The sequence below is a fragment of the Diadema antillarum genome, unplaced genomic scaffold (assembly GCF_040938485.1).
Source record: "Diadema antillarum isolate AM-2024a unplaced genomic scaffold, OU_Dant_1.0 scf00000013, whole genome shotgun sequence".
NCBI lineage: Eukaryota > Metazoa > Echinodermata > Echinoidea > Diadematoida > Diadematidae > Diadema > Diadema antillarum.
The window spans coordinates 483,974-739,745 of record NW_027270902.1 but is presented as its reverse complement, the minus strand read 5'-3'; the positions used below and the strand labels follow the sequence as shown (position 1 = coordinate 739,745).

Genomic DNA, 255,772 nt, shown 5'->3' with positions numbered 1-255,772 from the left:
AAAATAAACAAAATACATTTTACAAGAGCGACGGTGCGAAACAATGCGCGATGCCAGAATTGCTTTTTAGACGTCACAATTATTTTGTTAGAAATGATTATTGATTGATACATTTCATAAAGTGACGGTAAGAGCAGTGCGCAATGTCACATTTCCTTTGTGGCGTCACAATTGTTCAGTTCGAAATCGTTACATTACGCAGAATGACAGTACGGCGCAGTGCGCAATGTCAGAATTGCTTTGTGATGTCACAATTGTTTGTTGAAAAAAAAAAAAAAAAACTTCACGGAATGACCGGTGTACAAAGCTGCTGCGCACTGGCAGAAAAAAAGCTTCACGTGATTATAGGAATTTCCAGCTTTGTCAGACTGTTGGCATGTTTGACACTCCATGAAATACTATTTGCAAAATGATGTCAAAAAGCAATTCTGAAATTGTGTGCAACTTTGTACGTTGTCACTCTGTAAAATGTAACATTTTTAACAACACAATTGTGACATCACAAAGCAATTCTGACATCGCGCACTGCCTATACCGTCACTCCGTGACATGTATCAATTTTAACAATACAATTGTGACGTCATAAAGGAATTCTGACATTTCACATCACTTCGTTCTGTGAAATGTAACATTTGTTTGTTTGTTTGTTTTTTAGCCAAACAAAGCGGTTCTGACATCGTGCGTTGCTTCTTAGGGTCATTGTAGGGTCCCTTCACAACAGCGCACCCACCCGGCAGGACTATCGCCTCGCATTTAATTTTTTTTCCCATTTTCCCATTTTTAAAAAAAAAATTTTTGACCAAAATATTAAACAAATAGTCTTTGCCTCATTTCGAGTTTCTTGTTAGAATTATAGGCCTCGATGCCTCTGCCCATAGTTTTAACCAAAAACTCTGAAGGCAAGGTATATTATTTGTATATCATATACCTCATAATTAATAGTTCTTATCACTGATTAGTCAAAAGTGTATGGCATGTGACATGGTGCAGTTCCTTCTATCATTGATAAGTTTGGGGGTTTTTTTGGTCAAGTTTTTAATTTCTTTTATAGTTTAGTTTGCTTTCTTTTACTTTTAGAGATGTGCCCCCAGTATTTTCAAATTGATCGCATGTTACTTGTAGGCACTACTCATAAGTTATAGGCCTATGGGCTATATTTGCTGTAAATACATGTCATTGAACCTGAACCTGAACTTCCTTAGTTTAGATTGATCGGAAAGTTGAGTCTGCATCCACTCGTGGATTGAAAGACGAGTTATAGCTTGCGCAGTCCAGTGCACAATCAGAGATAATTACGCACAGTCGAAATGCAGACACTCGGCGCTGCCAAGCATCCTTATTTCCCACTTGCGCGAACCCGTTTATAACAAATTGGCGATTCTGTATGAGGGGCATTTCATGGGAAGCGTTTTATCAAATATTTTGCACTGTTGTAAGCTACGAATTCCTTGCATGGCTGACTGGCTGAGAGCAAATTTTTCTGACAAACTTAAATTGGACGGGAGAACGTTAAATGTTAAGGGGGATGTAGAAATGATCATATCTTTAGCAGAAGATACAACTGTAGAAAGAGCTGACAAGCAAGCATAAAAACAAAGCAAAACAAAACATAAACACAAGTGGTTCCCGTTGCATTTTTTTCGTTTCTATAGTGCCACTTCCGGATTTCATCGGCTGACAGTACGCGCCTTCTTTCATTTTATTTCTTTTTATCTCTTTTATTACAAAAAAAAAGGAGGGCACGCGCCCGGTGCCCCCTCCCCTCCCCCCCCCCCCCCCATTCACCACTGTTACATATCTACATAATATTTATCTTAGCATACACATGTACATAAATAAATAAGTACATATATATATATATATATATATATATATATATATATTAGAAGAAAGAGTCTCAAGTACGCCATGGATCCAACAATTACAAAAGTTTTTATTACAAAATTTTCGGTCAGCCTCAGACCGAAAATATATGTAACTTCAGACCGAAATTATATATATATGTGTGTGTGTGTGTGTGTGTGTGTGTGTGTGTGTGTGTGTGTGTTAGGTTGTTTTATTGTGGTATAGAGTATTTGTTATTTTGATGTAGACCATTAATTTTGAGAAATGAAAATGAAATGAACTGAAACGAATCGCCCGTTGAGCAATATGTATCACATCCAGTTGGACACCATGAAAGACCATGCAGTGCATTATGTCTGTGTAATATGGATGTAGGCACCAATAGCTCCCTGGCCTACTAGTGTACTTTGTATTTCAGATGGATATGGGATCTCCAGTCATCTCAGATAATGAAACAATTTTAAATATCGCATTCCTACCTTAACTCTCATCATTACAATCACTGGGGGATCTATTCGATTTGCATATGAGTTAGACTTTGTTGTTGCAGCAATACCGTTGTACCCGACAAGCGATGTTCATAATCAAGCTGACACTTGATATAGACCTTGTTCAGCTGCATTTTAATTCCATACCAAAATGGTCTAGCCTAAGTAAAGGCAAAGACAAACAAACGAACAACACAAATAGATAAACAAAGGGCCTATACGACAATCCGTTTATCATGTACTTATTCTCTGTTAAAAATTTTGGAAATTCAGCCGGGTATCTCGTGAGAGTTCGCTTACAGGTTGATGGGAGACTGTATAAAGCATCTAATCTAAAGTTGCAAATGTACATGTATAAAGCAATTGGTATACATTGTGTGTGAGAGAAAATACATATTCCACAGATTTCTTAAATTCGCCAAATTCTTGATATATATATATATATATATATATATATATATATATATATATATATATATATATATATATAAACTTCCACTAATCTTGAACATGACTGAACGCGTTCCCCATGCAGCCTACTTGCGTTAATTTTAGCACCGTTGATGCAAAAGGTCCTTGTCTCTTGGTAGGGCCTACACATTATCTGGAGCTATAGAAAACAGATGAAGTTAATAACCACATGCCTGTTTGTATAGACTTCTCTATTCTATTTTCGTATAAAACTTATAAGAGAGGACTGGAAGTATAGGCCTACGACTCACGGGGAGTGGGGGGGGGGGTGGTAATGGAATCAATGACTCGGTCCCGATATGTGGTATCATGCCCCTCTGACAGTGGGAACCTATAGGCCTACTGTGTTCTAAATTTGTTTTAGATTGTAAACTGTCTCTTGTAAAGGTGTTTTATGTAGGTCTACTGAAGCAAGTGGAAGAGTCTACCCTGTATAAAGAACACAGAATAAATATATTAATAAATGATTAAGTAAATAATTTAAAGGTTGTATACTATTGTACTACTCTCTGAGTATTATTACAACAGTGGAAAGCGTTGCAAAACGTAGTATAAAGTGGCAACGAGATATGATTATAATTATTTCTATGGTGTTGTCATTCCAAAATTCAGAGAAGCTTTAGGGCCTAGAGGTGTCAATTCTTGGGTCGAATTTCATTATTCCAAACGAGTACTATAACCTAACAAATACGTAGTACCTCAAGTAAAGAGGGGCGGCGGCTGCTGGCACTCTCGCTTCGCGTTTATGAAGTACAGTGTACAGACCGACCACAGACAGAATCGACTCTCTACCTTCATTTCGCGTATAGATATTTTAGTGAGATGTTCATTTTTTTTTTTTTTTTAATTCGACGCTATGCTATTGTGGGTGCATTAATGCCTGTCAGTGTGCAATATTTTCGCGTATTGTTAAGTTAGCAGTTCAATGTGAAGCGCTAAATTAGATGTCCGCGAAAATGAAGGTTTTTGCATTACATGTACAGTATACGTGTTGATAGTAAAAATGGCTGCGCTGAGAGTACCGTTCGAGGCTACTTTCAGCCTTCGATGGTTTCTGCAAGGAAACTGTATTTCGGTACTGTACTATCTCTTGATATCCTACCCAAGTAGTAGTTCCATTTTCAAAGTTCTTTCCGATCATCCCTTCATATGTCTGATCCTGTTTGCTCTTCTTAATTTCACGTATTGTTGGCTCTACTACCGGACGTGGTTTACGCGGCAGGTAAGTCCCATATGTGTAAAAATATGTTGTTATACAAAATAAGCTAGCTATCCGTAGGCCTATCCATAAGGCTGTTATTACTGTAGTAAAAGGACCTCTAGAGGTTCTAAGTATAAAGTGCATGGATGGCCACCGATGGTGGAGTATGGGCGGTTCGTTCGTTCATCATCAATGCAGTATTTTTTCCAAAAGTTTACTTAAAATATAAAATTACACAACATGTGAAGATACATGTACTGTGTCTGTAGTTGAACAGGACGATGTAAAGTTAGTTTTCAATTTAACTTTTATAGATTAACTCTTAAATTAGAACTGGTCTATGTAAATTAAAAGAATCTGCCTGCGCTGCGGCTGCGCTGTGCGCCGCTGCCTTCCCTTAGTTTTACCGTTATTCAATTGAACTTGCTTGGCCTTGGCTTGGCCTTGCACTGAAATTTACTTCCCTTGTTGGCTAACGTTAGGCCTTCTTTGCCTTGCCATGACTTTCAGGACGTCATTTGCACTTGGCACTGATACGATGACATTGAAGAACTGTACTTTGATTTTCAGCTCCTGACTCCAGTTCTAAAGTAGATTGTGCAGCGAGACTGCAGGATAGTGCAGGCAGTGCACGCGCCGCAATCTCTCACAAAGGGTGATTTTTGGTTTTGAGCGACGACTTGAAAGTCGATGTCATTGGCACTCTCTCACAACTGATTTGGTTCAAATTCATGTATTTATTGCAAATAAGCTATTTAGTAATCCTTAGTAAAGTTTACCCTGGTATATTCTGTAATTTTGGTGGAATTTGGGTCTCGGGGATTTGAGATTTTTACATGGATACGAAAGTAAATTTGCGCCAACTTTATGTACTGGTAGTCTAGTCTGCCTACCTGCCTTCCCTTCCTTGCCTTGGGACGTTGCTTTTTGGCACTGGCATGCGGTGTATAATTCATTTTTTTTTCTTTTTTTTTAACAACCACATGCTTGTGAAGTTGTATACTAATTTCTGTGCTGTAACACTGATGAGCTATTGTTACATACATCACAGTGGCAATGTGTGTGGCTCTCTCAGTGAGAGAGCCACGCCACACATTGCCACTGTGACGTAATGTTTACTGTGACGTAATGTGACTGTACATAGTGTATCCATACAGCTTGACTCTGAGTGGAGAAGCTGGATACAGCCACATCAACATGTGTGCATCACGCACCTCCATCATTCATAAAGAAAATAATGCTATATTTCTTACGTTTTAGACAACTTAATTTTCTGACAGTGGTTTTCACTCCATTCTACTGTAACTGTTTTTTTCATATACATGATTGTAGATTTGAGATCAATCGCAACACTTCAATCATGGGGCCTTGATACATGTTGGACTGTACTAGTGTAGCAATGTATCCTTGGTTAATCGTGTATGCACGTGCATACATTTTATGTGTTATAGTGCATGCATCAATGTCATGAAAGATGTAAATCATGTCCTGACAAAGGTGTGTTTATAATGTTGTACTCCCCATTGAATTTTCAAAAGTAACAAAAAAAAAGAAACAATAAATATCCATCTACAGCAAATATTTCATGATGAAAATTAGTGATCTTGAGTCCAAGGTAAATGGAAAGGGTCAAGCGTTGAGATTTGGGTTGACCTCCCAACCATTTTGGATTTGGAGGAAAGAATCTGAATTTTGACCATTCCCAGCCCTTGTTTCCTATTTTTTTTTGTTGATAATTTTACTATACACTCCTATGGGAACTGCTCTTTCTTTCCTTCTTTTGAGCCAAATCTTCCATGTTTTTCAGTCAGAAAGGTTGGGAGATCTGGGTTAGGGTTTTCCTAGTACAGGTTAATAAACAAAGTAATTCTGAGTCATAGGGTTTGCGTTGAGGCATGGCTTTTACTCAAGGTTTATTGACCGATTCGGGTTCGTTGAGGGCAGCAGACATTTTATGGCACTGGGCGCAGCCATGAGCTCAAATTGCGGTGTCTCAGCCGACCCCCCCCCTGCTCTCCCCCACCCCCCGGGCAACATGTTTATCGCGCACTTGTAACAAAGGTACATACGCGCACTAAGCAAGCATTCGCGCGCTCAGTACGAGACACCCATTGGCTAAAGCAACCATGCATCAGTTTTTCATTCTGCACGCGTGCTAATGTAGGGAGAGGGGTGGGGAGTGGGAAGGAGGGGGTCGGCTGAGACACCGCGTAATGGCGCTGCCCATGCCAAAAATACACATAGCGCGTCACAGAATCGGTCAATATGTGACCCTGCATCACAAAACCGACAAAAAGTCGCACTCCCTGATTTTATGTGAGGACTCATAATAGGTGAAACGGGTCAATCTTGAGTTTTTCATGTTTTCTTAAAGAGCAATTCTTCTGGGATCATAAAACAAATGGGAAATTGTGTTTTTAGCAATTTTTCTCGAACACTTTCATTTCAAATCTAAACCCTTTACACACTCTTCACTTTCAACTCTAATAACTTTTGAAAGGATGATGCTACTGCTTTGAAAGTTGTCATTAGTCATAGGTAGAATGTGTCAATAGAGCATGCTGAAATTCAGCCTAATCTGTTAATCCTTTCATTACTGTTGCTATGGAGTTTTACATACTTTTTTTTTTCCCATTCAATGTACAGAGCACGGCTTGGAATGCTTAAGTGCTTGAATAGACCCTATACATAAGAGCATCTTTTCTAAACATTCAATTTTCCAGAGTGTGTGCTTTCTTTCTGATATTTAGACTTGTCAGGAGAGTCCACTTGAATTTAGTCATACATTATTTTAAAGCTTAAAGTCTGCTCCCCAAGTCTGGAGACTTTTTGTTGGTTTTGTGGTGGAGGGTCACATACATTGTACAGTCAGCCTTGCCTACATTATATGTCGAATCTACATGGACTGAATAAATGGCTTTGACTTAGAGAAAATTATACTTATGAGGTAGAGAAAATTATACTTATGAGGGATTAAAATTGAGAGAATATAGAGAGGAGAGGACATGAAAAGACCTTCGAGTTAGGCAATTATTTGGCTATTCAAAGCATGGTCGACTGTATTTAGTTTAGCCTACGTTCAAAGTAGGAAGATTTTTAAGGTTCTCTAACCCTGAAATATATGCTGGTAGTGCTTCATGTGTTTCTTTATTCCTAGGATATTGTCCTTGTACCAACCATGCTGTAGTATGATGGAATAGGTCATAAAAAGTTCAGTTTGAATGAGGGTACATCTCATTTATGTGTTTCCTACTCAACAGATAACTACCAATATAGACAGAAGTGACTATTGTTAGATAAAAGATTAGCAAACTTATAGTAAGTTGAAATTTTCTGGGTATGAGCATGTAAAAAGCATGTAAATCGCTGACAAGGCTAGTGGAACTCGGTTCAGCAGACAAAATCCAACACTGGGCCCAACGCCAGCTACTGCAACTACGTCATACTTTTGAGGCCAACCTGCTAACAACGACTGATTTCAAGTTTTGGGATTATTGCCTGTGCTAGTGTTGAGTTAGCACTTAAACCAACATTTAGCAGCAATTGAAATTACCCACTGTAGTAATAAATGACTATGTGATTGTTTATGATGTTATCGTCTGACATCTCTTTTATGACATCAAAGGTCAATTTCACTCCATTTTTCAGTGTAGATGTCTATTTATCCAAGGATCCAATGATGGTCATTAGTAATGATCCTTAGCATGAACATAAAGTAAGACTTTTTAAGGAAAATAAAAAGCAAAAGCTTTGTTTGACAATGTACTTGTGAGTGATACTAGTACACTGTTGTTGGCAACACAGATGTGTCATGTGATTGCTCACTCTTTAACAGCTTTTAGTACCAGAGTTGCTATTTTGGTAAAAGCTATGACATGGGGTTCATTCAGCACAGCTACCATGTCTATCACTCTTCTGCAAGCAGAGGTGCACATTTTTATGGGCAGGAACTATCACAGATCTGGTGTCAGTCCTTTGTGTTATTCATATACAGTGGCTTCGATATTGTCACGTTTGCAAGTCAATCCTTATCCTAATAATATTCACCTTGCTTTCATGAGCAGTGGTGACAACACACATGCGTTATTTCCTTCAATTATTTTTAGTTCCAGCCCTGCAATAATAATCTGCTTGTGATTTACACTTGTATGCAATTGTGTAAACATCGATGTACCAGAAAATGCTTTCTCCACAAACTTAGCAGTTCTTTTGCAAATACATATATGTACCTCCCAATTTGTGATGAGTGGGGTCAGGCAGATAATCAACATTGTCCAAAAAAATGTGTGAAGACATAAAATAATAGTTTGTGAAGGAGAACACAATTTGGATAGTAGCACACTTTATGTGTAGTTTGTGTGTATCCATTTGTTCGTTTTTCTTGACAGATGAGGAAGTACAACGTGTACCAACAGAGGAAATGACCAAATTTCACCCTCAGTATTTAGCCAACAATTAAAATGGAGTCCTGAAATGCCTTTGTATGGTTGAATCCATCTGAAGTCACATTTTCAATCTTCTAAATTAATTACACCAGAGGCAACTGGCCATAGTTTTTCAGTATACACATGTAGAACTTTCAAAGTTTGTATTTAACTGGATGCAGGTGATCAAATAAATACGTGAATCAAAGTACAGCCCTACAGGAAGATTGTACGAGTAGGTGCACTTTCTGAGCGGCAACTTCAATGAAGGCCGTAATGGATTACTGGTGGATGAGATTGTTGCAGACTTTGCTCATTTGTCGGCTTTCAACTTAAGTTTTGTACTCTTTCCGCGCAAGGCTGCTATGTCATTTCAAGCATTTTCTTGCTTCTTAGCAACATCAGAACTGTTAGTCATCAGAATTGACAAATAAGGACACTGGTTTTGTTCATGTCATGATTTTTTTTTTTAGTGTGTGACAAGTACAAAGTATGTCTACTGAGTGAACTTACAAGTAATTTGAAATCATTATAAACTTGTTTTACACAGAACAATATTATGTATATATGAATGCTTGTAGTAAAATTAAGAAATACCATGTATTCTTTGTGAATATGGACTGATGGAAACATTGATTTATATTTTCTTCAAGTTTTTCATTAGCTTTCCATTATATTGAGTTTCTATTTAGGACCTGAATTGACTTCGTTGGGTTTTAAGAGAAACAAAATTGTTGACCAGAAAAAAAAAAAAGATTTAAAAGGGATTACTTAACAAGCATGCAAGTCTTTGAAAAGCACATCTTCACCACATACATGTACAGAAGGTGTCGTAATAGCATCTGTTCGTGCTTTCAGAATTACATTGAACTATTTCATGTGCATATTTTAAGGATGGTTAAACGTATTCCTGATCTAAAATCACACCTGCAGATTTAAAGCATCTTTTGTGTGATTGGATGTAAACATACACTTGTAGCTTTGCCCATATGCTCACATTCTGTTTTTGCAGAGCTTTATGTTTATCCTTGTTGACATCTGATATTGTGAAACCTGTGCCATTATTCAGAGGCCTGTTTTCAGTTTGGGTTTTCTCTTCTTTTTTTCCCCTTTTGGCAGGTTGCCTTCCAGGGTTGTCTGCTCGGGGTCCTGTCTGGAATCGGACTCATCATCGGGCTCTCCTCCAACACCTTCCACCCGTTCGGCTGGTACCTCATCATCCTCAGCTTCTTCCACTTCTCCGAGTTCTTCTCCACCTGCATCTACAACTATGAGAGTCTCTCCCTGGACTCCTACCTCCTCAACCACAGCATCGCCTACCACGTGGCCGCTCTCGCCAGCTGGCTGGAATTCTTCGCCGAGCTCTACTTCTTCCCAGGTATATATTTTCCCCACACGCAGTTATCCTTTGAACTTGATCCTGTGTTGTGAATGAAGGGAATTTGGTTTGTGTGTGTGTGTATGTGTGTTGTTTTTGCTGTTGTTGCTGTTGTTGTGTGTGTATTTGTTGTTGTTGGTGTTGTTGCAGAGAGAGTATAATTGTAGAGGCTATCTATATATCTTCTTACTGTTACATATAACTTTCTGAAATATTTAGTATTATGTGCTCATTTGGTATTATTACGCTCAGTTTCACTATGAACTCAAGATCTATGAAAAAGAAGGAAGTTCATGGTTGTGAGATTATGATGTTCGAGCAAATACCCAATGCTGCACTTTTCTTTCATTTTGTCTTGGTCTTATTCGTATTTCATGTGGCCTCCAGATAGGCAAGTTATATGAATGAAGAGAATTCATTGTTATGTCATTATTGCTATAATTTTTTAAAGCATTTTTTGTTATTGTTGTAGTTGTTGCAGAGAGTGTATAGGTATTGAGGTTTTCTTTTTTACTGTTTACATGTACAAGTATACATGTACTCTTAAATGTAATAAGATCCTGTGTTTCATCTGTATTATTGTGAACTCTGACTATCCAGCCATCTTCTTAGATGGAAATGAACAAACAAACAAACAAACTGGTAGTGCTGCAGCCATTGGCAGTGAGATCGTTATAACAATAGGTGACTCAGGTTCAAATCCCAGACTAGTTCCTTCTTTTTCACTTGGTATACATAATTATACAGATCAAGCTCACAAGCTGATTTCAGAGAACATCTCTATTGTTCTTTTGTTTTGTTTTGTGTTTTGTTTTGTTTTTACCGAGTCATTGGAAGTTGTAGGGTAATAAATTTAGTTTGCATTGTACATCATCTTGTAATAATGATATGGTGTGCAAGCGCTTGTAAGCATTCACAGAGGTCAAGATTTGGTGGAAGTTCTCATTAGACTTGTTATTTCCTGTGGATTACTGTATACGCTGTTATTTTCGCGTACAGATATTTTCGCGAATGAGGAGGTCACAGACATTTGGACACAGAGGCCTTCATAAGCGCACTATTACCTTAGCGCATGGTGACATTTTCACGTGTTGTTAAATTCGCAGTCCACCTGTGATACGCGAAATTCACGAAAATTAAACCCTCACGAAAATAACAGCTTATACAGTACCAATATAGTGAAATTTTAAGTACAGATACACTGTATATTTTGTTTATAGCTTTATATGTACATGCCCGGGCATAAGAAAAAAATTTAGTGACCATGCGAGTTTGTATTTGTTTTATTAAATATCAGGACTGAAATCCCTGTGGTACATCAGTGTACTTGGCTGCGTGCTGTGTGTTGCCGGTGAGTTCATGCGCAAGCTGGCCATGCTGACCGCCGGCAGGAGCTTCAACCATTACATCCAGACCACCAAGGCCGACGACCATGAGTTGGTCACCCATGGAGTGTACTCCTGGTCACGACATCCATCATACGTTGGTTGGTTCTACTGGAGTCTGGGAACACAGGTACCCTCTCTTTCTTCCATGCTTTTCATTCATCACATTTTACTGATTACTGATAGAATTATTCTAGTAGGTGCTCTGCCTGGGGTTTGTACAGAGTCAGGTGAACTCATATGTTGTCTTCATTAATGCTTCAAAGTCCAGTGACTGGCCAGTAAACTGTTTCTGTAATGTATTCAAATTCTATGCATGCTTTGTTCACAAACGATTGCCTCAACAACCACATGAGATGTGCACGTGTACATGGTATTGGTACGCACTACAGAGTATCGACATGAACAAGGTGCGTGACAATACTGTACTCTACAATCACAAATTTCACCACTCAAAAATTGAAGTCCAAATTCATGAAAATTTTGACTCACTAAATATTTGGCTATACAGTACACTTAATGACAGCACACTTTTGGTTTCCTCTACAGCTCATTCTATGTAATCCCCTGTGTCTGGTGGCCTACACGGTGACCTCGTGGCGCTTCTTCAATGAGCGAGTCGAGGACGAGGAGATCACGTTGGTTGCCTTCTTCGGCCAGCGCTATGTGGAATACCAGCAGCGAGTGGGCACCGGGCTTCCTTTCATCAAGGGGTACAAGTTATGACCACGGCATTGTCAATGGATGGGACCATGCGGACGGAACTCCTGCCGTGCTCCTTCACAAGCTTCCATCGCTAAAATGTGTACATTGTGCGTTAGCTGCTGACCCATAGAACCCCCGGCTAGTGACCTGCCAGACGTGCAACTTCCATACAAAGCTTGAAAGTTCCCAGTGAATATTGAGCAGGATATGACAAAATTGTAGAAAATAGAGAAAATTTGCAAGATATCCATCATGATACAACAGCCTGTTGCATATACAAATGTGTACTGTGGGAGGCTGTGATACTTGACAATCGTCTTCTTTTTTTTTCAATCTATGTATCATATTTTTCCATGAAATGTGGGTATTGGATGTACTGAGTTTGTTATTTCAATTATTGAGAGTCAAAACCAGTGTCAAAATGATGGCTAGGTATATGAAAATTTTCCCTGTGCTTACAAGGAAACAAGGAACAGAACTGTGGATGTAAACGTTCCAGAAATTATATGCATTCATAATGTAATGGTTTGATATCTGTGTAAGACAAACACATTTGACAGGGTTTGTTTTCTATTATCTGCTTATCATATTTTCTTTTGAATGAAAATCAGGCATACTTTCTGTTCTGATAAAGCAAATTTTATAATTATTTTGTTGCATAGTCTTGCATTGTGGATACTGCTGAGAGGCACACAGAAATATGCATGTCACGATTGTAAAGACATGCTGAGTGGAAAATACAATGTATGTTTTTACTGGTGTTGACATGAGGGGTTTGTAGTCTTTGAAAATGCTCATACGTGGTTGCATGCCGCAGAACCACCAGACAGTCACACTCATGAATTCTGAGTAAACTGCATAATTCTCAAATTAACCTATCACAAAAGTAGAGTCATGCCACTCATGTAACATCCATTTGATAACAACTGCTTTGTCACACAACGGGAAATTGATTAAGTAAACTTGCTCATTGTGTATTCTCTTAAATTCAAATTAAATATTTATTAAGAGTTTTCTACATTGAACATATCACAAATTCACCCAGACTGTCTTAACTGAATTGTGCAAATGAATCCATTATTGATGTGGTGCTGCGTGTAAAATGTACCGAGTCCTGCTGGGAAAACAAAAACAACAACAACAACAAGAAGCAGATCTAGGATTCATCTAACATGTGCTTACATTGGTTTTCTCACCCAAACCTGTTAATTGCATCAATTTCGTCTCATTTTATTTTATTAATTTTGTTACATTTTTTTGCTGGTTTCACATTTAGTGTTCTGTCTTGTGTGTTCCTTTCCACTTATTTATTTGTATACAGTCATTGAACCCAACTTGTTCTTCCTGTTTAAATAGGAATCAACATCGTGATTATAACTATGGAACCACCTGGAAGAGGAATTAACCTTGACAAACAGCTGTGAAAGATGCCAAGCTAATCACTGCTGTTTAGTTTGTTTGTTTGTTTGTTTGTTTTTCATTTCAACTGTAATTGTCTCATATGACAATTTATTTGGAGAATGAGGCAGTTTGGATGAGGTAGCAGTTGGAAGCGTTGCCATGGAAACAATCCAAGAGAAGACAGTTTTAATGTTGGAGTAAATAGGAGAAGTGCGATGGTGCAATAATCTTCTCTCAAGTATTGTTGAATGCCTTTTTTTTTTTGGTCATTACAATTATATGACCCTGTGATTTCTTACAGCTTTGTCTTTACTGCGTTTCATCAAATTGCTGAAAATGTTTTAAGTGATGTCACTGCTAAAAGAGGTGGTAGGAATCTACATCATTACGCACGAGGTAGTTATGTCATATACAGTGTACGCAGGAATTTGAAGCAGTCAGTTTTACTTGGTTATGTATTATGCCTCTTGTATATACTTGTTTACTTATTTTTGATGTATAAACAGAGAAAGTATGTGCCTTTTATGTATTTTACGTATTAATGAGCATTACATTGACTTTTACAGCAAGATTTATCTTGCAACCAAAGGTTTTATTTAATTGGAGGCAATAGCTGCTGCATGAGGTGTTGAATTTTCTTCAAAAATATTGCAAGGTGCTCTTGAATTGGTTGCAAAGTTGCGTCAAAATCATATTTATTGCTTGGAATTCAGTCATCACATTGTCTATGTGATAAATTTCTTAACTTATAAGTCTTTTTTATATTTCTTTGAACCAAACTATCTGTTCGAAGGTTTGATATAAAGTGCAACTATGCCCTTTCACAGATTAATATGTATATCAAAATGCATGTGTATTTACTTAAAATGTAACCTTATGGTGATTTTGAGCCATGAAGTGGTAATACAGAAGTACACTTGTATTAGTATGAATGGGGGACAGATGCTGTTTTATGCTTATCAGTAGGTTGTATGTAACTTGTAATATTGTATTGGAGGCAGAGTTCATGAATTTCACTGCCAGCAGATTTGCCAGACCTTAACAAAATAAACATACAGATTTTAGATTGAGCACTGGCAAATAAACAAAAACAAAAATAGGCACACTGATTATGTGACTGAATTTTGTCTATGGCAGCAGACAATGTTCCACTTTCAAATTAATGAATTCTGGCATTGACTTTTTGTTTGTTTGTTTTTTATTGCAACCAATTGACAAAGTGCACTGATTATTCAGTTTTAGTAGTAGCCGTGATAGAAAAAATGAGAAAATGATAATGATAGTGGGCATACGTATACATACCTGGGTTGGACTCGAACCTGTGATCTCCTGATCGCTGAACAGGCAAGGTATTCACTGGACTACTGGTGCTTATTTACGTCGCTTACAGACATTTTGTCAATCAATTGAAATGTTACACTGTTCTTATGTTGGCAAAACAGTACAGATGATAATAATGGAGGACCAAATTTTGTTTCTTTTTTTTTTTATTGCCATGTTTATGAATGCATACAACTAGGAATGATTAATCTTTAGCTACAAAGTACAATCAGTTCCAGAATATGAGTTTGTAGGAAAAGAACTGAAGATGAAAATCATGGCCACAATTAAAAATAATATACAATGTAGAGGTAGTACTATGTAGTCCGACAGCAACTTCTGCCATTATCACTCCAAAAGAATGCCATCTTCAGATGAATTTCCAGAGGGGTTAAATAGTTAGAAAGAAAAAAGGTCTTTGCTCACAAATGTTTCCTCTTTTCTTGTTCAAGTTTTTGTGGTCTATTCTTATAGCCCCCCCCCCTTTTTTTTTTTCACATGCTTATTTTACAAAATGAAAAACAGGGTTCATTTTGTGACTGGTAAACTTTCATTATTTAGATTGGAGAGAAAAGCTAAATTGCTATTTTACTGTGGTGATTTGTTTGATCTTTGTAAAATTGTTTCGGCAAATGTGCATTTCTGGTTAATGTTTTTCTTTTTGATTGTACATTGGATAATACAAGTTTTTTTTTGATGGGTTGATATTAGCAATAACATTGAGCAAGATTTCATAATCGCTGCAGAGTATGTATGACACAGCAAACCCCCGACATATGCTAGTAGAGCAGATATGTCACCAAGAAATAAGGTATCCTGATGAACTTGGCTATTTGCTATAAGGTTCTCTTATTAGCATGCTTTCACTGTTGTATTGTTTTTAATTTATAGTTATAATTTGTAATATTTGTTTTGAATACTATAAAGTTGGTTTCTTGTTGCCATCTGTTCTTATTTTTTTTTTTGCTCAAAACAAATTCTAAAAATCATTTGTTTGGACAATGTTATGGGAGAAAACTTGTGATTTTGTTGTTTATTTTTGCTGATTAAGAATCGTGCCATGTGCACAGGATGCCATTATGCTCTTATGAGGCTCAGATTACTACGCTTGGCAATTAAAAAGTTTTCTTATGCTTTTAAATGGGCTACTGTAGATCCATATGGTAAAGTGTCCCATATGTTGTGATTAATGATATTTACAAAAACAAAAATAACAGATTAGCATAAACCTCAGTGAGGGAGAAAAAAAGATGACTCAGTGTCATTGTGGATTTGAGCAGGAGGTACTTGTTCATGAGCATTTCATTCCCAAATGTGGCAGGTGTAAAATTCCATTCTAATTTGTCTTTCTTATCTCAATCTTATTTATTCAAGTTTTTCTTTTGTATTAATACTTTCTTTAATGTGAACTTGAAAAAAAAAAGCATTGATGAAACAGTGTTATGAATAGATGGCATTTCATCTCAATTCTCAGAATGATTTGGATACAAGCAAGCTGTAGAAAAATATCTTGTCCTTCACAGCTGCCCTCACATACATTGTAACCATGTAAAATAATAGCAGAATATAAAAAAGCATTGAATCTACCGGGAACATTGTTCATGTACATTTGTTTTCATGTATGTTTTCATGTGCATGTATACCAGTACACCAGTGTGTGTGTGTGTGTGTGTATGTGTGTGTGTGTTTGAGTGTGGGTGTGTGTGTGAGTGTGAGTGTGTGTGTGTGTGTGTGTGTGTGTGTGTGTGTGTGTGTGTGTGTGTGTGTTTGTGTGTGTGTGTGTGTGTTTGTGTGTGTGTGTGTGTGTGTGTGTGTGTGTGTTTTATTCATTTATTGAAAAGTAAAATTCTTTGATCAGCAGAACATGAGTTGAAAGGACTGGTTTCCTATTGCCAAGCATTATAAATTCACGCATCTGATACTAACTGTAGGACCTGAATGAAAATGCACACTTTCTCATACTGTAAATATACTGTTATCTACACCATCAGCCCATAATGATGGTCACAACACTTTTGTATAAGTTGACCATGTATCAATATTCAGGTCCAAAGTACTGGCTTCTCCTTCGTTCACATGACAATGTTCCAATAATGCGCATAATTCAAGAAGTGACATTATCATCATTTACATCAAGATCACTCCAAAGAATACATCATCTTGAAACTGAGAAAGTGTTTATTAAAATCACACGTATATCTGCCAACACTGCTCAGGACAAGTGTTGGAAAAAAACACTGTAGTACAAAGTGTAGGACACAAGGACCACACATTGATATAAATTATTGTTTTTATATCAAGTATTCAGATAATTGACAATTATTGCATGGAAAATTTCAATTAAACATGTACACCGAGTCTCATCTACAGAAAGTGAAATGAATAACTTGAGCACCTCTGAAGGACATTTTCAGATAACCAACTGATGTCACATATCACTGGATGTCTTGAAGATATAAATAGATGATTATCGGTAAATTCCCCAGTATTCAAACATTTAACATCATGCTCTTGGACACTTCACTTCAAAACATGAATACATATCATCAATATTGGCACACTACCATGGCAACATACTTTCTGTCACTCTTCAAAAACCTACTTTGTACCTCAACACCTCCAGACCAGCAATGTGTTCCACATTTCATTTGATTTGCTTAAAAAGTCTAAAAGTGAATACAATGTACTTCTTTTGCCACATGTTGTTACCATGGCAATGCCCCACCCCTTCATATCTTTGGCTGGAGAACAGAAAACCAAAAGGCTTCAACTTCACATTCAGCGAACTCTACATAAGGTTTTCTTCTTCTTTTTTTTTCATTTCATTTCCAGAGAAGTGAAGAAATACAATTCCTCTTCCCATTGTGCTGTTTTGTCTACACATGGCTAAATCATTTTAACTTGGAGGAACATTAAACAGGTGGTTTTGAAATGAAACACATAATTTGAAAGCCTTAGACTTTGATTTCCTTCTGTGTGGGTGGTCAAGTTTTTGTTTTTTGCACTTCCAGGTTCATATAAAAATTCATTACGTGGTCTTGTGACCTTTATGCACAAATGACAAAGCTTAAAGGCATACAATCGTGGCGAGTGGTTTGTGCACCACGGAGACGAACGCAATACGCTGCCTCCCCCATTCTGTCTCAAATGTAGTGACCCCGAATGAGAATAGCGCTGGCTCAATGGGTCAGCGAACAACACTCTAGACTACAAGAGTTCTGTGCTACAAATCTCCTGACCCAAAATGGCTGTCCGAGCGAGCCACGAGAGCTTCCGAATGGACGCACATTCTCAGTGCGTATGCGCATGAAGAGAGGCCAAAAGAGCCACGCGTCTTCTGGCCTCTCTCCTCCAATCACCGCAGCTCACGGTCACAATGTTTGTGTATGATGTGTACACACACACGCACATACACACACGTGTCTCAGTGGCAGCGTTGCCCCACACGTTTATGGATATAGCACCGAGTTTGGCATTGTGCAATTGCATGCACAAACTTCGGTCGTTCGGAGTTTACGTACCATTACGGATGACGATCGTCTGCCTTTAAGTCAGCATTCAATCATTTAAAATGTGACGGCAAAATTACGAGACAGAGATCTGAATCCACACCATAAAATTTACTGCAAAAGGGCCAAAATCTACAAAGATAATTCAAATCTAGCTATAAATTATGCAAATTTTGATTGTGTATTTGCAACTGACACTTTGTGTACACAGATGCCAAATAATGAATACACACACACACACACACACGAACACACACACACACACACACACACACACACACACACACATACACCAATGGGCAAGGTTAGGCTATTTCATTACTACCTGCAGTCACTGGATTAAGTTTAAGTAATGAATTTCATTTGAACCACCTTTGTGACTTTGGGCCAACAGTTCTATTGCACTGGCAAGATAGTTAAACATTCGAAAAAAAGAGAAAGAAAAATGCATTTTTCCTGGCAGACTACCTCCTAATCACTAGTGTACTTGTATAGTGGGCTAACATATTCACCAGTTCTGGACAATCAAAGATCAAGTGTCCTTGATTTATGGCAGAAGATCTGAAGAATATCAGACATAAGTTCTGAATGCTGAAACTCTGACTGGTTTGCAGCCAAGTTACTGTAAAACATGATATATATTCGCGGCACAAAATTTTCGCGAATTGGAGCCGACGGCCTTTTTTGTGGCAAGAAATTTTCGCGATTAGCCACTTGCGTTCAATGCTTATAGTGTAGATAAGAAATTTCGCATGCATTCTAATTTCGCGAATCTTGGCGATCGCGAAATTCGCAAAATTAAAATGCATGCGAACATTCCTTGTTTTACAGTAATTGGATTTTTCTTTTTTTTTCAAAATTTGATTCTAGATTCTTTAGGTGATACAATATATGGGTTAGTTAACTATCATTCAGCAATCAGATAAACATATCTGGCAGTATTGTGATAGTGGACTATTTTGTTATTCACTTATTTGTTATTGCTTATCTGCTTGCCATTTTTATTTGCAATTATTGTTCTCCCATGGGAAAACATTATTTCTGTGAAAACAAGTGGCATATGTTTGACAGAAAAAGGACATAATTTGGGCAATTGACAGAATTAATTTTCATATTCTCCGCAGTGCAAAAAACTTGCTAACTAATGAGTTGAATGGCAATGGATTTCAGGAAGCTGTGTATTAGCAGGACTCTTGTAGTCAGGAATCGACAGAACATCCTAGCAACAAGGTTTGAAGTGGAAGTTTAAGCCCTGTAAAGAAGTCCCCAGGAACATAATCCAGGAATTCAGATCCTTCAAGCAAGAGACCCAGGCATCTAGCGCAAGTATCACAATGTCACCTTCCACGTATTCTTGCCAACTATTACCTCAGAACAAAGCAACTTAGTTCTATCACTTCTGGTTCTAGAGAAGCAGATTTTTCTAGTCCTTAACTTCGAGGGTCATCTGAACAAACTGACATCCTATTTCCACATGGATGCTACCTGCCAAGTTAGGTGAAAATCTGTTCAGAGGGAATCTAGATGTTTACATACGCCAGATGCCTCCCCACGATAAAGTTTGCAAAGATGGATCTTTCATGTCCACTTCACACGATATCAGGGAGTACATACTTGGACCCTTCTACATGTACGTGAATTACATACATTACATTGCCATTTCACTTTACAAGACAACAAACCAGGAAAATACACATTAGAGGTGCTCTGAAGTGGAAACACTCACATTATAGAAGTTTCAACCAAATTATTGCAATCCCACATTACCAAAGAAACATCCCTCCAAAACACAAACTAACAAACCCCAACTTTTAGCCTGCTTCTGTATGTCTAAAAAGTGCTCAGTGATGTTAGATTACCTTAAGTAGAGAGACACATATCTTTTCTTTTCAATTCTAGTTTACAATTTACAGTCTGCAACTGCAATTACTGGACTGTGTTGTGTTAAACAGAAAGACAAACTATACAGGGTGTCTTTGCACTGACATCACACGGATTTGCATCATGATTAGGTCAAATCTAGAGAGTTTCAAAATGGTTAAGCAAGGAGAACTCTAACTGTTAATGGTAAATAATCAAGCAAATGAGACATTTTCACTATTTGGTTTCAACGTTATCTGAAATACATGGCTAATTCAAACAGACCACTATAAAGGTCAAAATACCTCACAAATAACAGATTCCTTTAATCAAATAAAGAGCAGCCAGAATTAAAACAAACAATATTGATGGGAAAGTGTTATGGTAAAAATCCACAACTTTCAGCCTTAATACAATACATTGTATAAATATAGTGCCCTTAGGTAAAATAGTATATCTACATCTTCACTTCACATAATCTTGTACATTTCTCAACATGCAATAAATATCTGTCTCGAAATTCATTTGTTCCAATTCAAGGTGGATAAGAAATTCAGAGATGTATTCTAAGTACAGAAAACTATTAAATCAATTATGATCCTGAGAGACAGTAGGATTCGCCTTTTCTTTGAATTTCTTGCGATTTCTCACTCTCCACACCACGTTTTCAGTCTCTTCTACAATAGCCTTCCTCTGCTTCTCTCCTTCATCACATCCATTCAGGCGGGGTCCCGACGAAGCATCCTCCGAGGTCGTCACGGTGACGCTCAGAACCGATCGCTTCATCTCTGGATCCCTGCGTTTCATCACAATTGTTTCAGGCTCCAGCTTACTGTCCGTGGTGGGCAGCGACACACCGTCCACCTGCCTTTGGGTCTGATCGGTCAAGTCCTCGCTCATGCTGAACCGCTTCACACGCGAGCTGATGGACACGCCGCTCCGCTTGTTGCCATTGACGATGCTTACATCACACTTTGTCCCAAGACAATCCCCATTCTCAGCCCCTCCACCAAGTTCTCCTGATGCCACCGCCCCTGTTCTGCACTCACCAGACAAGATCTTACTCTCATCGCAATGAGTTCTGACCTCGCTCTGTCCAGCACCGGAGCACTTCGGGCCTTTCTCTGCACTGGAGTTGTTGCCATGACTACACTGCTGGGCAACATCCAGTCCAATCTTTGCACCAGCCACCCCGTCCTCCTCACAATGGTTTATCTTGGTTTGTTCCAGCAGAATCGCATCCATCACAATCTGTTTGGCACGGAGTCTCTCCAAGTCCTGCTGCTCGTCCTGATTCTGCGACGGATAACTGCGCCCCTTGCTCTCGTCTCCGGCCTTCTCGTTACATGATTGGTTGCTACGGTTACCCGCAACATCCGGCACTGCCCGACTACACTTACTATTATGATCCAGCGTGGAGCTAAGCACCAGTTGAGTCACTTGTTTTAGGTTGTCTTCCATTATCTTAGCATCCTCTACACTTAGTATCTTTCTCTCATCTTCATCGGTGGACGAACTCTCTGGTTTAGACCTTAAATGACAAACGAAAAAGATGAATCACACTTTGCGCACAGAACAAAATAAAGTAGCTAATCCACCATTCAAGAAAGCTAACACCATTGAAAAAAAGCTTATGATCATGATTGAAACATAGAAAGAGAACAATTATACTTCGAGAAAGAAAATCCACACACATGACAGTGACATCAAAAACTGCTGACCATAGAGACTAAAAAACAGAATAGCTTTGTCATAGATCATTCCAAGACAGGAGTCTTTTCATTTGACTGATGAAAATTTTAGGGACACCATGGGGGGGGGGGGGGGGAGGGAGGGACAACATGTACATTTTGTACTAGCTATAACTATGAAAAAAGGAAAAAAGGAATAACAATATTTTTCATCTGTACGACAGCAAATCATGAGAAACCTACATCACTAATGACATGTTTTACCTGGTGGTATATTTCAGCAATTCTTGTTGCAAATTTGTGTCGTAGGCAACTTTATCTCAACAATGACTTTTTAAAAGCATTTTCCAAAGAGAGGAACCAACTAGGACAACATGAAGGAAGTGGGGGAGAAGGGTGCGTTATTACTAAACTTTGCAAAGTCCTGAGGAGAGATTCACACGTACCATGCTTATGGGACAAGCCTTGTAGGTAGTGGAATGTCATTCATGGAATGTTAGAGCTGGGCCGCAACTTGGGAGTGTTAGCCACATCAAAAGCATCTGTCCTCACACTACAGTCACACACAGGCACAGTACGGCGAATTTAAGTGGAATGGGTGCGAAATGTCCCCTGTCACGAGGGAGTACACACAAGGCATGCTGGGATATGTAGGGTGAGGTTAGGGCACCCTCTGTCATCTGGTTGTGTCCATGCTGAAGTCCTCTGTTTCAATCACTCTCCTTGGCAAAGAGATAAAGAAAAATATCACCAGTCACAACCTTCAGACTTCTACAACATACAGTCAAACCTGTCTCAGCAAGTGGTCACCTGTCTATAGCGGACATTTGTCCATAGGGACCAGGCATCTGTTCTATGCTGCTACTAATATTTCCCCAGAAAAGAAATCATGCATCAAAGACCTTCCATCCACCGACCACCCAATCTGTCCTGCTACAGACATATACTTATATCAAATACAATGTGTATAGTGTCCACAGACTACAGGTTGATGCCTGTCTGCTGGCATGCTGGTTTGTCACTATTCTCATTGCAAGAGTTCTAAATCTCATACATTATCTTTATCACCATGCTATTTTCCTTTCTGAAATGGCTTTCTCTAAGACACTTCTGCCTATGAGAAAATTTTACTATGATACATGCAGCCACTCTTAATATGATTATGATATGATTTGTTTTGTTGTTGTTGTTTTTTGTTAAAGCATACAACAATTATCTTGAACTGAAAAGGTTTCATAGCATAATGTATACACAATATTAGAGTAAAAAGAAGTAGCTCAGATTCTATAGAGTAGAAATATTGCTTCACAAGAGAGCCAGATGGTCTCATAGTCCACAAACTATATACAGTGGCAATATTCTTCTGATTCTCATGTAAATAGTAGCTGAGGGTTTTAAAGGCATTATTTACCATTTGCAGATGAAACAAAAACCCAGCATTAGTGCTTTAAAATAGTTCTAAAATGTGAGTTAGGAATAGAAACAACCACTGTAAAAATATGAATCTTTATAATTGATGTTATTAAGTATTGTTAAATACACAAAATGTGAACAATAGTTATAATAAAAATGTTTCCAGACTAAACCATCTACAGTTATGGTTTAATGAGAAAAATATTGATATCTCCACATATTGTAGGCTTCATTGCAAAAATTTTATATGGTAGGATGTTTTGTGATATAACAGACCTACACATATGCATCAAGTGTGGTATCTTGAATTTTTTTTAAATCACTGCTTCCAAAGGTAAACAGGACCTTTAATATGTAAACTGTTACTGCTAAAGAGATATAATAACACATTCACTGCTATGTAGCAGTCACTGCAAACAGCTATGCCTGTATGGCCAGCCTGATTGTACAATAGTCTGGAACAATAAAGGTATCAATGACAACAATTCTAACGATCTGTATGATTTTTCTACAATTTAGTTAATGTCATGTATGAGGTCTACTTGGATACTATTTCACAGACAGTAGATATTACATCTTTTGTTGCAATGGCAAGTGTCATGGTACTGACAAGGATCCCATTCCTTGACTAGATGTTGCTACCACTTCTTTTCTAAAAAGAATCGCTATCCTAACGTCTTTATGAAATGAGAACATGATTAATGCGTGGGAGTGACAACAGTAACACAGCACTCTATTATATACATTGTAACACATACATGCAAGTTAAAGTTAAGATCTTGAGGCTTCCTATCAATAAGGTAAGTTTATCAAAATGGTATTGAATTGATGAGGTATTGAGGATTTTTTATGAATATGAATTTAAAACAAATTATCTCTCTCTTTTCTCCCTCCTCATCTGTCATTCTGTCTCTCTCTCTCTCTCTCTCTCTCTCTCTCTCTTCATGTTCCATCTCCTACTGCTGCTCTCTCTTTCTCCCTCTATGTCTTATTGTCATTATCTCCTTTTCTGACTCACTCTCTCTCTCTCTCTCTTTCTCCTTGCTGCATCTCCAATGCTTTTTCTCTCATTTGAAGCATTAATCTCTCTCACAGTTAGCCCGCGACAGAGCGTATCTCCCCAGCTCCCACCATCTCCTTTATCAACTCCCTCTTCAAAATGTGGAATTCTGTTCCGTCTTTTAAGCATATGTGACTGCCAACCTGAAACCCACCAAGAGCAAGCCAAAATGAATTTCCACTTTCTACACAGTTCAATATCTCAATTTTGGTTTTGTTTTAAGCCATCAAATTTTGACAGTAGGTATAAAAAAGTTTATTCTCCCAGGTAAGACAAACTTACAAATTTTCAGTCAGTCGACCCAAATGAAATATTTTGGTTCATTACAGAGAATTCTACTCTATGACTGTTTGTGGATATAGAGCAGGAGGGTCACATATGGTCTATTTTTCATGAGATGAGTGCAATGATGAGGAAGGTGATGTTACAGACTACAGTGTGGGTGTGGAAACTGACCTGGGATCGATCTGCTCGGCCACCGCCTCGATGGATGAGATGTAGGGGGCGATCTGCCTAGCGATGGTTGCTAGGTGGCTGTTCTCCTGCTTCAGGTAGTTCATGTCTTTCAGCTGGGTCTGGTAGATGTCCTGTTCGTTGGACACTCTGTCCAACATCTCCTGCCATATCTGGGACCAGGGCACGAACAATTCAATTCAATTCAGTTCAATTCATTTACACCGATCTAATTCACAACACAATTACATATATCAAAGCATACAGGCATATGAAAATGTACAAAACAGAGGCTATAAGTATAAGTAAAACAACATTTAGAAAGTGGAGGAATTAACATCGGCCACGACCGGCCTTTAAAGGTTAATCCCCAAGAAATATTTTTAATTCATAATAATGGACACAACACAATACACATTCACAAAGTAAGACTTAGACAGAAGACAGTACAAGGTACAGAGCATGCACAAGGCAGCATGGGGCAAAAGACATTTTTTTTTTCTTAAACCAGATGGCTAACACTATAGTACAGCAATCTAAATAGAGTAGTTATAATCACAGCATGGTATGAAGGAACACTCTTCCACAGCAGTGCATCAATTAAGCCCTTCACATAACCTTTTTTTCTTCCTTTTTATTACATAAACTGCAAACAAATCTGAGACAGACTATCTGGTAATTCTTTGAGCAGACCAAGTCATTTTACTTTCATCGATAAAGTGAGAAACTGTATCAAAAATTAACTTTGTGTCACACTGCGCTCAGCTCAGCCAACAATACATTCGTACATGCATTATCCACACACCACACTGCCCAACATTCCCATACATCCTACCTTCTCAAAGATCATCTTCATGTGCTCCAAGGTAGCTGTGTGTGTGCTGATCTGGATCTCCACCTGACTGCATTCATCCAGTATGTCCGTCACCTAGCAGATATGACAAATCAAAAATGACTTCTCTTTGCTGGCTACCATCAATTACAAACAGACTGTCATGCGGTGCAGTCATCGATCATTGTAGACAACAAATCTGCACTTTGCCCATGGTTTGAAAGCATTAGTGAAAAATTAAGCTGAAATTAAAGTAAAACAGCACTGCAGCCCATGTGAATATCAGTATATTTTGTAAATATTCCACAACTCTTTAAGTCAAGGGGGATTTTGCTGCAGAATTTACCATCTTGTCATCATTGAACTAGAACCTCTCAGGGACCACAGCACAGAACATTTTGTGTGTGTGGGGGGGGGGGGGGAGGAAGGGGCAGAACCCTTGGACTGCAATAATTTTTTTTTTTGTTCAAAGTAGTTTTTATAGTTTTCCCCCATTTGTTTCTTCTTCTTTTTTAGAGCAAAAAGTGTGTATAGTCTTTCAACTGTTGATCAGTCAAAAGTGAGTATGGATTGCTCACATTTGCAGTCAGTTCATGCATAGTTATCACGAAATTGGCATACTGATGGTGGGCATGCAACAATTACCTTGAGATTTTGCAAATAGACTGATGAACGAGACACTGCATCATAATGCTACAGCCTAGAACCAACGTCTAAAATGCCACCATGGTGGAAAGACTTGTTTTTATAATATTGTGATTTGAAAGAGTGGAAAGCCATCGGACTATGGACTTTGCTGTCCTGGCAAAGGTAAGAAAACACTGGTAAACGAGTACACTGATTTGAAGAGAAGATGGTGCACATAATTTGTTACCTTCTCTCTCCTGGCCAGACACTTCCTCCTTGTGATGTCGCGGTGGATCTCCTGCACCTGTTCCTTCATCTTGTGGATGCGATGCTGGAGCAGCTATTAAAGAGGACAGAGAGATGAAGGTCAGGATGATCATCTATTCTAGCGAGTGTTTCACAGAAGAGCACATCATGGAACACTTACTGTATACGCCATATATTTGGCAAGTCTAAATTTTCACAAATCGGGACTCCCTGACAATTTTGCTAGTGGTAAAATTCGTGATTGTGGAGTACTGTACTGAATGGAAAATGTATACGTGTGCGTCATATTCATATCGTGATCAGAGTCATCATTTTCGCGTGTCTTTAATTTTGTGAATGGCACCCGACTCGCGAAATTCGCAAAAATAAAAACCTCGTGAAATATTTAGCGTATACAGTAATACTTGTTCCAACTGAGCTTGACTCTAATCTGCTTTGTAATCACATATCTATGGACCAGAGATTATGCTCTAATAATTATCTTTGTCAGCAAAATACTTATATGATATTAAAAACAATGATGATGAAAATGATGAGGATGGTGTTGATGACATATTACTGATAGTAATCACAAACATAATCATAGCCATAATAATGATAATGATGATGATGATAATAATAATAAGATGGAGAAGAAAAAGAGGAATTAAAATAATTAGAAAACTAGTAATGATTATAATTCAAAACAAATTTCTGGCCACTTCACTAGTTTATGACCTGAGAATCATTGACAAATTCTACACCTTATCATATTTGCGATGAAAGGAGGCGCACTTGCTGCTATGAAATCCATTATCAGCTTTAAGAGAATGGTGAGGCGAGATGTGATAGTTACCCTGAAGTTGGCCTCAAAGGCCTTGCAGTGCTCCACGAATGGGCCGTTGCCCTCCTGCATGCGGTGTCGGATCGTGGTGGCAATCTTGCTCCCGCGCCGTATCCCTGACCCACTGGACAGAGACAGGTGGCGTGCCAGGGTGCTGGAGATGTAGGCATTGGAGAACTGGGGCAGCGTGGCTTCTCGAAGCCTGATGAAGCAACCGCGATGTTTGGTAGGTAAGAGAAGAAAAAGAAGATATCTCATATGCCACGCAAACATATGCAAACGTCTCCCACACCTCTTTCAATATACAGTTTGAGATAAGCCAGATTGTTGAATTGTCAACATCAAACATGGTGTGGCATTCATTTGCTGCAAATCTGCATCATTAACTTTCAAATTATACCGAGAAACCTGTGAAATGAGCTCATGGATAACTCACCTCGGCGTGGACTGTTGGGGCGTCGCCGCTGCCCCTGCCGTCGGCATGGAAACGTGGATGATGGGAGAGCTGCTGCCACAGTCAGAGCAGTCGTCGAGGTGGACGTGGAGCAGCGGCTTGAGACACTTGGCAAACTTGGCCTCGTAGTGGGTGCTGATCTCGCTGCTCTCGGCAGGCCGCAGCTGGTGGGGCTGGTGGGCGATGGCCTCCAGTCTTTCCATTAAGGACTAAGAGGGAGTTAAAGGGGTGGTATAGCATTGGTGGAGATGAGGATTGGGCTTTTAACTTTTTGCGAGATACCAAGGAAACACTTCTGAAATAGTATTGGGCATACCATTCTAAAAGGAATTCAAAGTTTATTTGGTGAAAATCGGTTTTGGAATGGCTGAGACATCCAAAAAGAAAGTAAAACAAAGTGATCATAATAAAAGTTGGGTCTCACCTTTTATGAGGATCGTTGTGTTTTGGATATCTCAGCCATTTCAAAACCAATTTTTATCAAATAAACGTTGAATTCCTCTTGAAATTATATGTGACCCTGCACCTCAAAACAAACAAAAAGTCGCCAGACATGAATTTTTAGTTAAGACCACATTCTGAAAGAGCAGACTTTAAGCTTTAAATAAAAAACTCAATTCAAATGGACTCTCCTAACCTATCTAAATATAGGAAAGAAAGCACAAACTCAGGAAAAGTGTGAACTGAGAAAAGAGGCTCTGAAGTACAGTGTCTATTCAAGCGCTTAATCTTTACCAAACTGTGCTGGCTGTGCGATGAATGGGACAAAAAACAGGAAGTAAACCACCATAGTAACAACAATGAAGGGATTATAAGATTAAACTGAAATTAAGCATGCCTCATTAACACATTCTGTCCATAATTAATGCCAACTTTCAAAGCAGTAGCACTATCCTTTCAAAAGTTATTAGAGTTGAAAGTGAAGAGTGTGGACAAGGTTTTTCAGAAATGAAAAAGGGATTCTAAAGACACACCTAATCACACTATTCTACCAAAAATGTTCAAGATAAACTGCTTAAAAAAGCACACTTTCCTGCCCGTTTTATGATACCAAATTTTAGCATAATGTACAAGAAGACCCGCTCTTTCAGAAAATATGAAAGAGTCAAGTTCGGCTAGGCTGACCCATTCCACTTATTTTCAGTCCTCACGCAAAATCAGTGTGTGCGACTTTATGTTCGTTTTGAGGTGCACGGTCACATATGCACCTTCACATTTCATCGTAGGTTTCTTGTTATCTCACCTATTAAAGAATGTTAGAAACTTGAAGTTAGGCCTCAACCAAAACTGTCCGTTCCCTTTAACATGCATCATATAGTCACTCATCATAGAATCTCAACATGCTTCATTTGTGGAAACTCACAAATAGCAGACTGGCAATTTTTACACCTACCACTACTGTAAAATTGCACATTTTCATGCAAGTAATTTGGCCTGGTAATATAAAATTCACTTGTAATTAATTCCATGGAATCAAAGTATGAAGTAGTATTAAATATATAAAATGCACAAAATTTCTTGTATTGCTGGTTGTTGCACAAAAATTTCCACTTTTACAGTATATCAATACACCACAATGTCATGTACATCAATGCTTTCAGTTGTCTTTAATTTGCATACTGTGATTTGCCAATTTAGACTCTTTTGTACACATGAAGCCCATCACATAGCATATGAATCTCTTCCTTAGTTTGGTAGGTTAGCTTGTGGTGCAGCTATAAATGCATCTTCCTTTCGAAATTAACTTGTGACTAGGGACGGAACATTGCGGCAATGACCTAATAACACTCCAGACACATCATAACAACAGATAACATGGAAATTTGACCTTTTTCTTGGCCGGGAAAGGAGCTCTTAGTACTGAATTATGATACATCAGGTATTGCTCCTAAAAGAGTTGGAATTACATACAAATGGAAAAGTTCTGTCAACTGACTTGACTTGACTTATCGTCATTTGCTTTCAAGAATCTCATCAATAGCTCCTTTGTTGCTTTTCATCCTGTACCTATTATGATAATGTTTGCCAAATAATTGAAAAATCATAATAGCATAGCAATCCTCATGATTTATAATAATCCTTGAAGTCTTACTTCTCATACACCTAGCATATGATTACAAAAACGTACTGGTCTTTAACGGTTTATGCTGATTTTGTGATTCTGTGATAAAATTCTGTCAATATACAGTATTTCATTAACCTTTGATGTTAATCACATTCACTGCAAAATCATGAAACACAACTGGCCTTTCATGGCACATCCACGCACCAAGTTTGGTTTTGACTGAATTTCAACATGTATCAATTAAGATGCTACCTTTTAAGGAACATTCTAGCATGTGACTATGGCCTCATAATCTTCATCGCTGTTCTACACTACATTCTGAAATAAACAAAACAAAAATCAAATTGCATTTAGAGAGCCATTAGCAAGGGGATACCATGGGACGGGAAGGCTGGCCTGGCTCAGATTATAAACTAGTATTCCTGTAACAAATTATGTACAGCTTTTTCACCGATCTCTACATTAGTGCACACAGCCAAAGAAGCTCAACTGGAGTTGACCATTACCGATGAGTGTACGCTTCAATGGACATTATTAGCTGACCGGTGCTATTCCTGGTTTTCGAATGTATTCCAGTGGGCAGGGAATGAATCGGGCAACCCACGAATCCTCGTATTACTGGGTCTTTAATACTGTAACAGTAGAAATTTTCGTGGTGTTGAAATTTTCATGCATTTCGTGCAACCCAAAACTAGTGTCCAAATAAAAGCACGCAAATAATTTTGCTTGCCGTATGTTCCAGTAGTTGATGTCTGGATTCCGCGGAATCAAAAACACACGAAACTTTTCTTACCTAGTCAAGCGTGAAAACTTAGTCGCGAAAATATCCGCTTTTACAGTACTACAATGGTCATACATTTGTAGGGACTTGGACTTACTGAGTTGAGGTCCAGGAACTCATACATGTTGGCGTTGTTGACAAACATGGTGCTGACGGAGAGATAGGTCTGAAGTGTGGGGAGGAGTGCTGCCAGGTTGGGAAGCTGATCCTTGAAGACCTGTTCCTTCTGGGCGTGTTGGCTGCAACAAACACATCACAGCAGGTAAGAAGGAATCTGAATCATTCACAGCTTGTGAATTTTTCAAGGCATAGCAGGAAGCTACGGTACAGACATTAGACAGCATTCTTTATCATTGGGAAATATGGTCATTTTCAGCATATGTGTATATGGGTAGATATAAGCTGCTTGGCAGCGGTCTGTGCTCTCGTATCAAGTGTTTTTCTAGTTCTTCACTTCACTTCAATTCAATTCAATTCAATTCAATTCAGTTCAATTCAATTCAGTTCAATTCATGGTCTATTCAATTATTGTTGCAGCTGACTGACTAATAAATTGCGATAATTGTACACTGCAAAATGACATGATGCTTTATAAAAAGTTGATTAAAACACAAAATATAAAACATACTACTTGATTGCTTCTTTGCAGATATACATAATATAAGAATCTGGTTAAATTACATAGCAAAATATCATTACAGTCTTAAATAATATAATAAGTTAATGACAAGTTTAAAACATATCTAATTGTTAAACATAATGAAATCTAAAAAGAAACTACTTCCTCAAGCTCCTGGCACCCTCTGGCACTCGCCTGTCTTTATGATCATCTTTAAAAGTCGATTAAAACACAAGATACATAGTATACTACCTTATTGCTTCATTATAGACATACATAATATTAGAATCTGATTAAATTACATTGCAAAATATCATCAGTCTTAAACAATATGATTTAATCACAAATTAAAAAGACATATAAACGCAAAATACAATGAAATCTGAAAAAGAAACTAATTTCTCAAGCTGCCAGCATACTCTGGCACTCACCTGTCTACATCCTTCAGGAGTTCCTCCTTCTTCAGGCTGATCCGCTCCTGCATGTCGGCACAGAGCTCCTGGATGGCCCCCCGCTCCTTCTCCGCGTTGGAGCGTACCTCCTGCATCAGCGCCTGGAACAGGATGATGGCGTCGTGGACCGAACTCTGCAGGTCCCGGATGGTCCCGATGCGGTCCTCTAGGTGCCTGCAGCTCTGATTGTAGGCCGATTCCAGGTCCAGACAGAATGCCCTGTCCTCCCTGAAAAGTGATAAAGTAGAACCCTGTTATAAAGAGGTTGGGTATATACAGTAGGACCTCAATTATCCGGCCATCAATTATCCAGATTCTGTGTTATCCAGGCGTCGACTGGCTGACATTTTAAAGAAATATTTCAATGTATTTTCAGTACCAATTCTCACTCAAAACAAGCATACGTTCAACCATTGTCTTGCAAATACACGACAGGACATATTCCAATCATCGGAGTGGACTGTAACTTTAATAAGTCAGTTTGTGAGACAATGTCAATGACTGGCACTAGCACAAAGTGCACAGCAGCAGTTACAGTACAGTACAGCGGCAATATTGGACGAGTGGCAATATTGATCTCAACGTCAGTATCAACTTATGAAGTATGAAACATGACAATGCCATGCAGATAATCATCATATTAGTGAATCAGTAAAATAACAGGTGTATACCCTTAGCATGATATGCTCCAAAGTGCAGTATTTGAGCATATCTCTCTTATGCGACATGGATGGATAATCAAGGTCCTACTGTATAACAAAACCCTCTTCTAACAAGGTGATTTTCCAGGTTCCAGCTCATTATATTTCTTAGTTTTTGTACCCTAATATCGTGAAAAACCTGATTTAGCAATTTGATTGCTATCACCTTGAAATAAGATGCCTGTTTTCACAAATTTATGTATCAGGGTACCGGTAACTGTGAAAACGAAAATCATTGCAAGGGTAATTTTTCACACTTGGTTGAGTGCAATTTCACAGTGAATATGATGAATATCTGAGGGCAATGAAAGATATCGACAGAATTGTATCAAACATGAAATTAGCATAAACTTCAAAAGACCAGTATTTATTGGGAATTACTAGCCAGGTGTGTAGAGACAGTATAAATTCAAGAATTATCATAATTCATAGAGACTGCTATGTCTGTCAATATGATGTTTACAATTGTCTGGCAAATTTCATCATTATAGGTACAGGCTGAATAGCAACAAAAGAGTTACTGATTAAATTCTTGAAAGCAAATGATGAATAAAATTAATTGACAGAACTTTGCCATTTCGATTAATTGTACATTTTATAAGGGACTTGCTTAAATGTTTGTCTTTATCTAATACATGATACCTTGTCACTCAGGACTAAGAGATACTTCAGTCTGGAAAAAAAAAAAAATCCATATTCATCTTGTATTACTGTTGACACATTAGCAGTGCTATACATACATGAATTCACAAATCTAATACTGTAATTATGCCGAATATTTCGCAAAGTTTTTATTTTCGTGAATTTCACGAATCTTGTGCTATTCACAAATTCAGAAACATGCAAATATGTGACTGTGCACCTCAAAACGAACATAAAGTCGCACACATTGATTTTGCATGAGGACTGAAAATAACTGAAATTGGTCAACCTAGCCGAACTTGACTTTTTCATATTTTCTGAAAGAGCGGGTCTTCTTTTACATTATGCTAAAATTTGGTATCATAAAACGGGCAGGAAAGTGTGTTTTTTTAGCAGTTTATCTCGAACATTTTTGGTAGAATAGTGTGATTAGGTGTGTCTTTAGAATCCCTTTTTCATTTCTGAAAAACCTTGTCCACACTCTTCACTTTCAAGTCTAATAACTTTTGAAGCGATAATGCTACTGCTTTGAAAGTTGGCATTAATTATGGACAGAATGTGTTAATGACGCACGCTTAATTTCAATTTAATCTGATAATCTCTTCATTGTTGTTACTCTGGTGGTTTACTTCCTGTTTTTTGTCCCATTCATCGCACAGCCAGCACAGTTTGGTAAAGATTAAGCACTTGAATAGACACTGTACTTCAGAGCCTCTTTTCTCAGTTCACACTTTTCCTGAGTTTGTGCTTTCTTTCCAATATTTAGATAGGTTAGGAGAGTCCACTTGATTTGAGTTATACATCATTTTAAAGCTTAAAGTCTGCTCTTTCAAAATATGGTCTTAACTTAAAATTCATGTCTGGCGAGTTTTTGTTTGTTTTGAGGTGCAGGGTCACATATATCAACTATGATCCCAACATGAATGTGACGTGCGTACAAGTACATGTATACATTTCTCCGTTCAGTTCTGTACCCCACAATCACAAATTTAACCACTCGCAAAATTGTTGGGAAATCCCAATTCGCAAAAAATTAGACTCGCTAAATATATGGCGTGTACAGTAATCATATGGAAGCTTCTAGACACTCACTTTTCAAAGTCTCTGAAACACTTGATACAGAGCAAGTCTTGTTTCTCTGTGGAATACATGATGTAATCCTCCCCATGGTTTGCTGCAAATAGAACAATCAAAAATAGCAAAAACTTTTGGAAACTGATTCTTTGTGTTGATACACAAACTGAAATAGGCACATCTATGCAGCGTTGTAATTTGAGGAATACTTATGATGAATAGATCCATCAGGCTGCCACCAGGCAATGTGGGATATAACTTTGAATTCCTGCAGTTTGTTGGCTGATGCACTACTGGCTAGTAGATTTGGCACCTAATGCTCAAAGGTGGCAGGCTGGGATGCTCTCTAAGAAGTGGGCTGAGTGCACTACAGGTATGGGGTTGAATCCAGTGACAGAGGTAATACATTGTAAATGACTTTGAGCACTATGCCATGGTAGAAAGACACTGTATACAGCTTTCCATACATATAGAATATAAATAGACAATCATCATCACCATACAGTATGATTTACCCTGCAAAAGCATGAAACACCCTTGAAGAACATACAGCTCTGAGAGAGTACTGTAAGTCCACTATTATATATTTAAATACTTTTACTTCATTGTCATGCTAAACCAAGGAAAAGAAACAACCAAATCATATTTGCAATACATTGTATAAAATATCTGGGAAAAAATAAAGTATTTATCACACACATTCACATGGTGTTAGCACTTTTCAATGCACATGACATTAACCATGTTTTCAAAGTGTTGTTTAACCTGTTGAGGATGGGCTGATTTTGCTACAACACACATTTCCCATAGACACTCGCCCGTGTATACTCGGGACTCGTCCTCAACGGGTAAAGCAAGTGTTAATAGTCAACATGACAAAAGAATTAGAGTTGACTCTCTCTATTCATCCATCAAATTTCAACTACCAAGAAATACAACAAAGCACAAATATTGAAAACCATCTGTCATCCCACAGTCAGCACAAAACAATGATTCCAACCTGAGTCAGAGTACTTTCTTGAGACCCCTTACCACACTTCCTGTGCTGGTCGTTTGTCCGTCTCTTGAGGGCTACCATCTGGTGGGAGGAGAACATTTTGGCTCTGTGGGTCTCCTCCTTGCACACCTCACACAGGGCCTGGCGGCAGGTGTTGCAGAAGAACATTGAACTCTGCACCTGTGTACAGGTGTAGGACACAGAAGACACAAGTACACACTGACTGGTGTCAAGGATATTCCATAGGTCTCCATCAAGCACAGTTTGGGGTGGTGAGGGGATCCAAAGTGCATTATATGGCGACATGATATTTGCTCCTGCAACAATTGCTCTGGTCTTATTTTCTCCAAGGACTTGGGGTTGGAGTTGGGATAGGGTTCTAGATTTAGTTTGATGTGAGGATTAGAATTAGGGTCCATGTTTGAGGGTAGAATTTGTTTGGCTTAGTGTGCAGATATTTCATGGGAGCAAATATCGCAGGAGCAGATGTCATGGAACCGCATTACACCCCATTTGATGAATCCTCGATTCTGATTGGTTGAAAATGAGGGCATAAATTCAATAATTGCCTTCAGCCCTATAGTACATAAACTGCCCTTAGTACTAAATTGCCTCATAGTAATAGTCTGCCTTCTTTCAGTTCTTAGTGATATGTAGGTACACAGTTGTATGTACATGCAGGGTGTGTACATTGTATGCACTATAAATGCCTGGGTTCCAAACCGCAAGAAGTATGTGCCCCTTTGTCCTGCAAACGTTTATGGCAGAGCAGATGTGTGAATTGTCATGCGCAATCAAGATCAGCCAAGCATAACTGCATTCAATTTCATTTTAATTTTATTTGGTGTATGAAACAGATGGATTGCTTTTATATGGGTCATAACATGGAGTTGATATCCCTTGGTGCAATAATATCAACACTGCCCCTAAGAGCAGTCTATGTATATCTGTAAATTGTATTATAGATATAGATATAAATATAAATATAGATATAGAAATTCATAAAAGAAATGAAGAAACAAACTGGTTATGCATTTTTGGCCATTAAAGCATGAGTTTAGTCAACTCAAATTTTCGGCATCCCACGCCTTCTTCAGATTTGTTTCTTCAATATCTTCATGGACCCAATATGTGAAATCTCAACATATAAATTCAATTGAATTCAATTCAATTTATTCGGCACAAAATAAATCAAAAGTACATATGTACATTATGTACACAATAAAAACAAAAGCAATGTGTATAAACATACATGCACATATTATGGAAATTAATGCTGGGACCCCTTTGAAGCATCTGGTGCTTGTTGTTGGGGCCCAAAACAAAATTATACAAAATACAATTATAGCATATTGTGCAAAAATGAAAATGAAAACAAAAAATACACACACACAAAAAAAAAACTTATCAGCCCTACACTATGCACACACACACCACATTCTCATCATACACACAGTGCACACGCAACACACTCATTCAGTAGCAATGTCAGGATCAAGGAAGTGAAGAGTAGAAGAAATTTGGTAGCAAGCAGTCTACTAAGACATGGATAACAGTTTCTTAAAAGTATGTTGTTTGAATAATGTTCTGAAGCAAGAAAGTGTAGTGCTGGACTTGAGATCTGGACTAATTGAATTCCATTCATTTACACCTGTAAAACGAATTGAATGGGTTCTAACAGTTAAACGGGCTAATGGCATTCTCAGGCTATATCTTTCCCGAGTAGAATAATCATGAAAACACAAATAACATTTAAACATATCATGAAACAAAATTGGGAGAATACCTTTATGATACTTAAACATAAACACTAATATATTAAATCAAACAAGTTCATGAATGGGTAGAATTTTTAAATTGACAAAGATTGGTAAACTTGAGCTGCGAGAATTGCTCTTAGAAATCAATCTTATCGCACGCTTTTGTAAAATATATACTTTCTCAACATGAGTTTTATAAGTCTTACCCCATATTTCATTACAATAATTAAAATGTGGTAATATTATCATTGCATTGTATATATAAAATAAAAATTTTCTAGGCACAAAATCTACCAATTTAGATAACACCCCAACACATTTTGATATTCTCGAAGATATGTTTTCTAAGTGGTGCTTCCACTCAAGAGATTCATGAATGAAAATACCAAGAAAATTTATAATTTGAGTTCTTTCAATAATTACATTTTCAATCTTAATCAAATCAGACTTTACAAAAATTTTCTTTCTCTTAGAATGAAATAAAACATATTTTGTTTTTGTAAAATTCAAAAATAACTTATTACATTCAAAACCATTCATTCAACATTTGTAATTCATTATTCAGGGTAAATATAAATGTGTGTTTACATTTCTGTGAGAATATGATACTACAGTGTCATCAGCAAAAAGAGAAAATTTCAATATTTCTGAACAATTTACAATATCATTAACATATACTAAAAATAACAGTGGCCCCAGCACAGAGCCCTGAGGCACACCGATGTTTACCTCTCCTTGCATGGATTCGACACCATCAACCACCACATATTGTTTTCTATTCAACAAGTAATTAGAAAACCATTGTAGGGGTAAACCCCTTATTCCATATGAACATAGCTTTGTTAAAAGGATATGGTGGTTGATGGTGTCGAAAGCTTTTGAGAGATCCATAAACACTCCACAACAAATATTACCTTTATCAATTTCTTGTAAAATATAATCAGTAAAATACATCAAATTCAATGAGGTGGAATGATTTTTCCGAAAACCAAACTGTTCGGGAATTAAAATATTTTCCTTGGTAAGATAATCATAAAGCCTATCATACATAAGTCTTTCTAGAAGTTTAGCAAAAATAGAAAGAAGAGCAACAGGTCTATAATTTTCAATATTCTGTGGATTATCTTTTTTAAACAAAGGAACTATTTTGGCAAGTTTGAATTCATTTGGCACAACACCAGTGCTCAATGACATATTAAAAATGTTACATAATGGATCAGCAATATACTGAATACAATCTTTAATGACTCGAGGAGATATCATCTGGCCCACTGGCTTTTGATGTCTGAATTAAAGAAGATATATAAATTATTTATCTATATTTCCCAAACCTCCCATATTTGCCTGAATGAACAATAACATGCAAAGTGCTCTGTGTACTCAACAGAAAACTACCTATTTATTTCAATTGCCCAATAGTGCGTTGCCCCAAGCAAGCAGTCATGTATGTAATTAATTATTGTATGTCTGTAGCTCTCTGTTATCTGTAGGTGAAGGATTGTGGGGGAGGAAGCATTAAGAATGTCCATCTGAAGAGTTTGAAAATACTGTTTATGTCACAGGACAATGTTGATAATTTTATAACCTCCCTGTATAGCATTTCAATCCCTGATATTTGGACACTTTGTATGTTCCTGATGACAAATTGTGATTTTGTATTTTTATGGGTTGCTTAGACGAAGCTTACACAGTCTATGTGTACATGAATTGAATCAGTGACTGAACATATGCACACACATACAGTGCACTTGGATACTCACACTATCACAATTGGCACATACTGCCCTCTCTTGTTCAGATGACTTGAGGAGGAAGGTAAGGACAGGGTCCAAAGGTGGCAAAGGGGATCCCGAGGTCAGGAAACTTTTGGTGCTGTAAGGGGGCACAAAGAGAAAAGGAGAGGAGATTACTGGAAAGAAACATATGATTTAATATTGAAATCACCAGCCATGGAAAAGAATATACCACTACAGCCATGACCACAATCAGATGGCAACTACTCCACTACTGTAACAAACACTAACACCGCTGCCACTGCCAACATCACTACCTTTGTCACCAATTTAAATTCCACCACTCACACCATCAACATCACAAACATCATCACCAATACCATCAACATCACCACCAACACCACTACTTAATTACACCTGTCCAACATTACGATCACAATGATTTGTCCGCTTAACATCCATGACAAAGAACATACCACCACGGCCATGACCACAATCAGATGGCAACTACTCCACTAGTACTGTAACCAACACTAACACCGCTGCCACTGCCAACATCACTACCTTTTGTCACCAATTTCACCACTAACACCATCAACATCACAAACACCATTAACATCACCACCAACACCACTAATTAGTTACAGCAACACTACAATCCTTAAAGATACTGCAATACTAGTCATGCCAACATCACCATAATCTATCATTCTAAATTCCACTTCCAACATCAACAGAGACTCCAACCCAAAGCACCTTCTGATCTCGAGATTCTCCCGCCTGAAACCCCTAGCAAACGGGAGACTCCAAGTTGATGTGTGCGAAGCGCAAAGTTCCTAGGGTTCTACATGCTTCCTGGTGCTATCTAAGGCTTATTTTTTCAACATACAATAGCAATAAGTAAGAAATCCTTTCCAACGGGAGACACAGAACCAGGGCGGGAGAAATTAAATCTCAAGCGGGAGAACGGGAGATTTTGCAAAAATGGGTTTTCGGCGGGAGATCTCCCGTCGAAAACGGGAGAGTTGGAGTCTCTGCATCAACACCACCCACTACCAAAATCTTAATCAGTGATGTTACTACTTTCCTTCAGCTTTACCAAGGAAGCCTGACTGCATAGTAGCAGTCAGGCTTCCAGGTCTATCCTCTTCCGATTAGTCTCTATCATCAGCCCACTTATTGGTGGGTGGTTTCTTGTCCAGTTCAAAAGAAGGCAAGGCAGACAGGCTGTTTGTACATTGTAATTACTGCTCATCAGAGATCAGAGTTGTCTGTTGGGAATAGAGGGACAAGAATCATTTGTCTTTCCAGTGCTGATCAAGCCTACTCTTGAAAGCATTGATAGACGGAGCTTCCACTACATTCAGTCAGAGAATTCCAGTCATCTATTACTCTGTGAGTACCAATACAATCACCTACAAAAGTAAAACCAAAGGGTTGCCCTTGTGCTCACCAGGGTTTACTAAACTATTTGATTAAAAGTGTGAACTCACCCACAAAGAGGGCACGTCATGAACCCATCAACTGCCCTCCCCCGAAGGCAGTTTCCGCAGAAGGCGTGGTAGCAGTTGAGGATGCGGGGGTCCTCGTACTCCTGGGTGCAGAGACGGCAGATCAGTGGGCCACGCCCTGCCTCCACCTGGTCCTCCAAGGTCTCCAGCGGCTGGAAAATCTCTCCCGACATGGTGGGGCAGAATGGGTCGCACATAGCATCCTATCCCGGGTAGCAGGTTGGCTGTTTGTTTAATAAACACAAATTTAATTGGTAGTTGATAAATATGTGCATGGATGGGCCCACTATTTAAATCAATGACTAAGATAGATGCAGGGCTGTTTTAAATTCATGGAAATACAGTAGATGAAGTTTTCAATAACTGACTAGATGCTAGACCTGCACAAGTCATTCTCGCTTGTCTCAGACTTTGCAATGAATTGTATGCGAAGAAAATTAAAGTATCCTGCATAGAATGTGATCTGAATTTGCTGGACGTGCATACATGTAACAAAACAACCGCAAGAGTAACTATACACAGCCCAGTCGCTGTACATGGTACAACACTGTACGTCGCATAGCGTAGTAACAGCGTCTGGTCGGGCTACTGCAAGAGTAGACAGAAAGATCCGTCTGTCCGGAGGACTCTTTTATATTTTGCCATTAACGCTGTCCTCCGTAGACAGACGGAAGGTATCAGTACCCATTGCTGTGTGGATGCTCTTAACCACTGTCTCTATGGAAAATTGGGTGAGGTACCTCACCCTTCTCAATTGCGTCTAATTCACTGCCCTAGGTCGGCAAATTTAAGCTTGTATAGTGAAATTAGCTTTTTAAGAAAACATTAAACTCACCAGATTAATGAATAATCCAACATTTTAGTAGAATTTTCAACGTAAAACACAGCCTGTCGCGTCGTCACGTTCAAACTGCAGAAACATACACTATGAATCTATTAGCCAATCACATGCGAGGTATTTGTAGTTTCTACGTGTTTGTTTTACTAAAACACGTACCTCGCATGTGATTGGCTTACAGATTCAAAATGGCGACTTACTGCTTGCGAACGGCGATGTTACGATATCGATAAAATTTCTGCATTATAACTGAGTTTATGTGAGTATTTCGATTGCACAATGTGAGAAATTTATCCCAAATATTGCTGCATAACAGTTCGGGAAACCCACTCACAAGGGGGGCCCCTCCTTATAAGTAACCCGTCCCCCTTATAAGTAACCCCCGGGGCACCCCTTATAAGGAGTCTCCATGCTTTTTTGCAATGCAACGCGAAAATGAAAGGACTGCGGCAATTCGCTTGATTATGTCCATAAAGCTTCACAAGTTTCCTAGTTACTCACGAAATTTGAGCAAAATCGGTTTGAGGCATCTAAAATCTAAAATCATGGATTTAAATGCGATGTCAAACGACCCATGCGAATGCTGAAATGCGAGCGATTACTGGCGTGAGTGTCGCCAGGCGCGGCGGCGCGGCAATGCTTGAGTGCAGACGTGGCGACTGAGTACGGAGACTTTCGTTCATTCAGGTGGCTTTAAATGAAGGAAAAATAACAAAAGTAACGAAATAGTCAACCACCTACCTTTGCAATTGGTATGCATATATACAAAAGGATACGTTCCCATAGGGTTGTCCAGTTGAAGTCGTCCCTAAACAAAAATTTTAAGTTGAAACTTGCAAGTTTCGCCGATGAAGCTTGAAATTTCCAACAGCTCCCGCATTCAGCAAGTTGTTCAGTGAGCTGCGCTGAGCTGCGTATGATGCCTCAAACCGATTTTGCTCAAATTTCGTGAGTAACTAGGAAACTTGTGAAGCTTTATGGACATAATCAAGCGAATTGCCGCAGTCCTTTCATTTTCGCGTTGCATTGCAAAAAAGCGTGGAGACTCCTTATAAGGGGTGCCCCGGGGGTTACTTATAAGGGGGACGGGGTTACTTATAAGGGGGACGGGTTACTTATAAGGAGGGGCCCCCCTTGTGAGTGGGTTTCCCGAACTGATAATGACATGTGTCATGTCATGTCAAACTTGTTTGAATGTAAAAAGCTGTCTGAAATTTGGTTTACCGTAAAGTTTGATCTGTGCGCGACTGCTCCACACAGGAGCCGCAATCATTGACTTCGGTCTGTATACGGAGGGGATCCGTGAAGCCAGACACAGTCTCCGCGGAACATTCCCTGACGGACAGATACAGACCGATCTTTCGGTCTAACTGCTTGTTACTGCAAGAGTAGACTAGCTAGCTAGGGTTTTCTACTTAACTTTTCATTTGCTCAAATTTCAATAAATGAATAAACTTTGAGCATTTTCTTTGTGCAACATTTGAAAATACCAGTTCTCTATGATCTAGATGTTAGTGGTGCATGGTGTGAGTATTTTCTACAAGAAATAACGGCATTACCGACCGGTCGACCACACAGTCTGCACTAACCCCGTCGCGGGGCGCTGTAACACAGTACGTATTTGTCCGTATGGGGTCGCTGCTGCGGTTAAGTCTGCACATGCAATCCCAGGCAGATGCCAGATGTTGACCACTAAAATTGCAATAATTTACTGAGTCTGAGCAACTTACCATGAATCCACTGCTACTTTCACACTGTCAAAGGGCCCCAGATCAGTTTGAAGCCGCCTTAATTTCTCTTTGTTCGAAATTCATATTGTTGTACACTGCCTTGTAAATGCTGGAAAACGGGCCGGCCAGGTCCAGGTCGCAGCGCAGCGCACCGGTGCAGCTGCCTGGAGTCTGGAGGAGTTCGTCGTTGCGTCGCTCGCTCCACTCCGCTGGTCCTGCTTTTCGTGAGGCGTATCGTCGTATCGTATCGCATTCAACGAGGGTCGTTCTTTCTGCCTTCTTTTTGAAAGAAATACTCGATGATGGCAATTGCCTAGCTAGCTAAAAGACTAAAACTCGAATCGCAAGGGCATATCACTAGCGCTGTTCCTCTAGTTTCCAGTTTTCCTCGATCTGCTTGCAAGATAAGATTCACACTACGCTACACATTCACTGCACCACTGGTGCAGCTAGCTATCTGCGCGAGATTGTGATAGTGTGAGGAGAATCTCACAAGCAGAATGCGCTATCTAGCAAAATCGGTAGTCTTCTGTACCTCATCTCCGTTGATAGAGAGCTCAACTGTAGTTCAGACCTGTTATGTGCATTCTCTGGTACATCCATCTTACATTATTTCAATTCTTTCGTGAGACAAAGTTCGTAGATTTATCTATTACAAATTTCTGTGATAGTGCCAAGTAATGATTTCCATTTATTTTGTCAAAAACTCTCCAAAATTAAGATGCTCGTCAGTGTAATGATTAGAAAGATATATCTTTAGAAAACGAATGAACGTACAGGCTAGCAACTGTGCCAATTTGTTCACATTTCACAAATAACAGAAGTAATAAATATCTATGAAATGATATCATGAACAGCATTTAAAAATATATACAGTTATAAATAATTTATTATATTGAAAATACTATATTTTTTAAAAATTGAAATAACAAAAAAAAAGGACAATTCTTATCCATTTCATTTTGGAGAATATGTTGATTCATGTAACTTTTCCATCAGTCCCACTAGTAGACAACCTTGTTGTTGCATCTAAACTGGTTGGTCCAGACTTTCTAAGACAGAATTTAGGTCTAAATTACGACGTTACGCAAATAAGCAAAATGCCTGACCACTTAGGAGACGATATGCGCAAAACCAAAACAGAGGACAAGGAGGATAAACCTATACAAGGTAAGCACATTAATGTCAACGCCACAATAAACCGTATCATGGCGTACATTTTGTATGGCGTCGGCGTTGTCGGAACAGAATTCAGAGCCACAAAAAATTATTGACTAACAATTAGGTCTATTGTCATGTCAGTAAGTTAGATAACATAGGTGTGATGTGAGTAGCCAGCCCATGAAAAAAGTCTAATTTATTGTTGCATTGTTTCTCTCATCATGATTGAATAGCTCACTCAATTGTTCCACATTCCTACACACAGCTTTATTTTACCCTCTAATATCAGTCCGGGAAACCCGCTCATGAGGACTGCCCCCGCGTACGAGGATGGTCCCTCCTCATGAGGACCTCCCCCCGCCTCATGAGGCCCCCCGGGGAACGCCTCATGAGGCCCCCCATTCACTTCTTATTCATCTCACATCTGACGTATAAATTGTCGCAACTTTGCACGGTGATTTTTTGTTACACACACATGTCCACTATCCATGATGAAAAGAAGAAAAAATCCTGTCTGTTTTTTTTTTTTTTAAATCGAGTTTTAATCACCCGATGCAGAGCGCCCATCAAAACACGGGCGCCAGCGCGTTCGCACAATGCAAGACTGCCGCACCTAGCGGCCTGATCCGACTAAATATTTTCGATGCTTTTTTCTTTCGTCAATTTTTTTTTTTTTTTCTTCGTCAATTCCGCCCACGATTCCGCCGTTTGGGTGCTTTTTCTGGAATCATCCCGCGACGTGACGTACGTCGCATCACATCACGCATCCAGCACATACTAAGTACCAGACTGGTATGTGCTGGATGCGTGATGTAATGCGACGTACGTCGCGTCGCGGGATGATTCCAGAGAAAGCGCCCAAACGGTAAGCGGGCGGCGGAATCGTGGGCCGAATTGACGAAGAAAGTGAACTCGTCATACCTACAAAGTGATTATTTTGCTAACAAACTGGAGTATGTCATCTACCCACCTACTCTATCAGTGTGGAATAGTAATTTGGAATATATGGACAAGATCAGGTTAGTACTGATTTAATTTTTCTCGTTACGAATTTGTGTAAAAAGATGTCAGACTTCAGCTTCACGAGGCTAATTCGTGCGCGGAGAGGTGAGAGCCGCAGAAAAAAGCATCGAAAATATCTAGTCGGATCAGGCCGCTAGGTGCGGCAGTCTTGCATTGTGCGAACGCGCTGGCGCCCGTGTTTTGATGGGCGCTCTGCATCGGGTGATTAAAACTCGATTTAAAAAAAAAAAAACAGACAGGATTTTTTCTTCTTTTCATCATGGATAGTGGACATGTGTGTGTAACAAAAAATCACCGTGCAAAGTTGCGACAATTTATACGTCAGATGTGAGATGAATAAGAAGTGAATGGGGGGCCTCATGAGGCGTTCCCCGGGGGGCCTCATGAGGCGGGGGGAGGTCCTCATGAGGAGGGACCATCCTCGTACGCGGGGGCGGTCCTCATGAGCGGGTTTCCCGGACTGATATGCTGCTGCTAGCTGCTGCTGCACAGATGCTGCAGTGCTCTGGGCCCGTTCCTTTACTTTATCTTTTTAGTTGTTTTTTTTTAGGGTGTATTGTTTTGACTTTTGTTTTAGTTTTGCTTTTGTCTTTGGTTTGTTCCTTGAATCCTTTTTTTCCTTCTTTTTCTTAACACAACCTGACATGACCCTAACCCCGTCGCGGGGCGCTGTAACGTTCGTACGTATTTGTCCGTATGGGGTCGCTGCTGCGGTAAACTAGATGACCCCAACTTAGTCTAAAATACCCCATAATATATTATCATAGAGCATGTAACACTAAGGTAGCTGAGTAAGGCAAGGGTTTCGCAAGCATGGACAGCATGGTAATTCCAGACGCGCACATCTCTGCATAATAATGGCATTTAATACGCGCGGGACTTTTTAGCATACACTTGTAGACTAGGCTTAATATAGAATATATCTAACGTACCGGTACGTTACTCCAGAGCCTGTACTAATTGCCAAAAATGCGACACAAAAATGTAGAAACGCTAAGAAATTCACATTTAACTTCGTATTTTAGAAGAAGATGTTGATTTATCACAATATTTTGTCGCGTAAATTATTTGAAATGTTCTTGTTAGACCTTTTTTACCATACAATTTACAATAAGAAATTTGAGCTTCATTTGCCGATTTTCTCTTTGTTGTCCACTCAGTATGAATGTGTACTTGGTACGGTGAATTGTGGGTATAAATTGTGATTCTAGTGCATGGACAAGATGTGAAAGACGTTGATTATTTCCATTACGAAAGTTGTGATGAGAATTATAATGCGATTTTACACCACGCTAAAAGATAACTTTTTGTAGACGGGTTAACTTGAAGTCTGTTTTCCAAAAATTGGAGTGTTTACATAGTTTTTTGCAAAATTCATAATTTTCACAATTCAGGACTAAGTGAATAACTAGTGATATTTTTGGCCGAAATTTCATCCTCTGAGTACGGAATTCAGAGCCACAAAAAATAAGCATCATGTGATATGATCCACTCTTGTACGTTGTATGGTTTGTTGTTGTCCCAATGTGGTGTTTTTGTCTTCAGGTGTTTGTTTGTTTGTTTGGGTTTTTTTATTACATCTTCTTTGTATTTTGCATTGATGATTTGATTTACACACTACTTGCAGTATTACTTGTAGTTTGACAAGAACATGACAAAAGTTTAAAGATTTGAGAATATACTGGATGTGTAATCCAGATAACTTTTTACATTTCAGATAGTCTAACTTACAATATATTCGTCATAAGATTGATAAATTGTGTTCAAACAACTCATAATGACATTGTGATATGTGATATGTGAAATGTCAAGATTTCAAACTTGACTTTGCAGTGTATCATTTCTGTGTGTTCTCTATTTCAGCCCTTGATGAAGGAGACATTGCCCTGTTAAAAACATATGTGAGTATAGTATAGTATATTAATTATGACTACTGTACATCACTGAAGTTTCCAGCACATAGTATAAGTAATAATTATGATGCATGCTATGAAACACCCCTCCCCGGCCCCCCTCCCCCCCCCCCCCCCAAAAAAAAGAGCATGAATACATGTATTTCCAACAAGGATTACAAATGACTGCATATGAATGACACAGAAACTGGTTGTAGATAGTCTACATGTCCCAATGTGTGGTATATGAAATCTTGAAAAGGACTGTTTAATGTTTCTTCATGAGAGAACTTGCCTAAGAAAGAAAAATTCCGGCAGTCCTTTTTTCAAACAGGTCTGTACACAAGATGTACTATAAACCATCTACAGTCCTACATGTACCATTCTTCCATGCAATTGAATTGAATTGAATTGAATTGAACAGGTTTTATTAAAAATCATGTCTAGCAGCCAAAGGCTGAATTGCACATGTTTTACAATCATAGTTATAAAAACAGACAGATTTCTTCGGTGATCTGTACAAACAATGATATAACGACATGACATAAAAAAGAACAAATATTACAGTGGAATTTGCAATAATTAACCCTTAACACATAACGAACGAGTCAATGTAGTTTTTGTGTAGTTTGAGGAGGCTTTGTGCAGAACATTGAAGATATTCATTTACTATGATTGACCATATTAGTGTTTGATTATATAGATATCTTTCATTCCGGACCCAATGAAGTGAGATTATCAAGACTGCAAACATCTTTTTTTGTAGAGTGCCTTTGTCACAAACATTTCCTTACTTTTTCTTTTCTTTATTCTTTCTTTGATGTTTGTTCCTTTACAGGGAGCTGGTCCATACACAAAAACAATCAAGCAGGTGGAAGACGACATTCAAGCCATAGTGAAGAGAGTTAATGAACTGACAGGTGCTTGTTTCTATGTTCTCTCTTTTTATCTTTGAATAGCAAAGTTTGAAGAAAAGTGGCGACAAGGTTGGTGACGCAACATTTGCTCCAGCGACAATTGCTCCAGTCTTATTTTCTCCAAGGACTTACACTGTAGGGTGAAGGGTTAGGGTTGTGATAGGGTTTTAGGTTTAGTTTGATGTGAGGATTAGAATTAGGTCTAGGGTAATGTTTGTGGGTAGAATTTATGCTTGGCTTAGCATGCAAATATTTTGTAGTAGCAATTGTCACAGGAGCAAATGTCATGGAATTGAAGTGGCTAAACAGATCAGACAAGTTGTATTCTCAGAAACAAACTCAGTTGGCTTTCCCATACATCAGTGATCATATAGCTTCACAATCTCAACTTTTCTCAACGCTTGTATTTGTTTGACAAAGCTGTTAATGATAAACATGCTATGTTGTATCTACATAGTTAGATTATTATCTTGTTTAACTAAAGATCATTTGATTAACCAGTATAGTATTCCAAATGATATTCCATATCAAATATGGGTGGAGTTTTTAAGACAAAAGGCAAGTTCTTTTTCTTTTTTAATGAAGTTATCCAGTATCCACATTGAAAATAAATTTGGAAGGAAAGGAGAGATGGAAATTTAAAAAAGAAAACAAAACAAAAACTCAACAGTCTTGAATTGCAACTATTATTACTATGTTGACAGAGTCCTACCAGCTAGATGATTCATGATTATTGACTTGTCTGTGTAATTCTTTTGGTGGGCAGGCATCAAAGAGTCAGACACTGGTCTGGCCAACCCAGCGCTGTGGGATCTACAGGCAGACAAGCAAACCTTGACCAGCGAGCAGCCCCTGCAGGTCGCCCGCTGCACCAAAATCATCAACGCCGAGACAGAGGATGCAAAGTATATCATCAACGTTAAGCAGTTTGCCAAGTTTGTTGTCGATCTCCATGACAACGTGGCGCCGACAGATATCGAGGAGGGGATGAGAGTCGGGTAAGCTGCTGTACAAACTTCTAGTTTAACCAACTATTAATTGTAATCATCCAAATTTGATGCCGACTATCAAATACAGCCAGCTCCGCTCAAATCGATGGCGTATATGTCAAATAATCGGCCAAGTTGATGTAAACAAGAAGTCCCAATTTACATTCATAGCCTTTTGTGTGTCATTCCTCTGTACATGCAGAAGTCTAATATTGCCTACGTTTGTAAGTCAATGCGTGTTCCTCAGTCCTCTCAAGATCGACTTACACAGAGTTGACAATAATCAGATCCATCAATACAGAAGTATTTGTTGTAACTTCATTCCACAGCTGGTAACGTTATCTGTTCATTTCAAGGTATCGTTTTGTCCTGTCCATAATATCTTCTCCTCTGTTCTGTATTTGTGACCCCTGCAGAGTTGACCGCAACAAGTACCAAATTCACATTCCTCTTCCGCCAAAGATTGACCCCACAGTCACAATGATGCAGGTTTGTGCCTTTATTTTCTTCCTTCTTGCCATCTGACGTCTGAACGTGCATGCCTTATACCTTCATATCCAGTAAAACGGATAGTAATACTAATGAGGGCATCACGGTGTATCTTCAGAGTCTTTTGACTGTGTGTATACTTGTAGTCGTATTCAAAGAACATTGAAATTAGAATGTGAGACTCAAGACTGAAGAAGTAAAACGATAGAATACTCCACAAAGCAGAAGAGACTTTTGTCGTGTTCTCATCAAATCAAAGCTATTGTAAGGATTTGAGACCAAGAGAGTGACCACATGTTTAAGGTACATGGGACACTTTCAAGACTTTTATCGAGAGCTGTCAGTAATGCATTCGTAATATCAGATGGCCAGAAGTGATCAACATTAACAGAAATGAAATGACAAAGAAAGAACCGCAGTTGGATCAAATTCCGACAGGGAAGTGAGGCTGGACTGGGCAAGCCATGCTGCAAAAGATGCAGATGGGCTATGTAGAGTTTGGGCAAAATCCTTTAAGGTCAAATGTCACAGAACATTGCCTAGATATATATAGCATTTTTCAGCATTTTTCACTTCGTTAAGGAATGTCCACTGGTTTAATAGCTCTTGTTCAACAATTTGTACACATATTATATTTCAGGTGGAGGAAAAGCCAGATGTCACCTACTCTGATGTTGGTGGCTGTAAAGAACAGATCGACAAACTCAGAGAAGTGGTAGAAACGCCCTTATTACACGTAAGTTCACTGGGGGTAGCACTGTGTGTTATAGTGGGTAAGACTCTGGACTCCTTGATCAGGAGCCTCTGAGTTCATATCTCAGTCAGTGTAAGCATCCTTGGACAAGATGTTAACACACCTGACCCAGGAGTAGAAATGGGTACCTGGCAATTCCGCTTTTTTGAAAAAAGAGTTTTTTATTACTATGGCATTTCATGCCATGATAAAAAATCATGGGCATACTCGAGTTGGACTCAAACCAAAGACCTGATTACTAGACAGGTGTTAACCACTAGATATGATACTGAGCTTCTGTCTGACAGCCACTGCTCATTCCTATCCCTTATAACAGCTGGTACTGTGTATAGGTTTTTATTCAAATTAATAAATTCTTGCGTTGACTTTTTTTTTTATCATGGCAACTACTAAAACATGGAATAATCGGTACTAATTTATGTCAGCGAAAAGAAATATATCGATCAGTTGCAATAAACACAACTGGACGCAAGAATGAATTAATTTGAATGTGTTGGAATTGTACACAGAATTTAGCAGGATGTATTTTTTCCAACAGTTGTCTGGCACCTAAGGCTACTATGGTAGCAGGCAGGAGAAAAATCTAGACTTTAATTCATCAACTTGCCAATCCCATTTCCATTTGCAGAGCAATAAATGCCTTGATTCCATGTGTGTTGGTAGGAGTCCACTAGTTGTGGTATTGAGAATGTTGTTGTAGTGGCTTGACAGGCACAAGGCACTGCCTTGATTAAAGACTAGTCTGATCAGCAATGAACTCACAAAGAGACTTTCAGGGAAGAATTGAAGGAAGAATCGAACCGGTTGCAAATTTTTTCCCAGGTCGAAGAGCAGCCTTGGTTCTTTTTCTATGGCCATGTTGTGCATTCCTCCACTCTTGGTTCCATTCAACCCACTCCTCCTCGTATCCCTGTTCTTGCATGTCGTTGTCTTCCTCGTGTTCGCTATCGGAATCATTTTCAAATGTCTCCTCCAACTCTCGGAGTCTAGCAGCTGGCGGTTCTGGATCAAGACCTTCATTGTCTGCTGTACCCCTACGTGAGAACCTTCGTGTGGGACTGATAAAATGTTCTGTACTACTATCACTGTCGTCGCTATTGCTACCGCTTTCACTTGGTGCCTCAGAATCAGAATCATTCCTCCACACTCCACTGGAGATAAGCTCCCTGGCTTCTGCCACCATGTAATTATGCTTTTGGTCTGGTCTGCGAGGCATGTTTTCTTCAGACACGTTCACAATAGAAAATCAGAATTTACTCAAAAAATGTCTATTAGACACCCCTATTCCACCATCACGCAATGCAAGGTACATGTGTGAGGAATGTAATTGCGAGTGACATTTCCATTGTGTTGATGCATTTTTTTTTTTTTGATTGAATCATTTCTTTATTCAAGAAAGTGCTTAACATACATAACCAGGTCAATTATCCATTTAGATAATTGCAGGTATACATCAAAAGTTGCAAATCACAATTTTAAAAACATATAATACAGATTACATTTGTGAAATTAATCCACTGATATCAACAATAATATTTAACACTAATAATCATTATGACAATTATATCAATTCTGTAAACTAAAAATATATTCATACAAACATGTAGACTTTAAAATATTTTGAGGGAGATTAAACATTATGGATCTCCATGTGAGGTTTTCTTTCTCAAACAGTAATAACTCTGAAAATTTTACTAATAATTATGACAATTATATCAATTCTGTAAACTAAAAATATATTCATACAAACATGTAGACTTTAAAATATTTTGAGGGAGATTAAACATTATGGATCTCCATGTGAGGTTTTCTTTCTCAAACAGTAATAACTCTGAAAATTTTCTTTGGCAAAGGAGTGGCTTTATCTTTTCCTTCCAATATTTTGCAACATCACCTTCTGATATTTTGTGTATTGTCTTCTTCACTGTAGTCCATGGGCAGATGAGCTCTTCATCTAGACGCGAAGCTCACTCACAGCTTATCGATTTATTTATCGATCAATTTGGGCAAGTTTGTGGGTTTGAGCAGAATATGCAAAGTTGGCACGGCATGGATTGAGTCGGATGTGCGAACGTGGCACATAAAGAGTTAATTTCCCTTCAACTAACCCCCTCCCCTAACTACGACAAAACATCTTGATTCAGATTATCTTCTCACATGGTCTGATCTGTAGTAGGTGATAAATGACAAACTTTGCATTTTACAAACCTTGACTTCCCCTTCGTATGTTCCCTACAGCCGGAGAGGTTTGTGAACCTGGGTATCGAGCCCCCAAAGGGGGTGCTCCTCTACGGGCCGCCGGGCACGGGCAAGACCCTGTGTGCCCGGGCCGTGGCCAACAGGACAGATGCCTGCTTCATCCGAGTCATCGGCTCCGAGCTGGTGCAGAAATATGTTGGAGAGGTAAGCCATCACCACTAACGAGGTGTTTTTGAGCAATGAAAATGAACAGACAGGGCAATGAATAAGAAGAGGCCTATGGTAAAACGACAAATGTGCACTAATCATTATTGTAAATGTATACACATGTGTATGTGATTATAATCAGTGATAATGTCTGGTCATTACTATAAGAGTCAGATCAATTCATTGAATGAGACTGTTGGTTATTCAAGTTGTCTTTTGGAATACTGGTAATCGTGTACAATGAATGAAATAGTGGAAAAAAAATTGTTGTTCACAATTCCAGCACATGGTGCCATTCCTTTATTTTGCAATAAGCAGATTGGTATCCTGTTGAAAGTATTGGCAGTAAAACAAAAACAAATAATGTATCAAGATAGTAAAATTCATGGAAATTAGGACTGTTGGATAATTGTATGGGTCAAGAGAAGCAATGGTGTGTCTCTAGTTTCAGTGTCAAATATCCCATTTCAAGTGAAGTGAGTAAATTTAAGGAACAAACAGTAGATGCCTTAGCTGTACTGAACTTATTGAAGGAGAGCAACAAACTGTAGTGTAGGACTATGAACTGTGGGACATCAGTGAATACACTACCAGAGAAGGTGACTTCAAGTCACGGAATGTGATGGTATTGGAACATGGAGTTTGATGATAATCACAATCGTTTGCCATCACACTTTCACCACTTTGAATCCAACAGGGTGCTCGTATGGTGAGAGAACTCTTTGAGATGGCCAGAGGGAAGAAGGCTTGTCTCATCTTCTTTGATGAAATTGATGCTATTGGAGGTAAGCTACATGTTGAACCTGAAAGCACGGGTGACATGACGTTTGCTTCTGCGACAATTGCTCCAGTCTTATTTTCTCCAAGGATTTAGGGTAAGGGTTAGGGTTGTGATAGGGTTGTAGGTTTAGTTTGATCAGTGAGGATTAGGATTAGGGTTAGGGTTAGGGTTACATTTGTGGGTAGAATTTATGTTTGGCTTCGTGTGCAGATATTTTGTGGGAGCAATTGTCGCAGGAGCAAATGTCATACAACCACTGCATGAGTGCAAATGCAGGCAATGAATTTTGTACACACACACATACAAAAATAGATTCTGCAAAGTTTCTCTCTTCTATGTTTGATCATTTGAGAGCAGGAATGTTGAGCATACATGCAAGTAAAGTGTAGGCGAATGTATATCATAATTTCAATTGATTATATTGATTAACATACCAGGTACCAGTTTGCATTTCCCTGTAAACCATGTGCACATGCACCCAAAACATTACTTATAGCAGTGTTGCACACTAAACCATTTTTTTTTCTACTGGCCTGACATGTCTGTCGGACCAGTAGGTACCCAGTTTTTCTATTTTTTTTACTGGTCCATTCCTGGGGCCCGTTTCATGAAACTTTTTGTCGGTGATTTACACTGACAACTGTTAAAAGCTACTGAAATCCTTGCGTCTGATTGGCTGATAGCAAATTTGTCGGTGAAAACCTCCGACGAACTCGTTGATGAAACGCCCCCCTGAAAAAGTTGATGGTCCGACAGTGATTTTTACTGGTCCTGGACCGTCGGACCAGTGCCCAGTGTACAGCGTTGCTTATAGGTAACCTTTATTTATATCCAGAATAGAACCTTTTTCCTCTCACACGAGCTTCAATAAGTTTGGTTTGTTTGGTTGGTTTGGGTTGGATTTTTTTTTTAAAGATTTTTTTGCTATGTTTTTAAGCATGACCACATAACTGAAACAATTCTCTCAAGGTGGTGACAAGAACTTTCAATACCTTCCTTCCCCCACCAATTACTGTAAAACGAGAAATGTTCGCGTGCATTTTAATTTCACGAATTTCGCGAGCGCCAAGATTCGCGAAATTAAAATGCACGCGAAATTTCTTATCTACACTATATGCATTGAACGCAAGAGGCAATTCGCGAAAATTTCTTGCCACGAAAAAGGCCGTCGGCTCCAATTCGCGAAAATTTCATGCCGCGAATATATCATGTTTTACAGTACCCCACCCTCATGAAATGAAAAGAGAAGCAGGAAAGAGATGAAATTTGAATTTGATGCCCACACACTTCCACGCTGCAATCTTGAATTCAGGATAATTTGTTGAAACATTCCATGTGAATGTACCCATTACAGTACTTGAATCTCGTTCTTGAGTGTTAATATAATCTTCCATTATAATTAGTGCACAAAAAAGTGCAGCCAGCATAAAATAATACTGATATCATATTTCTTATGTCGTTATGGAAATATTTCTTGTGATGTCCACCCAGGAGCGAGATTTGATGATGGAGCCGGGGGAGACAACGAAGTACAGCGAACCATGTTGGAGCTCATCAACCAGCTGGATGGGTTCGATCCCCGCGGCAACATCAAGGTTCTCATGGCAACCAACAGGCCCGACACCCTAGACCCCGCCCTGGTCCGACCCGGCCGCCTGGACAGGAAAGTGGAGTTTGGCCTGCCTGACCTTGAGGTTAGTACATTTACGGTCTTAGATCATGGAAAGTTGTGTGAATATAAGTCTCTGTCACCTAGTTCCATGCAAACGGGTTGCTAAAGCTGATGGACATCAATTCCCTGGTTTTGTCAAATTGAAACATTTCAGACTCTAAGATTTCCAAGAGTGAATAGGTTGACTCAAGCAGAAAGGAAGACGTTTTATGAAGAACTTCAAGTTAAAGTTTTTGGATCTTATGATTTCACACATTTTTTTGCAAAACAGTAAAATCTGCCACACTCCACAAGATTACCAGGATTCATAAGATTAATATGTCTTCATGTCACAAGGTTTTTGATCTGCACGTGATTATTCTTCTGTTGTTTTATTCTTTTGAAATGAAACTTAAAGTTTCAGACCATGTGCATTGTATCAATTGATTTTGAGGTAGACAGAACTTTACCGTTGTAACTTGTTCAAGTGGGCGAAGTTTATATTTGCTACATTATCATCCCAAAATGATTATGATTTTTGTCATTAACCAGTAAGAGAGCTGTGAGGCAGTGACATCACCGCACATTTATTTTGCATGCATGGTTCGTGACCAAGTAACCAACTTGATTAATTTTTTTGAAAAGAACATGTAAAATTTAAATCTACTATAACTTCTGTATTTTATGTCTTATTCTTGTGAATCTTCTGACAGTCCATTTGATTTTACTCAAGCACTCAAGTTAATTTTTAAGTCAGAGTGGCCTTGCACTAATGTCGCACAGCCAAAACCTTGCTGTTGGACTAAGAGTTTGACATGTGCTGTTCAGAAGCCAATCACTACGGCACCCTCATACCATCATGCATGAAAATACCATTTTGCTATGTTCTAATGTGTACAGGGGAGGACCCACATCTTCAAGATCCACGCCCGGTCCATGAGCGTAGAGAGGGACATCAGGTATGAGCTGCTGGCAAGACTGTGTCCCAACTGCACAGGTGAGTTTTTTATGCCCCCACCCCAGGACAAACCTTCTCACCCTCCTGTTTCCTCCATCCCATCCCAACCAACCCCATCCTATTTAAAGAGGTTATACACCACAAATATTGTACATTTGGTTATAAACATTAATTGTGAGCGCCTTAAGCACCTGTGAGTGGATATGTTGCACATTATAAATGTCTGTATTATTATTGTTATCATTATTATTATTATTATTATTATTATTATTATTATTATTATTATTATTATTATTATTATTATTATTATTATTATTATTATTATTATTATTATCATTATTATTATTATTATTATCATTATCATTATCATTGTTATTATTATTATTATTATACACTGTATATGAGTAGGTACCGGTACTAGAGTGCTTGCTCCCAATACGCTCTGAATAGTTGCTTTGTGAGTCATGCAGAGCGAGGCGCTAGGCTTACCTGTCATGATGGACTGTTTTTTGACAGACGAGCTGAAATGATTTAATTCAAGTGATTTTTTAATGGTAGGAACAAAAGTCTGTTCTATGGCACCATGTTGTATCATTTACTGATATTCCAATGGTCACACATTTCTTTGATATATGAGATTTTTGTTAATATTCATATTGATTTTTGGCTTTCTTCTGGAACAACCCTTATTTTGAAGTAATTATCATTCTAATGCAAGATGTTACCCTCTGTCTGATTGCAGGTGCTGAGATTCGTAGTGTGTGCACAGAGGCTGGAATGTTTGCCATCCGGGCCAGGAAGAAGGTTGCCAGCGAGAAAGACTTCAGGGAAGCTATCAACAAGGTCATAAAGGCGTATGCCAAGTTCAGCTCCACCCCACGCTACATGACCTACAACTAAGGCCTCCGCCCCACTCCCTAATATCCTATGAGGAGACCTTGCTTCACTACTTTCTAGTCCAATCATAGTAATGATGATAATACGTGTAGTAATAAACAACATTCGTATAGTGCTTAATACGGGTGTTTCTAAGCACATCATTAAAAAAAAAATTATATCTCAACTTGACAACTTTGGCACTTCATGCTCACAGAGACTCCAACCCTCCCATTTTCGACGGGAGATCTCCCGCCGAAAACCCATTTTTGCAAAATCTCCCGTTCTCCCGCTTGAGATTTAATTTCTCCCGCCCTGGCTCTGCGTCTCCCGTTGGAAAGGATTTCTCACTTATTGCTATTGTATGTTGAAAAAATAAGCCTTAGATAGCACCAGAGAGCATCTAGAACCCTAGAAACTTCGCGCTTCGCACACATCAACTTGGAGTCTCCCGTTTGCTAGGGGTTTCAGGCGGGATAATCTCCAGATCAGAAGGTGCTTGGGGTTGGAGTCTCTGTGCTCAGTGCAGTTTTATGTTGTTCTTAGAGAATGATGAAAGGGTACTCAAATGCTTCTGATAATTAACTAGTGATGAGTGTATGTGTATCCTTTGTCAATGTTCATAGTTCATAGTTTGTTATCATTGATGTTATCATTCAGATACCTTTGATGAATGATGCCAGAGGGGCATTTCATGGAGCGTTTTGGTCGGATATTTTTCTGACGAACTGTTACAAGCTAGTGAAATCCTTGCATCTGATTAGCTGAGAGCAAATTTGTCCGACAATTTTGTCGGACAAAATGCTTCATGAAATGCCCCCCCCCCCCCCAAGCATATTGAAAGTGTAGCCACTCTCACATATGTGAAATTGCAGGTAGGCCGTCCGGTACAAAAATGAGTTTTCATTTTGCATGCATTTTGGTACAAAGTAAAGGTGCAAACATTATTGTTCCCCTACAAACGTGGGCTACTGTAAAAGTGGAAATTTTTGCGCATTTCGCGCAACAAGAAACTATCGCGAAAATAAAAGCACGCAAATATTTCTGCTAGCCATATGTTCCTGTGTGTGTGATGTCTTGATTCCGCGGAATTAAAAAACAAGCGAAACTCTTCTTACTCGGCCAGGCGCGAAAAATTAGTCACGCGAAAATATCCACTTTTACAGTACCTGTATTTAATGGTGCCTCCGGATATTGGCCTGGAAAGTAGATAAAGCAAGGTTAGACATTCTCTCTGTGTATGTCTATTTATGTTATTTGTTCACTGAATGACACCATTTCAACAATTTTGAATTGGTGCATGTCAAATGCCTCATGTAGCAGAACTGTGCTTTGCTATTAATGTACATTGTATTATGTTCTTTGCATTTATGGTCATAGAAATGAATGGAGTCTTAAAAATCACAGATACAGAGCATTGCTGTCTACACACATCCATAGGCTATCACCCTCACCTTTTTTTCTTTTCTTTTCTTTTTTTTTTTTGGGGGGGGGGGAGATGGTTGAGGTGAGATATAGCACTCCGTTGAAAAGACCAGTATCCATAAGTACTGTACAAGCTGAAATTTTCGCGGTGGTTTTATTTTCGCGAATTTCGCGAATCGCCTTTGAACCGCGAAAATAACAACACGTGAAAATAACAACGCGCGAAAAGCTAAGTTCAGTTAGACCCTCGCAACCGCGAAATTAACAACACGCGAAAATGTCCTCCATGTAGCAATTCGCAAAAATATCTGTACGCGAAAATTTCAGCTCGTACAGTACATTAACTTTCATCATGATGAAAGAGATTTATTCTCGGAGGGAGGGGAAGGTGTGAATCCAATCAGTCTGGAATGCGTCAAGTTCTGGTAAGGTGATATGTTTTAACAAAATCAACATATTATCATACAACAGAATCAAAAGCAAAAGTCTTTGTCCTGTAGTATGCACTGGAGCCATCAATCAGTCACCTCACCTGCAGCAATTGACTGCTATTCAAAATCCACCCATCAGATATGAGCATAGAAGATATTGATAGGTTGAGAAGATGACCAAGTGATTGCTAGGGTTATGTACAACATACTGCCTTGCTTCTGTTTCAAGCAAACTTCAGACTCATCCACCAAACAGTGATAAGTCCTTGTTTTTTAATGTACACATTTGAGAAAATCAGTGTCAACATTGTTATTTCTTGAATGTGATGATGAGTTGAAGCTAGAAAAGGTGTAAAAGAAAAAAGAAAATGTTATGGCAGAAGCTACAGAGATGCTGTCCTACAGTTAAAAAACCAAAAAATGGTAGACTTCTGTCTGCGTATGGAAGTTTCTCTTGGAAGAGACCTTTTTTTCACACAGTCTTAGAATGTGGTATGTGTCTTAGCAATGGGTCTAATACCCCTACTGCTGGTATGCTCTTTGTCACTCCCCAGGAAAGTTTATGCATGTGGTCATGTCTGCCGTATGACAAAATGGGTTATTAAGACCTACGTGAAGTGTAAAAAAAAAAGAAGAAGTGATAGAGAGATACTCCATTTGAGAGTGATTCATTGTTAGTAGACCTGTGAATAAAGAAATGAAACGTGAAGGAGAATTATTGTTTGATTAATGTATATTGCCTTCTTTGTTGTACGACTGTGTTTTATGTTTTACTAGGATACAATGCATGTACAGTATTTGTTTTTCCGCTGTAATGAATATAACCTGGGCCCTGTTTCATAAAGCTGTTCATAAAGTTACGATCAACTTTCAAGCGACTGGTGATCAGTTCTGATGTGCTATGCTTGTCAGAATTTCCATAATTCAGCACAAGGATTGATCACCAGTCGCTCGTAAGTCGTTCGTAACTTTATAAACAGCTTTATGAAATATCCCCCAGGTTGTCATAAAGACCAGGACACTGTGGTATGCTAGCCAAAGGATGATTATTTTACTTTTGCAAGTAATAAATGCAATCAATTGGGTGATAACAGTACACTTGCATACATTTCAGAGCAACACAAAAGAGTAACACATTTTTTACAATTATAGATCTGACAAGAGATTTGCTCAGAGAGTGAAAGTTGTGAAGTATGCCATGAAAGTGAAAATTCTGTTCATAGGCTTGGAAGCTCTTGGCCCTGTTGCATAAAAAGATGCAATCAAACATAAGTCAGAAAATCAAACATAAGTCAGGTATCAGCCAATCAGAACTGAGTATTCAGAGACTTATGTTTGATTTTCTGACATATGTTTGATCTCAGCTTTCATGCAACAGGGCCTTGGACATCTTCACCCACATTGCATTACATTGCATGATATTCCTCACAGTACACATACCCAGGTGGTTTAGTTTGTGCTCTTTTTAATTGACAGATTGATTTCGTATAAAAATAAGAGTGAAACGGGAGAGGGAGAGAGAGAGAGGAAGAAAGTCTGAGAGCAAGACCCAATGAATGAAGAACGCGTGTGTGTGTAAGTGTGTGTGTTTGTGTGTGTGTGTGTGTGTGTGTGTGTTGAAAGAATGAATGATGGACAGTGGGAGAGACACACAGACATACTGAAAGACGACTTCGTCTAAAGAAGAAAGCATGGCTCTTAAAGACTGATGTACATACACCTAAATGTTTGAAAACCATCTGTCATGTTGAATTTGTTTGTTTTTTATTTGTGGCCCATAGCAAACGGCTGATGTTTGTTATTTTGAAAATGAAAAAAAAAAAGGTTCGTTATTCCGAAGGTACGTTATTCCAAAACGCACAAAGTCCCTTTACATAGATATTCGTTTATTCGAAAATGATATAAGGTTTGTAAATCCAAACATTTGTGGCGTCATTCCGAAGGTTCGTTATATTCCAAAAATGAAAAGAAGGTGCGTATCAACGAACCTTCGATATAACGAACCTCATTTCATTTTTGGAACAACGAACCTTCGAAATGAGGAACCTCATTTTATTTTCGGAATAACGAACTTTCGAAATAACGAACCTCCTGAATAATGAACCTTATTTCATTTTCGGATTAAGGAACTTTCGGAATAACGAACTGTAACCATAGCAAACATGAGCCAAATTGGTAATGGTAGGGTTAACTCTGGTTGGATTGAACTTTATTTGTGTTGCGTCTCTTGTGAGTTCAAAAAAGAAAAACAGGGGAAAAAATCTGCGCCCATACACTCGTGCCACAGGTCAAGTTTACTGGGAGGTACCTTTCATCCCGTGAACGACATAATGGGCAGTATATGTCAGCCGGTATTTATGAAGGGGTTGCGGGTTTTTGTGTTGTTTCTTTCTATAGTTGTGGTTGGGCATTCCTGGATTTCACGCGCGATCATCTGACGTAAAAATGACCCCGAGAAACATTAACAGAGCGAAGAGATATCATAAGAGATAGGATTATATCTAACTTCTATAAAGTGCCCTACCGATAGTGCACTAAGGAGATACTGACCTCACTGATAGGAGTAAGACAAATCTATAATGAACGCAAAGGCAAGTGAAACAAGACAGCTTGTAAGTTTGAGAAGTCATTTCAGCATTGTGTAACTGGTAGTAAATGTCAATGCCTTTAAAACGGATATCGCAAAAATATTTCACATTTCTGGAAATTCTCTTCTTGAGATATCTATATCTGTCCCTATTTCATCTCCCTTCGATTATTCAGTCTCTAAAGGAGTTTTGGGCGCTTCATTTGTGAAAAGTGTGACTGTAAGATAAACAGAACTGATATGGATGTGTGGACAGTCCCAGGGAGAGAACAAGAGGAAGAAAGACAGAATGAGATTGTTAAAGATATAGACACAGTACCACCATTTCATAAACTTGTTTTTGTTTATACTTTTATATTCCATGCGTTCTTGCATGGAGATGGATAGAGTGTGTGTAGAGTAAGCTTAGTATACACCAATTTGAGTCTGAGTAAAAGGGAAAGAATATGTTAATCATCTAAAGGGATTTCCTTCCCTAGCCGAAGTCGTAAATGACAGTGACAATGCATGCTACCTACTCACTTCTTAGCAAAAAACAAAAAAAAAATAAAAACTAAACTAAACTTAACCTAAAAACTAAACAAAACAATACAAAACAAAAAATGTAATAAATAATACTCTTAACCCACGATTATGCTTCCTCATTTTAGGGTCATTGCAACATCTTTCAGGGTGGTGTTTTTTTTTTTAAGCTCAGAGATTGATTATAATTCATAATACAGATATCTCTTTAACCGTCTTTACCTCAAATGTACATTTCTTCACTTACAACTTCTATAATGACAATACACTGTACATGACGTATCTATAGGCCTACTATAGTTTTATCATTGCTTCCAGTCTAGCCAATCGGGGCGGGGGTAGGGGACAGAGGACAGAATAAGGGGAATTTTATCATGTTCTTCTATAGAGAGATGAAAAGTAGCGAGAAAGAGGAATCTGCCTTTGTGTCGCCATCATTCTTGGGAGTATGTTTCCAGTCACGGACTGTGGTCAAAGATATTTCTCGTCTTTTGCCGACATTCTAGCGGACCATAATATTATAGGCAAGGACTTGCTTCATAAACAAGATTATCGTAAATAAGAATGATCGACTTTTACTGCAGTTTGATGGCCCGGAACGACGTCTAATTTATTGCCTTGTTTGGGAACGCGTTTATTTTTACATATAAAAAACTGTAGCGGTATTTCGCAGCATCGAATGGCGCACGTTTGTTTGAGGGTTATGCCGAGCTTAAGGAGTTGTTCCTAGAAATAAGGGTTAAGAAAAGAGCTCCCTACACAGATTGCCATTAACAAGACGCCGCGCTTCTCTCTAGCGATCCTAAACGACAACTCTTTTTTGTAGTTTTTGGTCAAGTCTTATCAACATTTCTAACTGACTTGCTTGTGCTTGATTTAGGCATGGCAGACGAGCTGATATATTCTTAAGCATATCCCATCCATGGATGTGGTGAGAAAAACTTGAGCGTTTTACATAATCATGGTATCGAATTGACGTTCTTGTTATGATACTTGTTTTTAAGCACTGGACCTAAATAAACGGCATAATTCAGTCAATATCGGAGTGGTTCACTAAAAGATCCATGTGAAGCATAATTTGGTACATAACGTTTTTACCAAGCAATGCGAATTTTTAGAATTTCAAATTTTAGAATGTTCTCCACACAGCATGAACCTGAAGAGTATACTTCTGCTTTTTAGGGTTCATATTATGGATTGTATCAAATTATATGTTATAAAAATCGAGAGAAAAAAATCAAACAAGAAAAATATGACTTATGCTTTCGAGAGGGGGAGGGGGATCGAAGGGAGGGAACATTGACCCTTGACCCAACTAACCACGAGCACTATACCCCCCCCCCCCCCACACACACACACACACACATCTGCACAATGTTACAATAATTTGGCGGCAAAAATGCGATATAGTTTCTCGGAATTCTTTTTTTTTTCATGAACGAAGTAAATTTGTAAAGATTTGTTTGCAGAGCAATTGGATATATATTTATTTACCACCTTATCTAATCTATCTGACTATGCTATCACCATTTCGAAAAAAAAATAACATTTTCATAGTCCATGATACTCTTATTAATGTCATATACTTCAATGAAACTTCTTATAGCCTTAGGCTCGGTTGAATTTGCTCTTTAGTGAGTCAATTAAGAGCAGAGCAGTTATTTGCCTAAAATGATATTGTCTAATCAGAAATATTGGTGAGACATAGTGTAGCGGTGAAATATGAAAAATGAAAACATATAACTGATTATTAGTTTTTATCAAACTGCGAAGAACAAAAATCTCTTACATGTTAAAGTATTCTAATACTACTGGACCAAGAACTATAGCTAACTTAAAAGCGAATGGGGTGGTGTAAAATAATACCCAATATTTCGTCATAGTGACCGTGACTGTTGTACGTGGTAACCATATACAACTGTATTTGGGCAGGGATTTTTATAGTGGACATACCATCGATATACAATTGATTTCTGGTCATTTATACATTCGTGGCATTAATAATGACACAATCGTAAACAATCTCCGAAATTTGGGCTGAGCAGCGGTACGGAATGTGGGGAAAGGTACGTCGTTGGTGGAGGAAAAATAAGCCAACTAATTTATCGGTACCACAACATGGGGCGCCGTAAAACCTTTTTAATACCATCATGGCGACGGCCATCGAGGGATAACTATAGATGGAAGATAGTGTCCGTAAAGAGCGGACAACTTTACGATTGCGATAAAAACCTGGCGACATTAAACTAGGTTTACTGGGGCATATTCTGACCAGACTGCCAAACAACTGATACCGTGTCCGCCTCACCCATGTCCTTTGCTATGAACAGAAAAAAACCCGACTGATTTGGGTCTGTTGCTACTTGCGCATATCTCTGTCGTGAGATTTCATAGATGAACAAAAGATACTGGAAGAATGTTAACTGAAACCCAATGTTAAACGTGAGAAATTATATACAGGGGAAACTCGGTATAACGAACACTGCTATAACGAGATATCGGTTATAACGAGGAAATTTTCTCGGTCCCAAATTTCCTTCCACACAAGTCTATGTAAAATGCTACTCTTATAGCGAGATCGGCTATAACGAAATAACTGCTATAACGAGAGAAATGTTGTGACTTCCAAACAAAGAAAAACATAGTAAATCAAACCTGCTATAGCGAGGTAAAGCAAAATGCCTTCGGTAAAGCTTTACTTCGCCTGTGCTATCATCTTCCGAGATTGTAAAGCTTGATGCGCCAAAAACTGTCTTGTACACACATAATCATTTTCTTCAGTGCACTCCAGCTAGCACTGCATGTTGTACGTGTGAAGTGTGTGTGTGCACGCACACTGATACATGCAGAAAATGTGGTGGGACGGCCATATGTATACATGACGTCATCATGACGTTTAGCAGGTGTGAGGCAATCTGATGCTGTGATTGGCCTTCTAATTAGGGAATTCCCCGTCTTCACACACACGCAGTCATAATGTACATACAGAATGTGTCACATACACACGCAGCATTGTGCAGACCATATTTAAGCTTTCCACACAACACACACCCATACGATAACCACATACCACTCCACAGACGATCTGGATACAATCGCAAGCTATATAAATTTACAAATTCAAACATCTACAATAAGAAACACATTCTTGATATTGGATTTCCTTGGCGAAAAACACATCTTCTTACCCATAAAGGTGAGTAATTCCCTCATACACAATATCAATATGAAATATGATGGGTAGTCCCGCATGTGCAAATTAATGTCTTTATTTTATGCCTTCTTCTACGCCTACTGATATAACGAGATATCGGCTATAACGAGGAAAATGACTCGGTCCCGACCATCTCGTTATATCGAGTTTCCACTGTACATAGATAGCAAGCAACAGACGGGAGAAAAAATATTTTAAAAAAAGAAAATCACTTGTTTTAGTCAGAATTTACATTACTTTATATACAAATATGTTGTGTTATGCTCTTGAGGCAAATTTCTATCATAATAGATTTAATTTTACAGAGGCAAGAAGCTGTACACACAAAAACACACACACAAAACCCACATAAATACAAACACACACATAGACATTCATACGTAATATGTTGACATGCATGTATTAATTACGTGACAAGAAGAAACCAGTCAACAGTGTTCAATCTTCATTATTAACATTTTCATTAACAAATATTTATTTGACAAAGACACTTTTTGATTTGTTTGCCTAAGGCACTTGGATAAAAATCTATTCAGACACGTTTTGCTCCCATGGTAAAATACAATAAACATTGATGCATAATGGTAAGATGAAAATGATAGAATACAATACAAACAGTACCATTTAGTTTCATGATGCGGTTTCTCAAACTCAAACCGTTTACCAAATTTACGGTTTCAACGTTTGTAAGAGCATTGGTACTGTATATACAAGAATGGTAAGATATACAGGAACATGAATGTGCGGGGCTTTTTTCAAGGAAAGGTAAATTTACAGTCTCATATAATAAATATTTTTGAATCACTATTTCAAAACAATAATTTCTGATCTTCCAATTCGTGTAGTTAAAACAGATTTGAAAACGGTGGCACAAAGTATATTACACAGAGGCACGCTATTTAAAATTAATTTCACGCGAGTTTTGGTCGTTTCTCGTTGGCATGATTCAAGTATGTTTTCATGGAAAATGCAGAAATAAAATCAAACGGAACTGAACTGAAGTGAAATGATTACCTTTTATTTAAATTCGAGAAAAAACACAATTTCATTCTTTATCTAATGTTTGGTGTGGTTGTTTGAGCCCCATATCTAAAAGGTTCTTTTTTTTGTTGCAGCAAGTTCGCGCAAAGGGCAATAAATGCATTGTTTCATTGTAGACATACTGACAACGTAACTCAATGAGCGTTGCGAAAATGAAGCAACGCGTGATGGGAACATTGGGTGTTAATCAGTCCTTTTAACGCCAACTATATTACTGAATTATGTGGTAGCTCCTGTAGTGAGCTTCAAATGGCAAAAAGAACAAAAATGTGTTGTGATTTGGTTTGGTTTATGTAAGTACACGTTCAACGATAACCATATTATTTTCTCAAATATCATAACCTTAACCCTATAAAGCCCAAGCTATTTCGACCCCTTCCAGGCACGGGAGGGGGGTGGGGGGGGGGGGGGGGGGGGGGGGGGAGGGGGGCACATTGTGCCCCCCCCATTACTTCTTTATTATAATTATGATGTATCGCCGTCATATTTGGCACATGGGTAGAGCAACTCATGCTCTACATGATCCAACATTTGAAATTTTTCAAGGTCACCCACTGAGGGCGCTATTTACCAAAATATAAAGAAAAACATAGGAAATATTCTAAAATCATGTTTTTTCTTTATATTTCTTTATCCCCAGGATATATGTTTTTATTTCGTACCAATCATTCTCATATTTGCCACAAAGGAAAAGCAAGTCAACCTTCAATATTTGTTATGGTTGAAATTTCTCAAGGTCACCACATGGGGGCGCTATTCATTACAATATAAAGAAATAAATAGGTACATATATTGGTATCACATTTCATATTTCCATAATATTGCAATTTTTAGTTTGCAGATTAATAATATAGTAAACAAATGATACTACATGCAAAACTTATGTGAAAATGACAAAAAATAAAAGGGCAGTCTTTGGAAAATACTGTATTTTGAATTATTTCTATTATATCTATTGTTTGATGCCTATGTCATATAAGAATAAAGGAAATGATAAGAAGTCCATTTCAGGGTAATTCGTGACCATAGTTACTTCATATTTTGGTCCTTCAGCAAATTACAGCCAAGAAAACCCCGATTTCAGCCATTATTATATTGTTAACTTAAGTTGGAACAGAAAAATATGCAAAATCTGACAAACATTGTTGTCAGTTTACGGTTGCCATGGCAACCACCAATATTGGACATAGCTAAATTATATATCAAAATGTTTGCAATAAAATCTAGGAAATGTCACCAAATATGGTTAAAATTGGGCGTAGGAGTGGCACAATGTGCCCCCCCCCCCCCCCTCTGGGCTTCATAGGGTTAAGCTATTGTGTTTGGTCCTTTCACTTCATTTTATTATATAGATATTCCAAGATACAGCCCACTTATAAAATGAATGGACGAGCCTTGACTGGGTATTTTATTCATTTTTTATTAACACTTCAAATCATAATTTGAATCATATCTCTCTCCGGAATCTAAGAAAGTGTCGGTATGGAAGGTGAATCTAAATTTTACTTTGCAACATTTTAGTGAACACCAGAGACCAATTATGCATTAAGTAATGCAATTGTTCGTATATCAGCAACTCTTGCATTTTTCATCATGAAATAAAGAAAAATATACCTTTCGGAATACAGTTGTATGTCATTATAAGGCATATCTGGAAATAAACTTAAACAAAATCATCGTCAACTATACAGAGTATCATTATTATATGAACAATAAAATGTACACCACGCAAGCAGAGCAACCTCATTCAAAGACATATTTTCGATATATCCCTACATTACTGTACTTTTTTTCCCTGTTACTGCTGTTTTCAAAATTGGCAGGCAATGACAAGACCTATATATACACCTGTAGTCAATACAGAGTGTATTGAAATTCAGGTATCATGAAAACACCGAATAGCTCCCATAAACCCCCATGAAGCCCTGTAATACCCTTTCCTTCGTGCCCACGAAGTAACAATGTTCTAATTTGTACCTTGCTATGGGGTCATCCCACTAGACCGACACCCACGAGTCATACAGCCCACGAGTTCGACATTGAAAACAGGTCCATGAGTCATACAGCTCATGAGTCATACAGCCCATGAGTTCGACGCTAGGCAAATACAGCCCACGAGTTCGACACTAGGTAAAAACAGCCCACGAGTTCGACAGATACAACACCACACGGGACTTTATGTGTCGGTCTCATGGGCCTTGTTTGCTTAGTGTCGAACTCATGGGCTGTATGACTCGTGAGCTGTATGACTCGTGGGCTGTATGACTCGTGAGTGTCGGTCTCGTGGCGTGCACCCCTTGTTATAGCTGCACGGAATGCCTAGCTAGGGAAAAAACAAGGTTATCACACCTCCTCAATATACTAGTAGATCTTTTACATGTGTATTTATGCACAGACAGATCGAAGCCCACTGACTAGAGAACAGCGTTACTTTCCGGTCTCTTGCACCTAGTATACTTTCAAGACATTAACTCTCATTTGCGAAGGCTTTGTTGGTTGATCTCGGCATGAACAGCGATCTCATAGAAGATGATGAATACTTTATAGGCCTTAATGTTTAATATGAAATCATCTGTGATTATGTAGACAGACACCGCCTGACATTTAACGTTTTTGTTATGTGTACGGTCAAGTACTATAACAAAGAATCATATAACCATGAACATGATGAAATCAGCATATTGAATACTGGTATAGGTCTACACTAAATTTACTCGAAACAAAAAATACATGGTGTGTGCTATGTCATGTATTATCAAAGACTACAAATGCATTGTTAACCCGTCCGCATACTTATGTTTCATGTCACATCATGGGGTACGTCTTCGAAATTGGTGAAGGCTTTGGTGGCGTGAAATAACACTTATAGGGTATGCGACATGCTCTCCTTGGGTAGGCCTATATGTTAATTTAGTATGGTGCGTTTCATAGATTACGTATGCATTAGCACTCCTCGAACAAACGGATAATGATTAAAGCGTCACACTGTATCTAAAAAAAATCGTCGTTTTCGTTATTCTTCCCTCCAGATAAATCGGCAAAAGACAGAGGAAAGCTAGTCAAATTACATCGACATTTTTGACGTGGTATTACTGTTTTGTTATACGATGGTCATCGCATACAGAGCAACTGAACTCGTTATCGTTTTGCGGCGTCTGTACAAAAAATAGGGAGCTTTAGATTTGTGACGCGGACGTTAAGACGACAAGCGTTGGCCGTTCTCCTCTCTCCCTGCGTCGAGTTGCAAAGTACTAAGTAGCTATATAGATTTCGCGAAGACGCAGCCCACGTAAAGTAAAATAGCGCCCCTATATGTTGTTCGTCACAATGGCATCAAGTAGCTCTTTGCGTCGTGATTAGAGCGGACGCTAAATGGTCCAGAACCGTCGTGAAAACTCAAGACGATCCGACGCGAGATCAAGTTTGATAAGCGGTCTTGTGCATGCGCAGAACAGTTATGTTTTTCCTCTTTATAACGTCCGCGTCTCAAATCTAAAGCGCCCAATAATGTAATATCCTTGACGGAGAGGGTGTTGTCCCTTCGAGAGGCCAGAAGTCCTCACTTTCCAACTTTTGATTTGAACGAAGCGGGCAAGTTCATTCAGTTTCAAACATCTTTCAGTGTCTCTTCATGGAATATGATCACTCTATATATACGATACATATACAAGCGATGACTTAAAGCATGACAAACTGTACATAACATGAACAGATGAAAGTGAGCTCTGACAACAACCATAAATATATTCAATATACACAGTCATTTAGGATCATATGATACAGTCATGTGTTGATCGGGGTTCTCACGGATTTGTGAACGTATTTTGTCCAAACATCTTTGATTCATTCGTTAAGATATTGTAGCGCAGCACTTTATTTAGCAATGTTACAAAGAAACGATCGAAAGCATGTTATCAGACATGACCAACGAGGATACTATGTTTTGGAAGACGGCGAACAGTGAATAATTACGAGACTGCGCGGGCAGACAGAGCGATTGAATGCAGAGTCTGATGATCGGGTGAATGACCTTGCGAAATAGTCCATTTTCGTCATTGGCGCACCTGCAGTACATGTGAAACCTTGTACATATCGCAGTGGCTAAAGTCTGTTTGTGCTGCGAGAGTCCCTTCAGTCCCACGCGTAGACTCATTTGCAGGTATGGACCTCGACCGTTCGATGGCAGTTCCGACACTTGACGTAACAGCACCAGTGGAACTTGCAACTGCACCGCTCCACCACCTCCTCGATGTGCGTGTTGAAGCCCCGCCCACAGCACATGAGCTCACAGCCGTCGATCGCTTTGGATGTTTTGTTGCAGCGGCGGCCGTGGGTGCCCAGTGACCCCAGCTAGGCGGGTGACAAAAAAGAGGAAACACGACAAAAAGAAACTGCTTCTTCATCCAAGCAGACATTAATGGGTCTAGTGATGGCTGTTTCCTTTCTCCTGATATTGAAGTAATTTACTATGACTGTATTCAAAATTTCAATCCACTCTTGCAATGGCATTACTTTTCTTGCATTGCACCTGATACAATCTATCTTACAATGTACTTGGTTGCTCCTGAACAAAAAGGCTGTGTTTGTGCTTGCATTTTTATGTGTTTGATTCATTGTTTTGTTGTCTGTTAGCACTGTAACATGAAAAGTTATGAATGGCATTTGATAAGGTTTTCAAACAGGCCCGTTGTGGTAAAAAAAAAAAGGTTATTAGTGTTTATTGGTGATTTAAATCGTGATCCTGATGCATGAAGAATAAATGCAAAGTTCTAAGGCATTAGTGACTCTTTGACCTTTAAGGAGGTTTTCACATTCTAGGCTCTTAGTTACAACAATATCTTGCGCTGGACATTAATTTCTTTATTTGGAATATGTTAATATATTTCATGAACTGAAAAAAAAATGCTGAAATAAATTTTAACACATTTTTGTGGGCCTAAAAGCAAAGTTTCACTGTCAGGAGAAATTCATACCGAAAGTATGAATAAAAGATAGAATTGAACGAGAATGCATGTGTAATTTCTGGGTTAAAACACATTTCTGTTGTATGGAATATAAAGGCTGGTCTTCTGCTTCTGCGAGCCAACTTTGTTATCTACCGAAGATGTTGAAGTGTTCATGTAGTGAAGGTTTACCTATTGCCAATATTAAGCCGCACCTCTATTCTTGTAAACATTGCACAATTGTCTTTACGATAATCAGCAGAGAATGATCAGTTTTTATTGTGATCATACCCCGGGGGAATTAAGTTTTTCGATCCACACTTGCCATTTTTTTCATCCCAAACTGAAAGTGTCGCACTATGCCTATGAGATTTCTTACAGGAATCGACCTGATTACTGGTATGACATTTTAAAGAAAGAAGAGACGCGAGTTTTCTCCAGACTCTCCATTTTCCCTCTTTCTAAGCCTACCTTCAGGTCCTCTTCACAGAAGTCGGGAGACTGGACGAGGTAGACTAAGTCCGAGCTAGTGTGTGGCTTGAAATCCGGGTTGACGGGCGCCAGCTGCCGACGAGAGCCGATCCGGCGAAGTCGCACCTCGGTGGCACCGTCGAACTTCTCCTTGAGCACGAGCCCGATGGAGCGGAAAGGGGGCATGGATTTCCAGCAGGTCTTCATTTCGCACGACCCGGACACCCCGTGGCACTTGCACTCCGTACGCATGTTGGATTCGATGGTCTGTCATCAGCGAAAAACACAGAGAGATGAAAGCCCATCAAAACATCTAAATGTCAATCGTCGGGACAATAATAATATTTGCGGATAATACCATAATGGATAATTGATACAAAATATTTCCATGGGACAACTATCACCCCCTCACCGAGTAGAAAACGTTAAGATCCAACTGGACTCTCACTCAGGGTTATTAGATTAGTGTCGTCTATGCCGCGCTGTTCAGAGCGTCTTTGTGATTTTGACGTAAAATAATCGTCTCAGAACCGTTACAGCACGCGCCGCACTGCCATACAAAGAACTGGGCCCCGTTGCTAGAAACTTTGCGTTTAAACGCAACTTGCAACTGATTGTCACTGGCCAATCAAAATCATTGTTGCATGCATGTTTTCTTAATAGGGCAGACCCTGAGCCAATCAGAATGGCTGTTTCAAAATTAGCAATTATTTGCAATTGATTGCAACTTTCTTGCAACGGGGCCCAGGTATACCAGTTGGTAAGGATTTCGTATTATCCTCCTTTCAAGAAACCTGGTTGAGCTCATTTCAAAACCCCCAACTCAGTAGAGCAAACAGCTGTCACTGGCTTCCCTTCCAAGGAGTATATAGGCGAAAAATCTCCCGCTCTGGGGTTGTGAATGCATCCCTGCATTCTCAATGAAGAGTTGGGAGGAGAGGTAGAGGTGGAGAGACAGACAGACAGACAGACAGACAGACATGCATACATACAGGCAGACAGACAGATAGGGAGGGCGGAGGGAGAGAACAGAGAGCTAACTTTCTGAAGGATGACTTACTGAGTCCGAAACTTGTCAGCACTATCAGCTGGTCATGCGATGGCAGTAGGACAAAATAATAAGGGTAGCAGAAGTACGAAGGGTTAGATGGGTGATGTTCGTCATTCCGGAGGTTTGTTAATCCAAAACACACATATCCCCTGTACCTAGATCTTAGTTAATCTGAAAATGAAATATGGTTCGTCAATCTCAAAGTGAAAAAGACATGCGTACAAACGAACATTTCGCTTTCTTCTTCTCGCTGTCGGATTAACGAACCTTCGGAATAACGAACTGTAACCGAGGTAGACGAGTAGTAAAGATTGTAACAGCAGAAGTTGAAGAAGCAGTAGTAGTAGTAGTAGTAGTAGTAGTAGCAGCAGCAGTAGTAGTAATGGTGGTGGTGGTAGTAGCAGCAGTACTAGTAGTAGTAGTAGTAGTAATAGTAATGGTAGCAGTAGTAGTAAGAGTATATTTAAGTATAGTTGTCATACACTAAAGCATTCACGGTAAACTGCGCATACTGTACAACCGTGCCACATTATTGTAGACAAGGGTATGGATATGTTTTCACTTCTTAGTTGCGTTCCTAAAGTGAAAATGAGTTCATTGCAAATTCACCAAGAAATTTAAGGTCAAAGCGACATATCTGGGGAAATAGTGAAAAAAAAACTGTGAAACTGCTATCCCGCGGGGTGACAAAACCTGAGAGGACGTGCTTAATCATTTTCGAGGTTGTTCCAAATTTTTGGTATTTGTCGCATTTATCTGCCAGTGTAAATGTATTTATAATGAGCTAATGCTTCTGAGACCAGCAAAGTAAACCCTCAATCGAAGGGCAAACTCATTTCTCGAGCAACGCAAATAATACGGCCATATTGCTGTCAACGACCAGCCGAAAAGGGGTTGCTTACAAGGCTGATGCCCACATTCCGTCATGAACTTAGCTGTGCCCTACCGAGCTGGAAATCGCCGCAGCACTACCGCGCCACCCTGCCAGGAATATCGTCAACAACAACTCATTAATCTACGGTACGAAGGCCGCCGTCAAAACTTGATTTTTTTTTTTCTACCGAAGATAGATCTTTCTGCCTCTCCCGCTCTATTCCTGTCTCTCTTCTTCTCTTCCTCATTCCCCTTTTACCCTCTTCCTTTTCTCGTTCAGATTTTCCTCCGTGACAGCGGCAATTCATGTAACTTAATAAATCGCAAGTTCATTGCGAAATGCTCCCGAGACCTCGCGCTTAAGCTCCGGGAACCGATATGAATGCGGCCTTAATACCAAAAGATGTCGGAGGAATGGGGAGATTCGAAGATGGATAACTTCCGTCCGCACAACTGGTCGGATTCATCGAAAAAAAAAATCGGGCCAACCTGATGACCAAAATCTCTAATGAAAACTCGGAAATACAACACTTTCTAGTATGTATAGCACCTGAAGACTTATCCTCGACATCTTATAATAAACAAACCAACCAGACCAATTCTTGCAAATTGAAGAGACACGTGCAAATTGATACGAAGGACAAACTGCCACTCGAATCAATTAATGAAAAAAAAAATCTGAGACAGCACATTTTATGACCCCGTTTGACCAAGCTATACGGATATGTTAAATGTAATACGTGAGCATACTTTTTGACTTGGTTTTCTCATGAACAGGCCTATTGCTTGAGTAGGCTACTCATTACATTATTCTGAGGGTGGGTGGTAAATTGGTGTCATTATTGTGGCATTTCAGTATAAAAGTACAGTTTATTTCTAACATGCAATTTATCTTCAACAAACTGCACAGTCTCACACGAGGAAATTAAAGGAATCGAAACAAAACATAAATGCATACAAACCCATACAGACGTAGGGTACATGCAGGCATAAACGTACGCACGTAAACTGAAGACTGAATGAATTCATTATGCATAGATATAATAAATAGTGGAGTAAGATGAAGGAGTGAATGGTTGATGCCAAATCATTCCAATGTCATTTATATATTTCTGCTACGTCACAGTAATTTGGAGGATTAAAAATAACAAATGTCACCACTGTAAACGTATTGTCAAAGAAGTGATCCTGTTCCACAATATTTTTTTTTCGTTCCCGTGTCATCCGGGTCCAGCTGTAATTGAATAAGTGGCTGGGATTTCCTTCAGAATTTCTCAAATACCACGATAATCTTCTCAGACGCGTAGTTTTTCTCAACACCACACGCTACGGAGAGAACCAGCCATCGAGCGCCGACTTGCGCTATGGTGGTCCTCAATCCCTAACACGAAACGAAGGTTTCGCTGATAGACTTTTGGTTACTGAGAAGGTCAATGTGCCCGCCCATTCGGATGCAGAGTTACGCGTCAAGAACGGCGTCTGTCATCAGTCCGAGACCCACGAATCAATTTAATTCCTTCGGTGATTTGAATCATTGCCCCGTATAGAGTTTCGAATCACCTGGAACGAGTTAGCACTTGCAACGCGATAGATCATATTTTCGGTTGTGAAATTGCAGCAAAGTATTAAATCTTTTTTTTTAATACCATTTGAAGTTCTTTGAGCTTACAATCGCAAAAATGTACATCCTCGCATGCGTAAGAAAAATAAAAAAAATCGGGAAATTGTTTTGGCAGATCGAGTTTTTAGATCCTGATATTGCTGTCGAATATTGTATCACCATGTCGTGATTTTGAAAGGAGGCGACTTCAACGACTGGCATATTTTATGGGATACCGCGTATACTTGAATGTTCACACATGCGGAAGTTATCATCTTAACCATTAGTAGAAGACCATTATGAACGACTGGGAGCTATCTGTTTGGTATATCTTTTTCTTCTTGAATTCAAATATACAGTAAGATTTATATATACTTTAAGATTTATTACAACCAGTCAACAAAACAAATGACACGCACGAACAGACAATGTACACTGAGTGATCATTTTACGAGGAGTATCTGGGGAATAATATCGCAAGCAGAGCTTGTATCAAACAATACAGTCCAGCTATGTTATCTTTTTGATTAATTTCCTTCCAATATCTACATCTTATTTAGACGAATTCAGACGAAGAATTAGATCTTGAAATGCAGTGACGTCAGACCGGGAAGACAAAGGCAAGGATACGCGATTATAAGGGGAGAAAAACCATAATGGCTGTACACGCATTTCTCCTTGAAGACGAGCTGTGGTTTTTTGAATGCAAATAATCAGTGTTTAGCTGTCGAAATATGACTAGACCTATTCATTTACTGCTTACGGTCAATGACCAGGCTCCGAGTATCGCGGTCTGCAAAATGGGTGGATACAAGCATCAAAGTCTGAGAAAAAACAACAATACATCCGACAAAAACTTAAAAAGCTCTCCGTGGTAAGTACGATTATTGAGATGTTTCAATGAAAACGTGAGTGTGTTTCTCCATTAGATGAGAGGTTTATTAACGATGAATAATGAGTCGAGATGTAAAAGGAATGAGAATTCAACTGACCGCAGACGGTGATTTTAAAGTAGCCTATAATACAGAGAACTCTTTCCCGCCAACAGGCCTTGGAATGATGCAATGTTTGATTGAGTGACGTACGTTTTCCAAGCACGCAGACGATACAATTCACATGTTTGTTGTCGCAGCGCACGCGTCGCCCATTCAAAGAGCGACGATTAATCATGCCGAAGTATGCCTCCTTCTGCTCTCTCCCCTCACCTCACTTCTATCTTTCTTTGTCTTTCCCTCCAGGTTAACTATCAATCTATCTATTTTTGTCTATCCATCTATCTATGTATTACTTCCACTCTTTCCCATCCTTTCTCATCCCATACAGTATAAGGCCTATATCTTTTCCCGCGTCTTGTCTCTTTTTATCCTTATCCTCTTTGATCACTTTTGTCTTCTTTTCCCATCTTCCTCAATATTTCCTTCTCTTCCTTTTCCAAATTCACCTTCGTCTTTCAATCTTCTCATATCCTCCCTGAACGCTGAATCTAAACATGATTATCAATCTAAAAAGTTTGCCCAGCGCTACCTCACATCTCAATAATGTGGATTGTAGTTCTCACGTATCTAAATGTCAATTCTATATCTTTCAAACTTTCATGATCACCTTGTTGATGTCAGGCCCAGACTCTTGAATGTGAGGTCTTAAAATAGATATCAAAATGTATGACATTTCTTCTCCAGAAGATCATAGGGTTATATACGGTTGCATTGATTGAGACATGGTCTCTAAACGTCATCTGATTCACACGTGGTTGGCAACGTTGCACAAGCACATTAATCAGTTTAGTAACATCGGTGACAACTGGGACTCTTAAGAAGCGTTTCATCATCTGATGTACAGATAAATAGATAGATAGATAGGTAGATAGATAGATAGATAGATAGATAGATAGATAGATACAAGTTTATATGCATATAGATAGATAGATATATAAATATAATTACTTAGATAGATAGATAGATAGATAGATACAAGTTTATATGCATATAGATAGATAGATATATGAATATAATTACTTAGATAGATAGATAGATAGATAGATAGATAGATAGATAGATACAAATAGATAGACAGAAAGATAGATAGATAGATAGACAGAAAGATAGATAGATAGATAGAAGTAGACATATAGAGATAGATAGACAGATAGATAGATAGATAGATAGATAGATAGATAGAAGTAGACAAATAGAGATAGAGAGACGGAGAGCGAGAGGGATACATTTATTAGATAGACAACTGGAGAGACACTGGTAGACTGATACACTGAGAGACAGACATAAAAAGAGGAAAAAGTTATTAGGGAGGTAAAGAAGGTGGAAGTACGTTACAAAGCTCAATTCCTTTTCATGAATAGGTTGAAACTCATCTCATAGGCGCCAACTTTAACAATGTTTCCACACGGTCTTGATCGGCAAATGGAAAGCATGCCTAAAACAGACAGATTAATGAAGACCACACATACCATGCCATTACGCAAAAAATAACAGAACCCAAAGACATGACAGCATAAAAGACATCTTGCGAAGTGCTCTAGAGCGCTGATTTATTACGAAGCATCCTATACTGGAGGTTATGGAACGTGTTGGTATTCCTCCTCCTCCTCCTCCTCCTCCTCCTTATTCTCCTGCTTTGTGGGTTTGTCCAAGGAGCTTCAAACACGCACTGAAGACTTCCAAGGACCACAGCCTCTCTCTCTCTGTTAACGCTAAACGCATCTGATAGCCACCGTCCGTTCCCATGGCAACCCTTGTGTCGATGTCATTTTTTAGAATGTGTTCACACATATGAACATTTCTTTTTGCTTTCTCTCTCCTTTTTCCGCTTTCCCTTCTTTTATTCTTTTCCTACTCCTCTTCCTTCTTCTTCTTCTTCTTCTTCTTCTTCTTCTCCTCCTCCTCCTCCTCCTCCTTTTCCTCCTCCTTCTCCTCCTCCTCTTCCTCCTTTACTAGACGTGCTGTTCAGAGGGAGATTGTGTACAAAAATTCTCAACATTTTAACAGTTGCGTGCGACCTGGACAACGCCGCATCTGCTGCTAAATGGGGACATCGGTTCCGTCCATGGCATTGCCTAAATGTTATCACCACAGACGAGTGGTCTTGGTCGGTCATTCCTATGTCATCAGCGGCACGCTAGGGAAACATCAATACAGAGTCATGTAATACGAGTGTCATGTATACAGGAAAGAGGGTGGGAGGAGGTTGACGATACCGAGGATGAGCGAGCACGGGAGGGTGATGATGGAGTCGGACGTACACAAACAGGAAGATCCTCTCTAGGTAACATTCGACAACTGAAAAATGGACATGACATATAAATGATTTCATTGAGCCATTTTGCACGGACAATTGCAATGAACATCTTTAGTCTATTTTTTTAAATGTAATTAATGATCCACCGATTCTGCCTAATTTTTCCGCGTTTTATTTTCCTTCCCCTTGGAATCATAATAGCACCAAATGGGTCTTCCTTGAATCCTTCCTAGAATACGATTATAGGCCTACCATTACAAAACTAAGTATATACCTTACGCCTATTGCATCTAATCAGAACAAAAGTTGATCCTTCCAAAAACTAATATTTCAACTCATTTCCATTAAATTCATCAAAACCACTTTCAAAAACGATAAACCGAAGTGGTCTCACACCTTTTTTTCTTGCAGGAAGTCCTTAAATAATAATGAATTCAAACAGCTATGAACAACAGCCCATGTGCCAGATTCTTAGAAAAAATAAAACGAAATATTGATGTTGTACAGTACATTTGTAGTTGCATATATATGCATACATATAGTACGATGTACATGTATGTAGTTTGACAGGTGCTGCTCAGAGAAGACGCCGCTCCGCAGATACTTTTTGTAAATGGAGACGGATATCACTATCAAAATAATATGGATGTAAACAGTTAATACTGATCTAATAATGTTACGTTTTGAGCTTGTTTCAATATATATATATATATATATATTTTTTTTTTTATTTTTTTTTTTTTTTTGCTGATATGGAGTGATATTGAACAGAGAATTGTTCGTGTTTACCAGGGGTGATGTTTCTGATACAGTATGCATGAACGTGCAAATGAATAGCCAGATATTCCGTTTAAGTTTCCTGTTTTGAATATGGGGCGGTGTTTTTGCATAGTTTGAAAGGACGGTTTGCTTTTGAACACCTGTTTACTAGGGGTGGTGCTTTCTGTCATGTGGGAATGTGTTGTCTTTTTGAACATGAAGCTTTGCTCTTGCATGGTTGGAAGGGACGGGTTGGTTTTCACACCTTATTCTTGATTTGCAAATACATGTGTCATGTATGTATGTGCATGTGTGTGCAGGGATATTGATGTGCGTTTAATGTTTATTATACACATGCATGCATAATATGTACATGTCTAAGACATTATGGTGGTTTGTTTGAAGCATTTTCAGGGTTCACTTGGCCTGATATTCATATCAGACATGAGTACATTTATGTTGGTAAAAAGCACTGGTCTGCGAGCTGCAGAGAAAACAACGTTCAATGTCACGCAGAGGTGCCACCATTCCCTTGCGTCTCCTTTTATGCATGACACCTGCTGTACAAGACATAGTATACTGTGAAGGGATGACACATGCTAATTGTAATTATGTCATTTGCAGGTAGAAATTTCATCTAAGTGGCGACGGTATTATTTAAATATGTTATGAGTTTGTTTCAACTTGCTCTGCTGAAATGGAGTGGTATTGAACGGAGAATCGTTCGTGTTTACCAGGGGTGATGTTTCTGTCAAGCAAGAACATGCAAATGAACAGCCAGATATTCTGTAAGTTTCTTTTCTTTTTTTTTCTCTCTTTTAATTATGGGGCTGTGTTTTTGCAGGGTTGGCAGGGACAGTTTGGTTTTTAACACTTGTGAAAGTTCATACAGGTTGGTTTATTCATGATTGGGTTGCATACATGTACACGTGTACGTATGTACATTGTATGTGCATGTGTGGGTACTGAAAAGGATGTGTTTCCATGTTTATAGAATACATGCATGCATAATATGTACATGTCTATGACATTATAGTAGTTTGTTTGGGGTATTTTTCAGGGTTCATTTGGCATGATATGCAAAACAGACACTAGCATTTTGGTAAAAAACATAGGTCTTCGGGCTGCAGAGGTGTAATTGAAAACTGTGTACATTCTAATTGTAAATGTGTCATGCAGAGGTGCCACCATTCCCTTGTCTCGTTTTGTGCATGACACCTGCTGTACAAGTGTACTGTGAAGGGATGACACATGCTAATTGTAATTGTGTTATGCACAGGAAAATATTCATCTAAATGGCGGCGGTATTATTTGTGGTCAGTGTGATCAAGACAATAATGGATGCTGAAGTTAATAGTGATTTTAACATGTTAAGAGTTTGTTTCAATTTGTTCTGCTGATATGGAGTGGTATTGAACGGAGAATTGTTCGTGTTTACCAGGGGTGATGTTTCTGATACAGTATGCATGAACGTGCAAATGAATAGCCAGATATTCCGTTTAAGTTTCCTGTTTTGAATATGGGGCGGTGTTTTTGCATGGTTTGAAAGGACGGTTTGCTTTTGAACACCTGTGAAAGTTCACACAGGTATAGGTTTATTCATGATTGAATTCCAAATATACGTATGTATGTGCATGTGTGGGTACTGAAAAGGATGTGTTTCTATGTTTATAGAATACATGCATGCATTATAAATTTTTGTACATGACATTATTCTAGTTTGTTTGAGGAATTTCTCAGGGTTCATTTGGCCTCATATGCAAAACAGACATTAGCATTTTGGTAAAAAGCATCGGTCTGCGGGCTGCAGAGGTGTAATTGAAAACTGTGTACATTCTAATTGTAATTGTGTCACACAGAGGTGCCACCATTCCCTTTGCGTCTCGTTTTGTGCATGACACCTGCTGTACAAGACTTAGTGTACTGTGAAGGGATGACACATGCTAATTGTAATTATGTTATGCACGGGAAAATATTTCATAAAAATGGCGGCGGTATTATTTGCGGTCAATGTGATCAAGCCAATAATGGATGCATAAGTTAATAGTGATTTTAATATGTTAAAAGTTTGTTTCAATCTGCTCTGCTGATATGGAGTGGTACTGAACGGAGAATTGTTCGTGTTTACCAGGGGTGATGTTTCTGTCATGCATGAAAGTGCAAATGAATAGCCAGATATTCCGTAAGTTTCCTTTTGTTTTTGAATATGGGGCGGTGTTTTTGAACGGTTTCAAAGGACAGTTGGGTTTTCAGCACTAATGCCTCTTGTGAAAGTTCACACAGGTTAGTCTATTATACGTATCTACATGTGTGTGCATGTGTGGGTATGGACAAGGATGTGTTTCTATGTTTATAAAACACACGCACGCATAATGTACATGTATGTGACATTATTGTAGTTTGTTTGAAGTATTTTCAGGATTCACATGGCCTGATATGCATGTAAACAGGCATGAGTATGTAGGTAAAAAACATATATCTGCTGGATGCAGAGGTGTATTTGAAAACTGTGTACATGTACATTCTACATTTGTAATTGTAATTGTGTCACGCAGAGGTGCCGTCATTCCCCTGCGTCTCGGTTTGTGCATGACACCGGTTATACAAGTGTACTGTGAAGGGATGATACATGCTAATTGCAATTGTGTCACGCAGAGGTTGGTATTTCTTTTATGGGTGGATATCACTTGGGGTCAGTGTAATCAAGACAATATGGATGCTAAAGTTAATAGTGATTCTAATATTATGTTAAAGGGATAGTACAGTGTTGGTGGAGTTGAAAATTGGGCTTTTGGCTTTTTGTGAGATACCAGGAAGACTCTTGGGACATAGTACAGAGCGTACCATTTTAGGAGGAATTCGGGGTTTGTTCGGTGGGGATCGGGTTTGGAATGGCTGGGGCATCCAAAAGCAGAGTGAAACACAGCAATCGTAATAAAATGTGGGTCCCACACTTTATTGGAATCGCTCTGTTTTGGATGTCTCGGGCGTTTCGGGGCCGGTTTTCTTCGGATAGACGTTGAATTTCTCATGGAATTACATGCTTTTTCATATTTCATAGGAGGTTTCTCATTATCTCACCAAAAAATGTTGGAAACCTGAAATTGGGTCTCAACCAGAACTGTATAATCCCTTTAAGAGTTAGTTTCAGTTTGCTTTGCTGATATGCAGTGACATTGAACAGAGAATTGTTCGTGTTTACCAAGGGTGATGTTTTTTGACATGCATGAACGTGCAAATGAATAGGCAGATATTCCACATGTTTTCCTTTTGAATATGGGGCTATGTTTTTGCATGGCGGAAAGGGATAGGTTGGTTTTCAACACCTGTGAATGCTCACACAGGTTGGTTTATTCATGACTGGGTTGCAAAAGTGTATATCATACATGTATGTGCATGTGTGTGTATGGATATGGATGTGTTATTATACATTATATGTCTATACATACATGTATGCATAATATATACATGTTTATGACATTATATGGTAGTTTTGTTTGAAGTATTTTCAGGGTTCCCTCGACCCGAGATACATGACAGACACGAATACGTTGGTACGAGGCATACGCGGGCTACAGGGGTGTACTAGTATTTGAAAGCAGTGTGTACATGCTAATTTTAATTGTTTCACGCAGAGGTGCCACCATTTCGTGGCATCTCGGTTTGCAAACATTTTTTCTAAGTACTCTGGGGGTAGGTGTTCCCATGGAGCTTCTTTTGGGGTTTTGGGTTTATTTTATCTTTAATTGTTGTTGAGGGGTCGCTTGAGACTCTTCGGGTAAGCAACCGAGTTTTGGTTAGCACGCCCTCTCCCGTGTGTGTTTTGCTATTTGTCTTTTGTAGTCTATTGTGTGTAATTCATTTGAAAACTACTTCCAAAGGTTGTCCTTTTGCACGTTTTCTGAAGGTATATTTACCTAATGCAGGATAATGTAAAATTTATTTCGATGAATTGTCGTGGCCTAGCGAATAGCCAAAAAAGGCAAGATGTTTTGTCTTATCTGAAGTCAAAAAAGTATGATGTTTGTTGTATTCAAGACACTCATTTTATACCGAGCACTGAGGCAGAAATCCGTAAGGAATGGAAAGGTGAATGTTTTCTTTCATGTAATACCTCAAACTCAAGAGGTGTCGCCATATTATTTAAAGACACAATCCCAGTAAAAGTTAATAGAGTTATGATAGATAAAACAGGAAACTTTGTGATATTAGATTTGAAATTATATGAATATAATCTGACATTTATATCTTTATATGGTCCGAATACTGATAAACCTGATTTTTTTGTTGACCTTCAAAAGATTATATTAGAATTCGAAAACCCACATACTATCCTTTGTGGTGATTGGAACTTAGTTCAGGATACAACCCTCGATACATATAATTATGTACATGTAAATAACCCTAGGGCCAAAAAACAATTAGACACAATGAAAAATGATTTAAGTTTATGTGATCCATGGAGAATATGTAATCCGGATGAAAGATGTTATACGTGGCGGCAACAAAATCCCTTTAAACAAAGTAGATTAGATTTCTTTTTGATATCCTCCGAATTGCTCTCTTTAGTTTGTAACACTGATATTTCTTCAGGTTACCGTACTGACCATGCTAAAGTTTCTCTTAGTTTAAATCTTAATGAGTTTAAACGGGGACCAGGGTTTTGGAAATTTAATAATATTTTATTGAAAGATGAAATATATGTTCAGAAAATTAAACAAATTATAAAAGATACAATTATATTTTATGCAAAGGGAAATGTCCAGTTTGATCACAGTGACAACGTAATTGGTGAATGTCAGCTGACTGTTAATGATCAGTTATTTTTTGAAACTTTAATGATGATAATACGTGGGGAAACTATTTCTTACGCTTCTTATATTAAAAAGCAAAATATTGATAGAGAAAAGGAATTGGAGAAAAATATAGAAAATTTAGAAGAAAAATTATTACTGTGTAATGATAAAAGCGAAATATTAGATGAAATAAATAAACAGAAAGAAGAATTTGAAATATTACGCTTAAAAGAAAATGAAAGAATCGCAATGAGAAGCAGGATTAAGTGGATGGAATTAGGAGAGAAGCCCTCAAAGTATTTCTTAACCTTGGAAAAACAGAATAATGTTAATAGACAAATTCGTCAGCTCTTTTGTGAAAATGATATTATTATGAATCAGTGCGATATACAGAAAGAAGTGTTTAAGTTTTATTCCAGTTTGTATGAAGAAAAAGAAACCACAGATGTAGATTTAGACTTATTATTGTCATCTTCTGACATACCAAAACTATCACAACAAATGTCGTTATCATTAGAAGGTCCCTTAAATGAAGAAGAGGTATACTCTGTGTTAAAAAATATGAAATGTAATAAATCTCCCGGATTAGACGGTTTTACCGTGGAGTTTTATCGTGTTTTTTGGAAGGAAATAAAATCTTTTTTGTTAAATTCCTTAAATTATGCTTATTTTTCAGGACAAATGTCGGGAGCACAAAAAATGGGAGTAATCACATTAATTCCAAAAGTAAATCAACCCCGACAGTTTTTAAAGAATTGGCGTCCAATTTCTTTATTGAATGTAATATATAAACTGGCATCTGGTTGTATAGCAAACAGATTTAAGACATTTTTATCATATTTGATACATGGAAATCAAACCGGATTTTTGGAAGGTCGATACATTGGTGAAAATATTCGTTTACTGTATGATATACTTTTATATACAGAGTTACATGATATACCAGGTTTGTTACTTTTAATTGACTTCGAAAAGGCTTTTGATTCTGTGTCTCATAAGTTTCTTTTTAAAGTTTTAGATTTTTTTAACTTTGGCCAATCTATGAAAAAATGGGTTCAGTTGTTTTACAACAATGCTACTTCCAGTGTTTTAGTGAACGGTTATTTTACAGATAGATTCAAAATAGAACAGGGCTGTCGACAAGGAGATCCCTTGTCACCCTACCTTTTTCTGTTGGTCAGTGAAATTCTTGGAATTATGATTAGGCACACAAATTCTGTGGTTGGGTTGCAAATTAATGAAAAAAATTTTAAAGTATTACAATACGCAGATGATACACTTTTAACACTTAACGGATCAGATCAAGATCTAAAAGATGCTCTTGAGATTTTTGATACTTTTGCTAACATATCGAATTTAAGAATTAACCCCAGAAAGACTAAAATAATATGGATAGGAAAGAATCGGAATTGTAGAATTAAATTATTGGAAGATTGTAATTTTGACTGGATTTTTCAGGGTAGGTACTTTAGGTACCTGGGAATAGAATTTTCAGTTAAATTATATGAAATGGTTGAACAAAATTATTGTGAAAAAATGAAAGATATTACAAACACAATGACCTCCTGGTCTAAACGATCACTTACTGTTTTAGGAAGAATTACTGTAGTTAAATCATTATTGATGTCAAAATTAAATTATTTGTTGTTATCACTTCCTGAACCAAATTTTAAAACATTGACAGATATAAATCGTTGTTTTTATTCGTTTATATGGGAAAATAAACCTGATAAAATAAATAGAAATCAAATGTGCCAGCTATATTGTCATGGTGGTACTAAAATGATTGATATTTTCATGCATGCTAAATCTCTTAAAATATCCTGGATCAGAAGGTTTATTTGTGATCCGCAGACTGAAAATTATACGTTCCACATGTTCCGTTCTTTCTTGCCCCAACCAGTATCGTTTCATTTATTTATGGGGTCACTGTACTACAAAAAACTTGCCAATGTAATGTCTAATGATTTTTGGAAAGAGGTACTTCTGGCTTTTTCAGAATTTTTACAAATCAATACAAATGATAATTGGGCAAGCCAGCCTCTTTGGAATAATCCTTTGATTAAAATGAATAATAACACTGTATATTTTAAGTCTTGGTGTGAAAAAGGTGTACGTTTTATAAATGACTTGTTAGATAATGATGGAAAATTTCTTTCATATTTTGAATTTCAGAGGAAGTTTGATATACAAACTAACTTTCTTCAGCACGGTGGACTGTGTAATTCTATCCAATCATTTGCAAAAAACCGCATGTCGAAAATAGCAGACCCTTTTATTCCTCATGGTTTAAATGTAATACTGAAACATAAGAAAGGTTGTTCTGATATTTATCAAACGTTGTTAAGACACACGTCAAAACATTGTAACAGTTTTGTTAAGTGGAGTAGCATGTTGGATCTTGATGATGAAACATGGTTTTTATACTGTTTAATTCCTTTTGAATCAACTATTGATATTAATATGAGGTGGTTTCAATTTAAGATTCTCAATAGAATATTATATATGAAAGATGCTCTTTTAAAATTTGGTTTTGTAACAGATAAAAAGTGTACGTTTTGTAATGACAGTGAGGAAACCATAATGCATATATTCTGTTCATGTCCTTATTCAAATAATATATGGAATAAGTTTGAGCGATGGTTACTTTTGAAGATAGATAAACAAATTGTATTTACAAACCAACACAAGTTATTCGGATTATATGGTCTCAACAACAGTGCATTAAACTGTATGATGATTGTTATAAGAAGAGAAATTTTTTCAGCGAAATTAAAAAAGACCGTTCCGTCATTCGAACATATAATATCTGAGATAAAATGTTATTTTGAGATGGAAAAATGTATAAGTCAAATGAATAGTAGAGAAAAAACTTTTGTGAAGAAATGGGCTTTATTCATTAAGTGCTTTTGAATATTAAAATTGCATGATATTCATAGTGTTTTCAGGGTTATTTCTGCCAATAAAATAAAAAAAATGATATAAGTTATATGTTATATGTACAAGTGCAGTAGGCCACTCTTTGTCGATGTTTTGTATTTAAAAAATTATTTGTAAATGTGACTTTCTGAATATGTGTATGAATAAAACACCCTGTGGAAGGGAAAAAAAAAAAAAAAAAAAAAGTCCTTAAATTGAAATTTTGCCTCACTCAATGCATCGCTAAGGCTCAAGTTGGCACTGTGAACTCGGTTATCCTTTATCCTATTCCTAAGTCACACCTATTAACCCCACGACCCACATCTTATCCAAAGGAATACAGGAAGATTGTCCACCAGACTGTCGTAGAAAAAAAAAAATGTGTGTTTACACCGCCCTCATCGTCAGGCATAATGGTGCGCCTTGACACTTCGCTTTCACATCTTCGGTGTCAACGAAATGCAGAGCACGACCAGAACCTCTTTCGTCCTGCTAGTTAATGAATGATGTATCTGTTTGTCGGACGGGAAACCCGCACGGATGCGAAATACAAAGGTCGGAGACAAAATTATAAAGGTCAACGCACGATGAAAATAATCGCTAAGGCACATCTCATGATAGCAGCAAAACAACAATAACGGTTCAATGGAGGTTTCGGAGATAAAGTGACGTCTTTCAAACTGATCAAATTATGAATGTACAGAAAGCTAGTTTTATTTTGAATTCATTCAAAGTCATCTGACCATGACGTCCAATACCACTAACAGAAGCATCAGTGGCGTTGTAGATGATAATAAGTCGTCTCATACGTGTTGAATATTTTATGTCTTCCCATCTGTTACGATTTGGTCTAACTTGTAACTGATCTACCGCTTTTGATTTCAGTCAAAGAAGATTCCACGTTTCTGAAAATGTCCTACATCTCTTTAGCCTGATTGGACTATCTAGCAAAAGCTGCTTAGCAATCTTTCTCTATAGGCCTACGCCATTAGCAATACCAAGGAGCCATATTTAACGCATAATTATGCGTGTCGCCGGGGAGGGCGGTGTTTGGGTTCTCCGTAAATGTGTATTTACTATTACAATGTTATTAATGCTCTAAGAATTCGCCCTTTCCTCTTGTGCTCAGTCCGACTCAATTTCTAAGTTGACGATGTTCTAAAAGGTATTTTCTTCCAAGTATTGGATGTCTCACCTCCTCTGGCACGGTTCGTGGCTTTGCACGTTGTCTGCCAGCAGCCCTCTCTCTCTTTAGAAAAAAATAAATAAAATCAGGAAGCGCGCAGACATGATGTTGTTCCAAATCCATCTCACCCTTCTTTATGGAACCGAGATCTTTGCTCGTTAGAGGTCTCTCCTCTCAAAAAACCTGGGAGGGTGACCCGCTTCCCAACATTGCGATACAGTCTGAATCGACTACTGACAGCTAATGACGGTTTAATTGAAGACTGTCATTCCAAACTTTGCAAGAAATTAGTGTATTTTAGGGACGTGAATGGGGGTTTCCAATATTATTATGCGTAACGTTGAATTTTACGACAGGTCTCCTTGACCTAGAGTGCCTTTATTTTGGCTACTGCATAGCTGTGTAATGTTCGGAAAAATGTAGGGCCTAGTGATAAGCTGACGTCTTATGTGTTCAACAGGTAATGTATCGCTGGCTCGTGAAACTTTCAGTGAGTATATTTGAGGGATGACCGAGTCATAGGCCTCAGATGGATTGCGTGATGTTGATGCACGCAGCGACCATTTTCCACAATGTTGCTATGAAAACAAAATAGACAGAGCGAAAGTCCATAAACAAGATGACAAGAATCTCGAATCTGTGTTTTGGACAAGTGCGAAATGAACCATCTGAATGCTATTGTGTTCATCTAAATGATAACTGGGTTGTTAGACGCGTCCTTATGCAGACAATGACGGGTGCGAGTGGTTTCTATCTAGACTGAAGATAAATTGGTCCAATATCCGCCGTAAAGTAGTTACAGTGAATGTAAATACGAATCCATCATTTCCCGAGTTGCTGCCCTTATCTTCCTGTCGGCAAACTCCATCTAGCGGTTATTTATGCACGCCTTATTTCCGATTCGTAAATCACCGGGAATTTGATTTATTCTAAATAGACGGGGTGGATCGAGTAAACCCTCGCGATGTCGTCGTTCTGCGCAATGTCATGGCCATGGAACTTTTGCCTGTTATGGCGGCGCGATTTACGGTACGCTGTATACTCGCAGGGAGGGAAAGTGGGGGGGGGGGGGGGTATGGGAGGAGTTGAAGATGATGACATTTAATATAATGGGAGAAGGGAGAAATAGGGGAAGTGGGAAATGAGGAAGCAATGTGCAAAAACCAACACAGGTAAAGCCTGGGTAAAGCATACATCGAGAGCTCTCAGTAAATCGACAAGTGAGCTTTATGTATTGGTGACACATGCCTTCTATAGCTGTGGATGTATAAAGGAGTAGGTCCTATGTCTTCATAGGGCCTACTCAGTTCGGTGAAAAAAAATGCTTTAAAACATCTATATTCTATAAATTGCTCACTTTAAGTCCATTTTCGACAAATACTCAACTACAGTGTACATAATTTTATGTCATATTTTGCCTTATTTACTTCATATGAACATGACCGTTTTACTGAAATTTATTGAAGACGAACTGATGTAGATTATTATTTATCCAGTCGAAGTGTAATTTGTGTAATCTCCAAAATTCTTATAAATCACAAAACTGGAACGGAAACTCACATCCTGCGACGTCACTCGCCGATAAACAGGAGAAGCTGATTGTCCTACTGATTGTTAATTGACGAAACGTCGCACGACGTAAGTTTCCATTACAGTTTTGTGATTTATAAGAATTTTGGAGATTATTGAATTTTATATGAACCTGAATACGGTTTGCACCTACTCATCACAGCAGCTCGAAGGAGCTATTGTGGCTCGATGGTTAATGCTACAGACTATCAGTCATGAGGTAACGGGTTCGCGTCCCCTTGAAGCAAGTCTTGGGCCCGTAGGCAAGGCACTTCACCCTGAGTCCCATGGTTGCTCGTTTACAAGCACTCATTGCTTCCTTTGCAGCCGCGCTAAACAAATCACGATCCGAAGTCAATTTAATAAAAGCAGCGCTAAGAGGTTCGAAGGGCGCCAGTGGTAGGAGGCTGTTGTAGGCGACACACTAATAGCGACTACTAAAGCAATCACACTCCATTTCTCAATCCCAATATCGACATTAAAGATAATTCAATGATGAATGGATGAAAGGGGAGAATGACAGAGGGAAAGGCAGATTTCATGCAACGAATGTTTGTGTGCGTGTGCTTTCTTTTAATATGTGTGTAGCACGTTGTGACATCTGTTTGATGATGTCAAATACTTTTAAGAATGACGAATAGAAAGACTAACGACTAGAAGTTGTCATCCTACCATGGACTTCGATTCCACTGCACGTACCTTAAATGTTTTCTTGTTGGTTGTGAATTATCAACAGCAATTTGGTAAGAAATGATAATAAAAAGCTTAGTGAAAGCAAACTGGTTTAAAATGTTTCATTTGCATAAAAAAATCATGAACCCAGGCTAGAGTCCTTACCCTTCTGCCCGCCTCATTGTTGTGTAAGTTCATGAGTTTCCTTCCCATGCTGACTCGCGCCTTCCTCTCGCGTGCGTCGACGAAGATCTGCGAGAACTGGACGCCGTACGCCACGTTATCAGAACATCCCGCCCATACGAAGCCATCGGCGCTGTTACCATCCACGGTTCGGTCGCATCCGCACTGAAACATGAGATCAAATGACAATTTACCAAACACGTGACTTACCTCAGAATAAAGAGAGGTGAGAGACTGCCGTATGTATCACTTAAATCTACGCGAATGGGATCGCCAAGTTATCACGTAATTTTAGATGTCGTCTTCTTATGGGAGGGAAATAATATTTTCATGAATGTGAGACTGTCACTTCGAACTAGCGTCGCGTCTCTTTAATTCATTTCCTCTCTGATTTCGAAAGGTATTGGGTTTTTTCGTAATGATATACATAGTGATAAATGATATACAATTGACAAACATATTATATACAGAGCTGGTTCATTTTATTCATAAAGCTCGCCAATGATTGCAGAAAATGGACATTTCGGTATCACTTTGTGCAATTAAGGATCACTATGTCCCATTTCTTAAGGAAAATCATTTAATCTTTCGTTACGTAAGGAAATTGAAGGAGAGAAGTGCAGAATAAAGAAACTGACTTCAGAGGAGGAAAAATAAGGGTCTATTTTTTACCTTTTCAAGTTCCCCGCTGCTGCAGCCGCTGGTGACAGCATGGGCCACACCCGCTGACGAGATGGCACTGACGAAGGCTGCTTCCCTAGTACCTGCACGACCACAAGTCAGAGATAAAAATGGTTGCCATGATTACTGGTGGCCAAACAATCATTTTTTAAAAGCAGTTCAGCAGAAACTAGAAAAGCACTCTGCAGGCAAACCTCAAATACACGCAGCCTGAACTCCCAAGTTCATTGACCCTACCTGCCAAAATGTCAAAAATCCTTCATAAATTCCCCCAAAATTCTCGGATCACTACCAAAAGTTAATCGTTTGGTACTTGTGTCATTCTCAACCTTTCCTGCAAGTTTCATTCCAATCCGTTAACTACTTTTTGAGTTATTTTGCACACAGACAAACTTACTAACGAACAAACACACAAACCAACGGTAGCGAAAACATAACCTCCTCCCTTGGCGGAGGTAATTACAAAAGTAAGTGCAGTCAAACCTGTCTATAGCGGCCATCCAAAGGAGATGAAAAGAGAGGCCGTTAATGAAAGGGTGACCGCTATAGACAGTTTCTCTGACATTTCGTGTGTATCACATACAATAAGTCATGTACACGTGTGTATAACTATGGTAGTCACGTGTTTCACGCACTAAAAACAACGCCGCTTTCACGAGTGCATGACTCTGCCTGAATGGCGGGAGAATGTAGCCGTGGTAATCTTTGAACTGTTCGTCACGCGTGACCGACATGGCTGCAAAGCACAGCAAAAAAACAAAAACAAAACGAAAACAAAACAAAACAAAACAAATTAAAAAAAGACAAAAAACAACGAACAAACAAACAAACAAACAAACAAAAACACCCGGACTTCTTGACTAGCAGAGAAGCTCAGCCGCATGGGTCTGTGGCCGCTATACGCAGGTTATTATCTCAAACAAGCTACAAAATGGAGACCTCGGGCACCATAGACAAGTGACCGCTATGAACAGGGTCCTTTTCTCCTGGGGGACCTTTTAGATGACCGCTATAGACAGGGGGCAGCATAGAAAGTTTTGTCTGTATATTAACTGAACAACACGTGAAAATTGACTTTAGTGACTATAGATGGGGATCAGAAAGGAAAGTTTTGATCTAGATTGGGCCTGAGGAAATGTGGAATTTTTCACGTGTTTTCAGGTAACAGTGACATTTGTTACTACCATAATTTATGTGCAAATTCGCTTAGATGATGATGTCTCCGAATCTCCCATATGTTTGTTCTTTTTTTTCACGAAAACACAAAAATCATGTTTTTGGTCGATGATGCAGCAACAACAATCCTGAAAATCATCATGGGTAGATTAACAAAAGTCGTTTTTATGTCATATCACTACATTTATTATAGGAGCTTTGGTGAAGATTTGCACATAGAACATTAACTGTAAACTTGAGTCTATGACGTCATCGCCTCATGCATTTACATATTATGCATTTGCTGCTAACATGCCTGTTTCGTTAAAACATCTGAAAGTTAAAAATTCCGAAACTTAATTATCTTGGTCAAATTTTATTTTGAGATTTACCATTCTGTTTGATCAAAATTGTACTCTGCTCTTTAAAGCCAACCGTGACATGGTGTGATGATATGTGAAAAAAGTTAAGTATACCCAGGAATATTAGCGCTTGATTACTAATGATAGACAGCAATGCCATTGAAGTGAAGAACAAACTAATCCTATTCTTCATTCATGGTCCATACATTTTCATCTTGTCGTTATAATGCTTCCTTCTCCTCCTTGCTCCAACTTCTTTTCTTCCACCTTGTCTTCCTTCTCTCCTTATTCTTCCCTATTTCTTCTTCTTTCTCTTCTTATTCGTCTTCTTTTTCTTCTCCATCATCTCCTTCTCTTTCTTCCTCTTCTTTTTCTTTCTCATTTCTACTTATTTTCACCTCTTTTTCATTATTCCGCTTTCTCATGTTCTTTGACTAGTACTTCTCCACCTTCTTCCCCTCTTCGTCTTCTAATTCTTCTTCTGTTCTTCTTTTTTCTCCTCTCTTTCATCTATGTTCTTTACTTTCACCTTCTCTTCATATCTTCGTTTCTGAGCTCTCCTTAGTGATGAACCAGATGGGAGAGTGTTCAGAAACTAAAAAACAATGAGCTAAGACACCAAAAAAAAAAATGCGTGAACGAACTAAAGCTTTAATCGTGTTTTATTCTCCAATGCCGTCGAGACCAAAGCAAACGACTTTGCATCTGGCCAGCAATCATATTATAATGGACGCATTGAAATTCAAACGCCTTTCACCACTTTTCCCCCTTTCACTCTCTGCCCGGTCAATTTCTCACCAAGACTGTTGTTCCGCATGTCGATGCTGTTCATTGCTTTTGTGGGAGTAGTCAGGCTTGTGTACATTATAGTTTGGTCACGTTTAGTAATTTCTCTGTATATATATTACTTGTCAATTGTCAGTCCGCAGTCTCAATGTCATGATCCGAGCGCAAATATCTATTCCCAAGACTTAAAGTCAATGACCGGACGGATGAAACGATGTACCACTTAACTGGGAGAGAAAGAAAAACTGGACCACCTATTGAAGAAATCAAGATACAATCTAGAGATGTCTTTGTCATGTTTAATTTGACGACAGAAATGAACACTCTAAAGGAAAACAAAAGTTTCATGGCGATGGAAAGACACGATAATACCTTCGTCAGACATTTCTCCCTCTCTTTCTCTTAACGTTAATTTTCCGCCAACTTTTATCGGGGTTAACATCTTGTACCTCCAGCTTTCAGCACGTCGAAATATCCGAACTCCACCAGGAGTTCGGGACTCGGAATGAGAGAGAGAACGTGCTCGGAGTGGGGTTGCACATCGTTGCCATAGCTGCAGAAAATCAGTGGATGCCTTCCCATGTGTGGATATTATAATAGGTAAAGCCCCTACAACCTGTATATTCAAGGAGGAACTACGCTCGCCTAGTACGTCATTGGTATATTCAAAGGCTGTATAATCGTGTATAAATTTAACGCAAAATTTGCGGCCCATCTTGGCGAGTGCCTAAAAGCAACGAGCAATATTTACATTTTACTCTTTTAGGAAAATATGTTGCTGCAAGTGCTGTTTGACTATAATCAGCACAGATCTTGACACCCTACCCCCCCCCCCCAAAAAAAAAAAAAGTTTCTGTATGCCTGGTGTCTCGAGTGATTTATTATGAAAGACATACCGGTAGACCAAGAACATTATTTTGGACATTTTAGCGTTTCAATAGGTTGACAATATTTATCAGAGAGAGAGAGAGAGGGGGGGGGGAGGGAGAGAGAGAGAGAGGGGGGGGGGGGGGGGGAGGGAGGGAGAGAGGGAGAATTTAACTGAGTGGGTATTTGCCAGGATAGTTGCGATAGATGGAGAACTTTAAAAAGCGATCATGACTTTAACATGTTTAAGTTCTTCTTTGTTCATGCCTCGCGGGTGTAGAAGTTGAAACAACTGCAGGAGCCACCTCGCTGGATGCACATGGTTTTTTTTTTCATAATTATGTTGGATACGGAATATTGTTTATTGCATGATTGATTAAGAATACAGACACGTTGAAAAAAAAACAACAACGCATAATCATTTTCAAGCAGGCAGGAAATATGGGTTTTCAGGTAATCTCCATCAGAAACGAGATGATCCCTATTCCATAGATTTTGATACCACGTGGCATACACGCCATGTTTTTTTTCTTAAAGCTCCCTTGCCTTTGTCTGTGATGTCACGCAGATGCTTATTTGTTGTAGACTTGCAGGTAATTCATAAAGTTTACGAAACGTTTGCGAAATAGTTAACAAATTCTGGCAAATTATCCTCGTAATATGTCTGCACACATTTGTCACCTTATAAAGATGGGTGGATTTTTTTGTTCTTCAGAAATTGACCAAGATCTTGGAATGATGTGGGCCCTACTTGTTCATTGGTAATCTATCACGTGGTCATGCCTTTAGAATAGCCATTGATTCAAATGGTTCACGAATATTTCAAGAACTAGATCGATTTCGAGATCATCTCTAGATTTCGAGATCAGCTATTGATTTCGAGACCAGCTCTAGATTTCGAGATCAGCTCTAGATATCGAGATTTCGAGACCAGCTCTAGATTTCGAGATCAGTTCTAGATTTCGAGATCAGCTATATGGAAATTTCGAGACCAGCTCTAGATTTCAAGATCAGCTCTAGATTTCGAAATCAGCTATAGAGACATTTCGAGACCAGTTCTGAATTTCGAGATCAGCTCTAGATTTCCAGATCAGCTCTATGGAAATTTCGAGACCAGCCCTAGATTTCAAGTTCGAGACCAGCTCTACATTTCAAGATTTCGAGATTAGCTTTATGGAAATTTCTAAGCCAGCTCTAGATTTTGAGATCAGCTCTAGATTTCGAGATCAGCTGTTGATTTCGAGACCAGCTCTAGATTTCGAGATCAGCTCTAGATATCGAGATCAGTTCTAGATTTCGAGATCAGTTCTAGATTTCGAAATCAGCTATATGGAAATTTCGAGACCAGCTCTAGATTTCGAGATCAGCTATAGGGAAATTTCGAGACCAGTTCTGAATTTCGAGATCAGCTCTAGATTTCCAGATCAGCTCTATGGAAATTTCGAGACCAGCTCTAGATTTCAAGTTCGAGACCAGCTCTACATTTCAAGATTTCGAGATTAGCTTTATGGAAATTTCGAAGCCAGCTCTAGATTTTTAGATCAGCTCTAGATTTCGAGATCAGTTCTAGGGAAATTTCGAGACCAGTCCTTAATTTCGAGATTAGCTCTAGATTTCAACATCAGTTCTAGATTTCGAGATTTCGAGACCAGCTCTACATTGCGAGATTTCGAGATCAGCTGTCATATGGATATTTCGAGACCAGCTCTAGGTCTCGAGACTTCGAGACCAGCTCTAGATTTCGAGATTTCGAGACCAGCTTCAGTTACGGAAAAGACTACCATCAGTAATCGGAGATGACTCTGAAAGAGACAGGGAGAGAAAGAAAGAAAGTGATCTCGGATATTTGGCTCCATATTGAATCTAACTTGGCGAGAATATCTTGAGCTCGTAATTTATGTTTCGATGCCATTGGTAGCAAAGAGTCAAAACGATTTTGCGAGGAATATGTATATTAAAGGAGAATTGCTTGAAAATCTAAAACTGAACTGAACTGAAAGGAACTATGGAGTAATACCAATCACACAATGCTGCGTCATGAAACAGAGCAACAGGCCAGAAAAAAAAACTAAAAAGAAAAATAAAGTATCACTTTTGAAATTGATGGAAAATGGTCGAGGCATAATGATAAGATCTGTGTGTTTGGTGGATGTATCTCATTAATGATGCAATTGTTGAAGTAGCCATTAGCAGCGAAAGTATTAATGATGTTGTTTCTTATGATAGTACTCCATATCGGTCAAATCACAGTTACATACACACCCTCATCTCACACAAATCAATGTTGTAGACATCTGCAGTCGAACCACTTTGTGTTGAGTCCAACAAGACTAGTCAAGCTGTAGAAGCAGAATTAAGCTTGTCGTTGACCGACTAACCCCCAGGATCATCATAGTTACGAAATACAGGGAACCTCGTCTAAGTCGAATCCAGAGAAAATCAGTGGAACCAAAGAAATCCTTCGCTTACATGAATTTTTATTTACACAATGAAATTAGCACATGTTTATAACCAGAAGGATAGAACATTTCTTCGACTTCGCGAATTTCTCGCCTTGTGCGAGGTCGACTTCGGCGAGGTTTTTAAATTTGAATTTGAAAAAAAAAGAAGACGATGTAATAAGGTTTATCTGCATTATCGTCCAAATATTGCACGCGCACTGAATGTTTGGAGACAGCATTGCTCAAACCATGGACCTAGCAAAAAACAAAGAGAGAGAGAGAGAAAGAGAGAGAGAAATTGAGATCTTCATAGTTTTGAACAGGAGTGGAGAAGTCCCAAGTTCAATCGACACACACGTGTGTTGAGTTAGGTTGTTTGCGGATGAAGCCATGGATCCAGAACGAAACGATCGACCTGTTGAATGACGCCTGGGGATTGGATGTTACCATGCCATGAAGACAGAATGCATTTTTTTTCTGTCCTTTTAAAAAGGGTAATAAAAAAAAATGGGAGCATAACTCCATAGTTCAGTTTCGGTGGGGATTTTTGTATCGTGGATAAACGATTTTTTCCTTCTAACTGCTAGCGCATGTAGAACTAATGAAGACGCTGTGTAGGGGCAAAATGAGGTATAAGCAAAGTGTTATTTTCCATACGTATTGACTTTTGATTGCGAAATGTCAGATTTTAAGCCTTTGTTTGTGTGGTTGTGGATGTTATTTGCAATATCTGGAGAATTTTGAGGTCTCGATGAAAAATAACAGACCCGCCACTGGGCAGTTGACACACAAGCCTTGAGAACATTAGTTTCCGATCCCTCCTTGATAGTGTTCAGAAAAGGTCAGAACTCCCTAACCTCCTCCTCCAAGACAAGACAATAGGGCTTTTTACACTTGTAAAATTTTGCTTAGCCCCGGACCAACGGTGGGGCTAAGGGGGGGGGGGGGCCCTAGCCCCACCGTTGGTACGGGACTATCCTTCTTCTGTTTACACTCGTTTTTGCCAAAGTGGGCTAGCCCCACCGATAGTACGGTACTATCTGGCCCTGCAAAATAGCAGGGGTTAGCACCGCAATTGCGGTGCCAAGCAAGTGAGTGTAAACAGAACGAAAAAATAATCCTGGGCTAAGCGACGGAGACGAAGTCCGACCCTCACTGACCAATCAGAAACGAGGTAATCAAGTGCTGCCGGTGCGTGCGTGTACGTGTACAGTACACAGCGTAATTATGAATATTCATGTGGTTTGGAAAGTCCGGGGCTAAGAAATACGAGTGTAAAAAGGTCAGTTTTCTCCTTAGCCCCGGACAAGAGATAGTACGGGACTAATTGGCGAGTGTAAAAAGCTGAAAAAAATTGGTACGGGACTAACGATAGTCCTGGGTCAGAGAAAGTCCGGGGTTAAGAAACACAAGTGTAAAAAGCCCTATAATGAACCGCTACAAAACAACACGAATCTTCTTTTTTTTTTGTTAAGGGGTCTTAGGTATACAGAGGAAATTCGTTTTACTACTTTTCTTTCGCACGTCCTGTTTCGTTTGTTGTTGTTGTTGTTGTTTCTCTTTCTTAATGCCGGTATCAGACAGACTGGGTTTGGAAATTTACAATTATAGTGTTGAAAGTTGTATTCCTACATCTTAGACAAATCTGAAATACATCTTCCTCGCAAAACCATTCTAACTCTTTACTACGAATGAAATCGAAACATATTTGAGCTCGAAGTATCCTCTCCAACATTTACTCGAAATGGAGGCAAATACCAGAGATCATTTCCTTTCTCCCTCTTTCTTCCAGACTTTTTCATATCATCTCCGATTTGATTTGCGACAGACTGGTGGTAGTCTCCTCCGTGATTGGAGCTGATCCATTTCCCGAACAAGATGGGGGTAATACTCCACTCACTGGTGGTGACAGGTGGAAGACCCGTGTTCATCTCTTTGCAATAAAGGCTGTAAAATAGAGAGGAAAAAGTAGCATGGGAGCAATCAAGATTCTAAAGCAGTTCAAAGCCACGTAAGAGTCTTTCCGGAAATGATCACGAGATTGTGGCGGTTCGCTCTATATCATTATTGCAGAGAACCTAATATTTATCTCGTTTCCGAGCTGAGCTCATGGAGATGATATCTTGATAGCCGCGAAAAAAAAAGTGTTTCCCCGTCGTAGCAGACAACATTCGTGTCACCGTTCTGACAGTTTCCGAACACTCTCAAAGAGGGATAAAGTATAATAAACTAACGTTCTTAAAGCTTGAATTTCAACTGCCTAGTGGTGGGTCCATTATATTTGTCGAGGTACAAACTAAACACCAGCAAGGAGGGGATGTAACTGCTCCGCTTTCTCGAAAGAAGCGACATTAGAAGAATAGAAGGAGGAGGAATACTGAAAAGACATAAATCAAGAAAAGAAAGAGAAGTACCAGGAGGAAGAAAAGAGAAGACAGTAAATTAGGAAGAAGAAATAAATAGGTAGAAAGTGGAAGAACGAGAAGAAAAAGACAACAAGGAAACGGACCAAGAAAGTAATTTTGCAGGCCTCGTGTAGAAGCAGATGACAGAGCTTTCTTTTCGTCTTTTATTAATGTTCAATTGCATACCCAGGGGCAGATCCAGGAATTCCGTAAAGGGGAGGTGCCTTTGCAAAAATTAAAGGGGGCGCACGCAGCCCCCCCCCCCCCATTTTTTCTTTTTATTTCTTTTGTTTTAACCAAAAATAAAGAGGGGGCGCACGCCCGGTGCGCCCCCCCCCCCCTCTGGATCCGCCACTGCATACCTGTGGGCTCACGTGTCGAAGTCACTTCCCACCTACAAAGCAGATTCAATAAGACCAGGACAAACATGTTCGCCATATAACATGTATTGTGAATTGAAAACTCCTTATAAAATGATCGCAGTTGTATTTTCTTGTTTTCACTTGTTTGTTTTAGTAGTTGGCTTACTTCTTTCTTTCTTTCTTTTTCGTTTCCACAGGAACAACTGAAGCTACTACCGCGTGAGGAGTTACGTTGGACACGTTGAAAATAAATCAATTTTACCAGATGCAAAATAAATTGCAAGTACATGTTTCATGACTTCCAGCTCAGCAATATGCACTGACAATTTGAGCAATTCGGTTTTTGACAGAAAATACTGTAGCTGTTAACTGACAGCTTCCTTTCAGTTTGCATGATTGAATTAAAACTTGTTCACAATATTTTGATTGAACAATTTAATGGTAAACAAATAACTGAATGATTCTATAAACGTGAACCATAATTCCTTTAAAAGATCATCTGAACTCTTCTAAATGAGAACTTCGGGTTATTTTCATACTTTTACATTTAAACAACTATAAATTTGTTATACAGGGTGCACAATTTTAGAATTTAGAATGATTTGGACTAGACTATCTATTCATTCATCCAAACATTTATTCATTTACTTACACATTCATTCATTCATTTACATGTACTCATTCATATTATATTCATTCATTCATTCATTCATTCATTCATTCATTCATTCATTCATTCATTCATACATTTATATGTAGGCCTACTCATTCATATTTTCATTCATTCATTCATTCATTTATTTACATGTAGGCCCTACTCATTCATATAATCATTCATTCATTCATTCATTCATTCATTCATTCATTCATTCATTCATTCATTCATTCGTTCGTTCATTCATTCATTCATTCATTCATTTATTTATTTATTCATTCATTCATTCGTTCACGCACTCGATGCATGGCTTCCACTGATGAGACAAGTACATGAAACTCGTTTGAAGGGGAACTTCTCCAAACCATCGCTGAGGATTTAGTGAATGCAGATAGATTGGTAAAAACACTGAGGCAAAGTTTGAGGAAAATTGGACAACCTGTTCAAATACAATGTATCTTTATGATATTCGCAAATTCCATGTCCTATTGAGATTGGAACGATGTGGGATGTTACCAACAGAAGGGCGGTAAGAAGAATATGGGCACAATTTCACAAATCTTCATTTTCATTAAAAGTACGTAACCATCACGAGTTACGGAGATAATGTTGAGGGAAACATTCACCATGCCTCGTAGAGGAGCTTGGTCAAATGTTCTTTAGATGTCCTTGAAAATTATGTTTGTGACTTCTTTTCATATTTTCTTATACTATTGTCCCTATCTATAGTGCTGGAGTAATTTTCAATATCAAGATATTTAAAGGAAATATACAGCGTATTGTTTGGTATAATCTCCAGCATGGAACCACATGTCCAGTATTGTGTATGACAACAACAAACGTCCATGTTTACTATTGGGTTTATCGAGTTTTGTCACATTCTTTGAATAACAACATCTTCCCACAACCTGGCTCTCTACCAGACAGATTATTCTTCAAGTATATGTCTAGTGCATATATCTGAAATTTAAATCAAAGGTGCTTTCACATGTTTCCTTCAAAACAAATCTCCATTCAGTATATTAATTATAGGCCTATGGGGTTTTTACAGAAGAATGGTGTAAAAGAAAACAACAACTTTGATTTTGATTTTGATAGCGAATGAATGTGAATGCGAATTTTAACATGAGTGTCACATAATGACCAGAGCGGGATGGAATGATATGCTTACTGCATGAGTTGTAATTTCCGGTTGCCATGGTTACCGGTAGTTGTTATTTGTTGGAAATCCCCACGACATTTTGCAACTGAATACTATACTAACTTGGATGATCGCCGCGTAGGAGTTTAATAAGTATATACGCAGCATGGCATAAAAAATTTATCCTCTCCGTCTGATACCATGCACAAGTCATTGTCAGTGACATTATGTATAGACACAATAAGATTTGATATCACCCTGTAACTTAATTCCTATGTTTTCGCACAAGGTGATGCCCTCAATAGAATATATGCCGTTCCTGATTTTTATATTCCTATTCTATATTCTCTTATCCTTATCTTGCTGGTTTAGAACACGCGGAAGATGAAAGGATGCCGTCGCCTGTATAAACATTTTCGCCAACAGGCTCACTTGTAAGGTGCACCTCCAGAAACATAAACGATAAACTTTCACTTGCTGTGCTATCAAATATCCACTTCCATCTATATCAAGGTATCCAACAGAATCTACTAACAAGTTTCTGCAGAAATGTTTTACTTCTCATGAAGCAAAATGGTAGGTCATACGCATGAAACAATGGTTTTAATACTAGAATTATACAATGGATGATCTTTTTTACCACGGAATATGGTGACCATTAAGATGTCTAACCAATTACCCCGGTCACTGGACTCAAGTCGACATTTACTGAGTATCACATTCGCTCCATTCCAAATCGAATATTCCATTGTCGCACGAAGAGAAAGAAGCTTAAATACATTATCATGAGGATACAATGAATGCAGAACTATAAGTACAATACATCAGTTAATTAAGTATGAAGAATATCGGACATGATACAGTTCAAAAGTTATGAAAATCATGATAAAGAAAGGTGAATATTTTCATTTTTCTTAGATAATAAAACAGCACTTGGATTGTGACTCTTTCGGAAGGTATAAGGGGGAATAATATTACCCTAAACATGACAGTAACAAGTGAAGTGTTTTACTGCAAAATGGGCTAAGCGCCATTTTTAAACATTTCAAAGTAAGTACATCATCAGATAGAGCAACTAAAACCTTTTCAGTAATACCTCACTTGTAACATAACAAGGAATATTCTAGAAGTTATGATTGAAAATATCCTGTATTTTCTTATCATTTTATTTGTTTTTTAGCAGCTTTACTCACAAATATCTCAACTTAACAAGACCGGAATTAGCTCGTTTTGCGATACCACTCTTCAAGTTGAAGGAACGTGTACTTTTCATATAAGTTGAAATTTTGTAGAATTCTCTTCATATTTTCTTTATATCGTTGTCCTTCTGTGACATCACAAAATGTTGTATAGTCTTCTTATCCAGTCATTTTGGTACCAAAACGATTGTCAGATTTTCCTCGACCTTCACTGATATGTCTTCGACTAATATTTCTGTACTCAAACACAATTATTCACAAATACGCCCTATATGCCCTAATAGTCATAATTGGGTTTCCTCCCCCCCCCCCCCCCCCCCCCCCCCTGTATAACGACACACACAACTAAACCGCATTCGAGTTAAAGTTCCTGCGGGAAAACCCATGTATGTATACCTGGGTAAGCAGTCTTTCTCGAGGACACGAAGTTCTGTTGTAGAGGGGGTTCGAACCCGGGATCTTCCTACTGAAATCACTGCAAAAACAACTAGGCCTATAGACTACGAGAATGACGGACAACAGCGGTATTTTCATTGAATTTGAAGAGATGGAATTAGAACTTAGATCTGTCTAATTATAATTTTCATACTTATCAACACGCATAACATCAGCAGTGATTTACCAATATATCGTTTAAGTCTTAATACGCTCGGAACGACTCTATTATCTGGTTAAGACTCAATATTCAGAAAAACAAATCATTTTTAACTTCAATACAAGAGTTTACGCTGCTCTGATCAGGTTTATTTGTGTTCAGTGGCAAGCAAGGTGCCATGTCCTTAGCACTTTTTCTGGAGTAGACAAAAGAAGATATGACTAAATTCGTCGTTTACATGTTAACGCGAATGTGGGCGAGTAATTTATTACTTGCATCTGTATCATAACTGTTATAAATCACGCGTTGGGGGATACGTTTTTAATATAAAGGCTGTGGTTGGTTGCCAGTGCTGAGGGTAAAATAAATTCTGTCACAACCTGTGGCATGAAGCCAATGTGGGATGTCTTGCCAGGAAAGCTGTCTTGACAAAAGACAGGTCATCATTGCTCTGGGTGTTTGTGGATTTTTTTTCCCAAAATTTTTCTCAGAATCGTACAAATTATGACGAAGGGGCGAAATAGTTCGTCGCAACAAATCACTGTCAGTTTACACTGCCAAGGACATCTCTTTAAAAAGGTTATTTATTTCGGGAGTATTTCAAAATCACCCTCGGATCTCCATCTCTCTCTCTCTCTACCTCTCTCTTTCTGTCTGCCTTATATTGTATCAAGCCGAGGTCGTAGGAGAGTTGATGAGTTAAAGCTCGACAGAGTTGGTAGTCTTGCATTCAGACTCAATACAACGCAATTATGGCGATAAATGCAGCAAGCATGCAGGCTGGCCTGATAATGTGTTATCAATGTCATGTATTAGGGCCGACATTAAAATAATGTAAGGGATCACCGAACGGCGCCGATAATTCTGTATATTCCACTAGTCTAATTTGGACACCAAAAAGTCGGATTCATCCCTGCTTCGTATCAGCCATAAGTCAACTTTCCTGTTTACAGTGATCACATACACATTTAGCCAAACTCATGCGAACCCACGCAAAAACGCACTCGCAAAACGTTTGGTATAGGCCACCTAAAATGCCAATAAATTTTATCACTTCCTTATTTCTTCGAATTATCTTACAGGTGTTCACATATTTCTTCCTAACATTTCCTCGTACACCCCCTTTTGTATTTAGACCCACCCCAGTTAAATAGCTTGCTTTAAGTTGACGCTGAATAATGTCTCTTTTGTGATCAGTGTATGGCTATAAATCGTTATTGTTATAATGTAAGTATCAATCATTGTAGTTACATGTATTTACATTGTACATCAATATTACTTACAGTGAATTGAAAGCATTACACGCTACAACTACTATCATGAATACCTTTTTAAATCATCACCTTTTAAGTTTAGATTTAATGTAATAGGCTACATGGTATTAGTTTAATATAAGTTAAGTTTGATTTGATACATGTTAATGGACAAGTTCTATGTCATATAGGCCCTATACATGTATTATGAATTGAGATAATACAGCAACATTAACAGAACACATCAGTGAAAGATTGAGAAAAATCGGAGAATCCATTAAAAAATATTATTATTTTTTAAGTTTTAGTGTCGCCATGGCTTTGATGAGAAGACTACTACAGCTTAAGATGTCACATGTGTAGAACAATTTAAAGAAAATTTCAAAACATACTATATTCATTTTTCTTTCATAATAAAAGAGCACTTGACTTGCCCCTGTCAGAAAACAAGAGGAATAATATTACCCTCAGTGACAAGTCAAAGGAGCTCATGACGTCATCATTCATTCATTCATTCATTCCTGTTTTATTTTCATTTCTGAACAATACACATAATCCAATAAGTCATTGTTGTCCACCACACAAATTTTCGAATGTCTGCTATGAAATTAAAAAAAAAATAATGTCGTCGAAGGGTTAAAATGCTCACTTTTAAGGGCGAGGAGATGCAGTTGCTAAATCATCGACCAAAGGTGATTGAAATCGCTTTAATGTTAAAGATTAACGGAAAGTACCAAAGAGATGGAATTATCGCCTCATCTCCTTTGCATCACGTGGTGGTCAGGGTGCCAGTCACGAGTTCGATACTCACGAATAACACAGCTCAAGAGTCATACAGTCAAAGAGTTATACAGCCTACGAGTCATACAGCCTTATGAGTTCGACGTTAGACCTTGTAGTGTCTACAGTATCTCTTGTGAGATGTATGGATCGTGACTTGTTAAACTCGCGGGCTGTATGGCTCGTGGGCAGTATGGGCAGTGGGTTCAGTTGTCAAGAAAGCTTCCACAGCTTTTCACTGTGTCCAATATTACTTATAACTTTTAACCCATTTCGTTGGCTTGATGTTACTCCATTCATCAAAGTCACTTTGATTAACCACTGAGTAACATTTTTCTTCAAATCATCATAAAAACGGATGAAGACAGCACGATTCATAATGTGATCCTTTCGTGGCGGACGTGCGTTGGCGTTACGCCTCACACGCGTTCGGTTGAAGAGATGATAAATAGTTGCTAAGGGGACGTCAGTCGTTTTGGCGCGCAAAAGTCGTCCATCTTCATTTGTTGCACCTGCCACATTGGGGTAGGTCGTCTGATAGTAACAATCGGTGACCACTAGGTTATTCACTGCCGAGAAGATAGACACAGCTTTCTTTTCTTCATTCGCGGTATCGTGTGTGTGTGTGTGTGTGTGTGTGTGTGTGTGTGTGTGTGTGTGTGGTTGTCGTCGCATTACATAATTTTTCTAGTGGATTTATTTATCGTAAGTAAAACTTTCCAAAGATGTGAGGATAGGACAGGATGCGGTTCCAGGACCTCATGTTCCCTAGCCCTATACGCCACATTCACTTATGACCCATATTAGCTTCAAAAGATCTCAAAACAATTTCCTTTCATAAGTTCAGTTCAGTTCAGTTCAGTTTATTCAAACCAAATCAGAATCGAGTAGGTCATAAATACATACGACCGACAGATCCGAAGATCTTGAGATTATTCTACACAACTTGCAAGGGCAAAAAGACTGGAAAGCTCCCCGAATATCTTCTTGACCGTCTACATACTAACAGCATGGAAAGAAAGAATAGGAACAACTTCACTTCAAACATTCTGTTTTCATTGCGAAGAGAAGAAATAATGAAAAACTTAGAATTCAGACCTTGAAAGATATTTAAGATATTCTATTGATATTGAACATATTCAATATCTGAAGTTGTAAAGAACCCGAAAAGATATCGTACATTTCGTAAAGTAAGATTTACAGAGAGTTCTGAAGACCTTGGATACAGTTTGCGAGGGAAAATGACTGACGGACTGATGAGCAGTTTTCATTTGAGAGCTGAGGAGATGCAAGATACAAGTATACATCCTGGCAGCACTTCGTGGAGAAGAACTGTGGAAATTTCGAACTTCAGAGCTAGAAAAATGTTGGAATTATTCGAGCATCAATCTGTGGGGAAGGACTGGGGTGAGTTTGTAGTCGGGAGCAAAAAAGATCATTAAAGGGAAATTCCAGTGCAGACGAAAGTTGTCTGAAATGGAGAAGTAGAATTTCATCTGCACAACAATGAAAATTTGGCCGAAATCGAATGGAAATAACGATTTTAGGAACCAGTTCTTGAGCAGACAATATGAATATGCAAATAGATAAGTGATGGTGTAATCCCGTCCCAACTTGCCACATACTTCGTACACAAAATATTGAATTTTTTTTATTTTCAAACGTAATTCCTCCCTAGTCTCAAATCCTGATGACTGATCATTATTCTGAAGTTATTCAACCAGGAATAACATAGACCTAATGTTTTACATTTTTATAACAGAAACATTGCATTTCCGTCAATGATGGAAAATTGTGAGGCGATGACAGTCATCATCAATTCATTCATTTACATATTCATATCAACTGTACGAGAACTGTTATGCAGTTTAATCAGCAAAACCTCACAATTGCATAACTTCCTTAATTTTCATCCGATTTTGATAATTTCATAACTTCTCCAACGTTTATCTGACCTTGATCAAATTGTCACTGTTGTAGTTGTAAGATTTTACTCTTTCATATCAGACTAACTCATGACTTTAAAACATTCTTCTCAAATTGGGTACAGAAGGACTGGGGCATAAGCAAAGGCGCCGCACTCTATCATCTTTGGGGCAAAAGTTAACAGCTAAAACTGATATTGTGTGGAGGATGACTGAGTATTATATACATGTATACAGCTCCTAATCATCTTCTTAAAAACATTTCCTATACATTACTTTGCAGAGGACTAGGAAAGAAAGCATACTCAGGCCCTATACAGATGATCTTGGAGACATCCCTGTCACATGGCGAGGAGAGGGAGCATGGATAAATCATTCTGTGGAGGGTCAATCGAGTTTTTTGGACCTTGGCTTAAAATGCCTTCGTTTTTCCATCATTGAGATGAGTTATGAATTTGGCCAATAGTACAAGGGCGTGGGAACACCAACTCCAGTGACATTAGTGGACAGATCCAGTGAAGGGTTTTTTTTTTTATTCACATGAGTGTCATTGCTATTCATATACATTAACAAAAAGACCCTTCGTAATATTATTGAAAGTGTCATAAGAGTGAGCGTGTCAGAAGTAAAATAGCCCGTTGTTGTATTTATTTGAAAAGGAATAACTAAAATGTGTTGTATTTCATCCATCAAGCATTGAATAATATTTGAAGCAAGGTGTGATAGCATTACATTTGCGACTATTTGACGAATCAAACTTTAATTAAATTATTATTCTTAAATTCAATTCACTTTGATAATCATAAAAACGTGAATATTTAAAGTGTAAGATGTAACGGGGAGCTCACAGAGAAAACCAAAGGCTTGATGCAAATTCAGAAAACTTAATGAAAGTAACAGATTAGATACAAAAATACAATGAAAGATAAAACATATGCTACTACATTAACACAAATAAAACAGACAGACAGAACAAAACTAACAAAGATGGACAGCTGCATTTAGTATAATTTAGTATGAACTAATGTCTTTTGTACCTAGACTTAAAAGCACTTTGAGAGGATACATTCTTAAAAATTTCATGAAGACTGTTTGAGTAAAAGTACACACTTCCACAAATCTATGCCTATATAACTTGTAACTTAGGTCACTCTATGTTGTAAAATACATTACTCCCACTTAACTCGAGCGGTGAGGTCAAATGGGAAACTTGAGCCACCAGTATTGGCTTATGTCGTGCTCTCCCGTGTTCAATATTTCTCTTGCTCAGCGTGTTACAATTTGTCATGCGAGCTATACAGAGCGAAATGAAAGGCAATGACGGAATAACATTTTAACAACAAAATACAGGGGTGACAACGTCCATGAACTCGGAGGGCGAAAGGAGAGCCACCTAGTTTTTGGCAGGTTTTTTTTTTTCTTCACGCCATTGTGCTTGCTTTTGTGATAAGTCAAATACCTACACTAACTCGTTGAACCTCTTCTGGCTCCACAAAGAAACTATTACGGTCGTATTTTGGCAATGAATGGAATTGTGGCACAGCGGGCGTTCCATAATCATATCGCGAGTCTTTTCGTAAACCCGTCGGATCCTATTGCTTCGAACAACAAGAGGCCAGACAGAAGCGGGTTTTGATTTTGTTCTCAATTCCTTTCTTTCTTTCTTCCTTCCTTTTCTATCCCTACTCCTTCACACCCTTGGGCGAGGTTACAGGCAGAGGATATGTATCAATGCCATGTGGGGCGAAAATGAAATTACTGAAATTATTTATGTTGATATTTTTTTAAGAAGGTGGCGACAAATTTGGAGCTGTTCGTAATTACTCAAAGTCATATCGCGCTGATAAAAACCACCTTAAAAGCACTTCCGAAACAGATGTCTTTTCCGAAGAAATGTCCAATACATCTCTGTTTCTCCCAATAGAAACGAGACACGCCCAAATACTTACCAAATATTTTCGGATGGGGAAAAATTCAATGTATCAAATGAGTTCAACTCATAATGATAAACATGTAAGCTCATTGCTCGTCAATCTCGACATGTGTCATTAATGGTTTGCAATTATTCGTCCCTTTCCGTTCCCCCTACGTTGACTTCAACCGTCGTACGTTTAGTATTGAACTCAACCCCTCTCCCTCCCAAATGATTATTACGAGAGTTATGACTATACCGGGTGTTAGTAACGTATAGTTCATTTGGTATTGCGAGATAGAAGACACATCGCATGCCGCGTGAACTCTATAGTCACATGACCATTGCCTATATACATGATGACGTCACTGTGCATAGTCTTTTCCATTACTTTTGAAATGTCATTGATTTTACAATTTATTGATTCATGATTCGAGAATATTGTGTTTTCAAGAATCCATAATAAAAAGGGTGAAGATCGAAAATTATGTCTTATGAACAAAGCAGATGAATAATTGCAAATAAATAAATAAGTCATTTTAGGTCAGCTGGTAATTATAACGTCTATGTCGAGGATCTCATACACAGTCATGGTTGATCGACATCTAATCCAATCTACTTGCCAGTAAAATTACTGCGATTTTCTATGAATTCACATTTTCGATTTTTTTCAATCTTTTATTTTGGTCAAACTAACTTTCTTTTCAAATTAACATCTCTTCCAATTTCCATTCCTCACGTAAGTGACACGTCTATCATGAATCAGTGATTATTATCAAGCCTAAACTTCGGGAAAAAGAACGCAGTAACTCAAGATGTATCAACTTTCATACCAGACAAGACTGTTAAAATGCTTTCATCGGAGATGTGTTCCTACAGTGCACGTATTATAACGTCGTTGCAAGAAGTCACATGCGGAATTACAGGTCACTAACTATCTCAACCAACGCTATACTAATATATGAAAGACCAGCTAATACTATGAATCTATATGGACAAATTTGTGATCGTTGGTTCAAGAAAAGTGCGTTTACTTTGTAGCCTGCACTTTCTCGATGTATCAGAAGACGTTCATGATGAAGACGACCCCTTGTTATCCCCGCTACTGGATTGACAGTGACTCGTTGGGGAAAGAGTTCACGCGGGAAAAGTGCATACGCCCGGTGAAGTGTTCAAGCGAAGTCGTCTGCACTCGTCATCTGGTCCTTGCAAAGCTTGCGAAGAAGCAGGCGAGTTTTTGGCGGTTTTAGTCATTACACGCAGACGACGTGGAAGCATGTGTACCATGAAAGAGACATGGAGAGAGAAGGGGACAAAGAACTGACTTTGGCCTTTGTCGTGCTCCACTTAAACTTTGCGTCAACGCTCTTCTTGATGACAGGACGATCTTTCTTTGATAATCTTATCAATTCCTCATCAGTGTCTGATCTTCTTCCCAGGGATCCGTCACCCCGCCAAACATCACCCTCGTGATGCGTGTTTGAAACCATCGTTGTGATCCTGTAGCAGCAGGATACTATAGTATAACATGCTAAACGGAGACCTGGGCCCTGTTGCATAAAACCTTTACCGCTGGACTTACCGCTCCTTTCTAGCGGTAAGTCTTCAAATTAGCGGTAAATTTTACAATCCTTGATGATGATTGGCTGTGACACGTAATTTTGACGGTAGTTACCATTGAAATTCAATGGTAAGTTTTATGCAACGGGCCCCTGGTATGGAGGATACACAGACCCCAGGTCAAAATGACATGTTGCCATGTAGATAGTGGCGGGGAAAAAAATCAGTCTTAATAAAGGCATTTTCTCTTGAGATCGTAATGACTTTGAAAGTAAGAACGAAATGTCAGAGTACATCATTCAGGTCTAATAGAAATGTTTGCCGTTTTCTATTGGACCCTACTGACTAATTTTGTTCTCAGAAGTAGGCCTATTTAACAACTGAAATTTCGAAATGCGACGTGTTTATTCTCCACCAAAGTGTGTATCAATATATGGAGCTATCCATATACGGTATCAATTATAATAGGGATGCATGAGTGAACTTTATTCTCGAAGTTGTTCACAAGGGTCATTGGTCTTCAAACCTGAGTCGATGTACCATATAACTTTTACAGAAACTGTCATCTTGGTCATGGGGTACATGAAGGGAGACGATGGAGTGAATTTCCCGCTGTTTCGGGAATGAATCATCTCATTCTATCATAATATTATAGCCCTCTTTCGCAAAAGTACAAAACGACTAAACCTATTTATTTGATATTCGGTGTTTTTCTTTTATCATGGGCTATGTATATAATTCATCAATCAAAATTTGAAGTTCTGCAAATAAATTTGAAATTTGGAAGTATAGTTGGACAGTTTTTATACGGCGTTCGAACCCTTTAATGAAATACTACTTTGTGATATTCTATTACCTATTCATTACAAGTTTGTAGTATACGCAAAAAAAAAAAATCAGTAACGTAACATCGATATGGATAATTGTCAATTAAGCACCATATTTGTTTAAGTTGTCTTTTACGAACATTCAGAAAAGTTCATAAAATGTAGATTTTGAAGAGAACTTAACGCAAAAAAACAAAATTCCGAAAGTTGACACTGTCTCTTTAAGTTGAGCAGATCGAGCTGGCGCTTACCAGGAGCGCAAATTGTGTATTTATTACAGGACTGTGTAGCGAAATCCCTTGTCCAAACTCCTCCAAGCCGGACCCATCTTAAGAAGGGATTAAAAACCATCGCCGGGAGATTTCTTGAAGCAAAAAAAAAAAAGTTGGGCTTTTGAGTTCACACGAAGGTTTGAAAGCCGCAATGAAAGAGGAGAATGATGCGAAGTTTCCATTTTATTAATCGTAATAACTTACGATTTCGTATCATTAGATTGCTTGAAGATCCAATTTGTGGTTATCAATAAGGAATTATGTGTCTTATTGACAATATAATCTTCAAAAAAAAAATCTAAAAAGAATCAAACACTTTCCTATACTTAATATGCATATAAATATCTTGATCAGTAGATTTTGGATTCTCCATCACAATCATCATCATTATTTCTTCGTTTCTTTAAGTTTTGGCAGATTTACTATAGTTCTGCATCAACATTACTTGGAAATTATACTGATCACGGATTTCCTGTGCGAACAACAATCAAGCACTGTTACAAAACAACATTTCACCTGAGGGATATATACCATGACTTTAACAATCCCACCCATGTCTTGAAATGTCGGAAGTGCCGGTTTGAAACGATGTTTCATTACTCTACAGATTTTCTTTATTGAATGCGATGAGAAAATTTCACGTGTTCGCTATGTTTTTTCCCCCCTCCTCTGTTTGTGCGTATAAAGCTATAAGGCTACTATTTGCATTAAGTATTGGGTTAAGTATTGGGTTGTGGGCGACACTTTTACTGTGACGAATGAAAGGGATTTATTGAACCTGATAGTCCCCTATCAAATTGGCAATCAGTCGCGAAAGTATCAGCTGACAGATTAGCCAGTGAATGTGCAGGAGGGGGAGGGAAAAAAAGGCTAACTGTTGCTCCCGCCTGGTTTTGGTCCCAGATTGTGACAGGAAAAAACAAATCTTTAACTTGAAAGACGAAGGACTACATACACTATGTCATGGCGTTTATTATGGACAAATTATGAAGAGGAAAAGAAAAGTCATCCATTTATATTGTTATTCGTTCATGCCCTTTCTCCTCTTTTTAACACTGTTTCCTTGTATTTTTTTAATCTAATACACTTTCAGATAATTTCATCACTTAAAGATTTTCAGCGATGCGTATATTCAGGGCAACATAGTATCGCACAATGAAAGCACTTAATGAGTATAACATCGCAAAAGCAATGTTCGTAAAAAAAAAAGAACGTAGTAATAATGGTCCAGAGATATGAAAATGTTTGAGGCGATTTAAATTACACGGAAATAAAACGGGTATGACGCAATAATCTGCGATGATATATGAACAACGGGGTGATGACATTGACACAGAGACAGACCAGACGATGACCTCATACTGAGATTCTGGGAAATCTTGAAACTTAAAGGGATGGTGTAGTTTTGATTGAGATTGGGCTTCAGGTTTCCAATTCATTGTGAGATAATGATATACATCCTATGAAACATGAAATAGTATACAATACTAAGAGGAATTCGAAGTTTATTTGATGAAAATTAGTGTTGACATGACTGAGATATCCCCCCCCCCCAAAAAAAAAAAATGAGGCCCTAATAAAAGGTAGGACCACCTTTTACTATAATAGGACCACTTTGTTTATTTTGTTTTATATATCTCAAAACAGCCATTTCAAGACCAATTTCCATCAATGTAACTTTGAGTTCCTCTTAGAATTGTTTGCTCTTTCAAAGATGTTTTTAATTACTACTATCTCGCAAAAACTTGAAAATCGGAATCCCCCATCTCAACCAAAAACTATACCATCCCTTTAACGAAAAAAAATAGCATTCTGGACAAAAAGGAATTATTTGCTGCTGCGAGTGAGTGATCCGATGAGGGAACATTCCAGAGAAATACCTTTCAAGGGCAGAGTTTGATAAAAATATCAAAGATACCATTCTGAACCACTGCTTGTTTAAAGACGGCCATTTTGACAAGATGGATCCATCTGCATGAATGCAAGAGGAGGAAGTGCGGTTTTCTATAGTTTTTACCAGGAAAACAAGTGGGGAAAAATGGACTGACAGTGAACGAGAATGTATAAGATATCACCGCATTTCGTATATCAACAACTGACGAGAACTAATGAAGGGATCTCGAAGAATAATAAATTAAGAATGAAAACTTTGACTTGATTAGTATTTTTCAAAGGTATAATGGAAAAAAATCAATATGAGTGTGTGGAAAGAAAGAGAGAGACGGAGACAGACAGACAGACATAAATGATCTTTTGTAGATTAAAGAAAACAACAACAAATCGGTAACATGGTAAAGAAACACCGTATTGTGAGAAGTTGAATGCAAAAGTTATGATGCTCAGTAAAATAGGCCTACCAGTACCTTATTGATATTCAGCTAGAAATAATGTGTTTCCTATTTTGTAATGTTTTACCAATCATTCTGTTGCATTCATAGAGTAAAGATGGCTGCCTTCTTTGAGTATGTCCTGTTAACGTCATACATTACCCCCTTCTCTTTTTCTCTATATCTATCTATCTATAGTATTTATCTATCTGTCTATACATTTATCTATCTATATATCTGTCTGTCTATCTATCTATCTATCTATCTATCTATCTATTTATCTTTCCTTCTTTCTTTCTTTCTTTCTTTTTTTTTCTTTCTTTCTTTCTATCCATTACGTGTCGCATGGCGAATATATTATTGTTCAGTTGTTCAGTCCTCTGAGTAGATTCGGTTTGTTTCCATGTATGGCAATGCAAGTTTCGCTTCCAGCGTAAATGTGCTGAACAACTGGCAATGGGTATGCGAGGAGGCGATGGGGAGGCGGTGTTTGCTACCTGGTCGTCCGGCCGCAGCTCCCCTGGCGGAAAACGGGCTTTGTTCGTCTTGGTCGGGACCACCCTGACAGGCGCTGCGAAAGAATTAAGTTCAATTTCAATGCCCTCTCAAGGATGGGGCGCGCCCCGCGGCTAGCAGAGGGGACCCGGACCAACTCGCAACAAGAAAATGACAAACTGCATTAGCCCCTTCGCACTAACAGGAAGGCGGGATGCGTATTACGGGATGAAAAAGTCGTTAAACAATTTGTAATTGAAACAGTGTGCAAAGCGGCGTCACACAATACGGGGGAGGAGGGATCGAGATGCAAGAAAGACGTCGATAACAACATTTCCGCGCACCCCTGTGCACTGAATTCCCTCCCTGTGACCATCCGAAGAATTCTGACTTTCAAACAGCCCTGACAAACTATTGCAATGAACTTTCCAAAGGAAAAAAAAAGACGAAAACAAACTCATATGATAGTCGATCGACATACACATGCATATATCGTAAAAGTTATAGACTGTTAATTTTCCTGGAAACTGACACTGATATGCCATTTCATGATTGCATTTCCCCCAAATGTTTTCTTATAATATTTATTTTTTTACATGTTACTTTATTATGCCTTTCTATATTTCAACTACATAATGGTTTGAATTGGGTTGACGTCATCTTATCCCTTTTGTCGACATAGCCTACATTTTGCATATGAAATACAAAGTAACCTGATATAATGAGAGTGAAAATTATTGCTCCTCGCTTCAGATGCTTCAGTCGGCTGCAATTGTTGGAAATGAATGATAATTTGAGATTTTAAGTTTTACTCTTTAACAGTAACCGATTTTTCTCCGAGCACCCTTACGTTTGTATATAGAACCTACACATTTTGTTGCCCTAAGAAATATAGGACCTAATACTATAGCATTATTCATGAATGTGATATCATTACATGATTACTAGAACTAATACTACATCATATTCTGGAACTAATAGTGTATGGTAGAGAATATGGCATTTGTTATTTAATAGTAAATAAAGCGTATTATATTCATTACGTCGATTTGTCTTGTCTAGGGGATATCCCGTGCAGGAATAAAAAGTATAGTTCGCAAAGTACGCGAACTAAAACGCAATTGATAATAGACACGTGGTATCAATTCCATCAATCAAAAATTTTGTTATAAATACAGTATTAACTGTAATACATAACGTTAATAAAAAAATAAAATTATCTATATATTTCCAAACAGTACACCTCACAGCATAAAGTATCTGTATGATGCGTATACGCGTTTCCAATGTGTCTAATGTGAATAGCATATTTAATAAATACAACATACATGGATGCACACAAACGGAAAAAAAACACATACACACAGAAGTACTGTACACGCATACATAATGTACATGTACATACACACACAAGCACACACATACATACACACAAAATGCATAAACACATACAAGATACATAACATAACATACATACATACATACATACATACATACATACATACATATTTATTATTTATTCTTTATGTTTATAATTCCATCCCCGAAGGTCGACGCTTTCACAGTAACCTCGATACCGCCTTTCCTGCTTTCACTCTCGGTATTCTGTAATTCACGGTTTACCGCCACCATGACAGGGCGCTTATTTTATTTCCAGCCGATCGCATCCGCTAGAACGCCCCTAATCACCTCTTCGCCCCAACAGAGTATCTCTCCCTCAGCTTCTTTCTCTTTCTCTCTCGATCCCATCACCTCTCTAAATCAAGAAGATGTGATTCCCACAGCACGAAGAGAAAGAAACAAAAGCAAAAGATGCGAGCCATTCATAACACCACAAAGCAGGCCCTATCGTCGTTAGACAGTTCGTTAGAAGCGAAGACGTAAGAGAGGGAAGAGAGGAGGGGGGGGGGGCATGGGTGGAGATAGGCAAAGTTTTATTTTCGAAAATGCTGTGCGCAACTACTCGGACTGGGTGGTCGTCAAATTTGAAACTGTTTTTGGATCCGATCTGTTGGGAAGACACGATGGATGGAGTCCCTGGACTTTCAGATGGAGTAGGATTGTTGTAAGATTGGTGAAGAAGGGTCGTGAGAGAAGTGAAATACAGACTAAAAAGTGTGTACAGATTAAACAAAGTATTCCAACAAAATAGAATAGATGAAAGCAATGATATCAATAAACATGGAAAGATACAGAAAAGGTTGTCGACAGGATGTGTGATGAAAAAGAAAAATGTGTGATGAAAAAAAAAGTGACTAAAGTTTATATTGCCAGATATCTATTTATCAGAGTTTTTCATGGTACTTCAACTTGGATATTATGACAATAAAAGAAAGAAAGAAAATGATGAACAATGAGAAAGCGTATTACAAGATGATAAGGACAAAGATCAGAGGGAAAAAAGAAAATAGGAAACATTGGATTGAAAAGGGGACAAGGAAAGACAATTTTAGAACGCTAGAATGGCAAAATAATTACGACAAAAAAACCCACATTGCACAGAAGAAGAGGAAAGTTGGAGAAGAAGTGGAAAATATGAGAAGAGAAAGAGAAAAGGACGATCGAAAGAAGATGAGGATAAAGAAGAAGAAACACTGGTCGTTTGAACAAAGAGTTATGAGGAGCTGCATGGTCTCTGGAACCATTCACTCTAAAATGTTTGTTACACTACCACCTTCTCACTTCCTTCCACTCCGCACGATCTGGATGGAGGAGGAGAGAAAAAAAAAGCGATCGAGTGATCGAGGTGAGAGGAGAAGGCGCCACTCGAGTTATCTAGCCCAACCCACTCCATCCGTCATTCGCTTCTTGTTTGACCTCACCAGGGGTCGGGTCAAAGGTCAAGTGAGCTGCTCCATGAGATCTCACCCCAGGGAATGGATACGATCCCACCGGTGGTAGCTCGTCTCGGGCGAAGCTACAAAAATTGCGTGATAATTCATTTACCCTTCGACAACGCGAAATGACTTATTTTCTTTCGACCATGAGGTGTTTTGTTGTTTTTCAGTATAACAAAATCACACACACACACACACACAAACACATAATGTACATAATGATAAATATAGACCTACATATCTGATCAAAACTTAGTGCAGGAAAACATGTGATTTAAAATGAGTGTTTAACTTCCCGTTTTTAGCAGCTATAAACATGATAAAGTGCTCTTTTATGTAATTGAAATGAATAAATATTTTTAAAAGGTGATCAAAGGAACGTTTTACATTTAGGAAGTTACTTCTTTATCATATGAAATTGTGTACAAAAGATAAAGACATTGATGCATAAACCTGCTTTGCGAGATTTCTTACTATGACAATTAGGTATTCATCTTTTAAGAGTATGGGGGAAGGTGAAAACTAATAATAATGATAATAATAATGATAATCATCATCATCATCATCATAGTATAGTAATGTATTTATTCATTTATTCATTTATTTAAAGGCCTATGTATTACATTTGTTTGTTTCGGGAGGGCTGGTATTAATATCAAATTCTAGGATTTATAGAGTCTATAAGCACTTGGATTAACTTAGTACGGACACAGTGTGTGAGGGAGGGATTTCTGTGTATGTCTGTGTCTTTTGCTTGGGGATTTAAAAGAATCCATATTCAAGTTGAACTTTAATGTATTTATTAAGTAATATTAAGATCAAATAGAACAGTAAAAACTTCATCACAGTCGGTCACGAAATAAAAACAGATTTACAGAATTTATAAAGTAAGATATATTCTACGAAAAGAGCATGGTCAGAGCAATGATGTTGGTTTACAATTATCCCACAAAAATGATGAAATTAAATTCCATTCATAAACTCTTTTTTTATTGTAATAACTAAGTAAAGACAAATTCTTAAAGGAGAGATTGTATGTTGCTTAATCTTCGGCCAAAACTTATTTTGTCATGCATAAATCAACATGATTTAGACAGGCAATGACACTACCATAATTTCATTGCGTGGTGAGGACAATAACACTATATATATATATTATATATTTTGTTTAGTGAAATCATGCGAATCGTTTAAAGGGGAATTACGGACAAGTTCTTATTTAATCGGAAAAGAAAGAGCAAAATGTTGTAAGCACAACAGAGAAGATTGGATAAAAAAGATAGAAATTACGGAAGTTATGAAATTGTAAAGTTTCGCTATTTTTGGCAAAACAGTTTACAAATTTTTTTTTTTTTAATGCAAAGAGTGAGCTGATGATGTCATCACCTTCCCAATTTTTTAAGACCGCGTACAGAAAATTTACAAAATCAAATTTATTCCTATAAAAGTTTAAAGCAACGTTATTCCTGGCTGAATACTTATGATTAGTCACATATACAGGAGTTGAGACTGGGACATGAAACTGGAAATTTCAAGATTTCAAGACTTTATGACAAGTTGTGAGAAGATGGCATCAACCCACTCATTGGCTTATTCTTGTTGACTGCTATAGAACAGTTTAATAAAGATCAGCGAAATTGCACGATTTCATAACTTCCTTAATTTTTCATCTAATTTTGATCAAACTTTTACTATCATGCTCATAGAATTTTACTCTTTCTTATAAGATTAACTTTTTACTGCCTCGGATTCTCCTATCATATCTTTTCTATCTTATAATCGACTTTAATATTGTTGTTTTTCTTTAATGTAGTGTTTTCTTACTAACACCAAAATGAACACCGACTTGGGTTTCACTTTAAAGTCTGTGAGAGAAAGCTTTGTGTGGTTTTCGTATCTAAATGTATTTGTGCTCCTAATGTTTGATACCAAGCAGTTTTGTTTATATGATTGTTACCGCATCACTTACATTTTCTGTCCTTAAAATATAACTGTCTTCGATTGAAAGACGCTACTTTACATTTGATGTGTTGTGTGTGTGTGTGTGTTGGTGTGTGTGTGCTACAAAACTTCATGTGCCTATGTATTCACTATTCGCCCTTAGCTATTGTTCAAGGGATTACATCGTGAGTTAGTATATCTTGACATAACTGTCTACATCCTTTGTATGCAAATAAATTAATCTATGCAAAAATAGCTGATATTTGTATCAAACTTTGCACTCTCTGCCACTATGTTATGATTCTTTTATCATACGGATATTGCACAAATAAATATGTTAACTTGAAAAAGACAATTTAAACTAGACTCGATGCCGTCATTGAGATAGGTCATACGAAGGATCCGACGTCGGTCAATATACAACTTATAACACTATCTATTGGCATAGTGTGTTAAGTATGCATGGGGGCAATAGGGCATCTATGAACCATGATACAGAATGACGAAGTTTTGACTTTTGACCCTAATTTAGACAGCCAAGATGGCGTCTGATCAAGAAGTCGTTACTTGCTTTATGAAATGATCCATGTAACATGGTCTATATTAATTGTGCATACCCAGTCGTGACTGTGTAATATTATTTAATGTTCAGTAATTTCTCCGTGAAGTAGCTTTCGGGTCATATCAATCCCTTATATTAAAGGACAAGTCCACCTTCATATACATGTGGATTGAATGAATGCAACAATATTAGTAGGACACATCACAGAAAGTTTGGGGGAATTCGGACAATCCGTTCAAAAGTTATGATTTTTAGATATCTGCACAGTCACTGCTGGATGAAAAGACTACTACAGTGTATGATGTCACATGCGTACAACGTTATAAGGAAAATAAAAAGAGAATTTCACAAAATTTTATTTTTTGAATAAAGTCCACATTTCTTCGACTTGTTACTGACGTATGTTAAGGGTAATATTACTCCCCCTGCCTTCTGAAAGAGGGAAGTCGAGTATTCTTTTGTTATGCGAGAAAAGTGAAAATACGTTTAATTTTCTTTATTCTTTCTTGTTATCGTTGTACACATGTGACATCACAAGGTATAGTAGTCTTCTCATCCAGCAGTGACTAAGCAGAAACTTACAAAATTCATAACTTTTAGACGGATTGTCCGATTTTCCTCAAACTCTTGCTGATGTGTTCTATTAATATTGCTGCATTCACTCAACCCACATGTCTATGAAGGTGAACTTGTCCTTTAGTGACAAATTTCATATGCCCCTTCTCAAGAACATTTACGGAATTTGTTTTTAAATAACATGTCTTATTACAAAGTTCCGAACAGTCAGTATTTAAGCATTTTTGTGTGTGCACTGACTAGATGACGACCTTTGAGGAAGTGACGTCATAATCATGTCTCCATACCAAGACGCACTGTGAGATGCTTTAATGATATTGCAGAAATAAAAATTGCAATTGCATCATACTTGTCCATTGTCTTTGTTCCCTTGCCATACAGTTGCTCGTCTGTAGCTCTGATTTCATAGATCTCCTTCATGTCGACTCTTTTTTCAGTTTATGTAACAGCTGCGTCTCTCTAACTAAATTCATGTCTAAAACAATCGATAAAAAACACACAGTGTCCCCGATGTATCCCATTAAACTTTGAACAATGGCCAAGGCAGGAATATGTGCGAGATGACTCGCCATTTTTCGCTTTTGTTTTCAATCATTTTCTGACAAATGCCGCGGGTCATGGATGTGATACAAAAACACACGCGCGTCCGGCTTATCATGGATGTTACCCAAACTAAACCGCGTCTTGCATTTGGATGATGAATTCTGATCGATACATATTTGAATGTGAAAGCGAGGGAGAGAGGACAGAGATAAACATGCAGTGTTGTCTACAGACCTTCCTCCAATGATGAATTGTACACAGTAGCAATTGAGTGGGAGTGATTTACCGACCGCTGTGTGCCTGTTTGTTTCGATAGTTCCACTTCCCTGAATACAATGAACTGCGTGTCGGTGAAAGCAATCCCAGTAACGCTCCCCCTGAGCTGATGGTGGACGATTCGGCATAAGATGTAACTCTGATCTCCCAGTAGGGGGAATGACTCTAGGCCAAGTAAGATGACATGGGTTTCTTCGAAGTAATGTTCGGAATACCGTATATGCAGAAATCTCTCAATGTGGATTTCTCGTAAGCAAAGTTACTGGTTTTCATGTTGACCCCATTTGCATTACATCATGTCTTCTTCATTCGTCATGACTTCTGTTCGTCTGATAGTAATACGTATCTTTTCCATCCTATATACATGATATACTCTTATCGCTACACATTATTCACCTAATCGTCAACATCAACAACATTAGCAGTCGCATCAGCACTCTCATTACTATTAGCCTCCTGTCAATGAAATCATCATGACCTCTGTACAGTCATCGCCTATATTCAGCACATCTAAATCATTATTCTAATCAAAATCGTCACCGTCTGGCGTCATTATCCGAATCATACCTTTGCCGTCTTCCCCATCATCACCTTGTCTCTCCTCATCAATCAACAACGCCACCATCGTGATCGTCAGTATAATCGTCATGCTGACGAACGTACACTTTTAATACACTGTCACCGAGATCATAGCCGTTGTCGTCGTTATCATCATTATCGGCGACATTTTTCTTTCCCTTCGCGATCATCCTATCCATCATCTTGACATCAACATCAATGTAGGCCTGAATGTTTTACATAGACGTATCGTAAACAATGTAAAAATGTCACATTTGGCTGCAGACCATGGCCCTGTTGCATAAAACCCTTACCGCTGGACTTACCGCTCCTTTCTATCGGTAAGTCTTCAAATTAGCGGTAAATCTTATAATCCTTGATGCTGATTGGCTGTGACGCCTAAATTTGACGGTAGTTACCATTGAAATTCAATGGTAAGTTTTATGCAATGGGCCACATGGTCACTTGCATGTTGTGCAATCAAATATAATTATGAGAAAACACAACACAAACAAGAAAAAAAAACTAACAAGCAAAAAAACAAAAATACATCGCTGAGCTAACTTCGTCAACTTACCGTTGTCGAGGACGTGGCCGAAGACGGACTCGTCCACCGTCGAGCAGTTCCACCTCCTGTTGGCGAACTGTGCCTGACACTCCTGTATGGCGAGGTTGGCTCCCCGGCTCACACTGTCCATCACCTCGAGGTTCCGCTTACAGATCTGGATCTGCTTATTGACCAGGCCGGGGAGATCATCACACGTGGCCGCCGTTTGGATCTCATTGATACCCAGTGCCTGCATATTGAAGATGGCCCTGTGAGGGGGAAGAGTTACAGTTCGTTATTTCCGAAGGTTCGATATTCCGAAAGTTCGTTATTCCGAAGGTTCGACTCCGAAGGTTCATGATTCCGAAAATAAAATAATTTTCGTAATTCCGAAACACGTAACTTCTCTATATTTAGAGGGTTGTTAATCCGAAAATGAAAAAGGGTTCGTTATTCCGAAGCTTTAATTCCGAAGGTTCGTAATTCCGAAGCTTCGATTCCGAAGGTTCGTAATTCTGAAAATGAATTAAGGTTCTTTATTCCGAAACACACAAACTCCCTATATTCAGAGGTTTGTTAATCCGAAAATGAAAAAGGGTTCATATTCCGAAGATTCGTTATTCCGTTAATAAAATATATAGGGTTCGTTAATCCGAAAAAAAAAAGAAAAAGAAAATAAGGTTCTTTATTCGAACCGAAGGTTAATTACTCCGGAAATGAAATAAGTTTCGTTATTCCGAGCTTCCTTTTACAAAGGGGAGTTTGTCTATAAATCATGGAGGTGCTGCAAACGTTTAACGTGTGCGTGTGTGTCTATCTGGGGAAATATTCACACCTATGCACTTGGGTTCTTGTTGTGCATGGTCTTGACCTGCGATCAAAACACATTCCGGGACACAGGTGAATTTTAGAAATAACTTCGGCCGTTTGGCAAGAACGACCCGCCTTGCTCCCATACACAAACTGCAACGACGAACTTCAACTGGCGAACGGATTATCACTTTTTCGACACCATGACGAACACTGAATAGAACTCTACTACGATACAAAGCCAGTTGTACGATTTAGCACGAACCCTCAATTTATGACAAATTTTGAGATAAAGGTTTGAAACTCTAATAGAAAGAGCAGTGCGCAAAGATGCTGATTTTCGGATTATAAAAAAAAACCAGCAAACACGGCTGACGCAAACGAAGTACATTTTGTAGCCACTGAATTATTTCCCTACTGTGTCTTTGAATAAAATATGGTGTCTACAAGTCACCGGAGGATTAAAAGCAAGTCTTTTGGAGTCTGTTACATTGTAATTATGCACACTGCAAAAAGTCCGGTGTTAAATATGAAACACCGAGCTGGTGTTAAGTTTTCGGTGTTCGTTTGTGGTGTTAGATCAACACCTTCGGGTGTCATTTCAAAATATAAAATTGTTTTTTGAATAGTTTCTTAGTTACTGTTTTTCTTGTTGATTTTGAACTTCAACAAGACGATCAAGAATTTTTCGATAAAGTACTTGAATTTTGAAAAAAAAAAGGTGTGAACACATTAACACCACAGTAACACCAGTTGGTGTGTGGTCTCTTATTGAAGCTGGGTAGGTGTTATACCATTGACATTAACACCAGCAATATCAAATCTACACCATGCGGTGTCATTGTTGAATTAACACCAGCGCAGTGTCAAAAATATCACAAGCTGCAGTGTCAAATTAACACCATGAAGTGCCAGGTGAACACTTTTCAACACCATCACAACATGCTTCCTACACCTGTGGGTGTGGTCCTCTATTGATACTAGATCGGTGTTACATTTAACACCCGTGGTGTTAAATCTAACACCGATGTTTTTGCAGTGTGATGAGATTGACAACTTTAATTGATAGGGTCTTTCCTCATTCAACCTAATTTTCCATTTTCTTCACAGGTCTTCACAGACCTTTTTTTTACTTCTGTTTTAACAGCTTTATTTTCAGAGGACGACTTGTTTGGTATAGATGGACCCTAAAATTTCTTGTGTTCTGAACTGATATGTATGGCACCTGTACAAAACACTTGCTGCACGTGACAAAACAAATATAAATATATTTATAACGTTGGTATATATGAGTAGCATGATTGAAGCTTTCCCAAGTCATGAGTCTGTGTTATTGTATTTTCGTGTGTTCATTGTTTTATTTAAAGAGAGAGAGAGAGAGAGAGAGAGAGAGAGAAATAAATTGAAATTGAATGAAAAATGGGAAGAGAAAATAAAATTGGACATTGATAACACATAACACATACAAAGAAGAGAAAGATAACATAGATCGGACTAAATTTGCTTCTATAACAATGCGGGAACTAACTATTAATCATTGAATTGATTCCACCCAGAAAACGAAAACATAACAAACAAACAAAAGTAGTTGAATTGGCTTTGGAGATTTTTTTTTCTTTCTTTTGGGGGGCATTTTCACTATCTGTTTGATAAATCATGCGGATTCAACATGTCTCAGGTAAGTATTTTGGTTGTCACTTAAATTCTAGAGTCACGAAAGAGTGGAATTTACTTTGTTATCAATTATTGAGCGTACGTGTGTTGTTGAACCGAAGTTACAAAAAGAGTTCAAAACATGTGGAAATGAGTAAGACGTGATGATGCCATCAGCTAAAGTAAAGAAAAGAGTGAGCACTGTCTTGTCATTCTATAAAAATGTGGGCAGTTTTATTGTTGGCTCCGTGACTTTCTCTTCTTGAGGCGGAACATACTATTTTGTGGTGAAAATCAGGAAAATAAAGTCGTTTCGAGTTCAAACACGACAGAACAAGCTGATCATGACATCACGCAACTAGCTACACCACAAGAATAATGTACACTAGAAGTGATTATATATTGGACAATTATCTGCACGACTGCTAAGAGCGGACCATGACGAATGATTATTTAGTTTTGCCCGTGTTCCTGTGGATTTAATACGCAGGATGTATCGGTGTCTAATACGTCCTGCGGGCATTTGTTGCGAGATTTGGCGGGAAGTATGACTGGGCGATCATAAAAGCGCCCTCCGTATGACAGGATAATTGGCAGTCTCAGGGCGGTTGCGAGTCACAAATTAATGGGTATGAAAACTATTTGTTCTACTTGTGCCCCCCAAAAAACTTTAAAAGCCATGATTTTTTTTTCAACAAAAACAAACAAACAAACAAACAAGAGGATGACAACTGTAGAATTTGGCTATGAATTCCCAAGAAAAAGGCAGCATTCACCATGAGTGAATGCAAGATTGAGAGATTTTGCGTGTCTTCAATATTGCCGATGCCTTTGTTATTCGTGTTTACTGTTGTCACCTAAAGTTGTAGTGTGTCGGAGTATGGTAAATAGTTTTCGTGTTTCAATCTGTGCACAGCCTAGACAAAATGCACTTAATACCTCTCTCGCTCTTTCTCTCTCTCTCTCTCTCCCTCTCTCCATACACATACAACAATATTATACATACATTGATGTAATAGATATTTAAAGTAGAATTTACTTATAGTAGAGATGGAAAGAGAAATGTATGCATATGAAAATGTTTTCCTTAACATGATATCAAGTTTGCAAAAATTAATACAAGGAGTCATTACTATAACAAAGAGAACATGGAGTATGCATACATACATGTTATAGGCCTAAACTGATATGCGTTTCATACGAGGTACTTATACCGTACATATTAAAATAACGTACACGTTGTTGACATATATACAATGTGAGTGTATCTTCAAAAAAAAATAGCTATACACATTATAGTTATACATTACCGAATAAACTTAAAAATCTGCTCGTCACGTCTTGGCATGTCATTGCATTAAAACCAAGAGATAGCAGAGTAAAACTGGTTCTGGTACCACATGCACGAATTCACACGTCATGGTTACGGAGACATTACTTGTCTTTGATTTGTTGGTCTTTTTTGCGAAAAACGCGCACGCGTAGATGGTGACGAAACTTTCAACGAATCAGACGTCAGAGCGCCTCTTGATTGGCTCGTTGCTAAGAGAGACCTGGACCGAGTTCAGTTTGACTACCCCACGTCGCAACAAACGATATCCCATGTTACACCAAACATCACGCAGGTTTATAACTCTAACTTGTATGCCTTCATGAGCAAATTCGATTATCGTGTGACATGCTGTTGTGACGCAGAGGAATAAATACATAAATGATTCAGGCAGAAGTTACTGAAAGTTTGGCATTCTTTTGAACCGAATGTTCAGTTGGGCATATCATCGGATACGAACGGAAACGAAAAACAAGTTCAGACAAAATACGTGAATTGTCGTATGCACGCAGCAGATCTGTTATTATTGCATGTTTTGTAACTTGCACAGGAATATCTCATTACGTGTTAACTCATCTAACGTGCATGCTCTGTTTAAAACGTAATAACATCCAGCCTTCCGACGCGCCGTGGATGCGAAACATGAACTTCCTTAAAGAGGCGACCCGTCACAAATGATTTAACAAATGACGTAGTGACGTTCTTGAAGTCGCCGATACACTGCCCAGTATGACTGCTAGATGACGTTTCGAATTGAACGATACTCAGGTGAACGAACTTTTTCCGATTGATTCGCGAGCGATTGCTTTTTGTTTCGCTTTCGTTTAAAAATAAGGAGCAATTAGTATCGTCGATGATTACATCATAATATTATTTTTCATGAAACTAACTACTGGATCGTTTGAGAAAGTTGATATTTAACGCAAAAAAAAAAGAAAAACAAGATTGGTAGACTTGAGAATATATATTATATCAAATGTCGATTACGCGGGCATTCCGTGCAGGTTATGATATATACCCTGCCTTCTCGTATGCTGTTACATTATATGCTGGGCTAATTTAATTGTCGCCAGCAGAATATTCCCGCCAGAGCAAATTACAGAGAAACTGAAAGGCGTCTGCTTCAAATCGTTACAAATTCAATCTATATTGTCATATTGCTATGTTGGGTTAAAGTCATTCCGACGCCAGTGCTCTGATATGAGAATTACATCACTTTGAATGGCGCAACAGAATCAACCCGAAAAGTCTGAAAAGTCTGAAAAGTCTGATGTGTGTTTTGAACTATATCGTTCGCCATCCTTTTAATTCGTCTATTCCTTCGAAATTCATAGTTCCTTCCAGTCTTGCACCTATATGGGAGGCACAACATCTATATCAAATGCGGGAAAATGTAGAAATTGCACAATATTCTCTGCCAAATGCCCCAGAGGCGTTTCGTGCATTCAAAACTTTTTTTTTCTTTCTTGTTAACGCGTTGTTGTTGACCTCGTCGAACACCGCATGATCGTCGATGCATAGGTCCGATAACAACCGGACGGGAAATTACAATTTACCCAATTCAACTCTCTAAGAACTATTAATCTCCATTTCTGTTGACATTTGCCAGGGGTAACGAGAATTAAAGGCGGAATTTACTGTTGGTGTAGGCCTACACCTATCTTGTGGTTGCACAAACTTTCATTTCTCATCATAGATTTCGTATAAGGACGTCTCTACTTCCGATTGATACTTCCAAAAAGGAGTGTTCTCTCCCAGCAATGCTAACAATGCTGTCCGGAGGAGAAAAAAATGCGTTTAACTGAGATAAAATGACGACACAAGGTTGACATACAACATTATTCAGTATTGTTTATCATGCATACTTTCATGTCGATTTGAACGAAGTATTCTATGTAATTTCAATTTCGTGATCTGACAAACGTCATTCATGTATGACGCTTGGAATGCCTACAGAATTTAAAGATATTAAGGTTCTCATTTCTTATAAAAGAAAAGGGGAGCGTGTTCCCCTTTAGTAGTGTTCCCAACAACAATTTGGTCATCTATCATGGATTTTAAAGAAGATCGGAGTTGTACTTATGACATTTTATCTGTTGCTTTGGTAACATATCCTTGTATGTAACGTAAATGTAAATAATTTCTAGCATTGTATGAAATAATGCTCATTTCAGTCATGTCAGTCAGTTGTGTAAAACAATGAATAAACTCAGCATCTTATTATCCCCACTGTAGTATTCTACAATTATCTGTGATACAGATGAACACCCCCACGGCACATACTCAGTAATCCGTTCTCCGCACTTGGGCTCCATCGTATCAGCCTATACCCCTATCCATAATGTAGCAACATCACACCATCGGTGAGTTTAAACCGCGTTGAACTTGGCGCAAGCCAAAATGGATTAGAGACGAGGTTTTGTGTATGGGGGGGGGGGGGGGGTGGGGGAGGTGATTTTACACATTTACTCTGCATTAAGGTGAAGAGCCGAACAGAGAGAAAGAAAAAAAACACCTCTCAACACGGCGCGGCGGTGAGTAACAACACAAAGAAGGGGCAAAAAAAAAAAAAAAAAAAGAAGGGACTTTGCTTTAATCCGAATCAGAGATTGCATTATTAAATATACAGCCAAGAGGACATGGTTTTAAACGACACATTGTGTCAAGTATTAGATTATTCAATTTTTTTGTTTTCGCAATGAAACCTGGGGGGGGGGGTGAGAGGGGGTCATTTCATGAAGCATTTTGTCCGACAAACTTGTCGGACAAATTTGCTCTCAGCCAATCAGATGCAAAGATTTCAGCAGCTTGTAACAGTTTGTCAGAAAAATATCCGACCAGACTGCTTCATGAAATGCCCCCAGAAGTTTTCCCAGTAATTTCCCTACATTTTCTACAATCTCTCGACATGTCTTCGAAGGGAGAAGAAAACACGTGAGAAAAGCAAAATAATGTAATGTGCGGAGGCTATGGAGAAACTTTCACTTGGTATAGCGATGATTTTTTTTTTCGTGTGTGTTTTTAAAGAAAGTTACGACATTTTTAGAAAAGAAAAGAAAAACAAAATCGGGTTTTGACCAGTCATACGCATAAAACACAAAAACTTTCCAGTGACAGTGAAAAGGAAGCGAATACATCTTATTCTAATTTTAGTGTGTCATGGGGACGACTTAAACTACCAAGAGAGTCGTTTAGTGATTCTATTTTTTCTCCTTTTTTGACAGTGTGTAAGGATCTTGCAGTGTCGCTGAATCCGGATCGGCAATTGTAGGTTGGTTGTTTTTTTTTTCAATATGTAGGACTATACAAGCTTTTTACGCGTTTCGATTCTCAATGACATAAAAATGGTATAAGCAACCCTTGTCCTCCTTCTGACATGTCCTCCTTTTCCCATCCATTCTGCTTTTTACCTTCATCAAACGATTTATTTTGGATCTCAGTACCATTCTTTGCTTCCCTTCCTCCATCCCCCTCTAGTTTTCCACTCGATCTCCTCAGGCTAGTGTGATGACAACATCACATACGGTTCTGATGCAGTCAATTCTGCAACCAAAACCTGTAAGAGAGGAACGAAAATAGACCAAACATTCTCCCTATAAACTCAGCCACCCCCGCCCGCCCCCCCCCCCCCCCACCCCTAACTCCTCCTCTTCATTTCAGGCTAGTGTTGTAAAGCGGGGAAGAAAAAAAATGACGGACAATTTGAACCCGGAATTAAAAGGTTAATTGGGTCGGAGGTCGGGCTCGTGAACCTGATAAACGGCCCAATTGGACCAAATATCCGCCTCAAATGCCATTTTAAAATTAGCACTCGAAAGCCACTGAAACTTGCGCACCAGCCTTCTGGTCTTACCCGGGCTTGTAAAAACTAGGTATACCCTGCGTTGAGAGATGGGTTATTATGAGTATCAGTTCAAGGTTGATCAGCGTTATTTTGACTTTTTTGAAGGGAAAAACCGCCAAAATCAGCTGATTGTGTCGTTTTACTCTCAGTAATATTGTGCGTTTAGTGGTGCCGTATAGAAAAGCTAAGAGATGGACGAAGAGTGTCAGTGCTCTTTGACTTGACATATATATTCCTATATTAGATTATTTATTGCGTCTTTGTTATTATTATGTACATCTAGATAGGTTATAGATATATACTGAGTAGATATGAATATGTATATAGATATATATATATGTATATAGATATATATAATGAATAAATAGATATACAAAATGAATTTAAACATATAAATCCACTGCATTTCCATGCACTTTTACTATATACCTATGCCCTATCTAACATACAGATTGTGATTAAAAATATGTTTGAAGAGGAAGGAAGGACGAGAATAAGACAACGAGAAATAGATCACGAGAAAGAGAGGCTCATGAGAAGAAAAGGGACCAATTTTTTTTTTTAAAGATGAAAATGTTAAATTGGAAGACATAAATAGAAGAACGAAGAGACAAATACAAAAGTGAAACTCGCAAGGAATGCGAGCAAAGAAGAATAAAGGAGGAAAACTCAGGAAACGCAGGAAATTAGACGTAGAAGCAAAATAAAAAAAAGATAACTAGATTGATAGAAAGATAGGTAGATAGATATATAGATTGATAGATAGATTGATAGATATTGGTTTATTTCATCAAAAGGAAGGTACAAAGCAGCCCAGAGGCTGAATTGTGAGTCCTTGATGTAAACGTTGGCCTTATAAACAAAACAATACAATGACTACTCACACTAAACAATTACAATCATGTACTACATACATTTTTCTTTCGAAATACAATTTTACATCGAAAACTAACTACACTAAAGTAATTACAACTGAAAATGAAATCAACTGATTTAGAGAAGAAGAATGAGAAGGAGTAGTAGAAAAAAAAAAAAGCTGCAGGAGAAGAAGAAAAAGTGGATTAAACAGAAGGAAAAAGAATTAGAAGAAGAACGGAAGAAGTTGATCTGCACTTTTCTTCATCGGTCGCCTATCGTTTCTCGTTGGTTCTCTCATGGACCTAATATACATTAACTGTTCATTGCAGTCTTTCTTTGATGTAATGATCGTCGCCGACACCTGATTATGTGCATCTTAATGAGTACATTCAGGTGTCTTGACAATACCGATTGTGTGATCATGTATCGTCACTAACGAAAGAATTTTTCCCCTCATATCAGTCTTGTTTCGCTGATGTGCCTTTTTCAGACGGAAATGTCTTTGAATAAATAGAGATGATGAGGAGCAGCAAACCTGAGATCATTAAAAAATTGTGTGTCAAAAGATGGGTAATTGCTGATTCGCACATTTTCGCACACGCATAAGACCTTGCCTTATGGCAAGATATATCTGTTCTCTACCATTACCGTCCCTTTTTGCTATGGAATAAGCTGGAGAAAGTGAAATATTGAGATCACAAATGACAATCATTCTGCCAAAATGTTAGCTTTCTTTTAAAAACTGCCTGCTTCTCCCAAGCGAAATTGTTTGAGGTATGATTTCCTAACATACATCATAACTGCACATTCACTTTACTTGATTTTTGTGAGTTATTTTCTTCTGCGCATAGGGCCTATAGTTTTGGATTTTTTCGAATCTCCGTCTTGTTCTTCTCACGGCTTGCTGGCGGTGACGATCATGGGATCAAAGCAGTGAAGCATGCTAAAAATGTCTTTGTGGCGCTTTTGAGATGTACGGGTGCATGAATTAATTAACGATACAATGAATGTCCATGTGTATTAGGTCCATGGTTCTCTGAACTGTGAACATAAATATTTTGTTGCTATATAGGTTTGACTAGAGTTCGCTCGGTGGAGTGCAAGTCGAAGGCAACTCGGAAAGTTTTGGTGCAGTTTCTTGTTATGCTTTAACTATCTCTGATGATTTATGACAGCATAAACCTATACGATGTTTACCATCGTACTGATCCTTCGCATGTCCTTACTGGAATCATGGAGGCAGAAAGAAAACTACCTCCATGCTGGAACTGAATTCACTTCAATGCACCCAATGAGCTTGAGAAACTGTGGGAATTTTTCTCTCTTTTTTTTTTCTTCATCTGAGATACTAAAACTTGAAGCTGTAACAGGTCCCTCGAATTGAGAGGGTATTATGTACAGATGAGTCGATTACGAAGATGAAACCGGTCAGACACATGTATGTCTGCCGGGCAAATGGTCAGATACGGACCTTGGAAACCATTAATAGCACATGTTTAACATGAACGAAGAAGTACAAATGTAAACCGCGGCGGTATAGCGGGAGGTGGGGTCATTGCATTGGGCACTGACCGCTGTGATACCGTATGTCCGAATGCCATGCAGCGCGAGACAGTAAGCTTCGGACGCCGCACTGTACGGGCAATGATCCGGCACGCTGCTAGCTAGCTTGGATCCTTGCTAGATACTAGTAGTTGCGAACCTAGTCATCGGGCTTTGCCATTTCTTCAACTACAGCCCTGTCCATTTTAACTGTCTAATACTAGTATTTTCTTTATTGCTGCAAAAAAAACAACAAACAAACAAACAAACAAACAAACTTCAAAGCGGTGGGAAATAACTTCTGCTTTATGTAAGTTAGCAACTCGTCAAATTCGTGGCCTATCGTAGTTGTAAAGGGAATGAGACTTCAGTTGTTGATATTGTTCTAGTGTTATACAGTTATGCGATGGTGAAAATGGTATGGCTATACCTCTTGGCTTGTTATGGCAGGAGTATTGAAGAAGTACTCGCAGGTCGCAGCAGTAGTTGTTGCAGTAGTTGTGGTTGTGGTTCCAGTGATAATGACCGTTGATGGTGTTGATGTTTTAACGGTTCCATTTAGCAATAGATGTTGTTGTTGATGTAAAAATGATAGCTGTAACAATATTTTTATTGCAGTAATTCCAAGAGTTGAAACAGTAGAAGTAGAAGTAGAAGAAGCCGTAGCAGCAGCAATGATCGTCGTCGTCGTCGTCGTCGTAGTAGAAGTAGTAGTACTAGTAGTAGTAGTAGTAGTAGTAGTAGTAGTAGTAGTAGTAGTAGTAGTAGTAGTAGTAGTGGTTGTATAAATAGATGCTAGGTTTGTGCTTTGGTTGTAGTGCTTGCGGACGTTTTATCACCTCCCTGGTTTGCAATATGCAACAAAGACATCTTCGCGCATGCATGAAAATAAATGGACCGACCAGCATTAATCTTTGAAATACATTGTAAATCCGCAGAAAACAAAATGTCAAATTCATTGAGAAGATTCTGCAAGACAATCATTCAAATGAGTGACGAAGAGGACTCAAGAAATTGAAGGCATCTAGGAAATTCTTTCAGCCCTAGTAACAGAAATAGTACTAATGGTAGTTATGATACATGTAATCATGTTCTGTCATCATGAACAAGAGCTTTTTAAGAGTGTCTTGTATCATTTTCTTGGGAACGTTCATAAACCTGAACAGGCAGAGAACGTGTGCTCCCACCCCCCCCCCCCCCCGCATATGTCACATACATGCACATGCACCCATGAACACACACACACACACACACACACACACACACACACACATACACACACTTTTGTTTTTCAATACACACACACACACACACGCACACACGTCACCATCATCGTTATTAAACTTTCAAATTTACGTCATTTAAATACCGGTTAATTAATTGTCATTTTATATACAAATCGAAAAAAAACAACAACTTTGCCATGGGTATTTTATCACAACAATGAGTACTTTTACTGCACTTACAGCCATTTGTTGGCGTTCCCGCAGATGACGCAGCTGTGAAGAAACAAGATGATGCTAAATACCACATGGATCCATCTCCCTTGTAATTCCATGTCTTTGTAATCCGTCACCTCCAATTGCTAAAACTAAAAAAGGGCGAATAATATTCCAAATTGTCTCCGTAGTTCCGATATAGTTCCAGCAAAGTTTTGGGGGCAACTTTCGACAATGTATCCAAGTGAAGAAGGAAAAAATCCCGAATGTTGGTTTGTTAGATTCCGAATTATCTATCCAAGAGACGAAGCATCACATCCGAAGATGATTCCACGTGTTACTTTCAACAGATGAATCTCCTAGCACACCGTCAAAAGTCATCCGTCGGAGAGAGGAGGCACCGCCCGATGCGATGCGGCTAGCTTCGGGCTTTGAGGAGCACGCGTCTCGAGTTCAAAGCCGCTAAACGCCTTATCAAGCAGCGAAAGAACTGGGAATCGTAATTCCGAAATCCCACGACAATAATTAATCTATACGCCGATTAACCAAATTGATCCACGATATATCACAAACAATGATGGAGGAGGGGAATGATTGGGAAGTGTTCCAACAGAAATCCTCACAGAGTATAATCATATGAATTCCGAAGATGAGGAGCAGGAGAATTCTCTGTGTCACCACCACGACTGCCAGTGATTGGCTGAGGGCGCGGGATACCAACGATCGAGTGTGATATCGATACTGTCGTCTGCTGTATTATAGCCCTCACATTCTCTCGCTTACTGGACTCGGAGCGCGACCAGAGACAGCATTGTTGCTCCGCGAGGCTGGCGAAATTTCGAAAGCTACCCTATCCTGATTTATGACGTCTGTAAGAGAACATTGACCAAATGTCATTTAAGAACCACACGGCTTGACCGTTATGACGCAGTGAGCAACTCACAAAATATTGACTGTCATCCTCTGTTATATGGTTACGACATCATAAAAGGAAAAAAAAAAAACTCGTCGTTGACCGTTTGCCGAAATTGGTAAACGCTGCTATCATGGTTAAGTTCGGAAATGACGTTAGATGATTTGACTTTATATTCCTGTCAGATTTCACGCAGATTAGTTTGTGACAAATAAATGAATTTTCATTTTGCAACGAGAATTTTAAGGTCACTATTTCTTTGAACTCTCTGTACATACAAATAGATTCTTCAAACATTGATTACACGCTCTCGTACTGGTGGGGAGTTTGAAGTATAATGGAAAAACCATGGTGTCACTTAGCAGAATTATTTGGTACAATGTGTGTAACAGATAATTGACACATCCTTGTGCTCGTGAAACGTTGTTTTTCAAAACCATCACGATGCCTGGTGGGCAGAGAATAGAAGGCACAAGAATTGGGAACGACCTTGTCAAGCGAAATCAGACAACTTCACATCAAAGCCCATTTACATTGACGGTCGTGTGACTACTCCTCCCCCTCGAAACGTGTTAAAATCCCTTTCAAGCAAAAATAATACAAGTTTGGATTGACGGGGCAACCAACGAACGAACGACAGGCTGAAGGCTAACTTTTTCTATTCTTTTTCTTTTGTGTCCCTCTCCCTTCTCATATATTATTTTGCTCTTCGTATTTTCTTCGCTTGAACATTTTCCTTTTATCATATCGCGAGCTAAGTCAATTTAGCTGCAAGGCTCCCCCGAGTGGAGAGGGAGCTGTGTTATGAACGGAGCAACGTCACACCTGCCTAGTCTATTTTTCTCAGACATTATTGAATCGTAGAGCAGCTTTTTTTTTCTTTTATAAGAATAACGCAGATCATAAAATCAAAGACTGAATTGGCATTGGTGCGAAGACTGACTAAAAGAGCAGAATGCCTAAATATTCTCGCTCTAAATTCAAGACTTCAGTGAGATCACTACCAAAATACGATCTCCATCATCAAATATTAGAGAGTTTATACTAGTGCACATTAAAGTTAACTTGGATTTTTACTTTAAGAACCAAGTAACAGGCTAGTATATAATCGATATAACTTCCTTCTGTATGAAGTCATTACATTTCTGGGAATGCACTTAGATGTTGGTAAGTCAGGCAAGCCTCTGGGAATCTTTCTGGTTGTTAGTAACAGTCTTCACTATGGACGTACTAGTATATGGGCCTCCGATTTGAACATTATAAATGTAGATTGAACTGTATGATCAATAATGGCGGACGACTGTTCCAAGAAGGGCGGAGTCCATTCATTTGCAGAGCTTGCGGTCGACCTTCAGCCCTCTCTGAGGAACATTAAAACCATTACACGAACTTTTATTATCATTTTCCAAAGTTGTACTTGCAAATTGTGCAGACTGTTACGAGATGTATAATATCATTTTTTTTTACAAAAAGAAAATCTCCTAGTATAATAATATGTCTTCTTATTTTCAGAAGTTGTCTCGTTTGTTGTTGTAGGGAATTTTCTTGTTTTTCTCTGGGATACAAGGTATCTGCACGCCAACTTCAGAATAGTTACTTTACGTTCAGGTCCAAATGCCTGACTACTGTCGTGAATATAATGTTTAAAGATAATGTTCGAGATCCCTGCAATGTTTAGTTAGACAAAAGTTGCTATAGGCCCCCTATACTTTAACTAACAACGTGTCTGCTTTCTGTTAGACTACCCGGTTTTCCTTCAGCTCACTCGCCTCGATCGGTCGTGACTATCAAAGGACGATACAATAACAACCGCAGTAAGGCAGACAAAAGGCGTGTAACCGATAGTCGAGCCTACTGCATTGTTCCCCGTGACGTTACAATCGAACAACCAAGCCCGCGCACTTACGACTGCCTGCCTTTACCCAGCTCTCTGTTCCTACCTCGCTTTGGCAAGCAGAATCAAGAACGAAGAAAAGGCGAATGAAAACAAGAATAGGGGGATAGCCTAGAAGTTTTCTTTTGATTATTCTCTTCACATAAAACAACCTCCTTAATTCCGCCGTCCCTCCTTTTTTTTATGAGCGGGGGAAAAACGGCGGAAAAAGGAGAGTGTAAAGGACTGGAGCTATCCGGCGGAGGATTTGGAGCGTTTGTTCGAAGGAAGGGAACCATTGCGACCGCCCGCCGCGACCCTCTTGTTTAAAGCGATTTTCAGGTCTTTAATAATAACCGGGTAATATAGTCATCAAATCCTTCGGTGCTTACCCGAACGGGCTTTTCGCAGGGATTACGGCCCATTAAGTCTCAATTGAGTCTTTTTCCTCTTTCACTTGCAACAAGAAGGACAATCTCACCGTTTCCTCTCATCCAACTATCTCTTTTTTGTTACTTTCTGGCGTCTTTGGTCGATTATTGTGAATGTGTACAAAACGAAATGCTGGCTGCGGCGCGATCAAAGACTAGATGCTTTCCAATAGTGTGCTGCAAAGGCGCGTCAGAGAATTTCATTTGATCCTTTTCGTAAGACGGGATGTTTTAACGTGAGTCACCTTTGACTAATGCATGGTGACACTCTAATAGGACAATAAGCAAAAGGCAAGTTATTTTGAAGATAGCATCGATTTTACGCCCCTCTGGACCACTTAAAAACCGTGTCCCATGCGATTAAGAGGTCGGATTAGTATCAGGACGGCAGATAACAACCGAATTTAACGGCAAAAGTTATATGAAGTTAAGAAAAGTAAAAACTAACTTATTTGTCCATTCCCAGGAAAGAGAACTAATTCCGACTGTATGAGCTCTGTTTTCTTTTCTCTTGTTATCATTTTCCCCCGTCAGACCAATCTCGACTTTGCGTAAGGCGAGTCAATGCAGCTTTAAACAGATCCTCCAGTTTGCGAACATTTATCATGGATTGTTCTCGAAGATGTACAATCGCCAGCCATTTTGTAGCATTCATCAAGGTAGCTCAAATCTCTTCATGGTCAGCATGGACAACGATTAGCGTATACCCGACCAGTTGCTCGCTAGGATGCTATTACAGGCTCTTGGACTGTTGAATATTGGGTTGGGATCGTTTTAATGTAAAAAAAAAAAAAGTGATATAGATAACCCTTTTCACAGCGAGCATTCCAAAGCGCCTATCAACATGTAATCTTGTCATGACAACTGGCCTCATAGTAGCATATTTTCATTGATTTTCAGGCAAAACTATATCTTCCATCTGACATTTTGTGAGTTATGTTTTGAAGAATTCCCGGACAACCTGCCTGATTTCTCGTCGATTGCCTGGAAGCGCTTTTGGTTTATGCATCGTGATGCATATGATTTTTCTCACCCCCAAACGGCTGTCAAATGCTTGCTTCTTTCTTTGCTTGCTCTCGCTCTTATATAATTATCTGCTTGTTCTTGTTTGTTTGTTCGTTCGTTTAGTCTGTGTTTGTTGTTTCTTTGTCTTAATGCGATATGCAACGACTAAAAAACTTGTGTGCCTGACCCAAAACATCAATGCTGTGTGTATCGTACTTGAGGTAACAGTAATAATGATATCAAATAAATTCGTTTCGATATAGTTCATTCACCAATAGTCTTTCTTTAAAAATCGTCATTTTTTCACTCATTATTGACATTACAGTTATCACGTTATTCATTCCATTTTCTTCAAAATTCTTGTCAAGTGAATTTGAACGACACAGCGAAGAAAATTGTCCCTTGTTTAATTACACAGGCAGTTTTAATGTGATATTTCTTCCTAACATGTCCACTTTCGTGTGCATTTGTAGAAGAAAGAGGAATACTGATCATGTTTTTCAATAATGTCTGTATCTCATCTATTATCATTCAATCCCTCAAACTGAACAGGAACAAAAGATGAAAATTGTCATTCCAGCGGAAATCATTGTGATGAGTACACACGTAGGCCTATCTCCAAAAACCGACTGAAAAAACCCCAAAAACGGACAGAAAAGATGTCGATCCTCGCGGGACAAACGACGTATCGCCACCACACAAAACCAAATACCGATGCACACACACACACACACACACACACACACACACACACACACACACACACACACACACACACACACACACACACATGCACAAACACACAACAAGACTTGTCACGTAAGTAACCGAATGTACGACCAAGTCACTTCCAAAAGTTGAAAGCTCAACATAATGGAAATCATGTACCAATGTTTAATCCTCAAGGGATTATGCTCTCTTACAATACCACCTAAAGTCTCAGAGATTGGAGCCATTTTGGAATGTGCGAGGGCGTAAACTCTCACTGAGAGGGTTAACTTTTCTGGTTTGCAAATAACGACCGAATAAGAAATGACTAATGGCAGCGTCCAATGCACTGTGAGAAAAAAAAAAGACCACAATGTCACTGAAATTAAATGAGTTCCTAGACATTTTATTCACCTATATAGTCCAAGATACTTTTCGACTTCAGTAATGTTACGTGATCTAAATTCGACTCTTATCATGTGAAAGGCGACGGCCTATTCAAAACGTCCTCTGACAAAATAAATGTCATCTACACAAAGAGGGAACACAGTACGTTAACCTGCGTCCTACATTGTGGGCTCATCTGCAAAAGGGTATTCATAGGCAGCGTTTGGTATTCACTGGCCGATATTACGCGGGAAGCGAGGACACATTTTACATTTTGGCGAGATAAAGAAGTATTCCCGAGTGGCATGTGAGTTTTAAACCGAGCCAAGCTGGACGACACATCTTTTAATTAATGGAGGGTTGGGACCGGATCTCTCCCCGCACAATAGGTGGGGAAACCGTTTGCGTTCGCTCATCTTCACCAACAATAAAGATTCATCATTTCTAAAAATACGTGAGAGCAGAATGGGTGCCAGGGGAATTCTAGTGAGGAATAAAAGAAATATGCGGAATAGTGTAAACAAGGATTCATTCAATACCTGTGAATAAAAGCTGATTCAAAAGACTCAAAAGAAATAACAAACAAATATATCATATCAAGAAAGACTGGAAAAAAAGAGTAAGCTTTCATTCATTCCGTCGGATATGTTATAGAGAGCCACTTTGAAATGTGACCTTCTCAACTTTACTCTTACTTTCGCATTTTAACTTTTACTTTTACATACTTTGAAATGTTACCTTTTCGAAGATTCTGAGTCCGAATCAGTTTAGTTCAGTTCAGTTCAATTCAGTTCAATTCACTTTTAGTTTTTCATCCAGCAAAGGGGTGAAATAAAGTGTAAGATGATACAAAGCATGTGTAAAGCAATAACATAGTTCGATTAGTTTCAGTCAAGGAAAAAAGAAATACAAAACTAACAGTGAATATTTGCATTTTTATCTTAGTTTTTACTACCCCGTTAAGAGTTCATTTTTTTTCTGCTTTCTAGAATCCAGGCCAGGAGACTATACTTGTAGGCCTTCTAGTATATGTCATTCTTGAATAAAGAGGAACGATTTTTTTTTTTAAATAATCGTTTGTGCCAAAGCTTGTGTTTTTCTGTCTTGATTTCTTCCATTTTTAAGACGCACTTCCACCACTTTGTTCAAGTCGACTTTCAAAGTATGGATTCTTTTTGTTTTAAATAATCGAATCATATGGTTTTGTCGAAAAGCGATAACAGCCGCAACGGTAATCATATGCAAATTAGCTGAGGTGCCGATGACGTCAAAAACTCATAAACCTGAAATATGGTTGCGAACAATAACAACATCAATAACAACAAATATCATAGAACTTAGACAAACGATGTTTGTGGATGATCAATAATTGAATGGTTACCATACCTCTTTGTTATTTCTTTTGCACGGCATCATTGCTGGATTTTTGAAATTCAATAACAATTATTGATGTTATCGATGCAAATTCAATTTCTTGTTAAATATCATTTAAAAAGAGGAAAAATTTAGTGAAGTTTCTATAATTTAGGTCAATGGGACACTTTTGAAGTTTTGATTATCACCCCATCTAATTTGCAAAATCATAATGTGCAACTGGTATCAGTGTTTCACGAAAACACGTCACATTCTGAACACTCCATTGACTTGCTTATTTTACGTGTCCAATATTGGTAAAACTGTTGAGTTATTCTGTTCGTCTTTTCGCTCTGGTTACCATACAGTCAAGCAACACAATTAATATTAACAAAGTGATGCTTAAATTACCCTCCACCGACGTTAATACAAAACTGATTATTCAGTGTTTGTTGTTGTTTTCTCGTTAATAGCCATAACGAAAAAAAAAAAGCATGGGCATACATACCCCGGTGGGATTGCCGGTGATTTTTTTTTTCCCTTTTATCATGGCTATTACTAGAATATAAATACATATGTACATATATAATCGGTGTGTATTTCCGCCGATGAATGGCAATGTGTTAATCACTTGTAATTTAAAAAAAAAGAACAACTGGACGAAAGAATCATTTATTTGAATCGCTGGCATGGCAGTGCTTGACAAAAGAAAGAAAGAATAGAGATATGAGCCTCGGAAAGTCTGATGACTATGTTTCATGGAATGGAATATACGAAGAAAATCATCAAAAAAATAAGCGAAAAAGTTATCCGTGTGTTACTTTGCGGTAACATACTGATATCTTGTCACAACGTCCTGAGCTCGAACATGTGAGGAAAGTTGAGAACTACGAGACTGATTTCTACTCCTTCATAACTTCTTGAATCCCTATGCCGACAACTTGAAACAAGTAACCTATCCCTCGTCATTTCGTCGGGCTAGAGAGAGCTGAGAGTTTCCCATTAAAACTCCTATGACGCGTTTTGTAACAAACAGACCTCGAGCATGTTTTCAATTTCTTAAGACTCTTTTTTTTTCTCTTTCTTTTTTCCCTTTCTCTTTCCTTGCTCATTCTTGCTTTTCGAGTATAACGTATCAGATCAACAGAAATTTGAACTCGCCGATCTAGCGGAAAACAACCCTAACCTACATCAGTGCCAGTGCGCTTTATCTTAACAGTTTCTTACATCTTCAATACAAATCCGCGTATACCTCCTCTTTTTCGCGTTCCTAAGATTAACCCCCCCCCCCCCCCCACCAACCAACCAACTGACGATCAAGGCATTGAACTTGTATTTAGTAAAAAAGTAGCTCTCTCTTTTCAAGTTGTATTCAAGATGTCGAAAGTAATTGAGAAGAAAGAAGTTGATACGGCGATAGCTCGATTTGGCGTTGGCATTGAGAGCGCCTTTTGTTCGGGGGCCCTACACGGCCACCTCACGACAGCGCGTCTTTTTTGTTCGACATTCCGCCCAATCAATCCGCCCCTATTCAAGCCAGCGTCTTCTGTTTGGGTTTGCCGTTATGATTGGGTCGGAACTCCTCCACAAAATACATGGGAATACGAAAATTGAGTGGAAACGAGAAGAAAATTGAGCCTCGAAGGCAAATGAGAGGTGGAAAAAAAATCAACAACAACACATACATACATACATACACATACCAAGCTCGCACTTGATTTTTTTTCAACTAACCCACTTTCGTTTATCCATACCTTCCTCTTCCACGTGACCGCTCGAAAAGAAAAATTTCGTGTTTTACAGCATGTTCTCGCGCTCAAAAAGAGTTAGATTGTCTGGCGTATTGTTCGCTGATCTGCTGCCTATTGTCCGTGTGACCTTGTACCGTTTCCCGCAGAACGCGTCGCAGATTTCACCATGGTTAAATCTCCGTCGTATTTCAGTGGACGCAAATCATCTTTAAACTACATTTGAAAGCTTTGTCCCACTCTGTCGACCTAAAAAACAGCAACAACGGTGTACTTACATCCAAAGCAGATGGATTTCGATGACATCATGTATGTTCAAATTACTTTTTTTTTTCTTAAACAGACGTGACCTGCTCTTGAAATATTTTCAAAAGACTGCTAAGATATCATGATGCTGACATGTTTTTGTTCTGGTGTCTTTCCGTGTCTTATATCGTCTTCTTTGTTAGTTTGGGGATTAGAAATTGATGATGTAAAATTTGCACACATACCAAATGACAGAAAATAGTTTAAAACTCTCCTCTTTGAATATTCAATTACGGAAGAAATATCTATGATCATTTTTTTTTCTTGGTAAAAAAGTTTTTTTCATGTATTTCATCAGTTCATGATACTTGATGATGACGGCTAGTCCTGAATATTGGAAGTCATGCAAGTTCGCTTAATGTCTGCTGGTGGCGTGGCAGAAAACATTAAATTTAGCAATTTGAAATATGTACGTATTTGTACGTTTTCTGAGGTATATATTTAAGTGTAAGTCTTCTGGAAATGGTATGTAGGCCTATAATTATGTATCACTCATTCAGAGTGTCCATCCTTCTGGACTATAATGCGTCGACCGGACAAGAGTGCGTTCAAAAAGTCCATCATTTATTTTGTTCTTTTTTTCTTCTCCTTTCTCCTTCTCCACCATATCCCCCTTCTTTTTCTCATCCTCTTTCTCCCCTTGTGTTCCCTTTCCCTCTCCTTTCTCCTCCTATTCCTCCTCCTTCCTTTCTCCTCCTCCTCCTCTCCCTCCTATTCATCTTCCCATCTCCTCTTGTTCTTCCTCCTCCTCCTACTCCCCCTCCTCCTCTTTATCCTCCTATCGCAATATACTCCTCCTCCTCTTCCTCCTCCTACTCGTCCTCCTCTTTCTCCTCCTTCTCCTCCTCCTCTTCCTCATCTTCCCCATCTCGTCCTCCTCTTCTAGTTTTCCCCTTATCTCTTTTTCCTTACTCCTCACTCTTCCAGTCTCTTCCTCATTATAATTTTATGCTCCTGAAGTCCTTGCACGGCCATGCAGAGCACGAGTTTACCGTTGGCCATACTTTACCCAATCTTGGCGAACAATAGGTAATATATGAGTAAAATTTAAAGTTTTACTGTAATAGTAATATAAACTGCATCATAGAGGATTGATGGTGGCGTGCTCACACGAAACAATGCCATCAACAAATCCTCGTCGAATATAGATTTAATAGCAATACCATAGCGTTTGAAAACGGATGCATGTGCCTAGGAATATTACACATTCGTATCAGTTTCTGAAATGTCCTTTGAATATTGTTTCTCATTCCCTTAGAAATCTGTATTACCAGTACGTGTAACCAGGTGGTTGTGGGGCTATTACTAGAAGGTGATAGGTTCAAGTCCCACTAACGTAACGTTTCAAACTGTAAACCTGACAGATCAAGCTCCTGACCTTTCAAAGCATGGGGAATATTTTGCATATTCAACAAAATTTAGAAGATATAGCATATTATTATTTTTTCCGTTCACAGTATTTTCCTTTATCATAATATTGTGTTGATTTTGTATAACTTTGAACATGATAATTATGTAAATGTTTGACTATAAGTGCATTTTCGTCGGAAATTAAATAAATGAACACATTTGTACTTGTATGAACCTCAGTTTTTCTCCTTCCAATAAGACGCATGGACTGTCAGTAGATGGCGCAATTTTACTTTCCACCTAGAATCATCAGAACTCGCTTGAATGTTGCGTTCATTTTTGTCTATAGCATGAGTGTATTTCAAGCGCCCCCCCCCCCCCACACACACACACGTACACACACACAAAAGCGAAGAACACACGACACAAATCTTAGAATCACTTATACGTAACTCTGGGAATAAACAAACAAAACCAACGCCATATAAGAAAGACACAGCATTTTGATTTATTATAGGCTGCAGTGAAATACACAATACTTTTTAACGTCCACATTGGCACATCGTTTAGCCGGCAAGATGGTACGATAATGTCATACCTTTGATAAAACATCAACACTGACACACGGTTTCACTTTCAACAAATCAATCACCTATCGATTTACGCATGATAAATAAACTTTGAAGTAATCTGGGAAGGGTGAACACATATTCTTTAGGTGTATATACAGCAACACGCATTTGCTTTTTCGTGACTGAACAGTCATGACATAATTATTGTTCTTTAAATTTGCATCAACATCTTCACAATGTGGAGTATATCTTGTGCACACAGTTTTGGGTTGGATTTTTTTTTTTTCAGCCTGAACACTTAACCAAATACCAAATTATCAATTTAAAAATTTAGTTCCATATCAATCTATGGATGAACATAAATCTTATCAGCCTTACATAAGAGTTAATTAACTCATTTAGTTTTATCATATGGAGAAAAAAAAAAAACACCACACGATAGTGATTACTTACTGAGTATTGGGATGTTATCACTGCAAGAAAAAAATATATATGAAAGATGATTGTAATCATAATAAAGTCTGAATGTTGATCATAAATAGCATCATTGACAATAATATAGTTGCATGCTGGGATGCATTATTCTCCACTGATTTTATACAAAGAATTTCAATCATATTTATTTTTTAAAAATCGCCCTGTTAAACATGGAATACCAAGTAGTATGCAGACAGTAAATAGGTCTTTACAAATCTTTGCATGCAGGAATGTTTCTTCATCTTACAGTTGATTTTCAGTTATTGACTCATCAGCAGCTCAAAGGGATGGTATAGTTTTGGTTGAGATGGGGGATTGAGATTTAACTTTTGTGAGATAATTAGTGATTAGTGAAGATTTCGGTTACAACCACTGATAAGCAAAACACTGTCCTCGTAGGAAGTACCGATGGACAAATACGATTTTTGTGTAAACTCTGCCTTCTGCAAAAGGGACATAAGTCACACATCATCAAAATCAAACTTATGAAAGCTTTTTTGTTTCGTTTCCAAAGATTGGACATATTATGAACTGTGTATATGCCAAATTTGAGCAGAAATGGTCTGACAAATGACAGAAATCAAAGTCAAGATGTCATAATATGTCATAACTTTCCTCACTGTCAATGATGGACAAGTCTTGTTCATCTATGAGAAACTGCACTTGTGTCACTTGCTTCTGTTTTGCCATAGTAGTACATTACTTAAAACTGATGTGCACTATCTCCTCTCTAGTGATTGAAACACGTACTGGCAGCTGCCTTCAAAATGGTATTTCTTGCTAATATCCCCATTCCACAGAGATTTTGTCTCATCGGTCACTCGTTGAAAGCAAAGACTTTTGCTCCCGGCCACCAACTGAAGTGCATGGGATTGCGGTTTGATGAATCCAAGTGGGGTCAGTAAACTATAAAGTCAGTGTCAGACAAATATATGTCGGGCGTGATCTGAAGAGGCGAGATGGTCTGATGAGGATCACTTGCGACATATCTGACAATGATCTGATAGTCGTCCAACACAACTTGGATTCACCAGACTGTGATGTGATACACTTTGGTAGGTGACCTGAAGCAAGAAACTTTGCTTCCGATGAGTGACCGACCAAAAGAAATCTCTGTCGAATGGGGGTATAGGCAAAGAAAGGAGCGGAGTTCATCAGGGTTTGAAAGTGACAATAACTTATAACCTCCAGGACAAGCACTGGTGATACGCATGTGAGTATATTACCTGCCATCTCTGCCAATGAATACCCAACAACCCACTTGAACCGATAATGATGGTAATTACATTTGTATTCCGTGGAATCATCTTATCAGCTTGTCACACTTTGCTTGAATTCAGTGATAAATATTGAATGGTGACCTGCAAAAAATGCACCCCACAAGTTCTTCTTCTCCTTTATCTCCTCATCCTTCTTTAGATTAATCTCCCTTATTCCTTCCAGCGGATTATTAGTTTTATATTCTTTTGTTTTGCTCGCTGCTAAAAAAAAGACCCACAAGAACCACCAGCTGTGGGAGTGTATTACAAATACATCAAGGGGGTACACTCTACCAAGAAGCTCAGCAATAATTACAGTGTACAGCGGGCAGTACTGTTGATATCTTTTACCCTACAACAGCGATATAATGGGAAAGCATGCACCACTGTCCAACTGTTAATATATAACTGGAAAACTCGCAAGATGGACAAAGATGATGAACGCAGCAGCTCACAGTACGACACCACACATGTACTTCTTACCTGCAAACTGTCTTTGATAGAGTCAGCAGTTCTTATTCTTATATGATTTGCATAAGATTTAAACTAACTTGTCCCACATGAGATGCAGAAGGGCTGAACTCTGGCACTTAAAAGACTGCACGTATATTTACTTACACTACCTCCATCAAAACAAGATGAAGATGAAATCGGCATTAATATTGTGAACAAGCTTGCTCCATGACAAAACATTTCAGCAATTAACATCTACATTGTAGTGCACATTCACGATGGTGACTTTTAGGTTACTGTTGTTTTGCACAATAAATACAGCATCACAGCCATAACCCTATGTGCTTACAACTGACCTGAAACATACTACCTTACAGTAATTCATTTTGTCCAATACATGGCACTTTTTGAATCTTTCACACATGAGCCTGCCCGAGTCTTTGTTGAAATATTCATATCCGTTTTGACACTGCACTCACATCGAATTCACATTGGATCTTCAGCGGGGGGAGTGAATAAAAACACTTTTCTACATCTGTGTCTATATGTTAGCATGTCATTGTTGCTGGTTTTTTCAGCTCATTCCACTTTCCTACTTAATCCTGCACAGAAGCATCGGGGGCACAGCATACACTTGTCTTGGAAGATCTACCTTGTGAATTCTTATAGCAGCAGATTTCATTTAACCGAACCTCCAGGGAGGTAGCCCCCAATAGCCAGTCCTTGCACAATGATCATAACATTCCTCCCATTTCAACAGTGTGATCCCCATATCAATTAGCTGTATGGCTACAACTGCTGGGGGTACGGGGACAATAGAAAAATCTACTGTATGCTCTGCATACTTCACATTCTTTCTATTTCGCACATGTCACAAATCAACCAATATTTGCACAATGATCAACTCAAAAAGTATTGCCTCCCATAACAAAAGAATGCCCTGTTTCTAGTATCAAAGGTTGGAAATTGCTAATTTTTCTCTAGTAAAGAAATAATACTTATTTTTCATTGCATCACTACAGTTCTCGCTTGAGAATTCAAACACTCAAGATGATTATCATCTTACAAGTCTAAGTTTGCAAAAATATTTTCCTCCCAAACGTATGGAGCATAATTATGGTAGTTGTGACAACAGCATCAAGTTTTCAATCTTTCGTTCAACGACACACCCTCTGGAAGCTGGAGGACATGGGTGGTGTGAAAAATCATCTATGGCATATCAAATTGGTAGCAGATGAAATCAGGACGTAGATTTTGCTGAGAGAAAAAGACATGTGATGTCAATTTGAATCATGAACTTGTTTCTGCGATGACAACTTTGCGTCAGAGGCAAGAGTGTTAGAATAGAAAGAGGGAAGGAGGAGGAGGAGGAGGGGAAAGGGGGGGGGGGTGGTCACAACGGAACAGGCGACCTCATTTGGCCTTCAGTACATCAGCCAATCACATACAATGAGAACCAAAACAAATTTCTTGAGTGTACTCTTAGACAACATTAAACTATGCTGTCACTTAACCCGTTGAAGACTAGTCTCACGTATTCTCGGGCTGTCATAGGAAAATCAGTCCATCTTCTAACGGGTTAACCAGTGAGAGGAACAGAATTTCTGATCCCTTGAATCACGAATGCAGCAGGCTAAGGATGTTCAGAACATCTATCATTTAGGCAGTGAAAACTTGAAAGCATTGCCAATAATTCAATTCCTTTCTTCCTCATTTTTTTTTCCCAGGCAGCTTCAACTTGCCATGGGATATAGGAGGGTCATTTGTAAGCTAAATCTAAAAGTGTCATTCCTGTACTCGTAACACAACTGTTATGATTCACAGACTGCACAAGTCCTGATACGTCTCTACAGTACGCCTACCTCCCCTGAAGGTTCTCCTCTCTTTCTCCAGTCTAAATTTGCAAACCTTAGAAAGGACAGATGATGACCGATCGGTACTACAGCGGTCAGCAGATGGCCAGAGTGGCATGATGTGAACATAATTTTATCCTCAAACTGTTTGAGGTCTCTTAGCAACCAAGACGGAAGTCTCTTCATATTCTCTCCTCTACTCAAGCATGGAGGAGGGCACTGCCTAAACTTTGATGCAACATCAAGTCAAAGAACTACCTCTAACTCCTACAGATACCGGTTATACGCACAGCCAATTCTGAGATATGTTTCTTATATGTTGAAGTGAAAACTACTATAGTGATGTGATGGTACTTCCCATCAGTCATCCTTCCAGCCACTCTTAAGTAACGCTTGTCCATTTAGAGTATCTTTTTTTTTTCTACCTGCTATTGCACAGCTTTAAACTAACCTGGACTTGTGGTACACGGACAGATTGTCACATAAATACTCATACACACCAATTATACATTTAGCTTCTCTGTGGTAGCATTATACAGTATGTACATATTTTACTTGGTTTTTCATTATTTACATCACTAAAACAGAAGCATCAGCTGTGAAGATCCAGTGAACAAGAGCTATTACAGTGCTTGGTCAAGTCAATGACACTAATTTTACATTCGGCTGGATTATGATCTACATAATGCTCAACATGTCTACCATAATGTGTTTTGCTTTGCCTTGTAGTTTACTGTCCACTCAACATCTTGCTTATAACATATACATATGTAGGATACAAATCATAATAATTTAGATATACATATAATCATTTGTACATATGTGCAAAGATAAATAATCAGATCCTAATATACTTTAAAAAAATGATGTCAGACTACTTCTGCTGTTTGTTCATCCTGATCTATCAAGTCTTTCTCGATGCGAGACTTCATAGTCCAGCAGAAGTCATAGCACCTGCAGCTGCTTCAATAAGACTTTCCCCCTATTAGATTATGGCTTCTCATCGGCAAAAATATTAACAAATAAACAACAGACAAAAAGAAACACCTGTAGAACAAGTCTAGGTCTGGACAGTACATGCTGGACACTTTGATACAATGGCTCTGTAGCGTTTGTGCACTATTTTGAATACAGCCGGGATGTTTGCTGATTAAGTAAAAACCTCACACAGAACACAGGTTTCAGCACAAAGTTTACCATGCAATCATTATTAATGCCCATCAAATGTTTGGCATCTGAACATGATAAATGAGCTTTTAAATCACGATCACAGCAGACTGAATTCTCCCCCCCCCCCCCCAAACTTGTAGATTATCTAGGGTTACAAGTTTATGAGATATGTTTTCAGTCTCCACTGTAAAAGGGAAGAAGAAGAAGAAAAAGAAGAACCAACCAGCAGTCATAAATATATTGTTTGTCAGAAGCAAATGCACACACACATAACAGCTGTGGAATCAATAAGTGCCTCAACCTGAATGTTTTCATTTCAGAGTTTCCACGTTTAAGTTACTATTTAAGTTATGTGGAAATGATTACATCTTGGCTGCAACAGCTTCACATTTGCTTGAGCAATCGACGTATACTTTGTGAACACTGCAAACAAGAAACATTTCCACAAATGCCAACCTGAATACATGGTTGTAACTCTGACGAAATTACTGTATGACCACAGAATGCCCTGGAGTTGCAGTGACGAAAGATTTCAAGATACCAACATCACTTCCACAACTAAACATATTCATCACATCTATTACAATAACATGTCTTCTTCAATTTCACCAGCAAAAGCCCATTTCATCCTCAAAAGCCACTCCCCACCCCCATCCCCAATCCCCCAACCCCCCCCCCCCCCCCCCCCGAAAAAAAAATCAAAGACACACCAACATATTTGATGGGTACCCATGGTAGATACAGTGAATACAATGCACACTGACATTGAGCCACATGCACCTGGAGTGGCCGATTCCCGTATCTTTGATACCGCCGTGTTCTGTGCCAGTATTCAAGGTAGCTTCAATACTATCACTTGGTCTTGAGCTTGCACAATCTGTCATGGAATTAATTCAGGCTGTGATGGCTGTCTTCCATTTCTTTTTCTTCTTTTTTTTTTTTTTTTTACTGGTATGTGGGAGAGATACTGCTCACACATTAGGGTGAACAAAAAAGAAATTACTGTGCATTCTCAACAGGAATATATCGTTTCTTCCTCCTCACACTGGCACATTGTGCCTGGTTGATACCGTTTGCTGACTATTGCTTGTCACCTGGGGCGAGCCACAAGGGGTTGGCATCATTTTGCCCATTTTCGCTGCATGGGTAGATGGGTGGCCCACTCCACCGGGTTAGCACCCTAAGCCTGCTCCTTTGCATATTTATGAATGGCACATTTCGCCACATGAAGAAGAGGAATACATCACTGCCACACACCGTATAAGCCTGTAGATTGCTCGACAATGCATTATCGTAATAATGTCCACCACTTTATCAAGACATGAGCTCACACAAAAACATGAGAATAAGGGGGTGGGGTGCTCACAATTTAGCTTTGGGGTCATAATGAATCTCATGGGTTAATAGTACCCTCAAACACCTAGCAGATTCAGTCTAGCATTGCACAGACAACATTTCATGAATTTCAACACTTTCAGGAAGAGGTACTACATAGTTTCTCTCAGAGGAAATGGAATTTTTGCCAGTAATTTGATCAATAAAAGCTTTCGATGATTCAGTAATATGGCCACTTACATAGGACAGTGATATCTACCACATTTCACAAAGGTGTTGAGTACATCACATGAATACTGGGTACAAATTTGAAGCGCTTGCATTCAAAACCATTGTAAGTAGAGTAGGTTGCAGCTGAAATCTGGGCCAAGAAGAATACTTTCAAAAGAACACTTCTTCTTCTTCAGTTCTCTGTTAATTCCCCTATCCGGTGTTTGACTGCATGGATAGATGTACCATTGGGTGTCATTATTAAGGTAAGAACTGCAGTTTTGATTGCAATGTTCAGTTTTCCTTACACTGATATCTTTTCTATCAGCTTATGCTCTTTACTCCAGTATACCTATGTACTGCAACCTATTAATTTCCAATATACACAAAGTGCCTTGCATATCCCCTTTGTTGGGCAGTATTAAGAGTCAATGAACACATTTTCTTTTTAAACTGATGTGAATAAACTTTTATTCCTCAATTTCCCCCGAAATGGCTGTCTGTAAAAACAATTTTCTTTCTTCAGGTGGGCATACAAAGTTAATGGCATCTTCTGCCCAACACAACTTTGAATAGGTGGGAGTGTCTCCTATCATTAACTGACACAATTACTTGCATGTGGGACTATTCGAGTCACTCCATGGCAATCAGCAGAGCACAGAGCACGATGGACGAGGTCTCCTTGGTGGTCCACTCAATACCACTATTCTCTATGTATGGGTCTATGGTGTGGTTGAGACCGATGCTCTGCGGACCAGCGGTGTAGCAGCCGGGCCTTATCCGGACCTGGAATGCAACTCGTGCGAAATGCTCCTTCTGGGAAACGGAGTCAATGAACCTGTAGGAAACACACATAAAAAAGAGGTATGATAGCATGAAACTGAATGAATTAAATTCAGCTGATGTGGAGTGAAGTGAAGTCATCTATACTGAAATGAATTGAATTGAACTTAATGGAAATAACTTGAATATTTATCTAAACTTAATTTCAAAAAAAGAATTGAATTAAATCATATTGAACTGAACTGAATGGAGTTGAGTGCCTAGGGAGGAATAGCGAGAACAGACTGAACATTTTGTTTTCACTGGTTGCGAGAGCGGAGTCTTTTACATAAGCTAATCAACGATATAACTTCACAAACAAAGTTTAGTCACTCCAACAGAATGTTTTGCTCTAATGAAGAATGTGCACATGATATATTGTTACTTTGTATAAACAGGGTTCTACACTAACTTTTTTTCTTTAATATCTTTAAATTTGAAATTTTGGCAGCCAAAAGAAAAAAAAATTGTAGTGGCCCAAAATAAACGAAAACACAACAATCCACTTTGAATATTACGTGCCTGATCGGGCCAACAAAAAATTGCCTTTTTGGAAATTTGGTGGCCCGGCATAAATTTTCATTGGCCCCGGGCCACCATGCCACGGCTAATGTCTAGTCCTATGTAATAATTTTTCATCATTTGAATATGGAAAATACATGAAATGAAATGAAATGAAAGAGAAAAAAATGTCTGCACTGCAGTATCAAAAGAGGAACATTTAGAGGAGTAAGACTCACTTGCACTTGTGTGAGAAGATGTCACAGCCGGCATATTTCAGCGTTGGGGAGACAAATATCTGCTTGAGGTCCTGATTCCTTGATGGTTTTGTGATGGAGCCTAGACTCTCAGGCTGGTAGAGATGACCAAGACCGTTATCTCCTGTGGTGGATGGACATTTGGAGAGTGATGAAACCATAGGGTAGGGGTGTTACATCTGGTATATGGATTCTCTGCACCTCCACACTGACTGATTACTATTTTGAAATGAACATACTCTATCACAATTTATTAACTGTGTAGTTGCAACACCTTGCAAGAACAGATGCCAACCTTCATGTATACTTACTTGACCAGTATATTTTAATCGACTTAATGCATCTTTGGACCTACGCCACCACTTACTTTTAAGTTGGCCTTAGACTGCTTTCATGTTTGATGCAGTCCAAAATAAAGTGGAATCCTTACACTTGAAAATTGTAGATAAGTGGATGACTCATTATCATTCAAAAACTGATTCATTGCAACCATTTAGGACTTGAGATAATTTATACAGTGAACCCATAGCAATGAAAAAGCTGTAGAATAATGATTTATCAAGCATATCTGCAGCATAAAAATCATGGTTGAAAAGCTTATAATTAACATGAAAATTCTATCACCCACCCCGTCTCCTCTTCGGAAGTATAAGAAATAAATTCTCAAAGGGCTCATTGATTTCCTCATAGTCAAACCAAAAGGCACCGTGAGTCTGGGAGATGTAACATACATGGCACAGGCCTGCTGCATAATGATGACCCAAACATATTCTGGGATGAAATTTACTGAGAGCGTCACAATATGCCTAGGAACCATCCACTTTGAGGCTCTTGTGATTAGCACTACCTCGCTTGATGGAAGTTGGGTTTGACGTACCAGGAGGTAATAACGTCCCTCTGTCAAGAATTTTCCTTACAGCGCCGACCGACGTTCCATGATACGCAACATGCCAACTCTCAAAGACATTCAGCTCTTCTGCGAGATTATGAAGTCTGTGAGAAGAGAAACATAACAGTATATCAGCATGATATGGGTTAGTCAACCACCAGTGAGCAATTCAGTCAGCATCGGGAGCAGACCATTTGTACTGTTTCCCCATGAGCAGAAAATTTTTGGGTATTCGGCAAGAACAACAAGGAAAAGTAGAAATTACGCGGTGCGTAATATATGTCCCCGCCGGAAGTAGCATTTAGTAGCAAAATGTACAATATAGGTAAAAAATCAAGGTCAAAGGTCAAAGAAGTCAAAGGTCAAAATTCTGTGTAGAAGTTTTGAAGCCCTCACCTAGTGCCATCACATAAAGCAAACAGAATCGAAATCGGGTTAGAAATGACGAAGGAGTAGCATTTTGTAGCCAATGTACAATATAGGTCAAAAATCAAGGTCAAAGGTCAAAGAAGTCAAAGGTCAAAATTCTGTGTAGAAGTTTTGAAGCCCTCACCTAGTGCCATCACATAAAGCAAACAGAATCAAAATCGGGTTAGAAATGGCGAAGGAGTAGCATTTTGTAGCCAATGTACAATATAGGTCAAAAATCAAGGTCAAAGGTCAAAGAAGTCAAAGGTCAAAATTCTGTGTAGAAGTTTTGAAGCGCTCACCTAGTGCCATCACACTAAGCAAACGGAATCGAAATCGGGTTAGAAATGGCGAAGGAGTAGCATTTTGTAGCCAATGTACAATATAGGTCAAAAATCAAGGTCAAAGGTCAAAGAAGTCAAAGGTCAAAATTCTGTGTACAAGTTTTGAAGCGCTCACCTAGTGCCATCACACTAAGCAAACGGAATCGAAATCGGGTTAGAAATGGCGAAGGAGTAGCATTTTGAAGCAAAATGTACAATATAGGTCAAAGGTCAAGGTCAAAGATCACAACTGAAATTCTGTGTAGAAGTTTCAAAGCTCCCATGTAGTGCTATCATATAAAGCAAACAGAATTAAAATTGGCTCATAAATGACAGAGAAGTAGCAAATTGAATAATTTGATCACACACGGACGCACAGACGGACGGACGGACGGACAGACGGACGGACACACACACGTACGGAGCCCGTTTCATAGTCCCCTGCTCGAACTCGTTCAGCGGGGACAAAAAGCAAATTATACTTTATGGTTTAACATTACAGGGGTCGCACTTTTTTTAAAACTAGCCAGGCGGACTACTTAGAATCAATTTTGACACTGAAGCAATATTTTGGCTAGCCAGACGAACTAGTAACTTCAGAATTTTATGATTTTTAGCTCGTCCGACGTGATTTCGGGTGGCCAATGGCCAGCGGACCATCGCCAATTTCAAACCCTGCATTACTATTTTTGATACAACAAATAGAAAAAATTTAAATTCATTTACAACGCTAAACTCATGTGTCCGATAATTTTCCTGATCAACTGGAACAACCTTTGTCATACTGTTATGCACGGATACATATGAACGAATCAGTCCATTGCTAATGCCTTGTCAAACGGACCACAAGGTGTAACTGTGAATCCAAGCGGCTGTGTTTGCCGCAAGACCTGCATCTGGCTTCTCCTTTTCCCTCCATTGCGTTTGTCATCCATTTCTGAGAGGGGGGTGTGTCCCTGCAACTCACCTGAGGGTGAATTTGCACCAGCGCAGTGGCCTGGTGTAGCCCCGGGGTGGGTCCCCCTTGGTGCTGTACTCCTCCTCGCCGTGGAGTTTGTGGCAAGCCGGGCAGTAGCACTTGCTCTTGGCCTCAAAGTATGCAGCTGGAATTCAAAGACAACGTCCAATATGATATCAGTGAACAACACACCCATGGAAAATGCCCTTGATGCTACGTGATTTCATTTACGAGAAGTCACAGGAAATAAGAACATAATCAGCCAAATTCAAAACATTGTGCTTTTTTTCTTCTACATTTCTGTGCCCATATACTGTACGAACTGAAATTTTCGCGGTGGTTTTATTTTCGCGAATTTCGCGAATCACTTTTGAATCGCGAAAATAACAACACACGAAAATAACGCGCAAATAAGTAAGTTCAGTTAGACCCTCGCAACCGCGAAATTAACAACACACGAAAATGTCCTCCAAGTAGCAATTCGCAAAAATATCTGTACGCAAAAATTTCAGCTCGTACAGTACTGTACGAGCTGAAATTTTTGCGGTGGTTTTATTTTCGCGAATTTCGTGAATCGCCTTTGAACTGCAAAAATAACAACACGCGAAAATAACAACGCGACAATAAGTAAGTTCAGTTTGACCCTCGCAACCGCGAAATTAACAACATGCAAAAATGTCCTCCAAGTAGCAATTCGCGAAAATATCTGTACGTGAACATTTCAGCTCATACAGTAATGTACAGCATATATTTCTTTCGGATAGAATAAGATCTGTTGTTAGAGTGCTGATAAGCAGGTTTTGGTAAGTTGTTGCTTTTGTTGTTTTAAACACTGGATTGTACCTGGGTGCATTTGACTAAATGGGTTCTTGCTACATCCAGCAATTTCAAACCAATCCTCGGGTAGGCTGTTGGGTTGAAGTGGGTAATTCTTATCTATTATCGATACTTTGGTGACATGGTTTATAAATGCTGCCATTTTCTTGGCCATCAACAGCAGCAAAATTAGTAATAACTAAATCTGGACATATGAATCATGGGAGATCCTACTCTACTGTCATTTTCTGACAGGAGATGGGCTATGCTGATAGTCACACATGCAAAGGTTATTACTCCAACTTGATAAATGACACATACAGCAGCATAGTGCGTATAGTGCAACCTTCCTCTCACGCGCATACTGTAAAACCACAAATGTTTGTGTGCATTTCAATTTCACAAATTTCGCGAGAGCCAAGATTCGTGAAATTAAAATGCACGCAAAAGTTCTTGTCTACACTATTTGCACTGAATGCCAGTGGCAATTTGCAAAATTTCATGCCATGAAAATATCTTGCCTTACAGTATATTCCCGACACATGTGGTAACTGATCTTATCAGTGATGTCCATATGGAAACTTAAAACATGGATTACGAGACCCAAATGGCACTATCTATGTTATGTGATCAGGGGGTCAACCAACGGGCTGCGAACCCTCACCTGGCAGTCCCAGCGAAGTCTTGAACCTATTGCACAGTTTCTGGTAGTCGCAGTCCCTGGCCGTCACTACCATGGGGTGGTAAGATGACAGGGGCGAGTTCTCCTTCAGACCTGTGTGGGGATAGAGAAGGGGGACAAAGAGACTCAAAAGAGTGGAGTCAGGACTGGGCATGTCGTCATTTCATCTCAGTCTCATTCCTGGACCACAAACGCAAAAAATGGTGATCATCAAATAGCATGCAGCAGCCCCCAAACTGTGAAATGATTTACCATTAGAATCAGGAAATCCTCAATGGACCGCCAAAATGTGATAATTATAGAATAATGGGCCGCAGCCCAAAAACTATGAAATTACGTTACCAATTAGAAGTTAGGTAATCACCAGCAGTACCATCATTCAGATTAAGACTTAAAAATACATCTCTTCATTCGACTGTTCACTATTGCGTAAGTTTATCAGTAGTTATTGTAGCGCAGCAGAATATATGTGACCGTGCATCACAAAACAAACAAAAAGTCTCACGCAGTGATTTTGTGTGAGGACTGAAAATAGATGAAATGGTTCAACATAGCCAATCTTGAGTTTTTTATATTTTCTAAAAGAGCAAGACTTCTACATTATGTTTAAGTTTGGGATCATAAAACAAACAGGAAACTGTGTTTTTAGCAGTTTTTCTCAAACCCCTTTTTTTATAGAATAGTGAGATTAAATGTGTCTAGAAGAGTCCCCTTTTCATTTCTTAAAAACCCTGTACACACTCTTCACTTTCAACTCTAATAACTTTAGAAGCGATGATGCGATAAAGCATGCTTGATTTCAGTATAATATAATAATCCCTTCATTGTTACTACTCCGGTGGTTAACATCCTATTTTGTCCAATTCATCGCATGGCTAGCGCAGCTTGGTAAAGGTGAAGCGCTTGAATAGACCCTTTACTTCCAAGCCTCTTTTCTCAGTTCACACTTTTCCTGACTTTGTGCTTCCTTTCCAATATTTAGATAGGTCAGGAGAGTCCAATTGAATTGAGTTATACATCATTTTAAAGCTTAGAGTCTGCTCTTTTAGAATTTGCCCTTGACCAGAAATCCATATCTGGCGACTTTTTGTTGGTTTTGTGATGCAGGGTCACATATGTAAATAGGTTTTGTGCTAGAAGTACTAGGTTTAGTGCTGAAAGTAGACTCGCTTACTACAACATATGCCGTATACAGTATATGCCCATGACACAATGTTGCTCTCCTTACCATTTTCTAAAACAGCCTTTTCTCTCTCGTCCTGTAAGCCTCCAACTGCAGCTAGAGCTTCTGTTACGACCGTCACCTAGCAACCATAGCGGGGAAAGAACACAGAAGTCAAAGGTCAAAATCAGGCCATGGTTGATAACGTTTGGTTTCTTGTAGAATGCTTCTCCATACTATTCGTTTGCATGCAATGTGATTCAATAAGCTATAAAACCAGGTACCACAACTCAAATTTGTGGGAACATTTTGACTGCTTTCTATTAGCATCTGATATTTCTCACACTAAGACATTGACAAGCTTGTGGGGACACATCTAGCAAGCGTTCACACACTTTGCAAAACATGGCTAGCCATGCATCCAGTAATTATTGATGCATGGTTTGCATCCATGGCAAGAAAAAAGGAAATACATCCACCAAATTTGCCAAGCATCAGTAATTGTCAGAAGTATGATGAAAACAATGGAGTTACGGCAAAAATCTATCTACCATTCTATCAAACAGATGATGCTCATGTCTTTTCGTGCGTCAGTAGGAATTGTGTGCATGTGGTAATTAGCATGTGGTAACTATGGAATCTAGTCAAGCTCACTCAATTGCATCTCATGGGCTAAACAATTCCATAGTTATCTTATGCACACAATTCCCACTGACGCACTCAGACCTGGGCATCATTTCTATACTGGCACAGACAAAAACGTTTGAACAAGTTTATGTCATGGACAAAGAGTCTGAGATGTCAAATCCCACATGTCTCTGCTCACCTGTTCACACTGGCCGTACAGATCCACCAACACGTAGCACGGCGAGGCCACATCCTCGGCGGCTATCCCATAATCCCTGCCGTCTATGTGGAGGTGAAGTGAGCCCTCGCTGTGCACCACCAGGCCAACGATACTCCCTTCCTTCAGTGTGTCGAGGTTTGGACCGTAATGACCTCTGACCTGTAATGTCAATGAAATTACACAGAGTGGATTACCTGGTACCCAACTGAAAATCAGAATAAGGGTTGAGTTATCACTGTAAAAAGCCATTCAATTTAGATGCAGTATACTACTGTAAATGCAGAAATTTTCACGGTACATCAATTTTCGTGCATTTTGTGCTACTGTTGGCTAGTGCAAATTCCAAAACCTGTGAAAATATTTTCACAATTTTGTCTCCACATTTTGAATAGGTTGACATTGTGCAGCATGAATTCAAGGACCCGCGAATATGTTTTTGAGCCGCTCAGTGTGAAAAAATCATTCACACAAAAATACGGATGTTTACAGTATAGCAAAACTGTGATTATTATCAATAGGTATCAATAGGTATAGGTGTATAGATTTGACTATGATACATTTACATACCAAATTTGAAAAAAATCGGTCAAGAAACAAGGCCAGCGTCGCACACACAAGCAGACCCTGTCAAATTTACCTTTTCATGTATAAAGACGGAAAAAGCGAGGGCGCCATCACCAAAATCAATAGGCGTCTTCGTTTTACCATAATACACCTTCATGCCAAATTTGAAGATGATCTAAGAAGAACTGCAGCCAGTAGAGCGCTCACAAGAAAATCTCTGCGGCGGACGCGGCGGCGGCGGACGCAGCGGTGGCAGACGCGGCGCAACGAGGCCAAATCCATAGTATCCTATGAACTCTGTTCAGGGGATACAATCACTCAATATATGTCACCTACACATCAATATATTTGGCTTATTTTTCAATCTTTGCACATCAACGTTTTATTGTGCAATGAAAGATGATGTGTATTGAGAGTACATCCCGAGGGCTGATTCAATGGGATGCTACATCCCGTCCCAAAAAAAAAGAAGCTTTGCTGCATTCAAGTATGAAAGATCCTGCATTCCTTTCAGAAGACTAGGACTATCTTTGTAGAAAGTTTGTAAAATAACCATTGGTTCAGCTGCAAAATGATGAGGGTGTATAGAGCTATCAATATCGTAACTACTTTTTTTGTTCAGTCACATTTTGTTCCATTCATTTCCTAAATATCAAATACGACAATCCAGGGCTAGGGTTAGATAGGGAGGGCTGGAACTTACTTTCTTGGCATTGTGGAACACAGACTCTCCCTGTACAACCCAGGAGTACTTCTTGATGGCTGATGCCGTGGCAGGAAAGGTCAGCTTGTCCGGAGATGTCCCGGTCACTCCGATCTTGATGGAACCCGTCCAGTGTTCGTTGAGCCTGTCAATCTGGACCTGATGTCGAAAGAAGATGACAAAGAAAACACATGAAGCAGGAATAGAATTTTTTTGGTGCCTCTAGAAGGAATTAAAACAGGGCTGTGCTCATACGGCTTCACTATGACAGTTCCCATAGATGTTACGCATCTCTAGACATCATAACTTTTTGAAAGAATACTTGACTACTAAACACAGCTGTGAGTGTTATCAGACAAAAACAGAAATCAATGTTATTAAGAGCATGTTCAGTATGAGGTTAAAGGGACATTCCAGACCATTTTCAAAATTTCACATCATGTAGTACATAAATCAACAGCTCCATGTATGGACATGTGGAATTTATTGTGGTCCTTGAGCAGAGAAACTAATAATTTGAAAATCTTAAACAAATTACACTGAACAGTGTGGATGATATAGGAGCCTCACATATTTCCAAAATGTAGCAGTGTAATTCCTTACAATACCACTTGCTTAACAAGTTCACCAATGTAGAATCTATGCATGCCTTCTTCTTTTGTTCTGCTTCCTTCAGCCCCAAGTCATGCATTCTTATGGTGAGGCTCCCAAGTCATCATCCTTGGTCATTGCAATTTGTTATAAATTTTGAAAACATTACTGTTCCTCATCCCAGTACTCAGTACTCAGTACTCAGTACTCAGTACTCAGTATGACTTATTTATAGTTGTTCAGATGTTAAAGTCTGAAAATCCTCTGGAGGTCCCCTTTAAATGAGTGCTCTCAGCTTAGCTCATTAACCCTGTGTGTGCTTTCAAGCGCTGGTTGGCACAGAACACCCCATGGCATTGTACACAACAATGTCCACAGCCCCGGCACAGAAAGGGTTACACATCAATATGATGATTGCTCTGCTCTGAACTTACCCTTCCAGAAAGTACTTGCTGTCACGAACTGGAGGAAACTTTCCAACAACTTGACTATCTTACAAAAAAAAAAAAAAAAAATGATGACAGAAAAAAAAATGACACCTTCTTTTCTCTACTTTGCTATTCCTCTCTGGTCCGACATCCGAGTTGAGCTCAAATTTATTCCAAACTTGACTTTGAGAATACAAGTTAGTGTGACTAATCTCACCTCAAACATTTGTTTTCGGGGTAGCGGCTTTGCTCCGACCACAACCCCCTGGTGGTAGCTCCCGATCCTCTTGGCTGTCAGGCTGTTATTGCACAGGGAGATGTTCTTTCCATGGTTGTCATGGAAACAGATGGCGGGCGCCTTTTCTGACGTTGTCGAGGCATCCTGGCATGACAAGTGGTGTACACGGTAATGTGATTCAGCAGAATTGCTCACAATTGACTTTGAAATACAATTAATAATTTTGTTTTCAAATTGTTTCTGCAACATAGCTGACTGCTTCCCTCTAATTAGATTCCAGGGGAGGGGAGGGGGAAGGGACCTCTTCCACGCTTTGCACTTTGTTTTACTTTGTTTTTGGATATCTCAGCTATTTCAAAACCAATTTTCATCACATAACCTTTGAATTCCTCTTGGAACGGCTCCGTAACACTTCATGAGTGGTTTCCTAGAATCTCGCATAAAGTTAAAAGCCCAATCCTCATCTCATCAACACTATGCCATCCCTTTCAGATGTTGAGCTTTCATTTGCAGTGATCATTTCAAATGCCACTCCTGCTTTTCCAATAGTACTGAACATCTTCGGCTGACAAGTACAAGTCTTAACCCATTGAGGAGGGGCTAATTTTACTACAACACGCATTTCCCATAGACCCCTGCCCGAGTATACTCGGGACTCGTCCTCAACGGGCAAAAAGCAGGAACAATACAACCTGTGATATTTCAATGCAACTGCTCTCCCCCCTGTGAGTTTAGTCATGTTGAGTATGACAAAGATACCTTTCTCATATCAAACTCACGTACCTCCTTTTCTGAGTCTTGTTCTTCTTCACTGTTTGATGAGATGGAGGGCGGCCTCAAGGGTTCATTGGGGAGACTGACGGATGAACTGATCAAGTGCACACTCTCCACTCTCCCGTACAACTCTACAATAGCATACACACCCTGCAAGCCCAGAGTACAAGGGCAAAGAGACAGAGAAAGGAAAAAATGTCACAATGATTTTAATACAGACCATACAGGACCAATGAAACTGTGAGTGTGTATCCATCCATCTATATCTTCAGTTTTCCCCTTCCAGAATGATGTGGAGTTTCATACAATGGTTTCAGAATTTGATATCATAATCTGATTGAAAACAAATAAAAGCTCAATATATGCTTTGAAATACACAACTGATTAAAAAAATAAATAAAAGATAGGCAGGTAGAACTTGGTTGGATGTGCAATTGAAGAGTTTGTTCGCAAAACCCGATAAGTCCATATTTGCCAAATGGAGATATTTGCGATTAAAGGTCAAGAAAAATAAAGAGAATACTAAGAAAATTTTTGCTTCTTTTGACCATAACTTCAAAAATGTACCTTTATATGTAGTGACCAATATATCATTTAAAAGGTATTATTTTGTACCTTATGACAGAGACCGTACTTCAAAATCTTCAAAAATGGACTTATCGGATTTTGCGAACAAACTCTTCAATTGTAATTATGGTTTACAAAGTTGGCACAGTAAATATGGGAATCTGAATTCCACTGTGTCATTAGAAAACCCAAATGTCAGGTTGTATGCCATACTATGATGTGTCTCTCAAGGTCTATTGATCACTGTTTATCACCTGGGGTATGTCCACCGCTGCTGGCCCCAAGTCCTCCCCATTGACGACGATGTGCATACAGCGGTCTGGGGTCAACCTCACCCCAACCCTATGACCCACCTACAACAGAGCAACAATGGGGACAAGCTTTTTTGTTGAGAAGAAGCAGCATTTGTCAGCGACAGTTTAACAAGTAGTCACATCAACATGTTGTGAAATGATATACAAAGAATAATCTTCACTGAGTTCATAATTGATACAATTGTCAGTACAGTACGCTCCGCATAATCGGGTAGGCTCTAGCAGAGCGTTTCTTAACCAATTAAGCGGAGTACCCGATTAACAGAAGAACACGTCTCATTCACAATTGACACACACAATGTGTAGGTACATAATGCATTGTACACTGCACCGAACATCTACACTGAATGCTTAACATGCGTGCTTGCACAGCACATTATACATACCTTACACTTGCTCAGTCACAAGCAATAACATACACTCTTTTTATGGACAAATATGTTTTCAGAAAACTTTGTTGTTTGAATATGGACTCCTCGCTAACAAGCAGGCGTTTTCCAAAATGAACACTTCTCTCACGTAGAACATCGGGTTACTTTTTGAGAAGTGACTGGGGAAAAGCAAAATTAAAAAAGCTGGTGCATGACCTGATTTTCATTGCAAACTTCTCGTATTGTGAAATATTGCGGAGCAAGGGAGGAGTGCAAGTGTGTTGAACTCCTGATTGACTATGCAATTGTGAGTGCCAGCTACATGTGTAATGTTCGTTTACATGTGGCAAGTCGGTATACTGGTACATGTGTTGTCATGTTTAATCACTCGCAAAATGATCCGTCTTCTTTGCAAATTAAGCAGAGAATGTGATTAGCCGTGGAAATTTTGACATTCATGATTTCTAAAAGCATTATATCTGCGATAAAATGTGGGTAGAAATTAGATTAGACGAAAATTATTTACCCGTTTATGCGGAGAAGCAACCCGATTATCAGGTAATTTTAATGTACATTGGAACTGATTTTGACATTTCTACCCAAGTAAACGGAGTACCCGTTTAAGCGATATCCGATTACGCGGAGAGTACTGTAATAGTTTAACAAGTAGTCACATCATCATGTTTACATAACATTGTCATGTAATGACACTCCAAGAACAATATATACAGGGTTTACAATTAATGGCTGCATACCAGTCACTTTTGAGCATGTCAGACGAACAATTATTCGGGCTGTCCAATAGTATCACTTTTTGCTCAATTCAACCGATTTGATAGTCTGGAAGAAAGTTAAATAAGTGTCCTGCTTTGAGCTTTGTGCTTATTCTTTGCAGTCGTTCTGTATGCGAATTAAGATGTAACTCATGTAATTATATTACAAATATATTGTATACCCATATCTGATGACAATTGTTGAAAACAGTCATATTACTGTTATTTTGAACAATGTTAATGAAATTGCAGAAAATTGATGCACATATCTTAAAAACAGGCATACAGAGTACAGAGAATAAATCAAATCAAATATGTACATTCGAATATAGCATGGCATTCTTGAATACCATCTGAAATTTTCTAAAAGCAACAGGTTATACCTCCAAAGGTGATGGGTCTCTGTCACAGAAATCTACATATCACAGAAGTCTATCACTCCATTTCGATGGCTGATTTTTCACAAAGCGCTCTTACCTCTAATCTCTCTAGCGTTGGTCCATAGTTTGACCTGATGGTGGCTCCATTCTTCCTGACTTCTGACCCCTGCATGACCCACGTGCCCTTTGCCCTCAGGTCAGAGGTCGTGGTCGCCAAGGGCTCAGCCAAGATGGGGTCATCTGGATGGAAGGTGGTCAGCCCTACACAGAGTGACCCTGACCAGTGACGGGCTAGTCTGTCCACTTGGACCTACAAAAGACAAATGTCGAAAAGAAATAAAACATACACTTTTTTTAACTGGTTACGAGGGAAACTTTGCATGAGAACATATACAGTTTGTCCAATACCCATGGCTCTTTTGAATAATGAGCAGGACCATCTGATAAAATAAGAAAAAGCAATAATCTCGCTTTTTAAAAATTTCCTTTGACATACGTGACCCTGCATCACAAAACCAACAAAAAGTTGCCAGACATGGAATTTTAGTCAAGGACAGATCCTGAAAGAGCAGACAGCAGACTCTAAGCTTTACAATGATGTATAACTCAATTAAAATGGACTCTCCTAACCTATCTAAACATTGAAAAGAAAGCACACACTCTGGAAAAGTGTGAACTGAAAAAAAAAGGCTCTGAAGGATAGGGTCTATTCAAGCACTTGTCTTCACCAAGCTGGGGTAGCTGTGCAAAGAATGGGACAAAAAACAAAAAACAAACCAGGATGTAAACAACATGTAGACAACAAAGAAGGGATTATTAGATTAAGCTGACACGAGCATGCTCTATCAATCCATTCTGTCTATGATTAATGCTAACTTTCAAAGCAGTAGCATTATCCTGTCAAAAGTTATTAGAGTTGAAAGTGAAGAGTGTGCAAAGGATTTTCACGAAATGAAAAATGGCCTCTAAGACATACCTGATCACACTACTCTACAAAAATAAGGTTGTAGGAAAAACTGCTGAAAACACACTTTCCCATTCATCTTATGATCCCAAATTTGGGAATAATCTAGAAGAAGAATAGCTCTTCCAGAAAACATGACAAACTCAAAATTCACTTGGTTAACCCATTTCACCTTTTTGGAGTCCTCACGTAAACTCAAGGGGTGCGACTTTTTGTTGGTTTTGTGATGCACGGCAACATACATTGTATATATTAAAGGTGCCTTACTACAATATAAAATGAAAATTGTCAAGTTGAAATTTTACATAATGACCATTATAAAAAAGATAGATTTTTGAATAATGTATGATTCATCTCCTTTACCAAAAAAGATCCAATAGTTGGATGCCCTGCAAGCACAAAATAAAAACTTGAACCTCCGAAAGCAAACTTCCAGAGACCATCTCTCACCTCAAAGAAATCTCCTTCGATGAGGGGCTTGGAGCTAAAGACGAGACCATTGTTGAAGGCTTCTGTCCTTGTTGCCGTGGCGAAGTCTTCGGAGATGGAGACGTTGGTGCCGCAGCATGGGTGGAACTTGTGCGGCAAGCCAGGTACTTGGGGTCAAAGTGCATACAACGATGATTGCTTTCCATACGGGGTGTGTGTGTGTGTTTGAGTGTCTGTGCGTATGTGTGAGTGTCTGTGTGTGTGTGTGTGTGTGTGTGTGTGAGTGTCTGCGTATGTTTTTATACATTTTCGTTACTTCTAGAAGAAATTAGAAGACATATTTCTTTATTTCACTTGTCTTTAGATATATTTGAGGTAGCTGTCAATAGGGTAAGCCGAAACCAAAAATGCTGGAAGTTGCTCAAACAAGTAGGGTTTCAGTCAAAATACAATAGATATCAAAATCAGCATTTTTCTAGCATTTGCTTACTAACGCAAGAACTCGCAAAGAAATCACAAGTCAAAAACCTCCACATTAGCATGACATTATCACAATTGTTGTTCTTTTCCATGTAACACATGGTGAATTTGTCTTTTACAAGCATGAAAAAAAAAACAGGTATATGAAAACAACCTATTGTGGTTATTTAGCTTCCCATGACTATCATCTTGTCAGCAGTGGTATCAACCTGGGACATCCCACTTTTCACCATAGATGGAATGATCACATGAACTAACGAGTGAATATATAAACAATAGAACAACATTAAGCTGTGAACTTTCTCTGATTTGCCTCCCTCTGCAAATGAAATTTGTAAGATCGCAATTGCTGATCTGTAATTCAACAAGCATGTTGGAAAAAAAGGAACCACGGATATTCTCTATATCATACTTTTCATCTTTGTCGCTGTCATCATCCGAAGCATTATGACTCGACAACAGGGCAAACATAATTTTCTTCATTGAACATACCAGTAGGCTGACTCTACTGTGTAGACTCACCTGTTAGGATGGTTTCAGGCGGTACTGAGGGGGGAGGCAAGATGAATTGATTTTCAGACAGGATGGCTGTCCTGTCGTACACTGAGATCTGGGCACATTGTCCATACAGATCTATTACACAGTAAACAGCTGTCAAAAGAACAGAAAAAAAAAATCACTATCATACATGAAAGACATTGTCACTTCATGTATAGATATACTTGCCAAATTAGACTATGAAATCATTTCTCAAAATCTAGAGTCAATCAGCATTTAAAAGATGAGCATCAGCATTTAAATGATATTTCCTGACATAACTTGTGTCATGGTACTGGTTTATATGCTGCTTTTCTCATTTGCTTTACCAATGTACTGCTATGTCTTAACAATACTCTTTGGCAATATTTTGTATATATGCGAATTGTTTGTGTCTGTATGTTAGCACAGATGTGGAATAGGCATTTGCTTCTGATTGGGGGTTCATGGTGACTCAAACAACTTCTCTATGCTTTGCCTGACTTAGCAGCAAGCCGTGCACACAAAGGGAAATGTCCACCATAATCTTCATCTAGCATTCATTAATATATGACTGTCTGAAAAATGTGCATGGGTAATTTGATTATGAAGCATATTGCCTAAGATAAATTAAAGCATTTAGTCTGTGTCATTATATATGTGTATAAGTAGAGAAACAAGCACTGAAAATATCCCTGACAATATGTACTCCCCCTCCCGAAGAAACAAATGAAATCAAAACCCCATGACATGAATGGATATCTGATTTGCATTTTCCTATGTACAATCATCACAAAGAGAAGAGTGAAGAGCAAAAATTGTGGGACGAAGTCTCCTGAGAAGATACTTGAGAGAGCTGTAAAATGGCAGTGGCTACACGAACACAGAGAAATGCTAGAATGAAAGTGTAAGTAGCACGACAATCTCACTCTCTGGAATGTTTGTGAAAGCGACGCCTTTGTCCTCGCCGTTAAGGTAGAAATGAAGGGCTCCCTCTTCTGTCTTGAGGAGGCCAATGCGCTGCCCCTCCACCAGCGTGTCCAGGTCGAGGGAGTAGGTGTGGTTGACTGTGAAGCCCTCCTGCATCAGAGAGGCCCCACTGGGGTGGGCCAGTCACACACACATACACAAAGACATTCATGGAACTTAAAGCGGCAATACCATATTTGTATAGGAATAGAGGATTTGGGGGTGGGGGTGGGGCATGAGGAGTGGTCTCAAATCTTTAAAGAGCATCAAACTTATCATGATTGACAGCTTGTCACTAAAAGGATACCAATTCACTTTAAACATGATCATGACATCTTAACCCAGTGAGTTTTGGGAAGTGGATGTGTCATGAGGAGGTCCTATGGTGAGTACACATGTCTTGGAAGCGACAGGTTTGCATGACATCTGAACAAATTTCCTAAGCTCTCAAAATGCTCACAGCTACCAGTAATTAGGATAATTAAGGATACCAATTTGCCCTAAACATGATCATGACATCTTAACCCATTGTATTTTGGAAAGTAAATGTATCATGTAGGGACCCTATAAAAAATAAACATCTACAGAACAACATGTTTATATGACATGTGAAGGGATCTCTGAAGCTAGAATGCCGACAGCTATCGGTAATTCAGCAGTTTGTTTGATTAGTGTTCAGACTCAGATGGCCCACTGCATCTCTGGTGGAATCAAAACCCAGTAAGAAGCCGGCAGCAAACCGTGATGAGCAACACTACAAAATATGGGTGTCTCACATGACTAATACACTGGTTGATATTATGTTTCATATGATTCACACTACAAACAGACTGGTTGATTAAATATTTCATATGATTTCATTTGATATGTTTCATATGATTCACATGACCAACTGACTGTTTGATTATATGTTTCTTATTACTCACATTTCTAAAAAGATTGGTTGACTGCAGGTATATATGCTTTATATAATTCATACAACAGGTAGGTTAGTTAATAAATGGGGTCTAGGGCAATTACCCCCTGGGCAATTACCCCGCACCCTTCCCCTGTCCCTAATCCTAATCCTAATCCTGAACCTAACCCTAACCCTAACCCAAACTCCTAACCCTAAACCTAACCCTAACCCTAATCTTTACTCTTACCTTACCACTAACCAGTATTTGGCCGGGGGGTAATTGCCCTCCGGGGGTAATTGCCCGGATACGAATAAATGTTTCATATGATTTGAATGATTAAGAGACTGGTTTCAGTATGTTAGAAAAAAAATATGAATAAAACATGACATCATGACCACTTAATTTCATTCACAGTTTGATGATGTTGTTGGCTTTAAGATAAAATAAAGCCCTGCCTATATAACCTTTCTAAAATATCTAAGATATCTAAAAGATATCTAAAACATCTAGGCAAGGTAGCTTTGCAGCTAAGTCAGAAGAGTGCTGATATTTACCTCAGCATCCACGTATTTGAGGCAAGGTCCGTCATGGTGCTTGGGAATTCCATGTCCTCTGGCTTGGTTGTGGTTACACCTGTTGAGTACACAGTGGATCAATCAATTATAGGATATGCCGGTATACAGTCAACCTCGCCTGAGTCAACCTCACGAAAGTCCAAAAATTGGCTAAGTCAAAGAAAAATTTGACCTTGGGTGGATACAAATATGTGTTATTGCTATTATGTAAGTTGAAATTCACAGAAGTCGAAGGGATATCTCTGGTCCCTTTGGATTCGACTTAAGTAAGGTGTTGACTGTAATTTCTTTCTTTCTTCATTTTATCTGGTAATCATAAAGACCATAATATTCACTGGACAGGAATGTATTCTTTTTAGCACCTGTCAAATCTGAGAACATTTTTTTTTACATGGTAATCTATTCTTATGCTGTGATGATAACATAAATCATGATTATCAAAGTGATAAGGATGAATTGGTCTGGAAAACATGCTCCTATAAGGATCTAAGACATGGACAATGAACAAAGACATGCAGGTCCACAGCTTAATGGAAATTACTGATACACTTGAATACTTACAAGGGCTCAGAACATCAGCAGGCACAAACACAAATCAAAAACAGAGAATAATCTATGGATAAAATCCACCTGTCACTTCTACTGTAGACTGTAGCAAAGCACACTATAATGATCATTGTTTTGGTGCCGAAGAGCAGATAACATCCAGTGGGATTTCCTGACGTACACAATGCCTTCCCTTAACCCTTAGGGACCCGGTAGTGTGTGGATACCATGCAATGGGAAGACTGAGACTCATCGTAACAAAATTATATACAGCTCTGTACACACTGATCTGTATGCAAGTACACATACAGCTGGGGATGGATTGCGAGATTATGTGGCACATAGGGGCTTCAACCGAGGCACATGAAGAATTAGGGAGGGCCAACGGTGGAATCATCTCTGTCCAACTGAACCACAGATGCATCTGGCCTTACCAATCTCAATGGATCCAGACCATCGGTCCACCATCTTCTCAACACAGATCTCTAGGAGTTCCCCGTTGGCCAGCGGGTGGCTACTCATGACCACGGCCTCATTGAATTCTCCAGCCGGGTTGGCGCGGAAGGCGCGGCGGCCGTTGTTGCTGATGGTGGCGTTTCGGCCGTGCTTGGCGTGGAAGCGCTGCTGCGGATGGAGTACTGGCGTCTCCACAGTGAAGGTACTGGAAGGAGTCATCCCCTCCCTCGACTCTATGTGGGCTCGCTCTGCAAATTGGCAAGACACAACACTAACTTGAGCTTCTAAAAAATGTAACAAATTGCATGTCTACACCACAAACTCTCCATGTGAAAATGTTAAAACTAATGAGATATTTCATCCACAGGTCAACACTGCAAATTGGCAACACACATCATTAACATTCCAGATTGCATGTCTATACAGCAAGCTGTCTTTCAGACATTGTTTTTCTGTCTCAAGCTAATGGTATATTTCATTTACAGGTTATCACTGCAAAATAACAAAACATAGCAGATTGCCTGTCTACACTGCAAACTCTTCATGAGACAATGGCTGCAGCAAGCCAGATATTTCATTTACACATTAACAATACTAAAAGTTGACAATTATGGAAGAAACAATGATTGCCCAGGAATACCGATAGAAACAGTTCTTCAAAGCAATCATAGCTTCTCTTCAGGTTCATGTAGATATGGTCAATGGTATGACAACACATTTTACCATATTTCTTTTGAAACTACTGTTTGATTCAACAAAAAAAGAAGGCATTTCTTTTATTTTACCTTTTTCAGTAATTGATACACTTAAAAGATGACCTACATTCAAGATCTACATTAGCGCAGTTGGTTAAAAGGTCATTTACAGATTACTCAAAAGGCAGCTTAATTTCTTTTAATTACCTGATATAATCAAAACATCAAAGGTTGATTCAATTAATTCAACGATTTCCGTTTCTCAGCAAACAGTAAGAAAGTGGGAACAAATGGTGTCATAAGTGTTACTCACGACAATTCTGCCAACTATGCCATCAACACATTACAGTTTTCATTTTGTATCTCTTGTGCACCATCTTCACCTTGAATGTCCACTATGGTGACCTTGGCTGCCTGGCCATAGAGGTCAACAACCCCGTAAAGACTCGACGCCACGTGGGAGGCCGCCACGCCCTTGTCGACGCCGTTGAAGAAGAAGTGCAGGTCACCGTTGGGTCGCCTGACCACACCCACTCTGTCCCCATTCTGGAAGGAAAAAAAAATCATGGTAACACTTTCACCTGGGATCAGTACATACATGTAACTACACATTGGCTCACCCTCTTCTACCTATCACGATTTGAAATCTTGATAGGCATTGGTTAATAAGAACAGCTCAATGTGAAACTTACCCAAAGAAAAGAGAAATCATTAAACAGCTTGAGGGGGTCATGACCTAAAATAGATTTTGTATCCATCTGACTGACAGTGTATCATCAAACAAGGCATTTCCACATGCAATCAAGGGCCATTATGATTCTATGATACTTGTAACTGTGACGTCAGTTGCATAGAACTTTTCATTCATGTTGCACGCATTAGACTGATAAAGGTCTTTTTTCTTCTTCTTTTTGGTGATTTGCATGTAAATACACAACTGATTCATTGGTATTTGCAGATATTTACACATAGAGTTATTGATAAATCTGTCACAAAATCTGAAAAGAACATGATGGAAAAATATCCCATAGAGCCTATAAGATGCTAAATTTGATCAGTGATTGACACAATGCTTGTAACATTTTTCCTTTTTTTCCCCTTCAATTGAGCTGAAATTATCGCATCTATAGAGTAGGGTAAAGGGGTAGCTTCTTCAAAGCACATTATTTTTAGGTATGGCTGGATTAAAGCAAGAAAAATTGGCAAAGTGAACCTGGCGTAAGTTTCACAAACTTTGGCAGCCTATTACATCGAGATCAGTGAGACCAACATAATCACCATAAATTGAGGCACAATATGAATGGCAGCAAAAAGAAAGTGATAGATCCTGTGTTTACATTAGAGAGACAGTCACCAGAGATCTAATTTTTTTTTTTTTTTTTTTTTATGACCGACTGTCCGCACTGCTATCTGGACTGTCCCTGAGCTGCAGGGGCAATCGGGGCTTGGAGTGAGTCCTGCCACTCGAAACCAAACTTTGCGCATGCGCACATTTGATGAATAGAGCTGGATGCTATCAATTACGCCTCAAGGTCACTCTCCCCTCCAAATCTTGTCCCTGGACCCGTCTCGCTTCGTGGGGAGGGGGGTACAAGTCCCAGTGAGCGTTCACATTATGGTTTTAGAAGGGAGAGTCCTGCGGCATGGGGCTGTCCCCACGACGCAGGGACTACCGTCAAAACAGGGAGAGAAGACACACTACAACAACCCTTTCTCTATCTCTATTAGCATGTTTGTTTGTTTGTATGTTTTTTAATGTTTGTTTACACTGACCTTGAGGTGATCCATGTCGGTGGCGTACTCGTCAATGATATTTGTCCCATTGTGCATCACACAATTCCCTGCCAGCATCCACGTCCCACTTCTCACATTGGTCATGGTGGAGGGAAAATCTGCATTTAAGAGACAGATAATAACCCCGCCTAGTCAATAATGTGAATTTCAAGTGAAGGAAAACAAGAGAGACCACTAATAACATTAATAGGAACAAAAATGATACTACTACGACTACGACTACTACTACTTCTACTACTACTACTACTACTACTACTACTACTACTACTACTACTACTACTACTACTACTTCTACTACCACTCATCATCATCATCATCATTATCACCATCATCATCATCATCACCACCATCATCATCATCATCATCACCATCATCCTCATCATGATACTGTATAAATAAACAAATGATCACAGTAAAAAAATGAATACTGAGAAAGGCCTAGTACACAAGTACACACACGATAACACAATAGGATTTCCAGTGTCTTTCACTGTAATGCAAAACATTATGCTGTGTGGTTGAACAGTCTGTGTATGGGTTATGAAACATCCCTAGTTTTCAACAGAAAAACGGGTACATACGATTTGCAGCGACTTGCTACACTTATTTCAGTTGCATTCCATTTATTCCCCTCATTACTAGACAAATAAAAAGGAGAACAAAACCAGAGACTCCAACTCTCCCGTTCTCGATGGGAGATCTCCCGCGGAAAGCCCATTTTTGCAAAATCTCCCGTTCTCCCGCTTGAGATTTGATTTCTCCCGCCCTGGCTCTGTGTCTCCTGGTGGAAAGGATTTCTTACTTATTGCTGTCGTATGTTGAAAAAATAAGCCTTAGATAGCACCAGAGAACATCTAGAACCCTAGGAACTTCGTGCTTCGCACACATCAACTTGGAGTCTCCCATTTGCTAGGGGTTTCGGGCGGGAGAATCTCCAGATCAGATGGTGCTTGGGGTTGGAGTCTCTGCAAAACAACCCAGTCAGGCATAATGATGCAACAGTTCACATGCCAAGGCCATTGTTTCATGCCACACCAGAGATAGAGAGGATACCTCTGGTCCTGTTTGCTGATAGTTGTATTCATGTTATTGTTATGGATCACCGACGGAGAGGGTCACCATATATGACAATAAACAAATCATGCACTGTAGAGATTCATTTCACCCTCAACCATTCATGCCCCCCAAAACAACATTGTCTTGTGCTCGTATCAAATCTGGCATGTCAATCAGGTGGAAGCAGAAGATGAATTCATGAGCATACCTAAATTGCACGGGGAGTGTGTGGTGACGCCAAGCTCCAGTGACCCCGCCCACTTGTCAATCATCTTGTCTATCCTGACCTCAAACATCTCGTTCTCCTTCAGAGGGCGGTTCGTCAGGACCACGGCATTGTTGAAGTCATCCATGGCTCTGAAATACATCAACAATAAAGAAAGGAACCTCTCATTACAGAAAATGATGACATTAAATCTTGCGAAGTTTTACACTGCAGGTGTTCTCATTACTCAAAAAATACTTATGATGTTAGCTCCAATGAAAAAATCACAAAGTTTTTTGAAGAACTGTGCATGCCCAGTCTACACACTAAAAGGAGAGTGGATACTGAAGTCCCATCAATAAACTTGTGAGTTTTCTGCTGTGAGCGCTGGGCATTACAAAACACTTCAGTACAGTTGCTAGGCCACTATCACCTCAACTGCGCGAGTTTTCTCACTTCGGAAGATTTGACACCAAATCTGAGCAGCTGCAATGTTACAAATGTCTCCTAAGGTAAAAACAGAAAATAATAAAAAAAAATAGACAAATGAAATAAACTTTGTGCTACTACACAAGCACATCAACTTTCTCATAGTTTGGTTGCATGTGGGATGCAATTAACACATTTGGTTTCCAGAGACGACTGTTCTAAGATACCAGCTTTCAAATGCAGTCCAAAGTTTTGTCTGTAAAAATAAGCCTAACGGCACTTGAACAAAGCAAGTCAAAACTGGTATAAGTTGCTGCAAAGTCCAGAAGAGAAAACTGATCATTATTATTTAACCTTGTCCTTTAGATGCTTTTTTTAACTTACAAATATCTAATGGTCCCCACAGAGGTGGAATAGCAAATCACAGGCAGGCTTGGTTTTGGGGTATGTAAGCAGAGACAGCTGCAGGACTAATACGGACTTTTCAATTTGCACGTTCACTAGCGGGCTGCGATGTATGCAGTCTTTTAAATCACCTTAAAATTTCTTTAACGTCACAGTTTCCAAATGACGGCAAAACTAGGGTGAACATATTCAAGAGATCTGCTACAAACAGTGAGCTCGTCGATGCACATTGCTTAAAAAATGACCACATACGTAGCAGTCCACTAGTGAACATGCAAATCGAAAAAGGCCCTTCTAATATTGTCTTCTTAAATCTATAATCTTTCCTTCAACTTCTCATATTTAAATGAATCTTTCTTTGAAATTCAAAAACATTTTGAGTTCAATTCAACACAAAGAATCAAACTGAAACTCCAAAGTGACAAGAATTTAATGCACTCCTCCTTCTCCTCCTCCTCTCCTTCTTCTTCTTCTTCATCTCGTATCACAATGTGTCTGCTTGATGCTGTTTGCCAACTATTGCTAGTCACCCCAGGTGGACCACGAGGGTCAATATCATTCATCTGTTTTTTGTTGGTTTTTTTGGTGTGTGTGTGGGTAGGTAGGTGGACCCCCGACTACACAACCTAGTTGACAGCTGATCTTCTCTTTACAGAGAAAATTTTTCAATCGACGGGTATCACCTGTCGTTGTTTGTGTTGCTCATCTCTACACTTCTTGCAACTGATTGACAAATTGCCCTACATCTGTTGCAATAAAAAACTACTTAACGCAAGAACTTCATCAATCTTCACTTTTTGTTTCTTACCTTGGCCTGTGTGCTGACTTGTAGCCATTGATGATTTCAGCATGGACCCCACAGATTGGGTGGAATAGAAGAGGTTCCGCCATCACTCTGTCCCCATCTGGAATACCAAAAGAACAACATTTACATCAATAATTAAAAATATCAATTTCAATGCAGTATACAGCTAGCATGCTATTGAAAAGTTATAGCCAAGAGAAATATCATAAAATTTAAGAGGCATAAGAATAATGCTGGATAAATATGTGAACATGATTTCATTTTTTTTTTTAATGCTGGACAGGAGAAAGGTTACATCTTTTGTATGTTAGGCAGCAGAGCTATATGCCGGTGAGCAGTTTAGCAATCCATGATGCTATCTAACTTCTGGAAATACCAACAGATAAATCATACAAATACAATCTGATCACAGCCAAGAAAAACAAACTTTACCAGAAATCTGAAGTAGCTTGAATGAGGTACAATCAGCACATACTTCACATGTGACGAGAAAATATACCTATAAGATCAAACACATAACGTGTATCAGGGAAGCATGAATGACAAACAACTTGGATGAAGAATCTACACAAGTCCTCCTAAAGTCTCGAAAAATATTTGTCACGATCACGCAGTGTGAGACACGGAAGCCACACAAATTGCAGTCGAGAACAGTTCCTTGCATGTAAATGGGCATGGTTTAAAATTCAAAGTATGTAAAACTGCTGATTGTGATGTTTACTCACTCCTTGACCTTTTACAGCTTAAGAAGTAAAATGGAAGAAAGAACATATATAGATCTGGTAACCATAGATTGAATACAGAATGCCAAGGATATAAAACGGCAACAACGCAATTTTTACAACTTCAGGCTAGCGTGTTTAATCTGCTGAGGCAAAATATAGTTTTGAAGAAGTTTATATTTTTTATTTAGTGACACTAATGCACAGGAAAACAAGGAAAAGTAGAAATTACGCGGTGCGTAATATATGTCCCCGCCGGAAGTAGCATTTTGTAGCAAAATGTGCAATATAGGTAAAAAATCAAGGTCAAAGGTCAAAGAAGTCAAAGGTCAAAATTCTGTGTAAAAGTTTTGAAGCCCTCACCTAGTGCCATCACATAAAGCAAACGGAATCGAAATCGGGTTAGAAATGGCGAAGGAGTAGCATTTTATAGCCAATGTACAATACAGGTCAAAAATCAAGGTCAAAGGTCAAAGAAGTCAAAGGTCAAAATTCTGTGTAGAAGTTTTGAAGCCCTCACCTAGTGCCATCACATAAAGCAAACGGAATCGAAATCGGGTTAGAAATGGCGAAGGAGTAGCATTTTGTAGCAAAATGTACAATATAGGTCAAAAATCAAGGTCAAAGGTCAAAGAAGGCAAAGGTCAAAATTCTGTGTAGAAGTTTTGAAGCCCTCACCTAGTGCCATCACATTAAGCAAACGGAATCGAAATTGGGTTAGAAATGGTGAAGGAGTAGCATTTTGTAGCAAAATGTACAATATACACGTAGGTCAAAAATCAAGGTCAAAGGTCAAAGAGGTCAAAATTCTGTGTAGAAGTTTTGAAGCCCTCACCTAGTGCCATCACATAAAGCAAACGGAATCGAAATCGGGTTAGAAATGGCGAAGGAGTAGCATTTTGTAGCAAAATGTACAATATAGGTCAAAAATCAAGGTCAAAGGTCAAAGAAGTCAAAGGTCAAAATTCTGTGTAGAAGTTTTGAAGCCCTCACCTAGTGCCATCATATAAAGCAAACGGAATCGAAATCGGGTTAGAAATGGCGAAGAAGTAGCATTTTGTAGCAAAATGTACAATATAGGTCAAAGGTCAAGGTCAAAGGTCACGACTGAAATACTGTGTAGAAGTTTCAAAGCTCCCATGTAGTGCTATCATATAAAGCAAACAGAATCAAAATTGGCTCATAAATGACAGAGAAGTAGCAAATTGAAGATTTTGATCACACACGGACGCACACACGGACACACGGACGGACGGACGGACACACGGACGGACGGACGGACGGACACACGGACACACACACGTACGGAGCCCGTTTCATAGTCCCCTGCTCAAACTCGTTCGGCGGGGACAAAAAAAAGAAAAGAAAAAACATTATAGCTAATTTATAGGCTGGAAATATGCAAAATTATATAACAATACCTAAATGATGTTCTCATCAAACTTGTACCTCACAAAACTTTGCCTTGCTTTGTTCAACATTCTGTATCATAGTGTAACTGATTTCATCCATTTGAATTCTGTATTATGTCAATAAACAATGTAACATGTAACCCCACGAGTGATTTCAGAGATTTCTATGAGAGGCAGATACATGCAATTCAGGTGCTAATAGGTCTAAAAATCAAGACTCCTTGGATTTATGGGGAGAAGTAGATGTAAAGGCATACAGGAAAAAGTGAAGATGATGTGCAGCCAGTATTTTCAATTCTCATCACTACACCAAAATGTACTACCAGCAACTGCATCTAAACCATGCTATGTACATTCAGGAAACATCATCATATATGAAGACAGCTTTTGGTAAAGACTCTTGTGTCTTGCAAAGGCATCGCTTCCAAAGACGCATTTAAAATTTTGGCAATTTGAGAAGGATCAGTTGTCTCGCTTTAAAGAGGCACTAGTTCTTGTCTCACCTCCAAACACATATGGCAGCTCCTGCTCGGCGAGACTCTTGAGATAATTGAGGTGCATCAGCCGTCTGTCCAGGGCTGCCAGCATCGTGCTCTGGTGGTGCTCCACGATTGAGACCTGATTGAAACCAATCAATTATTGATCTGTTACAATACATGTCAATGGGGGTGCTGCAGGCGCATCGAGGCAAGCTTGCATTGATGCTCTGATTTAACATCACTAAAATATCCAATCTGAGTCTTATCATAGAGGTGTACAAGCACAACAAGATATATGTTTATGTCATGACATGATCATGAACATTGATCAAATATTGACCTGCAACATATCATTGAGGGCTGCAAATATATATCTAGTTTTGATTACGCTCCTGCCTTCCAGAATGTAAACAAGCTTTTACATTTATAGTTCAAAAAATGAAATGATATTGCATTTTCTTGTACATACACACATTTCTGTAAAAATGGGAATTCAAATCTGTGAGGTGATTATTTTCATTACCTCATCTACTTTGCTATGTGGCGTCAGTCAATATCAACACTTTTTGAATATATGCAAGGATCTGAAAATCTATACTGACCTCCCAGTATTTATGTATGAATTAAACAAAAACTTTACTATTTTCTTTATATCACACAAGCTGAATAAGAAGTGACACTGCATTTTACTGCTGTAAAGTGACAGCCAAGGAGGTATCAACGACCTAACAAAATATAACACACACAGCCCACCAAGCCCCTATGTGCATTTCTCTGACATTAATTGGATGTTGATGACCCTTATATGCGGTCATGTGACACTGTCATTATCCTGACCTAATCTCCTTCGAGTAGACTGGCATTATTCAAATGGAAAATAAAAACAAAACAAAAAACACACATAACAGTTAAATACAATACAATGAAGTGAATCTGGTATGTAACCAACACTGGAGTGGAAGGATATCTCTTTGGTTTGTTTAACTCTCTGCGTGACACATTAATTTCTTGTCCGTAGTATGTGTGTGAAATTTATGCCCATTTGACTCATTGGCAGAGAAAGGGTTTAAACACACATTGAAATCAGAGCAAAAATATGTTCCACTTACATCCGTCACTAGGTAACATGATCTGTCCATTGACAATGGCCTCACACTGAGGACAAAGGCTAAATTGGCAATTGAGACTTCCCCAGTGTGGTGCAACAATAGATGGCACAGAAATTGTATCCCTCATACATGTTTTGCTGTCATTTCAAATCTCTTTCTTTTTTCCCTTTCATTCTTGAATGCTTGGCTAAAATTCCCAGGTCTCACCTGAACTGCCATGCCGTATAAGTCAACTACTCCATATATTGTGCTGGGCACATCTGGGGCTGCCAGGCCCTGATCGCGACCGTTGATGTAAAAGTGGAGATCGCCCGACGTCTTGCGCACCACGGCTATGTGATCTCCAACCTAACATGACGATGTGAATGATTGAGAAATTGAGTACAAAAAAACCCCCCAAAACTGATAGTATTGAGCATCATTATTACCACCACCACCATCATCACCACTACCATTGTCATCATTCAACTTCTAAATACCAGTACTGATATACATGTTAAGTGTAATACTATTTCTCCTGCATTCTGAAAGAGGCAAGTCAAGTGCTCTTTCATTATGCTAGTAAAATGAAATATATGCCAAATTATATTTTAATTTCCTTTAAATTGTTCCCCTATTGTGACATCATGAACTGTTGTTACCTTCTTATCCTATGATGACGGCACATGGATTTAACCAAAATTTAAAAATTCACAATTTTTGTCCCATTTTTCTCAAACTGCACTTATGTGTATTGCTAATATTTCCACATCAACTGAACTGATTCATACATTAAGGTAAATTCCCCTTTGAGCCCTTGCCATTCTCCCTTAAAGGGAAAATCTGGTCCAAATACAAGCTAGTCTGATAAGAAAGAGTAAAATATTATGAGTTCAACGGTTTAATTTTGATTGAAATTGGAAGTTATGACATTTGAAGTTTCGCTATTTTGGGGGGGAAACAATGCTTGAACAGTCAATTTGAATATGCAAATGGAAAAGTGAGCATGTCATTCCCTCACAACTTGCCATATAGTTTGTACATAAAATTTTGAAATATCCGTTTTTTCATTCAAACGCAATTATGCCCGAGGCTTCAATCCTCGTATATCTAACTGATCACTATTCTGAAGTTATTCAACGAGGAATAACATCATGTTTCACACATCAATGACAGAAACATTGAATTTTTGTCATTTTTTGTAACACGATCAACGGAAAATTGTGAGAGTACGACATGGTTAGCTCACTCATTTGCCTATTCATATCCATTGTACAAGAACTGTTTTGCAGAAATTAGCAAAACTTCAAAATGTCATAACTTTCTTATTTTTCATCCAATTTCAGTCAAATTTTTTACTGTTCAACTCATAAGATTTCACTCTTTTGTATCAGACTAACCTATATTTGGACTGGATTTCCCCTTTAAAATATTGATTACAGAAAAAAAATTGCAGCAAGTTCTCACCCCCAGTTCATCCAGCGTGCATTCACCATACTCCCTCTTACTGCCTTTCCCATTGGATAAGATGCCACCGCCGCTCATCATGATGGTACCTACATGGAAGAAAAAATGTATGCAATGACAACAAAGATAAGCGGGCGTGAATATTTTGAAATTCAATTTTTTGAAATTCAATTTCTGGAAAGTTGACTGGCTCAGCCTTTAACTCAGCCTTCTATAATTATCCTATGGGTACAGGTGCAGGTTGAAAATACCAAACTCAGGCCATCGTGCATTCTTTTTTTCATGTTCAACTCGTTGGTAGCAGGGCACACAGTGGACTAGCACGGTAATAAGCCAGTTTGGAGTTAGCTCATGGGCACATTGGTTCGAATGACCTTTCTTTTTTCTCAGTCGGTTAGAGGCACTTCACTCTTTTTAGAACGACATAATGCATAAGCTTTACGTAACAATTTATGGAATTCATTGATCCTGTTCAAACAGAGAATGAACTTGCATATAGACCAGATGACCAGAATGATCTGTTAATTAACACTTGGGAAAGCATCCATTTCATTATTTTGCACTGAATGTATCAATAATCTCTTTCTATTGATATTGCCAAATACCACTTTTGCTGTCAGGTGGATGTGCTGGCAAGCAGTATTTATAAGGATTACATGAATAATCATTACATCACAGCTGCTTACCCAAGTGAATTTAAAAACCAACATGCCTGTTGGTATGAATAACCTTTCTTCTGCTCATGTGCAAAGTGGAACTGCGAACTGGCTTTTACGCACCATCTCCTAATCCTTAACAGATTCCCATGCCTGCTCTTATGAGCTAGGTCAAGATAGCACTGTAGATTGGGGCATTCCAACTGTCAAGGCATCCACTGATATAGTGTAAATATAGTGTAGATGCTGGCAGGAGGAGAGATGCCTTGCTAAAATAGGATGCTATCATGCCCAGATTTAAAAAAAAAAAAAAAATGAGGCTGTTGTTGACCCTGCCAGGGCTAATGCTCTGGTCCAGTCTGCAGAAAGACAAGTACCAGGTATTAAGAAACCAATGGAGTGTACACGTCATACTTGTACAATGTGGCAGCCAATGTGCACAATCATATATATTCATAGTTTTGAGGTTGTTGACTTTAAACTTGCTTGCAGAATTTTACTAAGAGTAGAAGGAATCATGTTTATGTGTTTGCTATATTGATATTTCATGGGGGCGTTGTGGCATAGTGGATAAGACTCCCGACTCCCGATCTGAGGACCCGAGTTCGAATCCTGCCCAGTGCTTATGTCCTTGGACCAAGATGTTTTACGCACCATGTCCCTCTCGACCCTGATGTATAAATGGGTACCTGGCAATGCTAGGGTAATAATAATGGCAGGGCCCTCTGGTAGAGCAGTGGCAACTATGAAGAGGCTACCCTGGGTAAATAACATCTTATTATTGTTATTATTATTGTTATTATTATTATTATTATTATTGTTATTGTTATTGTTATTGTTATCAGTATTATTATTATTACTATTATTATTATTATCATTATCATTATAATTATTGTTATTATTATTATTATTATTATTATCATTATTATTATTATCATTATTATTATTGTTATTGTTGTTATCATTATTATCATTATTATTATTATTATTATTATTATTATTATTATTATTATTATTATTATTATTATTATTATTATTATTATTATCATTATTATTATTATTATACTACACTTCTATACCATTAGGAAAAGATAGACCAGATAAGCTGGTAGGTACACAGTACATTCACACCAATTTCTGAGTCAGGGCGAAGACACAGTAATATGGGATTTACTCCTGCTAAGTACGAATATGAAAAAGAAAAAAAAAGTCCTGTCTCTAAAAAACTTGTTGGGTTGGAGAACTCCTGAGGGCAAAATGATGTATGACTCTTATGATCATCTTCAAATGTGGAAGGCAAGAACTTTCCTTCTCTGATTGTATATCGGAGTGCAGGCTGGTCCCCCTGGACTGTCTCCAGGTAGAGACGGGTGAAAAAAAAACACTTACATTTTAGAAATAAGTTTGTTGTTAGGGTAAGTTTTGACTAGGCAACATCCATGCCATCTGCTTACCTGAGTGTAAGTTCGTCATGGTTGCGGGGAAATCGAGAGTGTCCGGGTTGTGTGTCGTCACTCCGATCTCTATGGACCCCGACCACTTGTCGATGAGCTCGTCGATACGGATCTAAACAAAAAAAAAGAGGAGTCAGATCAAATGTGTCATAAGTTCCATGGTCTGTTAACCAAACAGGCAACATCTTCCAATACCCTTACATGCAAGACCATTATACTCACAATAGGGCAGAAATAAAATTACAGGTCAAGCTGGGCACCATGTCTGTAAAACCATATCTTAGAGGTCACACCATTCAGATTAAAACGCACTCTCAGAATCAAGCTTCACTCGACTTGAAAACACCTCTGCATCATTAACTGGTTGAACATGATCTGAAAAAAAAAGTCACCTGATTGGGAGAAATGTCATTCAAATTTCCATTCAGACTTCACTTGGGAATAAAACATAAATACTGAACTGGAATCAATCAATTCAAAGGTACACAGTATGTTTAAAAAATCAGTTCTTTGTACACAAATTCTAAAGTGCAAAAGCCCTCTCTGCAGCATTTCTCATAGAAACTAGTACCATTAGTTCAATGAATAAAAACCTTTACTTTTTCCAGCAAAGGGAAGACTACATGACCACAGACTTAGAAGCTCTTCCCCAAGGTATACAATCAAGCTCTCACATCAGGTAACATACTAGCCTCGAAGAAAAGGCCCTTTGGCTTAGGTTTACAAATGTATCATCCACACACCACATCTAATTCCAGACTACAGCAGGGCAAGGGATGCATGCTCAAGAGTGTGCAGTCAACCACTTGGCCTTTAAATGGACTTGGATTGGATCTCTTACACTGTATGTTAACCTTAGAACTCTATTCTAACCTCATTTCTCTACCGAAACAGTAACAGCCAATCAGCAAGCTTATCATTCAATCAGCCTACATTGGGTATGCAGATCGCAACTGAAGATGCAACAGAAGATGATGTATTCTGTGCTCGAGGGAAAAAAAAACACTCACTTCTTCCCTCTGGATGTGCGAAGGGTAAAATAGGTTGAGGCTACTGCCTTATTTGCAGTATAGGTGTATAGCAATTTTATGTAGTGTACTATACAACAATGTGTGTCGTGTAGGGTAAGCTAGAGAAAAATACATTGTAAAATGCCCTATAATCTACAAATGTCTGCGGTCAAGCAATGGAAATTATGTATCCCCCGGGTTGTGCGAAATCTCTGCCTTACAGCATGTTATTTGGCTACATTTACATGATAAATATATATCTAGTACAAAATATGAAGAAAATCCTTCACAAAATGAGGCTAGTAGAGCGCACACAAGCAGACCCTCAATAATCAAGCTTTCTGTGTATAAAAACAGAACAAATGAGGGCGCTATCACCAAAAAGATAAAGGCAGCTAGATTTTTTTTTTTGATACACCTCGATACTGACTTATGACGAAAATCAGACGAGAAATGTCAGTATCGCGAACACAAATGTGACATACTCTGTAATGGCAGCAGCAATGTAACATTGATGAATCTGAAGTATCAGTATAATGGCCAATGATTTTTTTTTTTAAATCATGGCTTTTAAGTACCAAAACATTGAATATCAGGATCCTGCAAATCTACATGGTTGTACTTGCCCACTTGCCCAGGCAACAAAAACTTACCATTGGGCAAGTGTGCACTTGCCTGTTGGAAAGTACAAAAGGTACCTGATCCTTGCCCAACTACCAAAAGGGGTAGGTGAGAAAAAAATGTATTTATTTGTAATAATGCTTTGCCTTTATTGACCATCTCTACAGAATGAATGGCCAAGTAGGCCCTACATACATGTACATACTACATTACTAATGTGTCACTCTCTAGAGACACAACCTATATGACTAAAACATCTGGATGCCATGATTACTGATATGAATTATTAATTTCTTTTCAAGGTGAGAGTTTCCCTTCACAATGCTGAAAAAAAAACAAATCACTGAACAGGGACACAATCATGAAAACTTTTGCATACAGTATATTACACACACACACCACACACAAATACACACACACACACACACACACACACACACACACACACACACACACACACTGATCACTCACTCACTCACTCAGCACACATCCACTCAATCATTTAAATACACATAATCTAGACAAATGGACAGTATTAGTCCCGCTTGCATCATGAAGGTTTCTGCTGTAATTTGCTTCACATGAAATGTACAAGTTGGTCGTACAACTGTAGGTTGCTGAGTCATTTCATTAAACAAGAGGGTAGAGAGAGGGAAAACACTTGAGAAATGCAAAGCACTACTAGGTATTCATTGGTGAAAGTCTTTAAACAGGCTGAATATACAATTGGCACACAAGAAAGAAGGCTTATTGATGGCCCTACCGATATAAAAATATAGACAATGATGCACTTCTAGGGATTGGACTATATCATTACTAATGAGCAGCTTCATGTTCGTTCACTGCATACAGCTCACTCTCAATTTTCAAGGCCTTTGATTCTGGATTAGAAGTGATATTGAAAAAGATTGGAACTAAAAATATCCACTGCCATGCAATGAAGGTGAAGAAAAAACAAACAAACAAAAAAAAACAAAAAAAACCAAAACAAAAACAGTAAAAAGTGTGGCAAGTACAGTGTGTATAAGCCTGCAATCTAAATATGACCTTTGACCCTTTAAACAAGCGAACCAGGGGTCTCGCGCTCACCTGAGTATTGCAAATCCACCTTCCACGTACAGCTGTAGTACGCATCTAGCACTACCATAATTTAAAATTTTAGAAAAGATTTGAAAAGATTTTTTAATTTGGGGGTTTTGTCTGTGTTGTACAAATTACATATTAATATTTTATCACCCAAGTGATAATATGTGCCAAGTTTGGTGAAAATTTAACCATGCATTCTCAAGAAGAAGACGAATATTATGATTATTAAGTACAATTAAGGCCCATTTTTGGAACCTCTTCTCCCCCCCCCCCCCCCCCCCCCCACCCCCAGGCTCAAAGGGGGGCAACCCTGGATCTGACATGAACAAATTTGAATCTTTTTGGACTATGGTCATCGATATACTTACTCCTGAGAACACTATAAATTCTAGCTCTATCACTTCTGGTTCTAGAGAAGATTTTTTAAGGTTCCTTAATGGGGGGGGGGGGGGGGCTAGGGCCCCCAGGGGGAGCATGGAGCCCATTTGAACAAACTGAGATTCTATACTCCTAGGGATGCTTCCTGCCAAGTTTGGTGAAAATCCATCATGAATGGAGTTTTCAAGAAGAAGATGAAAATGTACAATTTAGGCCTCCATTTTGGCCTCCCCATCCCCTCCCCTGGGCCCCAAGAGGGGTGGGGGGGGGGGGGTGGGCACCCCTGGATCTGCCATGACCAAACTTATAACTACAGCCATCAATGTACTAGCTCATAGTAATAACTTACATGTGTGTAGCTCTATCACTTCCGGTTTTAGAGAAGAAGATTTTTAAAGATTCCTTTATTTTTTTTTTTTTTTTTTTTTTGGGGGGGGGGGGGGTGGGCCCCCTGGGACCCCCCAGGAGGGCACGGTGCCCATTTGAAAAATTTAGATCCTAACTTCCTAGGGATGCTACCTGCCCAGTTTGGTGAAAATCCATCAAGGGGTTTTCGAGGAGATGAAAATGTAAAAAGTTTACACACAACGGACGACAGACGAAGAATGATCGCAATAGCTCACTTGAGCCTTCAGCTCAGGTTAGCTAAAAAAAAGGAGCACTGAGGCAACATCATCAAAATTAACAGGAGCCCACATTTGACCATCATATACACCTGAGTAAAAGATTTCAACTATGTCCATCAAGTCCTGTATGGCACACACAAGATACCCACCAAAATATGATCTTGACCTTATAAAAGGCAGAACAATGGGAACAGCATTACCAGAAACATCAGGGGTCTAAATTTCACTATGATGCCGATTCTATATGAGTTCAAAAAAAAAAATCATCAAGAAATGTGGATGGTACAGCATGTGTAAGTACACAAGAAATACAACATGATGGCGGCCCTTGACCCACTAACAAGGTGGAACATCCTGGGGGCAGCATGGCAAAACTAGTAGATTTGATGATGATACACCTCTGTACAAAACCTGAATGAAATCAGGTCAAGAAATGTGGCCAGTACAGAGAAAGGAGACCCTTGAAAAAAAATAAATAAATAAACCAAGCAAGGGTGCTATCATCAAAAGTTACAGGCGGCTAGATGTTTTTTGCTGATATCCCATCTTCATCCTAAATTGGAATAAAATCTATGAAGAAACATGGCTAGAAGTGCAGCACATCATGTGTACACATATTTACATGTAATGTATGTGAAATGGCAGTGGCGGCTGATGCTGTGTAACATACCGGGAAATACAATTGTTGCCTGAACACAGAACCTACAATGTAAGGGTAGCTTGTACAAGCTTGTCTTCAGCTACAATGTATTACACATAGTATAGTCTAAGCACTTGCAATATTTTGATGTTATCTTATCTCAAAAGAGGAGTCATTCAAGAATTATTAATGCTTATCAATTCTTGACACTTAAAGTTTTTCTCCCTCCCATTTTCATTGCAGGGCTGCTAACATTGACACAGCAAACTGTTCAGGGAGATTCCATGGAGCATCAGGGAGATAATTGCATGGTACATGCATCTCAATGGTAAAAAATAATACATAAATCAGAGACATGAAATGAAATTAAGTTTTCAAGGAGCCTCCTGCAGAATCAGGGATACAATGTACTTGGCAGTTCTGGTAATGTCATCTTGGAAACATGTAACTGAAAGGGATTTTCACTGTCAGGTGTCAATATAGACATACTTATCAAACAGACTGTTTTGCTAATGTTTGCATGTTTTGTTCGCAAAAGTTGCCCTTAACCACTACAAAGCTTGCCAGAGGCTTGCCCTACCTAGCGACAACTAAGTGAATTTCTGTCTCAGGAACTTAATGGGAGCAAAGAGGTGAATGAAATGCTTTGTTACTAGGCTGTAGGAAAAGAAAAATTTATTTCTATTATATTGTATGTGTAGAGATAGACTGATTTTGAAACAAGCATATAATACGTATTTCAATGTTGACGTATGTAAATATTAAGCATAACAGTACCTTTCTATAAATGTTGCTAAAGCATACAACAGGACTGCATACAAACAGTTTTATTATGTTGAGTGATATTCATACATTTTCGCATGATCGATTTTTCCCGCTGAGCTGCTCAAAAACATATTCGAGGGTTCTTGAATTCATGCTGTGCAGTTGTCAACCTACCCGGTATTCAAAATGTGCAGAGAAAATTGTGAAAATATTTTCGCGCATTTCAGAATTCGCGCTAGCTGAAATGGCACGAAATACGCAAAAATTTCTCTACATTTACAGTAATCAATACATTTCTTTGCATTACTCTTAATGGTACTGAAGATATCTATATCAGTATAAACTTGCAACGTACAGCCTCAATCTTTGACAATTCCTAAACAATTAAAAAAAAAAAGATATTGCGTGCTCAAATCAAAGCAGCCACAAGTCCAATTTACCACAATTACAACTTTCGTTGACTTTGGCCAATTCAAGATTTTACATCATGGGCTGAAAGCAGCTCTACAAAATGTCACCACTGAAGCCATACACACTACACTGTATGGTTTCCTTTTAAACACACTCCATTCCAAAAACAGATATCAAGAATCACTCTCTCTCTCTCTAAAATAACAAGAGACCCGCGGGTCTAGCGCTCACCTGAGTATCGCAAGTTCACCTTTCACGCAGTCACTAATCTAAATTATTCACAGCTCTACCAAAATTTGACCAGGCATTCTGAAGTAGAAGATGAAAATGTACAATAAAGGCCCAAATTTTTAAAGATTCCTTAATTTGGGGAATTGGGGGCCCCCTGGGGCCCTCTGGGTGGGGCATGGTGCCCATTTTGATAAATTGAGATCCTGACCCCCTAAGGATGCTACCTGCCAAGTTTGACGAAAATCTATCATGAGGTTTTCAGGAAGAAGATGACAATGTACGATTCAGTCCCCCATTTGGACCTTCCTAACCAACCCCCCCCCCCCCCACCCCTGCCCCCAAGAGGGGCACCCCTGGATCTCCTATGAACAAACTCGAAACTACAGTCATTAATGTACTCACTCATAGTATTATCTTAGCTGTATAACTTCTGATTCTAGAGAAAATTTTTAACGATTCCTTCATTTGGGGGGTTTGGGCCCCCCTGGGGGCCCCCTGGGTGGGACATGGTGCCCATTTTAACAAATTGAGATCCTAACCCCTTAGGGATGCTACCTGCCAAGTTTGGTGAAAATGGGTCATGGGGTTCTAAAAAAGAAGATAAAAATGTACAATTTAGGCCCCATTAGGACCCCTCCTCACCTCCCTCCCCTGGGTCCCAAGGGGGGCACCCCTGATTCTGCCATGAACAAACTTGAAACTGCAGTCATCAATGTACTAACTCATAGTATTAACTTAGCTCCATCACTTCTGGTTCTAGAGAAGAAGATTTTTAAAGATTCCTTAATTTTGGGGGATTTGGGCCCCCTGGGGGTCCCCTGGGGCCCCCTGGGTGGGGCATGGTGCCCATTTTAACAAATTGAGTTCCTAACCCCCTAGGGATGCTACCTGCCAAGTTTGGTGAAAATGGGTCATGGGGTTCTCAAGAAGAAGATGAAAATGTACAATTTAGGCCCCATTAGAACCCCTCCCCACCCCCCTCCCCTGGGTCCCAAGGGGGGCATCCCTGATTCTGCCATGAACAAACTTGAAACTACAGTCATCAATGAACTAACTCATAGTATTAACTTAGCTCTATCACTTCTGGTTCTAGAGAAGAAGATTTTTAAAGATTCCTTAATTTTGGGGGGTTTGGGCCCCCCTGGGGGCCCCCTGGGTGGGTCATGGTGCCCATTTTAACAAATTGAGTTCCTAACCCCCTAGGGATGCTACCTGCCAAGTTTGATGAAAATCGGTCTTGGGGTTTTCAAGAAGAAGATGAAAATGTAAAAAGTTTACGCATGACGCACGACGGACGACGCACGACGGACGACGGACGACGGACGACGGACGACGCACGACGCACGACGCACGACGCACGACGGACGCCGGACGAAGGGCGATCGCAATAGCTCACTTGAGCCTTTGGCTCAGGTGAGCTAAAAAATCCACAGCAAGTGTGCATACATCACTAAAAAAAATTGTTGCAAGACACACTTGAGGACAGCTGGCTCTTGCAAACAAATTTTGTAGAGGTCGTCAACAGGAGGAGATCATACTGGTGAATATACACATTATGTCACTTTTACATGTAGTATGCTTTATAAATGAGAAATGGTATACTGTATACACTGAATATTCTGTGAGGTTTTTATTTTGGGAATTTTGCGAGTCATGTGCTATTTGCAAATCAAAATACACGCTAACATACTAACTCTGATCCAGACATGAATGTCAAGTACACGCATATATTTCTCCATTCAGCCCTCTACTCTACGATCGCAAATTTAACCATTCACAAAATTGTCTGAAGTCCCTATTTTAGAAAAACTGAAATTGCTATTTAAATATATATGGCATCATTATATATACAGTAATCTCTTTCACCTAATGATACACTAGCTGACTACTCATTACCACTCACCTCAAAGATTTCATTGCTTCTGAGAGGCCTGTTGGTGATCACCACACCATTGTTGAATTCATCCATTGCATTCGTCCTCTCGGCTGTCTTCTGTGCATTCTTCAGGCGGATCATCGTGCCATGCCGAGAGTGGAAGCAGAGCGGCGAATTCAGCGATGCCGAGGCGATAGCCACCGGCTCTCCAGACTCCGTACTGTCCGAGTCCTGCTCGATCTTGTTCATGTCCTCGTCATTTTCATTGTCGCCATCGTCGCAGCTGTCATTGTCCTCATCGTCCACCGAACTTTCTTCCTCCTCCTCTTCATCGTCATCATCGTCGTCTTCCTCATCGTCATCGTCCTCCTCTTCATCCTCCTCCTCATCTTCATCTTCCTCTTCATCGTCATCATCCTCAATGGGTCCCATTTCAATGCAATTCCCATATGTGTCATCTGTGTCTGTGTCCGTGTCATGGGAGGAGTCCAAACCTTCGAGTTCTTGGTTTGATACCATGCCTTCACTGGCATACAGTCCTCCAAGATTTAAAAAACAAAATAAAACAAAACAGACAAACATAAATAACCAAAACAATCATCCACCATGTTTACATCTTATAAGGCAATCAAAATAGCTGCTTAATATGTTTGGAGATTCTTTGAAAATGCCCCTCCCCACTCAATCTTTCATCATATTAAAATCATTTTAAAGAAGTCAAATCTCAAACCCAAATAATGGATAAAAAAGAATAGATGATATTCAATTCAAAGATTTGCTTGGAAAAGGATACAAATGTATAATAGGATTGTGTATTACTGAAAAAAAAAAAAGAGCCAAAAGACACCCAAAAAGAAAATACACATAATGTTTACTACCCTTGAGTTAATAGGTTCTATAGATGCTAATTATAGCAATTACTCAAAAACTGTGAACACTCTTGATTTCATAGGAAATTCAGTTGCCACGATCTCACAAATATTTAAGGATATTGTAACTTTCACTCCAAAATGTGTAATAAAATATGGTGCTCAGAAGCAGTTTCAGGAAAAAGATCGCTGCTCTTATCTATCAAATAGCATATTAGCAAAGAAATCAGTATCTGACATTTACTGACTGCCGTTTGTCAAAATTTAATCAAACATGTGACAAGTTGCTTTCATCTTTGACAACAATGTCAAGATGATGTGTACTGAGATCTGTTTCCTCTCTGAATAAAAAAGATAAAGAATGAATTGCACAAAGTCCTAACATTGCAGGCAAAAAAATTATAGCATATTCATTTTCTTCTCCAAACAAGAAAACCATGTGAACTGCATATTGACATGTATTAACCTAATTCACACTGAGTGCAAGGTGTTGGTATTGACAGATTTTTACTGGTACCCAAAGTACTGTATTTGTGCAGGGTTTTGAAACCCTAATCATGCCAGGCTTTTTGGACTGTAAGATATCTAACTGGAGGGGGCTGATTCCACCCCTCCCCCCCCCCCCCCCCCCCCCCCCCAAGGTCCTGGCCATCTGCATCATGATGAAATTTGGCAGGCATGACAAAACCACATCATAATTTACAAGATTGTGTATTACAGTTATTTTGAAGTTATCAATTTCTAATTTTTATTAATCAATTATGCAAATTAAGCCCAATATCTTATTTAAGCCTAATTAAGAGCATTGAGACTCTACTTTTTGGTTTATATCACTTTTAACATATATTCAACTATTGTATTTATCATAAAAACTTCCAAAAGTCATGGGCTATTCTTATGTACTTCATTATTTTTGTAATATCTTTGTTTTTCTACTTGTGTTTTTTTTTTTCTGTGTTTTCATATTGGAAATTGTCACTGACCACTTTTCTACCATAATAAGCATAGCATTAATCAATCAAAATGATTAATAGTAAAAAGTACACAAAACCACAAAATTCGGCCCGCTTTGGGATGATGACACGCAGTTTACAAAAAAAAAAAAATGGGCGTGGTTTCGTAAAAGTATGCGTGGATGTTGCAAATTCGGTCTCAAAAGTTGCACAAGACTTGAACAAAGAAAGTCAAGAAGCCTTGTAATGAAGCATTCTTGCATTAATAAATTATAGTGTGAAACGTTGGGGCGGCAGATTCCGCCCCTGCCCAGGCCCTTTTAGGGTTAATGCTTTGCTATGCATGTGTTCATTACAGGTTTAGATCATTACTTTGTCTATACAACAAAACACAACAACATAGCTTTATATGGTTGAAGTACGATGATATGAATAACAGGATTACATATAAGGAAACTAATCACTATCTGGAGACATTCAACTGCACAATGATTTTGAGGGCCAAGTTACAGTTTTACCTCGCCTCTGTGAGCTGATAACTGTCACTTTTGTGCACTTCCCGTACAGGTCCACCACAGCATAGAGTTTCCTGGGCACATTTGATGCTGCAATACCCTTATCGACTCCATTCAAATGGATATGGAGCTCTCCGCTACGTGTCCTTTGCACACCGATCCGATCTCCGATTGCACACGCGTCAAGGTCGCAGCTGTATTCATCCAGGATTGACTCGCTGTTGCGCAACACTGTGCATCCTGACAAAATCCAGGAGCCCTCGCATAGGGCCGTGGCACTAGCAGGCAGTTCAAGGTTTTCCGGGTCCAGAGATATGACTCCAATCTCGATCGACCCACTCCAAGTTTCAACCTGCATTGGATGATTAAGACCAAGGCAAAGCCCCAAGATGGGAGAAACTTTTTGTCATTAAAGAGCATTTCTAGTCCATGTTCCGACTTGAAAAACTGTGATGAATATGATACTATAAATGAGCATCCCTAGCAAAATTGTTACTCATTTTTTTTTTTGCATCAAAACAGATTGCATTTACTGCAGTAACAACTACAACTGATGCAGATCTTATTCTCATACCGCTAATTGAGTTTATGAAAGGGGTATAAGATTACAGTAAGGGGTATAAGATTTCAGTAAGAAACAGGACTGTATGCACTTCTGGCACTAGTTGGGCCAGAATGGATCTAGCAACAATAATAACACTAAACCAACTGATTTCAATTTCGAAAATCACAAATTGCTATCATTTTGGGCAATATAAGTAAATTCTCATGATCTTCATTCATTTCATCCAGGTAACTTGTCAGTTTGGCTGAAGGAACTTTTCAGATTGGCTTAAAGATATCAAAGAGCTTCTTATTGCTGCATAAAAGAGTTAATTACAACATTACGACATAACCGGTCAACTTGCAACAAAATATCACAAAGATTTAGACTGCTGTGTGCAGAGATCAGGGCTTCTCCAGATTGCATGTCATACATCCAACTATCCAAGAACCATGTCTGAATGGAATCTATTATAGTATTAGAAACTCAAGCAAATCCTGATATACAAACTACGAAGCGAGAGGCTCCAGACATAAATAACAATTTAGTAATGAAGTATTTAGATACAAATCAAGCTAGAAGAAAAGGAATTGAAACACATTTTAAAATATGGAATCTAAATCTACATATGTACATAACATTGCACACTGCTTGAGCCCTCGTTCACACACACAAGAAGTTCTTCTTCTTTGCTTGGCCTAGATCTATACCAGCTGTAGAATTTTAGACCTCTTCTCTAGACCTCTACAAACCACATCAGTAATATCAGATGTTTCTCAGTCGTAGACTCAGCAGTCATAATAGTATTGTTATGCGTGCTGTGCAACCACAACCATGCCTTACCAAGCCGGTCTGCTGTTCAGTTTAAAGTGTTTGTGAACTTGCGTTATGTCAGTCCGGGAAACCCGCTCATGAGGACCGCTCCCGCGTACGAGGACTGCCCCGCCTCATGAGGACCGCCCCCACCTCTCATGAGGACCGCCCCCATGCCTCATGAGGCCCGGGGGGAACGCCTCATGAGGCCCCCCTATTCACTTCTATTCATCTCACATCTGACGTATAAATTGTCGCAACTTTGCACGGTGATTTTTTGTTACACACACATGTCCACTATCCATGATGAAAAGAAGAAAAAATCCTATATGTTTTTTTTTTCAAAAATCGAGTTTTAATCAACCGATGCAGAGCGCCCATTAAAACACGTGTGTTTTTTGTTTTTTGTTTTTTCTTCTTTTCATCATGGATAGTGGACATGTGTGTGTAACAAAAAATCACCGTGCAAAGTTGCGACAATTTATACGTCAGATGTGAGATGAATAGAAGTGAATAGGGGGGCCTCATGAGGCGTTCCCCCCGGGCCTCATGAGGCATGGGGGCGGTCCTCATGAGGCGTGGGGGCGGTCCTCATGAGGCGGGGCAGTCCTCGTACGCGGGAGCGGTCCTCATGAGCGGGTTTCCCGGACTGATGTGTGGATACAGATCTCACACTACTATTTTACTAGATCTATATTATAGGTCATACACATGACATAAAATAACCATAATAAATCATGATCTGTCTTTGCAAATGCATTGCCATTGATTGCTCTTTCCAGCTTAGTGGCTTCCAAAATTAAACCAAAGATTCAAGAATCAATTTCAATCAGACACATGGTCATGGATGGAGTGATGGACATGGCATGGTGACAGACAATGTGAAAAATAATGACATAAAAATAGATCTATTCTCACGTTAGACATGAAATAAGTTTTCTCATGTTTCTAAATTAAATAAATTTAAATTTACTGTAGAACCTAACACTACACTACAGTTAGTCTGTAAATTTACACTGTAGCCACCCCACCAGCACTGACCAGCACAGTAGCAAAATTGTAAACCCGAGGTCCATATCTTCAAATCTGCACGCACCTAAATAAACGTTGAGTTGGACTCGACTTTCATCATACATCACATTCTTGGAGGTTCCAAACATAGCACTAAACTGTTCCCAGATGCAGATGGTGATCAGCTTTGATGACCTCAGCTCAGAGGTCAGCTTACATTATCTCCAATATGTGGGACTGTAATGACTGTTCTAATTCTCTTAGTTGACTAAGAAGGACAGAGGTGATAAAAATAATGATACGAACCTTTTCGTCAATTCTGACTTCAAAAATTTCTCCATCTCTTAATGGACGTTTACTAAACACAAGTCCATTGTTGAATTCCTGCCTACAATCGTTACGACGAGCTGTTTTATCGCCATCACTTAGTGAAATTAGTGTTCCGCATTTGTTGTGAAAAGGATGGATCCTTCGATGGTTCGCCATGATTTCCCCGGCGATGATGATACCCGAACTGAATATTCATGAGATTATCGCATCCACGGTACGCACGGTGAGTCAAGTATGAGCTGCGCTGGCTATGGCGGCGCTAGCTAGCAGCATTCACACACACATATACATTGTAAGTCAGGAGGCGCATGACTCCCAACGTTACACACGTTCCAGTATGCCCACTGATCTGTGTACATCACGCATGAGATGTGAAGGTTGATCCATTCTAATAATAGGGTATTTCTGATGACTTGCTGCAATTTATAACAAAGTTTGTAGATTTTTAGAGCATACAGTGCATAGAATCTACTATAATATGAATTCAATGAATAATTTTTCTAAGATTCAAATGAATCTAATCCCTTGAAGCACGTAAATTTGTTACAATTACAGAAATACTCATCATACGAAGCTAAGAACCCTCAAAAGGAACATGAACTAATCCCGCTAAAGAAAACATTGGGAACGCAGGCACTTGATATTGACTATATATTGTATTTGTAGCATCTTCATATTCAATGAGGCTTGTTGGTCTAGTGGCATGATTCTCGCTTTGGGTGCGAGAGGCCCCGGGTTCGATTCCCGGACAAGCCCCTTCAGATTTTTTAGTCTTTTCTTTCTTTTTCTTTTCTTTTCTTTTTTTTTTCACTTCTTTCTGTTCACACATTGTTGTCAAGTTGTTGCAACAACCGAAAAGAAAACCGTATTTTTTTTTTTTTTGTTCCTTTCAATTTTGCATGTAAAATATATAAAATGTGTGCTTTTCAAAAAAAAAAAATGAAAATTTCTGAGGATTCTCTTCATATTTTCCTTATATCGCTCTACGCATGTGACATCATGAACTGTACACTGTAGTAGTCTTCTCATCCAGCAGTGACTACACATAAACTTAAATAATTCATAACTTTTTAACAGATTGTCTGATTTTCCTCAAACTTTCACTGATGTGTTCTACTAATGGTGCTACATTCATTCAATCCACATGTCCTTTTTTTCTCAGAGTATAAAGCGGGCACATTGAGGAAGATTTCCCAATATGCAATATATCCACTGGCCATGTACATAACACATTGTTACCTGCAGTATTTCAATGTTACGCCGCATGGAAATTTTAAAATTTCGTACGGCCCTTGTGTAGTGAAAGACTTTAAAAACACTGAATATGTACAACATGTGTGAGCATCTGTGTGCAGCATCCTCAAATTATGTAGTTGATACGTCCAACATCACTCACTCAAAGGAATGAGCACAACTTGGTCCAAGTCATTTCAGTAGCTCATAATATATTTTAATGAACATCTCAACCATAAAATACAGGAAATCTATGAACAATATTATTTGTAAGCCACTCCATCTGTAAGATTTTGTGTCATGATACCTAGCACATGCATTTCAGACTCCACAGACAACTTCTCTCTCATTATACAGGGTTTGCACAAAATTTTTCTTTCAATGTACCTACCACAAATGTAAATACAGCTGTAGTGACATTTTCTTACGACTAATTATACCAAGTCAGGAATATGGGATTAGATGTCCGTTTGTTTTGGCAGAGGTCCACTGGTCGGTTATGATTCAATTTCCACTTACAAGGCATGAAATTTGACACCTCTTTTTCTTTTCTTTTTTTGACATTGTAACTTGCAAATGCTTCTGTCTCTAGAGAATTTTCAATTTCTATTCATATACACCTGTATTATCCTCATTCTACTTTCAAATTCGCTTGCATTTCTCGTATAATGTTAGTTTTGTTTTCAATAATAATCTGTTTTCAAGAACATTACAATCTCTTTCAAACTTGTGTTCCTTCTGCAACCCTGAAAATAATATATTTTTTTCACATGCTGGTATATTGTACAGGTTGGTAATTCAGACCTTTATACAAAGTACTACTTAAAAAGACAAAGTGGCTGAAGACAGGAATACAGTACTTCCTTAAGCAGTAATTTTCAGTGTAAAACCTCACATCCATGTGAATATGACATCAAAACCGCAACCCTGCATTCTTTTTGCAAAGGGAGGCAAATGAAATATATATGTCACTTCTCATATAGGATTAAAATATATAATGAAATATAGATATGTCATTTACATTAACATCAAATCAACATGTTGACATTATGATCTACATATCTAAACAGAAGAAGTGTTTCCACTCAAAACCCAGCCTCTAAGTAACAAACATTGCTTTGGGAATCTAATCTAAAATAATGTCTCAATATCAGATATGATGTCACATGCTTCCTTTTGCCACGGTAGGGCAGACTACACCAGAAAGCCATTAATTTCATGCAATCTGGGATGCCTAGAATACCCAAGATGCTACATGTACTTAAGTCTCTGATTTCTCTGTACAGAATGCTTTTTGAGTTTACATGTCTGCATCTGTTTCATAAAGGAGGGGGAGGGGGGGGGGACAAAATGAAAGAAAAGCAGCACCATTTCAAGCCTGTTGTATATACCTCAATAAACAATCTAACCAGAAATCAGCAAAAAGTTGCAATGCATCATATACCATTACAAAAATGGCCCCTCTGCCACATCCCATGACAAAAGACTGTTCTTTACAATGGTTAAACAGCAAAATGACACTAAGTAAGCCTAAAGACCCTAAAAGTTTTGTTCTCGTTTGTTTCTCTTTGATGAAATCACTGTACTGCAATGTCTATATTGGAAGCAAAGTGTTTTCATTTTCACCTTTGGCTTACACATTACTTTGTGCAACTACCTACATCTTTTCATGATGGCCATTTCTACATACGAAAACCGTATGACTGCACTGTATCACACCCCAATCTATGCATCATAAACAAGCAACACATGGTCCACTGTAACAAGTTTTTTTCTCTTGGTAATGCTTGGGTTTCTGAGGCATCGAAGGAATGTTTACACGGTGAATATACAAACAAATGGGTCAACGCAGGAGTAAAAGGGTTGGTACCATCATACTGCACACGGTGGAAACTTGTTATAACAAGGTCAGACATAGTGAGATATCAGCTGTAACTAGGAAATTTAAGTCATCCCAGGCAGCTTGATATAGCAAGGTTCCTTTGTACCTAATTCCGGCACGGGGCGCTGTTAACCATGCGTTGGGGTTGCTGGTCCGGTTACTTTGTACCATACTTGTGCACACAGCAATTCAGACCATCTGCTTTATGCAGCTACTCCAAAAGTCAGCAGAGAGATTTAGTGTTGGAACCTGCACACAGCAGCCACCTAATTTGTCTCCCATGGGTTATACATTATACATGTATATTAAGTGGCCACACACTATACACTGAACACTGACTGTTGGCATACTTATCAAGTTATAACTATCCATTCAGCAAATTCCTGCATCTTGCACAACAGAGTTAATTTTTAGGAAAACAATTTTGACAACCAAGAGAAGCATACAAGATATTAGAATGAAAATATTGTCTTTCGCACACATGTGTGACTGGGAAAAGATTACCAGTAATGGCCTGTCCCATCAAGGTGTGTATAAGGGATAAAGAATTATGTGACACCTATTACAGACAGTATCACAATATATATGCAAATTAGCCACAAACCTGGGTACAGAGGCCACCTTTTAACAGAGGCCACTTTTCATGTTTCCCTTGAGTGGTTGCAAAGTGCAGGTTTGACTGTATATTGCATGCCAGACATAACTCTTCACCATAAGTTCATTTGAAGACTTTAAACTAATTGGTCATTTGTGTGACGCATACACACAGCTGATAGGAACACCAGTATCCAAGTCTCGCCTAAATTAAAAGTGAAATGTATAACCCCGCACAGCATATCAAACCAGCATGCCTGATAACACAGGACAAGGATTAATTGATACGCTATCAATGTACGTTTGTTTTTCTCTCTGGCAAACACAAAACTTAGCTCACAGAATCTACATCTACGTGGTACTGTCTTATCATTGATAATAACAATAATAATCGCTGGTTTTTGTATTGCGCATTTCAGACTTGTTAAGAATTTCAATACGCTTTACAGACTATCATTACCCCAATGACTGGATACATACCAATACGTACACTCCCACTATGATGAACAGTTAATAACATAACTCTTGTTACAATGAAGTAAAAATTCAGGTCCAAAATTATCATCTATACATCTTTATGTACTTATACTGTTCAGCTACAAAGAAATTTCGACATAACGAAAGAAAACCGCTGGTCCCGAGGACTTCATTATAACGGAAGTTGCCTGTATTCAAACCAGCTCTGACAGTGCTTAATCTCCACTCCAGTTGGCATTTTAAAATGGTTTCTGCATTTTTTTTTTCAGAATAATGAAGCAAATGACCACAGAGGAAGGGGCATTTTGGGATGCAGGGTCAGAACAAGCAAGAAAGTGGTATCAAGCCACAAATAAAATCTTAATAGCATTATTTTGGAAGATGACTTGATAACATTGCAGACAATATCAAGTACATTACAGATGATGATCCTTTCCTATCAGAAGCAAGGCAATGGTATTCGTTTGAAGGGCATTTGTCTCAGGGAGAATGTTTAGGTAAGAAGCTCTCACTAAAAGCCAAAACCAAAATTTGAGTCTCGCATTGCTTATGCATCAAACCTGCCAAGTCAACCAGTGGTGTGCAATCTCACTCTTGTCTATCTCAAATTAAAAAAAACAAGCTTGCGAGAGAATGATACCGCTTGGAGTTAAGTACCGACTACAAATTTTTATTCTGCATGAGCAGTCTGCATATGAAAGCGTGTAAAAGCACTTTACATGTTTGTGCTTTTATAGAACCATATACAATTCATAATACTTTATTGTCTGTTCTGTTTTTTTTTTTTTTTTTTTTTTTTGCTAATAGCCTCAATACTTTATCTTTCTCTATTTACAAAATATGTACAAATATAATAATTGATGAACAAAAACACAAACAAACAACAAATATTGCAGCAGGTGTTATTTCTTCTTCTTTTCCGGTGAACATCTGGGACAGAACCTGTAAAAAGATAAAACAGAGGAAGGGCGAAAAAGTGAAAACATACAGTGAACACGTATGTAGAATCAAATCTTTGCAGCATGACCTCAGACTAAGAATGTACAATAACTGGGCTCTATGAACTCTACCGACAGCATTGATTTTGTTCACCTGATATGTACAGGGGTGTCAATCTTGTAATAAGTATAGCTGCATTTTGAGGGCCGAAAAGGCATACTTTTGGTGGAAAATAGTATTCTTAACTTTTGCTGTATTGGGCATGAGTAGTAACACAATTTGGGGAAAACAGTATTTTCCATGAAACTTGCACTATTTTTGGGCAAAATACAAAGGAAGTAAAAAAAGCAGGAAAAAAAATAAATTGTTGGCATCTCTGCCCATCCCAGCTCATGTGTTTCATGTAGTGAGTGATGGAGATGTGCTAAAAAAATATATGAAAACAAATGAGCATCAACGGATTGGGAGAAATAGTGATAATTAGACAAATTAAATTGGTGCAAACAGTTTGGTTGTACATCACTCTTCACTCAAAAACTTCATTTGATAACATCTTATTACAAAAAATTAGAAACTTGGTTTGTTGGTGGCATTATGATACATTAAGAATCCTACGAACTGAAGGATTGAAATGATGGTAAAACTAATACAGTGCACTCCCGTTATAATGAACACGGTTATAACAAAATTCCGGTCACAACGAAGTCAAAATTCAGGCCGCAACATTGTCCATTCTATGTGTTTTCATTGTTTATTTGTTCGGTTATAACAATATTTCATATATGACGAAAGAAATCTGCGGGTCCCAAGGACTTCCTTGTAACGGGAGTCCACTGTACATAAATCAGTACAAACTTACCATTTTCCTTTCGGTTTTGTGACAAGACCGACGCAAGCAAAGTGGAACCATTCAATTGGACACTATAATTAGAGATATAAAAACAAAAATGAAACAATACACAAATCATTTTCTCAAATGAAGGACAGAATGTCAGCTGACCTATCTAGAAGCATTCCTAAAGATCACTACTTTTCTGTTTAGAATTATCAGAATCTTGCACTCTTCTTCCTTTTGATGTAAAATATGTCCTTTCCAGCAGAACTTGTATTGTCTACAATTACAGGTGCTACAATGCTACAGCAATCTCCAGCAGCACAGCAAATATAAGGAACATTCAGGTTAACAAGATTTACTCAAAAAGTGACAACCAGTGCACAGTCTACAGTCTGACTGGTTTTCTGGCACCTAAACAATATCCCCAAACATATAACAAGTAAAAACAAAACAGAACTAGAAATATCACTGAAGGTGATTAATACCCCCGCCCCGTGACGACAGTCTTACCCAAGGAATGATCTTTCCTTGATCTTCTGCCATTTAAATGCCGTTACCATGGCAACGCAGCTTCCGACACGTCCGAAAAATATGTCTTGCACATCTTCCCACCAAGACTATTGTGTGTGCCACATTTCATAAGCTTTTGTCAAAAACTGAGGTAGTTCAATCCACAAGATCTTTCCTTGATCTTCCGCCATTAATATGCTGTTACCATGGCAACGCAGCTTCCGACACGTCCAAAAAATATGTCTTGCACATCTTCCCACCAAGACCAATGTGTGTGCCACATTTCATGAGCTTCAGTCGAATACAGAGGAAGTAGTTCAATCCGCAAGATCTTTCCTTGATCTTCTGCCATTTATATGCCGTTACCATGGCAATGCAGCTTCCGACACGTCCGAAAAATATGTCTTCCACATCTTCCCACCAAGATCAAGGTGTGTGCCACATTTCATAAGCTTTGGTCAAAAAACTGAGGAAGTAGTTAAATCCGCAAGATCTTTCCTTGATCTTCTGCCAATAATATGCCGTTACCATGGCAACGTACTTTCGGGTACCGTCAAAAAATGCGTCTTGCACATCTACAACCAAAGGCACACATCTGTACCAAGTTTCATGGAAATTGGGCAAAAACTGAGGAAGTAGTTTGCAACACAAAATTTTCCATCATTTTGGCTCATAATATGTGAGCTGTTACCATGGCAACATACTTTTTGTCACTGTCAAGAAATGTGTCATGCTGACCTATATCCTAAGACAAACATTCAATATGAATTCCATGAGAATTGGAAGAACACTAATGAAGCAGTTTTGCCATGAAGCATTTTGCCCTATATTTTACCAATAACATGCCGTTACCATGGCAACGCACTTTTTGCCACTGCGGAAATATGTGTCTTGCACATTAACATATTCAGATGAACATCTGTACCTAATTTCATAAAAATTGATCAAAAACTGTGGGAGGAGTTCGCGACGCAAGATTTGTACCCATTTTTGCCCATAATATGCCGTTACCATGGCAACGTACTTTTGGGTACTGTCAAAAAATACGTCTTGCACATCTACAACCCAAGGCACACATCTGTGCCAAGTTTTATGGGAATCGGTTGAAAACTGAGGAAGTAGTTCGCGACGCAAGATTTGCAACGGACCGACCGCCCGACCGCCCGCTGATTCCTATATACCCCCTTCAAACTTCGTTTGGCGGGGGTATAAAAATTGTGGAGAATGAAACTTTAGTCCATTCATCATATAAACCACCACATTGCCCCATTTTTCAAAATAATGCAACAACCACAGATTTTCATATTTCAGCGGTGGAATTACCAATATCATGCCTCAGGAAAGAAAGCATTAGCTTTCTTAATCAAAATAAGCTCTATCATATTCCATATTCCAAGGCTGCACACTGACCTATTTTTTCTATTGGTCCAACCTGTCTGTCAAACCAGTGGATACATAGTTTTTCCATGTTTTACTGGTCCATTCCTGAAAAAGTTACTAGTCCAACAGTGGTTTTTACTGGTCAGGGACAGTCGGACCAGTGCCAGTGTGCAGTGTCGCATATTCATACTATTTGCCCTTTATTGTCTCTTATTGTCTCTCTCAGTCAATTGATGGATACTTCCAATATAATAGTCCTCATATTCATATCAATGGATTCTTTCTTTGAGTATCTATGCCCACTATCAGTTGCAGTAGTCATCCTACAGATGCTACTGTGTTAGAAATGACAGAATCTTTGCAAAAGCAATGGGAGTGGGGACACTCACGTCGGGGTTGTCGCAACCGATCATCTCGCCGTAAGACACTTGGTGGCACAGACAGTAGGTCGGCTCATTGGGGTCAACCGGCATGTCCAGCACGTCGGAGGGTGAGCTGATGACCGATGGTAACGTGAGGATTGGTGTGACCGCTCTGATGGCCAGGAAAGGAGAAGAAAGTGAACATGGGTGTCAGATTGAGAGATCACTGTTATTTTAGTTAATTCATGCCACTAAGTTTAAGCTTTAAGGCTGACAATTCCATATTCCATATTCCATATTCCATATCTCTCGCATGTCTGGAGATATAAGCTCAAATTAGCTTGCAAAACAATCTTACATATTTTCAAGATGGACATTGAAAGCACAAAACGTAAAGAAATGTTATCAAAGATGTTAGGTAATCATGTGTCACTCTTTGTCGTTCAATTTTCTTTTCTCAAGTCAGGGCTACCAGCTTTCATACTGTATACATCAAACTGAAAGAAGTTCCACAGAGCAATCAGTTATATACTCTCGTATTTTGTAACCCTAGATTCAAGATAGCAAACTTCAAATGCCACCAAAAAAAAAAGACCTTAGTGGTTGAGATTAAACAAAAACAATTACTTCTTCTTCATTTTTTTTTCATTTTCAGGCTAGTAGATTTTCTTTCAGGCAAGTAAAAATATGAAAAGAGAGAAATTGACTTGCATGAAATAGAGTCAGGGTGGAGCCCTGCTATAACCCTCGCATACGATTCTTAAATTATTCGAATTCATGAAGTTTTTTATGCAACTGACTGACATATTGCCCCTACTGTACATTGATTTAGGGCAATTTGTCAATCAGTTGCATTAATATCTTAAATTATTCTGTTCTTACGGTTCTATTGCAGGTGTCTTCAGCTTTTTTCTCGATGTCTTTGGCGTCTCATCATCTGACGATCTACCGGTCTTCTTCAGCTTCTTCCCCGACTTCTCTGTTCCTTTCTTTTCTGATGAGATCAATACATATATTCATGCCAAATTATTCATTTACACTGAAATAGTCTAAAAAGAGGATCAAGAAATAATGCTTTGTATTTTCATGGCTCTGCTGAGTGAAATTTAAGAGGAAGATTTGCCCCAATTATACAGAGGGATAATAAAGTACATTGATTGCGAATTTATGATCCTTAAAAGAATAATCAGAATCCTAACGTTTTCTATTGTACTGGCAAACCTTTAAATGTGGCAACTCACGCGAACTCATCATAATAATTTACTCTTTTCTTTTCTTTTTTGTGCCTGGTCAAGATCAGTAAACTTTGGTTGTTTTCAAAGTCACAGTACAGAGTACTTTGTATAGATTCTAATATCTCTAAATAGTAAAGGCAATTCACAATATAATTTTTGAGTTGGCTCAGTCAAGTACAATATATGCATAAGAACTTAAGACACAGTGCATTACAATATATATCTAAACTGCAATTTTTAGACCATTGCTTTGACATACAAAACACTGGGGTGCATTCCATCTTCTTTTAATTGCTACAGCTGTTACAGTTAGTTGAATTTGAGCGCATTTCCCGAGCAATATGCTGATATTGTCTCTATCAATATTGTACTATAGCTGGAACTACAGTAGACCTCGCCTAAGTCGACATCGCATAAGTCGACAACTCGCTTAAGTCGACACAATAAAAAAGTCCCGATTTTTGCCTTTGTTATTCCTTGAAAATTTCCTCGTCTTAGTCGACATTTCTAAGTCGACAACTCGCGTAAGTCGACCTGATTTTTCAGTGCCAACTGAGCTGAAATACGTGTTAATTCCCTCGTCTAAGTCGACATAACTTTTCGCTCAAAATCTTATCGCCATTCTCTGAAAAAGAATTGTTTTCCCCGCTCCGATTCGCTGCATTTCTACTCGGTAATTCGCAAATGTACGTCATCGCGGTAGCGTTCGCGCCATGCGTCCATTGTCTTGTATGCCAGAATAGAAAGGGCATACACTCATTTACACTGGAGTATTACATGACGTAGTACCCAAGGCAGTTCACTTTACCCCTTTTCTCCCTCTCGTTTTTCTCAAAACGCAAAAATTTTGTACACTTAACTATGTCCCAGTAGGTATTCATTATCCGAACATGAAATGTTTTGGAAATCCAAATATTCTGACGTTAATTATTCCGAAGCGGTATCAAAACCTGGGCCCTTTCTAAAAAATTTATTACAATGCAACTAATAATGCAACTCAAAAAAATCAAATGCAGGTGTATCAAATCACACGCAACTTTTGCATCTAAACGCAAGAGCGTTGCTGAAAAGACTTGCGTCTGATAATCATATGAAACTAGAAAATAACTGAGCGAACCTGAAACTCAATTGCGTTTAGACGCAACTCTAAAAATCAAATGTAAGTTCATCAAATCACACACAACGATGTATTTAAACGCAAGAGCGTTGCAGAGAAGACTTGCGGTTTTGTACAAAACTAGAAACTGCGTTTAAAAACATCTCTATACCAGGGCTCGACACTAACTTTATTTTTCGTTGGCCCGATGGGGCCACCAAAATCATCAATTTCAAATTTTTGGTGGCCCGAGAGAAAAATTTGGAGGCCCGAAAAAAAAATTGATAAAAGTCCATTTTTTTTAATAAGTCGCACACTCACTGCATGCATTTATGCATTTCCGGCGCAAAAAGTTACGAAGTTATTGACACACTTTTCAAAAAATTCTGGTGGCCCGAGGTGGGCCACCAAATTTGCTCTTTTCTGAAATTTGGTGGCCCGACTTTCATTTTTGGTGGCCCCGGGCCACCGGGCCACCGTTAGTGTCGAGCTCTATACATCTACGGAAGTGGGTTATTGTTGAAAAGACTTGCATTACTTTTTTTATTTCGTAAGCAAAATTAGAAATTAAACGCAACTCTGAAAATCCAATGCAAGTCCATCAAATCACACGGAAAGCTGAAAGACGTGCGTTTGATAATCATACGAAACTAGAAAATTGTAGGGAACTTTTTTTTAACTCAATCGCGTTTAAACGCAACTCTAAAAATCAAATGCAAATCCATCAAATCACACGTAACGCTGTATTTTAACGCGAGAGCGGTGCAGAGAAGACTTGCGGTTTTTGTACGGAACTATAAGAAACTGCATTTAAACGCAACTCTAAACATCCGTGTGTTATTGTTTAAAAGACTTGCATTATTTTTCATTTCGTAAGCAAAATAAGAAATCAAACGCAACTCTGAAAATCAAATGCAAGTCTATCAAATCACACATAACCCTGTATTTAAACGCAAGAGCGTTGCAGAAAAGACTTGCGGTTTTTGTACGAAACTGTAAGAAACTGCGTTTAAACACATCTCTAAACATCTCTGGAAGTGTGTTATTTAAAAGATTTGCATTATTTTTCATTTCGTAAGCAAAATTAAAAATTAAACGCAATTATGAAAATCAAATGCAAGTCCATCAAATCACACGGAACGCTGAAAAGACTTGCGTTTGATAATCATACAAAACTAGAAAATTGTATGAAATTTAAACTCAATTGCGTTTAAACGCAACTCTAAAAATCAAATGCAAGTCCGTCAAATCACAAGCAACGGTGTATTCAAAAAGCAAAAGCGTTTGAGAAAAGACTTGCGGGTTTTGTCCGAAACTAGAAACTGCGTTTAAACGCATCAAAATTTACGGAAGTGAGTTATGGTTGAAAAGGCTCGCATTATTTTTTATTTCGTAACGGAACTTTCGCCGTGACCGAACTTAGTCTGCACTTGCAGGGGAAAGACATCGCAACATTCACACGTTTCAAACTGCCGAAACGCATGCTGCTTCACAAAATGTCAATGAAAAAATGACAACGAATTATTGTTAAAGTTCGCTATGCCGAAGGTTTAAATCTCAGTCCAAAGTTAAATTAGTCCGACAATGGAAAGAGGTTTGTTTTTACGAAGGTTATAGTAGTCCGAAAGATGTCGTTTTCAAACAAACTTTTCTTCTTCTTTTTATCTTAGACGGGCCCGCGCCGTACAGAGCAGTAATATTACGAATCGGAGCGCGAGAACAATTTTCAGAGTATGGCAATACCAATTTTAAACAGAACAAATATGGCGACTTAGGGAAGGAAAATCACACATATTTCAACTCAGTCGGCACTGAAGTTATCTCGACAGAATCATGCGAAATCACACGCATATCTTCGTATCAACGCACTTGAATTTAAATCGCAAAGTTAATGTTGGGGAATTTGCGTTTGATATTTCAAATCAAGCTTAAAAAGTAAAGTGTCTAGAAACGGGCCTAGGTTTCCGATCCCGCTCTCTCAAAATCTCTCTAGAGATTTGGAAATTGTGGGTTGTCGTTACTAACCCGCGCGAGATTAGTTATGCATGAACTAAAACATTATTGTTGCTGATGTCAGTAGGCATGTTTTGGCGGCAAAATGAATAAGATTTGGGTAGCGATCCCCATCGTGATCCTAATCTATACTCTGTACAGGTGAAATTAGTTTTCATTTATAAGTCGACAAAATGTCGACTTACGCGTAAGTCGACATTCGCGTAAGTCGACATGTTTTGCTCAGTCCCGATTATGTTGACTTACGCGAGGTTGACTGTATATCCACTATGTCCCACTGGAAAAAAAAAAATGACTACCTTACAGATACAGAAATACATCAAGATTCAAGTATATTATAATCATTGTAATGTCGGCTAGTTACAGTTTTAGAAATTAATCAGCATAACTAATTAAACAAATCAAAAATATGCACTGGCTCCTGCGTGAAATACTGCTGAGGAAATCCATCCAACTGGGTATGAATGGTTGAGAGTAAAAGAGAAAACCTACTCTTTTCTCTGTTCTCTATTGGTGTAGTCTGTTCAAGTGTCCTCTCCTTGAGTTCCTGTTCAAACCGAGCAAGGTCTGAGTCTAACCTCCTGATGTGTTTGTCAACCTGCGAAAAAAGTCAACAACATTCATACTTAAATTGTTTGAGCACAGGCTTAACAGTTAACTACTGTCCATTCATTAACGCTAGACTGGTGTATCGATAGGACGTTTTCATAAAACTTTAAGACCGCATGAAGGCAGACACATTTGCCTGATGAAGGCAATGTTCAAGAAGATATAGGCAGAAATGTACTCTTGGCAAAAAAATAAGAAAAGAAACTTCTCTTTCAAAGTGGAATAAAACTCAAATATGAATTGGGGAAATGTGGCGATAATAGTAGGACACATCAGTGAAGTTTGAGGAAAATCTATTAATCTATTCAAACGTTATTGTTCTTAAATGTTTTGGTACTGCCATTGCTGGATGAGAAGACTACAATATTAAATGAAGTCAAGCATGGGCAATATAAAGAAAATACATGTATAAAGAGAATTCGACAGATTTTCATTTTCCTAGCATACATTGTAGTCTTCTTCGTCCGGCTCAATGTGTAAAAAAAAAGAAGAAAAAAAAAAAGAAAGACACTCCTTTATGTTTATGTATACTTCATGAACAAGATGCAGCCGCCTGTTCTTTGTGTTTTGATGAATTACAAAAGCAATTTGTTGTCCCAGCTCATCATTACTTGTGACATAAAATAGTGAACACTGCAACTCTTGTTCTAAATTTGAAATGTGTACTTGGGGCTACATGCTGCTCAAAATGTCTACGAAAGCAACACATTCTAACAAACCATCAACGTACTGGAAAAGCTACTACGGACAGTGATGTCCATGTCCATTCCAACAGCTGAATGACAGCAAACATGCACAAGAAATTATCTACAATTATTCATTCATTCATTTATTATTATTATCATATATATTTTTATTTTATTTTATTTATTTATTTTTTTTTGGGGGGGGGGGGGGGGGAGGTTCGGGGGGTGAAAAGGGCGAAATCATTCGATGTTATACCATTTCATAAGTCTGCATAGCAAGCTGAACCTTGTCGTCCCCATACTCTCGGCTCTTGGTGAAGGCGTCGTTGATCTTTTTCAGTTTTGCTGACCGCTGCTCTGGCTTCAGATCTCTCACTGTCTTTAAGTACTCTTCTGTGTCGCTGTCTATACTCTTGGCCAGCTCTGTGCAGAAAACACATAAATAAAACATGATCATAAGATGAATGCTTTTGTCCTGATAATTTTTAAGGTCAACAGGTATCATGTATGTTAAACACACAAACATAATAAAGGTGTGTGCAATGGCAAAATATACACACATCCAAGTACAATATGTAAAATGCTTCTTGATTGCATTATCTTTATCATCATCTCAACAATCATCATCACCGACGTCAACCAGCTCACAGACGCGAGGATTCGGGAGAGCCAGAGAAGTTTACTGAATCAATTGGACGTCATAATAACTTCTAAGCTGGGCTCATTTCAGCAGCAGATCAACGACAACCAGTGAGAACTTAGTGATGTTCAAATAGCTAAGATAGAGGAGATGAGCAAAGACGAATACAAGTTTCAGAAGCGAGGAAACAAAGAACAGTACAAAGTCAACGTAAAGCTGGCCAGAAAGCTAAAAGAGGCTGACATCATCTTAGAAGAAGGAGAGAAGGCGAGAGCTGAAGCAAAGCAGCGGATAAACAAAGGTATTCAGATTATTGATCAGAGACAGAAATTAATCAAGATGGTCGACAGTTCAGAGTCTGAATGGCTGACTGTAGACGAATACACAAAGAAGTCTCTGGCCCAGGATTCCAACAACGAAAAGCGGATCATGAGAGCGCAGTTGAGAGTGCAAAAAAAGAGGAAAGAGAAAGCTTCAGCCAACAAACTGAAGTATGGCAGGAGGTTCAGCCCGTACCAGCAGGCAGGCATGACAACGACAAGAGGCGCGGAGTACACTCCGTCTCAGTATGCGGGCTGACCAGTAACCTCGGTGTCGCAACGGAGCTACTTGTACATGTACACCAGGAAGCCATGATCATGCTTCGCATGCGGAAAGACAGGACACTGGAGAGCCGAATGTTCAGAGGCGAGATTTGAAGGCGGAAACAAGATAAGTACCCCCTTAATTTCTGAATTATTGTCATTTCTGTCATTATCGTTATATCACCACCACAACCTCATCGTAAGGACAGTCAATTTCATCAACAAAATGATCATTACAACCATCATCACCATTCATCATTGGTATTTGCATATTTATAGTGACAGTAATAATGCATGGCTGCCAACTCTATCAAAATCAGTGAGATTTGAAAGAGCTTGCACTCAGGGAGATACTTGCACGTTACATACATCTCTCACTGGGTATAAATAAATATTCCAAAAGTCAGGGATATGTTGTTTAGTTCTCTTATTTAGACATGACAAGGACTATTGAAGATTTCAGGAAGCCTACTACAGAAGATTTCAGGAAGCCTACTACAGAGTCAGGGAGAATTGGCAGAGATTGCCACTACCCTTCTAGGTTATTCATTTATTTATTTATTATTCTTTTTTTTTTTTGGGGGGGGGGAGGGGGGGAGGGACTGGTGCTATTGTAAATATCAACCAAGAAAGAAATACAGTATATTTCATATACAAATTCAAATGGAAGAGCACAAGACAATTAAAAGTTGGAAGAATCGCTCTTGATGAAAGCTGCAGTTAATTTCAAATTAAGCTCTCACAAGCATCAACACTGGTGAAGCTGATTTTATTTTTTTCCCCAGTTGAGCATCTTAAAGATTAATCTTGCCCTTGTACAATGTACTTGCAATACTGGTTTCATTGGCTACAATGTACATTATGGAAGGAATGGACATTTTCCACAAACTGAAACTACTAGAAGGTATTTCACAATATCACTAACCTTGTGTACGCTGGTCCAAGTCCCGCATGAGAGTGAAGTTTCGTTGCAGCTCAAACGGCAGGTTTTCAATGCCTGGAATGAGGGAAAACACAGAACACAATCATGCAAGTATTAAATCTTATGATATGTGAATCACATTGTCAGCACCTGTAATTTATGGTTCATATGCAAGGCTTATATATAGGCTTATATACAGGCCAATATATATATTTTCTCTCTCTCTCTCTTTCTACATATATGTAGAGAGAGAGAGAGAGAAAATATATATATTAGCCTATGTATAAGCCTATATATACATATATATATAATATACGCTGTATATATACCATATGTTTCATGATGTACTTTCACTGGACACAGACTGTCAGTAGAAAAGTATGCTCTTTCATTTCAATAAACGATTTGGAGGCATATATACATGTATGGGGATTCTGAGGATCCTAATTTAAACAATAATAATATTAAATTTAGACATTCATAATGCGCAACATATCCACTCAAAGGTGATATATATTATATAAAAAGGAAAAGTTAACCTGCCATGATGCTTGAGTTATTTGTTAGGTTGGGTACAGAGTCTGTTTTCTTTTCTTTTCTTTTTTTTGCAATGAAAATCCTAAAAATAAGTAAGTCTATACCATTATTTTAATTTCTAACATACAGGGGTGTAATTAAGATAAGTATAATGCACTCTCAGAAGCGAGAAGACAAGTGAGCCAAGTAAATTGAACAGGTACTGTAATGGCCAAACTTTGTGAAGCATGGTACATTTGCTTGAATTTCCATTCAGGCACGAATAAAGATATTTAGTGAAAAAAAAAATGTAATAATCTTGTAATGCTCTTTACATTGTGCAAAATCTATATTTCAGTCCTCTTACTTCAGAGGTAAGTAGGAATATACATAATTTTGCGATTAATCAAGATCTGGCTCTCAATACTGTAAAAGTGGAAATTTTCACGTTGTATAAATTTTTGCACATCGAATTTCGCGTTACAAGAAACTAGCAGGAAAATGAAATCATGCAAATATTTTTGCTTGTGATATGTAACACAATCTACTGACTGTTTCTGGTTGCGCAGAATTAATAACACATGAAAAAATACCTGGCTGAGTGCAAAAAACTACTCCAATGAAAATAACCACGTTTACAGTCATCAAACATTGTGTACAAATACAGTGAAGTGAAAGCCCGGGTTGGTAAGACAGATCTGAGGGTGGCAACGTGGCCGTTTTGACTAAGCGAGGATAACAATAAAAAAATTTATAATAAAAAAAATATGGTTGGAAATAAAAGAAATATGTATATTATGATAGAATTTGAATTTGTTAGGAAATATTGATAATTAATTTATAGGGAAATATATATATTATATAGTCTGGCAAAAATAGTCAAAATTATGACTGATTGCCATTAAACCTAAAACAACAACAACAAACTCAAATTGCAAATACTCAAAGGAGAATGAAAGCCAAATATAAAGTGTGGATAGAGTGAAAGCAGCAATATATTTAGTAGAACACATTAGCGATCTAAGTTTGATGATAATCAATCTGTTCAAAAGTTAGGAGTTTTTATACCGGTACAGTGTTATGAGTTTTTTTTATAAGTTGCTGAATGAGAAGGCTACAACATTTCATTATGTCAGTTCTTGGCAAAGTAGGCCTATTAATCCATAAATGATATACCAATAAATGAAAACAACAAGTCCTGCACAGACAACAATATACAGAAAATATATTATAAAGATTTCTCAACAAATTCTAATTTTTCTAACATATATGAAAAACCACACAAATTGCCTTAGTAGTGTCTACCTCTTTCTGAAAGTTGGGGTACCGTATTGCATGTTCCTACATGTATTACAGTACATAGCCACATATACATGTCAGTATCAAGAGAGACTGAGTGAAATAAACAAATAAAGTAAATTTAAAATAAATTGTTGTGTGGATTTCTCTTACTTTCTTGTTTAGGATCTACTGTCACGTCACCCATGTGTGACGTCACAAACTGATCTTCTCATCCAGTGCAGCCAATGGATCATCCAATTTTCCTAAAGCATACATCACTGCACTGATGTGTTGTCCTAATGTTGTAGCATTCACTCAATCCATTTACATTACTTTGGTTTCATTCCCTTATTTTATGCTTGCATGCTTCATACACACGTGATGTCGAGTTGTTCAGACACTACACTATGCACGACTACACAGTCTACAGTTATTTATACACTTGTCAATATTTGTGTATGACTTGTTTCTTGAATTTCTCAACAATTCAACAAACATCTAGAGCCTCACACCTACATATTATATCCGGTATGGGGTGGTACTGTTCAGCTTTCAGTATTTGTGAACTACAAAAACTTGTTGATATTTACACATAACTAAACACTACCGACTAATTCTGCTTAGAGCAGCCCTATAAACCATCGGAGTTTACGGGGCCCCCGACGGGGACATCACCCGCCGCCTGCATAGAGAGTGGGTGGCCGCATACATCTTGTCAGCTATCATGTCCTCGAACTCGTTTCGCAGCGCCGCAAGCAGTGCGACATACACACAGCTCCGTATGACTCATTCATTCAATCCACAACACACGCACATCTCATCGCACGCTGCGGTAGTTTATGACTGACTGCAAGCGCTGCTCTGTGGAGGAATGCAAACAGGCCATGAATACATAATTAGTTCTTTTCTGATCCGCCAAAAACACCTTTTCCGTCATCCTCATCAAGTTTGAAAAGAACAGAATGAGTGATTGGAATGCCGAGCATCCATCCACACATATGACAACTCTGGTCACTTTCCACAAAATGTAGATTTCGGTACTTACTGTCCAAGTATTGCTCGAGATACAGAGCTGTAGCCATGGTTGTCAGATATGTTCCCGCGTATACAAGATTAGTCGCCGGCTATCACGTGACTGATTAGCATTGTGTTCTCGGATTGGCGGCCTGTTCAAAACGTCACTAGCCGAAGGACTGAAATGCTAATGCAATACGATTTCTTTCCATATCTACTTCCGGGTTGAAATAACCACTTGAACATCATACAGTGTATCAGCTTTGGCAGCTACTGAGTAACTTTGATTGAGATTTTGTCTAGAATGAGGGGTGATTGAAATCAGAAACGCGAGAGCATGTACTTGTGCACACAACTATATAAAGTGCAATTGTAACTATGTTAGCTCTGTAATATCAATGTGCAATTATCAGGGACCTGATACCTACTTGCTAGTTTGTTAATATACATATGTATACATTTTCTTCTGAGTCATATTCTTTGAAAGTAGGCCTATCTGGATAGATTAATTTTCAGAATTGTAAATTTCATTTCAAAGTTATCTTCATATTGATCTCTCTTCATAAAGCATAGGGTCAAACAGATATCATACTTATTATTTCTCTGTACATTCCAGCGCATGCTCTGGTTCTCTATCCCCCTCTCTGTCTATATGCATATATATATATATATATATATATATATATATATATATATATATATATATATATATATATATATATATATACATGTGTGTGTTTGTGTGTATGTGTTTAATTATTGTTTGCAGTGATTGTCTGCAGTTAATCAAAATATTTTTATTGTGTTCTAAATTCTATGTAGCCTACATGTAGGCAAAGATAACTGAGAAATTGGTCCTACTGAAAGAACACACACACCTACATACACAACTTAAAAAAAAATCAGAGCTTTTTGCAATGAAAACACACACACACACACACACACACACACACACACACACACATGAATTTGACATTGTAATATATCATCCATGATTATGCCTATATCAAATGCACAGATTAGACTTTCACTTCAGTCTTGCATAGAAATAGGACATGATGTCATTGAGTCACATGTTCAGGCCGAGTGAATTTTTTCCCCTAGTACTTAGAGACATTTCACGTGATAGTGCGCTATATAAATGTTGTGAATAATTATCAATAGTGATTAAGGAATAACTATAACATCGGATCTAAGACATTGTCAGTTAATAAATGATTAAACTTGATGATTCACCCACATCCATTAATGGGGGATAATGACGGATATATAAAGTGATTTATTTCAGTGCATAGTGCATTTGTCTGTAATAGGCCTATATATTTCACACAGTCAATTATTAATTGACTAAAAAAAAAGGAAGCCATGACTTTAAAAATAATCTAAATGTTAGAAGTAGCACAGTGATTAATGGACATTAGTTTGTGATTGTTCTTTTAACAAATTTTTACATGTCAACAAAAAATAAAGGGCTTCAAATGTGATATGTTTACTGGCATTTCCATGATTTTTTTGTTTTGTTTCAGTGACACTACATTTCCATTTGTTTTCCTTGATCATCAATATAATTCTACAAAGAAATGTCATCTATACAGAAATGTCATTTACCTCCACTGGGCTGATGTGCTGGTTTCATCAATATCACAACCAACTACAAGCAACTGTTTTTGAAATGGAGTATTTCACCAATCCCGAGATTTCTATGGAAACGTGGTGTGCCCATTCACTTTTGTTTGTCCTTGATCTTTATCAATTTCATTCTCAAAGCCGTTCTGGATACAAAATAAAACCTCAAATACGTTTGAAGACAAAATGAACATCATTGTGCAGTACAATGTATTCAATGCCATAATCTCTCTCTCTCTCTTTAAAGATGACAATAATAGGTAAACGAACTGAACAATACAAAAAAAAAAATAATTTTCATAATATGAGTTATATTCCTCTTGATAATACTGTATAAACAAATGAATCCATATTTCCCCTTACTGTGTAAACATATATCTCAGAGTATATATGCAAAAACAAAGTACATTTGCAACTCAAGAATAAAACATTTTATGAAAGCCCTATAAGCAACCTCTAACTGAAATAGATTTTATCATAATTTCCTAAGTGATTTCTCATACATCATAATTTTTGCCACAATTTTTCATTGTACTCTCCTCAAAAACAAATCCCAGTCCCACTCAACCAAACCTGATTCAACCCAAACCCACAAACATAAAAGAAACACACACATATATATCTATTTTTTTTTTCAAATGATATTTATTTACTTCCAAGCAAATAATTCAAAGTACATCAATTCTCTTTGGTATTACTGTACAAACATAAGATATTTCTTAAAAAGAAAACTGATATAATAATACATTTTCAGATTTCAACATAACAAATAAAATGGCAAAAGTACAGCAATGACCAAAGAAAAAAAATGGAAGTATATCACATCTAAATAAACCCATCCCCCCAGCTAACCTCACTACCCTTCCCAACCATATAATATACCACTTTACTATAAATTACCAAAAAATGAATAAATAAATAAAAGCAAACCCCACTCCACCAGCACATAATTTCCCATCCTCTCCTTTCCACCCTTACCCATTGCAATTTTACTATTACTACTTAGACACAACCACACCTAAAAATAAAAGAGAAAAAGAAAACCCCAGATATCACCATAGTTATGATAAAAAAGAGAAAATATACAACTATTATATATATATATATATATATAATATATATATATATATGTATATAATATATATATATATAATATATATATATAATATATATATATATTATATATATATAATATATATGTATATGTATATATATATATATATATATATATATATATATATATATATATATATATACAGTTAACAATAAAAGTATTCATACTCCTTGGAAATTTTTAGTTTTGAGCAGATTTCTTACATATGAAGGATGGAGTGATGGTGATTGGGTGTCAACTTAATACTTTTAGTTGTCCTCTACTAATTGTCATTAATTCCAGTTTCTCCTCATTTCCATAATAGAAATGTTGATTTATTTGAATTTGGGCCTTTATAGAATTATTCATACCCTTATGAAAACACTGTCAATGTCATGGAATATTTTCAGAGGACAGACATGGAAATGTTCTTGCGTTTGGTCACTGAGTTTGTATAGGCTCCACCAATGCATTTGCTGTTTTTTCTGTCAAGAGGACCTCCATTAGCTAAAGACTTTAGAGTGTCCATGGCAACATGTGATATCAGATTAAAGATTTTTTCAAGAATGTAGAAATTACTTATACATTGGAGTACATATGCTGTAAATGCACCCAAAACATTACTTGCAACATCAAACCAACATATTCTGCATCTGGGTTAGGCCAAGTGAATCTGAACTGGCTGTTCTCCTTGAAGACATTGCTGTAATAACAGCCTTGTGGAAGTCTTCTCCCGATAGTCTGACTCTATTATCCTTGAGATTGTTCAGGATATCTTTGATTGTGATCTTTGGGATGACATTGTTCCAATGTTGCCAGAAAAAAAAAAAAAAAAAACTTTACCCTTGAGTTCCAGACACATCCAAAGAGGTTAGTCACAATGTGAAACTGTCCATTCTTGAAACAGTAGTTGATATGGAAACTACAGACACTTATGACAGATAGTATAACATTCCTTTCTCAGTAAATAGGCTAATTGGTTAGCAGTACTTAATACACTGCATCTCCCAGCAAAGATGAAAGACCTTTAAAGGACAAGTTCACCTTCATAAACATAAGGATTGAGAGAATGTAGCAATATTAGGAGAACGCATCATTGAAAGTTTGAGGAAAATCAGACAATCCGTTCAAAAGTTATGAATTTTTGAAGTTTTTGTGCAGTACCCGCTGGATGAGAAGACTACTGCAGTGTATGAATAACTTAGATGTCACATGCGTACAACAATATAAGGAAAATATAAAGAGAATTTCACAAAATTCCATCTTTTGAAAAAAGTACACATTCCCCTGCCTCGTTACCGACAAATGTTATGGGTAATATTATTCCCCCTGCCTTTAGAAAGAGGCAAGTCAAGTTCTCTTTTATTATGCGAAAAAAGTGAAAATATGTTGAATTTTCTTTTACATTTTCTTTATACTGTTGTACGCATATGACTCACAAGCTGTAGTAGTCTCCTCATCCAGCGGTTCCAACACAAAAATTTAAAAAATTCATAACTTTTGCATCGATTGTCCAATTTTCCTCAAACTTTCACTTATGTGTTCTACTTATATTGTTGCATTTTCTCAATCCTTATGTTTATGAAGGTGAACTTGTCCTTTAAAGACAGGTCTGTAGTGATCTGAGGTGGTCAAGAGTCACGAACGTCGTAAACAGCATACATCCAAGGTGTGCCTTTTGTTCAGTACAGAGCAGAATTCTTCAAGGTGTGTCCGGACATCAAATTTGTCACCTTATTTGCCATTGAGAGATTGCTAATGAGTGACAATGACCTGAATATCACATCAGAGACATTCCAAGTGCATCTTGGGCAGGAATAGATCCAACTTATACTGAGACAAACTCCTTAGAAGCATTTCACTGCCCAGGATTCCACAGACAATAACCAAAAAAGAGCCTCTCCTCTGGCAGAGACACAAAATAGTCTGGTACGGTAGTTACAAGTAATGGTCTCGGGACATTACTGTTGATGTTTTTGGCTAGACAAACTATTTCCAAGGTATTGAATGACTATCTAATATGCATTGTAGCTATAGAGATCACATGTCGGCATGGACACTCTGAAACCTCAAGTTCCTGGAATACTGGAGGTCCCCTTTGACAGAACGTGGACCAATGTCTTTTTAAGACCTGCACAAACCCAATGGCAAAGCAAAATGACTTTTCAAAGTTGCACTAGTAAATAAATCAATGACAATGACAGTGTTTTCATAAGGGTATGAATAATTCTGTAAAGGCCCAAATTCAAATAAATCAACATTTCTATTGTTATACAAATGAGGAGAAACTGGAATTAATGTCAATTAGTAGAGGACAACTAAAAGTATAAAGTTAACACCCAATCACCATCACTCCATCCTTCACTTGTAAGAAATCTGCTAAAAACAAATAATTTCTCAGGGGTATGAATAATTTTGTTGTTAACTGTATATGAACACACACACACACAATTATACAGAAAACACCAACACACTCATGTGCACATGTAAACAGTCACACACACACACACACACACACACAGGTACACTATTGTAAAGGGCACTTTTTCACCCTTAATACCTACTGGAGTTCAGTTATAACTGCTTGTGTGTGTAATGATTGTCTCCCTGCTCATATGGGCTGAAAGAATGATGAACACAATTTCTGTGTATGTTGAAACAAATCTCACGCATGCATCCAACACTTTCTAAGAAATGGAATAAGATTGCACTTCACAGATATTTTGACAATTTCCAATTTAATCATACATAAATTGCTCATGACAGAAATTATGACAGTCATTAAGAAATTCAGAACAATGTAAAATATATTCACTCTATATTGAAAAATGGCACAAAACAAGCTATTAATACTTTCTGGCACAAGTTAATCTGTCATTTCTCTTCACATAGAAATAACATTCTTGCACTGAATTATTTCATTTGTACCAATTCAGGGTGAAAGGAAGTATCATTTGAAAGGAAAATATAACCAATAGGAAATGTTATATGGCAAAATAGAATATAAGTTTAAAAAAAAACAGCAAATCACAAGAGTTCGGTCATTTAAATGTAAGGAATTTTTTTTTTTCTTCAAATGGCATTTTGTGGCAACATGAAAATAACTATTATATTCATATGACTAAATACTATGGTCTGAAGAGTTGCTTTGTTTCATTTTCTACAAGAAAAAAAGTCTTGGTCTTCATTCATTTGCATGAAAACATACATTCTTAATTGTAACAATGTGTAGGAACATCCATGTTCAACACATTGTAAATAGTCCTTAAAAGGCATGTTGTATTTTTCCAATGATACAATGCAAAGGGAGAAATGTATTGCTCACACGAACTACACAAAACCATGCTGTTATTTTGGGAAGCCCACGCAAATTTCACACGGAATGACATTTACATGGCCACTGCCTTTCTATTTTGCTTTTTTTTACTGACTATCTGATATCATTTCACTATCTTGATTTACCAACTCTCTATTTTGGCTCTATTGCTCTGAACCAACAGAAAGATTGGATGGGTCTCCCAGAGGGGAAAAAAAATGTATACAACTTTGACATGGACCAAAAAACAAACAAACAAACAAACAAACAAACAAACAAACAAACAAATGATAGAAATGTCATCTCATATGTCTGCATATATGTAAAGTATACCCCATACATAGAAGGGAAACGATGGGCAAAAATATAGATGGGTCATAAAAACAAGGCGATACAGCAACATATTCTTGTAGTTAGCAATAAATGTACTCAGTATGTAACCAAAAGAAAAAAAGGGAGTTTGTGCTGGACAGCAGAATTCAAATTGATATACATTTAGAGAGGCAAAATGCTATGATAGAATTAGCTTAACATTTTGGTTCTTTTTGATAAATACCTGCACACAAAATGGAATATCCATAACATCAATGATAATGGAAATTTTGCTCGTCTTTACAGAATGTCTCCTATTATATAAATTCAGATCTCTTTACAAAAAAAAAAGAGATCAATTGTTTCATACTCAAAGCAAATACAGGGGAATCCTATTATAGTTGAGAGCAGAAACAACAAAAATCTGCTTTCATAACAAGATAAATCGGCCCGTCCCAACTAACTTTAAATGTTAACCTATGGAAAATTGAAGTTCCTCTCAATATTACATATCAATTTTGGGCCTAAACAAAGAAGAATTTGTGCAGATGAAACAACAGTTTTGTTTTGCTGTTGTTGTTGTTTGAATTGAACAGAACGGCTGGCAAGATCACGTGCTGTGACAAAACCAGAAACTAAGTTCTTATAAGACCAACAGGCTTTCCCCGTCACTAGTTACGTTCAATCGACAAACCTTAACCTCAAGGTTAAGCTTGTAGTTAGGGACCGTGAAGACGTACTCTAATTAGCTAACCTCGAGGTTAGCTCGATGTTAAGAGCCACAAGAAATCTTATGGTTAGTGCTCTCACCACGAGCCGCGGGGGGTCACCACTAGTAGTTAAGCACCATGTGGACACAAAAATCAACGCACTCAGAGGGGCAGGAATTTAACCTCGAGGTTAAGATTTGTCATGTGGACGCAAGTCGAAGTTAGGGGGCAAGAGCTTAACCTCGAGGTTTCCTAACCTCGAGGTTAGGGCTTGTCATCTGAACGCAACTACTAACTTCTACTGATAACACAATCCTCTCTTTCCTTTCTCAGCTGACCACACAGACTAACTGTCCCCACCTGATTGATAAACAAACCCAAATAAACTTGTTAAATGAGCTCCTACTGCAGACTGTGTACTGTAAAAGTGGAAATTTTCGCGCAACCAGCAACTAGCGCGAAAATAAAAGCACGCGAATATTTTTGCTTGCCATGTGTTCCTGTGCGTGATGTCTTGATTCCGCGGAATTAAAAACACGCGAAACTCTTCTCACCCGGCCAAGCGCGATAAATTAGTCGCGCGAGAATATCCACTTTTACAGTATATACACCCAGTTTCAATAATAAAATCTCACTTATCCTCCCAACTCTCTCTGAGTGAAGTTCATCTCTTTGTAGTCTCTGTGTAGAGTATATACTTGTACACATACTCCCAATCGATATATGCACCACTCAGCACACCGCTAAAAACAGTACACTGGCGACCACGTGCTAAGCCCTCGTCATCGTCCCACGATCGTCGTTATGACCATCCCTCTTCGCGATCTTCCGCAAGATCCAGCCGTGAATCAGGCTTATCGAACCACCCTTGATTGTCGCGCTCATCGCGCTCATCATATCGCCATATGGAACGTCGTGAACACCGCGAGTCTTCACGCTCATCATCACCATCACGATCATCTTATCGCCGCCAAGAGGACCATAACTCATCTTCGCACAGTCGCAGATCTCTACCACACTCAAAGTCCTGATCATCACACCATCACCACTATGATAAAGATCACAAGTTTGAGTGTCAACGATATCGATCGTCGCCGCGTTCATCGTATTATCGTTGCCGCAAATCTCAACATGCACACCATATCACCCGTTACTGTGATGCATCTGTGTCATCGTCATTGGAGGATGATAAGAGAGGGTAGACTCCTCAAGTTCAGATTCTGAACATGCAGAATTTTGTGACCAAATTCCTGCTGTTTTGCCTAGTCCACGTGCAGATTTAAAAAAAAAAAAAAATCAGGCCCTACAGGTTTGAGACTGAACTTGAAGTTGAAGGTGCGGATGCGGCCGTGGCTGCAGTTGAAAGTGAAGGTGAGGGGTACACATGCAGGAGGAGGAAGACGCTGTCGTTCAGTTTGATGATGGAGAAGACATTGAGAGGCGGCTTGGTGACAGAGATTGGAGGAGACAGGAGGAGGAAGGCCCTGAGTCGTGAAAGGGAAACGCTCCTGCCGGGAACTAGTGGCGACGAGTATACTTGGTGAGTGCAACGAAAACAGTCACCTAATCTTCATCATGAACTGCAAACAAGACACATACACAGTGTACTTCCTTGTCAACACAGGAACCAGTCCGCATTATACCCCCCCCCCCCCCCCCCCCGCCGCAGAAAAATCATGACCTCACAGTTACTACGGGCAATGCTGCTGCTGCAGCCCGACCTGTGGGTGATGCAGACATCATTGCAGAAGCCCTGGAGTAGGAGCTGTACCTGGGACCGGTGCTGGTGACAATTAAGTAATTAGGTCAGGTGGTAAAGAGGATCACTCAACAACATCTAGGTCTTCGCAAAAAAGTGCAACGTCAAAGCGCAAGGTTGCACGAGGCCAAAATCAGGGAGCACATTGCGGGAGAAAGGGAGGGACAGTTGCTCAAAGAACAAAGGTGTGGGTGTGGGATAGACGACCAGCGGGTCATGGTAATTAAGTTTACCTTTTCTGGCCCCAGGCAGCCCTGTTTTTTATGTCACAATCTAGGGGGGGGGGGTTTCTCTCTCTTTTGTGCTTTGTCTCTGTGTTATAATTTATCTTATTTTTGTTATGCTGAATTGAATGTACTTTGTGTTTACCCATGAACATGTGCACATGTCTGAAATGCAGAATAGAATAATAATAATAATAAGAGGCCAAAGAGAGAGCAGCTTGAACTTAGCCAAAAAGCTAGAAATGTTGAAAGTTGATCACAAATGAAACAATGCCGAATTGGAGGCTGTCATTTGGCAGAAAGTAGAGGGAGAGATAGGTGAGAAGCACCAGGCTGCAACCATACTTTGTAACACCTCAACACACAGTCAATATCACTGACAGAGTGGATGAGTGGTGTAGTAACCAGCAAAGTGTGCAGGCTTATATGAACAGTGTATGTAAAGCTGCTGATGGTAAAACATAGATGGCTACCATGAGAGCGATGGCGATCAGTTTGCAAAAAAACAGATATAAAGATTTTTGCTGGAAACCCAGTTAAGTATTGGAATTTCATCAGTATGTTTGACACTACACAGCAGATAGAGTTCATAATGCATACTAAGATCCTGTACTGCAGCAAGAAGACAAAGGAGGAAATTGAGAACTGTGTCTTAGGTGTTACATGTGAATGGTTTGTGAAAATGAATTGAGATTGAATTGAATTTAACAGAATTGAATTGTTAGACCCTATTTCAGGGAATGCCACAGCCATTCTTCAGAGCGAATTTGGACTGAGCCATGTGGTAACAAGAGCACATATTGAGAGGGTGAACAATCGATCGCCACAAATGACCAGTGACAGCCAGGCATTGTGGGATTTCACAAGAGATACGAGGCAGTGCCAGATGACGATGGCGCAGGTAGGGGTATACAGCAGATATGAGCACCACGGAGACTACTAAAGATTCAACATTTTTTACCGCTGCAGTCGAAGTGGGCAAGTACAGCCCATGACTCGTTGAAGGCAGCCATTACATCAAACTTCTCCCACATGACTTATTTTGTTGAATCTGCTGCCAAGCTTGGTAGTAATGTCTTCAAAAGGAATGTAGGGAGGCCCTTGCCACTGAAAGGGATAGTACGGTATTGGTGGAAATGAGAATTGGGCTTTAAAGTTTTTGCAAAATACCAAGAAAATACTTATGAAATAGTACAGAGCATACCATTTTAAGAGGAATTCACAGTTTATTTGAAGAAACTCGGGTTTGGAATGACTGAAACATCCAAAAACAAAGTAAAACAAAGCAATCGTAATAAAGTGTGGGTTCCACACTTTATTACAATCGCCCTGTTTTGGATATCTCAGCCATTTCAAAACCAATTTTCATCAAATAAACGTTGAATTCCTCATGGAATTACATGCTCTTTCATATTTCAAGGGGGTTTCTCATTATCTCACCAAAAATTGTTAGAAGTCTGAAATTAGGTCTCAACCAGAACTATATGATCCCTTTAAGCTCCAACGGGGAAACCGACGCACTGTCTTCAATGTTGAAACATGGAGAGTCAACCCCCACCCCAAGAGACAGTATTGACCGATTCTGTGACGCGCTATGTGTATTTTTGGCATGGGCAGCGCCATTAACGCGGTGTCTTAGCCAACCCCCCTCCCCTCTCCCCACCCCCTTCCGCACGCAGAATGAAAAACTGATGCGTGGTTGTTTTAGTCAATGGGCGTGTCGTACTGAGTGTGCGAATGCTTACTTAGTGCGCGAACCTTTGTTACAAGTGCGCGATAAACATATTGCCTGGGGGTGGGGGAGAGGAGGGGGGTCGGCTAAGACACCTCAAAATGAGCTAATGGCTGCGCCCAGTGCCACAAATTGTCTGCTGCCCTCAATGAACCCGAATCGGTCTATACTGCACTGCGCGATGGGGCACATCATTCTGTAAAGTGCAAGACATTCGCGAAGAAGGCACCTAAAGAGCAGATTAGCATGATTGGCCCCAAGCAACTGCGTTCCAACTGCTAGGACAGTTTGCACCTCAAGAAAGATTGCAAGCAGAATTCAATGCGTAACACAAGTGGATGTAAGAAGAGGCACCACCCACTCATTCACTTGCCGAGCATGACGATGACTGCACCCGCTCAATCCCCTCCAGGAGAGAACCAGGCTTCATCCAGTGCAGTCCAGGGCAAGGCGCAGATCATTCTCAGAGTCCTATCGGTAAGAATCCAGTATAATGAAAAGGAAGTAGAGATCTGTGCTCTCTTGGATGAGGGAAGTGCTGTATCACGGTGTGACAGGTTTTTTTGGCAGAAGTATTGGGGGACAAGGGGAAAATCAAAGCAGTTACATTGGACGATTTTTCAATCATTGCATACGATCGCCTCCCATCATGGGCTTTTGAACACATTCAAAATATATTGCAGGGTATCTGCAAAAACGACTGAGATTTTTAGTTTGACCAAGGCTGCAGAGCATGTACCTAATCAACCTTTGGAGGGAAAGGCCTCCCTTATACGATGTGTCCCTACACGAATACCACAACAGAGGAACGAAGGAAAAGTTGGTGTCAGAAATCTGCTCCGAATTAGGATGCAACCATAAGAAATTTGGGCATAAATATGTGCATGAAGCATTTATCGCAGACGCTTTTCATATACTGTGTAGTCCCACATGTTTAGTTTGACTGAGGGCATATCACCAGGCACACTCACTTTTGAAATTCAAACACAAAAATTCTTCCAACACTTGATAAAATTTCCACAAGGCAATAAACAGGTGTATTAGATATCAACATTTTTGATGCACAGATATGCTTTATACAACAAAGCCTTAAGACCGTATGGAGAACTAAGGTATAGCGCTTATTCATTCAGATATTAACCCCTGTCTTTTGACTGTTTTACAATTTCAGAATCCCTGCAAATGAATGGGACGAAAGAGATTATATGTACGAATGTAATATTGAGTTATCAAGGAATCTATGGATTAACTATATGTTCCACGTGTAACAATTTTACCCTGTTGCCCTATAATAGTCTAGTACATGGGCTGTAGCAATGGAATAATGCATGGAAGAGAAACTCAAGTGTTTCCACTATACCCCAAAGTTCATACAAAGTATCCTATTACTGATAAGGTACTGACAGTACCCCTACACTCATGTCTCCGGAATGTCTGAGGCCAGAAGGAATAGGTGATCCTTTGTTTATTAATCACTTGAGATCACATCAAACTTGATGGTGAGCCTGTACTGGGGAGAAATTTTTACCCTCTCATTATCCGAGAGCTTATTATGACATCGGTCAGATAAGATGCACAAAAATTGTTCCTGTGGCTGCTCTCATACAGCCGACTGTCATACCCCCAATACAGATGAGTCTGCTCCTTAACATTCGCCCCCCCCCCCCCCCCCCCCCCCTTCAGCTGGTAGTGGACCCAATCTACTGCAACCCCATGCTGAAGGCACACTCTCCGCCTGAGGGAAAGGATGTGCCCTACAAGCCCCATAAACTACCCCTTCTCATTGTTTAGCCATTTTTTGTTTAATCAATTTCAATTTTCCATAATGTCTGATACTGAGAAAGAACCAAGCAAGTTTAAAGAGGCCTTGCAAACGCTTCTGGCAGAACATCGCAAGACCCTCGCAGACTTATCCCTAGCCTTTCCATACCCTGCAAAATCCGGCCCGGATGTACCAAAGGATGTTACAGACACAAATGTTAAACACTTTGTTACATCATCTTCTGCTCAACAATGAAGGCTCCAACTATTCTCTGGAAGGACTCCGGTACCTAGAGTCGAATTAGACGGCAAGGGTTGGAGATGCCCCGCCAAACAGATAGTGGAGGACAAGGACCTCTTGGAATCAAAGAAGTATAACAGGATCGTCAAATCTCTCCTCCCTCCCGCAAGCGACATTGTCTGGTCATTGGGGAAGAATGCTACAGCCTTGCAGGCCTTGGATGCGATGGAAAAAGCGTATGGCTCTACCATCAACGGGGATGAACTTTACTTTTAAGTTCTGTGAGTGCTACCAGGGTGAGCATAAGGCGGCATCAGACTACCTTCTTCGACACCAAGGTTTGCTCTCCAGAGCCTTTAAAGCAGATGGAATTGAACTGGCTGTCCAGGAAGCCTCAACCCCTCCTCCTGAAGAGATTTTAGCTGACATAATGCATATTATGTTTTCTTTTGTTCTATTTTCACCTGCCACTGAGGAGAGCCTGAAAGAAAATCTCAAGCATGTAAATAAGAGACGAGCCAAGGCTAAGAAGAAGTCAAACTTGGCATCCACGCACATGATTTCCAGAAATGTCCGCAAACACCCACCTTCATCATACCATGCTGGGGAAAAGGAATTCATAAGAGTTCATGTGGTAGGTGGTGTAAAGCGTGGGGGAAGACCCCTACACCGGCCGCTAGTTCACCTAGGAGAAATAATGGAAATGAAGGAAAATCCTAGATACAAAGTAAAATATGCGTAAGATGGAAAGGAAATTGAAAGGACTGTCCCAGTAAACAATATTACTTCTCTTAACTCGAACTGAGGAGCAGACAAGGTAGAAGGCTGCAAAGGCACGGTTTGAGTTACACAGCAAGGTCGAGCGCCTATGCAGACGAATAGATGAGGGTGAAGTACTGTCAAAGGGTATCTTCGAAGCAGTATGTGGCAAGCCACCAACTGAGGGAGAGTGAGCCAGCCCTGACTCCACTGTATCATTGAATCTCAGCAAGCCATCCCTGATGGGACATGGTGCCCATTTGAACAAACTGAGATCCCATCCCCCTAGGCATGCTACCTGCCAATTTGGATGAAAATTGGTTGTGGGGTTTCAAGAAAAAGATGAAAATGTAAAAAGTTTATGCACAACAGATGATGGACGCCGGACGCTGGACGCTGAATGCCGGACGATGAGCAATCGCAATAGCTCACTGAGCCTTTGGTTTGGCTCAGGTGAGCTAAAAAAATGAAAGGCATGACAACCAAAACATTGAGACTGACAAAGCTTTTGGCTAAGGAAAGAAGAGAGAAAACGAAACTATTAGTATTAAAACAGCAAAAAAAAAAAATGCAGAGAGGAATGTTTCTAGAGTTTTCAACAGAGATCAGCTTGAGAAACTCAATCGCGAAAGTCCGCGAGAAATGAAATGGTCTGCTGAAACCATCATACAAGGTGTCCAGTTAAATCTTCTGGAAATGAGGTTCTTCTCTCTCACAATCAACCGTCACTGTCAGCCAGGTCATTACGAAGAAGACTAGAACTGATATCCATGGAACAGGGAATCTTGAATAAGGTGTTTATGATCTCTTCAGTTGAAGGTAACCGCAATGAAAGCAGAAGAGCGAGAGTGCTGCTTCATCCTCGATGGGATTTCAATCCAGGCAGGGGTTTGAATATATTGGCACCAGCTGTTTGCTCGGAGATAGCACATTATCAGGTCATAGTGGAGAAGCTACTCATCATCATGCCCTAGTAATCATTTGGTAGAGAAGAGCAATCTGTCCATGTTCTCAGATGGTGATTATCTTCATTCTATCGCATATTGAATTTGGATGTTTAATCTATGGGAAATGTGCTTGATTCACATATTCTTCTCTACAGGTGTAAATATGTATTTGACTGAGATATGACAAAATGAGAGGATAATTTGCAATTTAAACTGTCACCCTGATTATGTGATTGGTGTCAACAATTTGTCAAAGACTGAAAGGTACTTTCAGACACTTTTAGTCACGCTTCCCATCCGCGCAAGTTAAGCTAAAGGCAAGCATGGATAGCACATCATCGCTCCGGTAGTTGCATCTTTTGTTTTCTTCTTCCTCTTAGATGTGAAAATTGATTTGGCAGCCGATCGCCATCCCTAATGGTACGTAAACTCCGAACGACCGAAGTTTGTGCATGCAATTGCGTAATGCCAGACTCGGTGCTATATCCATAAACGTGTTGGACAATGCTGCCACTGAGACACATGTGTGTGTGTGCGTGTGTGTGTATGCATCATACACAAACATTGTCACCACGAGCTGTGGTGATTGGAGGAGAAGGGCCAGAAGACGCGCGTGTGTGTACGCATCATACACAAATATTGTCACCGCGAGCTGCGGTGATTGGAGGAGAGAGGCCAGAAGACGCGTGGCTCTTTTGGCCTCTCTTCATGCGCATGCGCACTGAGAGTGGGCGTCCACTCGGAATCTCTCTTGGCTCGCTCGGACAGCCATTTTGGGTTAGGAGATTAGCACAGAGAGCTCTCTTGTAGCCTAGCGTTTTGTTCGCTGACCCATTGAGCCTGCGCTATTCTCATTCGGGGTCACTACATTTGATACAGAATGGGGGAGGCAGCGTGTTGCGTTCGTCTCCGTGCCGCACAAACCACTCGCCACGATTGAGTGCCTTTAATATGCATATGACAAAATGCAGGTCCCATCTACGACATGATTACATGTGTTGTCACATCTAGAACATTCAATAACGAGTGTCAATATAGCTATTTTCTATCATTATCATTATCGCTAGAATACACCAGCACTTTCCCATCGCATTTCCTACTTCTCTGTTCATTAGTATGACAATGCAATGAATGTAAACATAACTGTACCAGTATAAATTTGGAGAGGGGAGAGTTTTAAATTATACATTCATCTTCTTTTTTTTCCCCACACATGTTCGGATACGACAAGAGTCCGGATATAACAAGAGAAATCAATCCGAACCGAGGATCTCATCATAACGGGATTCCCCTGTACTTGAACGTTTTCCTTAGCTACTTAGCCAGCCACACAAATGAGAGATTCATACCTTCAATTATAGTGGGGGAAGTCTATGTTGAGATAATGCTGTCATTACACAATCTCATTATAATTTACACATCTCGAAGAAAGATCCTTTGTTTCAAGCATGTACCTGAGTATTTTCCTTTGCTATTCATCCTCATCAAAGAGTCAGAATATTGACTGAACTTGGCATTACAAATGCTATAAGGTAGTTATTATAACCCGCACATTTCAGCAACAGAGGCATAAAAAGAATTCATTCAGAAGGTTGTCAAGAAGACATGGTGTTGCAGGAATCATTGTATTGATATCAGCAAACAAAATCAACAACAAAAGAAATTTGTCCAATAATGTAGATAAAGCATTTTCTGATATTTTTTTCTTCCTTTGGTAATTCGTTATTGAAAATTAGTGCACACTTTACTTTAAACTTTAGACTTTATTCTTCTTTCTCCTCTGGTGTTCATTCCTTTGCCACCTAGGTTCCTCTTAGCATATGAAATGTGCAAAAAAGTGAAAAAAAGGGTCAGAACATTGACAGAACTTGGCATTACTGATAGTACATATCCTGCACATTTCAGCAACAGAGGCATAAAAAGAATTTATTTAAAAGGTTGTCAAGAAGACATGGTATTGCAGGAATCAATGTATAGATATCAGCAAAGAAAAAAAAGAAAAAAGAAAAGAAATGTGTCCAATAAAGTGGCTATAGCATTTTCTGATTTTTTTTTTCTTTGGTAATTCATGATTGGAATAAGTGCACACTTTACCTTAAACCGCGGACTTTATTCTTCTTTTTCTTCTGGTGTTCATCCCTATGCCACCTAGGTTACTCTTAGCATATGAAATGTGCAAACAAAGTATATAATATGTACCACAGAGGACAGGTCTTGTCTTGTAATATGAGGCACATTAGGAGAGTGTAGTTGCTAAGGAAACATTGTCATGGCAACACAAAATGAAGATGACGACACGCTTGGAGAATTTTTTTCGTATAAAATGAATGTGATCAACTATAGATATCCATTAAAGAGGATACCTTCAGGCTACCAGCCAGCTCACTGGAAGAAGTTGGTTGCCAGGCAAAGAAAACCACGGCAACAGAGGCTTTGTAGAAGAGGAAGCCATTCGTCGAAAAGCGCCCCCTTATCTTACTGCTCTCCAACCAGGTAAAAGGTGCCACGCTGTCTGTCTTCAATGTGATGTTGAATTGATTTGAACCCATGGCAGTCACTGCTGTGATCTGCAGACACAAAATTTTCAGAGGTATCTTATGTCAAGTGATACATCAAGTTTTAGATATTACACATTTTCATTGAATGAAGTATATAATAATCTGATCACATGTTATCATGATCTTTGCAACTTAATGGAGAGGTGGTAAATCAAACTATTTGTGACAAATAGTTGGTCTGAAGTAGAAAGAAGTGTGTGCATATGACACTTTATAAAAAGAAACACATATATAGCACACAATTTATCCTGGAATTTATTTGGAATTGTAGAACTTAGCAATTATAGTTTAAACTAACCGATGCACCAAAATGTTTATTTGGCTTGCAGTAGTAAGCCCAGGGGCCTGTTGCATAAAACTTTTACCCGAGAAAAAAAACTGGTTAAAGTAAAAACTCAGGTAAGTATGACTCTGCCATTGACTTTCACACAGGAAAAACTGAAAAGTAACCCGCATTTTCTCATTCTGGTAAAAAGCTTTATGCAATAGGTCCCAGATGAGAGTTCTACTACTGAATCTTTGAGACTATTCAGTGATGTGGCTGATAATCTGATCTCTTGGCAGAATTTCTTACAATGCAGAATCAACTATGGCAGGTATGGTTACATGTTTGTTTCTTGAATTTGTATCAGGGCAATTACCCCTCAAGAGCTAGAGTGGTTAGTGGTAAGGTTAGAGCAAAGATTAGGGTTGGGGTTAGGTTTAAGGTTAGGAGTTTGGGTTAGGGTTAGGATTAGGTTCAGGATTAGGATTAGGATAACAGCAAGGGGAAGGGTTTGGGGTAACTGCCCAGGGGGTAATTGCCCTAGAGCCCTTGAATTTATTACAGTCACATAAAAACGGGGCTCGACACTAACTTTTTTCCCTCTGGTGGCCCATTTGGACCACTAAATTCTTTAGATTTGTAATTTTGGTGGCCCAAAAAAGAAGTGTATTAGCCTAAAAGTAAAAGGAAACATAACAATCCATTTTGAATCTTAGCTACACAGTCAGGCCACCAAAAGATAACCTTTTTGGAAATTTGGTGGGCCAACATCAATTTGAACTGGCCCTGGGCCACCGGGCCACCACCAATGTTGAACACTGTATTAAATAAGATATGACATTTTTGCTCACCACAATATTAGCCTTCTTGAGCCCTACGTCTGAGAAGGAGGCAGGAAAGACAAAGTTGACAGGGGCGGCTACTTCGGGGTCACTGATTTCTAATGTGATGAAGCACGCCGTCTCTGGCGGCACCTGGGAATCCTCGCCACATCTTCCCAGGCCAAGGAGTGAGGCGAGAGATGTCAGGAGGATCAGCTTGGAGGAGCCAGCAGGCTGATCAAGTAAAGGGGGAAAGTAATGACATTCACTGAACATATTCTATATATTCTTCTCTATTACAATTCTTACAGAAAATTGCATTGAATCAAACTGACCGCATATAATGCATTCCTGTTTCCCCAAATTGAAAATTCATATTATTGTTATACATGTTTGACTTTTACAAACACATAAACAGAGCACAAAGTGATAGAGTCGTAACTTGCAGCACAGCAGTGTAGTCATGGGCGTAAAAAATACATTACTGCGAAATTCCCGGCGGTAGAAGTTTCCCTTTCCAGGTCAAATTTTCATTAAATATGGTAGAATAGCAACTTCTAGTAGTAACAGCCAATCAGGAAGCAGGGTTCTTGTCACTACCACAACAAGACACTTGCTGTTCCAGCAAGAGCTGCTTTCATAACAACTTTTAATGAAATGGGACTGAGGCTGTTTTGACACTATCTGATGTGTGAGGGCAAGATTATATTTGCTTCTAATGCAACATACTCACTTGAGAAAAAGCACCAACTGAAGAGAAAACAGGAGTGAAAGAAGACCACGATCTCACAGAGAGCAAGTAGGTTGCATTGCTGAAGGTATGTGTGTCAGAGGTTCCATAGATTAGGAGGTCGCCGTCTTGGACCACACCCGACAACATGGCAGGTGCAAAGAAGTCTTTTGCATAGTAGTGAAGCATCTTCCATTTATCACCATACTCTGTAAGATATACCACGAATAACATATAAGTAAAGAAAACGATATATGTACTCATATCATATTGTATTTAGTGAAAATTATGTGAATATTACATCTGCTGTACAACAAAATACAAATATGCACAAACACTCAATCAAATGTGTCACAGTCTAGTATAATAAGACACAGTTATTTGCCACAGCACAAAAGTTCTTGAAATCCAACATATTGAAAAAAAGGGCACAATTACATACTTGCATTTTCTGAAAACATCAATGATGGTGTGATACATGTAAATTAACCTTGCAATCTGTCACATCATTCACACCATACATTTTTCTCTCTCTTTTTTTTTTTTTTTTTTTTTTTTTTGGGGGGGGGGGGGGAGAGGGAGATAAAAGTTGATTTTATGAGGCACCAATGAACATGGAAAATGGCTGTGACAATATGCTATGAATGAGTCCAGGCCTAATGATAAGTTAAGTCGGGCCTTTATTGACAGCAATATAAATGACTGGCTGCATTACAGCTCTCGCCCAAATGTTATGATTAGGATCCATAGCATCATTTTTACAAGTAATAAAACTAAAACAAGTAATTACATTAAAAAAAAGCAAGATTCTGCTTACCTATGGAGGACCATGTAGGAGCTTGCCATATGTCGTTAAGTTGCCAGTAGAGCGCCCCCATACAGTGGCCCTGTCCGTCCATTAACAGGCTACGCAGCCGACGGTAGTGCTCCGTTTCAAACTTGATGCACAGTGCCTGGGATATCTGATCAAGAAAACAAGTAAACTCACACTGATATCAAGACTCTACTGCATAATAAAGGATCCCATCGCACAACAAAGTTTCAATCACTGTAAGAAGACTTGATTGCAGTTACTACATTCTGTGGAAGCCATGCAGTTATGGGCATTGAAATTATTCCCACAGTAACTGCATTTTTACAAGAACAAAATGCCTCTGACCATGTTTCCATTTGAAATCCAGCTCCACCAATGCAGAGCTGTATTTCACAAAACTAAATATGAAGCGCTCAATTCCTCAATCACTCACAAATCACATCATCCTTTTGATATATTTCAAAGTGCACATAGTGAGAGACACTGTTTCTGTTACTTAGCTGCAACTGCCAATTTTACCTTGTTAACCGGTACCTCATTACAAACGGTACTAAAGAAGACACCAGTTTAATACAGGGATGGAAAATCAGAAAGGCCGAATTAACCTACAAAAGCGGTCCCTTGTTGTAAGAGGGCTTGTACACCGTAATACGGGTTCCCCGTACCTAAAAGACTGACTGTAGAACATAGAAACTGGCCAACTATATAAAAACTGATTATATATTCTACCAGAAAACCACTCTCATGAAATGTTCTCATGTAGAGACAGAGGTAAAGGCTGACCAAAAACCTTGGAGATATTACAAAACACACACACACACACACACACACAAAGAAATCTGCCTACAATTTGCAAGAAACACCACGACAGTTCAAGATATTACATGCCAGTGTCATGATAATAATGATAATAATAATTGCATTTATAAGGTGCTTTATAATGATGTTTCTAAGTGCACAAAAAGACTAAAAAACGAAGAAACATTAGGACAATACAAACCAAAATTACAACAGTCATAACAACAGTCAATAGTTTTAAGTTTATGACATAACATGGTAGCTGCACATGACGTTTATTGCAATTCACGGAGTGGCAGGGTGGCAATTCAGCCACGATGCAACCATGATGCAACTGTGATAACGGGTGATTTGTGACAGTCTCTGGCATACCTGTGTTAAGTAGAGGAGATCCTTGTAGTACTTCAGCGGGTCCTTGGAGGACGGCAGGTTAAAGTGTCTCTGAATAGCAGCAAGCATCTGACTTTGACCTGGGAATTGGGGAAGAATTAGAGAGTGATAGCACACTACTTCTAGTGCTTTCAGATACTGTAAATGCAAAAATGTTTGCAGTACATTAACTTTAGTGTATTTTTGGCTACTTCTGTCTAGCGCAAATTCTGAAACTCGCAAAAATATCTCCACAATTTTCTCTGCACATTTTCAATGGGTTGATAACTGCGCAGTGCAAATTCAAGAACCTGCAAATATGTTTTAGAGTCGCTTAGCCCGAAAAATGATATGATATGATATGGGCTTGTCAAATACCAAGTCAGGGATTGGATAAACATGATCAGGTGAGAGAACATTTTGCTTATGAGTAGAATTTTTTTTTAAAACTTTTAGTATGCTTTGTCATGCTTGCTCGAAGACAAATCAACTTTGGACTCTGCAGAGTCACTAAGTAAGTGATGACTTGACAGTATGTGTTCTCACAGTACTTTGAATATCGGGGGCTTGTTTCATAAAGATTGAGAGTAAGTTGCAAACAATCGCAAAATACGTTTTATAAACAACTTTGCGATTGATCGCAAATAACACTCAATCTACTGAAAGTTACGCTTGATTTTTCTTGAAATCAAGCGTAAATGTCTATTTGAAACAGGACTTACGCTTAATCCTAATATTGAACTTACGATCAATTCACCAAGTTATAAATTGAGCGTAAGATCAACCGCAACTCTATGAAACAGGCCCCTGATATCATAATCTCTCCATAAAAGCATTGCAATGGGCATATCTATGCACAGGTTGCATCTTCTTCTGTAATCCGAATTGTCTGCCTTCTGTTGATTTATATAAACCCACACCTAATAACTTCTGTAATTCACCTTGGCTTCGACAGAATAAAAACTGCACATTGTAGGCTTAATATACAGTGGAACTCAGTATAACTTGTTCTTGAGGACTAAGACAATTTGTTCTTTGTATCAAATATTTTGTTGTATCAGTAGTGAAGAAACAATACAAAACAAAGAAATAAATTACGAAGAAAATTAGTTTGTTATAGCAGGTATTCTGTTATGGGGGCATTTCATGAAGCATTTTGTCCGACAAAGTTGTCGGACGAATATGCTCTGAGCCAATCAGATGCAAGGATTTCAGTAGCTTGTAACAGTTTCTCAGAAAAATATCTGACAAAACGCTTCATGAAATGCCCCCCCCCCCCCGATCTCTTCATATCGAGTTTCCACTGTATCACCTAATACCTTCTCACTGAAATTAAAGCAATTTTATCTGACATACATGATTGACAAAATAACTCTCCTTGACACATCAATGGTGACACAAAAGGCAAACAGACAAGATGTCAGTGGAGAGATGCCTCCATAATCCAGCTGTATAAATAATTACCTAATGCATGGTGCTGCCTGTGCGCACTGAAAGCGCTGTCGTAAGACCAGTCCGTTGCTATGGAGACATGGCTGAGGGTCTCAAAGGAGGGCCAGGACTGCACACCGTACTCCGAGGCAAACCTGGGCTTGGGATAGCTAGAGACATTCCAGCAGTCTGCGTTGTAGTTGTAGTAATGAACTGCAAGGGGAAACATACCATCAAAGTGACAGCCTCAGTCTAGTTTCATTTTCATAAAGACTGCCTTTTTCTATCTTCCTTGTGCATTCCTTATAGGCAAGTTCTATTGTCTAATAAACAGAATTGTCAAAACTAGCTGCATATCAAGTGAGGTACACATTTCTCACAAAGACACAAGAAAAGGGCTGATAAAAATCACTACTAAATTGTTTAGTGTTATTTCACAAACCAGTCAAATTTAATTCTGTAGCCACATTCTAACTGAAACCATGCTTGCACCATCAGTGTACAGCATCTTTCTGTGCCATTGTAACTCTATGGAAAATCATGATTAATTGATTTATTATTATAGGCAAAATTTAAACGGTACCATCTCCATAGTATGTAGACTGGGGGTTCTTCGCAATCCAGCCTTGTTCCTGGGTCTGTATCCCATTGGAGGGACTGGAACTCATGAAAGGCAGACCAGTTGCCTTGGAGACGACGATCTCCCGGATCGCACCGATGTAGAGGGTGACATAGTCACTGGCGTAAAGTGTGAAGTTCTTATTTGTGCCATACCTGGAAAGTACAATGGAAGAGCAAGTGAAATAACAGCAATGCCTCTTTTGAGTCAGAGCTAGAATATTCAAGCCACAAAACATGATATTGTGGTGGTGGCTTAATCTTAAAAATTATTGAAATTTGCTTATCAAGATGGATTATGATTCTGGAATCTAGGGCAATTACTCCCTGTGGAGTTACCCCAGACCCTTCCCCTGATCCTAACCCTAATCCTGAACCTAATCCAATCCCTAATTCAAACTCTATACCCTAAACCTAACCATAACCCTAATCTTTACTCTAACCTTATCATTAACCAGTATTTAGCCACAGCTTAATTTCCCTCGGAGGGTAATTGCCCTGATACGACAGAAATGGAAAAAGTGGCACAAAAGTACACAAGTTTTCTCAAAGATGAGCTGTCACTATATCATCATACACACACCAGTTTTGACATTGTTTGTTCTAACATCTTCTATGATCACAAAAGTCGGTTTGGCATAAATCGTGTTACACACAGACTTTCATTGTTTTGAACAATTCAGTGATAATATTGCCTCAGCAAATTTTGTCCATAATTTCATGTTTACCTACAATGTAATGTCAGAGACACTGCTAGTGTGTAGGACTATGCAGCTAAGATCTTTTCAAGCAGGAAACAATTGTTCAGCGATGCTTTACATACTTCTGTTGTGGTAATCCTTGAAACAAGAGCAGAACATTTGACCGAAGAGGGTCTTTCTGACTGGAATAGGACTGATGTGAATAATACAATGAACCACAAACTTACATCCCATTCGGTCATCACAAAATTAACTCATTGGCAAAAAGAAAAACACTTTTACTGTGTCAATGTTTGATCCTTATATCCAAGAACACTATATGAGTATCTTCTGACAGGGTCAAAAAGAAATTTAAGATACAATTTCTCACTGTTATACCGAACGCTTGCCAGATATAGAAGAATATAATTTTATAGGACCTAATAAGACACATGTGCTCCCTATCCCTCTAGCATTCCATATCTAAGAATGTGACAGTAAAATATGAAGACTCTCCTACTACCCGTTAGTCTTGAGTTATGTAAAATATCTTGTAATGCTAGACAGGCTCTGATGTAAAAGTCACCAGAACTGGGTAGTGCTGGATTGTCTGATCAGATACTGTATACTCCAAATATTTTGTGAGGTTTTTATTTTCGCAAATTTCACGAGTCACGTGCTATTCGCGATCCATTCTGTAAAGGACTCCACGATAGCAAATTTAACCACTTGCAAAATCGTTGGGAGTTCACAATTCACAAAAATTTAGACTCGCGAAATATATGGTTGTATACAATATGTGGTTTAAAAGCTGGATCTTACCAGTTTTGTCGTAGAGCGCCCTCGTTCTCATTGTTCGCACTCCAGGCTATGACGGAGGGGTGATTGTTGAGTCGTCGAACCTGTATTACATGCAAAGGTAATCAAAGGTTTGATATTCTGATGTCAGGGACAACACTTTGCCTATAGTATCCAAAACAGAGTGATCCAAATAAAAGGTGGGACCCACCTTTTATTTGGATCGCTTTGTTCAACTTTGTTTTTGGATGTCTCTGCCATTTGAAAACCAATTTTCATCTAATAAATATTGAAGTCCTCTTAGAATGGTAGGCTCTGTACTATTTCAGAAGTAGTTTCCTGGTATCTCGCAAAAGTTAAAAGCCAAATCCTTCTCTTCACCAATACTATACCACCCCTGCAATCTTTTCTGTGCAAAGGATTTTGACCATGTGCACAATGCTACACTTACAGGGATTTCTGTGCTTATTGGCGCTAAAAGTGCACAGGGATTTCTGTGAAAATTTGGCACTAAAAGCGCACAATGGGTGGAGGGGGGTGTGAATCTCTCTTAATTGTATGAAAGAATCTTGGCAAACTTCTGCTAAAAGGCAATCTGAATTTCTTGATAACACAGGGATGGGAAAATTCTGTATACCTATATACCCTTTAAACAATGCCCACTGGACAAAAAGAAAAACTACACCAGCATTTAATTTTCATATATACCTAAATGGATGCACTATCTTTGCAAAATTTATGAAAACATTGAAAAGGAAACAGAAACAAATATTTGCAAGGGGTAATGGAACTTTCAAACTTGGCTGTATCATGTGGTTGCCATTTCATATCATTCCTTTTATGTGGCATGATACCTACTATTTTTTTTCTAAATCGGAAGAGTAATAAAATAATCCTGTTTGTAACCTTAGTCCTGTACATTAGTGGCCTGGAACTGACCTCAAGATAAATATTACACAGAATAAACTAAACATTCACAAGCATTTTCATACTGAACAACCAGAAGCAATCGCAGCATGAAACTGTCAAGAATTGAAGCCCATAACCTTTTGACGGCAAGAAACTTTTACCAACTGCATTTGGCATTCAATGCATTGTGTAGACAAAACCTTTCTCTTTTGCAAATCTTGACTCCTCACAAAATTTGCAAAAGTTTCATCATATCCCAGGGACAGTTGGCCTTAAGCTGTACATTATGTACATTGAATAGTATCATGCTGGCAACGACGATTAAAAAATTGTTGCAAATGTCAACCCGTTGAGGACGAGTCCTGAGTATACTCGGGCAGGTGTCTATGGGAAATGTGTGTTGTAGCAAAATCAGTTTGTCCTCAATGAGTTAACTGGGGTGCCCATGACAGTTCTGCTACCTATTAACAGAATGACCTCTTTACCTGATAGGTCACTTCATCACGGACAGACTGGAGGAAGTCTTCGTCCGTAGGGTACATGGCGCAGGCAAACATGAAATCTTGCCAGAGGACGATCCCCATCTCGTCGCAGAGTTCGTAGAAGCGGTCCTGCTCGTAGATGCCTCCTCCCCAGACCCTCAGGGCATGCATGTTGGCATCCACTGCCGACTGCAAGAGGCGGGACAACCTCTCCGGGGTGATGCGCTCCTGGAAGGCGTCGGCGGGTATCCAGTTGGAGCCCTTGATGAAAATCGCCTTGTTGTTGATCCTGAAGTAGAAGGAGAGCCCTAAAGTGGGAGGATTGGTACAGAATAAATGAAAAATTTGATCTCAGGAATACTTTATTGATCTTAGGTTACAGAGATGAACTGTATGAGCAGTTCGCAAAACAAATGAAAGTTTCACCAGATACAGCTGGGATGTGTCGAAGGGTTTGTTGGTCCTGATAAGGAATGAAAGAATAACACAAGAATGAAGGTGCTTTCCTCCAGACAGTATCGTGGCAGAGCATAACGCAACATGTTATTCACATTAAAATATGGTGCACTCCAATTATAATGAACACAGAAATTTAAAAATTCTCTTTACAATGATGGAAAATTCAGCTTCAAAAATTATCTAAATATCTTTATGTACTTTGCTGTTCAGCTATAACAAAATAACTATAAAATGAAAGAAAACTGCCGGTCCTGAGGACTGTTTACAATGGAAGCCGCCAGTATACATATATGACTGACTTAGATATAAAAAAATGTTTGCTTACGTCCCTGCATGTCATTGTCCGTCATGTGTCCGCGACACAAAAACTCACCTGTACTATTTGCTATCTTCTCCTGTACGAGTTGAACTGTCCTGAAGCCGACACGCAGATCCCTCTGGCTCACTTCGGATGACTTGGTGGTCTTGAGGCTGACTGTTAGGGGGTATAGTGGCTGGGATCCGTAGCCATGAGGCCACCATGTCTCCGCCTGAAGTGTTTTGATGATCGGAAGTTCACATAAAATTTTTGACAATATAAACTCATTTCCAAAGATAGGAAATAGCATTTATGATGAATGGTTTTATAGATGCACCATTCAAGATAATTTGTCATGTGGACATATCCATTTTTGTTTGTTTGTTTGTTTGTTTGTTTGGTGGTTTTTTTTTTTTTGGGGGGGGGGGTAAATTAAAAAGTACAATAATGTTACATCACAGTATACATGATAACAAAACTGTACACAACTGAGTTACAATACATGCGACAATAATCAAAGTTATAAATACTGCAAAAGAAAATTCAAAGCAATAGTCACAGGAAAGCTGATGAGGTGGGCTAGAGTAATGAAACAATGCATAGTTCAACTTGTTACAAAAGTTTTATAAAGCTCAGTCCCATCCAGATGCTACATGGGTGTTGTGCCCCAATTTCCCTGATTGTGTTTCAATGTGTTGACCACTAGGGACTTCTGAGAATGCAATTTGGAGATAACACTAGATTTCAATATCTCACCTGCGGGGCCTGGACTTGAAGACTAATCTGAGTGACATCCTCATTGATGGACACTGGGTAGGTTTTGTTCACCAACAGGCTGGGTATTTGGACATAGAGGGCGCCAGCTACTGTCTGTCCCTCGCCAATGTTTCCGAGGTCAAAGTGCGTTGTGATGTTCAGCCACCAGGACATGGGTTTTCCACCTGACGTCATCAAGAACAAGAAGCAAAATGAGACGCAAAGCTGGTGATATGTCATGTGCAGTAACAGTTTATTTGATTAACGCAAATAGACGGAAATTGACCAGAAATGACTATAATTTATCACGCAGGAAAAATGAGCAAAGAAAGTGGGATTCCATCGGGATTTGAACCCAAGACCTGCGCATGCAAGCGTGGTGCTCTACTGACTGAGCTATAGAAAGCCCTAGTACAGTGTTCGTCCCAGAAACCCTTAATTCTCAATGCTCGGTTTAGGGTTTCTGGGACGAACACTGAACTAGGGCTTTCTATAGCTCAGTCGGTAGAGCACCGAGCTAGCATCCAGAGGTCTCGCGTTCAAATCCTGATGGAATCCCAATTTCTTTTCTCATTTTTTCCAGTTTCTTTAACTCACAATAAAACTCGTTGTCAGACATATTACTTTTGCTGTTGTTTTTTAGTATTTTCTATTGTTCTTTGAGGAAATGCTCCTGAATATTTACATCAACTTCTATTCAGTCTTCATATATTTCACGGAGTGTTGTCCTGCATGGATGACAGATCAGATGTGGAAAGTACAATTTGTACCAGACTATAAGATAGAAAGAGAGAGTGAGAGAAGTGCTCATTCACAATAGAGTACCAAAAAAAATGAGATTGGGATATCTAATCACATCAGTATTTACTAAAATACCAAATTCTGAATCAGAAAATTCTTGCTTTTGTATGATTGCGAAATGAAAGCAAACCTTTGAATTGAAATTACACTTTCTCTCTTACCACTAACTAAATATTTTCCTTCAAAGATTAGACGAGATTTAAAACATAACTTCCAACTATTAGCAAAATCAATAGAAAAACTTCAAAACGATTTTGATCAAAATCCTGATGATCATGATCTAGAAAAGTTGTTATTGAACAAGAAAGCAGAATTAACTAAAATTCAAGAAGAATTTGTTAGGGGATCAATGATTAGAACCCGGGCTTCTTGGGTCAGTGATGGTGAAAAAAATACAAAATATTTTTTTAATTTGGAGAAGAGAAATTACAACAAAAAACATATTCAAAAACTTCAAAAGAATGACGAGATCGTCTGTGACCCATCTGAAATTTTGACTATGGAAAAGGATTTTTATGAAAATTTATATACATCATGTAAAGTTGAAGAAAGGGACATTAAAGAAGTTTTTGATAATATTTCAATGCCTATGTTAAAAGAAGAACAGGCAAACCTCTGTGAAGGCATGGTATTTGAAAATGAGTGTTTCGAGGCTGTTAAATCAATTCCAAGTGAAAAAACTCCGGGTTGTGATGGCCTTCCTATAGATTTCTACAAGGTATTTTGGCAAGACATAAAAGATATACTATGTCAAGTTTTTAACACATGTTTTATAGATGGAGAGCTGTCTACACTGATGAAGCGGGGTGTCATCACTTTACTGCCAAAAAAGGGTAAAGATAAGCTCCATTTGAAAAACTGGAGACCTATCACACTTCTGAACAATGACTATAAAATTCTAGCAAAAGTTCTTGCAAATAGACTTAAGAAAGTCCTGCCTTTTTTAATAGATTTTGATCAGACGGGCTTTTTAAAAAATCGTTATATTGGAGAAAATATTCGACTATTGAAAGATGTGATTCAGTATTGTCAAATGAAACCATTCAAAGGTTTAGCTGTGTCAATAGACTTTGAAAAAGCATTTGACAATATTGAGTGGAATTTTTTAATAGCTTGCTTAAAAACCTTTGGTTTTAAAGACGACTTCATTACATGGATTAGAGTGATGTACTCGGACATATCCAGTTGTGTAATTAACAATGGATATTCTTCAAGCAATTTTAATTTGCAAAAAGGTGTCAGACAAGGTTGCCCTTTATCACCCTATTTGTTTTTAGTTGGAGTTGAAATCCTAGGTATCATGTTAAGGCAAAGTAAGAACATTACTGGCATTAAAATTGATGGAGTCGAACTCAGAGTTAGTCAATACGCTGATGATACGATTGTATATTTATCTGCTAATGAAGTGAACTTAAGAAACACATTTCATTTACTGTCTGCTTTTCAAAAAATATCTGGGATGAAAGTTAATATTGAAAAAAGCAACATCGCTTGTCTTGGTCCGTGGAGTGGCACTTTGTGTTCAGATATCCAGATGAACTGGGTAACAGAGTATTTATTTTACTTGGGAATATATATACCTTTAAGAGGAAGTGTAGACTGTTTTAACCAGAATTTCCAAATAAAGTTGAAAGAAACGGAAAGCACACTGAACATTTGGAGACACCGTAACTTGACACTGTTAGGAAAAATTACTATAATTAAGTCACTGGTGATGCCTAAGTTTGTGTATTTATTCAGTAACATACAAGATCCTCCAAAACGTTTTTTTGATGAGTTACAGAGACTCCTGTTCAACTTTGTTTGGAACCAAAAAACTGACCGTATAAAACGTATTATTATGTATGATGATTACAAAAATGGAGGCTTGAAAATGCCACATGCAGAAAGTTTTTGTCAGGCATTAAAAGTATCTTGGGTAAAGAGATTTCTCGAGGAAGAAACTCAAACAGGAACCAAAAAATGGAAATTGTTCTCTAAATTCTTTCTGGAGAAATGTGGAGGAAAGAGTGTTTTCAGAGGAAACTTTAGTGCACACGATTGTAACCACTTATCTGTAAATCTCTTTTGGATTGATGTATTAAAGGCTTGGGCCCATTACAGATACTACAACCCTGCTAGATATAAAGATATACTTTGGCAATCGATTTGGAATAACTCATTTATTAAGGTAGCAGGCAAAACTGTATTTTACAAAAGGTGGTCCAATGCAAGTATATTTTACGTTAGAGATTTGATACGAGAAAATGGTTTTTTTAAGTCTTTTGAAGAATTGCAGGCTGAATTTAATCTTCCTATTTCAAACTATTTAGATTATTTTGCAATTTTATCAGCTATACCTGCTGAGTGGAAAAGAGTTTTGAAACAAGAACATGTAAATGTTGATGAGCAGCCTGAAGTTTTTGATGACAGGTTGGAAGCATTTGTATGCCATAAATCACCTGTTAAATTTTGTTACTCACAGTTGTTAAAAAAGATCTGTCCAACCGAGTATTCCCGTGTTTTGTTAAAATGGGAAACAGATTTGCAACAACCTCTTGAGAGTTTGATTATATGGAGAAAGCGTTTCAATATTTCATTCTTTGCCACATTAGATACAAAAATTAGAACCTTTCAATTTAAGTTTTTGCACCGTATAATTGCAACAAACAAATTTTTATTTAAAATTGGTATAAAATCATCCCCAAATTGTAATTTATGCAACACTGAAGAGCAAACATTGCTCCATCTGTTTTTTTACTGTGACTATGTACGAACCTTTTGGCAAAACGTTACGAAGTGGCTAGAAAGAACTGCAATACTTTCTTCACCTCTAACCTGTATTGATATCTGTTTTGGTATTGACACCCAGAAGACTCTGGTAAACACCATTATTTTATATGCAAAACATTTTATTTTCCGTAACAAATGTCAAGACAAGACCTTAAGTTTTGATCAGTTTAAGAATGAGATAATTTATCTAGAAAAGGTTGAAAGAGCTATAGCTTATAGAAAAGGAAAATTAACATTTCATAGAACCAAATGGTGTTTGTTACTTGCAGTCTAAGCAATTGGGCTCAGTTACATTCCTAAATTCTAATTACAGTCAATTACATTTTTAACTCAGATTTTCAAACCTCTGCACTTGTCATGATCAATATGATTATAGACTCTGTTTGGACTGGCTTGTTCGGCCTGTAGACAAGTGGGGATGGAAAGTTTTGCAGGGATGATTAAATCATCCCTGAAACATGACTGAGAATATGTTGGGGTTGTGGCTGAGCCCAACAAGCTGAGTGGACTCGGTTCTTTGTTTTTGGTACAAAATGAGGGAGTTTTTAGCCTCCCCCTTGCATTGTATTACAATTTGTTTTTTACCATTGCAAAAAAGAAAACATTATACGGTACTTATATGCAGCAATGTCAAAATTCTGTATCTGTTAATCTGTGAAGAAGCAAAATAAAGACGGAAAAAGAAAAAAAAAAAAACTAAATATTTTCCTAAACTCTAACTGGTAATACAACAACCAGGCTCCTTACCTCTGTATGGAACTGCCACTACATCTCTGATAACTGGCTTGTCAAATGCCTCCAAATAAATATCTTTCCTGGCCCAGTCAAAGAGACAAAAAGATAAAACAAAAGAAAGGAATCTAAAAGAGCATCATCATAAAAAGATACTGTAGCATCTCATCCTTATACTAGGTGCATTTACAGTCATGGTGAATTACTGAGGTATTTTGTGCAGTGTTTGTTGATGTAAGTGAAAATATACCCGGAAATACCATGAGATATATTGTAGGACGGTGACTCAAACTTCGCACGAAATACGCAGGCAAGATTTTAGTGTGAATAAAGTGTCACAAAATACCACTGAACAAAAGCCAACCTGAAATACTTTGTGTCTTTTCCCCAATGGCGATATGCCCAATGCTTACCAGAAATACCACAGTATTTCGTGAATTAGAACAGCACCAAGTAAATTACCACTCTATCTATTATTGTGGTATGTCAACCAAGAAGAATGGGGCCAACAAATTGCCATATGAAATTCAAGCGTGAATGCACCTACTTTTTCTTTCTCTTCCTCCTCATTTTTTTTTCTTACCATCTCACTCTGCATGTTTTGCTTCTCATCAGTTCTCCCGATTGTTGCATCAGCAAATTCTCTGGAATTCTTATAGGAAGCCTCCACTGGTGAGAATGATTATTTGCAAGGTGTTTCTCTGATGGAGTGATTCTTATCTTAAAAGAATCTGAGATAAAACTTGGGCAGCTGGTTCTCAAAAGTCTTGTTTGTTGAAGTGTTACCACCACTTTCGCAGTGTGTGCTGCCTTAATCCCCTAACCTGAGGTTCCTTCCCAATAAAGCCAATAAAGGCAGTCTTGCTGACCAATTCTCTAATTCCCCCAGCTGCTTATCTCAAACAATATCCACTGGTCGTGGGGTGGGTTGAACACTGCTCTCTTTGTACACTGATTTCTAAGCAAATCTTTAACACAAATTTAAAAGCATCAGTACAACAGGGAAGACAAAGAAAGAGAAGAAAAAATACAAACAAACAGATAGTGTACACAATCATAGTCTTTGACAAAATAAAACCCCATTAAGTGCACTGAACATGCATTTACCATCACAACCACATTACTTTCAAAACCAAGTCCTGCTGAACAAACCAGATTTTCCAAACGGAATATAAAAAATAAAAACAAGGAAAATCATGCTTTAAAGGGTGTGTACAGTTCTGGTCGAGGTGAAAATTCAGCTTTTAACGTTTTGAGAGATATTCAGAAACCACTCAATGAGATGTCAAAGAGCATGCAATTCTAAGGGGTATCAAAAGTTTACTTGATGAAAATCGGTTTTGAAATGGCAGAGATATCCAAAAACAAGGTCAAACAAAGAGATCCCAATAAAAGGTGTGGCCTGTCGCCTTTTATTATTATCACTTTTTTGGATATCTAAGCCATTTGAAAACTAATTTTCATCAAATAAACGTTGAATCCTTCTTGAAATTACATGCTCTTTCACATTTCATAAGAGGTTTCTCATTATCTCACTTAGGAATGTTCAAAAGATGAATCCCCATCCCAACCAGTACTGTACAGGCCCTTTAATTCAGCATATCTCAAAAAAGCATGAATTGGGAGACAGGCAATTCTCTAAGGTCTTAATATTTTCAAGAAATTTTGATCCTCACCAGATGCCGACAGGGGCAAAGGCCGGGCCCCAGTCCCAGGCAAAGGAGCACTGTTCCTTGCGGATGAAATTCCGATGGCAAATGCCCCGGAGAACACTTGGAGGGCAGTCTCGGGGAACATCATAGGGGTAGCGACTAAATCTGGAGGCTGCATAGGTGACAGCAGATTCAAAGGCCACCTGAATGGTGTTATGGCCAACCTGTGTTTGAATAATTACAGGTGAAATGAATTTTTCACTTAATACTTAATGCTACGATACTGGATTGATAATAACATTATGATTTTAAGACATTGTGATCCCGTCACAAAGACTTCTACATGTTAACATAAATTGCAATTACTGTAAAGAAAGATATTTTGGCAGTATGAAATTTTCCCAAAATGGAGCTGGCAGCTTGTTTTGGGGCATGACATTTTACTTGAATTACCACTGGCATTCAAAGCACAAAACTTTTGTAAGCAGTTTGATTTTGCATACCAAGGTATCTTGTCTTTGCAAAATTCATGAAATTAAAATGCATGTGAACATTTCTCATTTTACAGCACCTTCCTCTGGATGACCCCGATAACTGCTTCAAGAAAGACATAATGCATGCAACAGTCTTTGCAGGACCCTGGAAACTGTAAAAGGGATGGTAAAGTATTGGTGGGGACGAGGATTGGGCTTTTAACTTTTTGTGAGATACCAAGAAATTACCTATGAAGTAGTACAGAGCATCGCCATTCTAAGAGGAAATGTTTATTGGATGAAAACCAGTCTTGAAATAACTGAGACATTCGAAGACAGAGTAAAACAAAGCAGTCGTCATAAAAGGTTGGTCCCACCTGACTATTGGGATTGCTCTGTTTTAGATATATCAGCCATATCAAAACCAATTTTCATCAAATAAATGTTGAATTCCCCTTGGAATTACATGCTCTTTTACATTTCATGAGAGACTTTTACCTATCTCGCCAAAAAATGCTAAAAACCTGAAGATAGGTTTCAACCAAAATTCTATAATCCCTTTAAGCTGTTGCTGGCCCTGGTCCCATGATGGTTAGTAACAACATGTCTGGAAAATACTCATGTGACATGTCATGTGATATGGACTCTAAATCTGTGGACATATATAATGTTGTACAAAAGCAACATCATTCACAAGCACTTGGAATGTTGAATTTGTTCACTGCTGCTATAAATTGTTGTGCAAGTTTCCCACATTACACCCCCTCCATTCCACTATGATGACCATTATCTATCACCCTACCTCCAGCCAGTCATTGACCTGCTATCCACTGTCCCACCCCACCCCACCCCAACTAGCCAGTCACTGACCTCTATCATCCCTCAAGTATACCACTAGTATGCCAGAATGATCTCATTGTTGTCCCACTTTATCAGACATAAGATCCAGCCCCAACTTTCCATAATCAAACCACGATTTACGACCTGGTTGAGTCAACCCCAAACATCCTGTCTACATTCCCTGCCAATAATCCCCCATTCATTACTTCGAATTGATGTCTATTATAACCCCCTAGAAATAGTCCCCCTTTGTTTCTGTAACAACTTGCGGTTTACCTAATTGAAAACCTCTCTTCAGTATCAAGACTCCACCATCATTCACCCCTTAACTCTTTATGTGCCATGGTGCAAACCCACTGTGTGCCACATTATGTTGTGACCGCGATGTACTATACTTTGGGAAAACGTTTTGCTTTTCAATCTGTGTGACTTTTATAGATTTTAGTTACCCTGGACATGTTATGACAAAAGGTGTAGAATAAATGCCAAGATTTGCTTTGATGTAAATAATTGTATGACAAATCTATGATTGCTTGCCTTTCAAATGGCCAGTACCTACATTCGTGTAGGGGCATTAATTTTGCACACATAACAGTGACAAAAACTTAGATTTTACTCACAAATCAAGAAGGGAACACCCCCTGATAGTCAAACGCCACTTAAAATGCATGCAACATTTGACAGGAATAGAAACGCAAGAAACGCTTCCATCGTATTGCGGCACTTGGTGATTTATTGATTGATTTGGGCAGGTTTGTGCGTTTGAGCTGAATATGCAAAGTTGGCACGCCATCGACTGATCAGTTGGGGCGTGTGAACATAGCATATAAAGAGTTAAATGCATTAGATCTATTCAGCATTTTTTTGCACAAGTACAAAGCAAAAGACTTAGAATGTGACCCTCCGAGTATAAAGAGGACCTGCCAAAGAAGCCTCCCCCCACCCTAAAAGTGCTAAGTTCAAATTATCCATTACTGTATGTTGCTAATCATTCTTCTGCATAGCTTCTAATGATCCCGTTCAACCAAAACATAACAATATACAAGTTGTTTGACTTGGACCACAAACTTTATGAAATGTTAAGGTATCTTCTTCTTTTTCTTCTTTTTTTCTCTCTTTTTTGAAAAGAATTTTCATTTCAATTCCATGCGGCAGAACTATAAATTACTTTCAATCTGCCCAGACTTAAAATAATTCAAATATTCAAACTTGTTGCCTACAGTTTATTGCGGCTTATTACTGTCTGACTAATTACATGATTATGAGTGGGAAAAAAGAAAAATTTGACATTTTAGTCAGTCCAAAGAAAGTTTTCCTGTGATAGTATGATTATTATCATATTCATTCAAAAGTCAAAATACAATCGCATGGAGCTTTACCTTCAAAGCTTTCTTGACATCCCACACCTTACGCACAAACATGTTGGAAGACTGTCCAATAGGAATTCCATTCAGCATCACATTGGCAACTGTGTCCAATCCATTGCAGACCAGTTTCACATTGCTCTTATCAGCAAAATCATCTTTTACTGCAAAATGGCAACAGATAAGAAATTGGGCCCCAGTATCACAAATGGAATCACAAAACAGTACTCAATTCATGGTTGTAAAGCTACAGTGCACTGAAAATGACATCCCTTTATTGTAAGGTAACTAGAAAACAGACTTCACTCTAGGAGAAATTAAAGGAACTGTACAGTACTGGTAGAGGTGAGGATTCAGGTTTATAAAATTTTTTGGTGAGATAATAAGAAACCTCTTATGAAATATGAAAGAGCATATACTTTCAAGGATACAACATTTATTTGATGATACTTGGCCTTAAAATGGCTGAGATATATCAAAAAAGCAATCCTAATAACATTTACAGGCCCTAGCTTTTATTAGGATTTCTTTGTTTCACCTTGTTTTTAGATATCTCAGTCATTTCAAAACTGATTTTCATCAAATAAACTTTTGGTTCCCCTTAGAATTGTACGCTCTTAAACATTTTATAGAGTGGTTTCTAAATAGCTCACAAAATGTTACAAGCTGCATCCTCCACTAAACCAGTACTGTACAGTTTGTACAGTACATATCAATGATGATATGGCAGTGCTTTTTGAAATACAAAGAAATCTTTGTATGCCATCAAAAGAGATTTTCAGAGTGAGCTATATGTTGACACAGGCCTTTCTGGTACTTAGGGCCTACAAGTTTAAATATCAAACACAGCTGGAGAATATTAAGAATATGGGATGTCAAGACACAGCCTATCAAACTTGGTTTATGCGATTTCAAAACAAAACAATTAAAAATGGTTAAATGCATGTGCAAATATGAGATGGATATTCCTCAGTACTAACCAGTTTATATTGGCATATCAGACATCACGACAATGTTAAACAATTAGATAGAACCACGATCTGGCCAATCTGTTGTCAGTATTTAACACTGTAAATACAGAATCTGCTTTTAACACCATCTGTGTAAGGAGCAGTATATAACTATCTTAGAACAAAGACACTGTCAACCTCCATCAAACATCTAGTATTGCTATTAAAGAAAGGAAGTCCTCTTAAGAAGATAATAATTTGAATCACCACTAGTATCAGCTCTGAAAGCCAGGGCTGACACCACCACTCACCAATGAAGTCCAAAGAGTACGTCCAGTTGTCCATGGCAACCCAGCGGTAAAGGTCATCATTGAAGCGGTAGTAGGGGTCAGAGAGGATACTGGCATTGATGAGGGAAGTGTGTACACTGCCCGGAACGTGGCCAGAGACTCCAATGCCTTTGGAGTGGACATTACGTTAAAAATATTTTAATACAACAGTCTCTCTCTCTCCCAAATTGTATCTGTAAATCATCATAGGCAACTCTTGTCCAATGCTTGAGTGCAGGATGAGTGGCATCTTTCACCATTTATCTACATCTTTAAATTCTTCTTGTACAGTCATTTCCAACACTCAAATCTATGCTTTGATACAGCTATGTACCACATTTCCTTCAAATTCTTCACTTTTGTTATCAATACAACATTTCTCTAGGCTAAGATCTTTTCGCCCTTTTTAACTTCTTTGTCTGGTTGCTCTAAGATCAACCTTTTTAAAGAATTTACCACTGAAATAACCATACTGCAACAATACACAAATGTGTGGTCCATCATTTCATCAACTCTTCAAATCATCCTATAAATTAAAAAAGTTAGCAATTAGCATATTGAATAAAACTGAAAGAGATCCTGAATCAAACAATATTGGTAAATGTATAAATAAGACAATATGCTTAACCCTTTGAGGACGGTTTGATTTTGCTACAACACGCATTTCCCATAGACACTTGCCCAAGTATACTCGGGACTCGTCCTTAACAGGTTAATTTTTTGGAGGATTCACTACCAGGAATACACATGTATTACACTACAGTTCCATGACATTTAATTGTTCCTGTGACAATTGCTCCCATGAAAGATCTGCACACTAAGCCAAACATAAATTCAACCCACAAAAAACCCACTATATCCCTTATAACAACCCTAACCCTCATTCTAAGTCCTTGGAGAAAACAGGGAGGGGTACCTCCCTGGAGACTACCCCTCCCTGGAGAAAATAAGACCAGGGCAATTGTTACAGCAGTAAAGTCTGTGTCACCATGTATTACATACAACTTAAAAACAAGGAGACATTTTACATCAAGTCTCTCATGCACATAAGAATATTATAGCATGATTGATTTGACATAATGTTCATCAGGATGAAATACAAGATATGAATGCCCTTTTTACTCCTTAGTTTCTATGCTATGCAAGGAAATGTATTTATAGTTTTACATGGTCCTTTGGCATGAAAGTGGCATCAATGAAAAAAAAAAATCTGACAGAACATGAGGACAAATGGTCACTGTCAACTTTTAACCCGTTGAGGACGAGTCCCTAGTATACTTGGGCAGGTGTCTATGGAGAATGCACATTGTAGCAAAATCAGTTCATCCTTAATGGTTTGTTTTAATGCTGCACACTCATTGACTCATGGGAATCAAGAGGCATATAAAAACTTCTATGAGAAATCTATTCGCATATTAATAATTATTGAGTCTCCCAGCCAACTACTGGCTACAAATGGCATTCCATAGAAGAGCTGTGTCAAACACTGCATAGAAATCTGTGTATGCTTTCCTGCAAGAGTAATAATAATAATAATTATAATGATAATAATAACAATAAATAATAATAGTAATAAGAATAAGAATAACTGTAGTAGTAGTAATAATAATAATAGATTTAAAGCAATTGAAATGCTCCATCGATCTAGTGTCCTGTTTTGATGGGCAGGAGGGATGACAAAATTAGAACAAATCATCATTTTTATATTAAAAAGTGAAAATGAGAGAGAAGAATTAATATCAAGTACTGCAAATAAACAGTGAGAGAGTGTGTTTAAATTGATAAATTTCTTGTATTGACTTGTTTTTTATGCAACTGATTGACAAATTTGTCACATTTTGGGCTTATACCTTTGACAAATTTGTCACACTTTAAACTTATACCCCAACTAGAGTCCCCCAAACATGACACAACTTCTGAGATTCATGTCATGCCCTGTTTACCTCACACAATGAGGATTCCAAATGGTCATGGTACAAAAAGCACAAGTCTGGCGTAATCTGAGGTAATGATCATGCTACTTTGCTAGACGCCTAGCATGAGTCCAGCACATACAACCTCCAAGAGTTGTGCTTAGACTCATGCTAGGGGTCTCCATTAAGCTCTAAATGGTCTCAAGACGAACATGGAACACACTTAATGCGCACACATGTAAACCTTGCCACTGACCTGTTTGTGGCAAAGTGTACATGTGCATGTCTGCGCATTTAATAGAAATTGCCACCTCTGTCAAGGAGAAATGGCCGCCCACTGTTTTCCATTGAAACATATGCTGAAATTGTACTAAAGTAGAGGACCAGGGGACTCTTATGGGGGGTTCTCTCATCCCCATCTGAATTAAGCAAAGGGCAAGGTAGTTTAAAAAAAAAAAAAGTTAGTATGTACAGTTGTAGTATAAAAAAGGTTTTTGCCCGGCACGTCCTCCAGAGGTTTTACAAGACAGACCACAGACAGCCTAAGGCACAGGTACAGGTACAGGGGGATTCTCACACAGTCTACTACACAAAAAAGTGTGGTACACATACATAGAATACATTTTGACCGACAAGTATGTCTAAGGCGAAAAACTTCTCATTTCAATATTGACAATTGCTGGGTCAGTTGACAGTTGTTCGAACAACTGACCCAGCAAATGTCATTATCATAAATGAGAAGTTTTTCGCCTTAGACATACTTGTCGGTCAAAGAATACATTATGACAGAAACATGAGATTTTCCAATGCAATGATATGAATGGTAACTTACTGCCATTTCCATTGACAATTTTCCATGTTCCAGCGAGGTCAAAGGTTGAAATTCCAGTAGATTGCCTTACAGCAAAAGACACTAGTATCACCAGAACATAAACAACTTCCTTCCACATTGTTCCCTGCCACGGTTGAATTGAGTTGTACTGCATTTCATTTGTGAGTTCTGAAACAAATGAGAAGAGTCAAGGTACAATAACACACATGCAAACACACACACGATACAGAAAAGCCATGCCGATTGTATGAAACTGAGATTCAGAACTGCTTCGCTTCGGCCAGCCAGGCCTCGATCTACATTCACAGCGCAGCGGTCGTCAATGTACAATGTACATAGAATGCTCTGCCAACGGCGACGGTCCCGCGCCCGCTGCACAAACTGCCAACAAAAACAGTTAGAACCTAGTGATCGGGATTGCGATCTCTGCTTAAAGTTAAAAAAAAAAATCCGAGCAAGGATTATTCATGAATACATACTTTATGGGTGGATTTTATACGAGCTGAGGAAATTGAAAGTGGACTATAAACAGCGGCGAGAGTGTGGCAGGAGCTCGTTCGGTCGTAGACAGTGAACGCGATGGTGGCGTAGAGTGTTCATACCACTGTAGTTCATACACATGTGATCATGATGTTGTTATCGTTGCTAGTCTTGTACAAAGAGAATTACCATCACTCCTGATCTGTATTCCTTATTTCAGGCTCATGAAATATCTTTGAATTGTTTTGCTTACTTTATTCCACTTTCAAATTTAGTCCTAATCATAATTTTACGCACTCTTACATAAATCTATAGTTCAAATGTACTTCAGATATTTCATTAGATTTTCATAACGTCTTGCCTACAAGCCACGATGTATGTCACCTGATACATATTGCGCTCTTCATGCAGTTTGTTATCAAGGAGGTTCAAGAGATGAGTTCAAGAAGATGTCTATGGATGGACAAAAGAATTGCACAGGTGCATTTGTGCCATTGATGTTCGATGCTTGAAGCCGCCATCTTCCTGAGCAATCTAAAGATTCATTTTTAACGCTGACATAATATCGGGTAGGCCCTATTATCATGCTGCTCGATTATAATTATTTTATAGGCCTATCATTATCAAAATAATGGAATGAAATTTCACCTAAATATTATGTAGGCTCTAAAAAAAGAAGTTCATCCTCTCCAAAGATATGTGCAAAACTGTAAGTGTGAGCTTTATGTTGTGAATGTGTTTGAAATTTTACCCTCATGGAAAGCCAGTTTTATCACTTTTCCGATTATTTCCGACCAAAAGAAAAAAACTAATAATATGGTATTGGTATCATCTTCAAATATAGTTGTTTTTTAAAGATATATTAGTATCCAGACATGTCCAGTCGAGTAATTTTGATATTTATATCAGTATCAGCAATATCCTGCTGACCAATTTCTATTCTCGCACCCCCGTGTCTTTATCAGAGTCTACTGCCCATTGTTTATAAGTAGGGTAGAGCGAAAAGCTCTAACTTCGTTGTTGTCAGATGTTTCATCGTGGTAAAGCAACTCATACTCTGCATGACTGCACATTTAGATTTCTTCAAGGTCACCCACAGAGGGCGCTATTTACTATTATCATTATCTATTATTATTATTATTAATATAAAGAAATACATAGAAAATATGCTAAAACATGATTTTTCTGTATACAATTTCTTTATCCCCCATACTTAAATCATAGCTCAATCATTTTCATATTTGCCACAAATGATGTGCAAGTCGAAGGTTATTATCAACTTTTGTTATGGTCGAAATTTCTGAAGGTCACCAGTTGTTTGGGATAGTCATAGATATCACATTTCATATTTCCATAATATTGGAATTATAAGTTTTTCAAATTGATAATGAG

At 38.6% G+C, this 255,772-nt stretch overlaps 8 protein-coding genes and 1 non-coding gene across 9 annotated transcripts; 3 read left to right on the top strand and 6 right to left on the bottom strand.

Annotated features, from left to right (window-relative positions):
• Positions 1-3,798: 3,798 nt before the first annotated feature.
• LOC139721108 (protein-S-isoprenylcysteine O-methyltransferase-like) lies at positions 3,799-12,663 on the top strand. Its single transcript, XM_071632440.1, has 4 exons — positions 3,799-4,026; positions 9,549-9,807; positions 11,105-11,322; positions 11,742-12,663. Exons 1-4 carry the CDS (start codon positions 3,808-3,810, stop codon positions 11,916-11,918), a joined length of 873 nt encoding a protein of 290 aa, XP_071488541.1. The 5' UTR covers positions 3,799-3,807; the 3' UTR covers positions 11,919-12,663.
• Positions 12,664-20,575: 7,912 nt separating this feature from the next.
• Positions 20,576-22,264, bottom strand: LOC139721288 (uncharacterized). The gene is made up of 2 exons (XM_071632613.1): positions 22,125-22,264; positions 20,576-21,518 (listed from the first exon to the last, which is right to left on the bottom strand). Exon 2 carries the CDS (start codon positions 21,446-21,448, stop codon positions 20,576-20,578), a length of 873 nt encoding a protein of 290 aa, XP_071488714.1. The 5' UTR covers positions 21,449-21,518; positions 22,125-22,264.
• A 48-nt stretch (positions 22,265-22,312) lies between these two features.
• Positions 22,313-42,621, bottom strand: LOC139721096 (RING finger protein 207-like). The gene is made up of 13 exons (XM_071632429.1): positions 42,511-42,621; positions 39,925-40,166; positions 38,459-38,570; positions 34,974-35,118; positions 33,960-34,041; positions 31,504-31,752; positions 30,551-30,692; positions 27,590-27,816; positions 27,166-27,355; positions 26,311-26,403; positions 25,440-25,532; positions 24,608-24,777; positions 22,313-22,400 (listed from the first exon to the last, which is right to left on the bottom strand). Exons 2-13 carry the CDS (start codon positions 40,137-40,139, stop codon positions 22,355-22,357), a joined length of 1,764 nt encoding a protein of 587 aa, XP_071488530.1. The 5' UTR covers positions 40,140-40,166; positions 42,511-42,621; the 3' UTR covers positions 22,313-22,354.
• An 899-nt stretch (positions 42,622-43,520) lies between these two features.
• Positions 43,521-56,431, top strand: LOC139721034 (26S proteasome regulatory subunit 7). The gene is made up of 11 exons (XM_071632367.1): positions 43,521-43,680; positions 46,558-46,595; positions 47,425-47,506; positions 48,270-48,501; positions 48,909-48,981; positions 49,622-49,717; positions 51,974-52,138; positions 52,839-52,926; positions 54,414-54,616; positions 55,474-55,570; positions 56,274-56,431. Exons 1-11 carry the CDS (start codon positions 43,611-43,613, stop codon positions 56,429-56,431), a joined length of 1,302 nt encoding a protein of 433 aa, XP_071488468.1. The 5' UTR covers positions 43,521-43,610.
• Positions 56,432-69,776: 13,345 nt separating this feature from the next.
• On the bottom strand, positions 69,777-122,003 carry LOC139721521 (protein Wnt-4-like). The gene is made up of 5 exons (XM_071632840.1): positions 121,772-122,003; positions 90,574-90,665; positions 89,884-90,066; positions 71,042-71,308; positions 69,777-69,977 (listed from the first exon to the last, which is right to left on the bottom strand). Exons 1-5 carry the CDS (start codon positions 121,995-121,997, stop codon positions 69,777-69,779), a joined length of 969 nt encoding a protein of 322 aa, XP_071488941.1. The 5' UTR covers positions 121,998-122,003.
• Positions 122,004-150,647: 28,644 nt separating this feature from the next.
• LOC139721147 (neuralized-like protein 4) lies at positions 150,648-195,339 on the bottom strand. Its single transcript, XM_071632482.1, has 28 exons — positions 195,145-195,339; positions 192,474-192,822; positions 190,161-190,672; positions 182,490-182,601; positions 180,380-180,468; positions 179,141-179,281; positions 177,849-177,963; positions 175,215-175,311; positions 173,576-173,724; positions 172,291-172,409; positions 170,901-171,063; positions 169,801-170,070; positions 168,800-168,878; positions 167,307-167,476; positions 166,384-166,512; positions 165,403-165,548; positions 164,086-164,298; positions 162,405-162,503; positions 161,593-161,733; positions 160,789-160,953; positions 159,553-159,711; positions 158,265-158,444; positions 157,505-157,580; positions 156,259-156,369; positions 154,788-154,923; positions 153,078-153,193; positions 152,183-152,324; positions 150,648-151,458 (listed from the first exon to the last, which is right to left on the bottom strand). The coding sequence occupies exons 1-28, from the start codon at positions 195,322-195,324 to the stop codon at positions 151,254-151,256; spliced, it is 4,563 nt and encodes a 1,520-aa protein (XP_071488583.1). The 5' UTR covers positions 195,325-195,339; the 3' UTR covers positions 150,648-151,253.
• A 513-nt stretch (positions 195,340-195,852) lies between these two features.
• Trnap-ugg (transfer RNA proline (anticodon UGG)) lies at positions 195,853-195,924 on the top strand. The gene has a single exon. It is a non-coding gene; the product is annotated as a tRNA-Pro (tRNA).
• A 4,332-nt stretch (positions 195,925-200,256) lies between these two features.
• Positions 200,257-214,047, bottom strand: LOC139721085 (inhibitor of growth protein 4-like). The gene is made up of 8 exons (XM_071632418.1): positions 214,008-214,047; positions 211,169-211,240; positions 209,276-209,442; positions 208,217-208,322; positions 204,263-204,374; positions 203,408-203,552; positions 201,153-201,214; positions 200,257-200,296 (listed from the first exon to the last, which is right to left on the bottom strand). Exons 1-8 carry the CDS (start codon positions 214,042-214,044, stop codon positions 200,257-200,259), a joined length of 741 nt encoding a protein of 246 aa, XP_071488519.1. The 5' UTR covers positions 214,045-214,047.
• Positions 214,048-229,206: 15,159 nt separating this feature from the next.
• Positions 229,207-254,498, bottom strand: LOC139721510 (beta-mannosidase-like). Its single transcript, XM_071632828.1, has 17 exons — positions 254,380-254,498; positions 253,901-254,068; positions 251,138-251,284; positions 249,892-250,040; positions 247,224-247,423; positions 245,563-245,630; positions 241,243-241,427; positions 240,562-240,718; positions 239,733-240,037; positions 238,363-238,442; positions 236,826-237,016; positions 236,276-236,455; positions 234,815-234,912; positions 233,648-233,792; positions 232,834-233,039; positions 232,131-232,334; positions 229,207-231,023 (listed from the first exon to the last, which is right to left on the bottom strand). Exons 2-17 carry the CDS (start codon positions 254,052-254,054, stop codon positions 230,790-230,792), a joined length of 2,703 nt encoding a protein of 900 aa, XP_071488929.1. The 5' UTR covers positions 254,055-254,068; positions 254,380-254,498; the 3' UTR covers positions 229,207-230,789.
• Between the last annotated feature and the right edge of the window lie 1,274 nt (positions 254,499-255,772).

What these genes read in the sequence shown, in the direction of transcription:
- LOC139721085 (XM_071632418.1), bottom strand. Translation starts at nt 214,044, where the DNA reads ATGGCTACAGCTCTGTATCTCGAGCAATACTTGGACA. An exon ending in CTATGCAGACTTATGAAATG is followed by an intron (nt 208,323 to 209,275) that starts GTATAACATCGA and finishes CTTTTTTCGCAG; the next exon opens with GTTGACAAACACATCAGGAG. An exon ending in AAGACACCTGCAATAGAACC is followed by an intron (nt 203,553 to 204,262) that starts GTAAGAACAGAA and finishes CCTGGCCATCAG; the next exon opens with AGCGGTCACACCAATCCTCA.
- LOC139721034 (XM_071632367.1), top strand. Translation starts at nt 43,611, where the DNA reads ATGCCTGACCACTTAGGAGACGATATGCGCAAAACCAAAACAGAGGAC. An exon ending in TTGCCCTGTTAAAAACATAT is followed by an intron (nt 46,596 to 47,424) that starts GTGAGTATAGTA and finishes GTTCCTTTACAG; the next exon opens with GGAGCTGGTCCATACACAAA. An exon ending in TGCAGAAATATGTTGGAGAG is followed by an intron (nt 52,139 to 52,838) that starts GTAAGCCATCAC and finishes TGAATCCAACAG; the next exon opens with GGTGCTCGTATGGTGAGAGA.
- LOC139721108 (XM_071632440.1), top strand. Translation starts at nt 3,808, where the DNA reads ATGGCTGCGCTGAGAGTACCGTTCGAGGCTACTTTCAGCCTTCGATGG. An exon ending in CGAGCTCTACTTCTTCCCAG is followed by an intron (nt 9,808 to 11,104) that starts GTATATATTTTC and finishes ATTAAATATCAG; the next exon opens with GACTGAAATCCCTGTGGTAC. An exon ending in ACTGGAGTCTGGGAACACAG is followed by an intron (nt 11,323 to 11,741) that starts GTACCCTCTCTT and finishes TTTCCTCTACAG; the next exon opens with CTCATTCTATGTAATCCCCT.
- LOC139721521 (XM_071632840.1), bottom strand. Translation starts at nt 121,997, where the DNA reads ATGCAGGCACTGGGTATCAATGAGATCCAAACGGCGGCCACGTGTGAT. An exon ending in ACAATGAGGCGGGCAGAAGG is followed by an intron (nt 71,309 to 89,883) that starts GTAAGGACTCTA and finishes CGCTGATGACAG; the next exon opens with ACCATCGAATCCAACATGCG. An exon ending in TCTGTGAAGAGGACCTGAAG is followed by an intron (nt 69,978 to 71,041) that starts GTAGGCTTAGAA and finishes TCACCCGCCTAG; the next exon opens with CTGGGGTCACTGGGCACCCA.
- LOC139721510 (XM_071632828.1), bottom strand. Translation starts at nt 254,054, where the DNA reads ATGCAGTACAACTCAATTCAACCGTGGCAGGGAACAATGTGGAAGGAA. An exon ending in AGTGGCAGTTCCATACAGAG is followed by an intron (nt 241,428 to 245,562) that starts GTAAGGAGCCTG and finishes TGATGACGTCAG; the next exon opens with GTGGAAAACCCATGTCCTGG. An exon ending in CAGTTGGTGCTTTTTCTCAA is followed by an intron (nt 232,335 to 232,833) that starts GTGAGTATGTTG and finishes TTACTTGATCAG; the next exon opens with CCTGCTGGCTCCTCCAAGCT.
- LOC139721096 (XM_071632429.1), bottom strand. Translation starts at nt 40,139, where the DNA reads ATGTGCGACCCATTCTGCCCCACCATGTCGGGAGAGATTTTCCAGCCG. An exon ending in TGTTTCAGAGACTTTGAAAA is followed by an intron (nt 31,753 to 33,959) that starts GTGAGTGTCTAG and finishes ATCACTTTTCAG; the next exon opens with GGAGGACAGGGCATTCTGTC. An exon ending in CTCCTGAAGGATGTAGACAG is followed by an intron (nt 30,693 to 31,503) that starts GTGAGTGCCAGA and finishes TGTTTGTTGCAG; the next exon opens with CCAACACGCCCAGAAGGAAC.
- LOC139721147 (XM_071632482.1), bottom strand. Translation starts at nt 195,324, where the DNA reads ATGGCGAACCATCGAAGGATCCATCCTTTTCACAACAAATGCGGAACA. An exon ending in TATCAGCTCACAGAGGCGAG is followed by an intron (nt 190,673 to 192,473) that starts GTAAAACTGTAA and finishes TAAATCTTGGAG; the next exon opens with GACTGTATGCCAGTGAAGGC. An exon ending in GCACGCTGGATGAACTGGGG is followed by an intron (nt 179,282 to 180,379) that starts GTGAGAACTTGC and finishes TCGTCATGTTAG; the next exon opens with GTTGGAGATCACATAGCCGT.
- LOC139721288 (XM_071632613.1), bottom strand. Translation starts at nt 21,448, where the DNA reads ATGGAAGACAACCTAAAACAAGTGACTCAACTGGTGCTTAGCTCCACG.